The sequence below is a fragment of the Urocampus carinirostris genome, chromosome 1, assembly GCF_059441175.1.
Source record: "Urocampus carinirostris isolate Australia breed hairy pipefish chromosome 1, RoL_Ucar_1.0, whole genome shotgun sequence".
Classification (NCBI taxonomy): Eukaryota; Metazoa; Chordata; class Actinopteri; order Syngnathiformes; family Syngnathidae; genus Urocampus; species Urocampus carinirostris.
Genome location: NC_142349.1, coordinates 66695299 through 66983656, shown reverse-complemented (window position 1 = coordinate 66983656; position 288358 = coordinate 66695299). Strand labels below are relative to the sequence as shown.

Sequence of the window (288358 nt, the reverse complement as noted above, 5' to 3'; positions counted from 1 at the left end):
AAACCTTGTAAAGTCATGTTTATTTGTATAGCCCTTCCTTGATAACAAGGAGTCTTGATGGGCTGCAGAGACCACAGATTATTGCAAACCACAGACTATTATGACACCATCCCCTGATCTAAAACCTACATGAGGGCAAGGAAATACTTAAAAACCTCAACAAAAATTAAGAAACCTTGAGAAAGGACAGTCTCAAAGGGCTGCACAGACCACAGACTATTATGACACCATCCTCTGATCTAAAACCTACATGAGGGCAAGGAAAAACTCAAAAACCTCAACAAAAATGAAGATACCTTGAGAAGGGACAGTTTCAAAGGGCTGCACAGACTATTGCACAGTACAGACTATTATGACACCATCCCCTGATCTAAACCCTACATGAGGGCAAGGAAAAACTCAAATCCTCAACATGAGGAAAATGAAGAAACCTTGAGAAGGGATAATCTCAAAGGGCTGCACAGAACATAGACGATTGAAAACTACAGAATATTATGACAACACCCCCCTGATCTAAAACCTACACTCATGTAGGCAAGGAAAAAGTCAATAACTTCAACATGGGGAAAATGAAGAAACATTGAAAAGGGACAGACTCAAAGGTCTGCACAGACTATTGCACACTACAGACTATTAAGACACCATCCCCTGATCTAAAACCTACATGAGGGCAAGGAAAAACTCAAATCCTCAACATGAGGAAAATGAAGAAACCTTGAGAAGGGATAATCTCAAAGGGCTGCACAGAACATAGACTATTGCAATGTACAGACTAGTATTACACCATCCCCTGATCTAAAACCTACATGAGGGTAAGGAAAAACTCAAAAACCTCAACATGAGGAAAATGAAGAGACCTTGAGAAAGGACAGTCTCAAAGGGCTGCACAGAACATAGACGATTGAAAACTACAGACTACTATGACAACATCCCCTGATCTAAAACCTACATAAGGGTATTAGTAATAATACGTTTTTGTCCGGAGAGCGGGTTTGGCAGTTTGGTTTAATTTTGTGGATCTCCTTTTCAAAAAAGAAAATATTTTGCTTCTGTGGTTCCTGACCCCTGCTCTACTGGGTGCATGGATGGATGGATGGATGGATGGATGGATGGATGAATTGATTGAAATGAATCTTCTCCTTAATTTATGGACAGATGGATGCATGGATGGAGGGATTTAAATGAATCTTCTACTTAATTGACAGACAGATGGATGGATGAATCAATGGATGAATGGATGGATGTGAATCTTCTATTAAATGGATGGATGGACGGACAAACAGAAACAGATGGATGGATTTAATTGAATCCTTTACCAAAGCGATGGATGGACAGACGGACAGCAAACCTTCCGACCCTGACTCCATCCTGTTCCGATTCCTGTCTGATTCCCGGCTCCGACCCATTTTCTGAACTTGACTACGTTTTTGCTCCCCCGTCCCGGCCACCGATCTGTTTTTCCCCACTCTCGACACTGCCATCGCTCGCCATGGATTTACCACTTCCACGTCTGAGCAACCTGCTCCCCACGAACAGCGATCTACGGATCGTGTATACTGTCCTTTCCCTTCTTCCTTTTCGACGTCATTCAATTTTTTCGCTAGTAATCAAGCTAAATCTTGGCCTCCTTTTTAGTTAGGTATCTAGTGTTAGGAATTTAATATTAAAAATGTATCGTTTTCCAAAGTTATCTGACTCCATTAACCAAACACAACCTGCATTCACCTAACAATGCACGCTCGTTTCTTGAAGGGAAAATATGGACAAGAGACTGGCATTTCTACACAGGGGCAGATTTAATTTCTTAAACAATTAAACTAAGTGAACTCCATCGAATTAGCCGAATCAGTGTCGCTTGAGACTCAGTCAAGCCTCCTCTCTCGTTTTTCTCTCTCGATCTTCTAATTTCTTCTCTCGACCCACGTCTCTCCGCCAGCTGGTGTGCCGGCTCCTCCCATGGGCGTGCCAGGAAAGCCCCCTCGCCTCGATGTCTGGAGAAACTCAAAACAACACCAAGCGTTTGTCAAAACAATGCCTGACGTCCTTCGTCAGAGCCCTGTGTGGACAGACTGAAGAGATCTTTTCTTCCTCATGCCATGAGGCTCTTTAACTCCATCCGGCGGAGTAAAGGCCCACACTAAACCACAGCCCGTACATTTACTACTTTTATTGCAGTGTGTATTTTATGTAGCACTATTTAAATACTCTATACAACACGTCACATTGGGTATTTGTATATTGTATTCCTTTTGCTTTATTATTGTATTGTTCTCAGCGAAGGGATGCTGCTGGAAATGTGAATTTCCCTGCGGGGATGAATAAAGTATCTATCTATCTATCTATCTATCTATCTGTTATCAAAATTCCCCAGCCAAAACATTCCGAATTTCGATCAGCGTGACCTTTCATTGAACTACAGCCTTCCTAGTGAAAATCTTCATTGCACTCCATAAATGTAACTTGTATTCAATCGTATAAAAGCTTTTATAGTCAAATGTATAAAATCCTTCAATAGATGGCTTTTTACTCTTTTAGCTGGCTATCTAGATACTTTTTTAGTTTTTACATGTTTACCTTTCTAGATTACTATCAACCTACCTTTTTTTTAGCTATTTAGTAAGCTATGTAGCTAGCTTTCTTAATTTTTTTGCACGCTTTATACCTAACATTTTATTTTTTTTCGCGAGTTACCAAGCTAAATTTTGACCTCCTTTTCAGCTAGCTATCTTGTTTTCTCATTAGCTTTACATCCGCTATTTGGATGGCTTTTTACTCTTTTATCTAGCTATCTATATCCCTTTCAGTTTTATACCTGTTTCATTTTCTAGCTAACCATCAAGTTACACTTTAGTTTGTTAGCAAGCAGGGTTGGGTAGGGTTACTTTAACTGTATTACTTTCAATTACTTTTGGATGACTCCAATACCAAAAATGCTAATAAAAGACAAAAGAAACTTAATATGAATAGCTGTCTTGCAATGGGGCGGCAGTGGCTCAGGAGGTTGAGCGCTCGTCTTGGGATCAAGAGATCGGAGTTCGAATCCCGGCTCCTCCGTCTTACTTGTCGAAGTGTCCTTGGGTAAGACACTGAACCCCTAATACCCCCCAATAAGCAGGTTAGCACTTACATGGCTGCACGGCCACTATTGGGAAATGTAGGGGCGGCAGTGGCTCAGGAGGTAGAGAGCTCTTCTTGGGATCAAGAGATCGCAGTTCGAATCCCGGCTCCTCCGTGTTACATGTCGAAGTGTCCTTGGGTAAGACACTGAACCCCTAATACCCCCAATAAGCAGGTTAGCGCCTTACATGGCTGCACGGCCGCTATTGGGAAATGTGAAGCACACTGTAAAGCGCTTTGGGAAGTCTTGACTCGAAAAGCGCGATATAAATGCAGATCATTTCATTTCAATACAATTATGACTCACAACACATGGTAAGCTTTCTCTCCTGGCTTTGATCTCTTTGATCTCCGGCAAAACAAACATAAAATGCGACAGAAACAAAATGAAAATAAATCCAAACAGCTTTCCAACATCATTTTTGCTGTTCCGTGTATTCCGTTACTCCCCAAGCCTGCACATAATTTAGTCATTTTATTCAGATTTAGTTTCTTTTGTCTTTTATTAGCATATTTGGTATTGGAGTAATCCAAAAGTAATTGAAAGTAATCCAGTTAAAGTAACCCTACCCAACCCTGTTAGCAAGCCATCTAGCTACGTTGCTACTTTGGAAATGTATATAAAACTGGGTGCCGTTTGCGCTATTTAGGAACCAAAATTAGCTCTTGCAAAAGGTTGGAGACCCCCTGATCTAGAGCATCCGTTCCAAGATCAAGTTCTTGCCCTCCCAGTTTGTTTAAAAAAAAGAGAACAGAAACCTTTTGGTTAAAAACATGAAGGCTGCCTCTTCCTTTCGTGCGAAGCGGCGCTTTTAGAGTGTCAGCCAGCTGCTGACTTTTTTGTGCCCGGGAACTCGATGGCGGCCAGATGGCGACACACAGAGACAGTAGAAAGCCCTCCGGCCACCGTTGGACCCCAACGCACCAGGCTTGCATTTCAAAGGGAAAGAAAGCGCTCGAGGCTAGAAATACAAACCAAATACGCGTAGCAGCAGGAACATACAGAGATCCTTTGGTTTTTGGTTCATAAAAGCCTCCGAAAGGGTTAAACTTACCTCGAGATGATGTCATAACCGACTGAAGGTAACAAAATAACGATAGATCTGCAAAAAATAACACACAGCTCATAATTGCTGTTGAAAAATTGGTTGCATTGTCATGATACAAAAGTGAAACGATTTAGAGAGCGGCTTGTGTTAGGAATTAAATTACAAAAAAATGTACTGTTTACCAAATTGTTCGAATTAGTTATCTGACTCCATTACCAAACACAACTCGCATTCACCTAACAATGCACGCTCGTTTCTTGATGGGAATATATGGGCAAGAGACCGGCATTTCCACACGGGGGTAGATTTAATTTCTTAAATAATTCAACTAAGTGAACTCCATCGAATTAGCCGAATTAGTGTCGCTCGAGTCTCCGTCAAGCCTCCTCTCTAGATCTTCCTCGATCTTCCTTTTTTTCTTCTACCAGCCCACGTTTTTTTCCGCAAGCTGGCGTGCCGGCTCCTCCCATGGGCGTGCCAGGAAAGCCCCCTCGCCTCGATGTCTGAAATGGTCAAAACATCCCCGAGCGTTTCCACGTCATCATAGCTTTGTTCTCCAAACATTGCCTGCCGTCCTCCGTCATCAGGGCCCCTCTGCGTCGTCAGGTGTGCTGATTATCTACTCCTGTAAACAACGTCTCCTACCAGGCCAGGGTGCCCTGAACTTTCACTGCTCATTGAACTTAAGCCTTCTCTGTGAAAATCTTTATTGGACTCCATAAATGTAACTTGTATTCAATCGTATAAAATCTTTCATAGTCAAATATATAAAATCCCTCAATGGCTATCTGTGTGTTAGGATCGAGGCTCCTCGACCCGAGCCAGGTCTCTGCGATGATTAAAATAAAAGAGTCCCAAATGTAGCAGCTTCCCACAAGTTATAGCTCCAGGTCATTTATTTCATGGTTAATGGATCTGGCGTTGCTGAAATTATCCCGTACCAGGACAGGAAACAGGAATGAGAACCCAATCGCGTAACGTTACTCACAATTTATTGGGGAGAAGACGAATGCGCGCACACTCGATCCAGGGATCGATGGTCGCGGAAGTAGATTGAAATCAAACAGTTCAGAGTGGTCAAAATCAAACAGATCGGGCCACGAATAAAACAGCGTCAAAACACAGGCAAATTCACAGGACTAGGCATATCACACAGAGTTTAGCAGAAGTTTCACAGACGCTCTGACACCAGGCAACTCACAAGATCGCGTTTAAGTAGTCCGGGAACAAGCTGTCTACTCATTTCAGCTGGTGTCAGTGGGCGGGGCCAATTGGGCGCCATGGAAACCGTGACAGAACCTGGTGCCACACGGCGGGGACCAATTGGGCGCCATGGCAACCATGACAGAAATACAGGCTAGACAGGGGTATCTTGTGATAGTTGTTAGCTTTGTGGTAAAAGTCGGCCGGACCTGCAGCCCCGCTATTCGTACATCCGACAGCGAGCGCTAAGCCACGCCCACCATAGTTAGGGTATCCGTGTATTACAAGTGGAGCAAATAGGGCGGCTGGAACAACAACAGCGAGCAACTCTTTAATCGATATTCCTGATAGCATAGTCGTATCATTTCTTCCTTCATATGAAAATTTATCTCAAAAGACAGTAGAAAATTATTATATACAGTTATATTCATGGCATCAAGGGGTCCTAAGACGCTAATAACTTTTAAGTGTGGATGCAAAATGTTGGTGATCTATGAGGAAGTCAGAAGCCCCGTACCAACGTCACTTAGAAATAGATTCAGATTTGTGAGGGATAATAGTATAAAGAGGATATACAATCCGTAATCCAGTATATCAAATGGTATAATATCAATTTGTTTTGAGTCTCTGGCGAGGAATATATGCAAATTACATAAGGAGTTTCATAAAATTGATACACTGGATCATAGATTGCATGTCCTTTTCATCCCATAATTAATAAATTATGCTTTCTTCACAAAATACCAACCTTGTTTTTGTTTTTGTCCTATGCTAACGAGGTATGCTAACGAGGGTGTAGTGATATACCCAAAGCGACCGCAGTAACTCACAAACTAAGCCAGTAAACGTAGACTGCTTTGGTTACCGTGGATATTTATCTAATACTGCAAAACACATACAATAAAGTTATCCAGTCGTTTTAAACAAATTAGACATTATATTTATACACAAAATCATTAAATACTGGGATCTACTAGATACGCTCATTTCCGACTACAAAGTTACTGAACCGTCCTGTTATGGTGCAGATCCTACCTCTCAGATAGGACGCACTGTGTTAAAAATGGTGAAATGACATTCGAGCCCTTTAGTGTGACCTGTGGTGTTCCGCAGGGTTCAGTACTTGGCCCCCTTCTAGGTGATATTATTCGCAAGTATAATATCAGTTTCCATTGCTACGCAGATGACACTCAACTATATCTTCCGATGGAGGAATCTGCCCCACTAAACTGTGGAAAGTTGGAGGGCTGCCTCACTGAGATGCGTCTTAACTCTGAAAAGACCGAAATGTTAATTATTGGTCCATCTAAATGCCGTGACTTGTTCTCAAAAACTGCTCTGAACATTGACAAATGTAATATCACCCAGAGTGACTCAGTCAAACATTTATGTGTCATATTTGACCCCGATCTGTCCTTTCAAAACACACGATAAGAATATTACTAGAACAGCTTTTTTCCATCTTCGCAACATTGCTAAAATTCGCCCTATGATGTCTCAGTCGGATCCGGGGATTATAATTCATGCGTTTGCTCCCGTCTCGATTACTGTAATGCACTACTGTCCGGTCCCCCGAAGTCCAAAATCAAGAGCCTTCAGCTAGCACAAAATGCTGCAGCGAGGCTTTTAACTAAGACAAGAAAGTTTGATCACATTACCCCGATTTTAGATAACCTGGATTGTCTTCCTGTTAGCTCAAGATGTGATTTCAAGGTTGTGTTGGTAGTATACAAAATAATGCATGGACTTGCTCCCTCATATCTTTCAGATTTAATATCCCCCTGTGTTCCGGTCCAGAGCCCTCGCTCTGAAAACGCTGGTCTACTAGTGATCCCAAGAGCCAAGAAGAGATCTGCAGGTTCGAGAGCGTTCTCCTTTGGGGCCTCGGTGCTGTAGAATGCCCTTCCCCCTGAGATTCGATCTGCAACCTCAGTTGAAATGTTTAAATCTAAGCTTAAAACACACTTCTATTCTATAGCATATGAATAACCTATATTTTATGTTGATAATGTGTGTATTATTTGCCCTCATGTAGGTTTTAGATGAGGGGATGGTGTCATAATAGTCTGTAGTTTGCAATAGTCTTTGATCTGTGCAGCCCTTTGAGACTCTTTGTGATTAAGGGCGTCACAAATAAACATGACTTGACTTGACATCATATCAAACAAGGTCAATGGCCAGAAGCTCACGATTACCATAATCTCTCACTGAATAACCGACCCAACAGCAGCGTAAACTTCAATTTAATACAAATAAAACACTTACTCGAGAACAAATAACTTTGTTCCAGTTCCCATCAATCGTCTGCATGCGATCATGAGGCCGCTGGCATGCCTTTATCCATCTCGAACATTTCTCTGATTCGGTTTTTGGCTGAGGAAATGGGACAACCCTCACCTCTTCCAGTTGTTCTGGATACCTCTGATCTAGATTACAAGCGCCCCAGCCATATCTTCGAATCATTTTGATAGAAAACCCTGTACAAGCATGTGGATCACATGTGCATAGTTTGTGGTACAAAGATCGGCAGTCACGGGCTGTTGTCTGCCTCACGTTCTGATTGGCTGAAAACAAGCGCCGTCGGATGTATGAATTGGTTTCCCTCCCGAGTCGCTTCGAGAACCCGATAATAATCCACGAAGCACCTGCTGATGATCACAATTTTGTTGCGCTCTTCTGACTTTCTGAGTCAGATTTAATTGAGGAATGTATTTTCAGTTTAACAAGCTGCTAAAAACTAGTGGTGGCTATCCTTTGTTTTGATGTAGACTGCGCGTGCCAAACCCAGCTGTTTGATTGACAGCATACACCAGCCTATCACAGTCGTGCATGCAAACAGCCACGCCCGCCCCATATACACACACACACATAATCGGCCTGTGCAGCACTGTGTTCTCTCAGACCACAATAAAAGATAACGTTGATTTCAATTACAAGAAAGACAATACAATTAAAAATCTACCAAGGTGTGAACCAGTGATAACAGAAGCGCGAAGTCGCAAGGGTTTCCTACTCCTCCATAAATTTCTGCGGATTGAACGAAGTACCGTACTCGTGTCCTACACTCCTAAAGTGCGCTCCGTTTCTGCTTCCTTTGTGTTTACAAAATCTGCACATAGGTGAGACTTACACTTCAAATGGATGGATACAATTGTGACATTTTCACCATAGGGTTGGAAAATAAAACATCCAATTGCCAGGGGAATCAACCAATACTGCAAGTAAATCGGAGTTTGCATGTATCATTCGTCTTTGTACTACAAGTCCCACTGTGCTTTGCGGTATCAAGCTGTCACATGCAATCAGATTCCTTGAATGCATGGGTGTACTGTAATCCTTTGTTTATTGCTATTAATGGGGACCAGACACCCCCAGATATACACATTGAACTTGAGCTTGAACTGGACTTTCATTCCCATGGCATTTTCTTCTTTTTGCAAGTCCAAAATTTCTGAATTGATATTCCTTAAAACTTTAAAAAAAACAAAAGTACATTTATACTTGAAAATAACGTGTTCAACGCTTTGTTTTGTAATGCGATGACTCTGAACCGTGAGGTGGATGCACTGACCAATTGGCTCTCATTGAGTTTTTTCTTACTTTTATTAATTACCGTAAATTTCGTACTATAGAGCGCACCTGATTATAAGCCGCACCCACCACATTTTAAGACGACAACCGCTTTTGTACTCACACAACCCGCCCCTGTATATAAGCCGCATGCGCCCACATTAAAACATGTAACACAATCACAAAATTAACCCAAACCCTACTTTGAGTCCCGCGATTTTAAAGTTCATTAACCACAGCCGGCAATATGGAAAATGATACCGGTAGTTAAGATTTGATGCAGACCTGCAGAGTCCGGGTCCTGTTAAAAGTAATCCAATGAAAAAAAGTGTATATTTCTAAAGGTAAGGGTGGGAAAATATACATATCCACTATTGTCTGCCATGTCCACAAACACTCACCTTTACCGGTCCCCACTTCCCATCATCCCCCGCGTCTGTTACGCCCCTTCTTTTTAATTGGTCAGTGCAAGACTTATCAGAATAAGTGTCCAAAATAAATGCATTACAAAAATATACATTTGCAAATACATATTATACATGGTTATACATATTTACAAAGAAAGACGGTACACCGAGCGAGCTTTCATCCCAAACCGTGCCTGGGAAGGGTAGCAAAACGCTACTAGCAACACGCTCGCAATGCAGTTAACGGGTCTGTTAAATAAAACATACCGTACGCTAGCAACACGCTTGCAAGATAAAGTTTGCGTGCAATAGCTCTGTTTCCTTCTTTGTCGGACTGCTCGATTGCGTTTAGCTTGTAAGCTGCGGCTGTTAGAAAAATGACATAAATTGGCCGCATCACTAAATAAGCCGCAGGGTTGAATGATTGGGAAAAAAGTAGCGGCTTATAGTCCGGAATTTACGGTATACAGTCTGAACCGTACTATAAACCAACCCTTTCGTGTCATGCGCGACTGCTTTAACACCCCCCAAAAAATTTTCCACAAAAACGAGATCAACAAAGCGCTGTCCACAGCGCTGGTCGAGCGGTTCGCCTCTCCGAACTTAAACGTTTCCACATTGGGGGAAATTCGGACAACTCGTGCACAATTAACTACTTTGAAGAGTTAATGTTCCTTGGCACGACAACACCAAGCGAATAAAATGGCTTCATTCTTTGCCCGCAGATTTCGATGTGACTTGCGGGTGATTCATTGACTTATTGCCACAATTTTGGCAGCGCTTATACAATCATTTGAGAATGTTCCACACGTCACAGTGAAATGACATTGGGCGTTGACAAAAACTAAGAAATGCTACCCCAAATGGGGGAGGGGGGCAAATCCTTGGAGCATTGGGTTACAAAATTTAGCCCAGGGGCCGATCCTGGACACCTATACTATTATTTTCCATTTATGAACAAAAGTACATGGTATATTCCTTTTTATATTTGATTAGAAAAATATAAATATAAACATATATATAAATACCGTATTTTCCGTCTTGGGATTCAAGAAATGCCAACCATTCCTTAATATCTATTTTCTTTTTCGCTCGCAACTTTACTGTGCATATGACAATAAACACTTGGAATTGGAGTTCAGTCTGAAACAAGATACAGGGACAATATAAAATCCGGAGTAGCTCACCGAAGTTGTTGTGTTCATAATAATATGCAGCCAATGTCCTCTTATATCCGTGAGGGTAGTAAATCCAGGAGAATACAATATTTACAAATACAGAATAGAAAAAAATGCTTTCTCTATGCCGTCAGCCACATGCTATACACATTCATCTTTTTCGGCCAATTGCGGCTTTGTTTGCCGTTCAAGCCAATGGCAGCCTGTAAATGATAAAAAGGATCCGCCCTTGACCTCCGAATAACTTTAGCCAAAAGTGATCGATTCAAATGATGATTGACACATTGGTTAGCCAATAAAACGCCGGTAAATAAATCCCAGCATACACCGCATACTACTTGGCGTTCGGGGTAAAATCGAGTCGGCGACTGCAAGTTAGTTGGAAAACTTTGCAATTTTAAAATTGATCCATAAATAAGGCGCACTGTATTATAAGGCGCAGGGTCAGCTTTTGAAAAAAATAAAGGCTTTTAGGTGCGCCTTATAGTGCGGAAAATACGGTATACATTTTAGGTCCCATCAAATTTGGTTTGAAACACTCACAATTGAAGAAAATGTCCCTGTTTTAAGCATTAAATTTGATATTTAGTTTAGTAGTATTACTTTAGTCATATTTTTGTTTATATTTATGTAGTAATTTTGTATTATTGCTGTACTTCTCCTTTTGTAGTATTTTTGTCATAATTCCTTTGTAGTAATTTTGTACCTTATGAGTGTGTGGTATCTTATGAGTAGCATTTCTGTATTTTTTGTAGTATTATCGTAGTTTTATTTCCGTAGTATTATTGTAGTTTTTACCCATTTTGGAGGATATCTGTTGCATTTTTCTAGTATTTTTGTACTATTTTCTGAGAAGTATTTTTGTGGTATTACTGTAGTTTGTATTTTTGTACTACAGTATTTATGTATCATTTAGGACTATATAATACAGTACTCAGGTTAGCCTGGTATGCGCATAATGCATAATTAAAACAAGGGTAAGACAGGCAAACCCAACCAAGCTACCGGGATATACAGGTATTCTTCCTGTTCAGTCAATCAGCGCTGTCCTGATTTGAAAAGGACTACATCTCATTTTATTGTGATTTAGTGCGTATTATTGCCTTTTATAGATAGATAGATAGATAGATAGATAGATAGATAGATAGATAGATAGATAGATAGATAGATAGATAGATAGATAGATAGATAGATAGATAGATAGATAGATAGATAGATAGATAGATAGAGAGATAGAGAGATAGAGAGATAGAGAGATAGATAGATAGCCTGTAGTAATGGGTCGGTTGGGTCCTGGACAGACAGACACTTTACTCCAGAAATGCAATACTCCAATCGAATTGATACATGCATCCAAATATAGTCTCTGATGATAATTTCATAGTTAATAGCAACAGTTTAGATGGGTTGCTAGCTAACTGCTAAAAATGTACAGTACAGCCGCTGCCCAACTTACGAAAGATCGTTCGCAAGTTGGATTTGTTCGTAAGTTGCTTCAGGTTTATAACGAATCAGGATATAGAAAATTAACAGGATAAACTAGACAGAAAACTGGAGAAATTAATTTGTAAAAACGTCACAACATTCTGAGAACAGGGAGCCTGATGTGCTTACCTTTGGCGCAGACTGAGTAGGGCAAGAGATGGGAGGGAGTGCTTGCACTTTTTGCATAACTCCACCCATCCCTCCCACTCACCCAATCAAATAACTAAGTTCTCTTCCGGTGTTTTGGCGTATTTACAATTTGTTCCGCGGATTCATCAAAAAGTATCTGAACGAGGATTATATAATGAGCTTTTATATAAAGTATTCTTTAGCGTTGTACAGCCAAAACGAGTTTTATTTTGTGTGGCACTGTCAGAGATTGACATTATTAAGACTATTTGGTGGCTATATTTCCGTCCTGGATGAAGTCCAAACAGAGAGAGCGAGTGGTTTATTTTGCGTCAGAGAAATCAGTACACACAAGAACATGACTTCAAAATAAAAGAATACAAGATTGATAAACGTACAAGAGATATAATTACACTCATTGTTGAAACGTTACTTTATGTGTGTGTGTGTGTGTATGAGAAACATTGTTTTTATATTTAGTAATATAAAAACAAGCTAATTACCTTGAGACAGAAATTTAAGAGATTTAGATTGAAAACCTGACAGGCACCTTGACTGTAAAACGTAGTGAAAACATGCCCTATATACTCTGAAAAGTACTGCTCTGTGATTCAGTTTTGGTATGGCTTTGAACAGGATTGACGGCTCAAGTTTTGAACAAGATGGAGAACGGGTCATAAATAACAATGATGTAAAATGGTCTTGCGGGCCGGATATGATCACTCAGGGAGTTTGACACATGTGTCCGACACAATAGTCGAAAAAAACCCTGACCCTGAGGTTTTATAGTCTAGTTTTGCGAGTACATGGGTTCCAGTGTCCCAGCTTGGGTCGGAATGAGTCACCCTTTAGTAACCCCGCCCTACGTGGGCGTCAAAATTGGCAAGGCACGGCCAGTATTTGGCCTGTCCCATAAAGAAGTCCTCATATAACTGGCTCCTTTGTTCCCAAATGTCACTTCTCTTCAAAAGGAAGACGAGACGTCTCATCTATGTCTCACTCGTTCTTTCTCAAGACCTCGTTCTTTATTATACTCTGACAATAATGGCCTTAAAAATATTGAGTGTTCGTTCATGACGTGAGCATCAAAGGCCAAGGAACAGACTCTCTGCAAGTCTACGATTTTTCTTTTTAAGGAGAATAAAAAACTACTATGACAGACTTTCACCTACGGTATCAGTGTTCATTTTACCTCTGAAAAGTGATGGGTCCCAGGGACTGGCATGTTCAAGAATCTATGGGTCCCAACAGAGATCTATGGGTCCCCAAAATGTAGCGTTGTTGCGGTTGAAATTGTAAATCGGCGACAAATATAACATATAAATCTATATATTCATTCAGTTTTAATCATCAGAGTTTATTGGTAATACAAAGCAGTTATAATTTCAGATTTTTCAGTTCACAATATTGTACACTATAGAAAATAATTTTGCTGAAATATTTATATATTCTTGCAGTTTTAATCATCACAGTTAATTGGTAATACAAAGCAGTTATCACTTCAGATTTTTCAGTTCATATAGTCTTTGTGGTTTGCTGTCCCGCCATAGTTGTAATGCCTTCTCAAAGTCCAATCCATTATCATCCTCGTCATAGCGTCACCAGGAATATAATTGAGTCCATTTTGGCAGAAAAGTCCTTTTCTTGCTAGGAGTATTCTTTTGTTTATTTTCTTTCGTCGAATCGTTCGCTTTAAAACACGTGTTTTCCTTGCCTTCGCGGTCTTCTGAAGAATTTCTGCGCCATTTTTTCGTGCCGGAATTTTTGCCGTTGTTACCACTTTCTGTGTTATGTTTCGACATATCTACCAATTTTTGGTTGATTTGCACCTAATACCAACTGTTTTTTCGGAGGCATTCTTCTCTTTCACTCGACAACCGCCACAACAATGACGTCATCTCGAAGCAACGAGATCTTGTTTGCCGAGATCGGCGCGAGACCAAAACAACAATGGCAGATGGCGGATCTGCCTGACGAAAAGTTTGGACTGCGGTAAATTGTTGTTTAAAAAAAAGTAATTGGATAATAATGACAATTTTGTGTCAAAAAAGTTGTGTCCCGGGGACGCACGTTGATTTGACCCAATGCGTTCCTAGCAAAAATGATGCGGGGACGCGGGCAAACGAGAACACTGCTGTATATACCTGCATATCGTTGGATTTTTAGAGAAAGCTGGACCCATGTGGGGGAGGCAGGAATTAGAGGTAGGGGTTCTCAATTCGATGTATGGTATTTATTAACAATATAAGGCATTAAGTGGCTAAAACAAACATAGGTACACAAAAGAAGGACATGTCCAAGCCAGAAACAAAGATCAAAACTGGAACTAGAAAATACATGGAGCAAAGTAACAAACAAAACCAGAAACAAACACAGACAAACCTGCCCTGGCAGTGGAAGTAAAAATGACACAATGACCCGACCACGTGTAGTAATCAAAATGTCCTTTCAGGTGTGTGATAATTGGACACACATTTGCCCAGTTCAAACCCTGGTTGGGGCCTTCTGGTGGCAGGGGGTATTTCAGACCCTAACACATTTACCGTATTTATTCATGTATGATGCACTTTTTTTAAACCTAAAATACAGCTTAGGTGTGCTTGCTACACAATGTTTTGGCATATTATGTCAAATATCACTGACCACAATCACAAAACACTGGATACAGCAGGAATCAAACCCACAACCGAATTGGCGATAGCGCTGAATCCTAACCACTAGACCACTAGTGATATAGATGACATACGAAAAGGCAATTGATTTCATTTCATAATCACACTATTTTCACAATACGAGAGACGAATGCTAGTGAATGAAAAAAATAGAATGTCATCCTGAAAGAACGCTCAAAAGCACGACGAGGGAAAACATTTTAAGGGACGTTAATACATTCTAAATTCTATGTTGTTTATATATTGTGTTTATAGTTGCCAATAATTTATTTTAATAGTGGCCTGCATGCATTCAACACTTACCCTACTGTACCTAGTTTTCAGCTGAGAAAAGGTGAAAATAGGCACTCTTACCCCATTTTCATAATCATATTTTACAAAAATATCTTTCTTCCACTCGATCGTAGTTATAGCTGTTCTCCACTTTTCCTGACCACTGATTTTCTTGGACCCATTACTACAGGCTATCTATTTATCTATAAAAGGCAATAATACGCACTAGATCACAATAAAATGAGATGTATTCCTTTTCAAATCAGGACAGCGCTGATTGACTGAACAGGAAGTATATATCCAAGTGGCTTGGTTGGGTTTGCCTGTCTTACACTCACTTGTGTAAATTACCTCAGGCAAACCTGAGTACTGTATTATATAGTTCTAAATGATACAAAAATAGTACAAAAATACAAACTACAGAAATACCACAAAAATACAATAATTATACTCAGAAAATAGTACAAAAATACTAGAAAAATACAACAGATATCCTGCAAAATGACTACTAAGACAATAGTACAAAAATACTACAGAAATAATACTACAATAATACTACAAAAATACAGAAATAATACTAATAAAATAATACAAAATTACTACAAAGGAAATCCGACAAAAATACTACAAAAGGAGAACTCCAGCAATACTTCATAAACACTACAAAAGATATCTATTTATCTATCTATCTAATCTGAATCGTTTAAATACCTCGAGTCAAAAGAATGACTCTGTATACACTGTGAGCGGCACAGTGGTTGGGTGGTTAGTACGGAGCCCCATGGTGCAGTGGTCCACTGTCCAATTCCAGCTACTGTTTTCTCCCAAAAACATGTATGTCAGGTTAATTCGCTGGTCCAAATTGCCCTTAGGCATGAATGGGCGAGTGAATTCTATGTCTCTGCGACTCTAGTCAGAATACGTGGCACATAAGATGGATGTACACACTCTACATGCCATTTGCAAGTATTCCGATTGCAAGAGCGAAGCGGGAGCAGAATACACGAGTCCGCATTTCACTTGACATAAAATAAAGGATGATTTTGTTCATTAAAAGTGAGCTCCAATCCTGCTTCTCGTGTTTACATGTTGTCCTCGTACCTTGTTAGCCAAAAGAATAGATTTACACTATATATGGATGGATACAACTATTACATCCACTACATATAGATGGATACACCTGTTATTTTTGTCGTGGGGCAGGAAATCGAACAAAAAAGTCCTGGAGAAATCAATCAATAAACATTATGTCTTTTTTTTAGCGAGTGTCATCAATCTATGTGCTTGGTTCAAGATGGCGGCGCGTCTACTAGACGCTGCGGCTCGAGCTCCAGTTCGTCTTTTGTTTTTCAGTGTCCCCTGATCCCTCTTATTTTCCCTTCGACTCCCTTCACACTTACAATAATATCCATTACATCCCGAGGGATATACAGAGACCACCGGATCTCCCTGGAAGATTTGCCGCCTGCCGACAATGACAACGACGGAGCAAAGGCTGAGCTAAGCTGAGAAGGCGACCACACAGACCAGCGCTCCCAAGCATGTTCAACCAACGCCAGATCCATCGTCCACAATGAGTGAATTGAGCTGCGGATCGCCACCAACAACGTCCGGAATTGAAGGACCTTTTTTTTTTTGCCATTACGGAGTCTTGGCTTTCCCGACGCCGCACTACATCACCGGCTCGAACGAGACGAGAACTCCGGTAAAAACAGGGGTTGGAGACTACGCGCTACAATAATAGTCGAACCATTGATACACAATTCTCACTCGATATGGAGTTTCTAGCTATGTACCGGGAGAGTTAACTGTGGTCTTTGTGTTTGCTGTATACTTTCCACCGCTAACAGTTTCACCAGATGCTAACGTTAGCATAGCGCTATATCTCCTGCCCGCTGCTAAACATCAGCTTGCACTACCGCAACGGAGCTTTATCGTCGACGGCGACTTTAATCGGGCATGTTTATTGACTGTACTCCCAAATCCTTTCAATTGTGGACTCCCAAATCTACTAATTGTGGACTGAGCAATTCGGAAAACGCTGGACTGAGCAATTCGGAAAAACGCTGGACTGTGTAAGATCAAACATTCGGGAACTCTGTTTGACCCTCACAACAACACCCCCACCCCCCTCCACTATCAAACATAAGGGAGTTCACTAACCCAAAAGTTGCAATCCAGGGTTGGGTAGGGTTACTTTAACTTGATTACTTTCATTTACTTTTGGATTACTCCAATACCAAATATGCCGATTAAAGACAAAAGACACTCAATATGAATAAAATGACTACATTTTGTGCAGGCTTGGGGAGTAACGGAATACATGGAACGGCAAAAATGATGTTTGGAATATTTTCATTTTGTTTCTGTCGCATTTTATGTTCGTTTTGCCGGAGATCAAAAAGATCAAAGCCAGGAGAGAGAGCTTACCACGTGTTGTGAGTCATCATTTTATTCATATTTAGTTTCTTTTGTCTTTTATTAGCATATTTGGTATTGGAGTAATCCAAAAGTAATTGCAAGTAATCGAGTTAACGTAACCCTACCCAACCCTGTCAAAGTCTGATAAAAACTTTAATCGGATTACGGTGCGACTGCCTTGACACAATGGGAATACTAGCATATTCTATTCCCAATTCGATTATTCCCTGCATGTAAAAACACCTTATATTTAAAGGACACCTATATTTTGATTCCTCTCCACACTATAGTTCCATTATAACGTATATTTGAGGCATAGGAGATGTTTTTCTATAAAAAAAACAAGATATTTCAGGAGAGACGATTCTCACCCAGACAAAGGCAAAGCAATCGATTGTGTTCTGCGTCGGACACAGGATGCGTCCAAAGATCAGATATGTAATCGGAACTTTAAGCTGATTTAAACTGTAACCGTAACAAATACCTAAGGATAACAAGGATGGTATATGTATACACAAACAGATAACTTACTGGTGTACAAATATTTAGATCAGAAGATTGGAGATTCCTGTCGTGTCCAGCATGGTCGCCGTGGCGACCGGCTGGCCCCGCCCCCTGGGCACGGCTGCAGTAGATCAGCTAATTTGCGTATGTGCTACTTAAGGGTGGGTTGTGGGTTTTGCGGGTGCTGGCTCATTGCATTTTCTGTCTGCATTTCCCGTTCTGTTTTGCTCTGTCCTGTTTTGTTTGAGTCGGAAGAAACCTGTGTTTGCACGTTTTTTTTTGTTAAAGCCTGTTTGTTCTGTCTTGTCCCTGAGTTTTGGACGACTTTTATTTTGGTAAATAAAAGTTTTGATCGTCAACGCAATTGAGTTCTCCCTTCCTGCCTCCTGCCTCCGTTCTGGTCCGGTCTCCACCAAGTGACAATTCCATTGGAATGCTAAAAAAAAAAAATCGATTAGTCACCAGACATAGTTCTATCTATTCTATTTACCTTGGTCATATCCCTCGAGAGGGGTGACCGACAGCAAGACAAACACATACAATAACAAAGAAAAAAATAGCAAAAAAACACACACAAACATTTTTGGACCATGGCCAACCCAAATGCCCAAACACCCAAACAAGTTAGGCACCTCGGCACCCAAGTTGGTCATGCTTTCGTCCCTCCAGATGAAACGAGACACATGAAAGCGGCCGTGTCACTCGGGTCAGGGTGACACAACACACTCATCTGTTCAATAGCAGCGCCCGACAGCTTTCACTGGTTTACCCCTGCCGCATCATAGCTTCCACTATATTTAGACCTCTTTCCTGCAGTGCACTCATAACACCATTTTGTCCTGTGGTGAGGGGCCCTCTCCCCCTGGGAGGTGTGAGAATTCTCCCACCGTGGTCCACTGCGTGTTGTAAGAGGCGACTAAAGTGGAGGGAGCGAGGGGACCAGGGATTCTCCCCTCTCTATTTCTACTCCCTAAGAGACGTCGAGGCAAAGAAAGCAGGGCGGGAGACCAAAAGGTCTCGCAAGCCCTAGTTATAGGGTCACTAAAAGTGAGAGGATGTGGAAGTAAAGCGACTGAGTGGAAGAAAGAGGAGATCGGAAGAATGAGGCACGGCGTCTTATCTGAAATATTTAAAATTAATTTAGAACTCCAGTCTCCTTTTTTAAAGCTAAAATTAGCATGTGGTAAAATCGGTCATTCATTTGTTCCGATATTTGTTCTGATTTCATTTTAACCTGTGTTTTAAGATTCAATACAAATTTTTGTTGTTTCTCAACAAAACTGGCTTGCACTTAAAATAAGCCAAAATATCCACAATTATTTTACCATCTTCTAACTATTTTTTTGTAGCTAAGCTAAAAAAAACAGCAGATGTATGTGCAAGATTTCTACCTTCTCTCATTTGAATGATCATTCTTGCAGTACAATCTTAAACAGTTCAGTGAAACAAAAAGAGTAATTCAATATAGTGTACTACCTCATGAGTAGATGAGTATATAAAAGAAAATGGAAAAAGTAAACTGCTGCCACCTACTGATACGGAGTACTTAGTTGGCTGATCACTAGAAGAAAGCAACACTATTGAGCACTACACACTGGACAAGGTATTGCGGCACATTATCGTGCCCCGGCACACTGGTTGAAAAACCCTGGTCCGGATACATCACACAATCAATAATATTAAGCATTTAGCTAGCTATATAGCACACGGTTCAACAATCCCTTGACCACCCGGGTCGTAGGGTGACCTATCCCTGTGGTGTGTCTTGGGCAAGTACAGCCTGTCGGTGCCCATCCCTCACCAGGTCGTTTTTCTGGGTAGGGGTTTGCTCCCAAACATGACACAGATAGTACTGGCTCCCATGGATACCGGTAGCAGGAGAAGCCTGATCTGACTCAGATCCAGCACCTTCATCATCCGGTCGCTTTTGTTTTTGGTTGTAAAGTGTCAACCTGTCATGATTACTGATGCGAGGCACCTGAGCCTGCTCCTTTGGTGCCTAGGACGCTGATTGGCCCCCTGTCACTTTTTATAACCCCATCTTCCTGTCACTGGTTGTCGGTCCGTCTGCGAACCTCAGCTTACGCTAGGCAAGCTTTTCGACCCTGACTCTCTCCTGTTATGACTCCCGTCTGTTTCCTGGCTCAGACTCCTTTTCTAATCTCGACTACGATTTTGCTCCCCTGTCCCGGCTACTGATCTGTTTTTTCCTGCTCTCGACACCGCCATCGCTCGCCACGGTAATACCACTTCCAGCTGCATCTTGTTGACAGATTGGCTCCTTGTCAGTATTTAAACTCTGTCCTGTCAGTCCCCTTTTGTCGGTCCGTCTGCGAACCTCAGCTTACGCTAGGCAAGCTTTTTGACCCTGACTCTCTCCAGTTCTGATTCCCGTCTGTTTCCTGGCTCCGACTCCTTTTCTAATCTTGACTACTGACTACTTTGCTACTGATGTGTTTTTTCCCGCTCTCGACAGCGCCATCGCTCGCCACGGTAATACCACTTCCAGCTGCATCTTGTTGACAGATTGGCTCCTTGTCAATATTTAAACTCTGTCCTGTCAGTCCCCTTTTGTCGGTCCGTCTGCGAACCTCAGCTTACGCTAGGCACGCTTTTCGACCCTGACTCTCTCCTGTTATGACTCACACCTGTTTCCTGGCTCCGACTCCTTTTCTGATCTCGACTACGATTTTGCTCCCCTGTCCCGGCTACTGATCTGTTTTTTCCCGCTCTCGACACCGCAATCGCTCGCCACGGTAATACCACTTCCAGCTGCATCTTGTTGACAGATTGGCTCCTTGTCAGTATTTAAACTCTGTCCTGTCAGTCCACTTTTGTCGGTCCGTCTGCGAACCTCAGCTTACGCTAGGCACGCTTTTCGACCCTGACTCTCTCCTGTTATGACTCACACCTGTTTCCTGGCTCCGACTCCTTTTCTGATCTCGACTACGATTTTGCTCCCCTGTCCCGGCTACTGATCTGTTTTTTCCCGCTCTCGACACCGCCATCGCTCGCCACGGTAATACCACTTCCAGCTGCATCTTGTTGACAGATTGGCTCCTTGTCAGTATTTAAACTCTGTCCTGTCAGTCCCCTTTTGTCGGTCCGTCTTTGAACATAAGCTTACGCTAGGCAAGCTTTTCGACCCCGACTCTCTCCTGTTATGACTCCCGTCTGTTTCCTGGCTCCGACTCCTTTTCTAATCTTGACTACTGACTACTTTGCTACTGATGTGTTTTTTCCCGCTCTCGACAGCGCCATCGCTCGCCACGGTAATACCACTTCCAGCTGCATCTTGTTGACAGATTGGCTCCTTGTCAGTATTTAAACTCTGTCCTGTCAGTCCCCTTTTGTCGGTCCGTCTGCGAACCTCAGCTTACGCTAGGCAAGCTTTTTGACCCTGACTCTCTCCTGTTATGACTCCCGTCTGTTTCCTGGCTCCGACTCCTTTTCTAATCTCGACTACGATTTTGCTACTGATCTGTTATTTCCCGCTCTGGACATCGCTCGCCACGGAAATACCACTTACGCGTCTGAGCAACCTGCTCCCCGCAACCAGCGATCTCCGGATCGTGTTTACTATCCTTTCCCTTCTTCCCAAAAAAACTACGAGAAGTGCTCGCAAGTGGGTCCTGTCTCTGTTCTGGTCCTGACACAACCCGCGTTTGCCTGCGACAACACAGTACTGATACTAGATAAATCCCAATATACCTTGCATCAGACTATCAAAATAAGAACAGTTTGTTTTCGTTTCTATGACCAAGCTAAGTACCTCGTTTGTTCCCAAACCTCACCTGAAAATGGTATGAGCCATTCTTCTATAATGGGACCACACAACACAATGGGCAAACTGCCAAACCCCATAAGAGTTTTATTGTAGTGCTCCTTTCTTTTGTGCGGTTACACTTAACTCCTGCTGAAAGCAGATATTTCAGCAGACGGTTGGGCGCAGTAAACACTAGAGAAGGTAGCAAAAATGTATCTTCGTCTTGCTAACACTGGAAAAAATACTGGACTATGTGTAATGTAAGATCAAACATCAAACATTCCGGTTGTATCCACCAACTCTGTTTGTCCCTCACCCCAACTGAGCGATGGCGGTGACGAGAGCGGAAAAAACCGGGTCAGTAGCCGGGGTGGAAGAGCAAAAACGTGGTCGATATCAGAAAATGGGTCGTTAATTGGGCCGGAGAACAGACGTGGTTGAGATCAAAGAGATTGTAGCGGGAGAAAAACAGGAGCAAAAACACAGGACAGGCGAAAGTGGGCTTGCCAAGAAAAACGGAGATTCGAAGATGGACCAACAAAAGGGGACTGACTGGACAGAGTTTAAATACTGACAGGGAGCCAATCTGTCAACAAGCTCCAGCTGGCACCACCCGGGCGGGGCCATTGGGGCGCCTTGGCAGCCGTGACACACGGGCGGGGTCAATTGGGCGCCATGGCAACCGTAAAAAATAGACTATCGTCGGAGAATGCCTCATTTAGTTTCGATGGGACTCTCATTGTCTTTGAGCTAACGCTACGGGTGGGCGATATGGCAAAAATATCATATCGTGACTTTTTTTCAAAAATCTTTTGAGCCTAATTAGCACATTGGTTATCATTTTCTTTTCATGCTTTACAAACGTAAAAAGGATCTATGTATCTTGTCCAGGGTGCCATTTTATAATGTAGAAATCTTAATCAAAATTTGCATAATTTAGCACCATACTGGATACAACAGCAAGATACCGGACAGGACTGGACAGACGGGATCAATACTGGATAATGGTTACATGAGCAAGATACCGGACAGGACGGATGGGATCAATACCGGACAGGATGGGACAGACGGGATCGATACCGGATACTGGAGACTGGAGCAAGATACCGGACAGGACAAGACAGGCAGGATCGATACCGGATTCTGGAGCCTGGAGCAAGATACCAGACAGTACGAGAACGGGATCGATAGCGGATACTGGAGACTGAAACAAGATACCAGACAGGACGAGACAGGCGGGATCGATACCAGATACTGGAGACTTGAGCAAGATACCAAACAGGACGAGACAAGCAGGTTCGATACCGGATACAGGATACACGAGCAGGATACCAGACAGAGTCAAAACACAAGTGCAGAGGTTCTTTGATGGACTGACCAGGGGTGAATGAGAGCACTGAGTTTAAATAGGAGGAAAGCCAATCAGGCAACGAACAGCAGCCTGCGCCAAACGGGCGGGCCTAAGTGAGGGCAATGGGCAACCGTGACAGACGATAAAGATGATTCTATTCTTATTTTTTTTTGTAGCCATAACTAGAGAAGGAAACAGAGGAAAAACAGTCGAAGATGCCTGACTCACATGACTCAGTGATCATTACTGACAGGGATCAGCAGTGGAAGATAAATGGTCGTTAAGTGCTAAAAGCACCATTGGCACAAGCTACCTTCGCAAAATGGTCATTTGGGCTTCCGTAGTAGTAAGATGGCAGCCAAACATGTCAGCTTCTTCTCTCAAATTAAGTAATATAATTACACACTTATTACCCGACGAGTCAATAAAGGGACATTGTGTAGTATTTAGTGCCTCCTAGGGTTGAAATGAACATTCATTCAGGAAAAATGTCACAAGCCAGAAACGGAGACAGGACCCAATAGCGTTCGTATAAGTATTATTGAAAAAGAAAGCAGTGCTTGCTTCCACGATCCGATGATCGTCGGACACGTTTAGCTGATGGCAGGAACGCAGAAGTGGCACTTCCGTGTCGAGCGGGAATAGTCGTGGGTGGCAGGAAAGCTGTTGGTAGCCGGGACAGGGGAGCAAGGGCGGTAATCGAATCCAGAAAAAAGGTCGGCAACAAGTATCAGGCAGGAAACAGGGCAAAACAGGTCGATGGCCGGGACAGAAGAGCAGGGCAGAAACGGGTCCAGAAACAGGTCGGCAACAGGTAATCAGGCAGGAGAAAACAGAGCAGGAGATTGTTGGATCGCACGGAGCTTGCCTAGCAAAAGCGTAGGTTCGCAGGACGGTCTGACAGCTTCCTTTTGGCAGCCAGGTGTTTAAAAGGAGTCAATGAGCCAATCAATGTCAGGGCTGTTGGCGCCAACGAGGCATTCGCAGGTGCCCCGAAACAGCAATCATGACAAAAAAAGCAATATGGATTTGAATTATAGATGATATCAAGTAAACGTGCATTAGTTTTAAATACTAGAAGGTCAAAAACGTTTTATTTATTTTACTAAACACCAGGCTTACCTACCTCCCAAAAAACAAATCTTGGTAAAGAGTTGGGCAAAAAATACCTCTCAGATAGGATGCACTGTGTTATATGTGGTGAAATTACATCCGAGCCCTTTCGTGTTACCTGTGGTGTTCCGCAGGGTTCAGTACTTGGCCCCCTTCTTTTCATCATTTACATGCTTCCATTAGGTGATATTATTCGCAAATATAATATGAGTCCCCTGCCCACTGCCCGATGATTGCTGGGAAGGGCTCCAGCACCCCCGCGACCCTACTGAGGATAAGCAGTGCAGCTAATGAGATGAGATGAGATGAGATGAGATAAGATGAGTTTCCAATGCTATGCAGATGACACTCAACTATATCTTCCGATGGAGGAATCTGCCACACTAAACTGTCTCAAGGTTTCTTCATTTTCCTCATGTTGAGGTTTTTGAATTTTTCCTTGCCCTCATATAGGTTTTAGATGAGGGGATAGTGCCATAATAGTCTGTAGTTTGCAATAGTCTTTGATCTGTGCAGCCTTTTGAGACTCTTTGTGATTAAGGGCTATACAAATAAACAGGGTTGGGTAGGGTTACTTTAACTTGATTACTTTCAATTACTTTCGGATTACTCCCATACCAAATATGCTAATAAAAGACAAAAGAAACTAAATATGAATAAAATGATTCAATTTTGTGCAGGCTTGGGGAGGGATTGTAAAGGATTTTATACATTTTACTATAAAGGATTTTATACAATCGAATACAAATTACATTTAATGCAAAAGATATTCACTGGCTGGGTTGTGGTGCGAGGTCAGGGCACCCTAGTAGAATATGTTGTTTACAGGAACGGCGGGAACGGGACTTAGGGCTGATGAGATAATCAGCACATCCAGACGCAGAAAGGCCCTGATGACGTAGGAACGGAATACATGGAACGGCAGGCTGTTTGGATTTATTTTTATTTTGTTTCTGTCGTATTTTATGTTAGTTTTGATCAAAGAGATCAAAGCCAGGAGAGAAAGCTTACCACGTGTTGTGAGTCATCATTTTATTCATATTTAGTTTCTTTTGTCTTTTATTAGCATATTTGGTATTGGAGTAATCCAAAAGTAATTGAAAGTAATGAAGTTAAAGTAACCCTACCCAACCCTGCAAATAAACATGACTTGACTTGACTTGACTTGACAGAGGTTTGGTCACTTTGAGGCATTTAGTTTGTATTGTGCTTTGCAGCACTCGTTTTCGGTTGGACGGGACAATACAACATCCGGTGGTCAAATTTTGTGTTTTTGCTTATTGCTTGAATGACCGGTGCTACTTAAAACACACCGCGCCCTGCAGTACACAAAAAGCTAACCTGTTAGCGGTGGAGCCCAAAATAGGAGCGCTACTCAGCATTGTTAAAAAGCCCGAAGATGAAAGCGACCACCGAAGGAGCCTGAAGTTCTGTTCCGACCCGAGTGGGATCAAATATACGGCTCTGGGATTGCTCGTGTGCGTTTAACGGCAAACAGATGTGGGCGTACTGTATGATTAGCGCGTCCTAGCATGAAGCGCGTACGCACCCCAGACAGGAAAAGCGGCGGCGGCGGCGGCAGCTGTGAACCATCAACTCTGAGGCAACTACACACACACGCATGCGGCCGGATGCGTGTTGAAACGCGTGCACGAGCGCCAAACGTCAGCAAAACAAACTAGTCATAGGTCGCTCGCGAATGAAACTACTCTATCAGGGGTGTCGAACTCATTTGAACCCGGGGGCCAAGCGATAGAACAAACATGCTGTCGGGGGCCGGACTAGTAAACTAAAGAGAAAGAAAAAGAGAGATAAAGAAATAGGGGAAAGAGGGAGGGAAAAGGAGAGAGGGCGGGACAAAGAAAGAAAAAGAGAGAGGGAGAGAGCTTGAGAAACAAAAGAGATAAAAAGAGAAGTCGTGAGAGAGGGAGAAAGAAAGGGAGAGGAAGACAGAAATCCAAAAAGAAATAGAAATACAGAAGGAGAGAAAAAAAACGCGAAGGGTAGGACGAGAGAAAGAAAAGAGAGAAAAGGGAAAAAAAAGTTAGAGCAAAATGAGTTAAAAAAAGACAGAGAGAGAGAAAGAGACAAAGAGCAACAAAGGAAGAGAAAAAGAGACAGAGAGTGGGCGAAAAGGGGTGAAAAGAGAAAGAGAGAGAAATAAGAGAAAGAGGGAGGGAAAAGGAGAGAGAATGGGACAAAGAAAGAGAGAGAGGGAGAGAGCGTGAGAAAGAAAAGATAAAAAGTCGTGAGAGAGGGGGAAAAGAAAGGGAGAGGAAGACAGAAATGCAAAGAGAAATAGAAATACAGAAGGAGAGAAAAGAGAAAAGAAAGCGCAAAGGGTAGGGAGAGAGAAAGAGAAAAGAGAGAAACAAGTTAGAACAAAATAAGTTAAAAAGACACAAAGAGAGAAAGAGACAAAGAGCAACAAAGGAAGAGAAAAAGAGAGACACAGGGAGTGAAAGAGACAGAGAGTGGGAGAAGAGAGGTGGAAAATAGAGAGAGAGAGAGAGAGAGAGAGAGAGAGAGAGAGAGAGAGAGAGAGAGAGAGAGAGAGAAATTACCTCAAGTCTGGTCTCATCTCAAGGTTTCTTCATTTTCCTCATGCTGAGGTTTTGTGTTTTCCCTTACCCTCATGTAGGTTTTAGATCAGGGGATGGTGTAACAATGTATTCTGTGCCTGTGGCTTTTCGTGTTTGAAGGCTATACAAATAAATATGACTTGACCTGACACAAAGCTTCACAGTGCAGAGGTCCAGGTTTCAAGACCATCTATCGCAACCTCCCCTGTAGAGTTTGCATGTTCTCCCCCTGCCTTCGTGGGTTACCTCCGGGCGGGTTAAAACGCTGGTCCAAATTGTCCCTAGGTGTGAATGAGCCAGCGAATTGTCTGTCCCTGTGTGCACTGCGACTGGCTGGTAACCAGTTCACGGTGTCCCCTGCCCACTCCCCGAAGATAGCTGAGATGTGCTCCAGCACCCCTGTGACCCTACTGAGGATAAGCAGTGCAGCTAATGGATGGATGGATGGATGACTTGATTTAAATTTCATGGTTTATAGGACTGTTGGTTTCGTAGTTGGAGCATAGTTTGAGTTGTCCTTTCTTTGGTGGCATAACTAGTATAACTAGCGATTTGTGTCCATGCAGATGACCACTGTGTCATGATTACTGATTTGGATCACCTGTGCCCGCTTATTTGGCACCAGCCGCTGCGGGCTACCTGATTGGTTCCCTGTCCTTTTTTAAGCCCAGTCCTTTCATTCAACGGTTGTCAGTCCGTTAGTAAACCTCTGTTGTTACAAAGCAAGCATTTTGACCGTGATTCCCGCCTGTACCGTTTTGCACCCGTTTTTCCATCCGTCTGTTCCCGATCTCCCGGTTTGTCTCTGACCTGTTTTTGATTCCTACCACGTCTGCTCTCCCCCCCTGCTTACGACCCGTTTTTGATCCCGACCACGTCTTCAATCTCGTCCTGGCTTATGACCCGTTTTTTTATTCCGACCACGTTTTTGCTCTCCTGTCCCGGCCATCGACCTGTTTTTTCCGTCCTTGACACCGCCATCTCCCGCTACGGAAGATCCACTTCCATATTCGGATCACAGTCCAATTGCATGAGCGGCTTGCTTCCCACGCCCGCCTCTTTCTACCAATAAACTTGATTTTAACGATACGCATTTGGGTCCTGATTCCGTCTTCTTTGCCATAATATATCAGTAAAAAAACTCAATAATCGTTCCGTGAGCCGAGCCGAAAGAGCCGGCTCTTGAAAAAGACCCTCAATTCCCATCACTAACACAAACACGGTCACAGTAATCCCTTTTATCGCCGCCATCTTGAAACATAAACACACCAGTGAGGCCTTGAAAATTTACCCGGCATGGTTCTCCCTTGTTATTTAACAGAACTTCAGCTTCCTGCGCGGCTTTCCTCCCTCCTCCCAGACTCCAAATGGGTGTGGTTTTTAGTTTTTTCTCTTTTTTTCTCCCCACCAGACAAACTTGTGTGAGTGATGCCGAGTCCACACCCTTTAAGAGCAACGGGGGAGGAGGTGGAGCGAAAAACAACACCCAGAAAAAAAAAAAAAAGCCCGGAGCCGTCTGCGCCGGGAACATTGTGGAAACTGGTTGTTACTCCGACAGAAACCATTCTGGGATCTCTCCTCGTGCAAACTTTCTCCGAGTTTTGAAGGTGAGTGGCCTGTACTTTTTTGGCGGGGGGTGCTTTGCCGTTTCGACTTGACTTTTTGGCTAATATGATTTTCCTGACATAAATCGATTTGGTTCTGCAGACCGAAGACCTCTCTGATGCTTATTGATTCCCTGCACACTGAGTAAGGGATAGATTTTGAGTTTTACGGATTCTCTGTAGGCCAAAACATGATCACTAGGTCTGAATACAGTAGACCTTCTGTATTGGGCATTAATCTGTTTTAAGGTGGAAACAATGATAATTACCCATAATCTTACACCATATTTTTTTTCAAACGTGTTTATTTATGTAGTTTCACGTGTTATATTGTACATGTGTTTCCTTAATCATATTTATTGTTCATTAACATTTTGTTGTGAGATCCTGAGTTGCTTGACATGAATTAAATTTATTATAAAAGAAGTTCAAAAATGAAGTCGTTTGGACGTTCACTGTAGAAGGAAAAAATACATGCAGTAGAATTTTCTTTTTTAAATTATGAATTCATTTTCGGCATTAAATTATTGTTGGTAATATACTGATTAAAGAGATAACCACAAACCTGTCTTTTTTCATTTTCTCCTTTTTATACTTATACAAAATAATAATTTGTAATATATTGCATCAAAGCAAGTGAGCCGTTTGAGAGCCGGCTCTCTTTAACGAGTTGAGCCGAAAAAGCCGGTTCTCTAAAAGGAGACGGACTTCCTTTCACTACACAACTACCACGGAATGATGCAAGATGGGAAATCCCCAGGCGGCAGACGCATGCGCACAGTAGCATCAAACCACTCGCTTTGTTTGCAACGAAAAAACTATACAGAGATAGAGGCTACCGCGGCAAACTCGTTTGACTCGATTGATTTGCCGTTTCGTGTATACCGGATGGTACCCATCATTGACAAATTTGCATTATTTCCGTACAGATTTTCTTGTACGTCGTACACGTCTCAAAATGCATAATAAACGTACTTTGTACAGGTTGAAAGGTATGATTACCTAATGTGTTCCAACAACCCATTACCCCAGATAAATGTTAGAATAGTAATGGTTTATTTGACGCTTTTCAAGTCACTGAAGACCTCCTGAAGCTCTTTACAATGTATTCTACACTTACCCATTCACACACACTCACACACCAATAGAGAGTCAGCCGCACGAGACTGCCTTTCAGGGGCGTTAGGGTTCAGTGTCTCGCCCAAGGACACTTTGACAATTATCTCAGAGGAGCCGGGAATCAAACCTGCCACCACTTGGTCCCAAGACTACCTCCTGGGTCAAAATACGATCTATATGTCTTTGTTGCGTCCTAAAAAGGGCCTGCAATAGTCAAAACTTTGAAGTATAAACTTTCATTTTTTTTGCTAAATATTCTCCATTCATCCATTATCTGCACCGCTTATCCTCAGTAGGGTCGCGGGGGTGCTGGAGCCCATCCCAGCTATCTTCGGCAGTGGGCAGGGGACACCCTGAACTGGTTGCCAGCCAATTGCAGGACACACAGGGACAGACAATTCACTCGCTTATTCACACCTAGGGACAATTTTGGACCGGCCAATTCACCTGACATGCATGTTTTTGGAATGTGGGAGGAAACCGGAGTGCCCGGAGGAAATTCACGCACGCACGGGAAGAACATGCAAACTCATGACCTCAGAACTGTGCCGCACACGACTAACCACTGCACCGCCGTGCTGCCTGTTAAATATTATATTATGCATTAAAACCAAGCCTTTGTTTACAAAATATAAGTATTGTAGTTTATATACGTTTTATAGAATTAATTGAAGTACTGTCAGATTATAATTTCAAAAAAAATCTCTATAGCACTATTGATTCAGGACACGATCCACTTTATTACAGATGATATTTTATTCGCTATCATGTGGACGTTATTGGAAAACAAATAAAGGTAGCGTGACAAGAATATTCCAACAAACAAATAAAAGCACTGTAGTTTTTTCATTTTTTCATTTTTACTGTTTTTACAAATAACTTCTGTAATTATCTTGTTACTATTTTGCACTAATAATCGGTCGACATAATGGAATTACAGAAAAACTGGAGACGGGTGGCGCTGTTTTCAGCAGCATGGTTTTACGCTCTCCTCCGGGTTGTTTACATCACTTTTTTTTATCGGATCACCATTCAAAATAGCGATGACCATATAGTTACATAGTGATTTTAAATATAGTATTTACTAAAGCGCCGAAAGAAAAGGCGGATGAGTGTTGATCGGCCGACAAACAGGAGCAAAAACACGGAAGTGGATCTTCCCTAGCGAGCGATGGCGGTGACAGGGGTGGAAAACTGGTCGGTAGCCAGGTCTGGGAGAGTAAGACGTCGTCGGGGTCGGAAACGAGTCATAAGCCAGAACGAGAGAGCAGACATGGTCAGGATCAAAAACGAGTCGTAAGTCGGGACGGGAGAGCAGATGTGGTCGGAATCAAAACGGGTCGTAGCCGGAGACAAACAGGAGCAAAAACACGGAAGTGGATCTTCCCTAGCGAGCGATGGCGGTGACAGGGGTGGAAAACTGGTCGGTAGCCAGGTCTGGGAGAGTAAGACGTCGTCGGGGTCGGAAACGAGTCATAAGCCAGAACGAGAGAGCAGACATGGTCAGGATCAAAAACGAGTCGTAAGTCGGGACGGGAGAGCAGATGTGGTCGGAATCAAAACGGGTCGTAGCCGGAGACAAACAGGAGCAAAAACACGGAAGTGGATCTTCCGTAGCGAGCGATGGCGGTGTCAGGGGCGGAAAACTGGTCGGTAGCCGAGACTGGGAGAGTAAGACGTGGTCGGGTTCGGAAACGAGTCGTAAGCCAGAACGAGAGAGCAGACATGGTCAGGATCAAAAACAAGTCGTAAGTTGGGACGGGAGAGCAGATGTGGTCAGAATAAAAACGGGTCGTAGCCGGAGACAAACAGGAGCAAAAACACGGAAGTGGATCTTCCGTAGCGAGCGATGGCGGTGTCAAGGGCGGAAAACTGGTTGGTAGGGAGAGTAAGATGTGGTCGGGGTCGGAAACGAGTCGTAAGCCAGAACGAGGGAGCAGACGGGGTCAGGATCAAAATGGAGTCGTAAGTCGGGATGGGAGAGCAGACGTGGTCGGAATCAAAACGGGTTGTAGCCGGAGACATACAGGAGCAAAAACACGGAAGTGGATCTTTCGTAGCGAGCGATGGCGGTGTCAGGGGCGGAAAACTGGTCGGTAGCCGAGACTGGGAGAGTAAGACGTGGTTGGGTTCGGAAACGAGTCGTAAGCCAGAACAAGAGAGCCTACATGGTCAGGATCAAAAACAAGTCGTAAGTCGGGACGGGAGAGCAGATGTGGTCAGAATAAAAACGGGTCGTAGCCGGAGACAAACAGGAGCAAAAACACGGAAGTGGATCTTCCGTAGCGAGCGATGGCGGTGTCAAGGGCGGAAAACTGGTTGGTAGGGAGAGTAAGATGTGGTCGGGGTCGGAAACGAGTCGTAAGCCAGAACGAGAGAGCAGACATGGTCAGGATCAAAAACGAGTCGTAAGTCGGGACGGGAGAGCAGACGTGGTCGGAATCAAAACGGGTTGTAACCGGAGACATACAGGAGCAAAAACACGGAAGTGGATCTTTCGTAGCGAGCGATGGCGGTGTCAGGGGCGGAAAACTGGTCGGTAGCCGAGACTGGGAGAGTAAGACGTGGTCGGGTTCGGAAACGAGTCGTAAGCCAGAACGAGGGAGCAGACGGGGTCAGGATCAAAAACGAGTCGTAAGTCGGGACGGGAGAGCAGACGTGGTCGGAATCAAAACGGGTTGTAGCCGCAGACAAACCGGAGCAAAAACGGGACAGGCGGGAGTCAGGATCGAAAAAAGGCTTGTCGTGTAAAAACAGAGGTTTGCAGACGGGCTGACCACAGAGGATTGACAAGAAAGGGTTTTAAATAGTGGTGAAGCCAATCCGTCAACAAGCTGCAGCTGGCGCCACACGGGCGGGGCCAATTGGGCACCATGGCAACCGTGACCGTTACTAACTAACCTTTTTGAATATTGATCCTGATTACATAACGCCGTAACCTGTATCCCGATACGAAAAACAGCAGAGCTGCTTTTATATCTCAGGCAAACGCAAATTCATAACAAATAGGTGCATACTATAATCCCAGTTCTCGTAAATTTCCTAAAATTCAGACTATGATAAATATGAAGTTAACATAACGCTTGTTTATCATCATGTCTCTTTTAGTTGCCGTGGTTACCCGCTTGTCGCAACATTAGCTTCTGCGCTAATGTCGGGTAATAGCCTCCGCGGCGTGTAATTATCTTCAAAGGCGCTGTTGACTGTTGACAGATTACGACAAAGTGTGTTTAAAACGATTTCTTGGTCATTTGGGGTTACTGAGGATGTCTTTGAACATCCTCGAGTTTATTTTTAGTTTCGGGAATTTCGACACAAAGTACGAAATGTACTTTGATGGTATGTCTTGTGAAACACTTTAGCTGTTGTGTGATGTAAAAAGACTGCAAAAACATGATTTGGGTTTTGGGTTTATCCCTTAACCATTTGGCTTGTAGGGGCATGATTTCCTGTGGTGTGTCTTGGGCAAGAACAGCCTGGTGGCGCCCATCCCTCTCAAGGCCAACAAATGTTTCCACGGGCCTCGAACCAGGAACCTTTTTTTAGCCACTGCACTATGGAAACACTTAAAAATATATTCGATATATTCGTTGGATCCCTTAACCACTAGAATCGTAGGGGGACCAATTCCTGTGGTGTGTCTTGAGCATGTACAGCCTAGTGGCATCGGTCCCTCTACAGGCCAATATATGTTTCTATCTGGTCTTGAACCATGGACCTTTTACATGTTGGGCCAATGTGTTAACCACTGCTCTATGGAAACACTTAAAAATATACCCGTTGGATCCCTTAACCACTAGAGTCATAGGGGCACCATTTCATGTGGTGTGTCTTGGTTAAAGAACAGCCTGGTGGCGCCCATCCCTCTCAAGGCCAACAAATGTTTCCACCTGGTCTCAAAACAAAGACCTTTCGCATGTTGGGCGAATGTGTTAACCACTGCAATATGGAAACACTTAAAAATATATTCGGTGGATCCCTTAACCATTTGGCTTGTAGGGGCATAATTTCCTGTGGTGTGTCTTGGGCAAGTACAGCCTGGTGGCGCCCATCCCTCTCAAGGCCAACAAATGTTTTCACCGGCCTCAAACCAAGACCTTTTTTTTAGCCACTGCACTATGGAAACACTTAAAAATATATTCGTTGGATCCCTTAACCACTAGAGTCGTAGGGGTACCATTTTATGTGGTGTGTCTTGGGAAAGAACAGCCTGGTGGCGCCCATCCCTCTCAAGGCCAACAAATGTTTCCACCTGGTCTCAAAACAAAGACCTTTCGCATGTTGGGCGAATGTGTTAACCACTGCAATATGGAAACATTACAAATATGTTGGTTGGATCCCTTAACCACTAGAGTCAAAGGGGCACCATTTCATGTGGTGTGTCTTGGGCAAGTACAGCCTGGTGGCGCCCATCACTCTCAAGGCCAACAAATGTTTCCACCGGGCCTCGAACCAAGAAGCTTTCGTGTGTTAGGTGAAATTTTTTAACCACTGCTCTTTTCTTCCGGCGCCGTCACGAATGGCAGCCACTCCAGCAGCTCCCGTGTTATTTTCGATTGTTCTCAGCTCAGGGATGCTGCTGGAAATGTGAATTTCCCTTCGGGGATGAACAAAGTATCTATCTATCTATCTATCTATCTATCTATCTATGGAAACACTTAAAAATATATTCGTTGGATCCCTTAACCACTAGAGTCATAGGGGGTACCATTTCATGTGGTGTGTCTTGGGCAAGTGCAGCCTGGTGGCGCCCATCCCTCTCAAGGCCAGCATATGTTTCTACCCAGTATCAAACCAAGGACCTTTCGTGTGTTGCGCGAATGTGTTCACCACTGCACTATAGAAACACTTAAAAATATATTCGTTGGATCCCTTAACCACTAGAATCGTAGGGGGACCAATTCCTGTGGTGTGTCTTGAGCATGTACAGCCTAGTGGCATCGGTCCCTCTACAGGCATATATATGTTTCTATCTGGTCTTGAACCATGGACCTTTTACATGTTGGGCCAATGTGTTAACCACTGCTTTATGGAAACACTTAAAAATATACCCGTTGTATCCCTTAACCACTAGAGTCGTAGGGGTACCATTTCCTGTGGTGTGCCATGGGCAAGTACAGGCTGGTGGCGCAAATCCCTCTTGAGGCCAGCATATGTTTCTATCCAGTCTAGAACCAAGGACCTTTATGACTTCAATATGGAAACACTAAAAATATGTTGGTTGGATCCCTTAACCACTAAGGTTGTCGGGGCACCATTTCATGTGGTGTGTCATGGGCAAGTAAAGGCTGGTGGCTCCCATCCCTCTCTACGCCGGGTTGTTGGGTGGGGAAAAAGGAAGGGATTTATTTTCTCACTGTATTGTTTGTTTGGATCCCTTAACCACTAGAGTGGTAGGGGCACCATTTCCTGTGGTGTGTCTTGGGATAGTACAGCCTGGTGGTGCCGTAACTCTCCAGGTCGGGTTGTTGGGTGGCTAAAAAAGGTATTTATTTTATTTCTCTATTGTTTGTTTGGATCCCCTCAACAACTAGGGTCGTAGGGGCACCAATTCTTGTGGTGGTCTTGGGCAAGTACAACCTGTTGCCGCCCATCCCTCTCCAGACCAACAAATGTTTCCACCCGGTCTCGAACCAAAGACCCTAACAGGGTGGATATTCTTTAACAGCTAATCTAGCTATAGCTGTTTAGCTGGTCAACTTTCAGCTAGCTAACTACCAATAGATTAACAAAACTTTAATAACTAAATCTAATGTGTTTTAAAAAAATCGTTTCTCTATAATTTTCTATAACAGGGTAGAATTTTAAGAGTGTCTTATACAAGTACAAAACATTTAAAATAAGATAAAAAGTATGGAGAGTAAAAGTTGAAGCTTACCAATTTTTCCACAGTTGAACTCCCGCCCAAAACAAATGATGTCACTTCCTGTAAATGGCTTTTATGGAATTGTAGTCTTTTAGGGGTAAATGAGCCCTTTCTAACACAGTGGATAGTTACTGGGACATGTAGAATGTAAATAAAATAGCAAGTAAATATAAAAATTTGTAATTATAGTTGGATTAATTATAGTTTGATTATAATTTTTATGCGCCTTTGTATGCTTTTATCCTCAAAAATACCTTAATGACGCCAAAGATTAAATCGGGGTGCTGTTTGTATTGTAATTGTATCCTCTTGGGACCTGCTAACTATTAATCAAGATGGCCTTCGCTTTGGTGCTGGGAAGTGCAGGGAAAAGCTTTCTTCTTACAGTGACGCATTGTACCTTTTGTATTACAAAGTTTCACTTTCCTTACACGCCATCTAGCGACCAGTATTATTCCCTTCATTTAAACATGTTTTTTCTGTCCAAACCAATCCGATTCCTTTCATGTATTCACATGATTTCGATTAAGCCAATCAGAAGTGTTGTTTTTTGTGCGTATTCCCAAATAATGGGTCCCTAGCCATTGGGGGAGCGTGATTCCTTGCTGAACAGACCTTGGAAGCACGCGCCTCTGATGGATAAATCTCCGACGAATACAATCTCAAGTTTTAACCTTGACAAAATTCATAACATTTAATTGCATAATTAAATTCGGTTTACTGTAGTTTATCAAATTCATAAAGAAAAAAATCTTAGAATTTGTCGGCCTACACCTCTCGAGGAGGTTGACGACACTGCACTGCGGACACAATCAAATCAAGCATGTGTATCACCAAAAAGGGATTTAAAATACAAAATAAGATAGATAGATAGATAGATAGATAGAGAGGAAGAGAAAAAGAGTGTGGGACAAGGAAAGAGAATGGGAGAAAGAATGAGAGCGAGAAAGGAAAAAGAGAGGGAGAGAACGTTAGAAAAAAAAGAGATAAAAATTGAAATTGTGAGAGAGGGGGGAAAGAAAGAGAAAGAAAGAAATCCAAAGAGAAATTGAAATCAGAGAAGGAGAGAAAAGAGGAGAGAAAGAAAAAAGGGAAAGCAAGAGGGAGAGAAAGATAGAAAAGGGAGAGCAAAAGAAGGTAAAAAGACACAGAGAAAGAGACAAAGAGGAACAAAGAAAGAGAAAAAGAGAGACAGAGAGAGTGAAAGAGTGAAAGATAGAGTTTGTGTGAGAAAAAAAATGGACAAGGAAATAGAGAAAGGGAGAAAGAGTGAGAGAGCAATAGGAAAAAAAGAGAGAGAGAACATGAGAAACAAAATGTGTGAGAGAGGAGGAATGAAAGAGAAAGAAAGAAATCCAAAGAGACACTTCCAGCAGTATCCTTGTGTTGAAAAATAAAATAATAAAGTAAAAGAAATTGAATACAGAAATACCCAATATAACATTTTGCTATAGAGTATTTATAGAGTGCTAAGTAAAATACATACTGTAATAAAAAAGGGTAATATACAAATGTGGGGGTGGGGTTTAATGTGGGCTTTTACTCCCCCGGGTGGAGTTAAAGAGCCTCATGGCATGACGATGAAATGATCTCCTCAGTCTGTCCGTGGAGATAAATAATATTAAAAGTGTAGTTTACTTAGGGGTTTAATGATCGCAATCATTTAACTTGAATAATTAAAGTACTTTTTAGAAACTTTAGACCAGGGGTGTCAAACTCATTTTAACCCGGGGGCCACACGATAGAATGAACATTCTGTCGGGGGCCGGACTAGTAGATGAAAGAGAAAGAAAAAGAAATAAGAGAAAGAGGGAGGGAAAAGGAGAGAGGGCGGGACAAAGAAAGAAAAAGAGAGGGAGGGAGAGAGCGTGAGAAACAAATGATAAACAGTCAAGAGAGAGGGGGAAAAGAAAGGGAGAGGAAAAAAGAAATCCAAAGAGAAATAGAAAGACAGAAGGAGAGAAAAGAGAAAAGAAAGCGCGAAGGGTAGGAAGAGAGAAAGAGAAAAGAGGGATAAGGAAAAAAGGAAGTTAGAGCAAAAGAGGGTAAAAGACACAGAGAAAGAAAGAGACATAGAGCAACAAAGGAAGAGAAAAAGAGAGACACGTAGAGTGAAAGACACAGAGACAAAGTGGGAGAAAAGGGGTGGAAAAGAGAGAGAGAGAGAGACAGAGAGACAGAGAGACAGAGAGAGACAGAGAGAGACAGAGAGAGATAGAGAGAGACAGAGAGAGACAGAGAGAGACGGAGAGACAGAGAGAGACAGAGAGAGAGACAGAGAGACAGAGACAGAGAGAGAGGGAGAGAAAAAGAGAGAGAGTGAGGGACAAGGAAAGAAAGAAAGGGAGAGAAACAGAGTGTGAGAAACAAGAGAAATAGTGAGAGAGTGGGAAAAGGAAAACAAGAATTTAGAAAGACACAGAGAGAGAAAGAGACAGACACTGAGAGTGGGAGAAAAGTGAAAAAGAGAGAGAGAGAGAAAGAGAGAGAGAGAGAGAGAAACAGAGAGAGACAGAGAGAAGTACAGTGTCTTTGTTCGAGGCACCTGGCTTTGGCAACATCATGTTGACATATTTCAACCTGCAGCTTGTTTTTCTCTTGCGCTTCTCTGAGTGTTGTCTCACGGGCCGGATTCAATCCCTTAGCGGGCCTGATCTGGCCCGCGGGCCGCCCGTTTGACACCTGTCCATCAGACTGATGTTAGAGGAAAATCCAGGTAAGAGAAAGAGGCGGACATGAAATGTTGCTCCCAAAAAGAGAATTACCCGTTTATGGTTGCAAAAGGAAATGCGCAATCATCATTCCTGTTAACACCCATGAAAATCACATTTAGATGAGATGGAGCAATCGAGATTTTCTGGGTTGGTGTAATTATAATTGAGGCTTTCGGTTCCGTTCTGTTGGATGGAAAGTGCTACTAATTAATATTGATTGAACTTGTTTTGACGGCAAACGAAGAGAAGGTTCATCGTTTTTCGATGAAAGTACAATAAGTACCAAAAATATCTTTTCTCACTACTTATTGCGCAACATCATTTTTTAATGTGTATAATTTTTTTGTAAGATACATTAAAAAAATGAAAATGAGCAAAATAATCGACTGTATTTTCTTTAAAAATAATATTGTTTCAATGCCCTAAACTACAGGTGTCAAACAGGCGGCCCGCGGGCCAGATCAGGCCCGCTAGGGGATTGAATCCGGCCCGCCAGACAACACTCAGAGAAGCGCAAGAGAAAAACGAGCTGCAGGTTGAAATATGTCAACTTGATGTTGCCAAAGCCAGGTTCCTCTCCAAGACACTGTACTTGTATTTATTTATTTATTTCTCTCTCTCTCTCTCTCTCTCTCTGTCTCTCTCTCTCTCTCTCTCTCTCTCTCTCTCTCTCTCTCTCTCTCTCTCTCTCTCTCTCTCTCTCTCTCTCTCTCTCTCTCTCTCTCTCTCTCTCTCTCTCTCTCTCTCTATCTATCTCACCCCTTTACTCCCACTCTGTCTCTGTCTCTTTCACTCTCTGTGTTTCTCTTTCTCTCTTCCTGTGTTGCTCTTTGTCTCTTTCTCTCTCTGTGTCTTTTAATCTCTATTTCCCTTTTCTCTCTTTTCTCTTTCTCTCTCCATACCTTTTGCACTTTCTTTTCTATTTTCTCTCCCTCTGTCTTTCTATTTCTCTTTGGATTTCTTTCTCCCTCTCCCTTTCTTTTCCCCCTCTCTCATGACTTTTTATCTTCTGTTTCTTACGCTCTCTCCCACTCTCTCTTTTTCTTTTCCTTGTCCCGCCCTCTCTTTTCTTTTCCCTCCCTCTTTCTCTAATAGGACCCAGATGCGTAACGTTTCTCACACAAGCTTTATTTTACGGGAATGGGTCAGTCATACACGTTAACACAAACGCCAGTGATTCGCCGATCGCTGGACGGAAGAAGTAAGGCAGAAGTCTGGCGTGGAACAACAGGAAGCCAGAGGCAGACGAAAGCGATACCAGTTACACGAGCCGATACCGGACAGAAGGGGTCGAGACCGGACAGGACAGGACAGACAGGATTGATATCAGATACAGGAGACTGGAGACAGAGAGACAGGACGAGACAGAAGGGATCCATACCAGACACTGGAGACTGGAGTTCGATATCAAACAGGACGAGATAGAGGGGGACGATAACTGATACTGGAGATTGTAGCAAGGTATCAGACAGGGTGAGACAGACGGGATCAATACCAAAAACTGGAGACTGGAGTCCGAAATCAAACAGGACAAGATAGAGGGGGACGATAACCGATACTGGAGATTGTAGCAAGGTATTGGACAGGGTGAGACAGACGGGATCGATACCAGACACTGGAGACTGGAGTCCAATATCAAACAGGACGAGACAGACAGGAACGATACCAGACACTGGAGACTGGAGTTTGATATCAAACAGGACGGGATAGACGCGAGCAAGATACCCGATACTGGAGATTGTAGCAAGGTATTATTCAGGGCGAGACAGACGAGATCGATACCAGACACTGGAGACTGGATTCCGATATCAAACAGGACGAGAGAGACGGGAACGATACCAGACACTGGAGACTGGAGACCGATATCAGATAGGACGAGATAGACGGGGACGATACCCGATACTGGAGATTGTAGCATGGTATTAGACAGGGTGAGACAGACGGGATCGATACCAGACACTGGAGACTGGAGTCCGAGATCAAACAGGACGGGATAGACAGGATCGATACCAGACACTGGAGACTGGAGTCCGAAATCAAACAGGACGAGATAGACGGGGATGATACCCGATACTGGAGATTGTAGCAGGGTATTAGACAGGGTGAGACAGACGGGATCGATACCAGACACTGGAGACTGGAGTCCGATATCAAACAGGACGAGACAGACTGGATCGATACCAGACACTGGAGACTGAAGAATGATATCAAATAGAACGAGATGGACGGGAGCAAGATACTCGATAATGGAGACTGTAGCAAAGTATCAGACGGGGTGAGACAGACGGGATCAATACCAGACACTGGAGACTGGAGTCAGATATCAAACAAGGCGAGATAGACGGGATCGATACCGGACAGGATACACAAGCAGGATACCAGACAGAGTCAAGACACACGTCTTGCGGGTGCAGAGGTTCGTTGACGGACTGACAAAGGGTGAGTGAGAGCACTGAGCTTAAATAGGAGAGAAGCCAATCAGTCAACGTGCCGCAGCTGGCGCAAAACGGGCGGGGCCAATTGGGGGCAATGGGAAACCTTGTCAAAATTAAGGTAATCAAATAGAAAATACAAAAAAATTGAGCAATTTCTTGGTTTTAACAGTATTAAAAATATTTACAAAATACAAGACTACAGTAACGGTTGCAACAGGTCACTATGCTCCCATGCGCCCCCTATTGGAGTGGAGTTCAATTTGTTTTCCTGACGTTTTCTTTATAAAAATACATGTACTACACCTCCAAAATTTGCAAAGTGTTGTGCATAAGTTATAGCTTAAAAATGCAATACAGGGACACCTCGTTACCTCGAACTTCAGTTATTGCTGGTTTCCATCATGTATTATACTAAAAAAACATAGGAAGATGCTTTCTATCGCCAACAAAATTGGACCTCTCTACCCGCTAAACCTGCTCAGGGGCCGGATCGGGTCTTTTATTTTCCCCAGTGGCTCCCTGGTACTTTTTTAAAAAGGTTTGATAATGGAAAAGGATATGTTTTTTTTAGGAGAGAACTGGAAGGTGAATACAGTTTTACATAACAGCCACAGGGTGGTGGCAAAGTATCCTGAAAAATGAAGTAGATCGGGTGGTTAATTCATAATGTTCAATAAAACAAATTTAAAATTGACAGTACAGAAGTGATTCTTGAAAAAATTATCTATATGATATATGTGAATATAAAATACAGTAATTTTATTTGTTAAAGGAATACTAGAGTTTGTTCTTTGGGTTTTTTTCTCGAGCAATACATTTTTTACTTTCTTTCGCAAGGGGTTAACCGCGATAACCGAGGGATTGATATACGATCCCAGGGCAAAACAAGACGATACTCTTGGCGGGATTACATCATGCTTTACGGGGAAGGATCGCAAATCTTTTGCACTCACTACTGTTTTGCACCATCAAAACCATGTGCGGATTCCATAAGTGTCATGTGAGTGCGTGTCTGGAAAAAGAAAAGCAATATTTAGTCCCGCTGTGATGAAAAGAGGCCTCATGGCTCATAGAATGACAGATAAAAGATCTGAAAAAACGTCTTTGCGATATAGTGGCTGGAACAGTGGTGTGCAAACTATGGCCCGTGAGCCACATACAGCCCTTCGGACTTTTTAATCACAAAGTTTTGAACGAAAACCAAAAAGAAAAACCTACTACAAATATCTACATAAATAAGTAGGATAAAAAATGAATACATTAAAAAAGATCCATTATCCCCGATTGCGTCTTTGTTGGGCTTGGCGTCTCTTTTTTGCAATTCTGTGCACCGAACAGGGAACTGATCTCGTGTGGCCGTGATCTATTATCCCCGATTGCATATTGCTGTGAGAGGACACCGGCAGAGCGCTCTTATGTCAGGCCTGGCAGCTTTTCTATGCCAATACAGTAGTTCCGCCTGAAATGAACTGCACTCTTGCGGCCGCGATTCATTATCATCAACTTAAGGTCTGAACAGGGGCCCAGCAGAGTGCTTTTTTGGCGGGGGGGTTCTGGCTGCTGAAGCGTGCCGTAGTTCCCCCCCTAAATGAACTGTACTGTTTTGGCCATGATCCATTATCCCCAGTCGATTATTGCTGAAAACGGGAGGCGGATGAGCAAATTTACGTCATGTGTAGGGGCTCTTTTTTCATTTTTCTGTCCAAAATGAACACCACATAGGCAACTGCGCTCGACTATTGCCGAGAGAAGGGGCCGAAAGAGCATTTTTTTTCCGGTTTGGGCCGCAGAAGCAAGCCATTGTGGCCCATCTAAAATGAACTGCACAGTTTGGGCTGCAATCCATTATCCCCAAACAATTATTGCTGGGAGTGGGAGTCTAGAAAGCAAATTTTTCACAATGTGCGGCGGTTCTCCTTTTCACTTTTCCCGCATAATTTTCTGATCCATTATCCACAAGTAGACCATTGCTGTAAGCAGGGACCGGCAGGGTATTTTGCTTCTTTTGGTTCCAGTCCATAAAGTGTGTCATTGTGACCTCCCTTCAATTAACTGCACTGTTTCGGCTGCGATCCAATATCCCCAGTCAACAATTGCTAAAAGTGGGAGCCAAAAGATCACATTCGTGTCTTGTGTGGCGATTCTTTATCCCTGTTCTTTCTGCCTAAAATGAAGAGAACCTGTGTGGCCGTGTTCCATTATCCCTGGTTGATTATTGCTGCGAAAGGGGGCTACTTTGCTGATTTTCCGCTTATTGCAGATAGTTCTTGTCCCCATTAACTGCGATAAACAAAGCATTACAGTAACTGTTTTACTGAAAACAGCATAAATGAATGATTACTTTTCGTACTTAAGCTTTTAGACGATTAAAAATACTAAAATGTATTAATTGCACACAATGAATTATCTTTAATGCTGTAAGAAGTTAAATTGTGATAAATGAATAAATGAATGGAAGCATGGATTTTTTTCTGAACATGTAGAAAAGCGCCAAAAAGAACAAATGGAAACAATTGTTAAACAAATAATTCAGTAACAGCTAGTAAATATTACGGTTAAACCTCAACTTATGAAAAAAAGGTCATTTGCTTTTAAATCAAAAATAAAGAAATACCGTATTTTCCGCACTATAAGGCGCACCTTAAAGCCTTTATTTTTTTCAAAAGCTGACCATGCGCCTTATAATACAGTGCGCCTTATATATGGATCAATATTAAGTCGCAAAGTCTTGCAACTAAAGCAAGCAGCCGCCGACTAGATTTTCCCCCGAACGCGAAGTAGTCCGCGGTGTATGCTGGGATTTATATACCCGCGTTTCATTGGCTAACCAATGTGTCAATCATCATTTGAATGGATCACTATTGGCTAAAGTTATTCGGAGGTCAAGGGGCGGATCCTTTTTATCATTTACAGGCTGGCATTGGCTTAAACGGCAAAACAAAGCCTGCAATTGGCCGAAAAAGATGAATGCGTATAGCACGTGGATGACGGCATACAGAAAGCATTTTTTTTACTATTTTGTATTTGTAAATATTTTATTCTCCTGGATTTACTAAACTCGCGGATATAAGAGGACCACGGCTGCACATTATTATGAACACAACGACTTCGGTGAGCTACTCTGGCTATATATATTATCCCTGTATCTTGTTTCAGACTGAACTCGATGTTTCTGTGATAAGCGGTGCAGATAATGGATGGAATGGAGTGTCTATTTTTAAATTCAACTCAATTCCAAGTGTTTATTGTCATATATACAGTAAAGTTGCGAGCGAAAAAGAAAATAGAAACTAAGGAATGGTTGGCGTTTCTTGAAACCCAAGACTTTAACCTTCCGAATGATGGAACGATGCATTTGAGTGACATCGTACGGACACTGTTTCCGTATATGTCTGAGACACGTATTTGCTTCTTTGCAAGCTTTGGGAATGTTAAGGGGGTAATCAGTTGGACTGAACCATCTGACTGTTTTGTCGACGTTCCCATTGTAGCGCTTTATAATCCTGTGCGTCTTATGTATGTCAAAAATAGGACCAAAAACGATTTTTTCGGGGTGCGCCCTATAACCCGGTGCGCCTTATAGTGCGGAAAATACGTTAGTTTATTTCGAAGCATTTTGACTTCTCTCCTGGCTTACAAATTCATGAATTTTCCAATCCTTTTTTCAAGGTTTCTCGTCAATTCGAACAATCGCGCCGCCGCGGCGTATCGTTTGGCTCCATTCAATTAATTTCCTCTCGAACGAAGTCGTTTGAATCCCGTGTTTCGTTTCCGTGACAACCCGTGTTTTCGTTCACATTTGGGGAACCGCGTTCAATTCCCTTCCTGCGACGTTTTCCGACGCTATAATTTGCTTCTCAAATTGTGACCTGAGAGGGCCTCGGTGGGCCTGTAAACTCACATTCCTTTGGCTGCCTGTTAGGAGTTAAATAAAGTTAATAGGCTGCGAGGACTGTTTGGGTTCTGAAGCTGCCGGGAAGTGGCCGCTAAAGATTTTTTTTTCCGCAGGGGACGACTTCCAGTAGAACTCATTTGACTGCGGGGGCCAAAACCTCAAGCAAATTATTTCTGTCCGTCGATTTCGCAGGCAAATACGAACCGACGGGTGACCTGCAATTATGCTAGTTGTTGCGATGGAAAAAAAACGAAGGGGGCGGAGATAGGAGCCCTGAAGCTGAGTTCGGTTATGATATCATGATGTTCCGTTTGGAATCACGTAGGAAGAAAAAAAATGGCTTGTTAACATAGGAGTTACTGTAAATCTGCCTGAGCGAAGCACAGGAAAAACACGAACCAGCCCTCAAAGAATAACATGGCGGACGTTTTTTATTGATAAATTCCTCCAAATCAGCATTTAGTAGATAGCCGACAAGTGTTTACCCCCACCTATGTTCCCTCTAAGCTGCCTGCACATTCTCAGCGCACAAGAAAATCTAGCCAGCGCACAAAAATCAGGGCTCAAAATTACTAATTAAAAAGCGACTTAAGTCAAAGTTACAGTGCATGAAGGTAAAAATACACGGGTTCCCCTGACGCTGTGTTTTAAATGCGGTATTTTGAAGTCGAGTCGAAGTAGAACGAAGTTGAGTAAAGTTAGTAGAGTTTGTCGAGAACCGGCTTCTTCGGCTCGGCTCACTAAAAGGAACCGACTCTTTCGGGTCCTAAACGACTCTTCAGGTTGTTTTTGCTTTTTTAATCCTAACATGACCAAATATTATGTAAAATTATGCACAAAATGACTTAAAGGAGGGGGAGAATAGAACAAAAAAGAAAAAAATACCAAAATGAAAAAGTAGTGAAAAGCTGAGAAAAAAAGAAACAAAAGGAAGAGAAAAAAGAAGGAAAAATTCAGAAAAAAGCCAGAAAAAAAGAAAAGAGAGAAACAAAGGAAAAAACGAAATAGAGAACAAAGAGAAAAAAGTAACAGCTAGGAAAAAATAAACACCATGAGATTTTTTTAAAGGAATTTTTAAAAAATCGAAAAAATACAGGGAAAAAGAAGAAAAAGTTTGTATTGCATTCCAATAATTTCCAATTATACCAAGTGAATCTTGTTGCCAACATTGTACTTCCACTAAAAAAATGTGATTAAATACAGTTTTGTATCTTGCAACCGACTCAATAAGCCCCCAAAAATGTTAGTATTATGCGTCAAAAGATAGCAGGAAAAAAAAATCTTGTGAAAGAATTGTTGTAAAAACAAATGACGTTTGTACGCCGTACCATTCTTGCAATAATACATGAGTCAATTCATTCAAAAGTGAAAAAAATGTTTGCATTGCCGGAAACTCAGCAAAATGTAACTTGATGTCAAGTTTTGGACATGTTTGATAATAATTCAGTTGCCACACTGGGGATTGCCGTCGCTCAGTGTTGTTTCAAGCGTTGCTCACCGACTTTGTGCGAACGCTCAGACCCGTAAGGAAAATCAGAGGGAACATTGATGCTAACTAGCTCTCACTGTACCAAAACTTGAGGACAATAGAGAATAGGTTAGGACACTAACTAGCTCTAAGTAAACAAAACATGAAAGGAAGACGAGGCAGGATAAACAAAGGGAGTGCCGTGACAGAGGGACTAAGGAATACCGAATTTACAAAATCCCAACAGTCAAATATTCAAGAGATGAAAGTGCAAAATTCTAAATCCGGCGAATCTCCTGAAAAAAAAAAAAAAAAACATTCATTTTTTGTTCTGAAGAGAAAAAAATGAGACATTTTCATCTTGTTTTTCTATATCTTAAAAACGAAGGCAAAGGGGGGTCCCACCAGGCTTCCTGTTGTTTTTTCCTCGTTGTGGTCTTTCTAATTTTTATGTTTCCATGTTGTGAGGGGGGGATTGCATATTTGGGCGGGAAACACGTTTTTAAGATAAGCAGTTTTAATATTCCAATTCCAGACAGCATGTTAAGCAATCTTCGGTTAATATTCTATTTGCACATTTTAAATATGTATATAAATTGTTTATTTAATAACTTGTATTTTGGTAAAAAAACACAACAATATTCTTTATAATAATATATAAAATGTAATTCCAGAACAGAACAGGACCCAAATGCGTGACGTTTCTCACACAAGCCTTTTGTTTAACGGGAAATGGGGAGTCATGCACGTTAGGCAGCCAGTCTGGCGTGGAAAGACAGGAAGCCAGAGGCAGACGAAATCGATTCCAATCGCCCGAGTTGGTATCGGAGAGATGGGGTCGATACCGGACAGGACAGGACAGACAGGATAGATAATGAATCAGGATATCGAAAAAAAACAGGAGAAACTAGACGGGAACAAAAACTGGAGAGAATAATAAACAGGACAAAACTAGACGGAAACAAAACTGAAAACCCGAAATTAAACAGAACAAAATGAATGGGTAGAATACTGGGCAGGAAAATACCAACAGGAACAGGACCGAGTCAAAACCCACGTCTTGCGGGGCAGAGGTTCGTTGACGGACTGACAAAGGCAGAGTGAGAGCACTGAGCTTAAATAGACGGAAAGATATTCTGTTAACGAGCCGCAGCTGGCGCCACACGGGTGGGGCCAATTGGGTGCCATGGCAACCGTGGCAATTATACTATTAGACTAATACTGATAGATTATTGAGAATATATACATATATATTTTTGACATCTATCTATCTATATATATATATATGCAGTCTTCAAATAATAGGTGTAGTATTTATATAATAAATATAATACTCTATAAATTATTATTATGATATAATGTTACATATGTACATATGGTAAAAACTATATATGTATATATTACCAATCATTTATTTATATTAGTCTATTTTTGTAAAAAATACAGTCTTATAATAATGTGCATTGCATTTATATAATTTATATAATACTATAAAATACTATAAACTATTCAAAATGTGTTAAATATGTTAAATATAGCAGGGGGAAATAAGTGTTTAGTATCTGTAAAATATATATTCTCATTCATGTACAGTTTTATTTTAATTTTAGTGAAAAATATAGTCGTAAATTAATATCCATAATACAGTATTCGTATGATAAAAATTATTCGATAGATTTATGATACATGATATTCCATTTTTGAGTAAAAATTGTTGAATATGGCAGGTGGCTGTCATGGTTGCCATGGCGCCTTATTGGCCACGCCCATGTGTATCACGGTTGCCATGGCGCCCAATTGGCCCCGTCCGTGTGGCACCAGCTGCAGCTTGTTGATAGATTGGCTCCCTGTCAGTATTTAATTTCTGTCCTGTCAGTCCCCTTTTGTCGGGCCGTCTATGAATCTCTTTACACGGCAAGCCCATTTCCGCCTATCCCATGTTTTTGCTCCTGTTCGTCTCCCGCTGCGATCTGTTTGATCTCGACCATGTCTGCTCTCCCGTCCCGAATAACGATCCGTTTTTTAGATCTTGATCACGTCTGTTTCCTGGCTTTTATCCATTTTCTGATCCCAACCACGTCATTTTTTTTGCTCTCCTCTCCCAGCTACTGACCTGTTTTTTTCCCGCTCCCGACGCTCGCCACGGAAATACCATTTCCGCGTCCGAGCAACCTGCTCCCCGCGACCAGCGATCTCCGGATCGTGTGTGCAATCCTTTCCCTTCTTCCTAATAAAACTGTGAGTAACGTTACGCGAGTGGGTTCTGTTTCCGTTATGGCAAAATAAGCTTTTTTTTTATTTGGCAAATTATATACAGTACACAACTTGTATTAATAAAATCATATAATATTGAAATAATAAATATACAAAAAATGTCTTACTACGAAGTTTCATTTAAAATCCAGTCCCAAATAATCCGAAAAAAATATTTATCACTGTAATATTTGGCACTCCTGTTGTGACTTCCCGTTCCCTTGCAAACTGTAAAAATTCCAAGTCCCACGCTGCGTTGTAAATGAACGAGTTGAATTCCATTCCCACTTTGAAAACTTTTACAGTAAAAGTAGAAAAAAAAAACGGGAAAAAAACGCCTACATGGCGTGAGAAGGCTTGCAGTAAAACGGAACAATGTCTTCTCTGAAAAGAGAAGAGTTCAAAACCTCTGACACGGCCCAACGACGTCAAACATGTCTGACTCGATTCGGGAAAGGTCAAAGCATTAAAGGAGATGAGACCGTCGCTCAATCTTTCAAATGTCGGCTTCGATTCGGAAACGGGACGATATAAAAAGGCGACGCTCGATGTTTTAAATGTCGTCGTTGTTTCAGGAACAAAAACGAAAACACGGGCAAAGTTCTTCGACTTGTAAAGATGAGAGAAGCCTGGGACTGTCAACATAGACAGGGTTGGGTAGGGGTACTTTAACTAGATTACTTTGAATTATTTTGGAATACTCCAATACCAAATATGCTAATAAAAGACAAAAGAAACTAAATATGAATCAAATGATGACTCACAACAGGTGGTAAGCTTTCTCTCCTGGCTTTGATCTCTCTTTGATCTCCGGCAAAACGAACATCAAATGCGACAGAAACAAAATGAAAATAAATCCAAACAGCTTGCCAACATCATTTTTGCCGTTCCATGTGTTCCGTTACTCCCCAAGCCTGCACAAAATTTAGTCATTTTATTCATATTTAGTTTATTTTGTTTTTTATTAGCATATTTCGTATTGGAGTAATCCAAAAGTAATTGAAAGTAATCCAGTTAAAGTAACCCTACCCAACCCTGTCCATGCAAAAGACTGGTCTCCGTAAAGTAGGGGTCTCCAAACAAAGAGGGGCAGAATTTGAATTTGTCACAGTTGCCATGGCGCCCAATTGGCCCCCGCCAGCTTCTGTCACGGTCAGGAAACAAAAAAAGAAACTCAATATGAATAAAATGGTGACTCACAACACGCGGTAAGCTTTCTCTCCTGGCTTTGATCTCTTTGATCTCCGGCAAAACGAACATAAAATGCGACAGAAACAAAATGAAAATAAATCCAAACATCAATTTTGCCGTTCCGTGTATTCCGTTACTCCCCAAGCCTGCACAAAATGTAGTCATTTTATTCATATTTAGTTTCCTTTGTGTTTTATGAGCATATTTGGTATTGGAGTAATCCAAAAGTCATTGAAAGTAATCCAGTTAAAAGTAACCCTACCCAACCCTAAACACGGGTAAACCTCAACCACAAGAGACAAAATATGAGGAAAAAACAGGAAATCACATTGTTTAATTTGTAATGAATTTATTTCCAAATTAGAGTAGAAAATAAGTAGTAAAGGCTAAGCAGCTAGCGGCGTTATAAGCCTTCGGTAACGTTCGTGATCATGGGAAATGTGAACTCTCTACCAAATAAGACCGACCAACTGGCTGTGCTGGTGAAAAACATCAATGCGTACAGGGAGTGCAGTTTGCTGTGTTTTACGGAAATGTGGCTCACGTCCAGCATCCCGGATGCTAACGTGGAGCTAAAAAAGAGAAAGAGGGGGATAGAAAGAGATGGAAGAGGGGTACAAAGAAAGGGTAGATAGATAGATAGATAGATAGATAGATAGATAGATAGATAGATAGATAGATAGATAGATAGATAGATAGATAGATAGATAGATAGATAGATAGATAGATAGATAGATAGATAGATAGATAAAGGGAGAGAGATAAAATGTGATAGATGGATAGATAGATAGATAGATAGATAGATAGATAGATAGATAGATAGATAGATAGATAGATAGATAGATAGATAGATAGATAGATAGATAGATAGATAGATAGATAGATAGATAGATAGATAGATAGATAGATAGATAGATAGATAGATAGATAGATAGATAGATAGATAGATAGATAGATAGATAGATACCATAGATAGATACCATAGATAGATAGATAGATAGATACCATAGATAGATAGATAGATAGATAGATAGATAGATACCATAGATAGATAGATAGATAGATAGATTGATAGATAGAGGTTGATAGATAGAGGTTGATAGATAAAGGGAGAGAGATAAAAGGTGATAGATAGATAGATAGATAGATAGATAGATAGATAGATAGATAGATAGATAGATAGATAGATAGATAGATAGATAGATAGATAGATAGATAGATAGATAAAGGGTGATAGATAAAGGGTGATAGATAGATAGATAGATAGATAGATAGATAGATAGATAGATAGATAGATAGATAGATAGATAGATAGATAGATAGATAGATAGAGGTTGATAGATAGAGGTTGATAGATAGAGGTTGATAGATAGAGGTTGATAGATAGAGGTTGATAGATAAAGGGAGAGAGATAAAAGGTGATAGATAGATAGATAGATAGATAGATAGATAGATAGATAGATAGATAGATGGATAGAGGTTGATAGATAGATAGATAGAGGTTGATAGATAGATGGATAGATGGATAGATGGATAGATAGAGGTTGATAGATAGATAGATAGATAGATAGATAGATAGATAGATAGATAGATAGATAGATAGATAGATAGATAGATAGATAGATAGATAGATAGATAGATAGATAGATAGATAAAGGGAGAGAGATAAAATGTGATAGATGGATAGATAGATAGATAGATAGATAGATAGATAAAGGGAGAGAGATAAAAGGTGATAGATAGATAGATAGATAGAGGTTGATAGATAGATAGATAGATAGATAGAGAGAGAGAAAGAGAGAGAGAAAGATAGATAGATAGATAGATAGATAGATAGATAGATAGATAGATAGATAGATAGATAAAGGGTGATAGATAAAGGGTGATAGATAGATAGATAGATAGATAGATAGATAGATAGATAGAGGTTGATAGATAGAGGTTGATAGATAGAGGTTGATAGATAGAGGTTGATAGATAGAGGTTGATAGATAAAGGGAGAGAGATAAAAGGTGATAGATAGATAGATAGATAGATAGATAGATAGATAGATAGATAGATAGATGGATAGAGGTTGATAGATAGATAGATAGAGGTTGATAGATAGATGGATAGATGGATAGATGGATAGATAGAGGTTGATAGATAGATAGATAGATAGATAGATAGATAGATAGATAGATAGATAGATAGATAGATAGATAGATAGATAGATAAAGGGAGAGAGATAAAATGTGATAGATGGATAGATAGATAGATAGATAGATAGATAGATAGATAGATAGATAGATAGATAAAGGGAGAGAGATAAAAGGTGATAGATAGATAGATAGATAGATAGATAGATAGAGGTTGATAGATAGATAGATAGATAGAGAGAGAGAAAGAGAGAGAGAAAGATAGATAGATAGATAGATAGATAGATAGATAGATAAAGGGTGATAGATAAATGGTGATAGATAGATAGATAGAGGGTGATAGATAGAGAGATAGATAGATAGATAGATAAAGGTTAATAGATAAAGGTTGAGAGAGAGAGAGAGAGAGAGAGAGAGAGAGAGAGAGAGAGATAAAGGGTGATAGATAGATAGATAGATAGATAGATAGATAAAGGGTGATTGATAGATAGATAGATACTTTATTCATCTTTGTAGGGAAATTCACACTTCCAGAAGTATCCTTGTGTTGAAAAATAGAATAATAAAATAAAGAGTATCTATAGAGTATATAAACAGTGCTACGGAAATAAATATACAATAAGAGTTTTAGTAGTCAGCGGATATTAACTCTTATGCCGATTGGCCAATTCATACCATAGCGTCTTTCATACTCTGCTGTGACGGACACCTGCTCTGCATAGCTCTGCATCTTGCTATCTATAAATAGATAATAGATAAAGAAAATACATTAACATAGAATAAAAGCCCTCCGATGCACATTTTACTACCGGTTACAAAAAAAACAAAAGGTCACCACAGGACAGAAAATAAGTGCACTGGGCCCAGACCGATCTTGTGCCCTCTTGGCCTGCAGCCAGAAAAGTGTTGGGATCACGGGGTAATCACAAGAGAAAGACCCCGGCGGCCCGCCTACCGGAGAAGGGCGGAGTAGGGCCGACGATTAGCCCAGTGTGCTAGTCATAAGGCCGTATCGTTGGAGTCCCAGTGGCTCCCCCCGCCGGGCCCGCCTTTGTTTTCGTTTTGTTTTTGCTCGGCTTTAATAAAAAGTGACAGTGAACAGAGACTGGGAGGGGTGAGAACATGAGCGCCGGTAATGCAATTGTAATATTGGAGGTTTTTTTTTCTCTCAAATCTGAAAAATGTGTATAAAACGTTTTTCAGTTTTCCAGTTTAAGCGTTCGCAATCACTAAACCCTGAATAGAATGTATTTTAAATATAATTTTGTATTTTGGGTGATTTTTGCGTGATATACATGCTCAATTTGATTGTGTCCGCAGGGCAATGTAACTTCCTCAAGAGGTGTAGGCCATACATTTTTGTTATTCTTTGTCTTTGTCTGTTTCTTTGTCTTTTCTTTGTCTTTGTATTTGTTTTTGTCTTTGTCTTTGTCTTTCTCTTTTTTTGTTGTTGTTTTGTCTGTCTTTATCTCTGTCTCTGTCTCTTTCTCTTTTTTTGTCTTTGTCTTTGTGTTTTTCTTTGTCTTTGTCTTTCTCTTTCTGTTTCTCTTTCTCTCTCTTTTTTGTGTTTGTCTTTGTCTCTGTCCCTTTCTCTTTTTTGTCTTTGTCTTTGTCTTTCTATTTCTCTCTTGTTTTTGTGTTTGTCTTTGTCTCTGTCTCTGTCTCTTTTTTTTTGTCTTTGTCTTTGTCTTTGTGTTTTTCTTTGTCTTTGTCTTTCTCTTTCTGTTTTTCTTTCTCTCTCTTTTTTGTGTTTGTCTCTGTCTCTGTCTCTTTCTCTTTTTTGTCTTTGTCTTTGTCTTTGTCTTTCTCTTTCTATTTCTCTCTTGTTTTTGTGTTTGTCTTTGTCTCTGTCTCTGTATCTTTTTTTGTCTTTTTTGTCTTTATCCTTGTCTTTGTCTTTGTCTTTGTCTTTCTCTTTCTCTTTCTCTTTCTCTTTCTCTTTCTCTTTCCCTCTCTTTTGTGTTTGTCTTGTTCTTTCTCTCTCTTTTTTGTGTTGGTCTTTGTCTCTGTCTCTTTCTCTTTTTTGTTGTTCTCTTTTTCTTTTTCTTTTTCTTTTTCTTTCTCTTTCTCTTTCTCTTTCTCTTTCTCTCTCTTTTTTGTCTTTGTCGTTGTCTCTATTTTTTTCTTTCTCTTTGTCTTTGTCTTTCTCTATCTTTTTTGTCTTTGTCTTTGTTTTTCTCTTTTTCTCTCTTTTTTTTGTCTTTGTTGGTGTGTGAGTCTGTGTGTGAATGGGTAAGTGTGAAGCACATCTTAAAGCACTTTGGGAGGTCTTCATTGACTTGAAAAGCGCTATATAAATGCAGACCATTTACCATTTACTTTGTCTTTCTCTGCATAATTCTGCTCTCCCCTCTTAAGATTCAATCTGCAACCTCAGAGGAACTGCTTAAATCCAGGCTTAAAACACACTTCTATTCTATAGCATGTGAATAACCTATATTTTATGTTGACAATGTCTGTATTGCAACATCCATTTTGGCCTGGTCATCCTGGAAGGGCGATGACCTCCTGTGCGGTCCCTTCTCAAGGTTTCTTCATTTTCCTCATGTTGGGGTTTTTGAGTTTTTCCTTGCCCTCATGTTGGTTCCAGATCAGGGGATGGTGTCATAACAGTCTGTACAGCCCTTTGAGACTTCTTGTGATGAAAGGCTGTACAAATAAACTCGACTTGACTTCAAAACCTTATCTTAGCCCAAGCACTACCAGGAAGAAAACCCTCAAATGCGTCAATTCTATTCCTCCCAAGATTTATTGCACCTCACAAATGTCAGTTAGAGTTTCTCAGGCTGCGTTTCAATCGAGGTGTGGCAAATTTTTTGACTTTTTTTTACCGGCTGGAGTCCATTAACGGCACACACATCAGCGTCCTAAAAATAGACGGCAACTCGAGAGAGAGCGTGAGAGAGACGCAAAACGAGACTTCAGAGACTAGACCGACTCCCAGAGCGGCCTTCATCAGACACTAGTGGATCCAGTTAAACCCGACAGAGGACTGAGACTTTAGAGAACAAAGTGTACACAAAATGTGGGATTGATTTTTTTATAAATGATGACTCTTATTTTTTTAGTTTATTTTTTTTACTTTGGCATCGCTACAGTATTTTCTGAAAATAGTTTCTGTTTATACAATAGCAGCCCTACCAGTTTTGGAGATGTATAAAAGATGAAATGAAACTTTAGTTCACGGGAAATAAAGTGGTAATAATGTGTTATAATTGTAAAAATGGCGGGAAAAAAAAAAATCAAATTTTCGTACAATTTAATAATGCGATTGGCTGGCAACCAGTTCAGGGTGTCCCCTGCCCACTGCCCGATGATTGCTGGGATGGGCCCCAGCACCCCCGCGACCCTACTGAGGATAAGCGGTGTAGCCAATGAGATGAGATGAGACAATTTGATAAAAAAGGAAAACCGAATGTTAAAAAAATGGGGTAATTGCTTTTAAAATTTTTGGACTACAATTTTTCTAAAAGTTACAAACATATTTTTCTCTCTTGACTTTTTTCTTACCATATTTTCTGGATTATAAATCGCACCAGTCAATAAAAGGAAAAATTAAGAAGGGAAAAAAAATATATACATAGGTTGCACTGGAGTATAAGTCGCACCCCAACCAAACTATGGAAAAAAAATGCAATTTATAGTCAAGAAAATACGATATTATTATATAACATCACTCATTTTTTTCCCTTATATTTTATAAATATACAAAAAATATGAGTTGTACTTTTGGTTTTGGGACTACACGATTTCTTAAAGAGATATTCTTTTTTTGAAAACATAATATTCTCCTATTTTCCTTGTATTTTTATTACTATAAACACAGAAAAGCAAGTTTTGGGGCATAAAAGTAGATGTAAAATTAAATGGAAAAATTGCTTTTATGTATTCCTTATTTTTTATTAATGTATTTTTGTATAATGGGCGTAAAAATATATTCAGTAAAATAGATACTATAACATATGAAAATAAAAATATAATAGGGAAATAAATAACGAAAAAGAATACAACTATAATAAATAAAATAATATTAAAAACATTAAAAATATATAAAAATACAATGATTAAAAAGATAAAAATAAATAAAATACATCAAAACATAATTAAATGAATTAATAAATAAGTATGTGAAATCATTAATCAATAAATGAAAAATTAAAGTACTCTTGAAATTTTTTTAATTTTTATGTAATTTTGTTTTAAAAAAGGAAATGATGATCTAAAACCTACATGAGGGCAAGGAAAAACTCAAAAACCTCAAAATGAGGAGAATGAAGAAACGATGAACCCCCTCTCAGGATGACCAGGCTGCAATGGATGTTGCTTTAAAAACAAATAAAAGAAAATATAAAATATTTAACGTATAATATAAAATAAAATAAAAAGGATGACCAGGCTGCGATGGATGTTGCCTTAAAAAAACAAATAAAATAAAATCTAAAATATTTAACGTATAATATAAAATAAAATAAAAAGGATGACCAGGCTGCAATGGATTTTGCCTTAAAAAACAAATAAAATAAAATATAAAATATTTCACGTATAATATAAAATAAAATAAAAAGGATGACCAGGCTGCAATGGATTTTGCCTTAAAAAACCAAATAAAATAAAATATAAAATATTTCACGTATAATATAAAATAAAATAAAAAGGATGACCAGGCTGCAATGGATTTTGCCTTAAAAAAACAAATAAAATAAAATATAAAATATTTCACGTATAATATAAAATAAAATAAAAAGGATGACCAGGCTGCAATGGATTTTGCCTTAAAAAAACAAATAAAATAAAATATAAAATATTTCACGTATAATATAAAATAAAATAAAAAGGATGACCAGGCTGCAATGGATTTTCCTTAAAAAAACAAATAAAATAAAATATAAAATATTTCACGTATAATATAAAATAAAATAAAAAGGATGACCAGGCTGCAATGGATTTTGCTTAAAAAACAAATAAAAGAAAATATAAAATATTTAAAAACAAATAAAAATAAAATAAAAAGGATGACCAGGTTGCAATGGATGTAGCATTAACACACAACACACAGACATTGTCAACATAAAATACAAGTCATGGTATAATATCATGTTGCCAATTTCTCATATAAATCACGCCTGGAGTATAAGCCGCACCCTATTGAAAATAACTGCGACTTATACTCCGAAAAATACAGTACATTTTGTGCGCTCGTTGTGGCCTTCGATCCCTACTGTTGATCAGCAGTAGCATACAGCTAAACAACATGATTTCCATCTCTTCATTGAAATGTATTTCCTTTCGTGATGCTGCCCAGCTAGAAGACAAACCCGGGGAGACCTAATATAGATAGATAGATGATAGATAGATAGATAGGGGCGCTTGTAGCGGAGTGGATGACGTTACACGCCAGTCCAAAAGTTCGACATCCCTGCGGCAGATGGAAATCTTTTTCTTTGTGTCCAGGGATACACCACCTCGTGTTAGCGAGTCCGTCTCCTCTCCGATTCCCGTTGGCTTTCGTGTCTCTGTATAGTGGCGCTGGTGCCGGATAGCTAAAATGGCTCCGGGTAGCTCCGGGTGGCTACATGTTAGCATCCGGGGTGCTAAACGTGAGCCACGTTTCCGCAAAACACAGCAACTGCGCTCCCTGTGCACTTCGATGTTTTCCACCAGCACTCGTGGTCTTATTTGGTAGTGAGTTCACATTTACCATGATTACGGATGGTACCGAAGACTTTTAACGCCGCTAGCCGCTTAGCTAGCTCCGACTCTTCTTCCACCATAAGCCCCCTCATCAGGCCGGCACGAGAATTCTTCAGGGCAGGGAGTTGATATAGGCCTCCCAATATTGCTCGCCATATCTTGTTTGCACATTGAGTGGATTTAAGTCCATATTAGTGTTCATTGGAGGACATGTTTGGAGGGCAAACATGTTTTCGAGGGGCCCGCGTGCAGGCGGGGGGGGCTGTTTGTCTTGCTCCAACTCGGCTCTGCGGTACCTTTACATTGCTTTATCTGCCGCCAACAGCGCTTCTGAGTTTTCATAGAAAACAGCTGCCGGCTATATTAGAGAATCAGAGAGCTGTACAAATGTGTGGAGGACAAAGATAACAAAAGGGGAGTGAATCAATACTGAGCAATGATATAGCTGCAAGAGTCCTGAGACTTTCATAGATTTGGGGATGGAGACAGGACACTTTCATAGTTGACATCTTTGTTTCATAAGGATTGACTGATCCAAATAGGGTTCAGGGAAGAAGAGAGATATATAACTCTGATGCAGATTGGCCAATTCATATCATAGCGTCTTTCATGCTATACTGTGACGGACACCTACTCTGCATTGCTCTGCATCTTGCTAGCTATAGAAAGATAGATGGATAGATAAAGAAAAACACATTGACACAGGATACAAGCCCTCTGGTGCTCATCAGAAAATAGATAGATAGATAGATAGATAGATAGATAGATAGATAGATAGATAGATAGATAGATAGATAGATAGATAGATAGATAGATAGATAGATAGATAGATAGATAGATAGATAGATAGATAGATAGATACCATAGACAGATAGATAGATAGATAGATAGAGAGAGAGAGAGAGAGAGAGAGAGAGAGAGAGAGAGTGATAGATAGATAGATAGATAGATAGATAGATAGATAGATAGATAGATAGATAGATAGATAGATAGATAGATAGATAGATAGATAGATAGATAGATAGATAGATAGATAGATAGATAAAGGGTGATAGATAGATAGATAGATAGATAGATAGATAGACAGATACCATAGACAGATACCATAGACAGATACCATAGATAGATGGATAGATAGATAGATAAAGGGAGAGAGATAAAGGGAGAGAGACAAAGGGCTATAGATAGATAGATAGATAGATAGATAGATAGATAGATAGATAGATAGATAGATAGATAGATAGATAGATAGATAGATAGATAGATAGATAAAGGGTGATAGATAGATAGATAGATAGATAGGGAGAGAGATAGATAGATAGATAGATAGATAGATAGATAGATAGATAGATAGATAGATAGATAGATAGATAAAGGGAGAGAGATAAAGGGAGAGGGACAAAGGGCTATAGATAGATAAATAGATAGATAGATAGATAAAGGGAGAGAGATAAGGGGTTACAGATAGATAGATAGATAGATAGATAGATAAAGGGAGAGAGACAAAGGGCTATAGATAGATAGATAAAGGGTGATAGATAGATAAAGGGTGATAGATAGATAGATAGATAGATGGATAGATAAAGGGAGAGAGATAAAGGGAGAGAGACAAAGGGCTATAGATAGATAGATAGATAGATAGATAGATAGATAGATAGATAGATAGATAGATAGATAGATAGAATAAGCCTGATTTTTGGAACCTTGGAATGCAGTTTTAGTTGATGAGTATTGTATTTTATTTCACAAACGTTTTTCTTTGAGTTTAATAACATTGTGTGGCTAAATGCTAAAGCTAACTTTCTAGACTAGTGACATGTTGCTAAGATAAAGGTGAAATATTCAAAAATATTTATAATAATACATCGGAGCAGCAACTGGATGACATGCAGGAATTCATAAAAACGAGTGTTTCATAAAAACGATTTGAACAGCTTTGAAAAGGCGTTTCTGGGAAAATGTGGTGCGTCAACTCTGCCCGGATGTTAAACAGGGTGCGTGGATTTAATTGTTTTTATAAGACGGCTCTTAAAGTATTCAAAGGGATTTTTCTTTTTACTAGCGGTTTTAACTAGTCCAAAGGGTTTGACCTATTTTTATTTTATTTTTTTAAATGCTTTTTCAGGGAATGAGGTTTGTTTTGAGGAATGGCGTCGAGATGTTAAATTCAAGGTTAGGGCAGGGTCTCAAACTCGCAACCCCTCAGGATGAGAGGGTGAGGCCCCCTGCCTAAATATGCAATTTGGAGGGGATAGTGTGTGTAATTTTTCCACTAGACGTCGCTGTATTCTGTCGTGCCACCGAAAACGAGTGCTAAAAGGCAAAATACAGAGACTTGAAGGAGAGAGATACAACAGAATAAAAATGAAAATAAAAAGGACAACAACAGAAAAATGGAAAAACAATCAGACATAAAGGAAAACTCAAGGAAAAAAGGAAAGGAAAAATGAAACAAAATATAAAAAAAGTGGAAAAATGAAAAGAAAACAGAGAAAATTATTTTCGTTTTTGTTGAGGTTTTTGAGGTTTTTTTGCTCTCATGAAGGTTTGAGATCAGGGGATGGTACAATAATAGTCCGTAGTTTGCAATAGTCTATGTTCTGTGCCGCCCTTTGAAACTGTCCCTTCTCAAAGTTTCTTCATTTTGTTGAGGTTTTTGAGTTTTCCCTTGCCCTCATGTAGGTTTTAGATCAGGGGATGGTGTCAATAGTCTGTAGTTTGCAATAATCTGTGGTTTGTGCAGCCCTTTGAGACCGTCTTTTCTCTAGGTTTCTTCATTTTTGTTGAGGTTTTTGAGTTTTTCCTTGCCCTCATGTAGGTTTTAGATCAGGGGACAGTGTCATAATAGTCTGTGGTCTGTGCAGCCCTTTGAGACCGTCTTTTCTCTAGGTTTCTTCATTTTGTTGAGGTTTTTGAGTTTTTCTTTGCCCTCATGTAGGTTTTAGATCAGGGGATGGTGTCATAATAGTCTGTAATTTGCAATAATCTGTGTTATGTGCAGCTCTTTGAGACTCCTTGTGATTAAGGGTGTCACAAATAAACATGACTTGACTTATCTTAAACAACATTTTGTAATTTTATTTATACTTAGTTGGTTTGGTCTGTTATTAGCCTATTTGATATTGAGATAATCAGGGTTGGGTAGGGTTACTTTAACTGGATTACTTTGAAATGAAATGAAATGAAAGGATCTGCATTTATGTAGGGCTTTTCAAGTCAATGACTTCCCATAGCGCTTTACAATGTGCTCCACATTTCCCAATAGCGGCCTTGTATTGCAGCCATGTAAGACGCTAACCTGCTTATTGGGGGCATTAGGGGTTCAGTGTCTTACCCAGGGACACCTCGACATGTAACACGGACCAGCCGGGATTCGAACTGGGATCCCTTGATCCCAAGACGAGCGCTCTAAATTACTTTTGGATTACTCCAATACCAAATATGCTAAGAAAAGACAAAAGAAACTAAATATGAATAAAATGATGACTCACAACACGTGGTAAGCTTTCTCTCCTGGCTTTGATCTCTGTTACTCCCCAAGCCTGCACAAAATTTAGTCATTTTATTCCTATATAGTTTATTTTGTCTTTTATTAACATATTTGGTATTGGAGTAATCCAAAAGTCATTAAAAGTAATCAAGTTAAAGTAACCCTACCCAACCCTGGAGATAATCTAAAAGTAATCAAAAGTATACAAGTTACATTACTTCACTATCATACTTTTCGGCTTACCGATAACATTTTTCAACAGGTAACTATTAACTGTAACGGATTACATTTACAAAATAATCTCCCGACCCTGTTCAAACGAAAAATTGCATTCGCGATAACGAAACCAGTACAAACTGGGATCCGCCATTTGCAAACAGTCCATTCAAAGATCACGGAGTTGAACACGGAAGGTGCGGCTCGCATTTGTGGTTTCCCAGGGCGTGTTTCGTGTCATAATGAGCAAGTCACGACACGATCTTCTACATTCTGTCCTCACGTCGGACCAGTTCTAACAAACGTCCTTTCCCTTTTTCCGTTTTCTTCCAGGCGCCAACCGTCAACGGGAGTTGCGGTCGGACCTGCGACGGGAGAAAGGTGTAGTCGGAGGGATTCCTGGCAGAGTGATTTGGTTTTGTCGTGTCATGTAAATCACATTGCCAGGGATTTCCAACCGCTTACAACTGAAATGCACACCGGAGCTGCAGCACCATTAGGTACACGCGTGAGCTTCCACACCCCGGGCAAATACTTTGAAATTTTGACTGCAAATTTGAGGGAATTACGGTAATAGGAAGGATTTAAAGGGACGGTGTTTACTATTTTAGTCTCCCTTCTTTCATTCAGTCAGAACAAATCATTATTTGAATACCTGGCAAATATACCTAACTATTATACCATCAGGGTTGGGTAGGGTTACTTTAACTTGAGTACTTTCAATTACTTTTGGATTACTCCAATACCAAATATGCTAATAAAAGACACAAGAAACTAAATATGAATACAATGACAAAATTTTGTGCAGGCTTGGGGAGTAACGGAACACATGGAACGGCAAAAACGATGTTGGCAAGCTGTTTGGATTGATTTTCATTTTGTTTCTGTCGCATTTTATGTTTGTTTTGCCGGAGATCAAAGAGAGATCAAAGCCAGGAGAGAAAGCTTACCACCTGTTGTGAGTCATCATTTGATTCATATTTAGTTTCTTTTGTCTTTTATTAGCATATTTGGTATTGGAGTCATCCAAAAGTCATTGAAAGTAATCAAGTTAAAGTAACCCTACCCAACCTTGTATACCATCCATCCATCCTGTACTGCTTATCCTCAGTAGGGTCACGGGAGTGCTTGAGCCCATCCCAGCAGTTTCGGACAGTGAAATGAAATGAAATGATCTGCATTTCTATAGCGCTTTTCAAGTCAAGACTTCCCAAAGCGCTTTACAATGTGCTCCACATTTCCCAATAGCGGCCGTGTAGCCATGTAAGGCGCTAACCTGCTTATTGGGGTTATAAGGGGTTCAGTGTCTTACCCAAGGACACTTCGACATGTAACTCGGAGGAGCCGGGATTCGAACTGTGATCTCTTGATCCCAAGACGAGCGCTCTACCTCCTGAGCCACTGCCGCCCCAGTGGGCAGGGGACACCCTGAACTGGTTGCCAGCCAGTCGCAGGGCACACAGAGACAGACAATTCGCTCGCTCATTCACACCTAGGGACAATTTGGACCGGCCTATTAACCTCACATGCATGTTTTTGGAATGTGGGAGGAGACCGGAGTGCCTGGAAGAAACCCATGCAAGCACGGGGAGAACATGAAAACTCCATACAGGAGGTTCGATCTCATGACCTCAGAACTGAAACTGAAACTGAAATTTGCAGTCCTTTTGCATAGTGAAGCGATTTTTCGCAGAGGGCCACATTTGTGTAAAAGCTGTTCTAAAAGGGCCTGATGATCTATCCATCCATTCATTTCCTGCGCCGCTTATCCTCATCAGGCGGTGCTGGAGCCCATCCCAGGGCAGTGGGCAGGGGACACTCTGAACTGGTTGCCAGTCAGTCGCAGATCATATACTATTGCCCTTTGGCCACCTTGCCCTTGGCTTTTAGCCCACCCTATTTCCGACATGGCAACTGTAAATAAAAAAGGAAAGTTGACTGTGAGGGCCGCCACTTCCAGGACAGATGGAAATTGGAGAATTTTTTCACCGGAATCCCAAAAAACTTTGTCTGCATGATTTGCCAATAGACTGCGTCTGCTGTTTTTAAAGAATCTAATATCAAGAGGCACCGCCAGACGAAACAAGCCGACAACCAAACACTAACTGGATACAAACGGCGTGTAAAAAGGAAGCATTTTTTTTTTTTCAATCCTGTTTATTCATGTAGTTTAACATGTTATATTGTGCATGTGTTTCATTATATCATATATATTGGTAATTAACATTTTGTTTTGAGAGTTGCTCGACATGAATGAGGTTTATTATAAAAAATAGTTCAAAAATGAAGTCGCTTGAACGTTCCTTGTAGAAGGAAAAAATACATGCAAATATAGTTAAATTAAATAATACATTTTCTCATTCAAATTATGAATTCATTTTCTGTATTCAATTATTGTTGGTAATATACTGATTACAGGGATAACCACAAACCTGGCTTTTTTCATTTTCTCCTTTTATACTTCCTTTTTTTCTTAACTTCTTTATACAACAATAATCATTCGTAATATAATGCTTCAAAGCAAGTGAGCCATTTGAAAGCCGGCTCTCTTTAAAGAGTTGAGCCGAAAAAGCCGGTTCTACAAAAAGAGACAGACTTCCTTTCACTACACAACTACAACATGAAATCTGATGTTGAATGATGCATGATGGGAAATCCCCAAGCATCAAACCGTTGGCCTCGTTTGCAACAAAAAAAAACGATACCGAGATAGAGGATATTGCGGCGAACTCCTTTGACTTGATTGATTTGCCATTTTGTGATACCGGATGGTACCCATCATTGACAAATTTGCGTTTTTCCGTACAGATTTTCTTGTACGTCGTACACGTCTTAAAATGCATAATAAACGTACTATGTACGGCAAAAACGTACAGATTGACAGGTATGCATAAGGAAGACCTAATTCATCCATCCATCCATCCATCCATTATCTGCACCGCTTATCCTCAGTAGGGTATCGGGGGTGCTGGAGCCCATCCCAGCTATCTTCGGGCAGTGGGCAGGGGACACCCTGAACTGTGCATTTAAAAAAAAAAAATAAAAAATAATACTGTGTATTTTGTCCACACCTGCTTTATCCAACCCAAATCCCCTAACCCAGAGGTGTCAAACTCATTTTAACTCGGGGGCCACACGATAGAACAAACATTCTGTCGGGGGCCGGACTAGTAGATTAAAGAGAAAGAAAAAGAGAGATAAAGAAATAAGAGAAAGAGGGAGGGAAAAGGAGAGAGGGTGGGACAAAGAAAGAAATAGAGAGAGAGGGAGAGAGCGTGAGAAACAAATTATAAAAAGTCGTGAGAGAGGGGGAAAAGAAAGGGAGAGGAAGAAAGAAATCCAAAGGGAAATAGAAAGACAGAAGGAGAGAAAAGAGAAAAGAAAGCACAAAGGGTATGAAGAGAGAAGGAGAAGAGAGACAAAGAGCAACAAAGGAAAAGAAAAAGAGAGAAAGAGAAGAGAGACAAAGAGCAACAGAGGAAGAGAAAGAGAAAGAGTAGAGAGACAAAGAGCAACAAAGGTAGAGAAAAAGAGAGAAAGAGAAGAGAGACAAAGAGCAACAAAGGAAGAGAAAAAGAGAGTTGGTTTGCATCACGTCAGGTTTTTGCTTGTACGTTTCGAGAGTGAAAGAGACAGAGAGGGAGAAAGGGGTGGAAAAGAGACAGAGACAGACAGAGACAGAGAGACAGACAGAGAGAGAGAGACAGAGACAGAGACAGAGCGAGAGCGAGAGCGAGAGCGAGAGCGAGAGCGAGAGAGAGAGAGAGAACGAGACAGCGAAACAAATACAAGTACGGTGTCTTTGTGAGAGGCAACTGGCTTTGGCAACGTCAAGTGGACATATTTCAACCTGCAGCTTGTTTTTCTCTTGCGCTTCTCCCAGTGTTGTCTCGCGGGCCGGATTCAATCCCTTAGCGGGCCTGATCTGTTCCGCGGGCTGCCTGTTTGACACCTGTGCCCTAACCTGTATCTCCAACCCCCCCTGAGAGCCATCCGGATTTTCCGAGAGTTTTGGACGAGGTGTAGGACTTAGCTCGCTTTGTGAACAGTTGAGTGGAAAAGTCCGTGTTCACAGTGGCTAAGTTCCGCTCCTCGCCATTCCAAAACGCAGCTGTCCACTGTCAACGCCGGATCCATTTTTTTCGAAAGATCGCCCCAAAGCTGGAATGAAAAAAATGAAGGCTTTATTTGCTATAACCACGCGTTGCTGTCATGATGTATTGTTAGAGTTTTTTTTGTCACTTTTGAATCGAAATTGCAATGCTTCAAAATGTATGGAATGCGAAACATGCAAGTATTCTAAATTTTAAGACGGTTAGACGTGTGAAATAACTAGAATAAAGGAATTCATAAATCTACACCTTTTTTGTGTTTTTACTCAAATGAGAAATGAGAAAAGTCACAATTTTTCGGTCATTTTTGTCATGATTACTGATTCGGAGCACCTGCCAGCCAACAGCTGCGGGACCTGATTGGCTGTTGGACTGCCAAAAGGAAGCTGTCAGACCATCTGCGAACCTATGCTCTCAGCTAGGCAAGCTTTTGTACTCTCCGACATTATCCTGCCCTGTTTTCCTGCCTGATACCCGTTGCCGACCTTTTTCTGGACCCGTTTCTGCTTTTGCTCCTCCGTCCCGGCCATCGACCTGTTTTGCCCTGTTTCCTGCCTGATACCTATTGCCGACCTTTTTCTGGACCCGTTTCTGCTTTTGCTCCTCTGTCCCGGCCATCGACCTGTTTTGCCCTGTTTCCTGCCTGATACCTGTTGCCGAACTCTTTTCTGGCCCCGTTTCTGTTTTGCTCCACCGTCCTGGCCATCGACCTGTTTTCCCGCTGTCAACGACTACCCTCGCTACCCGTGACCGACGATCATCGGATCGTGGATGCAAGCACTGCTCCCTTTTTTAATAAAAACTGAGTAAAACGAAGGCTATTGGGTCCCGTCTCTGTTCCTGCTCTGTCTTTTGCTGTCCAACGAAAGGTGAACTGCACTTGTGCGGCCGTGATCTATTATCCCAGATCACATCTTGCTGAAAGTGGAGCAAATTTGTGTTATGCGTGGAGGCTCTTTTTTTTTGTTCTATCCGCATAATGTGGCCGCAATCCATTATCTCCAGTGGATTATTTTTGCAAGCGTGGGCATGTTAAAACAGATTACGGCATTGGGGTTTTTCCATATTTAACAAGTGTAAACAAACTTTACAGGAGTGCAATTGACCCTCAGTTTTTTTTTGGTTTGCTTAGCAGGGCCTGTGACCCACTGGAAACCGGCGTGCTGGGTCCCCCCCCACCGGTTGAGAAACCCTGGTCTAGTGCAACCACAAAACTGTCAGGACCAGAGCGGAAACAGGACCCACTTGCGTTGCGTTTCTCACAAGTTTTATTGGAAGAAAGAGAAAGGGTTGCGCCCACGATCCGGTGATTGCTGGACGCGTGAAGCAGGTCGCTCTGAACGCGGAAGTGGATCTTCCGTAGCGAGCGATGGCAGTGTCGGGAACGGAAAACGGGTCAGTAGCTGGGACAGGAGAGCAAAAACGTGGTCGTAAGCGAGTCGTAAGCCAGGAACGGAAAGTAGACGTGGTCAGGGACAAAAAGAGGTCAAAAGCCGGGAAGGGAGAGTAAACGTACGTGGTCAGGATCAAAAAACGGGTTGAAGCCGAGGAACAGACGGGAGCAAAAAAACAGGTGGGAATCAGGGTTTAAAAAGGCTTGCCTCGTGTTAACTGAGGTTCGCAGACGGACTGACAAAAGGGGACGGATAGGAGTGGGTTTAAATCAGTACAGGGAGCCAATCAGACAAAAACAAGTTCTATAAAGCACAAGAAATCAAACGACGGTGACTCAAAATGACCAAACCGCATCATTTTTTATCAAGGAATTGCTCCAACTAGAGTCGAGGCTCATCATATGTAAAATATAAGATAGAAATAACAATAAAATAATAAATTGAGAATTTCTCAACCTACGAGAATAATCAAAAATGCATGTTTATATAATATCACAACCTTTTTTTCTTTTTACCACTGAGAGGCACTGAATGATACACACTGTCCCTTTAAAGTGAAGACCTCATATATTTGCTGGAGTCAAGACCATAACGGAGACAAGACCCACTTGCGTTACGTTTCTCTCAGTTTTTGGAAGAAAGGAAATCTGGTGATGGCTGGGCACGGGAAGCAGGCCGCTCTGAACGCGAAAGTGGTACTTCCATGGCGAGCGATGGCGGTGTCGGGAACAGAACAAACGGGTCAGTAGCCGGGTCAGGAGAGCAAAAAACGTGGTCGGGATCAGAAACGAGTTGAAAGCCAGGAGAGGAGAGGAGACGTGGTCAGGATCAAAAAAACGGGTCGAAGCCGGGGAACAGATGGGAGCAAAACAGGTGAAAAAAGCTTGCCTAGAGTAAACTGAGGCTCGCAGACGGACTGACAACAGGTGACAGAAAGACATGGGTTTGAATAGTGACAGGGAGCTAATCAGAGTCCGAGGCAGTTGGCGCCAAAGGATCGGGAATGTCATCACATCGGTAACCATGACAGCTAGTGTTTACATTCCATTCCTAAGTCTGCTTGTAGTTTCTGCTCTGCCGCCTTTATGGCACGTTACATAAGATTGACTGCAGTTAAAGGGAGATTTGTTCGGCCTGACTTTTAGAATAGAATAGATAGATAGATACTTTATTCATCCCCGTAGGGAAATTCACACTTCCAGCAGTCTACCCCGTTGTTTATTAACAGATGAACATGATGCCCTAGGGGTGCTTGTAGCGGAGAGGATGACGTCACGCTAGTCCAAAAGTTCGACATCCCTGCGGCAGATGGAAATCTTTTCTTTGTGAAAATCCAGGGATACACCACCTCGTGTTAGCAAGTCCGCCTCCTCTCCGATTCCCCCCGGCTTTCATGTCTCTGTTTAGCGGTGTTGAAGCCGGATAGCTCCGGGTGGCTACACGTTAGCGTCCGGAATGCTAAACGTGAGCCACGTTTCCGCAAAACACAGCAACTGCGCTCCCTGTGCGCTTCGATGTTTTCCACCAGCACTCGATGATCTTATTTGGTCGTGAGTTCGCATTTACCATGATTACGGATGGTACCGAAGACTTATAACGCCGCTAGCCGCTTCGCTAGCTCCGGCTCTTCTTCCACAATAGGCCCCTTCATCACGCTGGCACGAGAATTCTTCAGGGCAAGGAGAAGAAATTCCTTGAATACACGCATTTTTTGTGCGCTAAAACCCATGTCCCATAGGATAGAAGTAATCCATAGTGTAGTTGTCAAAACGGGAAGAAAAAACACCGGAGATAGGAGCAGACAATAAAACAATAGGGCAGCTGCTGGAAAAGGCAGCCGCTTGTGGCAGCGCCGCTTTGAAGTAGAATAGAATAGAATATACCTTTATTGTCATTGTTACAAAATGGGTTAACATATTGTGGCAACAAAATTGGGCATGACACTGCAAATGTTTTTGAAGCTAAAAGACATTTTTAGCACATATTTGTTGAAATAAACAATAAAAAAAACTTTCATTTTGTTTTCTAATGAGTAAACATATCTTAAATGACTGTTTTTGTTACCGTCCCGATTCGTGTGGATTATAAAACTGGGAATTTATTTTTCAATATAGCGAAAAATGTAAAAAAAAAACAAAAAAACGTTATTTTCCCATGCGAGTCATACCTAAGACTTATAACATTGGTAAAATGGCGGCGCCCTCTGTTGGCTGCGGCTGCATCGGCTCGCTACAACGGGTCAGGTGTATCGACATTTCGTTCTGTGTACATTGTTACAAAGAATGACAATACAAAGGAAATTATTATTAATTATTATTATTATTTTCCCCGTTTTTGTATCAGTTTTCGGCCTAAACGTAAAAATCACATTTTTTTCTTTTTTTCGGTATGAGGGCACGCAAATGTTTCTACAGCTAAAGGAAAAGACATTTTTAGCACGTATTTCTTGAATCAAACAATAAAACAAACTTTAATTTTGTTTTCCAATTCATAACTATATAACTTTAATGACTTTTCCTATAGCTCCAGACTTCCTGTGCGGAGTTTGTATGTTCTCCCTGTGCTTGCGTGAGTTTCCTCCGGGCACTCCGGTTTCCTCCCACATTCCAAAAACATGCATTTCAGGTGAATTGGTTGGTCCAAATTGTCCCTAGGTGTGACTGAGCGGGTGACTTGTCTGTCCCCGTGTGCCCTGCGATTGGCTGGCAACCAGTTCAGGGTGTCCCCTGCCCACTGCCCGATGATTGCTGGGATGGGCTCCAGCACCCCCGCGACCCTACTGAGGATAAGCGGTGTAGCTAATGAGATGAGATCTTAAATGACTGGTTTTGTTACCGTCCCGATTCGTGTGGATTATAAAACTCGTTATAAAACTATATTTTTCAATATAGCGAAAAATGTAAAAAACAAAACAAAAAAAAACGTTATTTTCCCATTGGTAACTATATGACTTTAATGACTTTTCCTATAGGGCAGCACGGCGGCACAGTTCATGACTTGGGACTGCATGGGTTCAAATCCAGCTCCAGACTTCCTGTGCGGAGTTTGTATGTTCTCCCTGTGCTTGCGTGGGTTTCCTCCCACTTTCCAAAAACATGCATTTCAGGTGAATTGGTTGGTCCAAATTGTCCCTAGGTGTGACTGAGCAAGTGAGTTGTCTGTCCCCGTGTGCCCTGCGATTGGCTGGCAACCAGTTCAGGGTGTCCCCTGCCCACTGATTTTTACGTTTAGGCCGAAAACTGATACAAAAACGGGAAAAATCATGGGAAAATACCAAATAGGTTAACGTATTGTGGCAACGAAATTGGGCATGACGCTCCAGTTTTACACATTCACAGTGAGGTATGAGCCAAGAAGATAAAGGAACAGAGAAGATAAGGTTATAAAACAAGAAGGATAAGGCTATAGTTATAATTTACACGGTATTTACACAAGAAATGTCGGCATGTGGGATGTTACATACAGTGTTATCGTAATATCGTAATATCGTCATTTTAGTCGAATGCTAGCAGACACATGCACAAATTTGAATGCATCCTCTGCAGTTATTTCCTCGACCACCCGGATTGTAATTGCGCTAAGTTTACAATTATTTTCCCTACTCTTGAGACATGTCCCGACTAATTCCTTCCTGTGCGTGACTGAGCCTTCCCTTGCAGAAGCCTCATGCAGGTCTGTCCCCAAAAAGTGTAGAAATGGCCAAAGGACATTATGAGCAATGTTCCTTGGAATTTTCCTTACGGGTCTGAGCGTTCACACAAAGTCGGTGAGCAACGCTTGAAACAACAGTGAGCAACGGCAATCCCAAGTGTGGCAACTAAATGAATATCAAACATGTCCAAAACTTGACATCAAGTTACATTTTGCTGAGTTTCCGGCAATGCAAAATTATTTTTCTCTTTTGAATGAATAGACTAATGTATTATTGCAAGGGTTGTACGGCCTGCAAACGTAATTTGTTTTTAGAACAATTCTTTCACAAGATTTCCTTTTTTTTTTTTTTCCCTGGTATCTTTTGTCGCATAATACTAATATTTTTGGAGGCTTATTTAGTCGGTTGCACCATACACAATTGTATTTAATCAAATTTCTTAGTGGAAGTACAATGTTAGCAACAAGATTGACTTGGTATAATTGGAAATTATTTGAATGCAACACAAACTTTTTCTTCTTTTTTCCTGTTTTTTTCTATTTTTGTTTAAATCCTTTAAAACAAATCTCATTGTGTTTATTTTTTCCGAGCTGTTACTTTTTTCTTTTTGTTCTCTATTTACTTTTTTCCTGCATTTATTACTTTTCTTTTTTTCTGTTTTTTTTCTAAATTTTTCCTTCTTCTTTCTCTTCCTTTTGTTTGTTTTTTTTTCTCAGCTTTTCACTACTTTTTCAATTTTTTTTGTTTTTTTGTTCTATTTTCCCCCCTTCCTTTAAGTCATTTTTGCGCACAATTTTACATAATATTTGGTCGTGTAGGGATTAAAGAAGAAAAAAACACATGAAGAGCCGTTTAGGACCCGAAAGAGCCGGTTCCTTTTAGTGAGCTGTGCCGAAAAAGCCGGTTCTCGAAAAACTCTACTGACTTTACTCAACTTCGTTCTCCTCAACCTGTGTGTTTTTACCTTCATGCACTGTAACTTTGACTTAATTGGCTTCTTGTTTAGCAATTTGGAGCCCTGATTTTTGTGAGCTGGCTAGATTTTCTTGTGCGCGGAAAAGCTCTGGGTAGCGCACAATTGCGCATACAGCTTAGAGGGAACATTGCTTGACACCAATGTTTTTTAATATATTGAAATGAAATGATCTGCATTTCTATAGCGCTTTTCAAGTCAATGACTTCCCAAAGCGCTTTACAATGTGCTCCACATTTCCCAATAGCGGCCTTGCAGCCATGTAAGGCGCTAACCTGCTTATTGGGGGCATTAGGGGTTCAGTGTCTTACCCAAGGACACTTCGACATGTAACACGGACGAGCCGGGATTCGAACTGGGATCCCTTGATCCCATGACGAGCGCTCTACCTCCTGAGCTACTGCCGCCCGATGTTATTAAATAAACGCCTTGTTTTCAGATCAGCGATCATCGGATGATCTCTCATAAACAGCAACTTCGACATGCCACGGAGCACAGTAGGGGAATCTCTGCGAGATCCAAGAGATTGACTACCACGCGCCTCCGGTTTCCCCAGTGTGGCGGATAAAGAGCATTACACCAATGGCTGGGCTTCAACCTCCTGTGCCTACTGAGCTGATAACAGTTGGATTTTGACCAAGCGCTGGCTCAGTTCAGCAGGAACCGGAGTTAAGCCCCTTCCGAACTGACACCGAACCGCTGCTCCTGTGTAAATGAGAGTGATGATTTTGGTACATGTACAAATGGAAAATATCGGCCTGAGTTGGATCTGGTTTCCCGAGGACATCACAGGAACAGTGTTCTTCAACCTCTGTGTTATATGTCCAAGTGTCCTTGGCTAAGACACTGAATCCCTAACGCCACCGATAAGCAGGTAGGCGCCTTGCACGGCTGATGCTGCTATCGGTGTGTGAGTGTGTGTATGAATTGGTAAGAGGTGGATCTGGTTTCCCGAGGACATCACAGGAACAGGGTTCCTCAACCTCTGTGTTATATGTCGAAGTGTCCTTAGGCAAGACACTGAATCCACAACGCCACCGATAAGCAGGTAGGCGCCTTGCACGGCTGACGCCGCTATCGGTGTGTGAGTGTGTGTATGAATAGGTAAGAGTTGGATCTGGTTTCCCGAGGACATCACAGGAACAGGGTTCCTCAACCTCTGTGTTATATGTCGAAGTGTCCTTAGGCAAGACACTGAATCCACAACGCCACCGATAAGCAGGTAGGCGCCTTGCACGGCTGACGCCGCTATCGGTGTGTGAGTGTGTGTATGAATAGGTAAGAGTTGGATCTGGTTTCCCGAGGACATCACAGGAACAGTGTTCCTCAACCTCTGTGTTATATGTCGAAGTGTCCTTGGGTAAGTGTGAAGCACATTGTAAAGCGCTTTGGGAGGTCTTCATTGACTTGAAAAGCGCAATATAAATACAGACGATAAAGAAGGAAACAGAGCTACTGCACGTAAATTTTACTTTGCGAGCGTGTTGCTAGCGTGTTTTTGAATAAGGGAGCGTGAGACGACGTCTATATGACAAAGTCTCTTTCCTCTACTGGGGAAAACGACTTTGGAGACGTCATTATAAGTAGAAAAATGTGGACGGTGTACCGCGATTTCTACAAGTACGGTATGATTTATTAACAGATCCGTTTAATGCGTTGCGAGCGTGTTGCTAGTAGCGTTTTGCTACCCTTCACAGGCACGGTTTGGGATGAAAGTTATAATATTATTATTAAAGCTTTGAAAACTCTCTCGGTGTACCGTCTTTTTTTGTAAATATGTGTAACCATGTATAATATGTATTTGCAACCGTATATTTTTGTAATGTATTTATTCTAGAGACTTATTCTGATATGTTTTCCACGGGCGAATCAAGAAGAAGGGGCTAAAATAACGGGGGCTGACGGGAAGTGGAGTAAAGGTGAGACGTGTTTGTGGACGCAGCGGACAATAGTGGATATATATTTTTCCCACCCTTACCTTTGGAAATATACATTTTTTTCCCTTGGATTATTTTCAACGGGACCCGGACTCTGCAGGTCTGCATCAAACCTTAAGTACCGGTATTATTTTTCGTTCATTTTGCCAGCTGTAATTTTGGGACTGTGTACTTTATATTCAGTCACAAATGCGGGACACAAAGGTTTGGGTTAATTTTGTGATTGTGTTACATGTTCTAATGTTAGCGCATGCGGCTTATATACAGGTGCGGCTTGTGTAAGTACAAAAGCAGTTATCCTCTCAAAATGTGGTGGGTGCGGCCTATAATCAGGTGCGCTCTGTAGTCCGGAATTTACGGTATTTACATTTATACATGATCCTTTGTCCCCGCTCAACTACTGCTTTTTCTGGGAAAAAAATAGAAGAAATTACCTTTTTTAAATTTTTAGGCTATTTTTAATGAAAGTGACAGCGTATTTTGAAATGCAAACAATTCTAGGATAATGGGTAATAATAAACAAGTTGATACTGAGCCATATTTAATGATATGCAAATATAAAACCTCTGAGTATTTGATGCAAAATAAATAAAATAAAATCTACTTCTAATTTTGCTCTTATTATTTTACAAGAAAAAAAATCTATAACAAGTAGTAGTTTATTCTTTTTACTTTATATTATAGTAAAGGTACATTTTAAATTACTAAAATTGCAAAATTATTTTATAATAAACAAATCAAACTGAGCTATATTTCATGACATAAAAATAAAATCAGTATTTTTTTGCAGCTGCAAAATAAATCATATACATAATTTTGTTGATTTTTAAAAAACACATTTAAATTTTGATTTATTTTATATGACAGCGGCAACATATTTCTAAACAAAACAATTATTTAAGAAAAAGAAAGATAAATAAGGCAAAAACAAATCGCTGGAATTATTTTGTTCATTTATTATTATTTTATTCATATTTTAATAAAATGACATAAAATATAGCAGTTGTTTTGATCGGCTTGTTAAATGGCCTGTTTTGTCAATTAAAACATTAACAAAATGAATTCCCGCTATTGTAAAATGAACATTTAAAAAATAGCTTTGTTTCATAATCCACCAGCTCCGTGCCCTGATATATTTTCAATGAACAAAGAAAGAGAAAAAGAGCGACAGAGAGAGTGAAAGAGAGAGAGATAGAGTGTGTGAGAGGGAGGGACATCAAGTGGACAAGGAAAGAGAGAAAGCTAGCAAGAGTGAGAGAGAGATAGGAAAAAAAGAGAGTGTGAGAAACTAAAAATAGAAATAGTGAGAGAGGGGGAAAGAAAGAGAAAGAAAGAGAGAAAAAGAAAGAAATCCAAAGATGAGTTGAAAGAGAGGATAGAAAATAGGAGAGAAAGAGAGAAGGGGAGAGCAAAGGAGAGAAAGAGAGAAAAAAGAGAACTAAATAAGGTAAAAAAAATCACAGAGAAAGAGATAAAGAGGAACAGAGAAAGAGAAAAAGAGAGACGAGAGAAAGAGAGATAGAGAGAGAGTGAGAGAGAGAGAGGGAGAGAGGAAGAGAGAAAAAGAAAGAAATCCAAAGAGGAGTTGAAAGAGAGGATAGAAAAGAGGAGAGAAAGAGAGAAGAGGAAAGCAAAGGAGAGAGAGAGAGAAAAGAGAGAACTAAAGAAGGTAAAAAGACACAGAGAAAGAGATAAAGAGGAAAAAAGAAAGAGAAAAAGAGAGAAGAGAGAGAGAGAGAGAGAGAGTGAGGGAGAAAGAGAGAGAGAGAGAGAAATACAACTACAGCGTATTTACGGGAGGCCCCTGGCTTTGGCAACATCAAGTGGACATATTTCAACCTGCAGCTCGTTTTTCTCGTGCGCTTCCCTCAGCATTATCTCGCGGGCCGGATTCCATCCCTTAGCGCACGGGTGTCAAATAGGCAGCCCGCGGGCCAGATCAGGCCCGCTAAGGGATTGAATCAGGCCCGCGAGACAACACTCAGAGAAGCGCAAGAGAAAAACGAGCTGCAGGTTGAAATATGTCAACTCGATGTTGCCAAAGCCAGGTGCCTCTCACAAGACACTGTACTTGTATCCCTCTCTCTCTCTCTCTCTCTCTCTCTCTCTCTCTCTCTCTCTCTCTCTCTCTCTCTCTCTCTCTCTCTCTCTCTCTCTCTCTCTCTCTCCCTCTCTCTCTCTCTCCCTCTCTCTCTCTTTTCCACCCCTTTTCTCCCACTCTGTCTCTTTCACTCTCTGTGTCTCTCTTTTTATCTTCCTTTGTTGCTCTTTGTCTCTTTCTCTCTCTGTCTTTTTAACTTATTTTGCTCTAACTTCCTTCTTTCCTTTTCTCTCTTTTCTCTTTCTCTCTTCCTACCCTTTGCGCTTTCTTTTCTCTTTTCTCTCCTTCTGTCTTTCTATTTCTCTTTGAATTTCTTTCTTCCTCTCCCTTACTTTTCCCCCTCTCTCACGACCCTTTTTGTTTCTCACGCTCTCTCCCTCTCTCTCTCTTTTTCTTTCTTTGTTCCCTCCCTCTTTCTCTTATTTCTTTATCTCTTTTTCTTTCTTTTTAATCTACTTGTCCGGCCCCCGACAGGCTGTTTGTTCTATCGTGTGGCCCCCCGAGTTCAAATGAGTTTGACACCCCTGCCTTAGCGGGCCCGATCTGGCCCGCGCGCCGCATGTTCGTCACCCCTAACTTACAAGGTAGCTAACACTCATGCATGTTCAAAGCCTTACCCGTTAGTCGCGATGTCCCTCAGGGCAAGAATAAAAAACGCTCACTGAGTCCAAACTTGGACAAGGCTGTAAAAAGTCACAGAAATATCATCAAAAGATGGCGACTAATGGCGCCATTATCCCCATAAGTGTACCACACACAAAACCTGGATGCTGTGAGGATGAATTGAAATAACGTAAGAAATTGGGATTAAAGTTGAAGGCAATTTTCTTGGGGTAATGATCTGAAAGCAAATTGAGGTTTCAGCTGACAGTTGGAAACACAGTGTAAATGTTCATTTTTTGCAAAAGATTTTAGGCCTACCTTTAGTTAAAAATCGATTTAAAACGCTTTCAATTTGGTTAATAAATGTGCATTGGATGCGTTATTGATTACAATTATGTATTGATAATAACCTGTTAGAATCCAGAACCTCACCTTCCACCAGAGGGCGCCAATTGGCAAATGAACTGGAGGACCCCACACCATCTCATCTCATCTCATTAGCCGCACCGCTTATCCTCATTAGGGTCGCGGGGGGCTGGAGCCCATCCCAGCCATCTCCGGGCAGTGGGCAGGGGACACCCTGAACTGGTTGCCAGCCAATCGCAGGGCACACAGGGACAGACAACTCATTTGCTCATTCACACCTAGGAACAATTTGGACCGGCCAATTGCAATGCATGTTTTTGGAACGTGGGAGGAAACCGGAGTGCCCGGAGGAAACCCACGCAAGCACGGGGAGAACATACAAACTCCGCACAGGAAGTCTGGAGCTGGATTTGAACCCACAACAGGTTCCCATGACATGAACTGTGCCGCACAAGCGCTAACCACTGTGCCGCTGTGCCGCCCGACCCCACACCAGTTCCATAGTATTTAAGGACAGTGCCGACAGCAAAAGCTGTTGGATCGTTTTTCTAATGACCTTGACGGCCCTGATTTCCTGCTTGAGTACACCTGTCGTTAATCTACTTTGTGTAAGGGAATTTATGTTCTAAGTGTGCCTTTTATACTATATTCTATATCTTACACCCAATATAATTTCAGATTCAGATTCAGATTCAGATTCAGATATACTTTATTGTCATTGTTGTACACGTGTATACAGAACGAAATGTCGATACATCTGGCCCGCACAGTTTCCTTGAATGTACAAATATAAATAAAATGTTGTATTAAGTTGGAGTATTGAAGTACTAATAATATGCTAAATAATTATAGCTATGTATAGTATTATACAGCAGTGCAAAGAGTGCAAGAGGAGCAGCTAACCAGATGTGCAGTCAGGTAAACAAGTCACTATACAATAACAATAACACTGGAGTACGATAGTGCAGAGGAGAACAGATGTGCAAAGGAGTGGCTAGGTAGGTAATTTATACGTTTATATCTATCTTTATATGTTTATATACAGTGGCTTGCGAAACTATTTTCCCCCTTTAAACTTTGTCACCTTTCTCCACATTTCAGACTTCAAACATTAAGATATAAAACTGTCATTTCTTGTGAAGCATCAACATTAAGTGGGATACAATCATGAAGTGGAACACATTTTATTGGATTCCTGAAACTTTTTTAACTAATAAAAGAAGTTCTATGTTGATCTAAATGACTAACGATAAATGGAATTCCACCTTTGTGTAATCGAGTAACTGTGTAAATGCACCTGCCCTGTGATAGTCTCAGAGGTCGGTTTAAGCGCAGAAAGCTGTCATGGTCGCCGTGGCGACTGGTCTGCACTGCCCCCTGGTCACCAGCTGAAGCAGATCAGCTAATTGCATGGCTGCTATTTAAGGTTGGGTTGCGGGTGTTGGCTCATTATACCTTTTCTGTTCTGTTATGCCTTGTCCTGTTTAGTTTAAGTCGGAGGAAACTTGTACCTGACCATTCTGAGTGTAAAAATGTTTTTGTTCTGTTTTGTCCCGGAGTTTTTGGACAACTTTTATTTTGGTAAATAAAAGCTTTGATCGTACGCAATTGAGTTCTCCCTTCCTGCCTCCTGCCTCCCTTCTGGTCCGGTCACCCCTTCCACCTCGTGACAGAAAGCATCATGAAGAACGAGGAACACACCAGGCAGGTCCGAGATACTGTTTTGGAGAAATTTAAAGCTGGATTTGGATACAAAAAGATTTCCCAAGCTTTAAACATCCCAAGGAGCACTGTGCAAGCAATAATATTAAAAGGGAAGGAGTATCAGTCCACTGCAAATCTACCAAAATCGACCTGTCCCCCTAAACTTTCAGCTCATACGAGGAGAAAACTGATCAGAGATGCAGCCGAGAGGCCCATGATCACTCTGGATGAACTGCAGAGGTCTACAGTTGAGGTGGAAGAATCTGTCCATAGGACAACAATCAGTTGTATACTGCACAAATCTGGCCTTTATGGAAGAGTGGTAAGAAGGAATCAATTTCTTAAAGATATCCATAAAAAGTGTCGTTTAAAGTTTGCCACAAGCTACCTGGGAGACACACCAAACATGTGGTCAGATGAGACCAAAATCGAACTTTTTGGCAACAATGCGAGACGTTATGTTTGGCGTAAAAGCAGGACAGCTCATCACCCTCGACACACCATCCCCAGTGTCAAACATGGTGGTGGCAGCATCACGGTTTGGGCCTGCTTTTCTTCAGCAGGGACAGGGAAGATGGTTAAAATGGATGGAGCCAAATACAGGACCATTCTGGGAGAAACCCTGATGGAGTCCGCAAAAGACCTGAGACTGGGTATGTTCTCAAGACTCCTATCTATTCTCTAACTATGAACTGTTGTCGTGTATCACATTAATCATTCAAAGTCATTTGTTAGAAAAGGGTTTCCCTCCAGTGGAAGAGTGTACTAAATTATTTCCATGTTTATTATATTGTATAGAGTGCCCCTCAGTGGCCAGCAGTCTATATTACACCATGTCACCAAAGAAATCGTCCAATCAGAATCCTATTACATGCACATGGTTTATTGTGTCCTCCAATCACCATCCAGAAGACCGTATAAAAAGGAGGCGCACACTTTAGTTCGCGGAAGTATTTTATTTCAATTCAACAACGCAACTTTGCCTAGTTTGAACGCGCTTGCTTCTCTTTAATAAACGAGTTTGATTGTAACTTAAAAGTTTCTTATTTCATCCCAACGTCTTTTTTAACCTCATCTCTCATCAGCTACACCGTTTATCCTCAGTAGGGTCGCGGGGGTGCTGGAGCCCATCCCAGCAATCATCGGGCAGTGGGCAGGGGACACCCTGAACTGGTTGCCAGCCAATCGCAGCCTTTTTAACCTGACTCTGTTTTTTGCTTATCGGGTTTTTTTCCCCCTAAAGAAACATATCACATTCAGCTCGTGTGTCTGCGCTTGGGTCCGCCACCACAAATAACCAGCCTAGACACAAAAAAAACACAATTTTATTATGGGGTCATATCGCCCAGCTCCATTTTGAAATAAAAACACATAAAAGCCCAGGTCGCCGATGAGGCAACATCACATCTGCCTCAAAGATGGCGACGACACTACACGTATTAAAATTAATGAGCAAAATAATTCCATCAAATTTGCAATACAACCTTGGGAACACTGGGTTCCTTTTCCCTCTTCAGATCTTCATTTGTTACTCGTGTAATTATTTTTCCAGATTTAGTATCTTTTTTTTCCAGACTTGGATTATAGACTTGCAGTTAACAGGCAGCAGTGACTGAAAATCAACATTGATTATTGGTGTGCATGCTTTGTTTAAAAATCTTGGCACGATATTACACAGAAATCCCGCTGATAAGACGCTTCGGTTATTTTGCAGTGTGCGAGGGGTTTTCTTCTTCAGAGGGGTAGGGTGTGACACAAGATAATTAATTAATCAGAAAAAAGACACGACACAATGAGAACCACAAAATGGCGAGGAATTGTTGTATAGTTAAGAGGCAGCATTAACTGAAAATAAACATTGATTAATGGCGTGCTGTCACAAGCCAGAAACGGAGACAGGACCCAATAGCGTTCGTTTAACTCAGTTTTATTGAGAAAGAGAGCAGTGCTTGCTTCCACGATTCGATGATCGTCAGACACGGCTAGCTGAAGGCAGGAACGCGGAATTGGAACTTCCGTGTCGAGCGGGGATCGTCGTGGGTGGCAGGAAAGCTGGTCGGAGCAAGGGCGGTAATCGAGTCCAGAAAAAAGGTCGGCAACAAGTATCAGGCAGGAAACAGGGCAAAACAGGTCCATGGCTGGGACATAAGAGCAGGGCAGAAACGGGTCCAGAAACAGGTCGGCAACGGGTATCAGGCAGGAGAAAACAGGGCAGGAAAATGTCTGAAGTTATGGAGCTTGCCCAACTGGGAGCAAAGGTTCGCAAACGGTCTGACAGCTTCCTCTTGGAAGCCGGGGGTTTGAAAAGAGTCTTTGAACCAATCAGCGCTCAGGGCTGTTGGCGCCAATTGGGTAGCCGCAGGTGCCCCAAATCAGTAATCATGACACATGCTTGCTATGTTTAAAAATCTTGGCAGCGGACAGCATGAAGCCAAATTAGTCAAGTTTTCAATTAGATAACAATATTACACAGAAATCACGCTGATAAGGCGCTTCGGTTATTTTGCGGTGTGCGAGAGGTTTCCTTCTTCTGAGGGGTTGGGCGTGACATCGAATAATTAAGAAACACTGGTGTAACCTATAAGAAAAAAAAGATGTGATGCACTGAGAAACACAATATGGCGAGGAATTGCTGTATAATCATTAGGCAGCATTGACTGAAAATCAACATAAATTATTATAATTTAAAATAATTTCCTTTGTATTGTCATTCTGTGTAACAATGTACACAGAACGAAAGGTCGATACACCTGACCCGTTGTAGCGAGCCGATGCAGCCGCAGCCAACAGAGGGCGCCGCCATTTTACCAATGTTATAAGTCTTAGGTATGACTCGGCCGAGGCGCGAACCAGCGACCTCCCAGTCTCAAAGCGGGCGCCTTACCATCTAGGCTACTGAGCTGGTTATTGGTGTGCTTGCTATGTTTAAAAATCTTGGCAGCGGACAGCATGAAGCCAAATTAGTCAAGTTTTCAATTAAATCACGATATTACACAGAAATGAAAATCAACATTGATTATTGTTATTGATTATTCATGATTGCCCTATTTGGAACACCTGTGGCAGCTTGATTGGCGCCAACAGCCCGGACAAGCTGATTGGTAGCCACACCCTCCTTAAGCCCCCGACTTCAGTTCAAACTTTGTCAGATCGTTGCGAGCTGTTGTGTGAGCTTTCCCGTCCGACTGTCCCTGTTCAAACCTGTTTCCTGCCCGATTCCCGTTTTTCGACCCGTTTCCGAACCTGACTACGCCTGTTTTGCCTGCCGCCTGCCTACGACCACTGTTACGAACTTTACATCGCCTCTGATCTCCAGCCCTGGTCAAACGACTTGCCATTCCCGCCTGTCTTCATCCAACACGGAAGTGTCACTCCCGCCTTGCTCATTCCCGCTCTCCGCCAGTCCTCGGATCAAGCAATCGAGCAAGCCTTACTCTCACTCTCTTTCAATAAATCTGAGAAACGCATGCAATTGAGTCATGTGTCCATTCTTGTCTGTGACATATTGGCGTGCTTGCTATGTTTAAAAACCTTGGCAGCAGACAGCATGAAGCCAAAAAAATCAAGCTGTCAATTAACGATATTACACTGAATCACGCTGATAAGACGATTTGTCTATTTTGCGGTGTGCGAGAGGTTTTCTTCTTCTGAGAGGTTGGGCGTGACACAAAATGGCGAGGAATCGCTGTTTAGTAAACAGGCAGCATTGACTGAAAATCAACATTGGCTATTGTTAGACGAATATGAAATGAAATGAAATGATATGCCTTTATATAGCGCTTTTCAAGTCAATGACTTCCCAAAGCGCTTTACAATGTGCTCCACATTTCCCAATAGCGGCCTTGCAGCCATGTAAGGTGCTAACCTGCTTATTGGGGGCATTAGGGATTCAGTGTCTTACCCAAGGACACTTCGACATGTAACACGGACGAGCCGGGATTCGGACTGGGATCCCTTGATCCCAAGACGAGCGCTCTACCTCCTGAGCTACTGCCGCAAATAAACACAAATAACTACCGTAAATTTTGGACTATAAGCCGCTACTTTTTTCCCAAATGTTTAGCCCTGCGGCTTATTCAGTGAAGCGGCCAATTTATGTAATTTTATGTTATGAGGAGGAAGTTGAGGACGATCTACCGTGAATTTCACAATTACGAGATGCTTTTTTTTTTTGATAGGCACGTTTGATGCATTGCGAGCGTGATCTTACTAGTGTGTTGGTACCTTTCAAAGTGTGTTGGTACCTTTGGGATGAAAGTTATATTAATATTATTAAAGCTTTGAAAACTCTCTCGGTGTACCGTCTTTCTTCGTAAATATGTGTAACCATGTATAATATGTATTTGTATATTTTTGTATTGTATTTATTTTAGAGATTTATTCTGTTATGTGTTCTACGGGCAAATCAAAAAGAAGGGGCAGAGCAAATGCGGGCTGATGGGAAGTGGGGTAAAGCTGAGTTACCGGTAGATCTGTCTGTTGTCGCAGCGGACAATAGTGGATATATATTTTTCCCACCCTTAATTTTGGAAATATATATTTTGTTTCCTTGGATTACTTTCAACGGGACCCGGACTTTACAAGTCTGCATCATACGTTAATTACGGGTATAATTTTCCATTCATGACGCCGACTGTGGTTCTAGGATTGTGTACTATTGACTTTTGAATTGTGTCGTTAGGAGTCTAGGAGGCTAGGACCTTGACTCAGCCTCTTGGCTGGGAGAAAGTGTATCGGCCTATTGGCTTTGTAGTGTATTACGATTTGACGGATAATGGATAATTGATGAAGAATATAGAACAATAAATATCTACAAAAGCACCATCGAGGAACTTACAGCCTGGTCTGGGTTAAACTTGTGAATGTGTCACAAGTTTTAATGCGGGCGCACGCGTCTTATACACAGGTGCGGCTTGTGTAAGTACAAAAGTGGAAAATCACTTAAAAAGTGGTGGGTGCGGCTTATAATCAGGTGCGCTCTATAGTCCGGATTTTACGGTAAGCTGGTCAAAAGTCCGGTCAAAAAGGGACTTATAATCATATTGAAGTATGCCAAGATCCAAAATTCTTTGAAGCAGTGACAATTAAAAGATAAGACACCGCTTAATCGCATTCGGAGAGATATGCAGCTATGCAAATGCAATCAATCAAACAATCACTTCGTATATCGTCCTTTGCACACAGGAGATGTTTCTACAAAGCAGTCCATTCCCAATAATAGAGTCGACGAAGATAGAGATGGAAGATGCGCTCGGAGCCAGAAGGACGCTCCAGGAGAAAAAACAGAGGAGATAAGTTAGACCGAATGCGTCAGCGTTTCAACTTCTGAATGCTGAGGTTGGGTGAAGCATAAATGAGGCGGAGTGTCTCTCCTGTTTTTGATATGCGCAGGCTGGCCAAAATACAGGGTTTGGACGACTTTTTCATAGACACAAAGGAAGAACGTTTTTGTTGTTTTTGGCTTTGATGATCAAGATAGATAGATAGATACTTTATTCATCCCCGAAGGGAAATTCACATTTCCAGCAGCATCCCTGAGCTGAGAACAATACAATAATAAAGCAAAAAGAATACAATATACAAATACCCAGTGTGACGTGCAAATGCCCACTGTAGCGTGTTATATAACTAAATAGTGCTACACAGAATACATATTGCAATAAGATTCGGTAATATGCAATGTAGGTGGTGTGGTTTACTGTGGGCTTTTACTCTGCCGGGTAGAGTTAAAGAGCCTCATGGCATGAGGAAGAAAAGATCTCTTCAGTCTCTCTTCAGTCTGTCTATGAGACAGTAGTGGCAAGCGCCCTCTTCTATGCGGCAGCGTGTTGGGGAGGCAGCGTCAAGAAGAAGGATGCCTCTCGTCTCAATAAACTGGCTAGGAAAGCGAGCTCTGTTGTGGGCAAAGAGCTGGACAGCCTAACAACAGTAGCAGAGAGACGGGCACTGGAAAAGCTGCGGTCAATCATGGACAATCCATCGCATCCACTACACAGCATTATCTCCAGACAGAAGAGCAGTTTCAGCGACAGACTGCTGTCACTGTCTTGTACTACGGACAGACTGAAGAGATCTTTTGTATAGCCCTTAATCACAAAGAGTCTCAAAGGGCTTCACAGGTTATTACACAGACTATATTACACAGAAGGCGCTTCATCACTTTTTCTGCTGCTGGACATTAGTGCTGCTTTTGACACAGTGCACCACAATATCTTACTAGAACTGTTGGAAAAATGGATAGGTCTCTCAGGAACCGTCCTCTCATGGTTCAGATCCTACCTCTCAGACGCACTGTGTTAAATATGGCGAAATGACATCTAAGCCCTTTAGTGTTACCTGTGGTGTTCCGCAGGGTTCAGTGCTTGGCCCCCTTCTTTTCAGCATTTACATGCTCCATTAGGTGATATTATTCGCAAGTGTCAGACAGGACGAAAGGAAGCCTGAGATCACTTGCCCTCGTTTCTTGGTTTTATTGAAAGGAAGGAAATGACAAGGTGGGATTCTTCGATCCGTTGGTTGGCGGATTGACGGAACTTGACAGGCGGGTGAAGGCTTGGCGGGAAAGGTCGCGGACAAGCGTAATCGTAGTGTTGTTGGCCGGGGCTGGAGAAGAAGGGCGTCGTAGTATTCGGAAAAGAGTTCAGGAGTCAGACGGGCAGGGCAGGTCGTAGGCAATTACAGAAACGGGTCGGCAACGGAGATCAATCAGAAGAAAACAGGGAGCAGGCAAAGAGTCAGAGGTACGGGCTTACTGAGCTGAAGGCAACAGGTAGCGTGAGTACAATCAGACAAAGTGTTACCGGAAGCTGGGGATTTAAATGTACAGGGTGCACCAATCAGCTGTCCTGGCTGTTGGCGCCAAATCCTGAACACAGGTGTTCCCGATCCGGGTGATTGTGACAGCAAGTACAATATCAATTTCCACTGCTACTCAGACGACACTCAACTATATCTTCTGTTGGAGGAATCCGCCACACTAAATTGTGGAAATTTGGAGGCCTGCCTCACTGAGATAAAAGAGTGGAAATCACTCAATTTCTTGCGTCTTAACTCTGAAAAGACCGAAATGTTAGTTATTGGTCCATCTAAATGCCGCGACTTATTCTCAAAAACTGCTGTGAACATTGACAAATGTCACATCACACAGAGTGACTCAGTAGAAAATGTAGGTGTCATATTCGACCCCGAATAAAATCGTTTTCTTGCTGCTGGCAAATACTTTGTGCTATTCTCCGCCGTTCCTATCTATGATCGACTATCTTTTTGTGTTAATAGGCTGGTAAAAACTGACCTACGATTCATTTTGAGGACATCTGTGTATTGTAATCTATTGCAGCCTGGGGATTACTTCATGTGCGTTCCCTTCTCAAGGTTTCTTTATTTTACTCATGCTGAGGTTTTTTGAGTTTTTCCTTTGTCTCATCTCATCTCATCAGCTGCACCGCTTATCCTCAGTAGGGTCGCGGGGATTCTGGAGCCCATCCCAGCAATCATCGGGCAGTGGGCAGGGGACACCCTGGACTGGTTGCCAGCCAATCGCAGGGCACACGGGGACAGACAACTCGCTCGCTCATTCACACCTAGGGACAATTTGGACCGGCCAATTCACCTGAAATGCATGTTTTTGGAATGTGGGAGGAAACCGGAGGAAACCCACGCAAGCACAGGGAGAACATACAAACTCTGCACAGGAAGTCTGGAGCTGGATTTGAACCCACTCAGGAGGTTCCCACAACCTCAGAACTGTGCCGCACACGCGCTAACCACTGCCCCGCCGTGCTAGTATGAACCATAAACATGATATATACAAGAAATCATTTGACACGTGAAATCCAATAATGATAAAATAATAGATTTAAAAGAATAAAAAGAATAGAGTAAAAAATATATTGTAGTGTATAATACAAGGTAATTACATACAATAGTTTAAAAAGAGGGGCAGCACGGTGGCGCAGTGGTTAGCGCTTGTGCGGCACAGTTCATGTCATGGGAACCTGTCGTGGGTTCAAATCCAGCTCCAGACTTCCTGTGCGGAGTTTGTATGTTCTCCCCGTGCTTGCGTGGGTTTCCTCCGGGCACTCCGGTTTCCTCCCACATTCAAAAAAACATGCATTTCAGGTGAATTGGCCGGTCCCAATTGTCCCTAGGTGTGATTGAGCGAATGAGTTGTCTGTCCCTGTGTGCCCTGCGATTGGCTGGCAACCAGTTCAGGGTGTCCCCTGCCCACTGCCCGGAGATGGCTGGGATGGGCTCCAGCCCCCCCGCGACCCTAATGAGGATAAGCGGTACGGCTGATGAGATGAGATTAGATGAGTTTAAAAAGAAAGAATATGTAAATAACAAGACTAGAGTAAAATAGGCATAATAATACTATACATAATAACCTAAATCAATTCCCGTTGAACGTACGGATAGCAGAAGGGTAAAAACTCTCTTTAAGACGTGAAGTCTTGCTCGCAATGGAGCGAAGACGGCGACCTGACGGCAGGTAATCAAAGTACCTGCGAGCAGGGTGACTAGGATCATCTATAATTTTTAGTGTCCGTTTTCTAGTTCGATCGATGTAGATACTTTGCAGGGACGGGAGGCCAGTACCTATTATTTCCTCTGCCGTCCTCACTGCTGATCCAATATTTGACCATTCTTTCTGATTGACGCGACAAAACCAAACTGTGATTGACCAAGTTAAAACGGATTCAATGAGAGCACGATAAAAATTGACTAGAATGGATTGACGGGCTCCGAATGATTTGAGTTGATGAAGGAAGTAGAGCCTTTGTCTGGCTGACTTTAGAATATCAGTAGCATTGACAGTCCATGTGAGGTCAGCTGACAAGTAAGTACCCAGAAACTTGAATGAGTGGACCAGTTCCACCTCACTACCATTAATTGACAGTGGCACATGCGGGGGAGGCTTAGTACGGAAATCTATTATCATCTCCTTAGTTTTACCTACTTACCTACTTTTCCGCATGTTGGTTTTAGATAAGGGGAGGGTGTAATAATAGTCTGTAGTTTGCAATAGTCTGTGGTCTGTGCAGCCCTTCGAGACTTCCACTTAAATTAACCAGACATTATTTCTGCCATTCTGCTTTAACAATGCACGCGCAGCTTCAATACATCACACAAGACAGAAAAGGCTCTCTGGGTGTTAGGTATTAATGGAGTTCATGTTATGATTACTGATGCAAGGCACCTGTGCCCGCTCCTCTAGCGCAAACAGCCTCGGACTCTGATTGGCTCCCTGTCACTATTTAAACCTCCCGTCTTTCTGTCACCTGTTGTCAGTCCGTCTGCGAACCTCAGTTTACGCTAGGCAAGCTTTTCGACCCTGACTCACTCCTGTTTTGGCTCCCGTCTGTTTCCAGGCTTCGACCCCTTTCCTGATATCGACGTTTTTTGCTCCCATGTCCCAGCTACTGACCAGTTCATGTCATGGGAACCTCCTGCGTGGGTTCAAATCCAGCTCCAGACTTCCTGTGTGGAGTTTGTATGTTCTCCCCGTGCTTGCGTGGGGTTCACTCCGGTTTCCTCCCACATTCCAAAAACATGCATTTCAGGTGAATTGGCCGGTCCAAATTGTCCCTAGGTGTGAATGAGCGAGTGAGTTGTCTGTCCCCGTGTGCCCTGCGATTGGCTGGCAACCAATTCAGGGTGTCCCCTGCCCACTGCCCGGAGATGGCTGGGGATGGGCTCCAGCCCCCCCGCGACCCTAATGAGGATAAGCGGTACAGCTGATGAGATGAGATGAGATAATGGATGGATGGATGGAAAAACCGTGAATGAGAATATTCTTTGGTCGCTCTGACCTAAAGATATTTTGTCTTCCCAGTGGAAAAAATGACTCATTCACCTTGTCTGAGACACTGATGCTGCAGGGAAATCTTCAAAACGCACTCTAAATATGCACTATTTTCTTTCCCTCCACGAAAAGAGAAGCTAACTTATTTAAAACAATGGGTGGCGAAATGTCCTATCTCCAGTCTATATTACACTTGAGAGTTTTCCAAAAGCTATAAATGCAAATGCCTTCTGGAGTTTGATTCAGAAGTGTACAGTACAAGGTTGAAAAACTCAGTATTGTGACTCGCCTAAAGGTTTGGAAAAACGATTCATTGTTTTAATCATCTTAGGCAAAGGTTTTTAATTTGGGTTGAAAAACAGCCCCAGAGAATTGCTCAAGAACAAAGATGTTTTCAAAAGTGAGACTATTTACTCATGGCACAATGAAACCAAGGTTAAGGTTTCAGGCTTAACGGTTGATGTAAACATCATATGGATAAAACAAGAATTGAAAACCCTGGAAGAGTCTGAAACGACTCTAGGTGACATCAGAACTTCCTACTCCCATTGACAATCCCACCTATAAAGTCACAAGAAAATAAAAAGACTAAGAAAGGCATTCTCAGGGTTCACAGATCCCTTAACCGCATGGGTTGCCGGGGCACCAATGAAGACTCTGTCACAGACCAGGAACAGAGACGGGACCCAATAGCGTTCGTTTTACTCAGTTTTTATTAAGAAAGAGAGCAGTGCTTGCATCCACGATCCGATGATCGTCGGTCAGAACAGGAGAGTCAGGGTCGGAAGGCTTGCCTAGCGTAGCTGAGGTTCGCAGACGGACTGACAACCAGTGACAAGAAGACGGGAGTTTAAAAAGAGACAAGCAGCCAATCAGCGTCCGAGGCAGTCGGCGCCAAAGGAGCAGACTCAGGTCCCACGCATCAGTAAGCATGACAGATTTCTTAAAGACATTTTTAATTTCTTCCACTTTATTCAAATATTGACATTTTGGACGGATAGAAAAAATAGTGCACAAAACCAAAAATTCGATAATATGAACGAATTTTAAAATTATTTTTCATGATTGTACCACGTGACAATAAACAAAAATAGAAACAATTATATGCTATAGACTTGCAAATATATAAGATGCTTTTTCCTACCACCCTATACAAAGATTGCATTATATTTGGACATACAAAACAAAAATGAAAGATACATTTCATTTTATGTCTAGCATTTTTTTTATCCACATAAAAAATATTAACCGTATTTTCCGCACTATAGGGCGCACTGGGTTATAGGGCGCATCCCCAAAAAATAGTTTTTGGTCCTATATCTTCCATAGATAAGGCGCACCGGATTATAAGGCGCTACAATGGGAACGTCGACAAAACAGTCAGATAGTTCAGTCAAACTTCTAACCCCCTTAACATTCCCAAAGCTTGCAAAGAAGCAAATACGTGTCGAGAACACGTGCGGATGCGGTGTCCGTACGATGTCACTTAAATGCGTCATTTCAAATATCATTCGGAAGGTTAAAGTCTTGGGATTCAAGAAATGCCAACCATTCCTTAGTTTCTATTTTCTTTTTTGCTCGCAACTTTACTGTGCATATGACAATAAACACTTGGAATTGAGTTGAATTCACTCAACTCATCACAGAAACATCAAGATCGTTCTAAAACAAGATACCGGGAAAATATAAAGCCGCATAGCTCACCTAAGTTCTCACGTTCAATAATGATACGCAACCATGGTCTTCTTACAACCGTGAGTGAAGTAAATCCAGGAGAGTAAAATATTTACAAATACAGACTAATGAAACATGTTTCTTTATGGCGTACTTTAGCAAGCTTGCTATTCAGAGTCATCTTTTTCGGCCAATTGCAGGGTTTGTTTTGGCCCTCTAGCCTATCCGAGGCTCCGAATAACTTCAGCCAATTGCGATCGATTCAAATGATGATTGACACATTGGTCAGCCAATGAAACGCCGGTATATAAATCCCAGCATACACCGCGGACTACTCCACGTTCGGGGGGAAATCGAGTCGGCGGCTGTTGCATAAGTTGCGAGACCTTGCGACTTAATATTGAGCCATATATAAGGCGCACTGTACTATAAGGCGCATGGTCAGCTTTTGAAAAAAATTAAGACTTTTAGGTGTGCCTTATAGTGCGGAAAATACGGTAATCAAAATGAAAACCCACTTTTCAAATTGTTGTCAAAAAATTTGATTTTGGTTAAATATTTGAACATGATAAACATTCCCAAAATGAAAATGATATACAATATTCTCAAGAATCTGCCCATTGTGTAGGTAATTATCATTTTTCTTTTTACTTTATATATTTCATTGGTTTATCTGTACTGCTGCAGCACTTTCTGTTCCATTGAATATTATTATCTTTGTTTCATGATGAAACACTCAGACACTACAAAGATTATGTCACGAGGGGAGGCAGGAAGGGAGCACTCAATTGCGTTGACGATCAAAACTTTTATTTAGTAAAATAAAAGTCATCCAAAACTCAGGGACAAGACAGAACAAACAGGCTTTAACTAAAAACGTGCAAACACAGGTTTATTCCGACTCAAACAAAACAGGATAGAGCAAAACAGAACGGGAGATGCAGACAGAAAATGCAATGAGCCACCACCCGCAAAACCCCAAACCCCCCTTAAGAAGCAAACGCGCAAATTAGGCGATCTGCTTCAGCTGTTGCCCAGGGGGCGGGGCCAGCCGGTTGCCACGGCGACCATGCTGGACACGACAGTTTACTTTCATGGCAATTTTTTTGTAATGATGCAAAGAAAAAGATAACATTTTATAAAAACAGTCTTGACGCCATCTGCCAGACCAAAGTGGTACTACAACTCTCAGCATCACAATGGAATAGACTGCAATCTTATTTGCGTTGATTTAACATACTTAGTGGCTCTTAAATCATGTGATACAAGGAATCAATTATCTAATTAGTCGCCAATGCTTTAATAATCAATTTTATGGATTAGTTGTTGCAGCCCTGCTGGGGGGTACCCAATCTTTTGCTCGTGGGCACCATAGCAACGGGTTCTGAAAATAGTTTACCGGTGATGGGTCATTGTCCATCCATCCATCCATCCATTATCTTCACCGCTTATCCTCAGTAGGGTCGCGGGGGTGCTGGAGCCCATCCCAGCTATCCTCGGGCAGTGGGCAGGGGACACCCTGAACTGGTTGCTAGCGAGTCACACTGGCCAATTAACCTGACAAGCGAGTTTTTGGGAATGTGGGAGGAAACCGGAGTGCCCGGAAGAAACCCACACAAGCACGGGGAGAACATGCAAACTCTACACAAGAACGTTCGACCTCATGACCTCAGAACTGTGCCGCAGAAGCGCTGACCCCTCATCGGGCGTACTGCCCATAGGTCATTGGTCATTTTTTTTTCTAACCAGCAGAGGAAATTATTGACATGGTCACTGTCTTAAATACATGACCTATTCTTCCAATATAAGACTAATCTATATATGTTAAAGGAAAGACCGAAAAGATGAGAAATTATAATCTTTACATTTACAGTGGAACCTCGGTTTTCGAACGCCTCTCAGTTCGAACAAATCGGAGTCCGACCAAAAATTTCGAGAAATTCTTGCTTCGCTGTTCGGTCAAAAAAATCGGAATTCGAACGCCGGTAATGCGTACGCTAGGGTGCGATGTTGAGCGGCGTACGGGTGTTTTAGCCCCTTATTATGCCTCCGAAGAAAGTCAGTGCAAGCAGCAAAGTTGCTACAGATAAAAAAAGAAAAGTAGTGCGTACAACTATTGCATTTAAGAAAGAAATAATAGCAAAATACGAAGGAAGTGTGCGTGTGTCTAATCCTCTCCCCACTGTCCACCTGCGCCTTCTGCTGACCACCACAAAGGTAAGAAATCCTATTCATAATTCTTTTCTTTATCGTTTTTTTTTATTTTTACACGTTCATGTTAGCGTAATCTTTCGTACGGAAGATTACGATAATGCGAACGTACGATTAGCTTCATGTTTACGTTAAACATTCAGGGTGTTGGAACGGAGCCCCCTTTCCAATGAACCGCTCACCACTTGTTGTGGAGACCCGGGTGCTAAATGAATTGTAAACGACCTGATTTTTTTATTACGATTAGCCTGGGTTAGCTTCATGTTTACGTTAAACATTCAAGGTAAACATTCAGGGTGTTGGAACGGATTAAAACGATTTACATTATTTCTAATGGGAAAAATGATTTCGGTGATCGAACAAATCGGTTTTCGAACAGGGTTCTGGAACGGATTATGGTCGAGAACCGAGGTTCCACTGTATTATCGGACATATTAAGCCATATATTGATTTCTTTACAATGATAAGATGGGATTCCTTTTTACACATAATACTTTATTATCAGAATTTGTTTTCATGATTCAAACATTCTGAATAGTGTTAATCCTGTAAAGCCGATGTGACCAAAATAAGATCCGTTTTTTTTACCCACTAGTCATGCCCTTTTTTTCTTTCCTTTTTCTCAATTGTTTCTTTAAGTTCATTTTGAATTCTTTGTAACCTTGTATTTGATGAATAGAGAGAATTAAATGCCAATCAAAAATCACCTATCTAAAAGCATTTCAATAATTAATAAAACCAAATTACTTTTAAACTATAATGCATTGTATTTATTATATTCTTCTCTAGTTCTGCCATACTTAACATATTATGCAGAAGTCTGGGGCAATAATTAGAAAAGTTCACTAGAGCCCCTTTTTATCCTCCAAAAACGTGCAATTAGAACTATACACAGGGTAGGATATCGAGATCATACTAATATTTTATTCCTGCAGTCCAAACTATTAAAATTAGATTATATAGTAACATTTTTCACTGCACAACTGCTATTTAAGGTCAACAAAAACATAGTGCCAGAATACATCCATGAATTATTCATTCGGAAAGAGGGAAATTATAACTTAAGGGGCTGTAGTAAATTCCTAATCCCAAAGGTGAGAACCACCAGGAAAAGTATGTGTGTGTCTGTGTGTGGAGTCAAACTTTGGAACAATTTACAAGACGAGATCAAACGATGTCCAACTATTCACGTGTTCAAATTTAAATTTAAAAAAAACATTACTGGCAGAATACAGAGATGAAGAAAATGGGTGCTACGAGAGATTGGGAATAGTGCGTTTACAACTATAGTTAACCTTGTTGTTATTGTTACTATTATTATATCATAACTGTTATTATTAATATTATTGCTATTGTTATTATTATCATTGGTGCTGCAGTGATGTTTGGAGACTAGTGGCATTATGACGTTGAGGGATGGGTATTACGAAAGTTAGTGTATAAAATATGTGACTATTGTAATTATTATAATTATTGATATCCGACCCATGTAATCTGTATATCCATGAGACTTTGGTATATTAGACACAAGAGGAGAAGAGGATCTGTAAAATGTATTTAATAGGGAAGATGAAGGGGTATGTTATGTAACATTATTTTGTTGTTGAGTCACTGTTTTTGTCCTGTTTTTATTTTAATGTTCGAAATAAAGTTTTCATTCATTCACCTAATGGTAAACAGGGCATATTTTTAACACTCTTCCTATAATTACAACCTGTTAATAACACAAGTGTTTCCATAGTGCAGTGTTCATTTTACCTCTGAAAAGTGATGAGTCCCGGGGACTCGCATGCTCAAAAATCTATGGGTACCAACAGAGATCTATGGCTCCCCAAAATGGAGTGTTATCGAGGTTGAAATTGTAAATCGGTGACAAATATATAATAAAAATCTATATATTCATTGAGTTTTAATCATCAAATTATTAATTCATTTTCTGCATCAAATTATTGTTGGTAATATACCGATTATAGGGATAACCACAAACCTGTCTTTTTTTCATTTTCTACTTTTATACTTCCTTTTTTTCTTAACTTCTTTATACAACATAATAATTCGTAATATAATGCATCAAAGCAAGTGAGCCGTTTGAGAGCCGGCTCTTTAATGAGTTGAGGCGAAAAAGTCGGTTTTCTAAAGAGAGACGGACTTTTCACCACACAACTCGAGATCGGCGTGCAGACGAAAACTCGAACCGCGAGACCAAAACAACATCTGCCGGATCTGCCTGACGAAAAGTTTGGAGTGCGGTAAATCTTTGTTGAAAAAAAATGTAATCGGGTAAGAATGACAATTTTGTGTCAAAAAAGTTGCGTCCTGGGGACGCACGTTGATTTAAGACTATGCGTCCCCAGCAAAAATGATGCATCTAGGACGCAGGGACGCGGGCAAACGAGAACACTGATAGTGCAGTGGTTAGCATATTTGCCTGACACGCAAAAGGTCCCCGGTTGGAGACCGGGTGGAAACATATGTTTGGGATGGGCGCCACCAGCCTGTACTTGCCCAAGACAGGAAATGGTGCCCCTACAAACCTAAAACTTAAAGGATCTAACCAACCAATAACAGAACAATAACTCAGTAACAGTATAGTGATAGCATGACAACATGTTCTTGTAGAAATACAAAGGAAACTGAAAGCCCTTCAAGCTAATCAGTACACAAAAAAAGTAGCTCTCAGCTTCAAAAAGTTTGGTGACTCCTGATCTACGCAACTTCATGTGTGGTTACTATTTTGGAAGCGGACTTAACCTATCTCAGATGGGGCATGATTTATTTAATAATGTTCAGAGGGGGATAAAGAATGATAATCTACCAGTGTCTGAAACTCATGACGAAAAGTTAGCGGACACCAGGGCAGACAACTCTGAAAAGTTGCCTGCTGAGCCATAAAGTTGCCTGCCCCAATTTTTCACAACTTGAAACACAATAAGACAACTCATTACAAAAAAAAAAAATGTTGCCAAGTATTAAGGATTGGTCAGAATATATAACAGAACAACACTTTAGAATTAAGTTTATGATAAATCTACTTATAACATTCATTGCATGTACCGTAAATTCCGGACTATAAGCCGCTACTTTTTTCCCTAACTTTCAACCCTGCGGCTTATTCAGTGATGCGGCCAATTAAAGTAATTTTCTAACGGCCGCCAGCGGCGCTCGAGTGTTGCTACCATTAACTGCCCTGTCAAAGCTATATTATTATTAAGGCTTTGAAAACTCTCTCAGTGTACCGTCTTTCTTTGTAAAAATGTGTAACCCATGTATAATATGTATTTGCAACTGTATATTTTTGTAATGTATTTATTTGTATTTATTTTAGACACTTATCCTGATATGTTTTGCACGTGTGAACAGAAAAATGAGGGGCGGAACAAACGCGGGGTGCCGAGTTTAAGTGGGGACCGCTAAAGGTGAGGGACAGACAAGGAAAGAAGAGGGGGTAAAAAGTTGGTTAAAGAAAAAGGAGTTGCGTGAGTAAATGTGTTCATCTGATATATTTTTCCCACCCTTACCTTTGGAAATATACACTTTTTTCCTTGGACTACTTTTAACGAGACCCGGACTCTGCAGGTCTGCATCAAACCTTAAGTACCGGTATCATTTTCAGTTCATTTTGACGGCTGTGATTTTTGGACTGTGTACTTTAATGAAGGACATTTAGTTTCAATCGCGGGACTTGAAGTCGAGTTTGGGTTAATTTTGTGTTTGTGTTACATGTTTAAATGTGGGCGCATGCGGCTTATATACAGATGCGGCTTGTGTATGTACAAAATCGGTTTACCTCTTAAAATGTGGTGGGTGCAGCTTATAATCAGGTGCGCTCAATAGTCCGGAATTTACGGTATATGACGTCGCTGTCTTCCATCTGCCATCAGTATGTACCTGTATTTACTCATCTTCATTCATGCATGTTTGCGTTGCGTCGTCTGCTCCAAGCCACATGAACTCCTCTTTCCACGATGCTTTTAATGTATGTTTCCTTTTTGTAGCGTCATCAATTTTGTTAGCTTCTTTTGAATCTTCTGGGGCTGAGGTTTTCGCTTGATTCCTAACCAATTAACCATTTTTCTTGTGTTCTCAGTCTACTTTGCAAAATGATATGAAAATGCACGACCTTATAACGCTCGAGAAAATCCGGAAGCACGAAGTTATACAATGCAGGCTTCTGATTGGCTCCCGAGTATGCAAATCGCCAAACGAATCCAAATTCCGAAATTTCCAAACCTAACGGAATATAACAAACGATTGATTCTTGAAAAAGTTGTCGGCCACCCATGCAGAGACGTTGTGTATGTTGTACACCCGACGTAAAGGATGCACGTCCCGGACAGACGTTATTTCAGACACTGAATCTACCTGTTAATATTTGAAATATTTCCCTGCTACGTGATGATGGACATCTCCTCCCGCTCTCGACTTTCCGAAAGTGCCTTGACAACTTTCCCCAAGTATCTGCCGAAAGCTTGCCTCAGGTCTTCTGGTTCTTCCTCCATTTCAGAGTGAATAAGAGTGAGTCTGTTCAGCTGTGAGGCTGCATTAAAAAGGGAAAAAAAACACACATTAAGTGAAGCAAAGTTCATATATCATATAAAAGATGGCTTTAAGAGGGAATTACCTAAAGGCAGTCGACCTTCTTCTACTGCGCTGCCGGGCTTGTGATGTGCGATGAGCAGACATTGGTTATCCTGCAAGCCTTGCGAGGAGATGAACATGGAGTGCCAGGTCTCGATTTCTTTCAGGTGACTGGGGACATCGGGATTGAAAACGATCACCACTCCGCTGCAGTCTTTATTGAGCGCAGGCCAGCACGATTCGAACCTAGATGAGGAAAGAGTCCGTAATATGTCTCTTCGTGGTGGAAAAAAATGTTAAATAAAAGCAGTTTCGAAACACACTTGAAGTCACCGGAACAATCCCAGAGCTCAACTTCACATGATTTGATCTCACCGCTACCATCGAGTTGTGTTTCGAATTCTAGTATCCTGAAAACAGAATTCATATGATATAACTTGATCATTTAATTCTGTAATACCTACACGAATAAACTGTTGGTAAAAGATGAAAATGTGATTTACCTGACTGCTTGAGTGGGTCTGTATTCACCTCCCACAGTTTCTGTAGTGTCTGAGAGAAAGTTTGCAAGGACAGTTTTCCCGCTCTGAACAAAAGAAAATAATATCTCCATTATCTACACCAGGGGTCAGTAACCTTTTTGGTGTGGAGTGCCACTTTCAAATATCCTTGTAAAAATAAGATTAATGACTTGCACAACATCTTTTTAATATCCAACAGAGCTGTCATTTTACAACAGTCCAAATATACAACATGGATATACATTTAAATCGTGTAACTGACCAATTTATATTCCACTATTCTTGTATATCAATTTACTAAAAAATCAATGTGAACAACATGTGGAAAGGCCTGTACCCATTCATGACTTTAATTTTTTACCACAAGAATTAACCAGAATCAACCATTCTTCATCAACTATAAACTATAATCAAAAAACAAGTGCTATGGACAGCTACCATACCATTCATCAATGATATGAAATGAAATGATCTGCATTTATACAGCGCAATGAAGACTTCCTAAAGCGCTTTACAATGTGCTTCACATTTACCAATAGCGGCCGTGCGGCCATGTAAGGCGCTAACCTGCTTATTGGGGGCATCAGGGGTTCAGTGTCTTACCCAAGGACACTTCGGCATACAACACGGAGGAGCAGGGATTCGAACTGACTAACATGCTTTGTATCAAAACTTGAAATAACAGCAGCAAAGCAGAAGGCACGCACGCACAAACACGCCACTTCTTGAAAATATTCGCCATTAGTAAATGGTTTGCAGTGCTTTGCTATGCAGTGAGCAATGTGATAGCTTGATTCAGTGGTGGCGTTTTTACCAGTGACTGAGGTCTTCAGGGTCTGTGTTTGTTTGCCGTACCTGGACACAGCGCGTTTTAATGTCTCTGCCATGTCAGATTCATTCTTGAAATTATGTTCATGTTTTGTCTCGTAAGACGTATAACACTTGATGTGAGAGGTACAACACTGTCAAGACATAATGCACAAACAGCGCGGTCATTTTTTTTTGCACAAAGCCCCATTCGTCTGTCCACGCTGGCTGGAAAGAACAAGAATTTCTCGCTGTAGGAGCTGTCATGATTCGTTCATTTATTGCATGCCGGTGTTTCTTTCTGTGGCTGGGTTAAAGCACGGATCTCTCCTCGGCGCCGCACAGTCACACACTCACACACAAACAGAGGAGGAGGGGCGCTACGGTAAAACCTCTAAATAACACAGCGCGCAACTGAAAAGGCCTAAATTTCAGGTAAAAATGCGCATTTAAAAAAAATAATCATTATTTTGCTGGCACGCGTGTCATAGCTTGCCAACCCCTGATCTACACTAACACAGATCGTTCTTCAACAGAGCCACAGTGGAGAGCATACTGCCATACAGCACAGTATTTACAGCTGCAGTGATTGGTTGCTATCTGCCCAGCCTGAAGCCCGTGCAGCAGCGGCAACATTATTAAGGTCTCTTCTCATTTCAGCTACCACCTTATTTGACTTGCTGCCCCGTGGCAGAAGCTACAGAGCCCTTTAAAAAATGAAAACAGACTCAGAGACGTTTTCTTACAAAGGGCAATCATACAAACAAGCGCATAAGAAAAATTATTATTTCTTTACCCTTATTTTTGCAAAATGTTGCTGCTACAAGTCATTGCACTATTTTCTGATGCACTCTTAATTTAGGCAAGTCTATAAGCACCAACTTGTAAATATGTTGCCTGCCTCATTATCCTAACATTCTTTTTTTAATATTTAATTTCTGTTTTTAGCCATTTACTGGATTCTGACCCTGTGATGCCACCTCTAATCGTTGTAAACAATGTTCGGTGCATTGTTATCAATGACAATAAAGACAATTCTCATTTAGCATTTGAGCAATTACACTACTACACCCGCGACCCTACTGAGGATAAGCAGTGCAGAAAATGAATGGGTGGATGGACACTACTACAGTTCGTTTTTTACGAATAACACGTGCTTATTCATCAATTAGTTAGACAAACGCATTTGGATTTTAAGTCCCATTATAGACGATTTGGTTAAATGTTCATTTTTACTTACCTCATTAGGTCCAATTAGGAGTATTTTAGCCTTAAACATTGCGGTGGCTGCCTCGAGTAACATTAGCCGCCAAGCTAACAGCGACTTAAATCACAATTGCAGCTTCACTTAAGGACTTTTGAAAAGTTAATTTCGTTCGTAAATCACCTTATTTTAAAGTCAAAGCATTCGGTAGTAACAAAAATACATAAAAATACACGCACAAGTAAATAGTAGTCGCTTTGTTTGTTAGCATAGCAGCATCAGTAAACTTCCGTTCAGTTGCTATGGTTTCAGCCAATTGGAGTATTGCTGTCTTTGTATTGGCTGTTCACGAATTTGACTGCGTCGACGCCCCGACTTCACTTCCTGCAATAAAGCCAATCAAAAGTTTTAAAAAGTAATGACGTCACGACACGTTGCCTCGCAAAGCCAATTAGCTTTAAATAACTGAGATTGAGGAAGTGGGCGGGTGTTTTGGAGTGGTCGCCGTTAGAACAAAACGGAATCTGTGAGTCAACTATTTCTTCTTTAAAAAAATCGATTTTATTGCCGTTGGCCGTTTAAATAAACCAAAATCGTCACATTCAATTCGAGCTGTATTCATTGATAGAAACGAAAAGGTTAACGTCATAAAGTGGCGAGGTAAACCAACGCTTCCATGACAACTCACCTTGACAACAGAGCCCTGTAATAAAAACAGTAAATCTTCGATTTTATATTGCATTCGATGGGGGGGACGTTAAGCAATAATGCAAGGTTTAAATAATAAATATATATGTGAGGAGTCTCTCTGATCTTGTGTCCGTGTCAGGTAAAATGTGCCCAGAGGATGAACAACACAATCAACCTTCTGTCTGCAACTCCTCAGCCAGGCTGGACGTAACTCTGACTTGTGCAGATCTGGAAAGCTCTTCCGAAGTCTCAAAGGCCGTGTGGACCAGCAATGGTCTCAACAGAACCCCCCAGGTGGAGGTCCACTGGTGAGGAACACGAACATAGCATAGAAAAAAAGGGATACGCAGTTGGGGTATTTATTGACTTGAAAAAGCATTTGATACCATTAATCATAATATACTTTTAAAAAACTGGAAAGATATGGCATCAGGGGCTTGCCTTTACAATGGATTCAAACTTATTTGACGGGGAGAAAGCAATATGTAAAAATGGGAGGGTTGTCATCTGAATACTTGGACATCTGTTGTGGAGTACCACAGGGTTCTATCCTGGGTCCAAGGTTATTTAATTTATATATTAACGATATTGGCAGCACGGCGGCACAGTAGTTAGCGCGTGTGCGGCACAGTTCTAAGGTTTTGGGAACCTCCTGTGCGGAGTTTGTATGTTTTCCCCGTGCTTGCGTGGGTTTCCACTGGGCACTCCGGTTTCCTCCCACATTCCAAAGACATGCATTTGTATTTATTATATTGTTCTCTAGTTCTGCCATACTTAACATATTGTGCAGAAGTCTGGGGCAAGTATTACAAAAGTTCACTACAGCCCCTTTTTATCCTCCAAAAACGTGCAATTAGAACCATACATAGGGTAGGATATCGAGATCATACTAATATTTTATTCCTGCAGTCCAAATTGTTAAAATTAGATGATTTAGTAAAAATTTTCACTGCTCAAATGCTATTTAAGGTCAACAAAAACATAGTGCCAGAAAACATACATTACTATTCATTTGGAAAGAAGGGAATTATAACTTGAGGGGCTGTAGTAAATTAAAAATCCCAAAGGTGAGAACAATCAGGAAAAGTATGTGTGTGTCTGTGTGTGGAGTCAAACTTTGGAATAATTTACAAGATAAGATCAAACAATGTCCAACTATTCATGTGTTCAAATTGAAATACAAAAAAACATTCCTGGCGGAATACAGAGATGAAGAAAATCGGGTATGACTGATACGAGAGATTGGGAATAGTGTGTTAACTATGGTTAACTTTGTGTTATTGTTGCTATTTTTATATCATAACTGTTATTATTAATATCATTACAATTGTTCTTATGTAATTGTTGTATTTAATAGGGAAGATGAAGGGGTAGGGAATATAAGCATTTCCTTCTGACTACCCCTTTTCGAACATATTATGTAACGTTATTTTGTTGTTAAATTATTGTTTTTGTTCTGTTTTTATTTTAATGTTCGAATTAAGTTTTTATTCAACGCCACCCGATGGTTCTGTCATCAAGCAGTTTGACCCATTTATCCTACTGGACTCTTCTATCTTTACATAGCCCATGTAAGGATGTGGAAAATGACAAAGAGAGCGGATCGTTTGTGAAGAAATTGATGGACGCCGAAGCTGCCATAGTCTCCGCAGCCGCACAGCTTGTGTCGTTCAAAGATATCCTCAAGGTACAGTAGACCCCAGGGATATGATATTAATCTAGTCTGAGGTGGGGATGGTAGAGTATAATTGATGTATATCAGGGATAGAAACCTACGGTTAGTCGCTCCAAAGCAGTGAAAACAGTGGAGTGACAAAATATTAAATAAGTACTGCTTATGTGTAATATGCGTTGTTGGGAATTAATTATTAAAATGTACCGTTTACCAAATTGTTCGAATTAGTTATCTGACTCCATTAACCAAACACAACCTACCTTTACCCGACAATGCGCGCTTGTTTCTTGATGGAAAAAAGCCGACATTTTCACACGAGGGCAGATTTAATTTCTTTAACAACTCCATCGAATACGGCCGAATTAGTGTCGCTAGAGTCTCTGGGAAGCCTTTTCTCTCCAGTTCTCTAGCTTTTCCTCTCGGCCCACGTCTTTCCGCAAGATGGTGTCCCGGCTACTCCCATGTCCGCGCCAATGAAGCTCAACCAATCTGAGCTCCACCACTTCGCCGCGATGTCTGTCCTTGTTTGTCCTGTTATCAAAATTCCCCAGGCAAAACATTCCGCATTTGATAAAAGTTGATAAATGTAACTTGGATTCAATCGTACAAAATCCTTCGTGTGATAGCGTCATAAGCCAGGGATGTCTTGTTCCAGGGGTCTACGTACCCCACTGGACTTACGTTGTGTCACGTGAGCAGAATTTTGCAATTTTCTCATATTTCTTCCCTTGGTTTATCAAGGATGCACAATCGTCCGCAGTGCACAGGCAACGCATGGCCAAGCAGAGAGGGATCTTGCTACAGAAAATGGAGGACTTCCGGCGAATCAACCAGGTCGTGCGGAAAAGACTGAACCAGCTTCTGGATGAGGAGGTATGCTGTCACGATTTTGGCCTTCAGCCTTCAGTAAAGGTTTAAAAATGTTTTTTGTTTTTTTTTCTTAATCAGACTGATCGTGTTCATGCAAGCACCAAGATTGAGTCTTTGTTGAGTAAGATTCTACAGGTTGAACGTGAAAATCAGGTGTGTTTACTACACGGGTAAAAAAATTGTAACTGCAAAACGTCCATCATCCACAGTTCAGATTTCAGAGTACAGTAGACCTCGGGACATGAATACGTTCTGAGGTGGGAGTCGCAAGGTGAAATTTTCTGATGAAAACCTATCGTAATTAATCATTGTGTTCAAAACCCATTGTTCCTCAGTTAAATTCATTGAACTATTAATCATTACCTTGAAGTAGATGGATGGTGTTATAAGTGCACTGAAGGAAAGAGGACTACATATAGTGGAAGCTAGAGCTCTTGTTGGTGAAAGCAATGAGTAGAGGTGTTGTGAAAGGATAGTGGGATGTTTGGACGCGTTCTAATGGATTGGAAGGGCACCTATGATACGGCAGGGGTAAACCAGTGAAAGCTGTCGGGCCCTACTGTTGAGAGTGTGTTGTGTCACATGGCCGCTTTCTTGTGTCTCGTTTCATCTGGTGGGACGAAAGCATGACCAACTTGGGTGCCGAGGTTCTTAACCTGTTTGGGCATTTGGGTCAGCCATGGTCAATTTTTTTGTGTTATTTGCTACTTTTTCCCTTTTTTAAATGTTCTTTGTTTTTGTGTATCTGTTTGTCTTGTTGCCGGTCACCCCTCTCGAGGGCCATGACCAGGGTAGATGGATAGATAGATTAATCATTACATATTAAACATTAACAAGAACAATCTTATTCCACTTTGTACGGTGAAAACATTTCAAGTGGGGAACGCTGTAACCCAAGGGTCTACTGTACTGTACCTCCATTAGCGCGTGATCCCACTGCCATGTTGTGTTTTTCTCATTATTTTTTTCTTTCCAGCTTCTAAAAGGTGATCTTGGTGTCACGGAGAAAAGAGCAGAGGAGTTAATGTCCCTGCAGCAAAAGGAACAGGCGAGTACATGTGATATATTAGCTACGGCTACAAATCATCCTCTCGTGTGCAGTTTATAAACATGCTGTTTTTTTTTTAAGAACATTGTTTTGTGCATTCCCGCTATTATATGAAATGAACAGCAACATTTTTCTTTATTACCGTATCATTTCTTCCTCATGCAATGAGGCTCTTTAACTCCACCCGGGGAAGTAAAATCCCACATTAAACCCCACCCCCACATTTGCATATTACCCTATTTTTATTACAGTGTGTATTTTCCGCAGCACTGTTTAAATACTCTATAGCAAAACGTTATATTGGGTATTTTTGTATTCTATGTCTTTATTTTATTATTTTATTTTTCAACACAAGGATACTGTAGGAAGTGTGAATTTCCCTACGGGGATGAATAAAGTATCCATCTATCCATCTATCCATCTATCCATCTATCTATCTATCTATCTATCTATCTATCTATCTATCTATCTATCTATCTATCTACAGTAAACCTCGGATAAGTCGGACTCGCATAAGTCGGATTCTCGGATAAGTCGGACAAATTGCGTGGAACGTTTGTTCTCTAGGCTTTTCTGTAGTATTACACCTCGCATAAGTCGGATTTTATAAGTCGGATCCTCGCCTAAGTCGGATGGATTTTTCCGTACAATTGACCCTTTTTAATGGTTTTCGCCTCTGATAAGTCGGATCGGTATCAGGTCGCCTAGGACATCTCCCAAATGCTCTAAATTTCAGCCTCCAGTGGCAGTAAGCGATGGAATTTTCCGGGAAGATTTTCACTCCTCACAGATTTTCCGGGAAGATTATCACCCCTCCCAGATTTTCCGGGAAGATTTCTTGATGTGACGTGGCGTTCCGTGATTGGCAGAGGCTATTCATCAAACTCCTCCTCAGTGTTGAATGATAGCACTCTCAATCACAGCACGCGGTCATAGAACAAAGCCTCGTAATCATAATCCCATTGTTTCTTATTACAGTAGTGCTAGCATTCAAATTGAATTTGTGTGAATTTCTTTGGACTTCCTTGCGGTCTGTGCGGTCTACGGTGTGGCGATGGCCTCAAGTTCTAAAACCAAAGGCAGGAGTCTCAAGACTAGAACGTATGAAGAAAAGCTCGCTATCATTGAATTCCAAGAAAAGAATCAGCACATGAAGCAAAAAGACATCGCGGCGAAGTTTGGAATGAGCCCTCAAACTTTGAGCGACATTCTGAAAAGCAAGAAGAAGATAAAAGATATGTGTGCGACAGATTTTAGAGCTCCGACCGCTAAAAGGCAGAGGGTAAATGATCATCCAGATGTCGACAAAGCACTGATTTTGTGGTTCCGTCAAAAATCATCGAGGCCTGGAATCAGAATTGACTGTGGAATGATGCTAATGCAAGCTAACAAATTTCGCCAACAGTTTTCACCGGAATCGGCTGAACTTGCACCAGCGTGGATCGACAGGTTCAAAAAACGATATGGACTTGGGCGGATTACTAAAGCCGGGGAGTCGGGCGGAGTGGATACAGAGGTTGTTGAAGAATGGAAAAGCGGAAAACTGCGAGAAATACTCAAGAATTATGAGCCATGTATTATGTATTTTTGTCCATCTATCTATCTATCTATTTTTGTCCATCTATCTATCTATCTATTTTTGTCCATCTATCTATCTATCTATCTATTTTTGTCCATCTATCTATCTATTTCTGTCCATCTGTCTGTCTATCTATCTATAACATAAATACACATTTAAAATTGTTGCATCTAGCAGTTGGTAGATGATTTTGCTCATTTTAAGAACTATCGCTAGGATTTTAAAAGGAAAACTTCAAAATAATAGAACAATCTACCATGGATTAGACAAAACAAATCCTTTTATTTTAGGTATGAAGTATATTTAAAACCCCAGTGTGTAATATTTGACCAATAGAAAGCACTTTTGTCTAATACGAACTAAAACCGCGAAGCATAGCGTAGCAGCAAGATCCCAGACATACATGGCGGAGATCACTAGGTAGGGACTCCACAATGTAAAATAAAATACAAATTTCTCAACCTAGTGATTTATTTTATAAAAATTAACATTGTTATGCTAATGCAGGTGTTTTTGCTTGGTATTTAAATCAATATTTTTTTTACTTGTACCACTAGGAGGCACAAAATATTACACATTGTCACTTCAGGTTAAAATGCATCAAATAAGAACAAATACATTTAAAATAAGATGATTTTTTTATAGTGTAAGATTTTCAGTTAATCTTTTTATACTGTGCTGACTTTTGGACACATGTGTGGCCAAAAACACTTACAGTAGGGACGAACTTATTCGGTTGGGAGGGCGTCTAAATTTCGATTATTCGGGCACTTTTTATACCGCCCATGATATACCGAGCGAACTTCAAAGAGACCCGGCATCCTTGTGGACAGCTATTCCTCTTAAAAAACGGCGGCGGCGGCCCCGTAAAGAAAGAAAACAGAAACGTGGTTGCCGTGCAGGTAGATGTGTGAAGCGTGTGAAGTCCAAGCAGCAAGATGGACGCGAGGATGTAACTAATTCCACCATTCATTCCTCGCCGGACAACCGACGCTTTGAACTCAGCGCTCACGAGCGGCCACAACGCCGGGAGCTTTTGAAGATCTCGACAAAGACTACAAAGAGTTCAGCTAAGTCAAATGATTCAGCAAAGCTGAAATTTGGTCTGTTAAATATTAGATCGCTTGCTCCAAAAGCTTTACTTGTTGATAACATTATTCGTGATTATAAACTTAACTGTATGGGTCTTTGTGAAACGTGGTTACGCCCGGATGAGCACTTAGCGCTAAATTATGCCTCTCCCCCAGACTACGAGAGTAGTCATATAGCACGCACGCTGAAAAGAGGTGGTGGTGTTGCGCTAATCTCTGAAAAATCGCTCAAATTTAATACACGTACCTCTAATAATTACAAAACGTTTGAGGCTCTTGTGATGCGGTCCCCTCAATTGTCAATTGATGTAATAACTATCTATCGTGCACCTGGGCCATACACAACTTTCTTAGACGAATTTGCTGAACTTTTGTCTGAACTAGTAACCTATGCAGACAAAATTATAATTATGGGAGACTTTAACATTCATATGAACTCCCCACACAGTTCACTTACTATTGCGTTTAGTTCTCTAATTGATGCATTTGGTTTTACTCAACTGGTTGACTTGCCAACCCATAAAAATGGGAACACGCTAGACTTGATTCTGACTCGAGGAGTTTTAACCTCAAACATTATGGTGCTACCGTGTACTACTGTTATCTCTGATCATTATTTAGTGACATTTGAGGTGCTAACTAAATGTAAAGTTAATAAAGCTGAGGGATCTAGCGGACGCAATATAAGCACTGGCACAGTTTCTGAGCTCTTTGAACTCCTTCCTGGAGCAGTTGCGTCCTTTCCTAAATACAATGGCTCGATTGACTCACTCATGAATGAGTTCAATACCACCCTGACTAGTGTGCTGGATTCAATAGCGCCCATAAAACTAAAATCACGTCCTAAAAGACGCACACCTTGGTTTACTGATGAAACTAGAACCCTTAAAAAAGAATGCAGGAAATGGGAGAGAAAATGGCGCGCTACCAAGCTTGAGGTTTTCCATCAAACCTGGTGTGACAGCTTGTTAAAGTATAAAGCGGCCCTTGCCTCTGCAAAATCGGCCTACCTTTCGAAGGTGATTGCGTCTCAAAAGAACAACCCCAAAGCCCTTTTTGACACTGTAGCATCGCTTACAAGGCAACAGCCTATCGCAGACAGTTCGACACACTCTGCTCAGGACTTAATGGTCTTCTTCACTAAGAAGATTCAATGCATACAGGAAGAAATTGCAAAAGATATTGTTAGTACCACACGTATTAAAGGACTGAAATTTACAGATGCACGACAGGGTGGCTGCCCTGGGAAAATGGCCGGTTTTAGTGAACTGTCACTTGATGATCTCAAACAAGTGGTGAATGCGGCCAAACCGACAACTTGCCAGTTCGACCCGCTCCCAGGTTCACTTATTAAAAGTCTTTTTAGCGTCCTTGGGCCTTCAGTTCTAAATATTATAAATACATCACTCTCCTCAGGTGTAGTTCCAGCAGCTTTTAAGTCCGCCGTTATTAAACCCACACTGAAACGACCCAACCTTGATCCAGAAATATTAAGTAATTACAGACCTGTGTCAAACCTACCTTTCCTCTCTAAAGTACTCGAAAGAGTAGTGGCACAGCAGCTGAATGCTTTCATATCGGAGAATAACCTTTTTGAATCCATGCAATCAGGATTCAGGGCTAACCACTCTACTGAGACAGCTCTGATCAAGGTAACAAATGATCTCCTAATGTCAATGGATTCTGGCGCTTCATCACTTTTGCTGCTGCTGGATCTTAGTGCTGCTTTTGACACAGTACGCCACAATATCCTACTAGAACGGTTGGAAAAATGGATTGGTCTCTCAGGAGCTGTCCTCTCGTGGTTCAAATCCTACCTCTCAGATAGGACACACTGTGTTAAATATGGTGAAACGACATCTGAGCCCTTTAATGTTACCTGCGGTGTTCCGCAGGGTTCAGTGCTCGGCCCCCTACTTTTCAACATTTACATGCTTCCGTTAGGTGATATTATTCGCAAGTACAATATCAGCTTCCATTGCTATGCAGACGACACTCAACTATATCTTCCGTTGGAGGAATCTTCCACACTAAACTGTGGAAATTTGGAGGCCTGTCTCACTGAGATAAAAGAGTGGATGTCACTCAACTTCTTGCGTCTTAACTCTGAAAAGACTGAAATGTTAGTCATTGGTCCTTCTAAATGCCGGGACTTATTCTCAAAAACTGCTGTGAACATTGACAAATGTCACATCACACAGAGTGACTCAGTTAAAAATTTAGGTGTCATATTTGACCCTGAACTATCCTTTGAGATGCATGTAAAACAAATTACTAGAACTGCCTTCTTCCATCTTCGCAACATTGCTAAAATCCGTTCAATACTGTCTCAGTCTGATGCGGAAACAATAATTCATGCATTTGTTACCTCCCGTCTCGATTACTGCAATGCACTACTCTCCGGTCTCCCGAAGTCCAGAATCAAGTCTCTTCAGCTAGTACAAAATGCCGCAGCGAGGCTCTTAACCAGGACAAAAAAGTACGATCACATAACACCGATTTTGGCTAACCTGCATTGGCTCCCAGTTAGCCAAAGATGTGACTTCAAAGTTCTCTTAGTATTGTACAAAATCATACATGGACTTGCTCCCTCTTATCTTTCAGATCTGATCTGCCACTATGTCCCGGGCCGAAGCCTACGATCTGAGAGTGCTGGTCTTCTGATGATCCCGAGAGCAAAGAAGTCTTCTGCTGGTTCGAGAGCGTTCTCCATCCGGGCACCGGTGCTGTGGAATGCTCTTCCCCCTGAGATTCGATCTGCAACCTCAGTGGAAATGTTTAAATCTAAACTTAAAACTCACTTCTACTCCATTGCATACGAATAACCTACTCCTCTTGTCGGTTGAAAATAGTTTGTGTAATATAGTGTAACAATCTGTGAAGCCCTTTGAGACTCTTCGTGATTTAGGGCTATACAAATAAAAATGACTTGACTTGACTTGAATTCATTGAATGGATGAAATTTTGCACCTCCATGTTTGTTTCTGGTTCCATTAGAGAAAAAGAAATGTAGATCAAAATGTAAATTTAAAAAAAAAATCTATATTCATGATGGGCGGAACGGCGGCTGAGTGGTTAGCACGTCCGCGGCACAGTTCTGAGGTCATGGGATCGCAGTTTGCATGTTTTCCCCGTGCCTGCGTGGGTTTCCTCCGGGCATTCCGGTTTTGGCCGGTCCAAATTGTCCCTGGGTGTGAATGGGTGAGTGAGTTGTCTGTCTCTGTGTGCCCTGCGACTGGCTGGCAACCAGTTCAGGGTCTCCCCTGCCCACTGCCCGAGGATTGCTGGGATGGGCTCCGGCACCCCCGTGACCCTACTGAGGATAAGCAGTGTGGATGATGGATGGATGGATATAATAATGAGTATATTTGTCTTCCAATGAGGTAAAATTTGCCCTGAACCAACGTAAAATTCCTTCTGTATTTAATGATCACAGGAGAACATCAAAAGTGCTCTCAACATTGCAAAGTCCGCAGAAGGCACTCGCGCCCGCATACAGGGGCAGCTACGAAGCAAGGAAGCGGAAAACAATCGACTCACCGTGCAAGTGCGGGTAAGATAGTCAACGGTCAGTGCTTTTCATGTCACTGAAAATCCCAAAGTGCTTTACAATGTACTTCACCCTTACTCATTCGCACACACACTCACACACTGCCATGCAAGGTGCCTACCTGCCTATCGGGGGCATTAGGGATTCAGTGTCTTTCCCAAGGACACTTTGGCATTGAACCCTGAGGAGCCGGGACTTGAACCTGCGACCTCTTGGTCCCAAGACGAGTGCTCTACTTTCTCAAGTTTGTCCTTTTATGATCTAGCCCACATGTGTCAAACTCCCGGCCCGCCGTGTAATCATATCCGGCCCGCAAGACCATTTTACATTATTGTTATTAATGGCAATGCCGTCTCATCCCTGGACATCATATTCTGACGTTTTAGTCACTTTACCTATTCCTTCATATATGACGAATACTATACCATATACTAAGGGTCGGGAACCTATGGCTCGCGAGCCAGATATGGCTCTTTCTAAGAGTACCTATGCCTCAGAGACAAATTTAATTGCATGCAAAATTTTCTCCATCTCGTTCAAAACTTGAGCCATTGATCCTGTTCAGATACACGCAAAGCCAAACCAAAGCTGAATTTCAAAGCAGTACTTTTCTGAATATATAGGGCACGTTTTCACTACAATTTACAGTCAAGGTAACACACAAAAAAACTTGTTTTGGCTGCACAACGCTAAATAATCCTTTATATAAAATCTCTCTATATAATCTGTGTTCAGTGTTCAGATACTTTTTGATGAATCCACGGAACCAATTGTAAATATTCCAAAACACCGGAAGAGAACCTAAAGTTATTTGATTGGGTGAGTGGGAGGGATGGGTGGAGCTTTGCAAAAAGTGCAAGCACTCCCTGCCGTCTCTCGCCCTACTCCGTCTGCGCCAAAGGTAAGCACGTCAGGCTCCCTGTTTGCAGAATGTTGTGACGTTTTTACAAAATAATTTGTGTAGCATTTTCATATTTCTACTTTTGACAGGAGATACATTAAGGAGAGCAAAATCTTTTGGGATATTTAAGTTTTTTTCAATATATACACTGACATAGGAGCAAAGGAATTTGAATGTTATTTTAATGTTAAGTTGATTAAGTTCTAAGTTGTATAATTTAACAAGCTATTTTTTATTTAGAACAAAAAAATTCTGTATGTGATTTAAGGTTTAATTGAATATTCTTGTCTGTTTTTATTCATATTTATGTTCCAAAAACATTCAGTTTAAGTGTGTTCAATAAATGTTTATCCTGGTTGGCCCGCGACCTTAAGTGTGTTTTGAATTTTGGCCCCTTGTGCAATTGAGTTTGACATCCCTAAATCACAGATTCTTGCCCTAAAGTCATCATCTCACACCATATTTTGTTTTTTAGACTCTTGAGCGATCCCTGACTCAACACAAGGCGGAGACGGACAACCTGAAAGCTTCTCTGGCCGTTTTAACGGAGAAGGCCACGCAAGAGAAGAGCGCCCTCAAGAAGGCTTCCCGTGTTCACAAGCAGAAAGCTGAGCGATTTGAAGCCACTCTTGAAAAATGTCTCAGTCAGTTAGAGGATAAGGTGAGACTGACTTTGCTTTTAGAGAACAGTAAATTCCTTGGCATATGGTGTCCCCCGCCCTACGAAATATTCACTTTGCGGTGTGAAATAAGATGTTTTCTTGGCCCCTCGTTACAGCGTTTTCACCTCTATAAGACTAGAAATGATGTTCCAGGCCAAAAAACCTTATGGCGTCCGTACCAATGTCAAGTTAATTTTCTATTGGTCAGCATCGTAGGAAATGCTGGTCTTTAATTGGTATGCATCCCGGCAGCACGAAAATGCCGATATGTTATTTGCTGAACTTCCTCCCATTATGCTTTTCTCTCTCTTGGTTCAGTTCAGAATATCGGGTGTTTTTTTAAAGACTTTGCGAGACGGCGATACAATATTTTCTCGAGATTCAAGATTGTCTTTCTTCTCATGAACATAAAACACCAATGACATTTTCTTTGTAACCCTGGTGTACTATTTGCATACATTCTGTGTTGGATACAGTGAATTAAATAAGTATTTAGTCAACCACTGATAGTGCAAGTTATCCCACTTGACAATTCAGAGAGGCCTGTAATTGTCAACATGGGTAAACCTCAATCATGAGAGACAAAATGTGGGTTTAAAAAAAAGCAGAAAATCACATTTTTAATTTTTTTTTATAATTTGCAAATCATGGTGGAAAAAAGTATCTGGTCAATACAAAAAGTTCACCTCAATACGGTGTGTACCCTTTGTTGGCAATAACGGAGGCCAAACATTTTCTGTAACTTCACAAGCTTTTCACACACTGTTGCTCGTATTTTGGCCCATTCTTCCATGCAGATTTCCCCTGGAGCAGTTAGGTTTTGGGGCTGTCATTGGGCAACACAGATTTTCTATGGGTTTAAGATCCGGAGACTGGCTAGGCCATTCCTGGACCTTGAAATGCTTCCTATGAAGCCACTCTTCTGTTGCCCTGGCTGTGTGCTTGGGATTATTGTCATGATGAGAGACCCAGCCACATCTCATCATCAATGCCCTTACTGATGAAAGGAGATTTTCACTCAAAATTTCTCAATACATGGCCCCAGTCGTTTGTTCATTTACAGAGGTCAGTCGTCCTGGTCCCTTTGCAGAAAGAAAGCCCCAAAGCGTGATGTTTCCACCCCGATGCTTCATAGTGGGTATGATGTCCTCCAGATGCAATTCAGTATTCTTTCTCCTCCAAACGTTACAACCTGTGTTTCTACCAAAATGTTCTCTTTTGTTTTCATCTGACCAAAACACCTTCTCCCAGTCCTCTTCTGGATCATCCAAATGTTCTCTAGCGAACCCATGGTGCAGTTTGTTACTGATATTAGCCTTTATTACTGTGATCCCAGCTTTCTGTAGGTCATTCACTAGGTGCCCCTGTGTGGCTCTGGGATTTCTGCCACTGTTCTTGTTATCATTTTTAAGCCACGGGGTGAGATCTTGCATGGAGCCCCAGATTGAGGGAGATTGTCAGTGGTTTTGTATGTCTTCCATTTTCTAATAATTGCTCCCACGGTTGATTTCTTTACACCAAAGGTTTTACATATTGCGGATTCAGACTTCCCAGCCTGGTGCAAGTGTACAAGTTTTGTCTCTGGCGTCCCTCGACAACTTTTTGGTCCTGGCCACAGTGGAGTTTGGAGTGTGACTGACTGAGGTTCTGGACAGATCTTTTCTACCAATTTGGGTTAAAGAGGTGCCATTATTACAGGTAAACCTTGGTGCCTCATTAAACCTAGTCATAAGAAGTTAGACCTCTTTGACAGCCAGAAATCTCGCTTGTTTCTTAGGTGACCAAATACTTATTTTCCACTCTGATTTTTAAATAATTTGTTTATACAATTAAACAATGTTATTTCCTGTTTTTTCCCCCATATTTTGTCTCATTTTTGTCTCTTGTGATTGAGGTTTACCCATGTCTACAATTTCTACAGGCCTCTCTAATCTTTTCAAGTAGGTGAACCTGCACATTTGGTGGCTGACTAACAGGGTTGGGTAGGGTTACTTTAACTGGATTACTTTTGGATTACTCCAATACCAAATATGCTAATAAAAGACAAATGAAACTAAATATAAATAAAATCATGACTCAAAACACGTGGTAAACTTTCTCTCATGGCTTTGATCTCCGGCAAAACGAACATAAAATGCGTCAGAAACGAAATGAAAATAAATCCAAACAGCTTGCCAACATCATTTTTGCCGTTCCATGTATTCCGTTACTCCCCAAGCCTGCACAAAATTTTGTATTTTTATCCGTATTTAGTTTATTTTGTCTTTTATTAGCATATTTGGTATTGGAATAATCCAAAAGTAATTGAAAGTAATCCAGTTAAAGTAACCCTACCCAACCCTGCTGACTAAATACTTATTTGCCCCACTGTATGTACATCAAGGTGCTGCTGAGTTTAAAACGTGCATTCTACTGTATTTATTCTCTATGGATCCAAGGCTGCAGTGATGCTAAAGGGAGAAGCAAAAATATGATACACATGGACACAAAGCCTGCAATTATTAAAAAAATATCAAAACACAAAAATTACTACCTTTGCTAAGTTGCATAATAATAATCCATCAACAATCAGGACTATTATTAAAACTAAGGAGGCGAATAAAGCTAGGTCATCCCCCAAGGACATGACAATCCTCACAATGGGAAGGTTCTTGATTGATTTGTTGATTGATCAACAGTTTTTCCCCTCTGTTCGTCCAAAGACAAGGTTATAATGGTTTACAGCAAATACACAACTTTATGAAACAATTGAAAATAAACCAAAGAAAAAAAGGGCTGGGGCGAAAAATAGGGCGCTTATTATGGTCCCGTGCCCTTGACACTCTAAACACTTATCACAACAATACACTAAGTTTAATTTTCAATCTGCAGTCGCCATCTCCTCCCCTAATATCCCCACCAGCTACTCGATTTAACCAACTCAAGTCTCATCACACAGACGCTAATTTAAATCATTTTATCTGCGGTACCAGTGGTACAGAAGGCATTAGCGAATTACCATTGGTTCGTATCCCCCGCTATATGGAAATTACACTTTGTGATTCCCGCCTCTGATCGGAATACGGTTGTAACCCGGGGGTCTGCTGTATTGACATTTCAGGTTGTCGAGCTGACTGCTCTTCAGGAAAAGAAAGATATGTGGAAGCATGAGAGGGAGCAGCTGACTGGAGAGAACTGCAAACTAGCTGCCCATTTGGAGTTACTGCAAAAGTAGGTTGTTAAGGTTGTTGCACATTTTTTAAAAGAGATATTAAATGAAATTTCCTTTGGAGTTTTTAATTCTTGTTTAAAAAATGTCAGTTCATGCTAATACGCTGTGAAAAGTCAATAATCTGAGTGGAAATTTTAGTGAATAAAATAATACGGCACGGCGGCGCGGTGGTTAGCGCTTGTGCGGCACAGTTCTGAGGTCATGGGTTCAAATCCAGCTACCAACCTTCCTGTGCGGAGTTTGCATGTTCTCCCCGTGCTTGCGTGGGTTTCCTCAGGGCACTCCAGTTTCCTCCCACTTTCCAAATACATGCATGTCAGGTTAATTGGCCAGTCCAAATTGTCCCTAGTTGTGAATGAGCGAGCGAATTGTCTGTCCCTGTGTGCCCTGCGACCGGCTGGCAACCAGTTCAGGGTATCCCCTGCCCACTGCCCGAAGATGGCTGGGATGGGCTCTAGCGCCCCTGCGACCCTACTGAGGATAAGCGGTACAGATAATGGATGGATGAATGGATGATAATATTAAAATTAACTTGTTTCACTTACAGATAATGTATATTTTATATATATAACTAGACAATTCCCGCGGCAATTGTAAGAGTTGTGATTGATCTAGAAGATGATACGGGGATAAAGCATAAAGTGGGCTATGCCAGCCCAACCCATTGCAGGCAGTGTTACAGCTAGCTTGCGCGAATACTGTGCCAGCCCAACTTGTCACCAACAGTTTTTACAGCTAGCATAAGTAAGCATAGCATCAACTTCTCATCGCTAACTTGTCACCAACAGTGTTTACGGCTGGTTTGCGCTAAAATTTAGGCTGGCTGCCAGCCCGACACTTTGCTAGCGGCGCACATAGCTGTTAGCATCCTCTCGCTAGCATACACTCTTTGGAATCCACCATTTACCTATGGTTAAAGGTAATGTGGGTCGGGCCCCCTCAAGCCACCCTGGACAGTCCCTGCTTAGTCCCTACTACCCTCTGGAAAAGCCCTCGTTTCCATGACTACCAATAAAAATGAATGTAGTTGTGCCTTGCTGAAGCAATCACAACTAATTATATAATATATCTATATATTATTGGCAGGTTCAAAACGATGTCCGGATGAAATAAGAGACTTTTGAGTTACAATCAAACACAAATTTATTAAAGAAAAGCAAGCACATTGAAACAAGGCTCATACCTAAGACTTACAACATTGGTACTCATTGCCTCCCTGCTTGGCGCTCGGCATTAAGGGTTGGAATTGGGTGATTTGGTCACCTAATGACTAAAATGGCTGCGCCCTGTCTGGCTGCGGCTGCATCGGCTCGCTACAGTTTAACTGTAAGGGTCAGGTGTATCGACATTTCCTTCTGTGTGCATGGTTACAAAGAATGACAGTAAAAGGAAATTCTATTCTATTCTATTAAAAATTGCATTCTTGGATTGCAATGAAACAATCCTACGTACTGAAGCGTGAGCCTCTTTCTTATACCGTTTAATAGATTCCTAATTGGAGGATAGGATAAAACACGTGCACGTTAGCGCATTCTGACTCATATATTTAAATGCAGTGTATACTTTTGGTGGTTAGACGGCGTGCAAGTATGATAAATGATACATCACAGCAGTGTATTGTTTGCACATACATTGGAGTCTTAGGAAATTTACCAGTGGCCTCCAAATTGTAGAGACAAAGTTCCTTTGGCTTGGGAAGCTCACGCTCCTGTCTTTGGGTTGTATGGGTTAGCCGAAAGGAGTTCTGTGAACCTGTTTGATAACAGATAGGGAGCCCATCAGTGGCCTCCAAGCTGTAGAGACAATGTTCCTTTAGCTTGGGAAACCTACTCTCCTGACCTGGGAGCAGTGTTCCCTCTAAGCCGCGCGCGTGCGCAATTGCGCACTGCTCGCACATTCTCAGCGCACAAGAAAATCGGGTCCTAAATGGCTCTTCAGGTTGTTTTTGCTTCTTTAATCTCAACATGACCAAATATTATGTAAAAATATGCACAAAATAACTTAAAGGAAGGGGAGAATAGAACAAAAAAGAAAAAAATACCAAAATGAAAAAGTAGTGAAAAGCTGAGAAAAAAAGAAACAAAAGGAAGAGAAAAAAAAGAAGGAAACATTTAGAAAAAAGCCAGAAAAAAAGAAAAGAAAGAAATGTAGGAAAAACAAAAAGAAAAAAGTAAGTAAGTAACAGCTCGGAAAAAATAAACACAATGAGATTTTTTTTTGAAGGAATTAAAAAAAAAAAGTAGAAAAAAAACACGGAAAAAAGAAGAAAAAGTTTTGTGTTGCATTCAAATAATATCCAATTATATCAAGTGAATCAACATTGTACTTCCACTAAAAATTGTGATTAAGTACAGTTCTGTATCTTACAACCGACTAAATAAGCCCCCAAAAATGTTAATATTATGCGACAAAATATATCAGGAAATAAAAAGAAATGGATATCTTGTGAAAGAATTGTAAGAACAAACGACGTTTGTAGGCCGTACAACCTTTGCAATAGTACATGAGTCAAATTATTCAAAAGAGAAAAATAATTTTGCATTGCCGGAAACTCAGCAAAATGTAACGTCAAGTTTTGGACATGTTTGTTGGCTTGGTTAGTTGCCACACCTGGGATTGCTGTTGCTCACTGTTGTTTCAAGCGTTGCTCACCAACTTTGTGTGAACGCTCAGACCCGTAAGGAAAATTACAGGGAACATTGCCCGGAAGGCGTTTGTGAAATCGTAAAAGCACACACTTATTGAGCTTTATAGAAATCTAAAAAGTATATTCTGGATAGAATATAGTATAAAAGGCACATTTAGACCATAATTTCCCTTACAAATGTATTTGATTATATATTATAAATCTACAGATAATTTTGCGTTTGATTTCAAATATATTAACCCCGTGACCCTAGTCAGAATAAAAGTTTGGGCAATAAATGGATAAGTGAATATATTCAAATGATATTCACCTAACGATTTTTAAAAAAAATATAATTAAAATGAGTTTGCAATATAAGATCAAAACCCTATTATGACTTAAACGAGTTAGAAAATAACAAAAATGAATATACTTAAAATGTGCAAAACTGTACTCAACAATCAATTGCACAGGAGTCATTATGAATTTTGCATAGCTCTGTCACAACCGCACCAATTTTTGCACTGTTGCTCAACGCATTAAAACCTAGTGTAATTTGCTTCCTTGTTCATTGAATGCTGCTCCATGAGTGAAAAATCAATTATCTTAATGGGGGTTGACCCTTTCGTTCTAAAAAGCAGATGCTTACTTAGAAATATTTGCACAGCTGCTTAATTTCATGAGCAGACCGCCTCCCGGAAATTTGCTCAGGTTTAATCGGCCCATTTAGAATGTGTTGTTTGGGGGGGAATAATTGTCATATTTTTTCCTTTTATCCTTTAAGGCAATTAGTCGGCATCCCAAAGAAGCTGCAGAAGGACATGGAGAGCGAGAGGGAAAAAGAGAAAGTAAGGTTGAAAGCAAATGAGGACTTCATGAAGGAGAGGGAGAGAGAACGCATGGAGTCGCAGGCCAAAGAGATGGAATGGGAGGAAAAGATGAGGGGAAGACTAGAATCGGAGTTGAAGGAAAGGGAAGAACAAGAGGAGGAAATGGCAAACCAGGGACAAAAAAACTGCAAAGAGTGGGAGGCCAAGGAGAAGGACGGGTTGGATAAGATGAGCGGAAGATTGAAATTGGAGGAGACTGAAGAGGGGGGACAGATGCTGAAACAGAAGGGGGACATAACAAAGGATGGGGAGGAAGAGCAAATGAAGTGGGAGGCCCGGGGGAAGAAATGGGAGATAAAGACAAAGGGAAAATTGGAATGGGAGCTGAAGGAAAAGGAATGGGCAGTAAGGCTGAAGGAGCAGGAGGACAGACTGGAATTGGAGATGAAGGAGAGGGAAAGAGAAAAAGAGAGATTGAGGCTGAAAGAAAAGTACATAGAAATGGGAAGGGAGAAAGATTTTAAGTATTGGCAGGATAAAGAAATGGAATGGGAGGAAAAGATAAGGGAAAGACTGGAATTGGAGATCAAGGAAAGGGAGAGGGAAAAAGAGAAAGAGCGGCTAAAGGAAAAGGAGGACATGGCAAAGGAAAGGGAGAAGGAACGAATGGAGTGGAAGGCAAAGGAGAAGGAATGGAAGGAAAAGATGAGAGAAAAACTCGAATCAGAGGTTAAGGAAAGGGAAAAGGAATGGGCGGCGAAGCTGAAGAAGCAGGAGGACATGTACAAGGAGGAGAGGATGAAGAAAGAGGAGTGGGAAAAGGAATGGGTAAGCTTGAGGGAGGATAGGGAGAAGGAATGGGCAAAGTGGAGGGAGGAAAGGGAGAAGGAAAGGATGGAGGAGGGTGATCGAAAATGGGTGATGAGGAGAGAAGAGAGGGGGGAGGAGAAAGATGACAGAGAGGTAGAATGGACAAAAGGAAGTGAGGAGAGGGAGTGCGGGGACCTGCTGGACAGGGAAAACATAAGGGCAAGGGGAATAGGGAAGCTCTTGAAAACTGAGCAGAGGAGGGTGGGATGGATGAATGGAAAAGAGATGAGGGAAATGGACAAAAAGGAGCAGGAGGACAGGGGGATGAAATGGGTGTTGGCGACGGATGAGAGGGAAATAATGTGGATGGAGCAGGAGGATGGGGAAAGGAAATGGCTGAAGGGAAGAGAAGAGAGGTTAAGGGAAATAAAGTTAAGGGAGTTCGAATGGATGAAGGGGCAAGATGAGAGGAGAATGGACAGGATTTTTCTGGAGAGCAGGGCGAGAAAATTGGAGGAGAGCGATATAGAGATGAAGGAAAAGGAGGACAATGAGAGAGAATGGCTGAAGGGAGGTGAGGATAGGGAGAAGGTAAGGAAAGAGCATGAAAACAGGGAGATGGAATGGCTGAGGGGAAAGGAGATGAGGAGGGATTGGGACAAGAGATTGGAAGAGAGAGAGAATGAGAGGAGAGAGTGGGAGAACCAGTGTGAAGAGAGAGAGAAGTGTGCAAGGGAGAGAAGGGATTGGGAGAGGAAATGTAAGGAAAAGGAGAGGGCAAACGAGAGTAGACATTGGGAAAATAAACGTGAGGAGATGGAATGGGCCAGAGAAAAGGATAGGTTGAGATCAGAGAAGGCGATGGACTGTTCGAAAACGGTGGAGCGGAATGTGCAGAAGTTCGACATGATGGTCCAGACCTGTGAAGGATTCGAAAAACCGAGGTTTGAGAGGATGGTCCAGACATGTACAGGACTTGAGGAACCAAAGTATGACATGATGATTCAGACCTGTAGAGGAGTTGATGGACAAAGGTTCGACATGATGGTCCAGACTTCCCCAGGACATGAAGAAAAGAAGTTCGACATGATGATCCAGACTGATGCAGGACTTGAAGAACAAAAGTTTGAGAAGATGGTCCAGACTTCTTCAAAACACGAACAGCGTCAACTCAAAAGACTACAGGAGGAAAAGGAGCTTTTTAGGACCAGTTACGCTAACCTAAAGGTACAAACACTCGGACACTTTGTAGGCTTCACTTTTAAAATCATGTTAATGGATGGTCCAACTTTGTGCTCCAAGACCCCTTATTTAATAACCGTCCCATTTGTTGATAGATTATGGTCATGTAACTTTGAGTGGGAAGCAGTTAGTCTGCTTTCTTTGCATTTCTTGAAAGTCGCATACTTCCTTTCTGTAGTTATCATGTTCTTGCTTCTCTCTTTAGCATCACTGCAAGCATTGGGACCCTTGGTAGATATATTCAGTACAAAAAGTATTGTTTCGCCAACTCATAATGTCTTTAGAAGCATGCAAGATTCCGAACTAAACAAAGAGACGGAAAAGCACTGCGGGAGTTAGATAGATAGATAGATAGATACTTTATTCATCCCCGCAGGGAAATTCACATTTCCAGCAGCATCCCTTTGCTGAGAACAATACAATAATAAAAGCAAAGAGAATACAATATACAAATACCCAATGTGATGTGCAAATGCCCACTGTAGCGTGTTATATAGAATATCTAAATAGTGCTACACAGAATACATATTGCAATAAAATTTGGTAATATGTAATGTAGGGGTGTGGTTTAATGTGGACTTTTACTCTGCCGGGTAGAGTTAAAGAGCCTCATGGCATGAGGAAGAAAAGATCTCTTCAGTCTGTCCGTAGTACAAGACAGTGACAGCAGTCTGTCGCTGAAACTGCTCTTCTGTCTGGAGATAATGCTGTGTAGTGGATGCGATGGATTGTCCATGATTGACCTCAGCTTTTTCAGTGCTCGTCTCTCAGCTACTGTTGTTAGGCTGTCCAGCTCTTTCCCCACAACAGAGCTCGCTTTCCTAGCCAGTTTATTGAGACGAGTTGGTTTAGTCAATAGCATATCATCCTTTTCATGAGGCTATGACAGAAACCATAGTTGCATGATGCATAATGTCGACCCAAAGCAAACAGGCATCTTAGGGATGTAACTGTATATGTGCACAAACACTGCAAAGTTAGAATTATTTTGGGCACATGATATATTTTTAAATGTTTTTGAGTGGGGAAGACATCTTTAGCTTAGTTTCTGTGCTTATCATAATAGTATGTGGTCTGTGCAGCCCTTTGAGACTCTTTGTGATTAAGGGCTATACAAATAAACATGACTTGACTTGTACTTTCTAAATAAGTATTTTAAATATTTGCAGGTGTATAGCATGCATTGATATGTATTTTTGTTTTTTTATTTGACAATCACTTGGACTTTTTAAGGTTTTTTTTATCATAGAATATTCTGACTTGACTTGTATTTCCATGATGCTGTGTAGCAAACCAATAGCAGACCAGCATTCCATATGATGTCGTCCATTCACACAAACACCGCAGAGTTCATACGTTTTTAAGAAGACAATCTAATTTATTGTGATGTTGTATCGTGGGTAAAATGTCATAGAGAGGGGGGGGCTAAAACTCAGTTTACTTGAGAGTCGCTGGAACGAGGGCCTCAGTGAGGTTGAGTCACATCGGGTTTTCTAAGGTAGAAACTCACCGAAAGTTACATGTACAATGTCGTTTAAGCGCCAGTTCAACAGCATTGACGATCTCCTTTCACACCCCGGCAGCCCCTCATTCTGCATTTCAATTTGAATCAAATGTTTTGCGATCAATTTGCAAAAAATGATTTATTGAATCAGCTTATTTGTTAAAGATTCTGTAAGGCACCGCCATGGGTCAAACCAGAAGCAGCCAGCCAATCGTATTGCAGGCCAGACTTACATCGATCTCAAACGTTAGTGTGTAAATGTAAATGTTCTGCATTTCTATAGCGCTTTTCAAGTCAATGAGGACCTCTCAAAGTGCTTTACAATGTGCTTCACACTTTTCCCTTTTGCACACTAGCATGTCGGGCGAAAACAACCACATCATCGAACAGTTTCAAGATCAGGTTAGCAGCGTCAGCCATGCAAGGCCTGCTACGTGCTATCGGGGGGATTAGGGATTCAGTGTCTTGCCCAAGGACACTTCGACACGGAGGAGCCGGGAATCGAACCTGCGACCTCTTGATCCCAAGCCCCCTACCTTCTGAGCTAATGCTGCCTAACTCATTAGCACAGATATAGTACTTAGATTAAGCTTTCATATTAAATCGGTGGCCCCAAACAATCGTCTTGAGGGCTGCAAATTGCTGTAAGGGCTGTGAGTTTCCCATAAAGTGAAAATGTCCTAAGTCAGGGACGCCATATCCCTGGCAGTCTACTGTTGTATTAAATATTAATTTTTGGCTCACAAATATAGTTTCTTGGCAGCCGGGCAGCGCAGTGGTTAGCGCGTGTGCTGCACAGTTCTGAGGTTGTGAGATCGAACCTTCCTGTGTGGAGTTTGCATGTTCTCCCCGTGCTTGCGTGGGTTTCCTCCGGGAACTCCGTTATCCTCCCACTTTCCCAAAACATGCATGGCAGGTGAATTGGCCGGTCCAAATTGACCCTAGCGGTGAATGAGCGAGTGAGTTGTCTGTCTTTGTGTGCCCTACTGGCTGGTTCAGGGTGTCCCTTGCCCGAAGATAGCTGGGATGGGCTCCAGCACCCCCGCGACCCTACTGAGGATAAGCGGTGCAGATAACGGATGGTTGGATATATATGTATATATGTATATATATATATATATATATATATGCAGTAAAGAAAATAAGTATTTAAACGCCCTGCCATTTTGGTATTTCTTCCACTTAGAAATCATGGAGGGGTCCGAAATGTTCATCGTAGGTGCATGTCTACTGTGAAAGGGATAAACTAAAAAGAAAAATCCAGAAGTCACAATGCGGGATTTTTTTACCAATTTATTCGAGTGATACAGCTGTAAATAAGTATTTGAACACCTCTGTAAGATAGTTGGGATGGGCTCCAGCACCCCCGCGACCCTACTGAGGATAAGCGATGCAGATAATGGATGGATAGTTTCTTCAGTTGTATTACAGTATTTGCTCTGTTATTATTATGTTATTCATTAGAAATTTGTTGAGTTTTTTTAAAATTAATTGTTAACGTTATTTTTGTTTGTTTTTTTTAGATCTTTTTTTGTTTCGATTTTATTTTTTGGAAAACCCGATGCAGCCCAACCTCACCCAGACTCTAGCTGCAGTAGCCACCAAATAAATTGAGTTTGTGACTCCTGCCCCAGACAGTTTACTTTTTTTGTTATAAACAAGTATTACAATATGTTTTTCTCAATGTGCCCCCTTTAAACGCGTGACAAAATCTACATTGTTTTTGTGTCCCAGCTGTCCTTTGCTCAGTTGGAGAAGCAACTTGCAGAACGTGAAGAGGCGCTGGCTCGAGTGAAGAGCACGTCGGGCGAAAACAACCACATCATTGAACAGCTTCAAGATCAGGTTGGCAATGTAGAAGACTTGTTAGTGGATTTACCTCACGGTCAGGAAATCTGGGTTTGAGTCCCCAGTCTCCATGCATGCTGTTTTTTTGTGAACGACAAAAATTCATTTCTTGTCAGAAGTTAAATGCAGAAACGGCGTCTATTTGCATGAGAACGTCGCTCGTGCTTGCCCTTCTGATTGATTTGCTTATAAACTTCATACTAATATTTTATTCTTGCAGTCCAAATTATTAAAATTGGACGATTTAGTAAAAATTTTCACTTCACAACTGCTATTTAAGGTCAACAAAAACATAGTGCCAGAAAACATCCAAAAATTATTCATTCGAAAAGAAGGAAATTATAATTTAAGGGGCTGTAGTGAATTCCTAATCCCAAAGGTGAGAACCACCAGGAAAAGTATGTGTTTGTCTGTGTGCGGAGTCAAACTTAGGAACAATTTACAAGACGAGACCAAACAATGTCCAAATATTCACGTGTTCAAATTTAAATACAAAAAAAACATTACTGGCAGAACACAGTGATTTAGAAAATGGGGTATGAGTGATACTAGAGATTGGAAATACTGCGTTTTCAACTATAGTTAACCTTGTTGTTATTGTTACTTTTATTATATCATAACTGTTATTATTGCTATTGTTGTTATTATTATTGGTGTCACAATGATATTTAGTAACAAGTAGCATTATAACGTTAATAGATGGGTACTACGATGATTAGTGTATGAAATATGTGACTATTGTTATTATTATAATTATCAATAATGTAATATGTATATCCGTGATATCCTGTTGTATTTAGACACAAAAGAGGAGCTATCTGTAAAATGTAATTGATAGGGAAGATGAAGGGGTAGGGAAAATAAGCGTCTGCTTCTTACTACCTAACCCTTTTCGAACATGTTATTTAACATTATTTTTGTTGTTGAGTCATTGTTTTTGTCCTGTTTTTATTTTATAACGTTCGATATAAAGTTTTCATTCATTCATTCATGGGTACAGAGTTTTTGGTTTGTCACTAAACGCGTAAAGAATTAATTCGAATATTTTTCCGATTGATTCAATCAGTGTCCAGGAAACAGAAGGCAGTTCCCAAAGTATACTGGTGCTTTAAAAGTGATGCCCTAGTCCTGCATACATATCTGAGGAAGCTATTAATAGTAAAAAAAATCAGAAATGCACTGAAAGAATACTCAACTAAATAATCGTTTTTTAATACATTTGGGACAGTCACAAATGTGCTACTAAATATCCCCAAGTGAGAGCATGAATGGTTTAGATTTCAGGTTTATAATGTGCAAGGAAGGTAAAAATAAATAATGATCTTCTCAATGTTTTGCATTCTTTTAGGTTGACCAACTTAAAACTGAACTGAGCAATGTGAGGATCCAATATGAAAACGTATCACAGGATCTTCATGGACTACGAAACGGAGAGCACGCAAAAGCTGATGAGGTAATTGTTTTTTTCTGTGGTTGACAAATTCCCCCAAGATTAGACCGCATCAATTTAATATCACCTTTAGCCTGAAGTCGGGTATGTATAAACGCTAGTGGTTTTAGTTAAACACGTGTTTTAATGCCGTCAAGGTTTTATCATGCAATTATCGCAAATAATAGAAGAAGCTAATGATAAGTGCTTGCTGGTCGAGGACTGTTAGCCAATGCAATTAGCCTCACTGATATATAACCGTTGATAAGGGGATCGGGAAGAGCCATACTATATATTTTTAGATGCAATTCAGCAAAACTGTCAAACCGCTCTCCTGACAAAATCTAATTTTTCAGCACATTTTATTTCGCTGCTACGTTAGATGATTTGATCAAATGTATAAAATGAGAAAAGTGCCAGAGCCTGTCTCCCATGTATACCACTTTAAACTTGTCTCTTTCCCGCAGTGAGGCTCATTTTTTTTCATAAAAAAATGGTTTCAAATCAAGGTGCAAGCAGTTTTTTTTTGTAAAAATGTCACAAAAAATCGCAAAGAAGCATATCAACGTATTTGCCTTCGGTGCAGATTTAAAAAAATATAAATCTATGGTCCATTTTGTCATTAATGTTCACAATGATAAATCAACATTCAGGCTTCCAGTTATACTATTCATACCAACACACAAATCTTTGTTAACTGTACTAGAATGTAATAAGTTAATAATAGGGAGAGGGTGGAAGTGTTTTTACATAAGCTATTACCGTAAATTCCGGACTTTAGAGCGCACCTGATTATAAGCCGCACCCACCACATTTTAAGAGGAAAACCGATTTTGTACTTACACAAGCCGCACCTGTATATAAGCCGCATGCGCCCACATTCAAAAATGTAACACAAACACAAAATTAACCCAAACCCGACTTTAAGTCCCGCGATTGAAATTTAAAGTCCTTCATTAAAGTACACAGTCCAAAATTCACAGCTGGCAAAATGAACGGCAAATGATACCGGTATTTAATGTTTGATGCAGACCTGCAGAGTCCGGGTCCCGTTGAAAGTAATCCAAGGAAAAAATTGTATATTTCCAAAGGTAAGGGTGGGAAAAATATATATCCACTATTGTCCGCCGCGTCAACAAACAGGTCTCACCTTTACCCCACTTCCCGTCATCCCGCGTTTGTTACGCCCCTTCTTTTTTATTCTTTTTTTATGCAAAACGTATCAGAATAACTGTCTAAAATAAATACATTACAAAATATACAGTTGCAAATACATATTATACATGGTTACACATATTTACAAAGAAAGACGGTACACCGAGAGAGTTTTCAAAGCTTTAATAATAATTATATAACTTTCATCCCAAACGGTGCCCGTCACAGGGCAGCTAATGGTAGCAACACACTAGCAACCCGCTCGCAACACGGTAAACGGGTCTGTTAAAAAAACATACCGTACTTGTAAAAATCACGGTAAACCGTCCTCATCTTCCTCCTTACAACTGAAGCCATCAAAGTCGTCTTCCTCAGTGTCGGAAAGAAACTTTCATATAGACGTCGTCCCACGCTCCCGTAGCCTCCCTCGCGCTGTCACTGTCGCTGGAAGTCTCATCCACTCCTGATTCTGTGCCCTCTCGGTCACGCAGCAGACTGGCTTTTCGGAACCCGCTAGTGATGGTGCCTTTCATTTTGCATTTTGCATGATGAGGGTATGTTTACGCTAATTTAATTTAAGCACAAGCCAAGAAGTTGCAGTCTTCCTCGGCGCATATATTCTACCGGTCTAAATCTTACCTGTTGTACTCGAGCGCCGCTGGCGGCCGTTAGAAAATTTACATAAATTGGCCGCATCACTGAATAAGCCGCAGGGTTGAACGTTTGGGAAAAAAGTAGCGGCTTATAGTCCGGAATTTACGGTAATCACAAGTCATGGAAAACACAATCACATTTGACATTTTGAACATATTAAGAAGCTTTTAAAAAAAAATTCAGGTGGCAGATTTTGAACTAGTGTTCCTTTCAGTTTGCAGAGCTTAAAACTGAGTTGAACAATGTGAGGCTCCAATGTGAAAACGTATCACTGGACCTTCAAGGAATACGAGAGGGAGAGCATGCAAAAGCTGACGAGGTAAAGTGTGTCAATGTTAAATGCCCTGCCAGCCACTTGAGATTTACTGTCAAATGAAGTATAGATTAGGAGAATTATCTATATTTGAATTTACTGATACCTACTGACAACCAGGGTTGGGTAGTGTTACTTTAACTTGATAACTTTCAATTACTTTTAGATTACTCCAATACCAAATATGCTAATAAAAGTCAAAAGAAACTATATATGAATAAAATGACTAAATTTTGTGCAGGCTTGGGGAGTAACGGAACACATGGAACGGCAAAAATGATGTCGGCAAGCTGTTTGGATTTATTTTCATTTTGTTTCTGTCGCATTTTATGTTCGTTTTGCCGGAGATCAAAGAGATCAAAGCCAGGAGAGAAAGCTTACCGCGTGTTGTGAGTCATCATTTGATTCATATTTAGTTTCTTTTGTCTTTTATTAGCATATTTGGTATTGGAGTCATCCAAAAGTAATTGAAAGTAATCAAGTTAAAGTAACCCTACCCAACCCTGCTGACAACACACAGTCATGTTTATCTGTACAGCCCTTAATCACAAAAAGTCTCAAAGGGCTGTAAAGACCAACATAACCATCTCCTAATCGGAGACCCATAAAAGGACAAAATATTGTATATTTTGAGTTTTACACTCCCTATCCTGTATGAACTCAAATCCTGTCAGTATTTCATGCTATCCCAAATGCCTCTACCCAGTGCTAAAAGCAGTATGTTCCCATTTGCAGAAGCTCTTACAGGTACCTACAGATAAATGGTCTTTCTCCCCCGAGACATAACCATGCTTGTGTTAGCCTGCACAGTGCAGAATCCACAGGGTCAGGCTAGAATAACACCATAGTCTCACCCTCTGTCAGGTGAGGCTGGAGCTGCAGGGTCGCATAGCCGAGCTCCAGCATTTGCCTAAAACGCTGCAAGAAACCAAGCAGAAGCTGCTTGCTTGCCAGGAGGAGCTGCAAACGTCCGAAAGAAAGTGTTCCCAGCGGTCAGAGGACATTAAGAAGCTGCAGTATGAGGTAGAGAATAGAGTAGAGTAGAACAGAGGTATGAAAAATATGTGAACTTTTGGAATTTCTCTGATTTCAGCATTGAATAACCATCAAATGATCTGTTTTTTCAGCTGTGTGATTTAAGTCAAGTCAAGTCAAGTCATTTTTATTTGTATAGCCCTAAATCACGAAGAGTCTCAAAGGGCTTCACAGATTATTACACTATATTACACAGACTATTTTTCAGCCGACGAGAAGAGTAGGTTATTCATATGCTATGGAGTAGATGTGAGTTTTAAAAAAAAAGTTCAGTAGTCAAACTAAAACCACCCAATCGTTTTTAGATGTCCATATTTGAATAAGGATAGCATACAAATCTCATCTCATCTCATTAGCTACACCGCTTATCCTCAGTAGAGTCGCGGGGGTGCTGGAGCCCATCCCAGCTATCTTCGGGCAGTGGGCAGGGGACACCCTGAACTGGTTGCCAGCCAATCGCAGGGCACACAGGGACAGACAACTCACTCACTCATTCACACCTAGGGACAATTTGGACCGGCCAATTTACCTGACGTGCATATTTTTGGAATGTGGGAGGAAACCGGAGTGCCCGGAGGAAACCCACGCAAGCACGGGGAGAACATACAAACTCCGCACAGTAAGTCTGGAGCTGGATTTGAACCCACGCAGGAGGTTCCCAAGACATGAACTGTGCCGCACATGCGCTAACCACTGCGCCGCCGTGCTGCCAGCATACAAATATAAATAAAATAAATAACAAAAGGGTGGGGAATAAGTAATTCTATGCTTAAGGAGACTCAAATAGCATTTGAAACCAATTTGCACATATTTAAAGGTGGTGTCCGTGACTTCCAACTATTTGACTTGCTGACGCCATCTGCTGGCTGAAATCATCATTGCAGCCTCGTCAAGCTGCTTGCACGTATGTGTGGCTTTCAGATGCGCTCGAATAAACTATTTTCATCTTTTTTGTAGTTTGGGTTGACGTTCGGACTGTATTTGAAACAGTCCTTTTCTTACTTTCACCATTTTCATCCGCCGATTAAAGAAAACCTTGAGCGCGCACGAGAGTTAACTCTGCTCCCTCCCACAAATCTGCCTCCTTTCCTCTAGCCTAATGCACTTGAACGCCGATGAAAAAAGTACGATAAAAACAGATAGGCGCCGTGGAAAAAAAATACATAAAGGCGGTTTGAACTCAGTTGGGAATTGTTAACACAAACGTAATAGAGAAAATATTTTGTTTTAAACTTTTAAAGACACCTAAATTTGTTTTTATTTTGTTTCCTTAGAAATGCAACTAAACATTCTTAGACCTGTCAAAAATATGTTATTATTTGATTAGTCTGTCAATTGTTTTGTGGATAAATGGAAGAGTTGTGTAAAAATAATATTTGTTTCCATCTAAAAATCTGATTTTTTTTTTTCATATTGTAACTTTAAATGTATATTGTGTAATGTTTGGCCACTAGATGGCACTGTATTGTCTAGAAACCCAGTGCCAAATGCCAGCGCAACAGCAAGATGCGAGAGAAACATGGCAACGACTGTTAAGTATGGATTTCGCTGTGTAAATGAAATATAAATTTTTCCACCTGTGAATATCTGTAAAATTTAACATTGGTATGATAATTTGTGGATTTTTGTCTATTACTCAAATAAATATCTATTTTTTTTACTAAATGAAGGGTTTTTTTTTTACCACAAGGAGGCACTAAATATTACACACAGTCCCTTAACAACTAGTGGTCTTGTTTGTTTTCTGAGAATCTAGTGCACCTACGGGTACTTTTTCGGGGATGTAAGAATTGTAAATATATTAAAACCTGAAATATTCTTGTTAGTTACATTGCACCGCCCCTATTTTGAACAGCACTGTATAATAAAATTAACATAATTATGTGCCCAAAGGGAGCCCCTTTTAGGTGCATACTCCTATTACTTATATAGGAATCCTTTCATATTGTTGCACCTTTTCTAAATACCAGCTGCAGGCTCAAGTGAATTTGGTGAAATCGACCACGGAGCTGAGAGAGTCCGCCGAAGGGACCACTTCAAGATTGCAAGAACACATCGACACCCTGCAAACGTAGGCCCAAACTGAATCTTACTTGACTGAAATTGGAAAATCCTGATCCCTGTGTGTTTGTATAGGACGCTGCAGCAGCTGCGCCAAGAGAAGCTGGAGCTGGAACGGAAGCTGGAGGTCCAGGAGCAATCTCTTAGCCACAGCGGCCAGCTGCTGGAACAGCGCTCTCGGCTGTGCACGGAGCTCCAGGACCAGCTGGAACAACGTTCGTCCCAAGGCAAAGCCCTCGAGCAGCAACTGGCGCAAACCTCTGCTGAATTGTTGGATTGCAAGGAAGAGGTAATTTGGATGGAGTTTCCGTTACGCGGAGTTCGTACGGGTGCTGGAAATCCTTATAAATGCTTGAATTTTAAGGTTGTTTTATAGAGGTAAATGGTAAATGGTCTGCATTTATATAGCGCTTTTCAAGTCAATGAAGACCTCCCAAAGCGCTTTACAATGTGCTTCACACTTACCCATTCACACACACGCTCACACACATTCACACATCACTAGCGGCCGTGCAGCCATACAAGGCGTCGACCTGCTTATTGGGGGCATTAGGGATTCAGTGTCTTGCCCAGGTCAGGAAAATGCTTGAATTTTGGGTGAAGTGCTTAGAAATGCTTGACATTCAATCAATCAATCAATCAACCAGCTCGGTGGCCTAGGTAGGGCGCCCGCTACGAGACTGGGAGGTCGCTGGTTCAAGCCTCGGCCGAGTCATACCTAAGACTTACAACATTGGTACTCATTGCCTCCCTGCTTGGCGCTCGACATTAAGGGTTGGAATTGGGGGGTTTGGTCACCTAATGACTCCCAACACAGCAGTTGGGTCTAAAAAACCAGGCGCCGATCGAAGGCGTCGAGAGGTTCGTGTGTCAAATGATTTCACGTATATATCATGTTTTTGGTATATACTGGCTGAATAAATAAATACAATACAATACAAAACACTTTATTCGTCCCCAAGGAGCAATTCAAAGGCACACAGAGTAGTATACAACACCCACCCACTAACATACAATAATCCAATGTAAAGTGCTGTGGTCCATACAACGAATAAGACTAAATAAAATGTTCAAAAGTGAATAAAATGGAGATCTTTGGAAATCAAAGCGGCGCTGCCACGAGCGGCTGCCTTTTCCAGCAGCTGCCTTATTGTTTTATTGTCTGCTCCTATCTTCGGTGTTTTTTCTTCCCGTTTTGACAACTACGCTATGGATTACTCCTATCCTATGGACATGGGTTTTAGCGCACAAAAATGCGTTTATTCAAGGAATCAACTCCTTGCCCTGAAGAATTCTCGTGCCGGCGTGATGAAGGGGACAAATCGTGGAAGAAGAGCCGGAGCTAGCGAAGCGGCTAGCGGCGTTATAAGTCTTCGGTAGCATCCGTAATCATTGTAAATGCGAACTCACGACCAAATAAGATCATCGAGTGCTGGTGGAAAACATCGAAGCGCACAGGGAGCGCAGTTGCTGTGTTTTGCGGAAACGTGGCTCACGTTTAGCATTCCGGACGCTAACGTGTAGCCACCCGGAGCTACCCGGAGCTGTCCGGCTTCAACGCCGCTATACAGAGACACGAAAGCCGGGGGGAATCGGAGAGGAGGCGGACTTACTAACACGAGGTGGTGTATCCCTGGATTTTCACAAAGAAAAGATTTCCATCTGCCGCAGGGATGTCGAACTTTTGGACTAGCGTGACGTCATCCACTCCGCTACAAGCACCCCTAGGGCATCATGTTCATCTGTTAATAAACAACGGGGTAGACTGCTGGAAGTGTGAATTTCCCTACGGGGATGAATAAAGTATCTATCTATCTAAAATGTATGTGAAGTACCGATATAAATGAGGGGAAGAACATTACAGAACACTAAGGAGTAGGGGGCTGCGAGTTCAGGTGCTGAACAGCCCTGGGGATGAAGCTAGTCTTCATCCTTTGAGTCCTGCTACAGGGTTAGCGAAGTCTGCGTCTTGACATTGTTGCCATTGCCATGTTTGTTGGCAGTCTGAATCGATAGACCACGCAATAAATCAAGTCAAGTCATGGTTGTTTGTGTAGCCCTTAATCACAAGAAGTCTCAAAGGGCTGCACAGACTGCAGAATATTATCACACCATCCCCTGATCTAAAACCAACATGAGGGCAAGGAAAAACTCTAAGTTGAGAAATCTTGAGAAGGGGCCGCACATGAGGTAACAAGAAGATTATTAGGTGCAAACCACTTGACTAAGGGTCATTTGGAAGTGTGCTTCCAACACCGGCCACACAGCAGCTACCGTCCATAGTTTGCATCCCTAGCTGATTCCATCAGAGTAAGTTAAGGACCCCAAAATTTGTGCTCATGCAGTAATGCAAAGACATCAATATATATAGTACAAATCAACAATGCTCAATAGACTATACTTATAAATAAACATAGCAGGTAGATAACTTCATCATGGGCATTTTATGAGTAGCTCAAATGTGGAAAAAGTGTTGGCATCCCTATAATACAAAATACAGCGACCACTAGTGGTAAAAAACGGTGTCTCTTTTAAACATTATTTTTAGGAATTTGGTCATGACTAGGCCTGTGCAATATGACAATGCTCTCACGATAAAATATTTCTCATCGATCGATATCGATAATTATCGCGATAATCACACGTCCTTTGTCCTTTCACATTTTAAGTCTAATATTCGCGCCTATCGATTTATTTTCGAAATATTGTGCAAGCAAAGGTATTGTATTTTGCGGACTACAAAGTGCACCTGGTTAGAAACGCACCTTCAAAATAATAATGTTTTTTAAAAGTGGGAAAATGACACAGACACGCATGCTCTGTAGGCTTGACATTATGATGTTGTCATGTGAAGCGTCACCGCCCTCTACTGGTTGCACCCAAGAGGACAGCTCTATTTAGAAAACTGACACTTTTGGAATGGCTCACTGAGAAGAGCCGGTGCCTTAGATGTTTTGTTTTTCTAACGATTATAAACTAATGGAACATAATGCACTAAATGATTTAGTAATTTCACATGTTTTGCAGGGGATCCCTGCATAACACATTAAATATAAACTAAAATATTCACAGATCTACAAAAAGAATGTAACATACAAAACAATCTGAGCTTTTTACAACCTGAACAGATTTAAAGTCGAACAACAACACAAAATCGCTGAAAATACATAACAATAAAATAAAAACTAAAAACAACCTTCAGTGTTATAAATAAGTTATAAAATGTATAAAAAAAAACAAATTCTGTTTTAACCCATTTACCAGCTCAGTAGCCTAGATGGTAGTGTGCCCGCTTTGAGACTGGGAGGTCGCTGGTTCGCGCCTCGGCCGAGTCATACCTAATTGGTAAAATGGCGGCGCCCTCTGTTGGCTGCGGCTGCATCAGTTCGCTACAACGGGTCAGGTGTATCGACATTTCGTTCTGTGTACATTGTTACAAAGAATGACAATACAAAGGAAATTATTATTATTATTATAGACACAGACAAGAAATTAAAATAATGAAACAAAATGCAAGATCAGCAGGTTCTAAGATTGAAATAATTGAATGCACTCGATATCATTAAAATGAGTCCAAATTAGGCTAATTTTTCTGCTTTTTTTGTGTACAGTACTTTCCTACCCTTTCTCTTTCTCCCTTCTTTCTATCTCCAATCATTAACCTGGTAATAGCATAGTAACATGAAATTACACATAGATTCCATGTTGTTTTAGGGGAACGGGCGACACTTAAAGCCTGTCTTTTGTAACGAAATCCAAGTTGAAGAAGACTATAAGCATTTACTGTATGAAATGAAATGGTAATAGCATAGTAACAACATAGTATTACAAGATAAGTCGTTATTTTAGGAATGCAAATCAAAATAGGTGCCCTTTGCGCTAATAAGTTGCAAAAAGTAGCTTTCGGCTTCAAACCAACCACCCAAAACGGTTGTATTCGTGAAAATCCAGTGAAAATCGATCCTAGGGGTCACACCAAATTGGTGGGTTTTTTTTTTGTCCCGAGTGTTTTAAGACCGCAATCTCTTGTTTTGATGAAGTCGTACGTTTTCTTCAATTCACAGCTGAAAAAGGCCAAGGAGCAAGTCTCGTCCAAAGACCAGACCCTTCAGATCACCGTGAACGAGTTGCGGCTTCTCCGGCAGAGCAAAGTAGCGGTGAGTGCTGAATTTCCCTCCCTCTCATGCAACTCGCACCCTCTTAAGATTTGATTTTTGATTTTTTTTTTACCTGCTCTCGCGCTCTCTCTCGCGCTCTCTCTCGCGCTCTCTCTCGCGCTCTCTCTCGCACTCTCTTTCCATCACTCCCTCTCTCTAGCCTCTATCTATCCCTCCCTCTCTCTAGCCTCTCTCTCTCTATCTCTTTAGCCTCTCTCTCTCTCTCTCTCTCCAGCCTCTTTTATCTCTCTTTCTCTTTCTAGACTCTTTCTATCTCTCGTGCTCTCTCTCTCTCTCTCTCTCTTGTGCTCTCTCTCTCTCTCTCTCCTTAGCCTCTTTCTCTCTAGCCCCTCTCTAGCCACTTCCTATCTCTCTCTAGCCTCTTACTATCTCTCCCTCTCTTTAGCCTCTTTCTATCTCTATCTCTCTCTAGCCTCTTTCTATCTCTCTCTCTCTCTCTCTCTAGCCACTTTCTATCTCTTTAGCCTCTTTCTATCCCTCCCTCTCTCTAGCCTCTCTATCCCTCCCTCTCTATAGCCTCTCTATCTCTCTCTCTAGCCTCTCTCTCTCTCTCTAGCCTCTTTTATCTCTTTCTCTCTCTAGCCTCTTTCTATCTCTCTCTCTGTCTCTCACTTTGTGTCTCTCGCGCTCTCTCACTCTCTTTCTCTCTCTCTCTCGCGCTCTCTCTCGCGCTCTCTCTCGCGCTCTCTCTCGCACTCTCTCTCGCACTCTCTTTCCATCACTCCCTCTCTCTAGCCTCTATCTATCCCTCCCTCTCTCTAGCCTCTCTCTCTCTATCTCTCTAGCCTCTCTCTCTCTCTCTCTCTCTCCAGCCTCTTTTATCTCTCTTTCTCTTTCTAGACTCTTTCTATCTCTCTCTCTGTCTCTCGCTCTTTCTCTCTCTCATGCTCTCTCTCTCTCTCTCTCTCTCTCTCTCTCTCTCTCGTGCTCTCTCTCTCCTTAGCCTCTTTCTCTCTAGCCCCTCTCTAGCCACTTCCTATTTCTCTCTAGCCTCTTACTATCTCTCCCTCTCTTTAGCCTCTTTCTATCTCTATCTCTCTCTAGCCTCTTTCTATCTCTCTCTCTCTCTCTCGCCACTTTCTATCTCTTTAGCCTCTTTCTATCCCTCCCTCTCTCTAGCCTCTCTATCCCTCCCTCTCTATAGCCTCTCTATCTCTCTCTAGCCTCTTTTATCTCTTTCTCTCTCTAGCCTCTTTCTATCTCTCTCTCTGTCTCTCACTTTGTCTCTCTCGCGCTCTCTCACTCCCTTTCTCTCTCTCTCGTGCTCTCCCTTCTTAGCTCTCTAGCCACTTCCTATCTCTCTGTAGCCTCTTTCTATCTCTCCCTCTCTCTAGCCTCTTTCTATCTCTCCCTCTCTCTAGCCTCTTACTATCTCTCTCTCAGTCTAACCTCTTTCTCTTTCTCTCTCACTCTAGCCTCTCTCTCTCTGTAGTCTTTCTCTCTCTCTCTCTCACTCTCTCTCTAGCATCTCTATCTCTAGCCTCTATCTATCTCTCTTTCTCTTTCTAGCCTCTTTCTATCTCTCTCTCTAGCCTCTTTCTCTCTCTCTCTCTCTAGGCTCTCTCTCTCTAGCTTTTTTCTTTCTCTCTCTCTCTCTCTTTCTCTAGCATCTCTCTTTCTAGCCTCTTTCTTTCTCTCTCTCTAGCCTCTTTCTATCTATCTCAACTCTATCTCACATCTATCTATTTCCCCTCTCATGCAACTCGCACACTTGTAAGATTTTTTTTTTTTTTTGACATGTACCCGTTCAGGCGGAGAAGAAGTTTGAGGAGCGCGTGAGAGAGCTGCAGTCGAGTCTGGACAAGTGCGAGAACCACAAGAAGAGCATGCAGAACTACGTGGACTTCCTCAAGAACTCTTACATGATGCTATTCGATGAGCAGAGATCCACTTTGTTGTCTCCCACTTTTATTAAATGAGCTTTTTTTTTTTAGCTACATCTTTAAAGTGAGTACAGACGCTGCCCTACTTTCCGGACGATCGTTTGTAAGTTGAATTTGTTCGTAAGTTGCTTCAGTGCTCTATTTTGTGTGTTTAAGGTTTATATAAGTATGTTTAAGGATTGTACAAGAAACGTGAATTGTTTTGTCCTAAAAATAGTCATTTCATAAAATAATATGCTCTATAAAGTTAAGTTTAACTTACTTTTGAGAGATGCTCTTCAACAGGTCCTCCTCCGTGGTAAAAAGTGTCCGAAAAAAAGCGTTCCGACCATTTTCTCAACCGCATCAAGCTTTCTTATTCCAGATGTTAACATTCTTAGCGCGCTGGAGATACAGTATAGTATGTCCACACATGAACTAGGAAGAGGAAGCGGATTTCTTCTTCGGGGTGGATGCTGGGTTACCTCTCACAGCGCCACACGCCGATAGTGGTGGAAAGAAGCACTACAGCAATGTCCTGTACCCGGAAAAAGGTGCACACAATACAAAATCTAACTTACAGCAATGTCCGGAAATTTTTCGACATCCCCAAAAAATGTTCGTATCTACCGTTTTGCGTAAGTCGAATGGTCGTAACTATGGGAGTGTCTGTATTCAGTTTTAAAAAACATGGATCTTTAGTTTTTTTGTGTTTTTTACTCCAATTATTCAATTTAATGTTTTTGTTCCAGTTTGAATTTTCGGGGGTTTTTCCATACTTGTGTGCATTTTCCCCCAAGTAGCCAAGCATCCTTCCGTGTATGAAATTGTTTATTATTGTGAGGTATTTTTCTCTATTTATGGTTCTTGTTTGTACATCTGTAAATTGTTTATTTATTTTAAAGTGCATTTTAAGCAATGGATTGACTTTTAGGTTTTTTTGTCTAGTGATGAATTAAAAGTGCACGATCGGAAACACTTGTTAAAAAGGTATAGTTGATTAATAATAATCATAATCATTCTTTTTGATTTTTGCCAATTTCAAAAACATGGCAGGAAATGATATTGCTCGTTTTAAAATAATTATTTTAGAATTAATTGTATGCTCTGGGGGCAGCACGGCGGCGCAGTGGTTTGCTCGTGTGCGGCACAGTTAAGAGGTCATGAGATCGAACCTCCTGTGTGGAGTTTGCATGTTCTCCCCGATCTTGCGTGGGTTTCCTCCGGATACTCCGTTTTCCTCCCACATTCCAAAAACATGCATGTCAGGTTAATTGGCCGGTCCGGATTGTCCCTAGGTGTGATTGAGCGAGCGAATTGTCTGTGTGCCCTGTGATTGGCTGGCAAGGGTGTCTGCCCAAATAAGGCTGGGATGGGCTCCAGCACCCCCGCGACCCTAATGAGGATAAGCGGTGCCGATAATGGATGGATGTATGCTCTGGCACATGGCATACTGGCATACTTAAAAACAATCTTCTGTCTTATTTTGGAAGACAATTTTCTTAATTTGAAATAGGATCTTCTTATTTTGAAATTTATCATCATTTTATTGATTCAAACCATTTTTTCTTTTTAATTATAATTTTTTTAATCTTTATTTGGAAAGCAATTGGGGTCATTTGAAACAGGGTTTTTCTTATTTTATGTATATTTTATTTTACAATGTATTATAATATGGCACATATAATCATTAATTTATCCCCTTTACAATATCTATTTAATCTTTTTCGGAAAATTTCGGTCATTTGGAATTAGTTTTTTCTTATCTTAAAAAAAGTTTCATTTTAATATTAATATATTAACTGACATGGCATTATTTTTTCCTAATATGACTTATTTTTTTATGATTTAATTTTGAATATAATGTTGCTTATTTTATGAGTTTTTGCGTAAAAATTATTTTGGGAAAATCATAAAAAAATATATATTTTTAAAATTCTGCCATGTCTCATATAACTAGGTTGTTTTTTTTTACGTTTAGATATTTTATACATTATGCATGTGTTTCATTGTACTCATTTAAAGTTATTTCAATGGAAAAAAATAATTGAGAACAACAGTCATCAAAATTATATTTTTAAACTCGTTTTTCTTGTCAAAAATGGGGAAAAAACACGTTGCTGTATTCCGTGTATCAGATCATTAACCATTAGAACGATTGAGCGGACGTTGGGTCCACTCCCTTCGGGTGGCAGGTACATGATGATACCCCAGAAGGACACACAGAAGATGGAGACAGCTGTTGCCCTCAGAGAGTCCGGGGAGTGAATATATGCGGTGGCCTCAGGGATCTGAGGTCATGAGAAAGAATGGAAATTTTCACTGTTGTTAGCTTATAGTTAATGCTTTTTTACGATAAACTAAAGAGTAGGGGTGATGACCTCAGTTTTCTGAGGTCATGAGAGGGAATAAAGGAAAATCAAAATACAAGCATAGAGTGTTTTGTTAGAGGATGCTGCTTATCTGCATGAGCGCGTGATGGATGAAACAGGATGTGTGGTACAAGAACTAGAACAAACCGTTCTAGAACAAAACGGTGACTACCCGAACAGGTTGATGACTCAGAGGCCTGCAACCACAACCAGAAGGGGCCAACACGTGATCCTGCTGGGGAGGAAAGACCAATCAGAGTGAGATAAGGATAAATGCAATGTACACATAGCCAATAGAATTATGCTAGGATGTTTTTTGCTGTGCTATTTGCATATTGTATAGTAAAAATTAATGCTGGGCTACTCGGAGGGGGTGCACCTGCTGGTGGGAACATAGACGCACAAGATTGTATTGAGAGGGACCCGAGACCCAGTTGCTTGTATTAGATTTGTGTGTTGGGAATAAATCCACTGGTGTGTGAAATGCCGGCTTCCTGATACCTTTCTATTGCAGAACGAGCGCACGTATTGTTGGATGAGTGGGGTTTGGGGAAGGTCAGAAATTGGAGTCAGATTACTAATGTAAGTGTGTATTGATAAAGTAAGAATTCCAACAATACTTTAAACGCACACAATTCATCTTTTGCAATCTGGTTTCCCTTTTTCATTGTGTATTAACTGGTATAAAAGGAAGGATTTTCTTTTCTTTTTGTGTATTGAATGTGGCTATCCTTTACATAATATGTCCAACAAAAGCAAATCATTTCAAAACGCCATTGCTATTGTTATATCATCTCAATTGATAATATTTACACCCTATTGCCATGCAGTTTCGTTTGAAAACAAAACATGCACCTTTCATTTTCAACTGACATGTGACGTCATCTTCAGGCGACGTAAACTTTACTAATCAGGAAGTTTGGGTTTCCCCCCCAACTTGACGGTAACTCCCAAAAATCAGTGAATCATCGATCGTTAACGCGATATAAACATTATCTAAACAACATTTCGGGATTAACAACTCCATGCCAAATTTTGTTTCGCGACCATTTGCGTTTTACTGGAACTCCTGTCGTCAGGTTTTGTTTTTAAAAACAGTACTTGTTGATTTAAAATCGTAGCCAGGATGGACGTTCCTCAACTCACAGAAGATGAAATGGCTGAAATTAAAAAAGACGTGAGTATTCCAGCTCCCCAGCCCAAATACCTGACAGAATGTTGAGTTATTCAAAGTTTGTCCAAAGTGTTTTTCGATGGTAAAATACTGTGTGACAAAGATTCTGTAAATGTGAGATTTGGGAGACATGTGGGTCAAAAACAAAGAGCCTTTCTGACATTATTTGTTTATGTATTCCTTTAGAGTGAAATCAACTCAACACAATACAAGTGTGCTAAATGCAATTAGTCTAAAAATAATATCTATCATATCTCTCTCTAGCATCCCTCTATATCTCTCTTTAGTCTCGTTCTCTCTCCTGTTTCTCTTTCTCTCATTCTCTTTCTCTTTCTTTCTCTCTCTCTGTCTCTAGCCTCTCTCTGTGTCTTTCTGTCTCTATTTTGGGGGGGTGCGCCCTATAGCCCGGTGCGCCCTATAGTGCGGAAAATACGGTAATTGGATAAATAAGTCAATATTTTCTTATGCATCTTTAAGTAATCCTATATTTTCAACAGAAACAAAAAGACAAATGTTCTTAATTTGATTTGAAGATCCCTATAATCTTTCTATCTCTCTCTTTCTGTTACCATTTCTCTTATTCTGTTTCTCTCTGTCTTTCCCTATCTCTCTGTCTCTCCAGCCTCTCTCTCTCTCTCTCTTTCTTTCTCTATCTTTCTCTTTCTCTAGCCTCTTTCTATCCTTCTAGTAGCTCAGGAGGTAGAGCGTTCGTCTTGGGATCAAGGGATCCCAGTTCGAATCCCGGCGTGTCCGTGTTACATGTCGAAGTGTCCTCGGGTAAGACACTGAACCCTTAATACCCCCAATAAGTAGGTTAGCGTCTTACATGGCTGCGATACAAGGCTGCTTTTAGGAAATGTAAAGCACATTGTAAAGCGCTTTGACTTGAAAAGCGCTATATAAATTCAGATCATTTCATTTCTCTCTCTCTCTCTCTCTCTCTAGCCTCTCTGTCTCACTTTCTCTGGCCTCTTTCTATCTCTCTCTAGCCTCTTTCTATCTCTCACCTCTATCCGTCTCACATCCCACCTCTATCTATATCTTATCCATCCCACCTCTATCCATCTATCTCACCTCTATCTATCTATCTATCTATCTATCTATCTATCTATCTATCTATCTATCTATCTATCTATCTATCTATCTATCTATCTATCTATCTATCTATCTATCTATCTATCTATCTATCTATCTATCTGTTCACCTCTATCTGTCGCATGTCTGTCTGTCCCACCTCTATCTATATCAGCTCTATATATCTATCTATCCCACCTCTATCTATCTCACCTATGTCTATCCATCTCACCTCTGTCTCACCTCTTTCTATCTCACCTCTGTCTCTATCTATCTATCTATCTATCTATCTATCTCACCTCTGTCTCACCTCTTTCTATCTCACCTCTGTCTCTATCTATCTATCTATCTATCTATCTATCTCACCTCTATCGATCAGCTTTCTCTCTACTTTGTAAACCCCCTTATACATATATATATATATATATATATATATATATATATCTTTCTCTCCCTCCCTACCTCCTCTCTTGTATAATGTGCAGAGGTGATGCATTATCACAAAACGAACGCATCATATGCCCTCTCTGCAATAGCTATATCTCAGTGTTATGCTGCTCGTGAAAATATTTTGTCATTGTGGTTATTACTAACAAACTAAGTATTGACGCATTGATTGATAAAGTCAAGCTTTTGTGTACCTAAGTTGCATAATGTTATTGTAATAGTTGATAAAGAAAACAATAAACATATTGGATTTTGATTGTGTTTTAATGTTTTGCTTTTTCTTCTCAACACATTAAGCACTTTCCAAGTTACAATTTATGAGAATCGGTCTCCAGAAGCAGGATTTTATCCATCAGCAATATTGGTGGGGGTGAAGAACGGTTATCTTGCATAGGGCTGCAACATTGAATTGATAAAATCAATTATTGAAAATGTTGGCAACAAATTATATCATCGGTTCGTTGTGTCGCGCGGCACTCAGCACGTTACTTCAATGCAAAGAAGAGAGTGCATTGAACTTCCTTTCGATCCGGTGTAAACCTTGTAGTAGCACTTTGGTCTGACAGGGGGCGATGCAAGAGCTTCTCTTGATCCAAATCCAAATTTGTTTATATAACACTTTTCAGGCACCAAAATTCAACTCAAAAAGTGCTGTATAAAAACAATAAGATCACATCCGACAAAGTACTCGCATTTTCCTTAGATCTTGCCTCTCTTTTTTTAAAAAAGCTTATGTAATTATAGACCTGTGTCAAACCTACCGTTTCTTTCTAAGGTACTTGAAAAAGTTGTGGCACAGCAGCTGAATGTTTTTCACATCCGAGAACAATCTTTTTGAATCAATCCAATCAGGATTCAGGGATAACCACTCTACTGAGACAGCCCTGATTAAGGTAACCAATGATCTTCTATTGGCAATGGACTCTGGCGCTTCATCACTCTTGCTGCTGCTGGACCTTAGTGCTGCCTTTGACACTGTGGACCATAATATCTTACTAGAACGGTTGGAAAAATGGATTGGACTCTCAGGAACCGTCCTCTTATGGTTCAGCTGCTACCTATCATATAGGACGCACTGTGTTAAATATGGTGATATGACATCTGAGCCCTTTCGTGTTACCTGTGGTGTTCTGCAGGGTTCAGTACTTGGCCCCCTTCTTTTCAGCATTTATATGCCTCCATGAGGTGATATTATTCGCAAGTATAATGTCAGTTTCTGTTGCTACGCAGATGACACTCAACTATATCTTCCGATGGAGGAATCTGCCTCAATAAACTGTGGAAATTTGGAGGCCTGCCTCACTGAGATAAAATAATGGATGCCACTCAACTTCTTGCGCCTTAACTCTAAAAAGACCGAAATGTTATTGGTCCATCTCCAAATGCTGTGACTTGTTCTCAAAAACTGCTCTGAACATTGACAAATGTAATATCACCCAGAGTGACTCAGTCAAAAATTTAGGTCTGTCCCTTCAAACACACGTGAAGAATATTACTAGAACAGCTCTCTTCCGAATGCTCTTCCCCCTTGAGATTCGATCTGCAACCTCAGTAGAAATGTTTAAATCTAAGCTTAAAACACACTTCTACTCCATACCATATGAATAACCTATATTTTAAGTTGATAATATGTGTATTATGTAGGTTTTAAATCAGGTGATGGTGTCATAATAGTCTCTAGTTTGCAATAGTCTTTGATTTGTGCAGCCCTTTGAGACTCTTTGTGATTAAGGGCGTTACAAATAAACATGACTTGGCTTGACTTGTACTTTCTAAATAAGTATTTTAAATATTTGCAGGTGTATAGCATGCAATGATATGTATTTTTGTTTTTTTATTTGACAATCACTTGGACTTTTTAAGTTTTTTTATCATAGAATATTCTGTTGTTTTGTTGTTTTATCCGTCCAAAACTTCAGATCAGATCATTGAAATGTGTTTTTTGAAAATCCGATTCATCTATTACTCCAAAAAATCCTCCACCGATTCATCGATTATTAAAATAATCTTTTATTACAGTCCTAATCGAGCATAGCAAAAGAAGTAAATCTCTACCGACATCTGCCAGGTCCTGATCCGCATGCGGCCTTATCTCTGCCAGAAGATCCGTGCCCGGTGTCACCTGGACTACCTTCGTTCCCGCCGGGTTCTGACCCGGGACGACGCCGAAGAGATCAACAGCAAGAGCACGCAGACGGGCAGGACGGGCTGGCTGCTGGACATCCTCACCGAGAACCCTCGTGGACTTGACGTCCTGGTCGACTCCATCCGGGAACTGCGCTCGCAAAATTTCGTCATCCAAAAAATCACGGACGAGGTGCAGAAGGCCAAGAATGAGAAGTTAGAGTCCCTCAGAGGTTTGGAGGCCACATCTTACTTGCTTTGTTTTGTCAGTTATTAGTGTACAGTGTTTTTGTTAAATTTGATATTAGGTCCACATTTGTTTGCACATGAGCACACACAGGACTTAAGAGGTTCCACGCATTCCTCGCAAGTTGATAAAATTCCGCAATCCATTATCCCGTATCCAATACTGCTGCAAGTGGGGGCTGGCAAAGTGCATTTTGACGCCTTGGCGGCACGTTTTGTGGCATGGTGTCCGCCAAAAAGTGAACCGCACTAGTGGATCTGTTATCCCAGTCGCTTATCGTTTCAAACAGGGACTGCCAGCGTGCTTTTTCGGTGGGCCTGGTGGTACTTTTTTTGCGTTTATTTTCACCTAAAATGATCTGCGCCCCTGCGGTTGTGATCCATTATTGCCAGTCCCATACTGATAAGCGCGGGGACCGGCAGTAGGCACTTTTGTCGGGACACGTGTGGGTCTGGCCACCTAAAATAAAATGCAATGTCGTGCCCGCGATCCATTATCCATGGTCAATTATTGATGAGAGAAGGGGTAGGCGGAATGCATGATTTTTTTGTTCGGGCTGCTTAAGTGTAACATTGTTGCCCACCTAAATTAAATTGCTCTGTTTCGGCTGCGATCCATAATCCTCAGTTAACTACTGCGCAGAGCGAGGCCGAGAGCAAATGTGTGTCATGCGTGGGAGCTCTTTTTAAGAGGTACCTAGAAAATCTTAAACAGATGATGAATTTCTTATTTGCATCATTTATCATATTTCTGACTCTTAATGGCTTCACCAGTAACTCACATTTAAATAATTATGTTTAACAAACACTCTTTCCAGGGAATACATTTTTTTAGCGCATTATTTTTCTCTGTGTGACGTGAGATGATTTGATCAAATTTATCAACTAATAATAATACCAGAGTCTATATCCCATATCAACAGATATATCACATTGAATTTCCCTCCCACAGTCACTTCAGACCATTCAGGCTCATTTTGACCTTCATTTTTTGCTTAAATAATGGTTTAAAAACAGGGTGCAATCAGAGTTCTTTTGTAAATATGTCACAAAAAACTGCAAACGAAAAGTTTATGGATGTATATCCCTTCAGCACAGAGAGAAGGGAACGTTCTGTGTTGCATAGCTCCGTCCATCCCTACCGGTCACTTAATCGGAGTGATCGGTGTGCTTGGCTTGTGTTTGTGGGAAATTACAGTTTGTTGTGTGGGTTTTTATCATAAAGCATACATTATTTACTGAGCTTCCATGTGAAGGATTCTATAACAATGTACAGCCAAAATGGGGTATGTTGGTGTGACACCCTCACTGTAAACTGTAGGTAAAATTATGCCCTTACATATTCGATCGAACAAAATACCTATACAGAATAGCTTCGGCTATGCATACACCAAACCCGACATAGAGCTCAATAGGATTGGACTGCTAAGGAGGAATTTGCGCAAGTAACACATTTTTATCGAGCCATATGTACTCATGAAAAGAGCCATATATGGTTCCTGAGCCATAGGTCCCTGAGCCCTGGTCTACAATATCCTAATTCATCGAGATACCCATGTATGTTTCCTTGTTCCTCCGCAGTTGCAGCTTCCAGTTCCTTACCGAAGATCAGTACCACAAGTCCTTGCCCCACCCAGGAGGTTTTCAGTGGTACTTTCTCAAACAACTCCACATTGGTTTGCCGTCCGGACGCACAAGAAAGTTCCTCCATGTCAGATGTTGGGGTTCTCCCCAGCACTCCTTCCCTGCCAAGCAACGGCACAATCACAATGTATGTGGCCTCGGCCGCCACCTCATCCAGTCTACCCAAGCCAGGAGACCCGGGAGCTCCTGTCCTACCTGAAGAAGAGGATGAAGAGGAGGTAAAGGAGGTGCAGACGCCACGATCACATTCCAATCTAGACGCCGGGTCTACTGGCAGCGGAGGGGACCCCAACTTCCAACCTCTTCGCTCCCGTTGCCTCGCTCCAGCTCCAAATCGGAGCAACGTTTACTAACCTCGGGTTAGTCGGTTTACTTTAAAGGGACCAATCACCAGGTACACTCTCCATTACCATAAAGAGATGGGCAGCTGCTTTTCATTATGGTATAAAATAGTGCTCACTCATTATGTGATTGACATGTGGTGATTCTTTTCTAGGTTCTCGTGTTATAACCGTAGCATACCAAGCAATATATTCATCTGTATTCCAATAATTTATTATTTATGTTAGGATATATCATAGATGCAACGACTAATTAAGTAACAACCAGTTTAATTTTTGATCAAATTTGACATAAATTGCAGACCATTCATTACTTTCCTTGTTTACCGATGGAGGTATCGGCCCAACTCAACTGTGGAAATTTGGAGGCCTGGCTCACTGAGATCAAAAGATACATGTCACTCAACTTCTTGCGCCTCAACTCTGAAAAGACCAAAGTCTTGATTATCGGTCCGTTTAAATGCTGTGACTTGTTCCTAAAAACGGGTCTGAATATTGACGAATGTAATATTCCCAAGAGTGACTCAGTCCAAGTCAAGTCATGTTTATTTGTGGCGCCCTTAATCACAAAAAGTCTCAAAGGGCTGCACAGACCACAGATTATTGGAAACCACAGACTATTATGACACCATCACCTGATCTAAAACCTACATCGGGGCAAATAATACACATATTATCAACATAAAATATAGGTTATTCATATGCTATAGAGTAGAAGTGTTTTTTAAGCTTAGATTTAAACTTTTACACTGTAATTGCAGTTCGAATCTTAGGGGAAGAGCATTCCACAGCACCGGAGCCCGAATGGAGAACGCTATCAAACCTGCAGATTTCTTCTTGGCTCTGGGGATCACTAGTAGACCAGCGTTTTCAGAGCGAAGGTTCCGGACCGGAACATAGGGGGAAATTAAATCCGAAAGATATGAGGGAGCAAGTCCATGCATGATTTTGTATACTACCAACAGAACCTTAAAATTACATCTTAAGCCAACAGGGAGCCAATGCAGGTTAGCTGAAATCTGGGTCATGTGATCAAACTTTCTTGTCTTAGCATTTTGTACCAGCTGAAGGCCCTTGATTTTGGACTTTGGGATACAGGAGAGTAGTGCATTACAGTAGATGTCACATTTGACCCCAATCTGTCCTTCCAAACACAGGTTAAATATATTACTAGAACAGCTTTTTCCCATCGTCGCAACATTGCTTAAATTCGACCCATTCTGTCCCAGCCCGGTGCGGAGATAAGACTCCTTGTGAATAAGGGCTATACAAATAAACATGACTCAACTTGTTTTCCGGACTACTACAGGATGCTCTGGATTATAAGGCGCACCTTCAAAAGTAGCCTTTTTTGAAATATTTCCATACGAAAGTCACACCGGACTATAATACAGCATGACATAACAACTACTTTAAGAACTAGGGTAGCATCAACATAAAGTCTGGAAATACACAAACTTATATTCGAGAACATCATCTCCAAACAGAAGAGCAGCCTCAGCGACAGACTGCTGTCACAGTCTTGTTTCACGGACAGACTGAGGAGATCATTTCTTCCTCATGCCATGAGGCTCTTTAACTCCACCCGGGGGAGTAAAAGCCCACATTAAACCCCAACCCCACATTTGCATATTACCCTATTTTTATTACAGTGTGTATTTTCCGTAGCACTATTTAAATACTAGGAAAACGTTATATTGGGTATTTTTGTATTCTATATCTTAAATTTCAATAAATGCATGCTTTTCTGAAACTTTTTTTAATAAAACATGAATTTTACAAAATGCTAGCGACCAGAATGTTTCATCTTAATTTAACACAAAACTAAAAAGTATTTTACGATAAAGACAATAGAAACTGGCTAATATTTAGTGCGGAGAACCTGCAATTTTTATTTTATTGTATTATTTTATTTTTCAACACAAGGATACTGCTGGAAGTGTGACTTTCCCTATTGGGATGAATAAAGTATCTTTCTATCTATCTCTGTCTCTATCTATCTGTCTATCTCTATATCTATCTATTTATCTCACCTCTATGATTAATTAATTAATACAGTAATTAAATACTGTTTTGGTTTAATGCGTTTCTGATTTCAAGCACTCCAATTTGATAAATTCACACTTCCAGCAGTATCCTTGTGTTGAAAAACAAAATAATAAAGTCAAACAAAAATTGCAGGTTCTCCGCACTAAATATTGGCCAGTTTCTATTGTCTTTATCGTAAAATACCTTTTAGATTTGTGTTGAATTAAGATGAAACATTATGGTTGCTACCATTTTGGAAAGTTCATATTTTAATTAAAAACAATTCTGAAAAGCATGTTTTATTGGGATTTATTAGAACTGGTCATTTGAGAGTAATTCAGTTCATTTGGAAGATTGACATGATTATTCCTGCAATTTTTGTGCCAAAACAGTAATTTCATGTCAGGGTTGGGGTTTTTTTCATGGATAAAAAAATTGATGGCACCCCATTTATCGACAAAAAATTGCCATATATCAAAATACTTGTTGCAGCTCTAATATAAATAGATAGATAGATAGATAGATAGATACTTTATTCATCCCCGCAGGGAAATTCACATTTCCAGCAGCATCCCTGAGCTGAGTAGAATACAATAATAAAGCAAAAAGAATACAAATGCCCACTGTAGCGTGTTATATAGAATATCTAAATAGTGCTACACAGAATACATATTGCAATAAAATATAAATACTTGTCTTTATAACTGGACTTATACTCATGTTGACCTACTAAAATCTTGAACCTGCAGTTATTGGGCCTCCACATATTGTAGAAACGGGTGTGTATCAATAAATGTATCTATGTATATATAAAGAAGCCTATATAGAAAGAAATTAGTGTTAGAATTGGATTGTACTACATCACATTGTGTACTTAACCCCAAATAATTGTTTAAGCCATGTTTAAACTTGTAGTCACTACACTGTATTGTACCCTGAAGCATGTAAAATGTCTTTCTTTTCAATTCTTAAAGCCCAAAGTGTGTATTATTTAGAAAAAAAAATACTTTATCCATTAAAACTAAACTATTGATTGAAATAATAAGCTAACTATAAATGCCTGCTCAACAATGCGAATGTAGAGAATCCTGGTGGTGGTTTTAGCACTTAACAGCCTCTCACCTTCCACAGCTGAGCCCTGCGTGTAATAGTTGCAAAAACGTGTGATTTATCCATCGTTGGCTTTTTTCTACTGTTTCCTTCTCCAGCTAATCATGATAGCCACTTAGCTGCAACAGCTATTATTGTTTGCTAAGCCTGCTTCATCCTTCAGTGTCCCTCACCTCTGTGATTCAGGATCCATATGCTTGATGAATTCCAGTTTCCTTTTGCAGTCTTTTACTGTTATTTTTTTATTAGCTTCTACTGCTAGCCCAGTAGTCGGGAGCCTTTTAGACTTAAAGAGCCATAACAGAAAAAGATTTAGATTTTTTTCGAGAAAGAGCCACACCATACATTTTAAACAAAAAAATTCAACAAAACCATCCGACCCAGTCTACAGACAAAAGCTAATTCTTCATCGCATTTTATTTCACTGCGTGACGTTTGATGATTTGATAAAATCTATCAAACATTACTAATACCCAGAGCCTGTGTGTTATATCTATTGTTATAACTTAAGATTAATCTTCCTCCTACAGTTACTGAAGAGTATGAAGGCTCATTTTGATCGTCATTTTTGTCACAATAGTTTTAAAAAAGTCACTAAATACGGCTAACGAAAAGTATGCGGCTTTATTTCCCTTCAGCGCACTGGGCGCGTGCAAAGAGACGGGAGCGTGTTTGTGTGTTTAGAGATCCGCCCACCCCTACCGCTCTCCCAATCAAATCTATCCACTCCTACCACTCAGCCAATTGAACTACTCTGGGTGCTTGGCTGGCCTTTTTGGGTGTTTACAGTTTGTTCCATGGGCTTTCATTATGAAGTGTCCGAACAGTGAACATACATTGTTTAATGAGCGTCTCTAAAAAGGATTTCTTAGCAAGACTTGACTGTGAACTGTAGTTAAGATTGTGGCCTATACATAGCGCACTTAACCATGACTCGATAGCGATGCTTCACATATACCACAATAGGCATCACACGTCTCAAAGCTAGGCATGACACAGTAGGGCCTGGTGTTTTGAATTTTATTTCTATCCGAGGGTTCCCGCAGATCCTTACAAAGTCTTGAAAGACATTAAATTCATTGGTCTAAAAATAAGGCCCTAATTGGCATTAAAATGTCTTCAATCCAATTTTCGAAAGTCTTGAAACTGTAAACACATTAACGAGATTTTTAATTGTTTGAACTAAAAAGATTTAGTAGAATTAATAATTGTCTTTTTTATTAATTCACCGATTTACTTTTGTCGCAACATCGTGTGACCACAAGAACGGAATTATCAAAACATTGATGTGGTTTCAGTCGGGCTTTTCAGAGCAGACGCATGTCTTAGGTCCACCCACAGTACACATAGCAACTTCGGACAGATATTTTTACTTTGGACCATGCCTGGAAAGTGTCAATTCAATGAGAAGTGGCTGACCTAAGAACGTTTTTTGCCATGGCTAAAAGCTGTGTCAGGTAATATGTACGAGGCACTATGTATTGTGTGCAAGACAAATTTGTGTTTTTTTTTTTTTTTTTGTCGACTTAGTCTTAAATTTGATCGAATGGACATTAAGTCCTGAATGTAACTTGCCCTTTGTTGTAGGAAGCCTGGATCCATATGTACCGTAAATTCCGCACTATAGAGCGCACCTGATTATAAGCCGCACCCATCACATTTTAAGGGGAAAACCGATTTTGTCCATACACAAGCCGCACTTGTATATATTGACACTAATAACAGAAAACAAACAGTGTGAGGTTTGAACAACCCCTCTTGACAATCTCAACAGCAATCAAGCACATTCACAATATTATATTTCAATATGACGTTTAACAGCAAACACAATGTGAGGTTTGAACAACCCTTCTCGAAAATCTTAATAGCATATTCACAATTTCGTTATACAACATCTTTGTGAGTGTCAATAGATCCGTCCAGGCCAAAGTCGATTGTTTTTGGTCTGAACAAATCCACCGACACCAACAGCAGCAAAACAGACACGACAATCTCAACAGCCATCAAGCATATTCGCAATTTTGTTATATCTGACAATATGACGTGACAATATGACGTTTTAACATTTTTTCCTGACATTTTCAACATCAATTAAACAATTGTAACTAAATGTCCTTCACTGAAGCACACAGTATAAATATCACGGCCCCCAAAATGAACGTAGGATGATATAGGTACTTAATGTTTGATGCAAACCTGCAGATTCTGGGTGCCCCGTTGATAGTAATCCAAGGAAAAAAAGGGTATATTTCCAAAGGTAAGGGTGGGAAAAATATATATCCACTATTGTCCGCCGTGTCCACCAAAACTCGCCTTTACAGTCCAGAATTCCCATCTGCCCGCATTTGCTCTGCCCCTCTTTTTTAATTGGCCCGTTCGGAATAAGTGTCTCAAATAAATAGATTACAAAAATATACAGTTGCAAATACATACTACACATATTTACAAAGAAAGACGGTACACCGAGAGAGTTTTCAAAGCTTTAATAATAATAATATAACTTTCATCCTAAACCGTGCCTTTGGCAGGTAGCCTCACGCTACTAACAACAAGCTCGCTTTCCTTCAAACGAGCCTGCTAAGGAAATACATACCATATTTGGAAGAATGGCGGTAAACCATCATCTTGTTCCTACTTATAGATGACGTCATCTGAGTTTGCTTTTTCCGAATTGGAAAGAGACTTTTTCATGTTGATGACGAACCATCCTCCCTCATCCCATTTCACGCCAGCATTACGCTCACATGGAATACCATGCGTGCAGCAGCTCTGATTCCATTTTTATATTGGACTGCTTGATTGCCTATAGCTTGAAAACTTCGCTATGAGCCTTTCTTAATGCAATATGTACGGTGAAGGTTTGATGAGGGTATGTTTACGCTCAGGAGTTGCAGTCTTCTCGGCGCATACATTCCACAGGTCTAAATCTTACCTTATATACTCGAGCGCCGCCGGCTGCCTTAAAAAAAATTACATAAATTGGCCGCATCACTGAATAAGCCGCAGGGTTGAAAATTTGGGGAAAGAGTAGCGGCTTATAGTCTGGAATTTACGGTACTCATGAAAAGAGCCTTATTTTGCTCGCGAGCCGTAGGTTCCTGAACCCTGCGCTTACATCGTCTCTGACTAACCCCTGCTGTTCGCCTTTTTGAGACACTCTGGGTGTGTCCAGCTCACTACTTGGTCTTTTTTGTTGTCCTCTGGGATTAATATCAGCTTTCATGTCCTGTCACGAGCTGCCATTCATCCTTGCTTTCGCAAAAAATACTTAAGTAGGCCCCTGAATGTAGTTGTATCCTTCTGCTTCCATAGTCTTCTTCTAATGAACACTAAGGTACAATGATTCCCGTGATGACCTATTACACACTGTCACTTTAAATCTTTTTTTGCCTCCAGCAATACAAATCATTGTTGTTGTTATTGAACACAAAAGACGCACTGGAATGAAGCAGTTTCGGATTGCACAAAAATTTACAGTTGAAAATTGTTGAGGTAAAAATCTATTATTTTTATATAGAGTGCAATATTGTGTATTGGCTATTTTTTCATAACAAATAAAACTCATTAACTTGAGTAAATGAATACGAAATAGTCTGGAGTCTTCCTTTGACAAAATGTGACCTCCTTTTTTCTCAATGTTGTTTGGAAATTCCATAACTGGAAAAGCTGAACATGACACAGAAGTATGAGAGTCATTTTCGTGGCGCTTAAAGCGTATTTCCACAGGAAGATGTGATGCCCTGTGGATGAACTGACACTTATCGGTAAGTGCTATATCATTATTACTACTATATTATTAGGATACTGGCATTGTCGCTACATTCATATGGTTAATGCTTTGCAACATCATTAATATTGCTCTGGTGTGTTGCATTTGCTTATTTTAAATACTGGAATTATGAATATAAACTACTGTATTTTAGACATTTATACGATAACATTGCCGATTTTAGTGTTTATGGAGCACTTATAGTATAATGTTAATGAAAATATGCTTGGATTTCAAATTAGATATTTGAAGTGAACCTTATCTTTTCTGAAAGGCCGGTGAAAGTTCATACATGCAAACCAGTTTGATAAACATCAGAATGACAGGAATGATGGAGCCAGTCTTAAACCTGTACCGCATTTTGTCTTCGAAGCTTAGACGGTGTCCGACTGCGCTTGGGACCCATGGACGAGTCCGAGCCCCTGTTGGGACCTCGCCCGGACGAGAGGCGAACCGTTGACCGCTGCAGATGGAGCCTCCGCACCCCCAACATGGACCCCAGGGTGGTGGAGGACCTGAGACGCAGACTCAAGTATTTCTTCATGAACCCTTGTCAGAAGTACAAAGCCCGAGGACGGAAGCCGTGGAAGTTAATGCTGCAGATCTTGAAAATCGCCCTCATCACCGTCCAGGTACGGCAGTCCAAACACTTTTCATGGGCAATCTCTTATCTTGGTGTTTCTTCTTCAGCTGGTCTCGTTCGGACTCAGCAACGAGATGATGGTCACTTTCAAAGACGAAAACCTGATGACGTTCCGACATCTCTTCCTGAAGGGATACAAGGAGCACCGACTCGGAGGCCACGTTTTGCATACCAAGTCCGATGTCTACGACCACATCTATTACATCATCGACAGGGTATTTATTTATTTATTTTGAATCCGAATTAATAGTCATTGATTACAAGGTAGTCTCCATTGTTCACAATGTAAATAGAAGAACTCCCAGATAAACATGTACCGTATTTTACGCACTATAGGGCGCACCGGGTTATAGGGCTCACCCCCCAAAAAAATAGTTTTTGGTCCTATATCTTCCATACATAAGGCGCACCGGATTATAAGGCGCTACAATGGGAACGTCGACAAAACAGTCAGATAGTTCAGTCAAACTTATTACCCCCTTAACATTCCGAATGCTTGCAAAGAAGCAAATACGTGTCTCAGACATATACGGAAACAGTGTCTGTACGATGTCACTCAAATGCATCGTTCCAAATATCATTCGGAAGGTTAAAGTCTTGGGATTCAAGAAATGCCAATTATCCCTTAGTTTCTATTTTATTTTTCGCTCGCAACTTTACTGTGCATATGACAATAAACACTTGGAATTGAGTTCAATTTAAAAAAGACCCATCACAGAAACATCGATATCACTCTGAAACAAGATACTGGGAAAATATATAGCCGGAGTAGCTCACCGAAGTCGTTGCGTTTAATAATAATGTGCAACCATGGTCCTCTTATATCCGTGAGTGTAGTAAATCCAGGAGAGTAAAATATTTACAAATACAGAATACATGATTTATCTATGACGTAGACAACCAAAACTTGCTATTCACATTCATCTTTTTCGGCCAATTGCAGGCTTTGTTTTGCCCCTTTAGCCTATGCGAGCTTGTAAATGATAAAAAGGATCCGCCTCCTTTACCTCCGAATAACTTTAGCCAGTAGTGATCGATTCAAATGATGATTGACACATTGGCTGGGAAATGAAACGCCGGCATATGTATCCCAGCATACACCGCGGACGACTAGTCGGCGGCTGCTTGCTTTACTTGCAAGACTTTGCGACTTAATATTGATCCATATATAAGGCGCACTGTATTATAAGGCGCATGGTCAGTTTTTGAAAAAAATAAAGGCTTTTAGGTGCGCCTTATAGTGCGGAAAATACGGTAACAAAAGACTTCAGATAAAAAAATAAGGTCAGTGCATAATAAAATAGTGCAAAAAAACAGATATTTATTTTTTATATATACATTAGCAACAATTTTTTCACAGTGGCTAGGGTGAGAGGATATTTATAATGTTGTCAGCTCTACTCTAATGGTTATGTCATCCAGGCTGGGCAACAGATAATTCTTTGGGCTGTGTTGATGACCCTCTCTAAGGTTCTCCTGTCTTATTATGTAAAAAATGTATGAGAACTCTGTGAAAAAAGCAATCTTTCAGGTTTTGTTTGTATTCTTTTGTTGCAGTATATCAATCTCCAAAATTTGACCGTTGGCAATCTGGCTTACGAGAAGATCGATGGCGAGTACACGCCCCTGTCGGCCTGCCAGGAGTTTTATAGGAACAGCGATATCGACCCCGGAAACGAGACTTTCTACATTGATCCGCACATTGATACTGGTACTAAATTATTTACTACATAACAATAACATTTTTTTTTAAATTGATACATAGTACTGTAGTAGGTATTTGTTATTATTTTGTTGTATAAAATACAGTTAAAAGGGGAAAAAAATGAAAGATTCTCTGAAATATTCTCTGAAATGGCTCTTAAAAAAATATAAAATAATAAGGAAAAACATGGTAAGAATTATCTGAACTGGTAGTTTGCAGATAATTTTTTTTAATGTTTAGTTTGTTGTTTTTTTGCAATAATAAGATCAGAAATGAGTAAATTAACCTCAATTCCTTTTTTTTTTTTTTTTTTACATTTTTTGGAATGATTTTTTTATTCTAAAATAAGAAAATTAATACTGAATATTAGCATTTTTAACTTTTTTAAGGAAAAATAAAATAATCCTTAACATTTGGAAATTTATGTCAGATATAATTATCATTTTCTAAATCTCATCTCATCTCATTCGCCTTAGATAGATAGATAGATACTTTATTCATCCCTGAAGGGAAATTCACATTCCCGCTTATCCTCAGTAGGGCCGCGGGGATGCTGGAGCTGAGTAATGGCCACCTTAGGAAAATCTTGACAAAAAAGCAGAAGCTGAGATGTTTATCAGAGGAACTAATGTTGTGATTTTATACTCAGATTGCTTTTCCATCTACCCTGTGCTGCCATTGGATAATAGAAGTCTGACGACACCCCTCAACTTCTCTCTGGATTTTAGGAGGTGATGAAGATTTATATCACGGCCTGTTTAGAAATTGCCTGCTAACTAGATTTTTTATTTTTTGGGGCCCAGGCTGCTGTCAGTCAACATCTACTTCACTTTGAAAACAATCAATTTGCAGACCGTGAGGCATCACGAGCTCCCCGACTGTTACGACTTCCATGTGGTGGTCGGTTCCCGCCGACATGATTCATAAAGCCAACGAAAATTGCACTAACATACTTTTATTTTATTTTTTTTAACCATAGATTACTTTTGACAACCACGCTCATAGCGGGAGTATTAAAGTTGGTGTCAGAAACAATGTCAGCATCAACGAGTGTAGAGACTGGAACGTGGAGGGCGCTTGTGAGATCCGATGGCGTTTTGTTAGGAAATTTGTCCACAGTTTACCAGTGGTTTGTGTTTATAGCTGGGAAGAACGACTACCTCCTGCTTGTCTTTGACTCTGCGGTCATCCTCGCCTGCTTCACCTCCCTGATCCTCTGCGTGCGTTCTGTCGTCAATGGCATCCAGCTTCAATTTGTGAGTACAGTATTCCATTGGCTTCCATGTCCTCGGAGCATCACCTATTTTTCCTATTGAAAGGTTCCACGGATAAATATGTACAAAGACACCTCACTAGTTTCCGATTTGATCATCGCTGGTTCACTGCATCACAGATACTTATCGTGCATCGTATTCAGGAAGATGCTTGCTATCGCCAACAAACATGGACCTCATCAAGAGCCACTTACGGCTCTTTGGCGCTCCGTAATGGGTCCCTGGTGCTTTCTGAAAAATGTTTGATTTTTGTAGCGCAGAAGCGGAAGTTAAGTGCAGTTTTCCACAACATCTACATCAGGGGTGTCAAACTCATTTTAACTCGGGGGCCACACGATAGAACAAACATTCTGTCTGGGGCCGGACTAGTAGATTAAAGAGAAAGAAAAAGAGAGATAAAGAAATAAGAGAAAGAAGGAAGGGAAAAGAAGAGAGGGTGGGACAAAGAAAGAAAAAGAGAGAGAGGGAGAGAGTGTGCGAAACAAAAGATAAAAAGTCGTGAGAGAGGGGGAAAAGAAAGGGAGAGGAAGAAAGAAATCCAAAGAGAAATAGAAAGACAGAAGGAGAGAAAAAAGAAAAAGGTATGAAGAGAGAAAGAGAAAAGGAAAAAAAGAAGTTGGAACAAAAGAGGTTAAAAGACAGAGAGAGAGAGAGAGAGAAAGAGACAAAGAGCAACAAAGGAAGATAAAAAGAGAGACGCAGAGAGTGAAAGAGACAGAGACAGAGTGGGAGAAAAGGGGTGGAAGAGAAAGAGAGAGAGAGAGAGAGAAATAAATACAAGTACAGTGTCTTTGTGAGAGGCACCTGGCTTTGGCAACATCATGTTGACATATTTCAACCTGCCGCTTGTTTTTCTCTTACGCTTCTCTAATTGTTGTCTCGCGGGCCGGATTCAATCCCTTAGCGGGCCTGATCTGGCCCGCGGGCCGCCTGTTTGACTCCTGTGATCTACATGCTGGCGGCAAAGTATCATGTAAAGTGAAGTGGATCGGGTCCTTGAAGTTGTGCAAAAAATATCAAAATTATTTTAAAAATTATAATGTGACAGTAGAAAAGTTATTTTTTTTTTTTATAAAGTACATTACTTTTATTTGTAAAACAATTAGCGGAGCCTGTTAAAAAAAATCTTGGGGAATAAATAAAAAAATGTTTCTACTTTCTACTTGATTTTCACGTTTCACGGGGGTTCTGTGATAACTGAGGTAATGCTGTACTTTGCGGTATTACATTACCAAGCACCCGATTACATGTAAAGGCATGCAAACCAATCAGATAACTGCCTTCTCTTTCCTTGCTGCTGATTGGAACAATCCGATCGAATCGTTTTCAGGACCGGTAACTATCAGATAAGCCCTTGTACATGACTTTTGTGAGCAAACTAATTGGGGTGTTGCATGCACAAACTGTACCAAACTTGCTGTGTTAAGAGAACTCAGAAAATTGTGAAGAACATTTTTCTACCCTGAACATTCTTTCAGCGGCTGTTCCCCTCAGGTAGACGACCATCAACTTAAAAACTAATAGATTCAAAAATAGCTTCTACTCAACAAAAACAATGGTTACAAGAAGGGATTGTGCAATACTGTTTTCAGTCCTTTATTTTATTTGTATTTTATATATTTAATTTTATATTATTGGTATTTACTTATTCTTTTAATTCTTTATCACTGCTGTAGAACACTTAAGCACTGTGGTATTTCATTCTTTGGTTTCTCTTCAGGATGCTGCGTTTGTGTCTCGATGTGCATTTGATATTTTTCAATGACGATAAATTGTTTTCTATTCTATATTATTCTAACTTTTGACATTTAATAAATGGTGATTTTCATTATTTTACAAAACCAAAATCAACTAAGTACACCATGCTTGTTTGCTCTCACTTTAAAAGTGTGCTTCATTGCTGGGCCATGTGTGTTCGTGTGCTGCATGCAAGAAGCATAGATTTTACACTATGTATAGATGGATATAACTGTGGCGTCCACTATATATGGATGGATACAACTGTAGCATTTGTGGCATGGGGGCAGAACATTAAACATAACTGTCCCGAAGAAATTAACCTACGCACTTGTGCTTTTCAGCAAGGAAGTCAGAGTTTATGTGTATCAATTGTCTGTATAGTAAAAGTATATAGGATACATTCTGCTTCCGAAGTCTCACAAGAAGGACGCTTCTCTGAAGAAGCGTCCAAAGTTATTTTGGGTCCGGGCCTCTTATAAGCTTTGGCTTCAACCTGTCATCCCTGTTTTTTCTTCAGGTAATTTGTTCATTCTGTGATGTGATGTTTGTTGCAACATGACTAAAAAGACAGAATAAACAAAAATACAATTTTTGATGGCGTAAAATTATCCAGTGAGAGTGAAATTGTGCTTGATCTCTAATAGATAGATGGATAGATAGATACTTTATTCATTCCCGTAGGGAAGTTCATACTTTCAGCAGTATCCTTGTGTTGATTATTAACAGATTAACAGGATGGCCTCGGGGTGCTGTGTTTGTAGTTTAGCAACAGCGGAGTGGATGACATCACACGCTAGGCCAAAAGTTCGACGTCCCTGCAGCAGATGGAAATCTTTGTGCCCAGGGTTACACCACCTCGTGTCCACGTAGATAGCGAGTCCGCCTCCTCTCCGCTTCCCGCAGGCTTTTGTGTCTCTGTCTGCCCTAACAGCGCTGAAGCCGGGTAGCTCAACGTTAGCGTCCGGGATGCTAGACATGAGCCACGTTTCTGTAAAACACAGCAAACTGCAATCCCTGTACGCTTTGATGTTTTTCACACCAGCACAGCCAGTTCGTCGGTCTTATTTGGTAGAGAGTTCATTTCCCATGATTACGGACGGTACCGAAGGCTTATATCGCCGCTAGCTGCTTAGCCTTCATCTTAGCTCCGGCCCTGCAGCCACAATAGGGCCCCCTCATCACGTAGGCACGAGAATTCTTCAGGGCAAGGAGTTGATTCCCCGAATAAACGCATTTTGTGCATTAAAACCCATAACCATAGGATAGAAAGTAATCCAAAGTCTAGAATTGTGTTATGTTAATTCTATAGCATATGAATAACCTATATTTTAGGTTGACAATATCTGTGTATTATTTGTTATTGCAACATCCGTTGCAACCTGGTCATCTTGGAAGGGAGATTACCTCATGTGTGGTCCCTTCTCAAGGTTTCTTCATTTACCTCACGTTGAGGTTTTTGAGTTTTACCTTGCCCTCATGTAGGTTTTAGATCAGGGGATGGTGTCATACCAGTCTGTGGTTTGCAATAATCTGTGGTCTGTGCAACCCTTTGAGACTCTTTGTGATAAGGGATTGTTGGAGAAATTGGAGGTTCGATAATCGAGAGAAAAGTCTTCTCATAAGTGGATAAGGAAAAATGGACAGGAGCCAGCCTCGAGGAGGGAGATACAACTTTTATTGATGCGTCAATGAAGATCTCACAGAGCTGGGAACATGACAGTGTTTTTAAAGCTGGTAGCGACGATTAAGCTTCGATTACACCCCAAAAGGTGGTCCTGTATCACGTATCAAGTACAGAGCGTCCCGTCCCTTGCACGCTATCTTCAAGGAAACTTAATGTCTGCCAAGAGTATCTTCAAGGATGTCTACCCGACCTTTTCCCACAACTGTAAGCAAGTCTTTCTAAATTTCTACATGTATGCAAATCTATTCTACAAATGCAAGTGTATTTACCACAACAGGATATACAAATAAACATGACTTGATTTATGTTATTTACTCACAAAAGTCGTATTATGCTGCGCCTGATAAAGCTTGCTTACAGAAAACACTAGTAGAATTTCTTAATGTGTACCTGTGTGCAGAAGGAATAAAATGCGCGCACTTTCAATTGAAATAAAAAAAATCGCAGCATTTGAAAACATTTGAAAACATTGTTTTTAACTTTACTGATTCTGTATATTCCCTGCAGGAGTTTAACACCTTCTTTCACGCCTACTACAATAAAATTGTGACAATGTCCGACCGCATGGAATTTGTCAACGGTTGGTACATCCTCATTATTTTCAGCGACACTCTGACCATCGCCGGCTCAGCCTTCAAGATTGGAATACAGACCAAGGTGTGCTTTCGCGTGTTAGCGGGGATGCTAAAAAATATTGTCAAGGTCCCCAAGTTTCCATTTGATGGCCTTGATCTTTAATTGCCGTTTCTTACGAGATTTTTTTTTCTTTTTAGTTCATGACGAATTACGACGAGTGCAGCATCTTGCTGGGCACTGCCACCTTGATGGTGTGGGTGGGTGTGATACGGTACCTGGGTTTCTTCAAGAAATACAACGTAAGATTAAAAATGTGCAGTTTTTTGGCAAAATGAGAGCTTTTGTGAGAAGGGTAAACTTCTTTTTTGGACAGATCCTCATCTTGACTTTGAGCGCTGCGTTCCCAAACGTGATCCGATTCTGCTGCTGCGCTGCTATGATCTACCTCGGTTATTGTTTCTGCGGCTGGATCGTGCTTGGTCCTTACCATGAGAAAGTAAGATCTCGTGATGCTTCACTAGATTTTAGCATGGGTGCACATGCGACATATTGGAATCTCTTCCCCCGAAAGGATTTCTGATTTAGTACCGTCATGAACATGTGATGCCACACAACTGGTAAATGTAGTAGGGAATTGTCAACATGTTTTATAAATCAAACAGTTTAAGGGAAAAAAGATAAGATTCAACTATAAATTGAAAGCAAAGTATTGAAACATACATAAATATTCATTAAAAAAACAAGACTATATATTTAGATAGATAGATGGATACTTTATTCATCCCCGTAGGGAAATACACACTTCCGGCAGTATCCTTTTGTTGTTGATTAACAGGATGGCCTCGGGGTGCTGTGTTGTAGTTTAGCAACAGCGGATCGGATGAGGTCACACGCTTGGCCAAAAGTTCGACGTCCCTGCAGCAGATGGAAATCTTTGTGCCCAGGGTTACACCACCTCGTGTTCACGTAGATAGAGAGTCCGCCTCCTCTCCGCTTCCCGCAGGCTTTTGTGTCTCTGTCTAACAGCGCTAAGCCGGGTAACTCCGGATTGCTCCATGTTAGCGTCCAGGATGCTAGACGTGAGCCACATTTCCGTAAAACACAGCAAACTGCACTCCCTGTACGCTTTGATGTTTTTCACCAGCACAGCCAGTTTGTCGGCCTTATTTGGTAGAGAGCTCACATTTACCATGATTACGGACGGTACCGAAGACTCATAACGCTGTTAGCCACTTAGCCTTAGCTCCGGCTCTGCATCCACAATTGGGCCCCCTCATCACGCCGGCAGGAGAATTCTTCAGGGCAAGGAGTTGATTCCTCGGATAAACGCATTTTTGTGCGTTAAAACCCATAACGAAAGGATACAAAGTAAAAATTCAGAAATACTTTTTAAAAATCAGCAAAATAAAAAAGTATATATACAGACGCTACTCTACTTACGACCATTCGACTTACGTAAAACGGTAGATAGGGACATAGACGGTAACAAAACTGGAAACCAATATTAGACAGGACAAAAATAAACGGTAACAATACCGGACTGGAAATACCAACAGGAAAAAAGGAACGAGTCAGAACCCACGTCTTGCGGGGCAGAGGTTTGTTGATGGGCTGACCAAGGAAGAATGAGAGCACTGAGTTTGAAATAAAAGGAAAGCCAATCTGTCAATGAGCCGCAGCTGGCGCCACACGGGCGGGGCCAATTGGGCGCCATGGCAACCGTGACAAACACGTAATTAAGACTTGAAGAAATGACTGCCAGAATAGGCAAAAATATTGAATAATAATAGTGTATCGTAAAAAAAGTCCAATGAACATAAATACTACATTTAACCGCAATAGAAATTCCCAAATGTTCGCAAAATCTATCTTTAAGCAGTTTTGCGTGCTTGTTTAGGGTAGTGGTGCCCCTGGGGAAGAAACTGCCTCTAAGCATTTATGCCCTTGTTTCAACTGTCCCAGTTCCGAACATTGGACAAAGTGACAGAGTGCCTCTTCTCGCTGGTCAACGGTGACGACATGTACGCCACCTTCTTGAAGATGCCCGACCACGGTTACATGGTTTGGCTCTTCAGTCGCCTCTACCTCTACTCCTTCATCTCCCTCTTTATCTACATGGTGCTTAGCCTCTTCATCGCGCTCATCACAGACACCTACGAGACCATTAAGGTAAGACCAGCGCAGCAGGAACACATTTCCGATGAGTTACCATAAAATCCGGACTATAAGCTTTCTTTGAAATAACGTTTGCCCGGACGCCAGGGGCGTCCATCTTTTACGTCGAGCGTACAACTTACATATTGTCTCTTCCCGGGTGCCTGACAGAGAGAGCAAAAGAGAGATAAAAAGTAGGAAAGAGAGAGAAGAGAAAAAAGAATGCAAAAAGAAAAGAAAAATATGAAAATACAGTGGAACCTCGGTTTTCGAACGCCTCTCAGTTCGAACAAATCGAGGTTCGACCCAAAATTTCGAGAAATTCTTGCTTCGCTGTTCGGTCAAAAATTCGGAGTTCGAACGCTGGTAATGCGGGAGTGCGTACGCTAAACGGCGGTAGATCGCCCCCACCCCTCGTGACCAACTGTTATCACGTGCGCACTCGCCTCTTTTTGCTTTCGCTTTTGATATCGGTGAACGGAGCGTTTTAGCCCCTAACTTTGCCTCCGAAGAAGGTCGGTGCAAGCAGGACAGGTGAAAAAAGAAAAGTTGTTCGTACAACTATTGCCTTAAGAAAGACATAATAGCTAAATATGAAAGAGGTGTGCGAGTTTCCGATCTTGCTAGGGAATACAGCATGCACCTTCTGCTGACCACCACAAAGGTAAGAAATCCTATTCATAATTATTTTCTTTATCTTTTTTTTTTTTTTTTTTTTACACGTTCGTGTTGGCGTAATCTTTCGTACGGAAGATAACGATAACGCGAACGTACGATTAGCCTGGGTCAGCTCTATGATTACGTTGAACATTCAGGTAAACATTCAGGGTGTTGGAACTGAGCCCAACATTCTCAGGGTGTTGGAACGGAGCCCCCTTTCCAATGAAGCGCTAGCCACTTGTAGAGACCCGGGTGCTAAATGACTTGTAAACGACCTGATTATTTTATTTTTACACGTTCATGTTAGCGTAATCTTTCGTATGGAAGATTACGCTAACGCGAACGTACGATTAGCCTGGGTTAGCTTCATGTTTACGTTAAACGTTCATGGTAAACATCCAGGGTGTGTGAATGGATTAAAACGATTTACATTATTTTTAATGGGAAAATTGATTTCGGTGATTGAACAAATCGGTTCTCGAACAGGGTTCTGGAACGGATTATGGTCTAGAACCGAGGTTCCACTGTAGTGGAAAATGGAGAAAGGAAGAAAGGGAACAGAAAAGGGACTGAAATGGGCAAAGAAAAGGAGACAAGATAGAGAGAAAAAAGAGAGGCGGAAGAGAGAGATGAAAAAGTAGTTTTTGCTTTGGTCCGCGCAGCCCTTTGAGACTCCTTGTAATTGAGGGCTATACATATATATTAAATCGATTTTAGGGTTCCAAAATAAGGTCGGGGCTAGTTTGGGGTTTGAAAAGTTTAGGCTTTCGTTCTCTTGATCTGCGCTGTATTTAATATTTTAATTCTACTGGGAAAATGGAGAATTGGCTTTGAAAGTCATTCACAAGTGCTTGAATTGGACCATGAAAAAAGTATACGAACCCTGCAAAGAGTAAGTTAAACTTTGAATGACCAAAAACCTGGTTTTCATACTGATCTGCTTTCAGCACCACCAGCAAGAAAAGGCGCCTGCATCCCAGCTTCAGGCCTTCATAGCCGAATGCAGAGATGAGCCAGAGTCGGGACGCTATCAAACGGACGAAGAGCCTCTTTCGTGCTGCTTCGGGTCTTGTTTTTGCTGCAGGAAGAAGATTTGACTGCCGTTGATTGTTGAAAGGATCATTTGACTGTTTTTTTTTTTTTAAATCTCTGTCTCTCTGTCTTTCTCTCTGTCGCTCTCTCTGTCTCTCTCTCTGTCTCTCTCTCTGTCTCTCTCTGCTTTACACACTTCCTTTACTTAAAGGTGCTGTCCGTAATTTGAAAATGTTCTACCTGCTGATGCCATCTTCTGGCTGAGCCTCTGTCAAGCTGCTTGTAAGGCACGTACAAGTATGTGGCTTTCTTAGACACGTTTGAATAAACTCTTATTTTTGGACCGTATTTAAAACACACCTTTTCTTCATTTGACTATTTTCATCCTAGAATAAAAGAAAACCACAAGCACGCGCGTGAAATCACTCTTTGCCCATTCTCATCCCCTCTGCCTCCTTTCCTCAAGCCGAATGTGTTCGGTGGCCCGAACACCTCTGATAAAAGTAAGATAAAACCAGATTAGCGCTGTTCAAAAAACAAAACATGTAGGTTCTTTGAACTCCATCCATCCATTATCTGCACCGCTTATCCTCAGTAGGGTCGCGGGGGTGCCGGAGCCCATCCCAGCCATCTCTGGGCAGTGGGCAGGGGACACCCTGTACTGGTTGCCAGCCAGTCGCAGGAGTAATAAAGAAAATATTTAATTTCAAACTTTTTAAGGACACCCCAAGCATTACACTTTACCCTTACACTAGAACCTACCCGTTTTTATGATATTCAATTATTATTTGATAGGGAATTGTGACTAACACAAAATTAGGGCAGTATTTAGAAATACACATATATAGTATAGTATATATAGTATAGTTTACCTTTGCTAATCTACATGTTACTTTGAACATTAATACAATACACATCATATTACATGTGTAAATTGACAATAGCAGTGGTTAGTGCGTACACAGCCCAGTTCTCAGGTCATGGGTTCAAACCCAGTTTACCAGCCTTCCTGTGCAGAGTTTGCATGTTCTCCCTGTGCCTGTGTGGGTTTCCTCCGGGCACTCCGGTTTCCTCTCACATTCCAAAATCATGCACGTCGGGTTAAATGGTCCAAATTGTCCCTAGATGTGAATGAGCGGGGGAATTGTGTGTCTCCGTGTGCCCTGGGACTGGCTGGCAACCATTTTAGGGTGTCCCCTGACCACTGAGATAGCTGGGATGGGCTCCAGCCCCCCCGTGACCAAACTGAGGATAAGCGGTGCAGATAATGGATGGATGGAGTTCAAAGAGCCTATATATATATATATATGAGTAAATGTATATAAGAGTAAATTCCAGCCACCTTATTTTATAATTTAAAAAGTAAATCACAGGATTATCTGAGAATTCAGTTTGGCATCTAGATTCCATTCCTTCTTATTTTAAATATTTGTTTTGTACTTTTTTATATACAGCTTTAATTCAAGCGTGAATAAAAACAAATATTCATTTTTTCCATTGTTGGGACGAATCCGGGAAATGTCATAACAATTAAAGTTATATGATACATAACTTATGGGATTTTCTCTGGGTTTTTTAAAACACATGGGCGGGTCATTTTGACCCAAGGACAACTGGAGGGTTAAAAAAAGAACAATACGTATTGTTATTAAAATACGTCATCACATAACAGGCATTTGCTGCACCCTTCACACACAAAAAAAATCTCTTCATGTTTTACTTCCTTTTACTCATTTTTAAGATGTAGAAACACACCTTTTATACAGTATAAATGCAATTTAAGTCAATTCAAATATCAGGAAAGATTTAACTCAAAATGGGCAACAAAATACAGAAATTAATACAGTAGTACAACCATGTACTGATCCTTCTGTTTACATTATACATTTTACAGAATTTTGCTCCCATCTAGCGGCAAAAAGTGGAGTTACTCTAGCTTTGTTTGAATCGATTACACATTGATTTAAATTTTCGTGAATAGTACAGTTATCCCTTAACACAAATTATTTACTATTTTGTATTTATTCAGATTTCACTTTGCTTTACATATTTTGATCTACACTAAAACATGTTCTATGGTCATCTAGTCAAGTCATGTTTATTTCTATAGCCCTTAATCACAAAGAGTCTCAAAGGGCTTCACAGATCAAAGACTATTGCAAACTACAGACTAGTATGACACCACCCCCTGATCTAAAACCTACATGAGGGCAAATAATACACATAAAATCAACATAAAATATAGGTTATTCATATGCTCTAGAGTAGAAGTGTGTTATAAGCTTAGATTTAAACATTTCCATTGAGGTTGCAGATCGAATCTCAGGGGGAGAGCATTCCACAGCACCGTGGCCGAATGGAGAATGCTCTCGAACCTGCTGATTTCTTCTTGGCTCTTGGGATCACTAGCAGACCAGCATTTTCAGAGCGAAGGCTCCTGGCCCGGAACATAGGGCGAAATTAAAACCGAAAGATATGAGGGAGCAAGTCCATGTATGATTTGGTATAATAACAACAGAACCTTAAAATACCTATAACGAAAATACCTTTCACTCATTGTTTTATGAAAATGTAATGAATGAAAAACGATCATACCTGTCAAGCTGTACGTTTTTGCCGTACAAATTACATTTATTATGCATTTTAAGACGTGTACGACGTACAAGAAAATCTGTACGGAAAAACGCAAATTTCTTAATTTCGGGTACCATTCAGTATACACCGACTATCACGAAACGGCAAATCAATCAAGTCAAACGAGTTCGCCGCGGTAGCCTCTATCTCGGTATCGTTTTTTTCGTTGCAAACGAAGCGAGCGGTTTGATGCTACTGTGCGCATATGCGTTTGCCGCCTGGGGATTTCCCATCATGCATCATTCTGAAAAAGAAATACGGTGTAAGATTATTTTGTAAAGGAAAATACGACAGTTTGTACGGGCATGGAGCCCTGGAGCTTGACAGGTATGAACTATACAAGCATTTATTCATCCTCTTCTTATGTACGTTTATTTTTTGCAAGTCATGACACCAATTCATGACACCAAAATGCTGCTGCAAAAACAAATTAAACCACCTTATATTTCTTACTTTCATATAGAAACTAAACTCAGTAATACTTGTTATGTTATAAAAACATAAAATTTGGGGGGTTTTCCTCGGGCTTGTTCCTGCAAATCATTTTATTTGGTCAGGTCGGGCTGGATTCTGGGTAGCACGGCACATGTGCGGCACAGTTCAAGTCATGGGAACCTCCTGCGTGGGTTCAAATCCAGCTCCAGACTTCCTGTGTGGAGTTTGAATGTTCTCCCCGTGCTTGCGTGGGTTTCCTCCGGGCATTCCGGTTTCCTCCCACATTCCAAAGACATGCATTTCAGGTGGATTGGCCGGTTCAAATTGTCCCTAGGTGTGATTGAGCGAGTGAGTTGTCTGTCCCTGTGTGCTCTGCGATTGGCTGGCAACCAGTTCAGGGTGTCCCCTGCCCACTGCCCGATGATTGCTGGGATGTGCTCCAGCACCACCGCGACCCTACTGAGGATAAGTGGTGCAGCTAATGAGATGAGATGGGCTGGATTCTTTCAACTGTATTTCGCCTCTGTTCCAATCAGACATGTTTTATTTTGAAAATATTCGGAAGTTGTACTCACTCCTGTCTCTCACACCCTGTTGAACTTCCGCCGGAGTCTCGCCTTGGACCCGCCTCTCCCCTCCCGTCAAAATTCGGGTGTTGTCGTCGCGAGTCGCTTTGATAGGGGAGGGGAAAGAATTCTCTTTGAAATAAGAAAAACTTCGGGAAACAAACTCTAAAGTAGTGAAATATTATTTAACGTCCGCGTGGAGTGAACGTTGGCGGGACTCTCCAGTTTTTAAGTCGGCAGGCGGTGTGTTGTTTCATGTCCATTTTTTGGAAACAGCTGTCAGTCTTCTGTGTGTTGTAAACACGATAAGTGTACACTTGAACAGTTGTGACATTTTGCTACAGAGCCGAGGTAAAAGGTCCTTTTTACCCCCACCTTCTGCGACTGTTGACGGATACAGTTGGGGCAAGCGAGGAGACTCGGAAGTTCGGTCCAAACACCTTCCAACAGGTAAGACACTTTTGACTTTGGTCGCCTTCTTCATACCTGTTATGCTCCAGGGCTACAAAATGTCGTATTTTCCCTTACAAAATACCCCAAAAATCTTGCACCCTATTTTGTGATTATTTATGTAGTTACACATGTTATATTGTACATGTGTTTCGTTATATCATATAAATTGTTAATTAACATTTTGTTGTGAGATACTGAGTTGCTCGACATGAATGAGGTTTATTATAAAAAAAGGTCAAAATTGAAGTCGCTTGGACGTTCACTGTAGAAAGAAAAAATACATGCAAATAGAATAAAGTAGATTTTTTTTTAATTCAAATTCAATTCATTTTTTGCATTAATTTATTGTTGGTAATATACTGATTAAAGGGATAACCAAAAACCTGTCTTTTTTCACTTTTTCCTTTGATACTTCCTTTTTTTCTTAACTTCTTTATACAACATAATCATTCGTAATATAATGCATCAAAGCAAGTGAGAAATGAAATGAAATGAATTGATCTGCATTTATATAGCGCTTTTCAAGTCAATGACTTCCCAAAGTGCTTTACATTGTGCTTCACATTTCCCAATAGCGGCCGTGATCTGTGCAGCCATGTAAGGTGCTAACCTACGTATTGGGGGTTCAGTGTATTACCCAAGGACACTTCGGCATGTAACACGGACAAGCCGGGATTCGAACTGGGATCCCTTAATCCTAAAACGATTGCTCTACCTCCTGAGCTACTGCCGCCCCGTGAGCCGTTTGAGAGCCGGCTTTTTAATGAGTTGAACCGAAATAGCCGATTCTCTTAAAAGAGACGGACTTTCACTACACAACTCGAGATCGGCGTGCAGATGAAAACTCGAACCGCGAGACCAAAACAACAATGGCGGATCTGCCTGACGAAAAGTTTGGAGTGCGGTAAATCTTTGTTAAAAAATGATACTGACTGTTGATTTGACATGCGTCCCCAGCAAAAATAATGCGTCCAGGACGCAGGGACGCGGGCAAACGAGAACACTGATATATTGTTCATTAACAATTTTTTGTGAGATCCTGAGTTGCTAGACATGAATGAGGTTTATTATAAGAAAAAGTTCAAAAATTAAGTAGCTTGGACGTTCACTGTAGAATTAAAAAATACATGCAAATATAATTAAGTAGTATTTTTTTCAAAATATTTATTCATTTTCTGCATTAACTTATTGTTGGTAATATACTGATTAAAGGGACCACAAACCTGTCTTTTTCATTTTCTCCTTTTATACTTCCTTTTTTTTCATAACTTCTTTATACAACATAATAATACGTATTACAATGCATCAAAGCAAGTGAGCATTTGAAAGCCGGCTCTCTTTAATGAGTTGAGCCAAAAACAGACGGACGAATGATGCATGATGGGAAATCCCCAGGCGGCAGACGCATGCACACAGTAGCATCAAACCGCTGGCTTCGTTTGCAATTAAAAAAAATCTACCTAGATAGAGGGAAATGCGCTATACACGGGCGATTTAAGGTTCAGAACCTTGGGGCTGGTTAAATTTGTTGTTTATTTTTTGTGTTTTAATTTCAATTTCACTTAAAATAATTTGAGGGGAAATGTCCATGCTGGTGCTTGTTCACATTTATACTTAAAAAAGAGTGTTTTCTAGTACCTCATGTGCAGTCCCTTCTCAAGGTTTCTTCACTTTTTTCATCAAAGTCAAAAGTAAAGGTCAGCTTTATTGTCAATTCTGCAGCAAAAACAGAGAATTGAAATTGCCTTTCTCTCAGCCCTCGGTGTCTAGGAAATCAAAAAAACTATGCTAGGACACACTACACCAAGACTCACATGTAGAAAGTACGACAGATAAATAGACAGTGTACACGTAAGTTAAAAAGTGCATAGGTGGTACCTTTTAAAAAAAAAAATCTGAGCTTTTTGAGTTATCAAAAACACTATGCCAGGACACACTACCAACATTGAAACTCAGAACGGTTTATTATTTGTCCTGATAGGCTAGTATCTTTTTTCTCTTCAACGTCTATTATGTGTATTATTTGTTATTGCAACATCCGTTGCAGCCTGGTCATCTTGGAAGGGGGATTGCCTCATGTGCGGTCCCTTCTCATGGTTTCTTCATTTACCTCATGTTGAGGTTTTTGAGTTTTTCCTTGCCCTCATGTAGGTTTGAGATCAGGGGATGGGCTAATAATAGTCAGTAGTCTGTAACAGTCTATGGTCTGTGCTGCCATTTGAGACTCCTTGTGATAAAGGGCTATACAAATAAACATGACTTGACTTACACTAAGACACACATGTAGACGGTACGACAACTAAATAGACGGTGCACGCATTAGTCATACGATTCAGAGTGGTACCTTGTAAACAAAAAGTTACGAGTTGTGCAAAATGGTTCTGAGCTTTTTGAGTTTTTTCCTTGCCCTGATGTAGGTTTAAGATCAGGGGATGGTGTCATAATAGTCTCTAGTTTGCAATAATTTGTGGTCTGTGAAGCCCTTTGAGACTCCTTGTGATTAAGGACTAAACAAATAAACATGACGATTGTTTTTCATCATATCATCACATTTAAAGGTGGTGTCCGTAACTTTAAAATATTCTACTTGCTGGCACGACCATCACGTGCAAGTATGTGAAATTCATAGACACTCTCGAATAAACTCTTCTATTTACATCTTTTTGGGGTTTGGTTTTGTATTTGTAATATTTTACATTACTTTTCTTCACAGTGATTATAGAATGCATAACAGTGCATTAGATTTCATCTTTTCACACTACTTTTATTTATATTACCAGAGACGAATGTTAGAAAATAGAGAAAACAAAGTTTTCCTGAAAGAGCTGAATGAATGCAACAAGGCACCACGAGGGAAATAACTCTTGGGTGTATTTGATGATGAATTATACTTTGAAGGACAACAAATAAATACTTTGTAAATTGCATGTTGGTATTTGTTCTTATATTCATCCATCCATCCATTATCTGCACCGCTTAAATTGTAAGGTTTGGCAAATGCCCATCTTATGTAAGGAAATGATAATTTCTCAACCAACGAGTATTTTATATAATTCATGTTTGTATTGCAGTTCATTAATTTCTGCTTGTTATTTAAATCTTCTGTTTTAAATGAATTACATTTTTTATGATGACGAGGTGCTAAATAAATGGTAGGAATGTGAAATGCTTGACAGAAAAACAAAATTAAATGAATACATACTTGTTTTGCACTTACCTGCAAAAACTTAGATTAGAGGAGGATAAATAACATAACTGAACAAATGGTTGTATATGGTCTTTCATTTATTACATTTTTATGAAACAATACATAAAAGGCATCTTCATTCTTTTTAGCTATACATATAGCAAAAATTAACACATAAAAAAGAACACTTTGTGTTACTCTTATTGAATTCTCCATAAAGAAAGGCATTTAGGTGCTTTAAGAATACAGTCAGAGAAGAAAGTCAAACAAAAGATGTAAAACAGTTGAGAAATCTAAAATGCAAATATAACCAGAAAGATCATTGTACTTTGAGTAAAGGGGCTGGTTATCATGGAAAAGGAATAGCTTGTAGCTGCGACACTGAACAATATCGACCCTCATTTTTTTAAGTACATATTTTAAAGGTACAGTCAGTATCGGGGGACACAAAATCACTAACCTCTGTTTTTCTGATGATATTGCCGGGTTGGCAGAAGACGAACAGGAACTTAGAGATCTGGTCAATCGCCTGGACAAAGCATCAACCCTGTATGGGATAGAAATCAGCACAGGAAAAAAAGTAAAGACCAACAATCCCCAAAGTATCACCACAAACATTACCATAAACTACAGAGAGCTAGAACCTGTCACCAAATATAAAAATGTTGGAGCTGTCAGAGCCAGAAATAATGGCCAGGATAGACCAAACCATAGTTGCACTTGCCGGACTTAAAACGTTCTGTAGGGACAAGAACGTCGCAGTGAAATCAAAGATCAGACCCCTCTTTCTATGCGCTTGCAAGACATGGACTATCACTGCAAAACTGGAAAAGGAAAAACCAGTCCACGGAGATGCGATGCTATAGGAAACTTCTAGGCATCAGCTATTCATCCCATGTGATAAACGAAACGGTGGACAACACCATCAGAGGGCACATTGGACCCTTCCAAGAACTGTTGTCAACTGTGAACTGACAGACTCTTTGGTGGTATGGTCATTTCACAAGATCATCAGGACTGGCCAAGATCATTCTCCAGGGCACAGTCCAAGGGGACAGGAGGGGAGGTAGACTGAAAAAGAACTGGGCAGACCTCATTAAGGAATGGACTATTGCCAACTTTGCCACGACCAAAAAACACACAAAGGACCGTGGAGAAGGCTGTCCAGAGTTGCGTCTTCGTTCGTGCCCCGACAACCTATGCGGTTATGGGATCCATTAATTGTGATTTTGGAGGCATTTTAGCATTGAATGAAGAGGACAGTAAATAGAAAAAACATGATAAAGAGGGTACTTGGGATGACCCAAGATTTTGTTCCAACATCAACAAAATATTTTCGTCCTTCGGTGTCACTCGACTTCCACAGCTGGTCATGCAAGCAAACGCCGATGAGATATTTTTTTGCATTTAAGTTAAAGTTGTCTTTATTTTGATTTATAACAATGTAGTGAACATTGTTGACAACAAGACAATATATTAGACATAGCACTCCAGGATAAACATGTAGCAAGGTCTCAAGAAAGAAAAATAAGATAAAAAGAATTTCAGATAAGTAGGCATACATATTTAGGAGGTAGTGCTTGGAGACTGGGCTAAGTTGTAACTATAGTACATGCTAATAATTGAGCTAGGGAAAATACCGTAAATTCCGGACTATAGAGCGCACCTGATTATAAGCCGCACCCACCTCATTTTTAGAGGAAAATCGATTTTGTACATACACAAGCTGCACCTGTATATAAGCCGCATGCGCGCACGTTAAAAAATTGTAACACAAACATTTAATTTATCCAGACCCGACTTCAAGTCGCGCGGTTGAAACTAGATGTCCTTCATTGAAGTTCACAGTCCAAAGATCACAGCCGGCAAAATGAACGGAAAATGGATACTGGTACTTAAGGTTTGATGCAGACCTGCAAAATCCGGGTACCCGTTGAAACTAATCCAAGGAAAAAAAAGTCTATATTTCCAAAGGTAAGGGTGGGAAAAATATATATCCACTATTTTCCGCCGCGACAACAGGTCTCACTCACCTTTACCCCACTTCCTGTCAGCCCGCGTTTCCTCCGCCCCTCTTTTTTAATTCGCAAAACATATCAGAATAAGTGTCTCAAATAAATATATTACATAAATATACAGGTGCAAATAGAATAGAATAGAATAGAATAGAATATACCTTTATTGTCATTGTTACAAAATGGGTTAGCATATTGTGACAACGAAATTGGGCATGACACTCCAGTTTTACACATTCACAGTGAGGTATGAGCCAAGAAGATAAAGGAACAGAGAAGATAAGGTTATAAAACAAGGGGGATAAGGCTATAGTTATAATTTACATGGTATTTACACAAGAAATGTCGGCATGTGGGATGTTACATACAGTGTTGTCTGATACCGTTGGTATCGTAAGGGTTGTGCAATATTGCATTTGGTGCAAAGTTATCATAGTGCAAAAGCAAAGTTATCATAGTGCAAATACATATTATACATCGGTTACACTTATTTACAAAGAAAGACGGTACACCGAGAGAGTTTTCAAAGCTTTAATAATAATAATAATATAACTTTCATCCCAAACGGTGCCTGACAGGGCAGTTAATGTAGCAACACGCTAGCAACACGCTCGCAACACAGCAAACGGGTCTGTTAAAAAAACATACCGTACTTGTAAAAATCACGGTAAACCGTCCTTATCTTCCTCCTTTCAACTGAAGCCTTCAAAGTCGTCTTCCTCAGTGTCGGAAAGAAACAGTGTCATATAGACGTCGTCCCACGCTCCTGCAGCCTCACTCGGGCGGTCACTGTCGCTGGTGTGCCCTCCTCTCCGTCACGGCTTTTCGGAACCCGTTGGTGATGGTGGATTTTTTGATGCTGCCCCACGCTGTCAGGATCCACTGGCAGACTTGCGAAAAAGTTGCCTTTTGCATGCGGCCAGTTTTAGTGAAATATTTCTCGCCGCTAGTCAAGCCAAAAAGTTGCAGTCTTCCTCGGCGCATATATTCCACCGCTCTAAATCTTACCTTTGGTACTCGAACGCCTCTGGCGGCCGATAGAAAAATTACATAAATTGGCCGCATCACTGAATAAGCCGCAGGGTTGAAAGTTTGGGGAAAAAGTAGCGGCTTATAGTCCGGAATTTACGGTAGTGCATCGTAACAATAGCGCAATTACAAATTGTGCATCGTAACTATTTTGCAATGAAAAATAGTGCAATAACATAATTTAGCAGCAACACAATTCTAAAATTTAATACATTTGATATAAATACCCATTGTTCTATACATAGGCTTGTTTAGGGTGGTGATGGCCCTGGATAAGAAATTGTCTTTGGCTCAGTGATTCAGGGTCCACACCAATCAACTCATTGCAGCGAGGCTTTTAAATAATACAAGAAAATTTGATCACGTTACCCCGATTTTAGCTAACCTGCATTGGCTCCTTGTTAGCTTAAGATGTGATTTTAAGGTTCTATTGGTAGTATACAAATTCATGTATTATTTGCCCTCAAGTGGGTTTTAGTTGATAGGATAGGTGTCATAATAGTCTGTAGTTTGCAATAGTCTTTGATCTGTGCAGCCCATTGATACTCTTTGTGATTAAGGGATATACAAATAAACATGACATGACATTAAGTGCCAGACGTTTCTCTCATGAAAATTTAGCTTTGTAGCTATTTTGGCATAGGACACATGAAAAGAAAGTTGGAACCTTCATGTTTCATTAGGAAAAAAATATGCATATAGAATAGAATATAATATACCTTTATTGTCATTGTTACAAAATGGGTTAACATATTGTGACAAATCCAAATACAATAAAAAAAAATAATAACAATAAAATAACACCCACATATTTGAGCTTGGGGCAGCACGGCGGCACAGTGGTTAGCGCTTGTGCGGCACAGTTCATGTCATGGGAACCTGTCGTGGGTTCAAATCCAGCTCCAGACTTCCTGTGTGGAGTTTGTATGTTCTTCCCGTGCTTGCGTGGGTTTCCTCCGGGCACTCCGGTTTCCTCCCACATTCCAAAGACATGCATTTCAGGTGGATTGGCCTGTCCAAATTGTCCCTAGGTGTGAATGAGCGAATGAGTTGTCTGTCCCTGTGTGCCCTGTGATTGGCTGGCAACCAGTTCAGGGTGTCCCCTGCCCACTGCGCAGAGATGGCTGGGATGGGCTCCAGCCCCCCGCGACCCTAATATGGATAAGCGGTACGGCTGATGAGATGAGATGAGATATTTGAGCTTAGATTTCTGGAGAAAAAGAAAATTACATTTTGCTTTTTAACATTTAACATTTTTAACATTGTGTAGTAAACAACAGTTGAAATTACTTATTTCCAAAAATGGACGCATTTCAAGAAGAACTTTCACTTCCGTGCTTTCTATAATATATATCTTTGATATTTACAACATCCAAACAATGCTTTCCAAAAACACAAGGGCACTTTTCTAGCAAAATAGTATTGTATTCCAAGAACTCTGAACTTATGCATAAACACCCATGTACTTTGCAAGAAATGTCCCGGTGACGGGATCACATGATTCAGGTCGTCATGGCGATTACGGAGGTGCACGAGACATCACTCCCGGCTCCTCCGTGTTATATGTCGAAGTGTCCAAGGGAAAAGTGTGAAGCACATTGTAAAGCGCAAAGCGCTATGTAAATGTAGATCATTTACATTAACATTTGTCCCGATGATTATTATGAAGGCACTTAGTGTCAGATTAATTTGGGATATTAATCTCTGGCTGATATGAGAGTCAAGGAAGATGCAGATTTGATATTTCCAGTAGGCCTCCAGTTACCACGGGGAGAAAAACAGACCCACTCCTCTGAATGACTCCTCTTTCTCACCGTGGCCCTGTGAGGCAATTCTTTTTATTAGAAGAAGTCAAGCAGTTGTAAAAACATACAATGATGAGTTTCCTGTACCCTTCAAAATAAAGACTGAAAGTATGCGTGTTTTTAAACAGAATCATACAAAAGAGTAGAAAAATAGAGAACAGAGAATAAAAAACAGTATGAAAGCAAGTATATTCCATCAGAGCCATTTGTAACGTGAGTAACTGAGAAAATTACAAATACCTAAATGTAATATACCTTACACTTAGTCATCTTTTTTAGAGGAAAAAATAAAGGTTTGAAGCGTTACCAGTCCGTACTTGTATCTTCGCTTTAATCACCTCACTGCGCGTACTCGCCCTATGGGTCAGCGCTTACACACTGCCATACAGTGTGATACGGTGGATACAGTTGCAAAAGTAGTCACTATGTGTTGAAAGAGATCTGATCAAAGACAAGTCTAGTCAAGTCAAGTCATGTTTATTGGTATAGCCCTTAATCACGAAGAGTCTCAAAGGGCTGCACAGACCACAGATTATAGCAAACCACAGACACCATTATTACACCATCCCGTGATCTAAAACCTACATGAGGGCAAGGAAAAACTCAAAAACCTCAACATGGCGAAAATAAAGAAACCTTGAGAAGGGACTGCACACGAGGCTTCTAGGATGACCAGGCCAAATGGGATGTTGCAATAACAAATGGTGATTTATAATATTGATATAATTCCTGACAAAGCCTTTAAAATAGTTTTAAAACAAAAAGAAAAAAAATCATAATTTTCAGTTTTGGCACTCATGGACAATGCTTCTGAAAACCATTAATATTTTAGGGCACTGAATGAGCTTTTTTATACCGGCCTTTATAGTAGCTTTTCCCCACTAGCCTCTAAGTATTACAGTTAGCCACATACACCAGGTCTGACCTTCTCCAGCTTTTCGGTCTTTTCAACTTCTCTTGCTTGAAAGTATAGAGGAATTGTGTGCAGTTGTATAATCCAGACTTACGCTTGAGCTCCATTCTAACTTACAACCTTTAATAGTGAATTATTACACACAGTCACTATAAGTTCCCCATTCTACGTAATAGCACGTTTTTGCAGTTTCACCTAAAACTCCAAATGCCAAAGTTACCAAATACAAAAAGAACGCTACTAAGAGGAGAAATTACAGATTCAAGTATTCTAATCATCACCATCAAAGATGTTCTACACACAGCATTGGATGTAGAGTGGATGTTTAGGACTTTCACTCTTAATATTGAAATTAGCATATTGTTGTTTTAAACTGCATTATTATGACCAGGGTTGGGTAGGGTTACTTTAACTGGATTACTTTCAATTACTTTTGGATTACTCCAATACCAAATATGCTAATAAAAGACAAAAGAAACTAAATATGAATCAAATTACTAAATTTTGTGGAAGCTTGGGGAGTAACGGAATACATGGAACAGGAAAAATGATGTTGGCAAGCTGTTTGGATTTATTTTCATTTTGTTTCTGTCGCATTTTATGTTCGTTTTGCCGGAGATCAAAGCCAGGAGAGAAAGCTTACCATGTGTTGAGAGTCATAATTTTAGTCATATTTAGTTTCTTTTGTCTTTTATTAGCATATTTAGTATTGGAGTAATCCAAAAGTAATTGAAAGTAATCCAGTTAAAGTAACCCTACCCAACCCTGATTATGACTAATATGCATTAAGAAAAGATAGCTAGATAGGTAGATACTTTATTAATATTTATCCGTAGGGAAATTCACACTTCCGGCAGTATTCTGTTGAAAAATGAAATTATAAATTAAATTTATGGAAGGTTACCTGGAGTGTGTTAAGGGGCGGTAAAGAAGCACATAAAGCTTAAAACACACTTTTATTCTATAGCATATGAATAACCTATATTTTATGTTGACAATATCTGTGTATTATTTGCCCTATGTAGGTTTTAGATCAGGGGATAGTGTCATAAGAGTCTGTAGTCTGTAATAGTCTGTGCAGCCCTTTGAGACTCTTTGTGATTAAGGGCGTCACAAATAAACATGACTTGACATACATTTGCAGGTTTTGCCAGTCCCTGCATAGTAATTTTTACAGACTAAAGAAAAAACATTGGAAAGTACCGGTGTAAAAGAAGACAAATAAATAACCCTATTCAGACAACATTGCTCAAAATCTGGGATAGTGCCGGGAAACACTGTACTGGTAATGAACAGCCCTCTTGTTTGATGCAATCAGGTTTTGGTCATGAGGCTGGTTGGTGTGACGCCTTCTGAACAAATGCCTGTTTCTGTATTCACAAAAAAAAGAAAAAGGGCAACATTCATAAGTGTTATATTTGTCTGCTTGTTTTGAACAGCAGCATCTTGTCGCTCTTGGTGAAAACGGGGCCTTTGACCCCGGCGGACCAGTTTCCGCCCTCATTAGCTTCTCTTATGCTTGGGTGCGACGGCTTGCATTTGAATGGCTTCGCTTCTCGCTTGCAGGCTTTTGGCTGTCGTGGGATGCATGTCAATCGATTTGCGAGGTAAAGAGTGGCTGGCAAGATGGCGCCTATTAAGGGCTTGTTAGTCGAATTGGGAAGTGTTTGTATCTATGGCAGCAGTTTGACTTTCTAACTAAGCGGTGGGCAAACTTTTTGAGTCTGTGTCATGTCCTGCACGGTTGTCATGGTGCCCAGCTGGCCCCGCCCCTTGACACCGGCTGACCTGCATTTTCCTGATTACTCCTATGGGTACTTAAACGTGCCTTTTGGAACTGCCCTTTGCCAGATCATTGCTTACCCTTGTTGAAAATCTGTTCTCGCCTGTTTGATACCTGTTTATTCTTGTTGTGCTTGTTGGACTTTGTTGCACTTCGTTGTAACATTCTGAGAGATTCCTGCAAGTTCTGTTTAATCTCGTTAAATGCCTAGTCTGTAGTTTTGCCTGCATTTGAGCCTGCATTGTTTTGTTTTTGGTCCGTTTGTGTGTTGGACAACTTTTTTTCCTCAATTAAAGTGACAGATCGTCTACGCAGTTCCAACTTCCTGATTCCCGGTCCGTTTCATGACAGTCCAGGTGTTAGGGCTTCAGGATTTTGGGGGGAACCCTAAATGTGATACCAGCATTGCCATTGCGATGCGATTTTTGGTTTTAAAAGTAAAGTGCATCTTCTGTGCTAGTTTTGTTTATTGTGAGTACTTAACCCTTGGATGCATCACCTACCAGTACGTATACTCTTCCATTAGTGGGGACAAAATAAAAATCTGAATTACATTATGTCATGTTTTATGAGGAATACTCGAAAATGGCGATATTACAATTTTTATTTCGAAAGATTTTAAAGAATAACAACCCATTGGGTCATATTTGACCTCACTTATGCATCCAAGGGTCAATACTAGAGGCATGCTTTAAACCAAAGTCAACAGCGCCCTCTTCTGGGGATCTTTGTTAAGGCTGCTGTCTTCTCACATGAGGCTCACACCTGGGTGTGTGCCGTGCAACCTGCAAACGTTGCATCGCCTTTATTGGCTAGTGACGTTAAAACCTGACTGTGACAATTCTGGTTGGCCAAACACGCTACCACGCCCAAACATGGAACTATAAATCCTTGGGGAAAAAACGCAGTGTATTGCGATTACACAATTGAATTACGTCACGTTTCAATATCAATTTGATTCCGGTTAATCGTGCAGCCTTACCTGGAGTTAAACATTTTGCCTATCTGATGGGCCAGTAGGATAATTGAATAATTAATTTGATTTTTTGTATCCAACAAGACAGCCTCAATCTGATACCTTTGCAATGAAAGAATGAAAAAAAATATAGTATTTTCCAAAGTATGTTTTTAAATGAATTTACTCCAGACTGTCAGGTTTTCAATGTAAATCTCTTGAATTTCTGTCTCAAGGTAATTAGCTTGTTTTTATATTACTAAATATAAAAACAATGTTTCTCATATACACACACACATAAAGTAACGTTTCAACAATGAGTGTAATTATATCTGTTGTACGTTTGGGATCACAGTAGACCAGTGTTTTTACAAAGCGAAGGCTCCGGACCGGAACATATGGGGAAATTAAATCTGAATGATATGAGGGAGCAAGTCCGTGCATGATTTTGTATACTACCAACAGAACCTTAAAATCACATCTTAAGCTAACAGGGAGCCAATGCAGGTTTGCTAAAATCGGGGTCATGTGATCAAACTTTCTTGTCTTAGTTAAAAGCCTCGCTGCAGCATTTTGTACTAGCTGAAGGCTTTTAATTTTGGACTTCGGGAGACCGGAGAGTAGTGCATTACAGTCATCGAGACGGGAGGTAACAAACGCGGGAATTATAATCTCCGCATCCGAATGAGACAGCATAGGGCGAATCTTAGCAATGTAGATTTCAGACCTTTAATAAGTTAACTAAATTTATTGCTCTTCATTTTTATTTTGTATGCTAATTCCAAGTTTAACATGATCTTTGGTTAATGATGTAGAAAAAGATACTCTTACATATTTTCAGATGTATGGCATACATTTGTATGTATTTTTGTTTATTGTAAGGTTATTTGACGAATATTGTATTTTTTTTACTGTTTTATATTATAGAATATTCTGTTGTTTTATGCCCTAGATAGAATTATTGTCATTCCGTCACAAATGTCAGTGTATCATTTGCCATCCGTACTTTACAAGGAAACAAACATAAAGAAAAAAATAATAATTTCAAACTTAAATGCCATAAATGCACTCCCATGATGATTGGGAAATCCCTTTAACGGAGAGGATCAATTTTCTCGCGCCTATTGCATGCCAAACAATGGCCAAACTGTTTGAGATGACGTGTTAAGTGGAGCTCACGGCTGTTAGCCAGGCTTTAATATGTTTCTGTGTAACAAGCTCTTCTGCACTTCCTTTAGACCTGAATGCTGCTTAACTCGACTGACGGCTCCATTTGCGGGCGAATGACAGTCGGGCATAAAAGAGCAACGCCTGAAGTTGGGATTGTATAGGGGAAAATCCATAGCGGAATTAATACCGCAAAACAGAATGTTCATTTTCGATTAAAATGCTTGATTTTTACTTCAGAGCGCTAAATATCCTAAACTACAGGTGTGAAACAGGCAGCCCGCGGGTCGGATCGACCCAAGAGAAGCGCAAGAGAAAGAGAGCTGTAGGTTGAAATAGGTCCACTTGATGTTGCCAAAGCCAGGTGCCTCTCACAAATGCTGCACTTGTATTTCTCTCTTTCTAATCTCTCTTTCTCTCTCCCTCACTCTCTCTATTTCTCACCCTTTCACTCTCTCTGTCTCTTTTTCTCTTTCTTTGATCCTTTTTGTCTCTTTCTCTCTATGTCTTTTTACCTTCTTTTGCTCTCTTTTCATATTTTCCTTTACTCTCTTTGTCTCTCTCTCTCTTGCTTTCCCCTTCTGTCTTTCCCCTTTCCCTCTTTCTCTGCTTCTCTCTTCTCTCCTTTTTCTCTCTTTCTATTTCTCTTTGGATTTCATTCTTTCTCTTTCTTTCCTCCTCTCTCACTATTTCTGTTTTTATCTCTTGTTTCTCACGCTCTCTCTCTCTGTCTCTCTTTCTCTTTTTCATCCCACCTTCTCTACCTTTCTCTCCCTATCTTTCTCTTATTTCTTTTTTTCTTTCTCTCTAATCTACTAAACCGGCCCCGAGAGAATGATTGTTCTATCCTGTGGCCCCCGAGCTTAAATGAGTTTGACACCCCTGTCCTAAACCTTTGTTTGCGAAACAGGCCGTGCTGAAAGTATTATTCGAACTTGGGATACACGGTAAATATCACATAATATGCAGTGTTTCTCATATAATACAAAAACTCAAGCGGGCCGGCAGGGTACCGCAGCAGCACAATAAGCACAGGAATGCTTCAAGATTGCTATGCGGAAGACAAAAAGGAAAATGAAAAAAAAATAAAAGATGACTCAAAGCAGGGACAGCTGGGCAGCGGAGTGGTTGGCGCGTCCGCGGCACAGTTCTGAGGTCATGGGATCAAACCTTCCTGTGTGGAGTTTGCATGTTCTCCCCGTGCTTGCGTGGGCTTCCTCCGGGCACTCCGGTTTCCTCCCACATTCCAAAAATATGCATGTCAGGTTAATTTGCCGGTCCTAGGAATGAGATGTCTGTCTCTGTGTGCCCGGCGACTGGCCCTGCCCACTGCCCGAATATAGCTGGTATGTGCTCCAGCACCCCCGCGGCCTTACTGTGTATAAGCGGTGCAGATAATGGATGGATGGATGGATAGATCATTGTCACTATTGGTTAATCTTGTAGCTGTTCTTTCATTCCCAGCCCTTTTAGGGTACATTTGTTTTTGTAACCTAAGAGATTTAATTAAAACATAGGGGTTTAGGGGAAGACTTTTAGAACAGGTAGGATTTTCTTATCAATGGTTTGGGCTCTCTCCTGTTCTGCTCACTAGTTCAAAATCCATTGAAGTCTTCTCTCCTTATTAGTGTCTACTAAACACTATACACTTAACATTATCCATTCTGAAAAATCATTTTCAATATTTGGCAATGCTAATGCAAAAAAAGTTGAAAAACTGAAAATGTACTTGATCCATTCTGAGAGAGGATTTTCAATGTTTTAAGGATCTGCTTTTTGCCTGACAGTTATTCTGCATCCTTAGTTTATTTAGTTGTTTACACGGTGACACCGGGCAGCACGGCGGCGCAGTGGTTAGGGCGTTTGCGGCACAGTTCTGAGGTCATGAGATCGAACCTCCTGTGTGGAGTTTGCATGTTCTTCCCGTGCTTGCGTGGGTTTCCTCACACATTCCAAAACATGCATGTTCGGTTAATTGGCCGGTCCAAATTGTCCCTAAGTGTGAATGAGCGGGCAAATTGTCCGTCCCCGTGTGCCCTGCGACTGGCTGGCAACCAGTCCAGGGTGTCCCCTGCCCACTGCTCGAAGACGGCTGGGATGGGCTGCAGCACCCCAGTGACCCCATTGAGGATAAGTGGTGAAGATAATGGATGGATGGATGGATGGTGACACCGTTTTATCCTTTGTATTTGTGTTTGTAGATTTTTGTTTAGTTTACCTCTGAATCTTTATTTTGATTACTTTTATTTTTAGTCTGGTTCATTTTAGCCTTCTTGGATGTCATTTTTTTGTATGAGTGTAGCAAATGACAGGATTTGATTGTGACTCGAGAGTCAAGACTAGACAAGATAAACTATGAGGAGCACAATAACCGACCAACAGGATTCAAATCGGGAATTCCTATGATTTGGTCCACTCGCTGGAATGAATCTAAATAGGGACGTGCAGTATTTTTGTTGCTAGTCACAAGCTTTAGCCTCCAGTGGTTGTGTTTTGCTAAAGTTCCTCCCCAGCAAGTAGCAGATGTACTCCGAGGAGTAGTGGCCAATGGCGATATAGTCACACCCTACTGTTGGTTTGGCAACCGAACACATGCCTTCACAAAATACCAAGCTATTCTGGAAGTCCTAATTTGCCCAGAATAGGCCCACACAAAACGTCAAACGTAAACAAAGAATTTGGCATTGTGTTTTAAGATTTACGTTTGGAGGCATAAACCACACTGAATGACTCTTGAGCAACGTTTGGCACAGGAAGTCACGTGTTAGTAGAACCCACTCCCGAATCAGGTTGACATCAATCTCTGGTTTAGAGTCGGCAAGCCAGTCAGAAAGTGTTGCTAATGTCTTAAATGGGTGAGAAGAGGAAAATACCGTATTTTCACGCTCATAGGGCGCACCGTGTGAAAGGACGCACTCTCCGTAGTTGGTTCTATTTCAGAATTTAACACATTGAAGGTGCACCCGCCTGATGGTGTGTGGCTGTCCTCTGCTTGCATGAAATGGTTCCCCTTGTGCATACAAGGTGCAAATGCTCCGTACTTTACTGTTCTATTACATTCCCCCCGAAATTAGATAAAAAAAAAAACTTTTGGGCAGCACGGTGGCGCAGTGGTTAGCGCGTGTGCGGCACAGTTCTGAGGTCGTGGGAACCTCCTGCGTGGGTTCAAATCCAGCTCCCGGCCTTACTGTGTGGAGTTTGTATGTTCTCCCCGTGCTTGCGTGGGTTTCCTCCCACATTCCAAAGACATGCATTTCAGGTGAATTGGCCGGTCCAAATTGTCCCTTGGTGTGACTGGGTGAGTGAGTTGTCTGTCCCCGTGTGCCCTGCGATTGGCTGGCAACCAGTTCAGGGTGTCCCCTGCCCACTGCCCGATGACTGCTGGGATGGGCTCCAGCACCCCCGCGACCCTACTGAGGATAAGCGGTGCAGCTGATGAGATGAGATGAAAAACCTTTTAGTAGCATTTGCGCCGCGACGGGAGACATTTTCATGCAGCGGGGTTTGCGTCAATTTTTGTAACATTACAGACAAACCTACACATGTGCGTGATTCAAAATACAGCGGTGGCAAAACTGAGAGTGGTTTTGGTTTATTTAAGTTTTGATTACAAAGTAAAACACACTGATAACAACTTGTCGATGTTCATTTTCAGCTTCCTCCGACTTGCGGACATTCGATTTATTAATCTTCAATTCTTTCGCGGCGGCTTCTCGGTTACCATGTTCTTCCACGTAGTGTAGAAATCCACTCACCATGGCGGACGAAAACACTGAAAGCATTTAATGCTGGTATATTGATGGTTTTTGATTTAGTTTATATTTGGGGGGACAACTCTCTTCAACCTCCAGTAGCACAATAACCTTTAAACAGCTAGATACGCTACAGCAGGGGTAGGGAACCTATGGCCCGGGAGCCATATATGGCTATTTTCATGAGTACACATGGCTCCGAAATAAAATGTAACTATTGCACATCTCTCTGTGGCCTTCCAAAGTCAAGTGATTTCATCCCGTTTTTGGTCCATACAAAGCCGAAGAAACTTCATGCAGAAGTTCAATAAGAGACCATTTAAATTGACAAACAAAAACGCTGGCAAACGACTTTCATTAGGTGAGCAGTACAGGTGGGCGTATCCTTGCACACAGCGCAAGGCACTTCCTTCTCTCTCTCTCTCGCTCAGTGCAGTCCACACCGAAAGTGAATATGACGATATGCTTATCGTTTGCAGTAATTTGTGACATTTTTACAAAAGAACTTTGCATTCACATTGTTTTGAAACCGTTATTAAGGACAAATTTCATGGAAAAAATGGCCTCAACACTCTTAACTGAAGGTGGAAGACAAATTGTAAATGGCATATTTACATTGATTTGGGACACAGGATTTGGCATTATTATCATTTCATACTTTTGGTTAAATCATCAAATGACACACAGTGAAATAAAATGTGCTAAAGAATTAGCTTTTGTCTAGAGAGCGTGTTTGGCAGTTTTCTCAGTTTTGTCTGAAAATATATGATGTGGCTCTCTCAATTTTTTTTAAAACATTTTTTGCTACAATGGCTCTTTGGGTCAAAAAGGTTCCTGACCCCTGCGCTACAGCGTCAGCATCCATGAGCACTTCCGCTAACAATGCATTGCGTATGTGGTCTGGCATCCTCCTCCATGCAAGCTTGATATGATGGCAATCAAACACGAAGTGGCTAAAAGTCACAGGAGACGCATTTACTTGGAAATGTGAACGATCTCACAAAAACATGGAATTTCACCCAAAACTGTTGGCTCAAACCTGTGACCTCCCATTCCCGGGAGCGGGCACCCAACCCTAAGGCCACCGAGCTGGTCTCCATCCACTGCTCTGCATGAGAGACAGGGCGCACAACCCAATAGGGCTGCCCTCTAATTTGATGAAATCTGAGACTTTTATGTGCGCCCAATGGGCGTGAAAATACGGTAAAAATTTTTTTTTTTTTTCCATTTTTTAGTTATTTCTGGAAGTAAAGTTACGGCCGTGTTTGGCAACACCAAGGAGCCGCATGCCCTGGCGCTTTTCCCAAAATGCTTACAATATGATAAAGATCGGGGGGGAATATGTTTATTTTAATATGGTTTCTGTAGGAGGACAAACATAACGCAAATACTTTCAACATTTTTCAATGCTGTAAAAATAAGTGGTAAAAACATTACAGTTTAACTACTTCATCACATTTTACCTCTGCTTTTTTTCTCCTTTCTCGTGTTTCCTATGTTGGGGGCTCCAACTCAGAGCTGATAGCAGCGCAGCGCAAACTCTGTCCCTGTTAAATGGGCACTATCACAATATAACTTATTATAACCTCTTGCTACAGCCCCAATTTCAACACAGAAGTCCCATTTAATGGGTAAGAATACAATCCTGACATAGGCACTTTTTAGTAACAAAGTGGCTGTTTTTATTGATTTCTGATTTGTGTCAGTATATATTTTGAATGACACTTAAGGATATTATTGTACTATGTCGTTCAGGCCCAAGGATGGGTGTGTTGAATTTGTATCAAAAGAGAGAAAAGATGATGCTGATTTATTGCATTTCTTTAATTTTATCAAAGCAATCAAACATACTCTAATTCATTAATTTTGTAATAAAGTTAAACTTGAGTCGGTTTCCCTACAACAGAGTCACATGGTGCTTTATTCTCCACATCTAACTGAGTCCAAACGATAGCGGGCTAATATAGAGACATACAGGATGTGTTGCATTTATGATAAGGCACATATAAGGCTCTTCTTTTTTCCAGGCTCCAAAGAAATGTGTTTCTTTTTTTTGTTTTTTTTTCGTTCAATATGGCTCTTTTAACATTTTGGGTTGCTCTTCCCTGAGATACCGTATACAAAAACAAAAAACTACAGGTCACCTTAGTCAAACCGATTGAGAACAAGAAAAAGTGCTTGAAAATACTTGATAATATCACTTCAGATATTAAAGAGACAGTGGGTAATATTAAGGTTCTCCTCGTGGTGCAAAAAATATCCATTCAGTAAAAAAAAATAAAAAAACAAGCGTCGATTTGAATACTAGGCAGAAAAAAAGGAACCAATCAATGTTAATATTTATGAAAAATCATATATTTTGTATTTACACCGTGGAATCCTTACTTAGATCGGCGCCATGTTTGTCCGGTATCCTGCTGCCACGCTGTGCCCTGTGTCAATGGCACTTGCTGGTACTAAACAACACAATGCCATCTAGTGGACAAATATTATACAATGGGGCTTTAATAAAAACTACTCAATATTGCATACAAACTCACAATATTGTGAAGAAAGATTTTATTTACAATATATATATTTATATATATATATATATATATATATATATATACATCACCTAATCACCTAGTCACCTAATGACTCCCAACACCTCAGTTGGGTTGAGCGAGGGGGCTGGGAATCCCCTCCTCTGAATCAATCTCCCATAAAGAGTCAGAAATTACTCTAGCCACCTCCCACTAGGGGATATGGCTGTGGTATGTATATAATATATATAAATAAATTGTTCTTAGCAGCAGTAAAAAAGAAATTATCAATACCAGACTTTTTAACTGCTCCATTTAAACAATGCTTACCAGCTGATGTCATAAATATACATCTGTACATTACGCACCTTAATACAATCACTGCAAGATTTTCATGTTGACTTCCTTTTTTTTTTACTTACTTTTGCACCCAAAAAATTAAGTCAGCTTAGTAAAAATCTTAAATATTCCCCTTCATCTGCTGATTAACCTGTACCTTAAACAGTTGTCAAACATGCCTATGTAAATGTTAACCTCACTAATTCCAATCACCGGAGGCAGCTGAAACTTTTTGACGGTCGGCCACTTTTTATATTAACCCAGGAAGATAACATTGTGGCAGTTAAAATGTTGCTGTTATCGTTACATCCTTAGTTCTAGTGCTGGTATCTTCAGTGACATAGCGTTCACTTGGAGAAGATAGCAGACAAGCCCAACGTTAGCCAAAAGGTAACAGCATGTGCAAAATTGACACAAACAAGTGGCATGCCAGTTCAGAGCCACAAAATATGTCGAGGTTCGGCTCTTTTTCGATTGAATTATTCAGTTATTGTTTGTTTCTCCCTCAGTCTATCTTGCTGTGATGAAACCATGCCCTATGAGGTTAAGGTCTGTAATTTGACTTGGTCGATCTAAGACTTTCCCCGTTTTCCCCTGTGATGAAAATCTTTTGTTTTGTCGGCAGTGCGTTTTGAGTCATTATCTGGTTTCATCAAGACAAAACGGAGTTTGTTGACTCAGCATTCATTCTGCTGCTACCAGCATGAGTTGTGTAATTCTATTTGTTTAGCGTCTTACTTAATCAGTAGCAGTTCTCGGTGGGTCACTACTGCACCGAGCCCAGGGGTCATCAACCCAAAATGACTATAAGATGGAATGACTATAAGCCGCTACTTTTTTCCCTAACTTTCAATCCTGCGGCTTATTCAGTGATGCGGCCAATTTATGTAATTTTTCTAACGGCCGCTAGCAGCGCTCGAGTGTTGCTACCATTAAATGCCCTGTCAAAGCTATATTATTATTATTAAAGCTTTGAAAACTCTCTCGGTGTACCGTCTTTCTTTGTAAATATGTGTAACCCATGTATAATATGTATTTGCAACTGTGTATTTTTGTAATGTATTTATTTGTATTTATTTTAGACATTTATTCTGATGTGTTTTGCACGGGTGAACGAAAAATGAGGGGCGGAACAAATGCGGGGTGCCGAGTTTAAGTGGGGACCGCTAAAGGTGAGGGACAGACAAGGAAAGAAGAGGGGGTAAAAAGTTAGTTTAAGAAAAAGGAGTTGCGTGAGTAAATGTGTTCATCTGATATATTTTTCCCACCCCTACCTTTTGAAATATACATGTTTTTCCTTGGATTACTTTCAACGGGACCTGGACTCTGCAGGTCTGCATCAAAGCTTAAGTACTGGTATCATTTTCCGTTGATTTTGCCGGCTGAGATTTTTGGACTGTGGACATCGCGGGACTTGAAGTCGGGTTTGGGTTAATTTTGTGTTATTGTTACATGTTTAAATGTGGGCGCATGCGGCTTATATACAGGTGCGGCTTGTGTATGTACAAAATCGGTTTTCCTCTTAAAATGTGGTGGGTGCGGCTTATAATTGGGTGCGCTCTATAGTCCGGAATTTACGGTACTCTCGAGCCGCAAAAAAAGATATAATGAATGCAACACCTCTTGTTTGTATATCTACATTAGCTATATTAGCCTAATATCTTAATGACTCAGTTGGATGTAGCCTCAGAAGATGACGTGTATGTTTTAGGTGTTGGATCTTATCAAATAAATCTCCCTCAAAAATGAGACATATACGGTCAGCACGGCTCTGTGGTCATGGGTTCAAATCCAGCTACTAGCCTTTATGTGCGGAGTTTGCATGTTCTCCCTGTGCTTTCGTGGGTTTCCTCTGTGCACTCCGGTTTCCTCCCTCATTTTAAAAACATGCATGTCAGGTTAATTGGCCGGTCCAAATTGCCCCTAGGTGTGAATGAGCGAGTGAGTTGTCAGTCTCTGTGTGCTGGCAACCAGTTCTTGGTGTCCCCTGCCTATTGCCCGAGGGTAGCTAGAATGTGCTCCAGCACCCCGCGACCCTACTGAGGATAAGCGCTGCAGATGATGGATGGATGGATGCCACTTATACTCGCGGTGCGGCTTAAACATACTTTTTCCGTGTTAATTACACATTTTTTGGCTTATGCGACTTATAGTCCAGAACAACAAAATGCTTATACATGCGGAAACCACTTATGAATCGATTCTCTTAAGTTTGGAAACCATATTTTTTCTTATTTAAGTTTTATGAAACATGTTTTTTTCTATCTTCTGTTTTGACCATGTGCACCTTTTGTTCGATTCATCTCATATTTTCAAAACCAACCTTACACAAGGGGGTATTTTTGAAGGTGCGTCTTCTAATCGGGTGTGCCTTATAGTATGGAAAATCTAGTATTAAAATGCCAATGACATCATTTGAATTTACACAATGTTCATAGTGTTTGATTAAAAATATATTTTTTTGATGAGGGGGCCCAAAAGGGCCGCTTAAGAGTGGCACCAAAATAACCTTTTCTTATTATTAGTACTTTTATAGTTCAGTGGGACGGATTAAAAAGCCTGACGTTTCGTATGTAGTCCGCGGATTGTAGTTTGCACACCTCAAGCTTAACTCATTTTTTTTTTGCACAACCCTTACGATACCAACTGTATTACGATACCAACTCTATGTAACATCCTACATGCCGACATTTCTTGTGTAAATATCATGTAAATTATAACTATAGCCTTATCCTTCTTGTTTTATAACCTTATCTTCTCTGTTCCTTTATGTTCTTGGCTTTTTACCTCACTGTGAATGTGTGAAACTGGAGTGTCATGCCCAATTTAGTTGTCCCAATATGTTAACCCATTTTGTAACAATGACAATAAAGGTATATTCTATTTTATATTCTATTCTATTCTATTCTATATGAATTACGAGCAGATAAGTCGAAAAGTTTTATTTAGTATCCCAATACTTGTTCTCGGGCGAGTTCTCTATGCCTCTGATTCATTTCCAAAACGCCTAAAAGCTTTTGTGGTGTTGCCTCATGATGTTGTTGCAAAGAGGCCTTTGCACAATATCTTACTTTGTCTTCAAACATTAAAAGTCCATATTGTCAAAGTCGTGCTGATATTTCTTCTGTGCTAAATAGACCAGTGTTGTTGCCCCCAAGGAAATGATGCTGTCAATACATTTCTTTTGGTAATTGATGGTGGATGTACGAGGCAGTCATGGGACATTCTTCCATGTTGAGCATGCATGACCGCCCCTTAAGATATATCCCAAGCAAGGGGGGTGAGGAGGTTAGCAGGAACCGTAATTGTAAATTACTACAGTAAGCGGCAGTGGCGCTTCCAGTGTCATAGTATGCACGAGTGACTACATTTGAATGCAGGCAATAGTCGAACGTGGATCAGAATTCAAGTCATCTTTATTTGTATAGCCCTTAATCTCAAAGAGTCTCAAAGGGCTGCACAGATCAAAGACTATTGCAAACTACAGACTATGACACCATCCCCTGATCTAAAACCTACATGAGGGCAAATAATACACAGATATTGTCAACATAAAATATAGATTCATATGCTATAGAATAGAAGTGTGTTTTAAGCTTAGATTTAAACATTTCCACTGAGGTTGCAGATCGAATCTCAGGGGGAAGAGCATTCCACAGCACCGGGGCCCGAATGGAGAACGCTATCGAACCTGCAGATCTCTTCTTGGCTCTTGGGATCACTAGTAGACCAGCATTTAAAGAGTTAAGGCTCCGGACCGGAACATAGGGGGAGATGAAATCTGAAAGATATGAGGGAGCAAGTCCTTGCAAGATTTTGTATACTACCAACAGAACCTTAAAATCACATCTTAAGCTAACAGGGAGCCAACACAGGTTAGCTAAAATCGGGGTCATGTGATCAAACGTTCTTGTCTTAGTTCAAAGCCTCGCTGCAGCATTCTGTACCAGCTGTAGGCTCTTGATTTTGGAGTTCGGGAGACCGGAGAGTGGTGCATTACAGTCATATTTTTGGAGCTCAAGACCAACATTCAAACGATGTAAATGTAACCATGGCGTTTTGAACAAAGTATCTATCTATCTATCTATCTATCTACAAGTATATGTATACTGTATACATTTAATTTATTGAGGAAAAAAAACAACACACAAAGTGTGTTTTAGCCACTTAAATGTGAAGTAGTAAAATACTTCTGAGCTTGCCTGATTGCATTTTAGGTTTTCCAATGCATTTTATTAAATTGAGTGCTCAAAAAAGGGACCTTTATTGGACTGTATCGGCAGATAAATTAATCAATGAATCCATTCAATGTTTTATTCTATCCTGGCTCAGCCACTCTGCCATATTATAGAACTTAATGCAGCCCTGTGTCAAAAATGTTGTCCACGTCTGATCTATACTTATATCCCTCCATTTTTTTCATTGATGGTACATTTCCAAACTAATAGTCTTCCTATTACCAAACGTATCTACTCTATGTTCAAAAACACACAGGTGCCACAATACGGCGGCAACCCCGTTCGCTACCCATCTCAAACCTACAAGTTACCATGGTTGAAACGTTGAATGGAAGATATCCTCAAAATTATGTCAAAAGGAATAAAAAAACAATTGACGATAACAAAATCAGCTTGAACGAGTTACAGGCTATAAAGATAAGGAAAATACATTTTATGTAGCGCTCGAACATTTCCTACTTCCGAGAAACGTTTTGCTCAGGGCCATTTTTAAACCTTACTGCTGTATTTCACCCTGGAAAATAATATGAAAAAAACAGCTTTTTAAGCCCAAGCATTTGTTTGGTGTTTTCTCCTTGGATGTGGTAAATGGTTTCAAATAAATGAAAAAAAAACACAGAACTAAATAAAAAGGGATTGATACCTATGTTCAAGAATGGCTCAGTCTTTCTCCGAATGTGTATGCTATTCCGTGCATGTCTTTCCGGCCAGATAGGACACTAATGGGTAAATGATTTAGAAGAAGGGAAAACGGTTGAAAGGTTATCTATAAGGATGCTTGGCTTGGTGGATAGTTTGCATGAATAATCTGATTTTGGGTTCGTCGGTATGGCAAAATATTTCACGGTTCATGAATCCCTGAACCGCACGGGCAGGGTTGGGTAGGGTTACTTTAACTGGATTACTTTCAATTACTTTTGGATTACTCTAATACCAAATATGCTAATAAAAGACAAAAGAAACTAAATATGAATAAAATGACTAAAATTTGTGCAGGCTTTGGGAGTAACGGAATACATTGAACTGCAAAAATGATGTTGGCAAGCTGTTTGGATTTATTTTCATTTTGTTTCTGTCGCATTTTATGTTCGTTTTGCCGGAGATCAAAGAGATCAAAGCCAGGAGAGAAAGCTTACCACGTGTTGTGAGTCATCATTTTATTCATATTTACCGTATTTTCCGCACTATAAGGCGCACCGGGTTATAGGGCGCACCCCGAAAAAATAGTTTTTGGTCCTATTTTTGACATACATAAGACGCACCGGATTATAAGGCGCTACAATAGGAACGTCGACAAAACAGTCAGATAGTTCAGTAAAACTTATTACCCCCTTAACATTCCCAAAGCTTGCAAAGACGCAAATACGTGTCGAGAACACGTGCGGATGCGGTGTCCGTACGATGTCACTCAAATGCATCGTTCCATCATTCGGAAGGTTAAAGTTTTGGGATTCAAGAAATGCCAACCATTCCCTAGTTTCTATTTTCGCTCGCAACTTTACTGTGCATATGACAATAAACACTTGGAATTGAGTTTAATTTAAAGATAGACACTCCATTCCATCCATTATCTGCACCGCTTATCACAGAAACATCGAGTTCAGTCTGAAACAAGATACAGGGACAATATAAAACCCGGAGTAGCTCACCGAAGTCGTTGTGTTCATAATAATGTGCAGCCAATGTCCTCTTATATCCGTGAGGGTAGTAAATCCAGGAGAATAAAATATTTACGAATACAGAATAGAAAAAAATGTTTTCTGTGTGCCGTCAGCCACGTGCTATACGCATTCATCTTTTTCGGCCAATTGCAGGCTTTGTTTTGCCGTTCAAGCCAATGCCAGCCTGTAAATGATAAAAAGGATCCGCCCCTTGACCTCCGAATAACTTTAGCCAATAGTGATCGATTCAACTGATGATTGACACATCTTTTTCGGCCAATTGTAGTCTTTGTTTTGCCATTCAAGTCAATGCCAGCCTTTAAATGATAAAAAGGATCCGCCCCTTGATCTCCGAATAACTTTAGCCAATAGTGATCAATTCAAATGATGATTGACACATTGGTTAGGAAATGAAACGCCGGTAAATAAATCCCAGCATACACCGAGTACTACTTGGCGTTCGGGGAAAAATCTAGTCGGCGGCTGCAAGTTAGTTGGAAAACTTTGCGATTTAATATTGATCCATAAATAAGGCGCACTGTATTATAAGGCGCATGGTCAGCTTTTGAAAAAAATAAAGGCTTTTAGGTGCGCCTTATAGTGCGGAAAATACGGTAGTTTCTTTTGTCTTTTATGAGCATATTTGGTATTGGAGTAATCCAAAAGTAATTGAAAGTAATCAAGTTAAAGTAACCCTACCCAACCCTGCGCTCGGGTCGTCGGCACCAGTGAGACGCAACTCTGGACAGCCTTCTCCACTGCTGATAGTCCCTGGCCTGGCCTGGGGTTGTGGCAAAGTTGGCACAAGTCCATTCCTTCTTGTTGTTGGCACAAGTCCATTCCTTATTGTTGTTGCCCCAGTTCTTTTTGGGTTTTTCTCTCCTCAGGTCCTTAGACTGTGCCCTAGAGAATGATCTTGGTCAGTCCTGATGATCTTGTGACGTGACCATACCACTGAAGTTTTCCGTCTGCGCACAGTTGACAAAAGTTCTTTGTAGGGTCCAATGTGCCCTCTGATGGTGTTGCACACCGCTTTGTTTGTCACATGGGCTAAGTAGCTGATGCCTAAACATTTCCTGTAGCATCACATCTCCATGCCCTGGATTTTCTTTTCCAGTTTTGCAGTAAGAGTCCATGCCTCGCAAGCGTGGAGAAAGATGGGAGTAGCCAACGCTTTCATGAGTCTAATCTTTGATTTTACTGCTATGTTCTTGTCCTTCCTGATGGATTTAAGACTGGCAAGTGCGGCTGTGGTTTGATCTATCCTGGCCTTGATTTCAGGTTCTGACCGCTCTTCTGATATGACAGCTCCAAAATATTTAAATTTGGTGACAGGTTCTAGCTCTCTGGGGTTGATGGTGATGTTTGTGGGGCTACTTTGGGATTGTTGGCCGTTACGTTTGTTTTTTTCTGTGCTGATTTCTAACCCATACTGGCTTGATGGTTTGTCCAGGTGATTGACCAGATCTCTGAATTCCTGTTCGTCTCCTGCCAATCAGCAAATATCATCAGCATCCCCCAATACTGACTGTACCGTCATGTTGCACCAGAACTTCGGACATGATCCTCTACAGGATGATGTTAAATAAAGTTAGGGAGAGAATGCAGCCTTGTCTCACACTGACTTTTGTTTGAAACCATGCTACAATGGTGTCATTGATTAGTACCGTACTGTTGGCATACAGTTCCTCAATGGTCTAAACTGGTTTCTGGCCCATGTTGTATTCATGCATTGTGGTCCATTTTGCGGCTTGCCATACTGTCAAACGCTTTCTTGAAATCAACAAAATCGTGACAGAAATATCTCTGGTGTTGTTAAAACTTCTTGAATAGGATGCACAAATTGAAAATATGTGGTGTTCCTTCCCTCCCGGCCTGTTCTTTGGCTATTATGTTTTCAGCCTGTTTCAGTCTGTTTAGTAGGACCTTTAGCATAACTTTACTTGCATGGCTAATAAGACTGATGGTTCAGCAGTTGGGGCACAGTTGGTTTCCTTTCTTTGGTAGCATGATTTTTGTCCATGCAAATGTCCACTGTCCTGATTTTCTTTTTCAAATAAACTATTTAGAGCCCATCCAAGCCATCTTCGGGCTGTGGGCATGGAACACCCTGAACTGGTTGCCAGCCAGTCGCAGGGCATACAGAGACGGACAACTTACTCGCTCATTCACACCTAGGGACAATTTGGTATGGCCAATTAACCTGACATGCATGTTTTTTGGAATGTGAGAGGAAACCGGAGTGCCTGGAGAAAACCTACGCAAGCACGGGGAGAACATGCAAACTCCACACAGGAAGGTTTGATCTCTTGACCTCAGAACTGTTCCGCACACTGGGCTGCCAGGCTGCCCTCACATAAAAACAAAACACAAAATGGCTGTCTTCACATGCGTAAGGGGCCATTCATAAGCCCCATATACGCTTAACACCATTTAGCTTTGAGAATTTGGCAATCCACGCCATTCGCTGTCCTCCGCAAACCTTACCCGTTTTCTTGCTGTTCCCTTTCCAGCTATACTTTAAATTGTCCAGGTCATCCAAGAGTTGGATAAAGATTACGGAGATGAGCATTTATTTACTACTGCGCTGAAGAAAAAGACAAATGAGGCCTGCGTTACGTTAAATGTGCTGTGAGCCCTATATTTCTAGACTAGAGCATCAGGGCACTTTGGACGTCTTCTAATGAACCACACTGGAGAATAGAGCCAGATTGCAATACAGACTTGAGAGGTCTTTAACTGTTGTTGTCATTGCCGGTTGCCTTGGTAACAGACCAAATTCCTTTCACTTGTCATTCACCCTTGAGGATTAAAGGTAACTCCAGCGACTGAACAATGAGTCCAATGATGTCGAAAGGGATTTGTAGTGTTTTTGATAGATAACACCCTATGCTGTTCAATTCAGATGTATAAATTCAGGATTTTAACATGTAATTCTCCTAGCTGTTCAATTTGGATGTATAAAAGGAGGATTTTGCGTGGTTTGTTGGTAAAAAAAAAATTGAAATATTGTGAGTACCGTATTTTCCGCACTATAAGGCGCACCGTGTTATAAGGCACACCTTCAATGAATGATATGTTTTAAAACTTTTTCCATACATAAGGCGCACCCCATTATAAGGCGCTATAAGTGCATGCTGGTTTAAGATCAGGTAATTGTGCAATTTTGTAATTGTAATCCTGTGCAGTCCTTCGAGACATTTTTGTGATTAAGGGCGTCACAAAATAAATGTGACTTAACTTGACTACAATAGAGGATGTAGTTACGTTATGCCACCGTTAGATGGTGCCGCGCTAAAGGGAATGTCAACAAAACAGTCAGATAGGTCAGTCAAACTTTATTAATAGATAAAACAAGCTTTCCACAACTCCATTCACTCCCAAAATGAATAAACAGCTGTTTTATTATTTTCTCTGGGGTAAAGCATTTTCGTGACACATCTTTGAACAACAGCAAGGCATAACATTTTACTTTTCCTCCATTTAGTCAACACGCAAAAAAACGTCTGATACTGTTTATGGTAAATTAAACGTTAGTGCAATCGCAATATAGTGACACTCGTAATGTGCAAAAACACAAGTGCAAAACAATAACAGTAAAGCAATAACATAATAACTGTAAAATGTAAAACGTTGTAGTGGGTTTTACATAATTCACCCATGAAACCATTGTTCAGTTAGCAAGTTCCTAGGGGGACTCTGAATTCTGCCGGCTCGAGCCACTCTCGTGTTTTGGTTTGTTTTGTGAGTTTCGATTTAAATGTCAATAAAGCAGCTTTCGTTGGCACCTTTGTTTCACACTCCGCCTACGACTCCCGTCTCTGCCCGCTACAACGTAAACACACACCAAGTAGGACCACCTCTGAATTCTTTAAAGTTCCCGTGCCAGCGCTGTTGCCTTCATTCGAATAGTTATTGTACTGACACTTCTACTTCCTGCTCTTTGTTCAACAACCCACTGTTGAAGTGTGTCCTCTAACTGTGGACATCTCGCTTTATTGCCACGGAAACTTTGTTTAGTCTTCCTTACTTGACCATCGATTCATTAATGTTGAACTGTCTCGCTGCTGCTGTATTCCCGTGTTCAACTGCGTGACTGATCGCCTTGAGTTTAAACTCTGCGTTGTAAGCGTGTCTCTTAATAGGAGCCATTTCAGGGTCTTTATACAAACGCACAAATAAAAGAGAATCGTTGTTTAATATTTCCCAGTATGCACAGCGCACTTCTTCTACGCGAAAAATGGAGTCGGTGGCTGCTTACCGTAAGTTGCGAGACCTTGTAATTCAATATTGATCCATATATAAGGCGCACCCGATTATAAGGCGCATAGTCAGCTTTTTAAAAAAAAATCAGATTTTATGTGCGCCTTATAGTGCAGAAAATACGGTACATTGTTGTATAAATTAAGGACTTAATTTGTGGATGAAAAAGTATAAATATAATGAGTACATTGTAAATATTAAATAAAGTACCATTACGCCTCTTGCTTTGCTCCTGTTATGAAATATATAAATATTGTTGGCATAATTTGTCCTTACAGAAGGATGTTTAATATGCTTTCAGACGCCACTGCAGCGTTTTGTATTCGGGGCGCATGCGTTGTGAAAAATAGCAGCTCGCTGTTTTCCAATGTGCCCAACAAAAGTAGATAAATAACCTCCCTGCCTTTGTTTCTTCCTTTCTCTTCTTTTTTCCTCTTCATTCCTTCGATCTATCTTTATCTCTTCCTTGTTTCTCTATTTCTCTCTTCGTTTGATCTTTTTCATATCCTTTCTTCCTTCTGTCTCCCTTCCTTTCTTTCTCTCTTCTTTTTTCCTTTCCATGTTTCTCTTTTCCTTTCATCCTTTCTTGTCTTCTCTCTTCATTCAGTCCTGTCTTTCTTTAGTTCTCTCTTGTTTTTTTTCTCTCTTTCTTCCTTCCATCCTGCAGCCCTTTGATACTCTGTGATTATGGGCTATACAAATAAACATGACTTGACTTATAAAACGAGGAGACATGAAGTTGACTCTATACCACACACACACACACACACACATCTTACCCTTAAAGATTTAATATCTTAATATCACCTAAGCCTTATCCGACTTAATTTAACAAATATTCCATTTATTGACATTACTAATATGTCCGTAGCTGTGAATAGCTGTTTGCTGCTCCCCTTTGACATTGGCTGGTAACTGGTCCAGGATTCTGCCTGCCTCTCGGCCAAAGTCAGCTGGAGAAGCTCACTCGTGACGCTAATGTCGAGGAGGGGTTTAAAAAAAAAACGAGAAAACGGATGGGTAGATGGTAATTTATGGAGCCGCTTCAGCAGTGACAACGGAAGGTCTATTTGTGGCCTTGCGTGTCACACTCAGATGGCCTCGTGCAGCCCCTCCTATAATCACATGACTGTTTTTTTATCAAGGAGACTGAAGATGACATTAACCAGTTTGCTGTTTTCTAACCCTAATTGAGCCAAAGCAGATGTTTTCTCATCTCATCTCATCTCACTGCTTATCCTCATTAGGGTCACGGGGGGGCTGGAGCCCATCCCAGCCATCTCCGGGCAGTGGGCAGGGGACACCCTGAATTGGTTGCCAGCCAATTGCAGGGCACACAGGGACAGACAACTCACTCGCTAATTCACACCTATGGACAATTTGGACCGGCCAATTCACCTGAAATGCATGTTTTTGGAATGTGGGAGGAAACCGGAGTGCCCGGAGGAAACCCACGCAAGCACGGGGAGAACATACAAACTCCGGAGCTGGATTTGAACCCACGACAGGTTCCCATGACATGAACTGTGCCGCACAAGCGCTAACCACTGCGCCGCCGTGCTGCCGGCAGATGTTTTGTGTTTGGAAAATGTTGATGCTCACTCATAAGTGTATCATGGAAGTTATGCTAAATCTAAATGAATGATGAGTCAAAATGTACATTGCATTGTCAAGTCAAGTCATGTTTAATTGTGATGCCCTTAATCACAAGGAGTCTCAAAGGGCTGCACAAAACACAGACTATTGCAAACTACAGACTATTATGAAATAAAACATGTATATTTTAAATGTTAAAAAAACAACTAACGATCAAAGATGAAAAAGCATTTGTTAAAGCTAATTTAAACAAATGTCTTCTTGCAGAATTGAACTGCCAACTTTTTACATCTCACCAACCTACAACTCCACAAATTAGTTGGAAACTAACATTGTCTGTGTGAGGAAGGATTTATGCTGCTGTTTTTGCCTGCGACTGTTTGAGGATTGCTCAGGAAACGATGTTTGCACCCCAAAAAAATATATATTCTAGTTTGATCACTTTTTTTCTCTCTTTGACTGTTGCGATTATTAATAGAAAGGTACATAAAATGTTTTGTGTTAGTACGTGAATGGTTTCCAAATACATTAAAATATGAACCACCGCACATTGTCTTTTTGAACATCTACATGTTTTTAAAACCGAGACACAATTTGAGCTTCCCGGTTTTTACTATCGAATGCTTTCTCTTTGATTGTACTTCGCCATTATCTCCTAACACTTATTGCTTCATTCTCAAAAATACAGCAGTGATTGTTATTTTCCAACGAGATTAGACGTGGTAATCCAGAGAAAAAACATGTAAGAATTTAAAGAAATAAATATATAAATGCATATTAGAATAGATACTCTTGATTGCAAGGTAGTGCTTGTAAACTGGCTTATGGTGTAAGTGCAAAAATTAAATTACATAAATAAAATGTAGACGTATGTTTTCATTTATATCGAAACTTTCCTTTTCTCGTGTTTGAATCCCACAAATGTTTCAGAAAGTTTTAAATATCTTCAGCATTGTGTTTGTTTTGTCTATTCTATACTGCCAGTTGGCTCTAACAACCAGCAGGGGGAGCTATCGTCTTTCAAAACACGGAATCTCTGGCCAGCCTATTGACTTTTTTTTTAAGAGAAAGATGATTTACCTTTTTTGCATAAGACAATATAAAACCAATTATTTCAAATACATCTATATTTGATAATATGAATCCTACTTTTTTAAAATCATTGGATTAGTATTGTGAGGAATAAAATGATCAGTGTACTGACAAAGTTATTGATGCAAAAACCTAAGGCAATTCAAAAATGTTAAATTATTTAGATGATTCCTTAAGAACCCTTTTGAACTAGTTGAAACACCCATTGATAAGTAATTGTCACTTTTAATTGGGGACCCAGGTTCTCTTAAAATGTCATGTTTCTCTAAATGAGTGTAGGTCAGAGATAATCACCTTTATATAAGCAAAAGGTAGATGTGAGCAAATCAACAATGTTATTTTTATTAATATTATATTAATATAATGGTAATAATCATTATAATTATTATAACTGTCATTAATTGTTATTATTGTCATAAATGGTGACTGAATGATATCGGGCGATTACTAGCATTATAGAGTTTATAGAAGGGTAAAACTAAATTAATCAGGTAGGATTAAAACAGTGATGGACGTGGCGATACTGATGATAATGAAGAGACTGTGTATCCACAGAGCCAATGTGTCGAGAGGTATTATTTGTTTGTAAATACGCAGAAGAGCTAACTGTGGGACACAATTATTTAACAAACATTTGCTTCTTCCTACTCCCTTTCGAACAGGTACGATAACATTGTTTGTGTTTTTTGTGTTATTTTGTTGTTGTTGTCATGTTCGAAACAAAAGATTAATTAATTCGAAGGCATTGTCTATTTTTCCAAATGTAAGTTTTAAATTAGCCTGTACTTTTTATATGCAAATCACTTAGTGCCTCTATATAAGGCAGATGTTTTAGTGTTTGAACTAAGCTTATTTACATTTAATACAGAGATGAGGAGGGTGGGTTATGAGTGGTGCGGGAGATTGGGAATAGTACGTCTAGTTAACTTTGTGTTATTGTTGCTATTCTTATATCATAACTGTTATTATTAATATCATTACAATTGTTGTTATATCATTGGTATATTGGTGGGGAAGATGAAGGGGTAGGTAATATAAGCATTTGCTTCTGACTACCCCTTTTCAAACATATTATGTAACATTATTTTGTTGAGTTATTGTTTTTGTTCTGTTTTTGTTTTGATGTTCGAATTAAGTTTTCATTCATTCATTCATTCATTCATTCAATTTTAAACCCTATACCCGAATAATTATAATTATAAAATAGTAACAATTAAATAATGACATAGTAATTACATGTTATTTTAGAGGTGCATATCAAACAGGTTGCCTTTCAAGCTTTTAAGTTTTGAATAAAGTTGCTCGCAACTCTAAAAAAGTTCATGAACTCCTGGTGTAGGTCATGGTGAAACTCGTGATTATTCAACGAAATTGCTCAACTTCAAACTCTTGTTTTAAGACTTGAAACTGAAATAATTTTGTTCAAATTGATCGTTATACATAGAAAGAAAAATGCATTTGGAAATTATGAAATCGGGAAAAATCAGCCAAAACAAGAATATTATTTAAGACATCAAATATGATTAAAATAGAATAAAACTGCACATGACACTTCTATATCGTCACACAGGTCAGTCAAAGATGCCAATGGTGTACTTATTGACTATATTCTTTTTAAAAAATCTAAATGTATCGTGTATTGTATATATCAGTTTGCAGTTTTAGGGGGATATTTGCAAATTTCTGCAAGATCTTTTTTCCCAAACTGCAGTTACAAAATATTGCCGCTAGGTGGTGCCCTCTAACGGTGTTTGTTTCTCGGCTTTGCATTGACTGGATAACCTTTCTCAGACTTAATTGCACCATCTGTCTCTTGCATTGCCAAGGTGGGTCCACCTTATTTGAATTTCATCTGAAAGTGCCCATTGTTCTTTGTTGCATTGTCTACATATATTGTATGACTTTGTTTATGAGGGAGAAAAACACGGGACTTTCCTGCCTTACAGTATACTTTGCATCTGAGTTGTGAGTCATTTGTCAGATATTTACCAGGCCCGGTGGTTTCTTGTGTGTGACTGTGCACATCACATTATTGTCTGCATTTTTTACAGCAGTAAACAGCTCTGACAAAATTAAACTATTTTTGTAACAAGATAAAAGTCAATAGGGGATCGTGTGTGTCAAATTACCAGCAATTATTTACCCCAGCGCTCCACAAGCCTCGAGTATGTAGTGGGAGCAATAAAACCCTCTGAGATTGCAGGGCCACCTATGCTCCATATTTCTAACCGGCACCACTTCCTGGTTCATACGCTTGCGTTCCAGAGCTTAAATATGTAACAGCCGTCTTGAACGGAGCGTTTGAAGCACTCCCACTCACAGGAAGACGCACCTCTTGGAACTTTACCTCGTTTCCTCTTATTAGCAGCACAACACACATACACTAGACTATACTTGCCCAAATTTGGTCATATCCTGTTCAACTTGGAGAGTCCGGTTAGATTGACCCAGTTTCCCGGCGGACAGGTTGGAAGAAAACGAAACAAAATGACGTGACTTCCTCAAAGTTCTTTGAGTGTTAGAGGAAATTGTCAGTAAGATGGATTGCACATTAGTATCACACTTCGACGAGGGTATGGGGGAAAGACGTTTGTGTCCCAGACAGAGGTTGTGTGTTTGTGTATGCATCCAAAGGATATTGACCCTAAAGGGCACCTGTAGTATTTGTCAAATGCCTCAACTGCGGGCTCCCAAAGTTTTTGTTCTACGTCACACTACGTCTTTGTGCGAGCAGGTGCCCGATCTGTGCACAGCCGCTGCTTGTTTCGTTGTGCGAAGCTTCGCCATCAGGTGTCTCATTTACACTCCTCCTTTTTTAAAGAGCTTTGTTCCGTTCGCATTTATTAAAGTCATTCATTCTGGTTCTCAGTAGAACAAGTTCCTCCTTATATTTTACGACAGAAGCGCTACTACTACAGTCACTCCTTGTGTAGGTCAACTCTTGAACTTAAAGAGGGGGGGTCTAGTTGCCTCTCTGGGCCTCTTGCAGTTTATCTGATTTTGCAAAGGAGGCTTTGCGACACCGTTTCATGCATTGAGACATTTCTGTTTTTTGTGTGCACCAGTGGTCGATTAGGGATAATGGAATGTGGCCACAATCGTGCATTTCATTTTAAGCGGGACAGAACTTTATCACTGCCTTGTGAATATTTTTGCCTATTTATTCTGACATTCTTTTATCTTATTTTCTCTTTAAAGTCTTTATTTTGTGTTTATCTTTGAGTGCCATGTCTAATCTAATTGCAAACAACCTTCACTTCATTGTTCTTAATGACAATAAAGACAATTCCATTCAAAAAGTGCCTTCTACTGGCCCCTGTAGCAGCAATAAGGAATTGGGGATGAGTCATGGCTGCACAAGTGCAATTATGTTTAGGCGGAAATAACAGCAAAAAAGAGCAGCCAGACCAAATGAACCAGTATTCTGCCGGTCTCTTTTTGCAGGAATATGCAATCAAGGATTATGGTTGACTCCCGCCAAGTTCAGTTAACTTTTTGGTAAAATGAGTTGCCAGGCCCAACAAAAATGCACTCCTGAAAGCTACTTTTTTCACTACTTATTGCAAGGAGCTAAGATACACCTTCTAAAATAATAACGTATCATGTTCCATTCATCCATTATCTGCACCGCTTATCCTCAGTAGGGTCGCGGGGGTGATGGAGCCCATCCCAGCCATCTTTGGGCAGTGGGCAGGGGACACCCTGAACTGGTTACCAGCCAGTCGCAGTTCACACAAAGACAGGCAACTCACTTGCTCATTCACACCTAGGGACACTTTGGTCCGGCCAATTGACCTGACATGCATGTTTTTGGAATGTGGGAGGAAACCGGAGTTCCTGGAGGAAACCCACGCAGGTATGGATAGGGAGAATGTGCAAACTCCATACAGAGAGGCTGCGGTCGTTGGACTTGAACCTTGAACGTCTGCACTGTGGGGCTGTGCGCTAAACACCAATATTATTGTGTATTCAACACTTGAAATGAAATGAAATGAAAGACTTCTCACCAGTGTGTTGTTAAAATCCGGAAAGAAATCCCTCAAATTATATATTTTTTACTTCCTACCTTGGTCCTGACATTAGAAATAATTTAATGTTTTATTCACATTTTCATGTAAGCTGGATAACAAGTAAAAAGATGTCCTTTAAAGTGAGGACAAAATACTGTACGTCATAATCAAGTTTCAATTTTTAGAAATGGGCTTAAAACAGTCAATCCCCAAAACATCTGCCTTACATAAGGGCACTGAGTGATTTACATATGTAAATTATATGCTAATTTTTAAAATGAATTAGAAGTAAAGATTGGTCATTTAAAGAAATTGATCATGCCAACGATTTCTCATGCCAGTTCCAAAAGCAATGTTTTGAGAGAATCAACTGGTGAACTATTTTCAGAATCGCTCCGTGGGCTACTCGCTTGTTCTTAAGGGGATACCTGGAACCCGTGGGCAGCATGTTTGTGACCCTTGCTGTAGGGAATTTAGTCTTATTTAGGGGATAAGATATTTCTTCAAAAATGCTGTAGTAATCTTAGTCTTACCTTCCTGGATTGTAATGGAATTGTGAGGTACTCAAAGATTCCCACCCCTACTCTTGACCTGGCTCTGTCCGGTTTCCTGCTTTTGTATCCTGTCCGTATCGTTCCCGTCTATTTTGTCCTCTTTGATATCGATCTCCAGTGTCTGGTATCGTTCCCGTCTATCTGGTCCTGCTTGTTATCGGATTTCAGGCTCCAGTGAATAAAATGATGACTCACAACACGTGGTAAGTTTTCTCTCCTGGCTTTGATCTCCTTGATCTCCGGCAAAACTAACATAAAATGCGACAGACACAAAATGAAAATAAATCCAAACAGCTTGCCAACATCATTTTTGCCGTTCCATGTCTTCCGTTACTCCCCGAGCCTGCACAAAATGTAGTCATTTTATTCATATTTAGTTTATTTTGTCTTTTATTAGCATATTTGGTATTGGAGTAATCCAAAAGTAATTGAAAGTAATCAAGTTAAAGTAACCCTACCCAACCCTGCTTGCTACTATCTCCAGTATCGGGTATCATCCCCGTCTATCTCGTGTGTGATTTTAAGACACTGAATCCCTAATGCCCCCAATAAGCAGGTCGGCGCCTTGCATGGCTGCATGGCCGCTATTGGTGTGTGAGTGTGTGTGTGAATGGGTAAGTGTTAAGCACATTGTAAAACGCTTTGGGAGGTCTTCATTGCCTTGAAAAGCGCTATATAAATGCAGACCATTTACCATTTGACTTGTAATTTGTAACATGAACTTGAGCCATGCTGCTTGTATAGATATGATTCGTACGTATGCAGTTTTAGGGATCTTTCTTCGAAGGATGTCGTTATCATTATCGGCATTGCTGCGTTGACAACTCTGTTCTGCAACGATAACGCCAATGTGTTATGTGTATGAGGTGCGCTGGCATGAATCCAGACATTACACTCACGAATAGTGCAGGTGGACCCAGTGACCTCGGTGCTGACCCATTTGTGCAAAAAGTGGCGAGCAAAGAAGAGAAAGGAAGTCAAAGGAGGAGGGAGACGGCGATGTCACTTTTTCAAAGGACGGAACGGGGCGGCCTGCACAGGAAGTGGCCTTTGTGTGACCCATGGGATGTCTTTCCTGCACCCGACATGTCTTTGAAAGTGTTAAACGACAAGGGGAGGGGACCCCATTAATGCACCCCGTCGTGATTGATAGCATTATTTGTGTGCTCGCGCTCTCGCTTGATGTGTGGAGTTGAAACATCGGGGGAAAAAAAGTTGGCTCATGTTGCATTACCGCCGTCCCTTCCCGAGACGCATTCCTATCAATTTGGTATGTCACAAGTTCAGATTTGTAACTTCAGAATCTGTTTGATCTTGAACTTCGTCGTCTTTCCAGTTTGTTGGTTGGAATTATAATTTACATTTTTTGGAAGCCAGATGATTGCATCAAAACTTAAGCTCAACAGACAGTAGTAATTTGTAGTAATTTGTGTCATGGAATCGATATAGTGCATCTCATTTTACAGGGATATGATTACCAAAGTTTAGCCAGGGTTATTGATTGATTTTTTTTATGTTTTAACCAAATGTGCATTAACAATTTGTATGATATATTCTTTAACTTATTTACATATATATGTACAATGTTATTGGGGCCAACTTCGATTTTTTTATGTAAAAAAACCCCACTACTGATGATTTAACAATTTTCATCTCATCTCATCTCATCAGCTGTACCGCTTATCCTTATTAGGGTCGCGGGGGGGCTGGAGCCCATCCCAACCATCTCCGGGCAGTGGGCAGGGGACACCCTGAACTGGTTGCCAGCCAATCGCAGGGCACACGGGGACAGACAACTCACTCGCTCAGTCACACCTAGGGACAATTTGGACCGGCCATTTCACCTGAAATGCATGTCTTTGGAATGTGGGAGGAAACCGGAGTGCCCGGAGGAAACCCACGCAAGCACGGGGAGAACATACAAACTCCACACAGTAAGGCCGGTAGCTGGATTTGAACCCACGCAGGAGGTTCCCACGACCTTAGAACTGTGCCGCACACGCGCTAACCACTGCGCCGCCGTACTGCCCATTTAACAATTTTATGACAGACAAATACAATATTTCATGGCCTATTAGGTTACGTTTAAAATATTTAATAATCCATTGCAAATGTATTTGGTCTATGACAGAGGATACAAAACACGTTGTGTTTACTTTTGAAAAATTGAAAAACTGAGGATTAGGATGATTTATTTTCCTGAAAGGAAGTCAAGTAAATGCTAAATGGTCTGCATTTATATAGCGCGTTTCAAGTAAATGAAGACCTCCCAAAGCGCTTTACAATGTGCTTCACACTTACCCATTCACACACGCACTCACACACCAATAGCAGCCATGCAAGGCGCCGACCTGCTTTATTGGGGGCATTAGGGATTCAGTGTCTTGCCCAAGGACACTTCGACATATAACACGGAGAATGTAAAGCAGTGCGCTTTATACACAAATGTGCACTATGCACAGATATATGTTTGTTTTATTATTTGTGAAGTCCCTTTTTGAATTTTGTTACACGATCAATATATAATCAATAAAAATGTCTTATTTACACTTAGCAAAACCTCTTCAATATGTCTTCAATTACCGAATAATTTATTAACACAGACATAAATGACTCAATCCACTAAATGTCAAGTTGCTTTTTAATAGTCAAATTCTAAAAAGTAATTTACATCTATTGAAAAAAAATCCTACCATTAATTCTGCGTCGGCTGGTCTCTTATTAGGCTCCTTTCCTAAACACTTGGAGATGAAGTCCAAGTCATATTTATTTGTAACGTCCTTAATAACAAGAAGTCTCAAAGGGCTGTACAGACTATTACACCATCACCTGATTTAAAACCTACATTAGGGCAAGGAAAAACTCAAAAACCTCAAAATGGGTAATCCATAACATAACCATCAAAATCTTCATTGAGAGCTTCGCTTTTTTTCACTTTCAGAGTAACTTTTGGAAAGCTCGAACAACTCATTATTTTCATTATAATCCCCTGTAATTGTATGCGCCACTGTAGTCTTGGTGCGGTTGGAGACAAAAGCACCAAGACGATAACAATAACTTTTAAATTGCTGGATAGGCTACCCCGTTAGCATTTGTAAGCGCTTCCCCAAAAAGTGGATGCACTGCATTTAATTCTTCTGCCTGTGGGAAACTGGTGCCGAACAAGGGAGAAGGCATAGAGGTCACAGGAGATCGCATTTAGTTGGAATTGTGAACAATCTCACAAAAACATCGCATTTCGGGTTGAGTCGGGCTAGGACAAGTGTATGTATTTGTTACAATTTGGGGCAGGGATTATTTCGTTAGCATGCATGTACAGTATGTGAACAGTGAGAATTTTGCATCAATCAGATTTACATGGCACAGGAACATTGAAAACTATTCTTTACCTGCAACTAAACTTAAAGTAATATAATAATATATGTAATATTTAGTGCCTACTAATGGTACGAATACTTACATTCAGTAAAAAAAAAACTCGTTTTGAATAATAGGCAATAATGCATTTTAGTCGTTTTTAAGAAGTTTCCACCTGCAAATAAACGAACGGATGTTGCTGACAAAACAGGTAAAAAAAAGAAAAACGGTACAAAAGTCTGCATGCATTATGCCATCAAAGGCAACCACTCTGCATATCCTTGAAAAGTCTTAAAAGGCATTGAATTCATTATTCTAAGAGTAAGGCCTTATTTGGCATTAAAATGTCTTAAATCCGATTTTAAAGTCTTAAAAAAATGAACACAATAATATTTATATTTGTTTGAACTAAAAATATTTGGTAGCATTTATCGATTGTCTTTTTTTATAAATTCACCGATTTACTTTGATTTAATGGAACTCTTAAAACGGTGATGTGCTTTCAGTCGGACTTTTAAGAGCAGAAACGTGTCTTGGGCGCGTGTTTTATGTCGAAGTGTCCTTGGGCAAGACACTGAATCCCTAATGCCACCAAGGGGTTGCAGTGGCTCAGGAGGTAGAGCGCTCGTCTTGGGATCAAGAGATCGCAGTTTCAATCCCGGCTCCTCCGTTTTACATGTCGAAGTGTCCTTGGGTAAGACACTGAACCCCTAAATTCCCAATAAGCAGGTTAGCGCCTCACATGGCTGTGAGGCCGCTATTGGGAAATGTGAAGTACAATGTAAAGCGCTTTGGGAAGTCTTGACTTGAAAAGCGCTATATGAATGCAGATCATTTCATTTCATTTCACCAATAAACAGGTAGGTGTCTTGCATGGCTGACTCCCTATTGGTGTGTGAGTGTGTGTGTGTGAATGGGGAAGTGTGAAGCACATTGTAAAGCGCTTTGGGAGGTCTTCATTGACTTGAAAAGCGCTATATAAATGCAGACCAGTTAGCTTTACACAGTGGAATCCCAGCTTAGTCCGCCACCATGTTTGTCCGGAATCATGTCGCCAAGCTGTACTCTGTTGGCACTGGCCCTTACTCACACTAGACAACACAGGGCCATCTAGTGGTCAAATAATACATACCAGGGATTTATGTGTCGTAAATTCCGGTTGCTGAAAAGTCATAACCGGATGATGTGAGAGGAATGAGTCCTTGTCAGTGTTTTACTTCTCAGGACATATCAGGATATCTTTTTTTAGATTAGTCTCCGGTCCTTGGTCACGCGCAACATACAGTCTTCAAAGCATGTGCATGTCATTCTAGTCCTGCTTCCGAATTGTCCCTTCCTGCCTGAAGATAATTCAGATTGAACTACACTGAGATAAACACTGAGCTGCAGTTTTTTTGGTTATCTTCCTGTTTTGTTTTTGGACAGAACAAAGTGACCACCCGCATAGTTATTTTTTCTTCTTTTTTTTTAGTTTGCATGTTCCTGAGACAAACTTGTTTAAAAGTCACATAACACTCTGTGCTTGGATGCAGTTTACGACTCTGAACGCCATCTCCCATTGCTCAAGGAGTTTAAGGTTTCAGGTATCTGATCCCATCCGCACTGTGATCTTTGTCAGTTTTGCAACCTTCTTTTCGCGCCTCAGAGTGCACAAATATCAGAAAGCGCTCCAAATTAGGGAAGAAAAGGAAATACACGTTGACCCGGTCGACCCGTTGAACTCTGATCCGCCGGGGCAAAGGCTGGCACTTTGTAGGTAGATAAATTTCCCCATAGACAGGCCCTTTTCAAATGCCCTGCGGTTTAATGAGGCAAAACGGTACCTAATGTCCTGTGCAATTTGAGATTGGAGTCAAATCCAAGCAATAATTCAGTCTTCTTTGGGGGGGAGTTCTAACATGACATTTGCATTTTTTGGGGTGCTGAAATCAGCAGGTAAACTAGTCTGACAAGTAACGTTGACATAAATAAAGCTATTGTGCATACGCAAATAGTGTTGTCATGATACCTAAATACCTCCTTGTATACTATACAGTACCTGCATACTCTGCATCAAGACAGAAACATAAACAAGGAAAGAGAAACCTGAAAACATGGTAAAAGTTGTGGCCTGACATTAACTGGAATTGCAAAATGTTATTTTGCATCCCTTTTCAAGCGCCTTTACACCGCCCTCTCTTTCCTGTGAATGTTTTACACATCTAGTGACAGATAACCCCCTTATAAATGCAATATACAAGCATGAGCATCATTATGCAAATATATGCTGTTCGTGTATTTGACTTTTGAGTTTAAATAAAGAAGAAGTGTGGACTTACACTCTAATACTAGATGAATACAACCAGGGAATTTTCACTAAGGTGGTAGAAAATAAAATGGAAACGTCAAGCAATACACTTTGGGCTTTTTAGCGAGTGAACCAGAATTTTTTTTAGTCTATGTACTACGAGTCCAGAGTGCTTTGCGGCATCAACATATCCTGGATAAGGGGTAAAGGGTTCATACTTAGTAGAAATTCCATTAAGACAGGTGGTTATGGAAATTCGATTGAATATTTCATAATTTCCACTGCCATTATTAGGAAATGTTTCTTTAAATTTTGGTGACCAGGATCATGAGCAATTATTGCACAATTGCAGGTGAAAATGATACTAATGAGTGGTGTCAATGGGTAAACCTTTCATGCAGCAATAGTGAAAACTCCATCCATCCATCCATTATCTGCACCGCTTATCTTCAGTAGGGTCGCGGGGATGCTGGAGCCCATCCCAGCTATTTTCGGGCAGTGGGCAGGGGACACCCTGAACTGGTTGGCAGCCAGGTGCAGGGCACACAGGGACAGACAATTCGCTCGCTTATTCACACCTAGGGACAATTTGGACTGGCCAATTCACCTGCCATGCATGTTTTTGGAATGTGGGAGGAAACCGGAAGGCCCGGAGGAAACCCACGCAAGCACGGGGAGAACTTGCAAACTCCACACAGGAGGTTTAATATCATGACCTCAGAACTGTGCTGCACATGCGCTAACCACTGCTCCGCCGTGCTGCACTAGTGAGATCTCACTTCTCCCAATTGTCATGTGATGAGGTTGAAAAATAACGTTTAAAACCTACAGTACCTCAAATACATTGTGGCATTAAGGGGTTTTAAAACTTTAATTAAAAGCTTAATCGACCACTAACTAACTTAAAGACTGACAGTGTGGATGAGTTATAGGTATAAGTTCCTATCGTCTCAAATTTTGATTCTGGGCGAAGATGTTCCGTAGCTTTTTCTGATGATAAAACATAAAAACACAAGCAGAAGTGAAACTGATATTACATTGCAAGCCTAGATAAAATTTTCAACTTTTGCTGGTTTGCAATCAACGGGACAGGCTAATCTCTTTGAATTTATTTTGAACTCTTTGTTTACATTCCAGCAGTTCTTAGACCACAAACTGATAATGTGTGCCACCCAAATGATTGTTTGACTGAATGCCTTTTTTTTCCACTGTACTCCGTTTTTTCTTAGTTCCCGATGGGTCAACTTGCAAGGATTACCAGTATAATCTTGCCCAAATTTGGAAACACTTACGCAGCAGCCCGCTAGGAAGCAACAATCTTCTCCCATAGGTTTATATTTATATTACTATCACAATTATGATTATGGTCTTGCCAGTCATCTATATAGCTATTTTTTTCTTCATTGCTGTTATTCCTAATCAATCCCTGGCAATCAACCATTGCAGTAAACTGAACAGGCACGGTTTGTAGATGCACATTTGAGACTTAAAATAAAATGCCAAATAAAATAATCCCCCCCTCTTTCATAGACACATAATCATCACTTATGTCACGCCGCATGACTAAACATTTTCCCCGTCTTGAAAAACAAGCAGCCTTTTATAACCAATCCACGATTCTCTAATGAGCTGTGTGACGTGTAAAGCCGTTATCAATTATTCCATCCATGCCGGCAGTTGTTATTTCACCCTCCCCACCTGATCTCCAGCTGGGAGGTGAGACAGTTTGACGGCCTACGAGCAACGCGGTCAACCTTTGGCCTCGGCAGCTCCACCTCGGCTGCCGTGCAACGTACACGCGGGCTGCCGGGGTGGGCGCGGACTGGAAAGACTGAATTCGTTTGTTTATTGTTCCACATAGGCCGGGCAGAATCGAGATCCATTGTGTAGTGTCCTCTCTGTCCTTGTCGTGAATAGTAGCTTTCACAGGCGAGAGGGGCAGCCCGGGCAAAAAGGCATCGGAAAACACAATAGCTTTAAGTTTTATGGTGCTCCTGATTCTTGGCTTAGGCCCAAATGCTACATGCACACAGCTGCAAGACTTGCGGAATATTCGCACACTCTTAAATGGATGCTTATCTCTTGCTAGTCTTCATCCCTTTTATAGTTGCCTTTCTGCCTCTTTTTTTTTCACGGGTTTATCTGAGGGTTCCAGACTCACCCTCTATTGGTGAAAAACGGCAGTAATTTACAACATGCAAAAAAAGGAATGTACAAATTTAGGTTCAATGTTTCAGGGTGGATCTCGACCACCAAGTTTGAAATGGGGTTAGGGTCGGAGGTTTTTACAGTTGTTAAATGGTAAATGGTCTGCATTTATATTGCGCTTTTCAAGTCAATGAAGACCTCCCAAATTGTTTACAACGTGCTTCACACTTACCCATTCACACACACACTCACACACCAATAGGGAGTCAGCCATGCAAGGCGCCTACCTGCTTATTGGGGGCATTAGGGATTCAGTGTCTTGCCCAAGGACACTTCAACATATAACACGGAGGAGCCGGGAATCGAACCTGCGACCTCTTGATCCCAAGACGAGCGCTCTACCTCTTTTATTGAGCGTCACACCAGCTCAGAATTGATCCAAATTCCTAATTAGACCTGCCCTGCTGCTAAAGAATAGTAGTTAAGAATATAGCTTTTGTTGTTTTCGATTCATATTTTATTTTGAAATAATCAGCTGTTTGGAATCCATTAAATATTACATCATAGCTGCATCAAGAGAGCTCCTTGAGTAAATTATGCTTTGCGTCAGGTGATCTCTTGCCTCTGGACGTTCATTTTTATTTGAACAGCAAGCAATTTTGCATTTAGGCTAAAGAGAGTATATTGGCTCCATTCTTACTATAAATTTTGATTTTAGACAGCATGTCAGTACATTTTCTGAACTGTTAATATAGCTAATATGTCTATTGACTTATTTTTTTTAAATGTTGATACGGTAAATTCATGTTTGTCGTTGAGGTTACGGTCTAAAAAGAAACTGATCGGCAAAAGTTTGTGAAGTAAAAATCTTTTATTTTTTTCTTATTTTTTTATCAAATCACAACAGTACCTATTTCGGTGCACTACGTTCTTTCAACATTATGGGTTTAACGTGAAATTGCGAGATCATTTGCACATACAAAACTGATTTACGTTTTGTACAAATTGCAAATAAGGGTTGAAATGAAGCAGAGCGTCTGTTTAGCCGGTCGGAATGCCGAACACGATGCATATTGGTGAGGTAGCCAGAACGTGAAAAGGGAACCGCGGTAAAGCGAGGGTTCACTGTAGATACAAAATATAAAAATGACACAATAATAATAAGTTAGGAAATTATTGTCATTTTATAATACTGACAATAAATGTAAAGCATAATGATAAGAACAATTACTACTGTACTACTACTATAAAAAGAAGTAATGTTAATACTCATTATAACAATTCTAATTATGATAATACAACACTGGTCGAACAATTACGTCACACCATTGATATGCAGTAAACACTTGCTACATCGCGGTTTAATTTTTTGATCTGCAGTGTGTGCATTGTGTTCTGCATTCCAATTGGCTAACCAGTTAGTACTCATTGATAATTGACATTATCATCTGAAATACGGTAGTTATTTGTTAAAAGAACATTGCACGATAATTATATTTGTTAAACAAATGCTAGAGCCTGTAAAAATGGTTTGTTCTTTGGTTTCAGTGTATCATAGAAAATCTAATCATATAATATTTGGGGATATAAAGTTAAGGTCTGTACTTCACAAATTTTGCCTATCACTGCCTTTTTTTGGAATGTAAACCCCGCGATAAATAAGGGTTCACTGTAATGCAATTATTACACTTAGTGAGCAGGTGAAACTCACTAACAAGGTTGTAATTTTTCTGTTATCAAGAGGTCGCAGGTTCGATTCCCAGCTCCTCCGTGTTATATGTCAAAGTGTCCTTGGACAAGAGACTAAATCCCTAATGCCCCCGATAGCAGGTAGTTGCCTTGCATGGCTGACGCTGCTATCGGTTAGTTGGTGTGTAAAAGAGAAAAGTGTGAAGCACATTGCAAAGCGCTTTGGGAGGTCTTCATTGATTTGAAAAGCGCTATATAAAATGCAGAACATTCATTCAGACCATTCATGTTAGCAGTCTTTACTTCCAAAGTATTGTCAAGTAACTCACGCACTGTGTAAAATGGCCAACTACCGTAAATTCCGGACTATAAGCCGTTACTTTTTTCCCTAACTTTCAACCCTGCGGCTTATTCAGTGATGCGGCCAATTTATGTCATTTTTCTAACGGCCGCTAGCGGCGCTCGAGTGTTGCTACCATTAATTGCCCTGTCAAAGCTATATTATTATTATTAAAGCTTTAAAAACTCTCTCGGTGTACCGTCTTTCTTTGTAAATATGTGTAACCCATGTATAATATGTATTTGCAACTGTATATTTTTGTAATGTATTTATTTGTATTTATTTTAGACACTTATTCTGATATGTTTTGCACGGATGAACGAAAAATGAGGGGCGGAACAAACGCGGGGTGCCGAGTTTAAGTGGGGACCGCTAAAGGTGAGGGACAGACAAGGAAAGAAGAGGGGGTAAAAAGTTGGTTAAAGAAAAAGGAGTTGCGTCAGTAAATGTGTTCATCTGATATATTTTTCCCACCCTTACCTTTAGAAATATACACTTTTTTCCTTGGATTACTTTCAACGGGACCCGGACTCTGCAGGTCTGCATCAAACCTTAAGCACCGATATCATTTTCCGTTCATTTTGCCGGCTGTGATTTTTGAACCTTGGACTTTAATGACCGACATTTAGTTTCAATCGCGGGACTTGAAGTCGGGTTTGTGTTAATTTTGTGTTTGTGTTACATGTTTAAATGTGGACGCATGCAGCTTATTTACAGGTGCGGCTTGTGTATGTACAAAATCGGTTTCCTCTTAAAATGTGGTGGGTGCGGCTTATGATCAGGTGCGCTCTATAGTCCAGAGTTTACGGTATTTAAAAAGTCCTAACTCAAGTCTGCGGAGTGTAGACTTACAGAAAAAGTGCTTTAAATGACTTTGATAGGGTTGGATTTTTTTTTTCTGTGTACACTAAAGGTGTGAGAATCTCGCTCGCCCGCACACAACAAATACCCTTCGACAGAGCTGGCAAATCCTGTATTTGTTTTCCCAGAACAGTGGCAGGGACTTGTGCGTGACACCTTCTCCGCCTCGCCTTTGTCTGCTGCATGTCAGCGTGCGTCTGCAGTGACGTCCGAACGGTATTATCTGCCACATGCCTGTGTTTGTTTTGGGCTGCGCTGCGCTTGATAATGGCCTATTACTGGCGAAACAGAGGCTACTAGGCACCATCGTGGAAAACTGCCGAGACCTTGATCATTTGGATGATACCCAGCTGGCACCCTCACGGGACACTATTTGCTGACATTTTAGGTTGAAAGCGCTTGTCTACTAGCCAGCAACCACATAGGTGACCTGGTAGTGCGCGCACCCAAAAATAGCTAGCTACTAATGATGTCATTGACGCGCTGGCGGCAGTGTTCGTTGCATGTCGTCATATTGCTGGCAGGGAGAGGTGCTTAAACACTTACTGAGTATCCACAATGACTTTGCTGACTGAAGGGAGGGCCGATCTTGTTCCAGGATAGCCAAGGAAGATTTTTTTAAATACGTTGGCGTGAATTCGGCACTTACTTTTGGTGACTTCTCAAGTTCCCTCACCGGTATCAGTGTTTAAAAGAGTCATATCAGGTTGATTTGCAAATTTAACAACAGCCAAACAGCATGCCTGACCTTGCTAGCTTGTAATGTCCCACTCAGCAGTTCAGAAGCTATATTGTAATACCTGCATCACTGCTTTTGGAAGGGGCCGCTAAAATAAGCCCATGTCTGCAAGTATGTGAGTCTGTCTAGGTCTGCAAAAGACATTGATGGAATGGTAGATTGAGTTGTAAACTCTAACATTAAGGATGTTTTTTCTTACCAAGGACAAAAAAAACATCTTTTTGAGTCAGGTTTATGTGCTCTGCTGTGCTGTTCCATCTCTCCATACAGATCCATTCAAACTGGAACAAACTCAAAGACGGCTTTTTCCCCTAAAGCTGTCACAATACATCACTCAAATCTGCACTGATCTGACATACTTTGCACCTCTGACATACTTTGCATTTATTTGTCATATCAGGTCATCTGGATTTGCACTGTAAATAACCAATAATCTGTAAATAATCAATATTTATTATTGATTGCAGCTATCACAGTTGCTGCCTACTGAGTTTTATATGGTGTTCTATCTTAGGTTGTGAAAAGCTAGATGTATTTTCTTTGCATATTGATAATTGCACTACATTTAGATTATGTTTCTTTTAAATTCCATGTGCATAAGTGCACTATATGGGGCAGCTCTGAATTTCATGACACTGTGTTACAAAAGGGGTTCTATTCTTTTCTGTTCTGTATGTAAAGCCAATAGTGTATTTTCGGTATAAAACTTTGTCACGCATATACACTAAACCTTCATACCTGCCATAGGCAAAAGCCATGAAGTAGAAAACCATTTGCATGATAATTTGCACATATGTAGCACAAATTTGGCAAAACGGCAACATTATTGTCCTTTACGGTGGCTGAGTTAGGGAGGACCAGCTTGGAAGTTGCACAGTGCACGCATTCTGAGCCATCGGACCGGCACCTGGACCCGATGTTAGCCATCATCTAGAACCAGCTGCATCGGCCAAGATTTTGAAAAGCGTGTCATAGTCCTTTTGCATGATTGACTGTGTATTGTCTGTTGATGCCCTCGTAACATCCATTGCTGCCTGGTTATCCTTTAAAGGCGATTATCTCATGTGTGACCCCCTTCTCAAGGTTTTTTAAATTTCCACAGGCTGAAGTTTTTGAGTTTTTCTTGCCCTCATATAGGTTTCAGATCAGGGGATGTTGTAATGGTGGTCTGTGCAACCCTTTGGGCCTTTTTTAAGGGCTGTACAAATAACTGTGACTAGACTATTGACACTCAAGTAGAGAAGAAGCAGAGAGACTGCTAAGCCAGTAAGCAGAACGCAATGCACGATGCAAGTTAATTCAGTGGCGTGAACATGAAAAGTGAACCGATGTACATTTTTCTGGTCAAGATACTAATACTAATCTAGCAATTCCCTCTACTAAGGTGCCTGCCATAAATAGCATTTCTTTAAACCCTGAAAGTTGCTTTGGACCCACGCACAAAAACAGCTTTTTGGGAGGAGAAATTACACTATTTTGTCAAAATCTAATCAATCAGTATTTCACACACCAAAGCACAATAAAGAATTTTCCAACAACATTTGCTAAATTACTTATTTCATTTTCACTCAAATTGATGTTATCATTAACCCTCCACATTTTACAAAATTAATGAATAGCGCCTTGGATATAATTTTTTTTTGGTGGCAGTTGAGGCTCAGGAGTAAAAATTAAATAATAATTTTGGTAACTCATTTTGATTTAATTTTTTATATGTATAATTTTAACAACTTTATTTCTTTCAATATATTTTGAATGGACATTTTCCTTGCAAAATAAAAATTATACTTAAAAATATTATCTATTTAAATCTTTTTCGGCGGGTATAACACACAGTAGATAAAGCGCAAAAAACATTTGATAATTTCCAGCCAGACAACGTATATTGGCACACGAGTGGAGAATTACTGGTTTGGAAACCAAAGTCTTGATGAAAACATCATGGCACTCTAGTTCAAATCAAAATGTACAAGGGTGTTGTTTTTTTCTAAATTATTTTCTCACCTCACCTAAATATCTGTCTAAAAATATGGAGGAAATTCCATGAGGGCTATGACACTATCACATGTTTTTTTCTGATGCATTTCATTGACCAAAGCTAGGTTGTCCCTGCAGGAAATCTTGATTTTTATTTTATTTTTATTTATTTTTTATTTTTTTTGCACAAATGCGACCTGGTTTAAATCTGTTAAAGTCCGTCTGAACGGCACATGTCTGATTTTTTTCACACCAGAACCAAGCCACTTTTATTTGTGGTCCTAAATAGGGATCGACCAATATGGGTTTTTTAGGGCCAATAACGGTAGCGATTATTAGTACAGTATTAAGAGATGTCAAGTCAAGTCAAGTCACATTTATTTATATAGCCCATAATCACAAAAATGTCTCAAAGGACTGCACAGGATTACAATGACACAATTACGTGATTTTAAACCAACATGATGGCCGATAACTGATTTTTGGAGCCGATAATTAACTGTACAAACTGGCGATGGAAAATTTTAATAATGCACAACAAAGAATATGTGTTCTAAATTCAAATAAATCTTTAATCGCTCTCTGAAACCTTTCAACATAAATAGCATAGCTAATCTTTCCCCAAAACCAAAAATTAACAGTGCAGGAAATGCAATTAGGCTTAGCAGAAATTCACATAAAGTTACATAAAACTTAAATCGCTCCATTTTTTTTCCGGACTTAACTTTAAACAAACAAGTGCAAAAAGCAATTAAATTTAAACAGAGCTCGCAAATTGAAAAGGGTTGGTATTCTGTTTTAGAGGCAGATTGAACTAATGTTATGATAAGTGCTAATATATCAGTCTCCACCTGAGTCTGCTTGCCCAAAAGTTAACTATACCTTATGCTCAGGGTTAGGTAGGGTTACTTTAACTGGATTACTTTCAATTACTTTTGGATTACTCCAATACCAAACATGCTAATAAAAGACAAAAGTAACTGAATATGAATAAAATGACTAAATTTTGTGCAGGCTTGGGTAGTAACAGAATACTCCCCAATACGGCAAAAATGATGTTAGCAAGCCGTTTGGATTTATTTTCATTTTGTTTCTGTCGCATTTTATGTTAGTTTTGCAGGAGATCAAAGAGATCAAAGCCAGGAGAGAAAGTTTACCACGTGTTGTGAGTCCTAATTTTTTTCATATTTAGATAGATAGATAGATAGATAGATAGATACTTTATTCATCCCCGAAGGGAAATTCACTTTTCCAGCAGCATCCCTAAGCTGAGAACAATCGAAAATAACTGAGAACAATCGAAAATAACACGGGAGCTGCTGGAGTGGCTGCCATTCGTGACGGCGCCGGAGAAACGATTCAATTTGAATCATGTACAAACAAACAAACAATTGAATCATGTACAAGAAACGATTCAATCTGAATCATGTACAAACAAACAAACAATTGAATCATGTACAACAAAATTTAGTTTCTTTTATTAGCATATTTGGCATTGGAGTAATCCAAAAGTAATTGAAAGTAATCCAGTTAAAGTAACCCTACCCAACCCTGTTTATGCTATCTCTTAATCACACACACACTCTTCTACCACGGACTTTTTAAAATCGAAATATGATCAACGGTCTTGATTCACTCTCTGACATGTTGGAACATGTCGGGAAGTTTGCAGCATTTGGAGTTAAATAAGCTTTCTCTTTAGGGGCTCCGCCCCGGTCGCTTATTCAATCAGAAGGCGCAGGGTGGGTAGCGTCCGAGGAGAGAAGAGGAGGGGAGGATAGGTGCAACTAAGAGAGAACTCGGCTGCTTTCCCAAATATCGGTGACGATAATCAGCCGACCTCTAGTCCTAAATCCGATACATCTTTTGGAATGTGACTGCTTTGTGAACGGTCGAGACTCATTCATACATCCTGCATGCCATCGATAGGCTACAGCCGTAACTACTCTGCAATCAACCAGGCAGGAGGAAGCAGAGAAATCAACAACCATGGCGGCCAAAGCACGGAGAGCATTTAATCAAAATGCTTTTTCTTTTTACCCTTCTTGAAATGATAAAGTTGTACATGTGCTGCCTCCAATAGCACAAAAAGTCAAGTCAAGTCATGTTTATTTGTATAGCCCTTTATCACAAGGAGTCTCAAAGGGCTGCACAGACCACAGAACTACACTGGTCTATTGAGGCAGACTACCAAGAAATATGGCAACGATTTCAAGCATTTACAAACCCTTCACCCGAAATTCAAGCATGTGTCAAATTTGAAACCTCAACATTAATATTCAAGTATTTTCAAACATTCCAAGCACCTGTAGTAGTTAAAAATACGCCCGGTGAGAGAGAGAGATAGATTTACTCAAGACAAAAATTTCCATGATTTTGCTACCTCCACCGAAATATCGAGCCGAAGCGGCTGTCGATCAGATCCTGTCGGGATTTCAGGGCCTCGGGGACCGAGAACTTGTTGGCAATATTGTGCAGGACGCAGCAGGCCTTGATGACATCGCTGAACTTTTGATGTTCAAAACGGAGTTGCATCAAGCACCTGAAACGCCATTTCATGCGGCGTAGCGTGCTGTGCACCACCTGGTGGATCTTGGTGTACGCCGTGTTGAAATCCGTTTGGGCGTGAGTTTACTTCAAAATTGCAAGATATGCTCGGTCGTTGACATCCATGAGTACTTCCGCAAACATGAATGTATTGTGTGTGACGTCGCGTGTCGCCTTCTGCCCATGCGAGCCACTTGTGAATGATCTCACAAAAAACATTGGATTCCACCCCAAAAATCCCAATTGAGCATTAAGCGAAAACCTACCCTAAGAGACCTTGATAAAATGGTAGATGTGCCAGTTGCTAGCATTCCAATACTAATCAGATTATTGGAATCTGCATAAGGGCAAACAAAAACAACAGCCTAAAAGCCCTAATTAGGCACAGAGGGAAAACAAATGTCCTTTTTCCCGCACCAGTGCGCCATCACCACTGTGCAAAACATGCACTTTAGATTAGGTTGTGTATCGCAGCCACTGCAGACTATAATTATAGCATTTCCAGTTTTGACCATGTGGGAATTGCCCCCGTTTAACCCCCACGAGCCGGGACGTTTCCCGTGCCCCTGCGTTATCAGTTATCTGTCGTGATGTCAGGCAGTCCCTGACACACATGTTGCTCCTTGTCAGTCTTGTTCCTCTGCTTGTGCATTCAGTCTTGTTTCTAATCCTGTTCCAAACATCAGCATGTTTGAGGACGCCGATTAGTGGCTATCACGCTGATGCGCTTAACTTATCGAACGAGACACACCACTTGGTTTTTTTATGGGTCAGCAGAGCTGTTGTTGAGTTTGTTTTTATAAGTATTTGCGATAGCTGCAGAGGAATTTGTCTGCAGTCGATGTAGACTGTGCTTACTAAATGGTGTGTGATACTGTATTTTTGTTTGTAAGGTGTACATATGGTGTAAAGTCTTTAGTGATGCATTTTGACTGAGTAACAAAATTGACATGAAAAGAGTTATGTTTAGCCTGGGTTGTTAGCAGGAGTGATAAACTAGATTTATTGTGTTTACACTTTGAAGTAAATTCATCCAAAATGGCCATCCCCAGAGTAGTTAAACAGGATGATATTGTTTCTTAACTCATAGTCTGCATATTAATCCAAATGTTGTGTTTAGATTTGTGGGTGATAATCTGTGTTTTCTAAAGCAGTGATTGTCATGATTGCTGATGTGACTCACCTGTGCCCGCTCATTTGGCGCCAACTGCCGCGGGTTCTGATCGGCTCCCGATCAGTATTTGTACCCAGTCCTGTCTGTCCCCTTTTGTCAGTGTGTCTGCGGACCTCAGTGAACACTAGGCAAGCCTTTTTCGACCCTGACTCCCACCTGTCCCGTTTTTTGCTCCACCGGTTTCGACCTGTTTTTGATCCTGACCACGTCTACGCTCTTATCCCTGCTTTCGACCTCTTTTTGTCCCCGACCAAGTCTTCTCTCCTATTCTGGCTTCCGACCCCGACCACGTTATGTCCTGGCTACTGACCCGTTTTTTACGTCCCCGACACCGCCATTGCTCGCCACGGAAGATCCACTTCCGTGTTTGGAGCACAATCCGAGGATCAGAGCGACCTGCTTTCCGCGTCCAGCAATCACCGGATCGTGGGCGCAACCCTTTCTTCCAATAAGCAGGTTAGCGCCTTACATGGCTGCAAGGCCGCTATTGGGAAATGTGGAGCACATTGTAAAGCGCTTTGGGAAGTCATTGACTTGAAAAGCGCTATAGAAATGCAGATCATTTCATTTCATTTCATTTCAATAAAACTTGTGAGAAACGCAACGCAAGTGGGTCCTGTCTCTGTTTTGGTCTTGACAGCGATGTGTCTTTTTTTTCCAATCCCCAAAACATAAATCTTTATAGTTGATGTCTACTTTGACAGCTCACTTCATCTGGGGCTTTAAATAAACAACTTGAAGTCTATGTTTGTCCACCATTTGCCTAATTGGTTCTTTTTGTGAAGTTAGTTGAGTTTGCCGACACCGGACAATACTCCATTGTCACGTTTTTGCTCACATGTTAAAGCAGGGACTGAAAATAATAAGAGAGAATGATGTTGTGATGACATCACGCCCAAAGGGAGGTGAGCCATGTGAAACTGGCTTTGATTGGGGCGGGGATGTGGAATGGGAGTTTGTGCATGGCGTGGCTTATTTTTCTTCTTGCACATGAGATGCCAAGTTTTTATCACCAAGAATGGTTTGCAAACGTTTGTGTGTCCCTCTGCTTGCGCGTTTTTTTAGCCACTACCCAGATTTTGACTAGTGTTTACTTGCTCCACTGTAGAGAGCTAGCTATCAACAGTTCAGGAGTTTTAATGTGTAAACATGTACCTTAGCTGACTTCATGTATCGTACATGAAGTCAGCTAATCCCTCAAGTCAATTGGATGGCGCTAAGTTATATACTTTGAGTCCATGATTGACTTTTATTATTATTATTGTTATTATTATTATTATTACCGTATTTTCCGCACTATAAGGCGCACCGGGTTATAGGGCGCACCCCCAAAAAATAGTTTTTGGTCCTATATTTTCCATACATAAGGCGCACCGGATTATAAGGCGCTACAATGGGAACGTCGACAAAACAGTCAGATAGTTCAGTCAAACTTATGACCCCTTTAACATTCCGAAAGCTTGCAAAGAAGCAAATACGTGTCGTAGACACGTGCGGATGCGGTGTCCGCCCCTTTAGCCTATGCGAGCCTGTAAGTGATAAAAAGGATCCGCCCCCTTTACCTCCGAATAAGCCAATAGTGACTGATTCAAATGATGATTGACACATTGGTTAGGACATGAAACGCCGGTATATAAATCCCAGCATACATGGCGGACTACTTCGCCTTCGGGGGAAAATCTAGTCGGCAGCTGCTTGCCTTAGTTGCAAGACTTTGCGACTTAATATTGATCCATATATAAGGCGCACTGTATTATAAAGCGCATGGTCAGCTTTTGAAAAAAATAAAAGCTTTTAGGTGCGCCTTATAGTGCGCAAAATACGGTACTTTACTTTGGCGACTACTTGAGTGTGACTGGTTTGTTGCTTTTTGTTTGTTGTTGTTTGTTGTTTGGTGTCATAATAGACTGTATTTGGCAACAGTCTTTGATCTGTGCAACGCTTTGAGACTCTTTGTGCTTAAGGGCTATACAAATAAACATGACTTGACTTGAATTGCTGCCACTGCACTATCATCACCGATTCACTCCTAGTACTGTTTTCCTGTCACACGTTACTCTCCTCTCTATTAGAAGCTAAAACGCTCCAAAAATATTTACTTAACAAAGGGAAGCGCGATAGTGTGCAGTGTAGCAGCTACAAGCTATTTATTTTGCAATAAAACCTGACACTTTACACAAAGCGCAATAACTTAGATCCCTCAATATTTTTACTTCTTTCATATCACTTTGTTGTCTGACTAGATATTTTGTAAGCACCTAAATCCCGTTTTTGTCATATGAGAATTCAATACATGAAACACTTAAATTTGGCAGGTAGTAGTATTACTATCAGTTATTTATGATTATATATTGTACTTTTTTAACGGGTGAGTGAAAAATAAGTGTTTTTTAAATTGTCAGTGTTTCTTGGTCCATTTAAATGCTGTGACTTGTTCTCAAAAACAGCTCTGAACGTTGACAAATGTACCGTAAATTCCGGACTATAAGCCGCTACTTTTTTCCCAAACGTTCAACCCTGCGGCTTATTCAGTGATGCGGCCAATTTATGTCATTTTTCTAACAGCCGCCAGCGGCGCTCGGGTTCAAGGCACATGATGCAGCTTACAAGCTAAACGCAATCGAGCACATAGCTACTGCACGCAAACTTTACTTTGCGAGCGTGTTACTTGCGTGTTTTTGAATAAGGGAGCGTGGGAGGACGTCTATATGACAAAGTCTCTTTCTCATACTGAAGGAGGACAACTTTGATGACATCAGTTGTAGGGAGGAAGTTGAGAAAGGTTTACCGTGATATCTACATGTGCGGTATGTTTTTTTTTTAACAGACCCGTTAACTGTATTGCGAGCGTGTTGTTAGTAGCGTTTTGCTACCCTTCACAGGCACGGTTTGGGATGAAAGTTATAATATTATTATTAAAGCTTTGAAAACTCTCTCTGTGTACCGTCTCTCTTTGTAAATATGTGTAACCATGTATAATATGTATTTGCAACTGTATATTTTTGTAATGTATTTATTTGTATTTATTTTGCACACTCATTCTGATATGTCTTGCACTGAACAATTAAAAAGAAGGGGCGTAACAGACGCTAGGGATGACGGGAAGTGGGGACCGGTAAAGGTGAGTGTTTGTGGACACAGCAGACAATAGTGGATATATATTTTTCCCACCCTTACCTTTGGAAATATACACTTTTTTTCCTTGGATTACTTTTAACGGGACCCGGACTCTGCAGGTCTGCACCAAATCTTAACTACCGGTATCATTTTCCGTTCATTTTGCCAACTGTAGTTTATGAACTTAGTACTTTATGTTCAGTCAAAATCGCGGGACTCAAAGTAGGGTTTGGGTTAATTTTGTGATTGTGTTACATGTTTTAATGTGGGCACATGCGGCTTATATACAGGTGCGGCTTGTGTAAGTACAAAAGCGGTTATCCTCTTAAAATGTGATGGGTGCGGCTTATAATCAGGTGCGCTCTATAGTCCGGAATTTACGGTAATATCACCCAGAGTGACTCGGTCAAAAATTTAGGCGTCATATTTGACCCCGATCTGTCCTTTCAAACACACTTTAAGAATATTACTAGAACAGCTTTTTTCCGTCTTCACCACATTGCTAAAATTCGCCCCTATGGTGTCTCAGTCGGATGCGGAGATTAAAATGTATGCGTTTGTTACCTCCTGTCTCGATTACTGTAATGCACTACTCTCCGGTCTCCAGAAGTCCAAAATCAAGAGCCTTCAGCTAGTACAAAATGCTGCAGCGAGGCTTTTAACTAAGACTCTTTTTGTTTTCGGCCAAGCATTTCACACTTTTGGTTTTCAGTTTTGGACCCACATTTTGATTTCAGCGCATCCCTAGCTGAAAGATGACTCATATCTGGGAAAACTTGTCAGTCTAGTAATAAAAACACTATACAGGCGGTTGCACACATATGCGTCAGGTCCCCACTCACTATCCCTCTCAAGAAACCATGGATTAACGTGCTAGACAGCATTCTTGGTGCAAGTCGGACTGAGCCACAAGAAACTGTGCATGAATTTGGAAATGAATCTTCCGTCTAGACAGTTTGCACATGACTGTCAATGTACTGTAAACCACACTTTCTTCATTGAACCACTCTTCTGCCGTTTCTTCGTTTCATGAAGTTGACATATAACGATTCTCGTTTGACTGGAATTCCTCACTGCAACGCAGGAATAACAGCATTGTTTTCTCTCACTGGCACATGTTTAACTGATTCCGCATTAACCTTTGCACGCGCAGCCTTTTTCCAAGAAATCCTCTTTCTAAGGAATAATGGGACCTCTCAGATGATAGACCCAGAGGCATTCTCGCAAGAGAGCCGTGCTTTTCCCAGAATGTTCTTTTGTTTGGCGTGTGCAACGCGGGTGGGGTCGCGTCAGCACCACTTATCTATGGGACCGTACCTGCTGTCACTGGGCGGTGCCGCAGCTCTGGCTCTCGTCAGAGTCCTTGCGCCCCACGCCACATCGCGATTTGTTTTTTTGCTTCCTTCGGCTGACCCCTTACTCGGTGTGCAGCTGATAACGCTTGGCCTTTGCAGCCGGACCCCTGAGCTTGGACCCAATCTGCTCCCTTTGGGGATTCTGGGCGATAACCTTCCGTCGGCTTCTGAAGCTTGTTTCTCCATTGGAAATAATGGAAAAATCACAAAAACGAAGTGCATCAATCATACTGTCGCTACGTTTCCTTTTACTTGTTTGCATGAAAGGAATGTTTGAAATGAAAAAATTGAGGGATGCGTACATATTTTTGAAATAGCAGCAACAATATGTAAATAATGCCACTCAGAGTACCGTGCAGTGAAAACAACACAAACACAATCGAGAGCTACGATAAAATGCCAAAATGGTGCAGATTAACCACGTGATGAAAACCTCTATAGAAGCTCATTCACAATACATTTAAAATACATTTTACATTGCTGTAAATGAATTATAATAAACATACAAACCTGCTTGGTGTCAGGTCCCAATTTTGGACAAATGGTGGCAGAATACATTTTTAGTGGGCCACACACAGATTCTAAACCATCACAGATGTTTTTTATTTTACGAGTCTTTTGCTTTTTTTGATATGTTTTAGTCTGGCTTGAAATTTTTCTCATTTAATTCAGTTATTTATTATTATTGGTAAATGTCCTTTTCTCAACATGCATTGATGGTAACATATAGTTGTATTCTTTCTATATTCCTCCCAATTCAGAAACATATTTGAAATGAGTATTGTTTTGTCTACAGAAAGACAGTTTTACAGATAAACTTACTATTTATTTTTTTTACTTAAAAGTTTTGTAATTTTTTTACTATATTTTATTTTATTACATACATATACTTTATATACTCTCATATAAGCCTACATCACATATAAGCTGCCCCCTAAAACCTGGTTAAAACATCCCCCCAAAAAATACAGACACAAAATATTAACGAAATATTACCCGATACAACAATAGTTACTTAAATATGTAGATGATGAAGAATAACATAACGGTAATAAAGATAAAACTAAAACAATTTTAAACCATCCACTCTGCTTTCTTTGTATTTCGCAATCATTTTTTTTACCCTTCACCCATTATCATGACCAAAAAAGCCAATAAAACACACTAGATTGCATTAAAACGAGATGTGGTCCCTCTCAAACACGACACTGCCGATTGAACGGGAAGAAGAGAGTGGGGGAGGGGGAAGCCTTAGGACACGGCACGGTCGTGGACCAATGGGTGGCTTGGTTGACTATGCCGTTCTTACACCCCCTTCTGTCCACTTTGTTTTATGCACGAATTAGCCACCCCCCGTGATTTCAGTGTTGTAATTTAGTTCTAAATGTGGCTTATATACGAGTATACGCTATAGATTCATTTCGCTCCAGTTGTTTCTTAATTGTCACATTGCCAACTAGTGGCCTGGCATGAAAACACAGTTTCAGTTGTTTTTGCGAGGCTATGCTTAGGCGGGGCATTAACTTGCCAGAAACTCAAAGAAAAAAAACATTGATATTTCACAATGTTCCATGTTTAATGTCAAGAAAAAATATTCCATGGCTCTGGAACGAGATCGCGGTATAACCTTTCCAAGGTCGAGACAATTGCACATTAAGAAGCCATAAACAATAACTGCTTTCTCTTTTTAGGAAGGCTGGGAAAACAATGATGTCACTTGAGGTTCTCACAGCATGAACAAGTTCCTTGGCTACACAATTTAGGGAAAAAAAGTCTCGCCGACCCCTCTGGCTCGTAAACAACAGTACTGATGACTGAGTATTACTACGTTTTATAAACAGGGGAACAGTCTACGAACACGTTGGTGTTTATCCAGCGGAGAGGGGGCGAAAGTGCAGAGAATTGATGTGAAACATGGGGTCATGGGGAAGGTGTAGCCGGCGACGGTTTCTCACTCAGCTGGAAAAGTGCTGACTGGCGGCAGGGAGCATGAGAAGGCTTCTGTTAGTTTGGCCCTCATACTGGGAAACTCCTTTTCGCACAGTTTGTACTGGGAGGGGCGCACACGACAGGGCGGATGTGTGTATTTGTGCGGGAGAGTACACCAAGAGCGTCAAGCAGTCGGCTGCCTTGTGGCTCGGCTCCGGTCGTTTCAACTCGCCTTTGTTCAAAATAGCGCACGTCAGTCTAGACTCCGTTCCGGCGTTTCTTACGCACGTTCCTCGTCACTTATGTTAAGCAATGCACGCTGTAAAAAGATGCCGCTGTAGTGACATGGGATGAAAAAAAATAGGGAACTTGAAATGCTCTTGCATGGGTGCACCACCCAAGCTGGCTGGCCTCTTATGTTGAGGCCCCACCTCTCTTAGATGCATATCTAGCACAAAGAAAGACCCTCTTTAGTTGGGTGTGCTATGGGAAAGACAAGTATGCAATAACAAATGATTAGAAAATAACTAGTATGTATGGTAAATGGTATGGTAATTCCAAGCAGCCTGTATGATACTTGGTCAATAAAGGGTTAGGTAATGTCGAAAGTTAAACCGGGAACAACGCCAATTTGCGTCATAGTGATGCTCCTGCATGGCACTTGTAATCCGCTTACTAACTGGGATGTACCATTTGAAAAATGACCAAGCTCTATACCCGAACTCATTTTAACTTTGAAGCCACAAGGTAGAAAAGATGGGGGCAACAGTAGTGAAATTAATGGCATATAAAGTTTACCTTAGCTGTAGGGGCTTTTCTGAGGCTCACATTTAAATTAGGATTCAGGGATGTAAAATTTGATAATATCACGATCAGGGTTGGGTAGGGTTACTTTAACTTGATTACTTTCAATTACTTTTGGATGACTCCAATACCAAATATGCTCATAAAAGACAAAAGAAACTAAATATGAATAAAATGATGACTCACAACACGTGGTAAGCTTTCTCTCCTGGCTTTGATCTCCTTGATCTGCGGCAAAACGAACATCAAATGCGACAGAAACAAAATGAAAATAAATCCAAACAGCATGCCAAGATCATTTTTGCCGTTCCATGTATTCCGTTACTCCCCAAGCCTGCACAAAATTTAGTCATTTTATTCATATTTAGTTTCTTTTGTCTTTTATTAGCAACCATTTAGTCTATTGTCGTGTTTATCAAAAAAAAAGAAAAAAAAAGGAAAAGGAATTTATTTAACTCAGAGTAACTCATGCAGACTAAAAAGTGCAGAAAATAGCATAAAAACAAATTCAAAAGATTGATAAGAATAATTGAAAAGTCCCTATACTTTTATTTATTTATGAAAATGTTGACCTGAATATGGGAACGTCACTGTTAGATTTCATATCTATTATAGGAAGGAGCTAAAACACAAAGACACCCAGGTGGTATCTTTTGGAAGTTTCTATTTTTCGAATTGCCCTAAAAAGCGATTCTGTGACTTTTTTTTTGAATAAAACAATTTCCAGGTGGGATTTTTCCCATGTCCTTTAGTTGATTAAGATTCCGCTAATACAGCTACAGTGGTTATTGCAAGTGACGCCTGGCTTTGGCGACATCCAGTGGACAGATATAAAACAGCATGTCATTGTGGCTCATTTTTCTCTTCTGCTTCTCTCAGTAATGTTTCGTGGTCCACATAAAATAATGTGGCGGGCCACATTTGGTCTAAAAACTGTCCAAAAACTAGACCACTAGGGATCTAGATGACAAAGGAATTTGATTTTATATCATCACACAATTTTGCTCTTGGTACCACGTTATGTAATATTGTTTTGGCTGAACTCTTTCCTCTAATGCTCCATTACAAATAGTGTGAATACTAGATCGAATGTATTTCCTTTTCCTATTGTCATCGACAATAGAATAGAATAGAATATAGCTTTATTGTCATTGTTACAAAATGGGTTAACATATTGTGACAACGAAATTGGGCATGACACTCCAGTTTCACACATTCACAGTGAGGTAAAAAACCCAAGAAGATAAGGAACAGAGAAGATAAGGTTATAAAACAAGGAGGATAAGGTTATAGTTATAATTTACACAATATTTACACAAAGAAATGACGGCATGTAGGATGCTCCTAGCAGGGTATTGGTTAGGATTCTGTGCTTTCACTGTTGCGGGTTCAATTTCCATTGCATCCAATGTTGAGAAAATGAGGTTAGTGATATTTGGATCAATCATTGCACAATAACTGTGACGTACAACCGTAAAATCTCACACTCAAACTTTGAGGTTCTTTTTGTGTGAAAAAAAATGTGGGTAAATAGAGTTTAGGCAAAAAATATGGCTTTTTTTGTGCGGCCCGGCCAAACGACCCACAAACTGGTACCAGTCTGACCACTGCCCTACCATACTAATAACTATACGGAACCATACAGCTTGATTCAAGCAAAACATTCAATCTTTAATTTTCATTATTATGTAGGCTGTAGGCGTCCTAAGCCCCTTGCTGTTCACCTTGATGACACACGACTGCGTCCCTAGGTCCGCCACAAACCACATCGTGAAGTATGCTGACGACACAACAGTGGTGGGCCTCATCAGGGATGACAACGACCTGGCCTACAGAGAGGAGGTGGAGCAGTTGGTGGGCTGGTGCAGGGACAACAGCCTGGTCCTGAATGTCGACAAAACTAAAGAGATCATTGTCGACTTTAGGAAAAACCAGCCCAACCATGCCCCACTTTGCATCAACAACAAGGCTGTGGAGGTTGTCAGCAGTATCAAGTTCCTAGGGGTGCACATTACAAACAAACTCACCTGGTCCGTAAACACTGCATCACTGGTTAAGAGGGCACAGCAGCGCCTGTACTTCCTGCGGAGGATGAGGAGAGCCCACCTGCCCCCACCCTCCCTCATTACATTCTACAGGGGCACCATAGAGAGTATCCTGACCAACTGTATCTCTGTGTGGTGTGGAGGCTGCAGCGCTACCGACTGGGGTAGTGTGAGGAGGGTAACGAGGACAGCAGAGAAAATAATCGGGACTACACTTCCCTCCATTCAGGACATTGGCCAGAAGCACTGCCTATCGCATGCAAAAAACATTACCGGGGACCCCTCTCACCCCCATCATGGACTGTTCACTCTGCTAGCCTCTGGGAAGAGGTACTGCAGTGTGCGGTGCAGGACCACCAGGCTCCGCAATAGTCTAGTCCCCCTGGCCATTAGACTGTTAAATGGTCAATCTAACATATAGTTAACTTAAATCTAAACGGCTGCTAATCTGACTTTTGCACTACTGGCAGTTTTTTTTATAGCTTGCCACTCCTTGCACATTGCTCTCTGCACTATTGTAATCACAGCGTTATTGTTACAGTGTTAATGTTACTGTGTACCTGACTTGTTAACCTGACTGCCCATTTTGCACATCTGGTTAGCTACTCTTCTTGCACTATCGGCACTATGGTAAAATACTACACGTAGCCAAAATACAATACAACATTATTTATATCTGTACATTCAAGGAAACTGTGGGGGTCAGATGCATCGACATTTCGTTCTGTATACACGTGTACTAGAATGACAATAAAGTAGATCTGAATCTGAATCTGAATCTGAATGTCCTCGAAAATGTTAGATCTTATTCTCAGTTCTGTGTTCAGATCTTTAAAAGCTGCTACCTTTGTGTCATAGCTAACCCTGCACTGACCTTACAGTCCACAGGTGTCAAACGGGCGGCCCGCGGGCCAGATCAGGCCTGCTAAGGGATTGAATCCGGCCCGCGAGACAACACTCAGAGAAGCACACGAGAAAAACGAGTTGCAGGTTGAAATATGTCAACTTGATGTTGCCAAAGCTAGGTGCCTCGAACAAAGAACTTGTATTTATTTCTTACATCCTCTAGAAAAATATTCAAGGTGCAGTGAAAAAATATCCCTTTATCCTTCTGGGAACACACCAAATCAAATCCCCCAAATCAAAAGGAATCAACGAAAGGATGGAAATTCACAGACTTTGACTAGATGAGTGAACCGTACTGAATTTATATTGCTTTAAAGAAATGTTAGCGTGGGTTGCTTGTTGTTTTGCACAGGTATCGGATTGCCCTGCCTTTCTCTATTCTCTCTCTCTTTAACGTTCTCTCTCTCTCTCTCTCTCTTTTTACCACCCCTTTTCTCCCACTCTGTCTCTTTCACTCTCTGTGTCTTTTAACCTCTTTTGCTCTAACTTCTTTTTTTCTTTTTTCTCTTTCTCTCTTCCCACCCTTTGCGCTTTCCTTTCTCTTTTCTCTCCTTCCGTCTTTCTATTTCTCTTTGGATTTCTTTCTTCCTCTCCCTTTCTTTTCCCCCTCTCTCACGACTTTTTATCTTTTGTTTCTCACGCTCTCTCCCTCTCTCTTTTTCTTTCTTTGTCCCGCCCTCTCTCCTTTTCCCTCCCTGTTTCTCTTATTTCTTTATCTCTCTTTTTCTTTCTCTTTCATCTACTAGTCCGGCCCCCGACAGAATATTTGTTCTATTGTGTGGCCCCCGAGTTCAAATGAGTTTGACACCCCTGTAATAGTCAGTCCTACAAAGCATAAAAAGCCCAATTCAACTGGTTTATTTTGTAGGGAAGAACGTCAAGTTGTAGGTGTAGAAAAGGACGGTCCTTACTGCCTCTCAGTCAAGACTCGAGATGGAGCAACAATAGTTGAGCCTCAGCCATGAATAGTTATTTCCCAGTGACCTTATTTATTTTTTTGTATCACTTATCACAAATGCTTCAAATCATTAAGATAGATAGATAGATAGATAGATAGATACTTTATTCATCCCCTAAGGGAAATTCACAGCCAATTTAAGCCAGTTTTTGCAAGGGCAACCTGATAAAATCCAAAATTCAACACATGAGAAAAGGAAACATTGAAAACAAATTGCTCTCTCGACTTCATAACTGGTTTTGCAAAATGGTCACGAAAAACAAAGAACCCAACCGTTTGCGATAAATACTAATGAGTCTTCCCCGTAGCTGGAGAGGAATTTTAGCAAGTCAACATGCACTTATATGGTTTTAATCATCTTTTTTTGATTCGTGTCCAGAATTGTACCTGGCATCTTTTAAGGATCATCAAGAAGAGATCCGTGCTTGTAATTTAAAACAAAAACACCAGGCTGTCCAATTGTTGAAGTTGCAAACAACCCTAGACAATTGAAATTCCATTACCATATTTGTATGTTGGCTGTGTATTTGATTATTGACTTTTGCTTTAATAGCAAGTGTGGCAGGTCACAAAACCTCCAACAGTTGAACTCACACAAATTGTTTTAAAGGTCTTTGCTATTAACGAGATGTGTGACAAGATGCGTGTTGGTAAATGTGTGTTTAGCTTTTGGAAGCAGCCATGTCTTTGGGTGTTGTTGACTTTTCGTTCGTTCTTTGTTTGTTTTGGTAACCCTATAGGCGTGTCGTTATGTTCCATGAGTCACTTTGGTTGATCAGCCACCATAACACTGATAAACAACTACTTTCCACTCCTGAGAGTTGAAATCTTCACTTTCTGGGACACTGATTTTGATAGGAAACATTTGAAATGTTTTTTGGGGTGTCTTCAAAAAACAGTAAACGGGTTTGGATCAAGTCAGGGGTTTAAACATTAAAACAGGATATGTTCTTTTCAGGGCAGCACGGCGGCGCAGTGGTTAGCGCGTGTGCGCGGCACAGTTCTAAGGTCTTGGGAACCTCCTGTGTGGGTTCAACTCCAGCCACCGGACTTCCTGTGCGGAGTTTGTATGTTCTCCCCCTGCTTGTGTGGGTTTCCTCCCACATTCTAAAGACATGAATTTCAGGTGGATTGTCTGGACGAAATTGTCCCTAGGTGTGAATGAGCGAGCGAGTTGTCTGTCCATGTGTGCCCTGTGATTGGCTGGCAACCAGTTCAGGGTGTCCCCTGCCCACTGCCCGATGATTGCTGGGATAGGCTCCAGCACCCCCGCGACCCTACTGAGGATAAGCGGTGCAGCTAATGAGATGAGATGTTCTTTTCAGGGGCATGTAAATTTCCATCCATCCGTCCATTATCTGCACCGCTTATCTTCAGTTGGGTCGCGGGGGTGCTGGAGCACATCCAAACTATCTTCAGGCAGTGGGTAGGGGACACCCTGAACTGGTTGCTAGCGAGTCACAGGGCACACAGAGACAGACAACTCACTCGCTCATTCACACCTAGAGACAATTTGAACCGGCCAATTAACCTGACATGCATGTTTTTCGAATGTGGGAGGAAACCGGACTGCCCGGAGGAAACCCACGCAAGCACGGGGAGAACATGCAAACTCCACACAGGAAGGTCCGATCTCATGACCTCAAAACTGTGTCGCACACGCGCTAACCACTGCACTGCCGTGATGCCGCATGCAAATGTATATCTCAAAAAACTTTTTACATAAAACATGGTGCATAAAGAGTCACTATAGCACAACTGTATGATAATTTATCCAAGTGATTAAAAGATGTATTTATTCATTGGACTGATAACTAATTGAAATGTAGCTGGTGACCACAAGTCTCTTTCTGTTCCAAATAAGAAATCAAAACAATTTAAATTTTAAAGGAAAATGTTCTGTTACTTATGTCCAACATGAAGCACCAATGCCATCCCATGGCAGAAAATGACCTTAAAGTTAAAATGTGACCCATGTTGATAATTGCAGACCTTTCTAATTATTCAAGTGGGAGAACTTGCACAATTAGTGGTTGACTAAATGCCTATTTGCCCCACTGTAGATGCAAATATCTATTTGTACGTTGTATATTTTTTTCTGGGAGCTCAATGTATCTAATCCATGATAATTGTCATAGCATCATTGCCCCCCACCCCTTTTTTTGTGTTTGTGCTCTTCACTTTAAATCCTACAGTGTATTTTTAATTCCCAGCTGACTCAAGTAGCCAGGAAACCATCAGAGGTTAAAAGTGAATGTAGTGGTGTAATACCACCAGGATCCATCCCATCAGCTCAGCATTCTGAGAACGGCACCCAGTCAATAAAAATAAATAAAGAAAGAAAGACCATTAAATAGATAAATACATTGAAACAGGAACAAAAAAAGATCGAGGGTTGTCTGAGGTGATGGGTCTGAACCTCCCCGGTTTGTCGTTTGTAGATTAAAAGACCAGGTCCTCATGGTTTTTAAAACATGAAAACAGAATTAAAGTATAGTCAATACTATTTAAGAACTACATTTAAAGATATGCATTAAAAGTTGTGTCTGTAACTTCAAAATATTGCAGTTCTTTTATTGCGCGTGCAAGTATGAGAAAGTCTTAGACGTGCTCAAATAAAGTCCTCCTTTTTTATTTTTGGTGGCATTTGGACTGAATTTTAAATCAGTCCTTTTCTTACTTTCACCATTTTCATCCTACAATAAATGAAAACCGCGAGCACATGCATGAAATCACTGTCCTCTGCCACCCACCTTATTATTTCCCCTCCCGTCTCCTTTCCTCCTGTCTCATGCACTCAGTGGCCGAAACACCGAGGGTAAAAGTTAGACAAAAGCAGATAGGCGCGGTGGGAGAAAATATATAAAGTCTCTTTGAACTCAGTTGGGCATTGTTAACACATACCTAAACTACATACCCTGCTTTTACAAAAAACTCAGACAGATGAACTATTTGAAAATTTTAGTAAAAAGGACATTTACAATATTTGAATGTACACATCCCAGCACACAATGTTTCATGGAAACTATGTTTTCATGCAGGAGTGTGGCACCAAAACCACAATTATAATTTTTATTTTTAAATGTGTTAAATTTATTTAGCAGATTTAAATGGAAGGAGACCAAGAGGAAGGCCGCGATTCACATGGATGGATGGTGTTATGAGCAGTCAGTCAAAGTCGAGTAAAGTTGAGTAAAGTTAGTACAGTTTGTCGAGGAACGGCTTCTTCGGCTCAGCTCACTAAAAGGAACCGGGTCCTAAGCGGCTCTTCAGGTTGTTTTTGCTTCTTTAATCCCAACATGACCAAATAGTATGTAAAATTATGCACAAAATGACTTAAAGGAAGGGGGAATAGAACAAAAAAGAAAAAAATACCAGAATGAAAAAGTAGTGAAAAGCTGAGAAAAAAAGAAACAAAAGGAAGAGAAAGAAGAAGGAAAAATTTAGAAAAAAGCCAGAAAAAAAGAAAAGAAAGAAATGTAGGAAAAAAGGAAATCGAGAACAAAAAGAAAAAAGCAACAGCTCGGAAAAAATAAACACAGAGATTTTTTTTAAAGAAATTAAAAAAAAAGGAGAAAAAAACATGGAAAAAAAAGAAAAAGTTTGTGTTGCATTCAAATAATTTCCAATGATATCAAGTGAATCTTGTTGCCAACATTGTACTTCCACTAAAAAATGTGATTAAGTACAGTTCTCTATCTAACACCGACTAAATAAGCCCCCAAAAATGTTAATATTATGCGACACAATAAATCAGGAAATAAAAAGAAATGGATATCTTGTGAAAGAATTGTTGTAAAAACAAATGACGTTTGTACGCCGCACAACCTTTGCAATAATACATTAGTCAATTCATTCAAAAGTGAAAACTTTTTTTGCATTGCTGGAAACTCAGCAAAATGTAACGTGTGATGTCAAGTTTGATAATGATTTAGTTGCCACACTTGGAAATATGGTTGCTCACTGTTGTTTCAAGCGTTGCTCACCGACTTTGTGTGAACGCTCAGACCCGTAAGGAAAATGACAGGGAACATTGGTTATGAGTGCACTGCAGGAAAGAAGTCTAAATCTAATGGAAGCTAGAGCTCTTGTTGGTGATAGGAATGAGTGGAGATGTGTTGTGAAAGGATAGTGGGATGTTTTGACGCGTTCTAAGGGATGGGCAGGGCACCTGTATGATGCGGCAGGGGTAAACCAGTGAAAGCTATTTTTTGCTATTTTTTTCCCCTTTAGGTAGATAGATAGATAGATGGATAGATAGATTTGTTCGAAAAGCCTTGAGAGCCATGTGGCCAACTATCCCTAGTTTACCTACCCCTCCACCAGAAAAAACTATTTCTATTATCCTACAGGACCACACAGACTGCAAGACTGTACATTAGAGCGTACTGCATCTTCTTTTACACTCCAGCGGTTTGTGTTTGCATTCGTCAGCAGCAAAAATGTAAGAGTTTCCTTTGGAGCGTTGCTCTCGACGGTACCGAGTGAGAAGGCTTCTCTGTTTCTTGGCACTTTGAACGCAGACTTAATGAAACGCACGTGTGTGTGTGTATAAGGTACATAACATAGCAGTGTGGCAGCGCTGCTCTGGTGGTCCAGGATGTCTTGTGTGTGCCGGCCTGCAAGAGGTGGTCTATTTCTGATCCCCGCAGTTCACTCTTTTTTTTTTTTTTGGTCTTTTCTGCAAGGCTTCTGTATGCACGTTGCATGAAACACGCCTTCCAATTGCGGTTTTAATCGGAGCAGAGACGCAAGTCTCTGTGGCATCACATCACAGGGACCGCACATTTGGACCAAGGCGACATGCTAGCTAAACGCCCGCTCGGAGACATCCAAGTCTTCCCGCACTTTGGACGAAGAAAACACTTATTGGATTTTCCGCACTATAAGGCGCACTCCCAAAAATAGTCTTCGTGTACAGGGTGTTTCCAAAAAGTGTGATATCAGGGTTCCTGCGTGTTGTAGAGTGAATGTTGTTCACCTACGCTCTAGTGGTTTGCGCCCGGAACCTTAGTACGAGGGTTTTTGTATCCCACCTATTAGAGTGACGTACCCGTAATGCTTAGATGTAAGAAGTTTCCACCTGCAAATGGACGAAACTTAACTAAAGAAGCAAAACGGTACAAAGGTCTGGGTGCATTATTGCCATCAAAGGCAAACACTCTTGAAAAGTCTTAAAAGGCATTCAATTCATTATTCTAAAAATAAGGCCTTATTTGGCATTGAAATGTCTTAAATGTCAAGTCATGTTTATTTGTGACGCCCTCAATCACAAAGAGTCTCAAAGGGCTGCACAGATCACAGATTATTGCAAACTACAGACTATTATGACACCACCCCCTGATCTAAAACCTACATGAGGGCAAATAATACACTGATATTGTCAACATGAAATATAGATTATTCATATGCCAGAAGTGTGTTTTAAGTTTAGATTTAAACATTTCCGCAGAGGTTGCAGATCGAATTTCAGGGGGAAGAGCATCCCACAGCACCGGGGCCCGGATGGAGAACGCTCTCGAACCTGCGGATCTCTTCTTGGCTCTTGGGATCACTAGTAGACCAGCGTTTTCAGAGCAAAGGCTCCGGACCGGAACATAGGGGGAAATTTAATCTGAAAGATATGAGGGAGCAAGTCCATGCATGATTATATAAATAAATCCATAAATACAATTTTCAAGTCTTAAAACTGTTAACACAATAATAGATTTATATTTGTTGGAACTGAAAAGATTTGGTAGCATTTATCAATTGTCCTTTTTTTTATAAATTCACTGATTTACTTTGATTTAATGGAACTATTAAAACCATGATGTGCTTTCAGTCGCGCTTTTAAGAGCAGGAACGTGTCTTTGGGTCTATTTGCTTTGGACCATGGGAAAGTGGACATTTAATGAGAGGTTGCCATGGCTAAAATCTGTGCAAGCTTTTGTCTATGATACAAGATGTATTGTGTGCAAAAAATGTATGTCTATTTTTCTTTTGTCGATTTCAAAAGGCATTAAAAAGTCTTACATGTAACTTACCTTAAGGTGTAGGAGCCTTGGAATTATTTTGTTAATACCGGTAATGAATTATTATAAAAAGATGTATTTATATGTATTTCCCTTTACTAACTCGAGAGCTGATAACTTGCATACAAAGTCTCCTGCAGGCTTTTGATGTTAGATTTCGCTGACAGAAACAAATGTTAGTGACGGGAGAAAATGGAAATTGGTTCTGAAATTTAGGAGAACCACTATTAATCAATTGGACTTTGCGTTTAGAATTTCAGTTTTCTCCAGGGCGTTCTCCATGCTGTGGAATGCTCTTCTCCTGAAATTCGATCTGCAACCTCAGTGGAAATGTTTAAATCTAAGCTTAAAACACACTTCTATTCTATTGCATATGAATAACCTATGTTTTATGTTGACAATATCTGTGTATTATTTGCCCTCTTGTAGGTTTTAGATCAGGGGATAGCCTGTAGTTTGCAATAATCTTTGATCTGTGCAGCCCTTTGATTCTCTTTGTGATTAAGGGCTATACAAATTAACTTGACTTGACTAACCTTTGCCTCAGGCACCGTGAGTAAAAATAGTGTGATAATGAAATAAAACGTAATGCCTTTTCAAATGTCATCTGTGAGAGTTGGTGCGCTCACCGCCGCGACCCGATTTGGATTACCGATGCAAGTCAAGTCAAGTCATTTTTATTTGTATAGCCCTAAATCACGAAGAGTCTCAAAGGGCTTCACAGATTGTTACACTATATTACACAAACTATTTTCAACCGACAAGAGGAGTAGGTTATTCATATGCAATGGAGTAGAAGTGAGTTTTAAGTTTAGATTTAAACATTTCCACTGAGGTTGCAGATCGAATCTCAGGGGGAAGAGCATTCCACAGCACCGGTGCCCGGATGGAGAACGCTCTCGAACCAGCAGAAGACTTTTTTGCTCTCGGGATCATCAGAAGACCAGCACTCTCAGATCGTAGGCTTCGGACCGGGACATAGTGGCAGATCAGATCTGAAAGATAAGAGGGAGCAAGTCCATGTATGATTTTATACTAAGAGAACTTTGAAGTCACATCTTTGGCTAACTGGGAGCCAATGCAGGTTAGCCAAAATCGGTGTTATGTGATCGTACTTTTTTGTCCTGGTTAAGAGCCTCGCTGCGGCATTTTGTACTAGCTGAAGAGACTTGATTCTGGACTTCGGGAGACCGGAGAGTAGTGCATTGCAGTAATCGAGACGGGAGGTAACAAATGCATGAATTATTGTTTCCGCATCAGACTGAGACAGTATTGAACGGATTTTAGCAATGTTGCGAAGATGGAAGAAGGCAGTTCTAGTAATTTGCTTTACATGCATCTCAAAGGATAGATCAGGGTCAAATATGACACCTAAATTTTTAACTGAGTCACTCTGTGTGATGTGACATTTGTCAATGTTCACAGCAGTTTTTGAGAATAAGTCCCGGCATTTAGAAGGACCAATGACTAACATTTCAGTCTTTTCAGAGTTAAGACGCAAGAAATTGAGTGACATCCACTCTTTTATCTCAGTGAGACAGGCCTCCAAATTTCCACAGTTTAGTGTGGAAGATTCCTCCAACGGAAGATATAGTTGAGTGTCGTCTGCATAGCAATGGAAGCTGATATTGTACTTGCGAATAATATCACCTAATGGAAGCATGTAAATGTTGAAAAGTAGGGGGCCGAGCACTGAACCCTGCGGAACACCGCAGGTAACATTAAAGGGCTCAGATGTCGTTTCACCATATTTAACACAGTGCGTCCTATCTGAGAGGTAGGATTTGAACCACGAGAGGACAGCTCCTGAGAGACCAATCCATTTTTCCAACCGTTCTAGTAGGATATTGTGGCGCACTGTGTCAAAAGCAGCACTAAGATCCAGCAGCAGCAAAAGTGATGAAGCGCCAGAATCCATTGACATTAGGAGATCATTTGTTACCTTGATTAGAGCTGTCTCAGTAGAGTGGTTAGCCCTGAATCCTGATTGCATGGATTCAAAAAGGTTATTCTCAGATATGAAAGCATTCAGCTGCTGTGCCACTACTCTTTCGAGTACTTTAGAGAGGAAAGGTAGGTTTGACACAGGTCTGTAATTACTTAATATTTCTGGATCAAGGTTGGGTCGTTTCAGTGTGGGTTTAATAACGGCGGACTTAAAAGCTGCTGGAACTACACCTGAGGAGAGTGATGTATTTATAATATTTAGAACTGAAGGCCCAAGGACGCTAAAAAGACTTTTAATAAGTGAACCTGGGAGCGGGTCGAACTGGCAAGTTGTCGGTTTGGCCGCATTCACCACTTGTTTGAGATCATCAAGTGACAGTTCACTAAAACCGGCCATTTTCCCAGGGCAGCCACCCTGTCGTGCATCTGTAAATTTCAGTCCTTTAATACGTGTGGTACTAACAATATCTTTTGCAATTTCTTCCTGTATGCATTGAACAATGATTTAGCTATGTTTGTGATTGAGCTTAGTCGGTAGAGCGCTCGTTTTGTGATCAAGAGGTTGCAGGTTCGATTCCCGGCTCCTCCGTGTTATATGTCAAAGTGTCCTTGGGCAAGACACTGAATCCCTAATGCCCCCCATAAGCAGGTAGGCGCCTTGCATGGCTGACTCCTTATTGGTGTGTGAGTGTGTGTGAATGGGTAAGTGTGAAGCACATTCTAAAGTGCTTTGGGAGGAATTCATTGACTTGAAAAGCGCTATAGAAATGCAGACCATTTACCATCAGTCATTGCACAAATATGGCGGTATACTGTTAAACTCACAGTAACTCACATGTGTAGGTACTGTCTGCATTTCCAGTCTTATCCACCGTATTTTGCGTTATACAAGGCTTACAAGGGTTATACTTTCAAATTTCTGACCATTTTGGGTGTTTTCGGTGGCCTTAAAGTCCAGAAAATACAGTAGTTCTCTTTTGATTTGGTCTCAGATTACAGCGTTAGTCTTTTTCTTGGGATGGAAATTGTCCTCTTGTGATCCCATTGTTTTACCACGTCTTTCTCAAGGACATTTAAGACAAAGGGCGCCGTCTGTGTATTCCCTGTCCCCTAAGTGAGCAGTAAATGAGAACGTAGTTTCCTTTGTCTTTTCCAAACCAGACATAGGCTATTCTCAATAAGCTGGCCTGACAAGACTGACTCCTTTACTCATCCTGTGCGGATGAAAGGATTTCGGTCCCCCCGTTCACATCCGCCGCCTCGCCTGTGTGACTAAGCGCTGAGCGGTTCCCAGCGATGACTGTTCATGTAGCGATGTGCACTTAAAGTACAAGCTTGCATGTTCCACGCTTGCTTTTGCAGACGACAAATTCAAGTCTTTATTCGGATGATTGACAGAACAAATCAAGAGGGATTGTTAGATAGATAGATAGATAAATAGATACTTTATTCACAGGGTTGGGTAGGGTAACTTTAACTTGATTACTTTCAATTACCTTTGGATTACTCCAATACCAAATATGCTAATAAAAGACAAAAGAAACAAAATATGAATAAAATGATGACTCACAACACGTGGTAAGCTTTCTCTCCTGGCTTTGATCTCTTTGACAGAAACAAAATGAAAATAAATCCAAACAGCTTGCCGACATCATTTTTGCCGTTCCATGTGTTCCGTTACTCCCCAAGCCTGCACAAAATTTTGTCATTTTATTCATATTAAGTTTCTAAATTGTGCTACATAAAATACACACTGTAATAAAAATAGGGTAATATGCAAATGTGGGGGTGGGGTTTAATGTGGGCTTTTACTTCCCTGGGTGGAGTTAAAGAGCCTCATGGCATGAGGAACAAATTATCTCCTCAGTCTGTCCGTGGAACAAGACTGTGACAGCAGTCTGTCGCTGAAGCTGCTCTTCCCTTTGGAGATGATGCTGTGTTAATCATAACTCATCTGTAAAGTCTGTGCACACTCAACATCAGCATGGGGAATTTGGTTTTGACGCCATTATGTGCAGAACGCGCACGCCTGAAGGTGTTTTCGGATCATGTGACGATTCAAGGGGGAAATTACCACAGAGTCAGAAAGAATTTACGAAAACGAGCATGAATTTACTACTGCGCAGAAGGAATAAAAGAAATGAGGGATGCATCGCTTAAAATGTAGTGTAAGGCTTGTATTTATAAAAGTATCAGAGCACCTCTTTAGCTCATTCAATGCCATAACATATAAATACCTTTTCAGTATTGTCCCAGAGTGCCAAAACGAAAACTATTTTTTTCTTGATTGATTTTGAAAAACTATTGTAAATGGTGTGGCGCTGCTCATAGGTAAATATCAGGCCTCTGGGAATTATTTCAGTGTGATAAATCACCATTAGATAGCAGGAGTGGCTTTTGATCATATATTTGTCTACACATCAAGGAATCCCAATTTCCTGGTGTTGCTTCCTCTATCTAAATGTGCGTGTAGGTGGCCCCATAGGGGTAGTGAAGCAGTGTGGTAAAAGTTGAGGATATGGAAAAATAGTAATAACTCTTCAACAGAGCTTATTCATTTAAAAAAAAGATGAAAAAGTCCCATCGTCAGGTCGGAGAGGGATGACGTTTCGAACATGTCCGCAGGAACGTGATCATCGTAGTAATGAAATTGTGTGAATATTATTTTGCAATCAAAGTGGCTTTATATTTATGGAAAGCAGTCCGTTTGAAATGCATCCTTTCACAAAAAGCTGCTTTCTCAGAAGTTATCTTGTAAATGATTATATTTAAGAAACTTTGCGATGTTCAACTGTTTTTTACTAAACAATGGTGAAAGCTTGAAATATACTTTTTTTTCTAAGGAGAGATGAAAGTTTAAGCTTTCTTTTAATATGCCCTATGCTTGTATGTCCTGTGCCAAGAGCTAGAGCTAGAGCTCTTGTTGGTGTTGTAAAAGGATAGTGGGATGTTTGGCTGTGTTCTAAGGGATGGGCGGGGCACCCGTATGATGCGGCATGGGTAAACCAGTGAAAGCTGTCGAGCCCTGCTGTTGAACAGAAGAGTGTGTCGTGTCACCCTGACCCGAGTGACATGGCCGCTTTCTTGTGTCCCGTTTCATCTGGAGGGACGAAAGCATGACCAACTTAGGTGCCGAGGTGTCTAACTTGTTTGGGTGTTTGGGCATTTGAGTTGGCCATTGTCCAAAAATTTTGTGTGTGTTTTTTCCTACTTTTTCCCTTTTTGTATTTTTTTTTTGTGTTTGTCTTGCTGTTGGTCACCCCTCTCGAGGCATATGACCAGGGTAGATAGATAGATAGATAGATAGATAGATAGATAGATAGATAGCTACAAATCTACATTTTCTGTAGACCTTCAGAAATGAGTCAAAATGGCAAAAATTGGCTGCCAATCCGAGAAAAATGTCTCACATTGAATGAGTTCAAATACTGTGGAAAATTGGGCCAGAAATTGGGTCACTCAGCCGTGAGAAGTCGTCTTTTTCTGTGGATGTCATCGTTTGCCATGATAATTGTTTCTCTCCCTTCTCTAACATTCGTTTCTGGTACCGTAAGTGTAATAGTATGAAACAAAACCTCTAGTGCCTTTTCAAATGTTATCTGTACCACTGGTGGTCTACTGTTTGTGTCTGCGCTCTCCTCGACGTGACGTAGGCTTGATCCCCTTTGCATACAATGTGTTGCGACATTTCTCGACTGATCGATCGTTGCAGAAATCCGATAGTATACCGTGTAGTAACCCCTCACGTATATATACTGTATGCATTTACAATCGTAACCTTCTTATAGTGCAGTATATAAGTCACGCTTTCAAATTTCTTGCTAATTAGAGGTTTTTAGGTGCGCCTGTTGTCTGGAAAATTCGGTATTTATATTCTCTGAGAGTGTATTGTAGCCAAGAATACTTACTAGAAAGCATACAGTTGCCCGACATGGAATACTGGCTAGAGATAAGAGATAATATTAATAGGATAACCTTTTAAAGGCACTTTGATGGACCATCCTTATTGCTCGCTCTCGTTTGAGGGAGGGATCCGTTTGAAATCCATGCTTTTGTATTGTATTGCATGCATGAATATCACTTGTCGCTCTAACTATTCCAAAGATGTGCCATTTAAACGTAATTATTAATATTTGAAAATGTATCCATTAGACGTGTGTTAAGAATATGTGTGTTTTTATTTAACTAGGAAAAATATGTGGAACATTGTTAATAGAACAACTAAAAATGCGTGCTTATTTTAAGTATTATTTTTCTTATTTTATTGGAAGAATTGTTGCAAATATGGTAAGATGAAGAAAATTGCATTTAAAATGCATTCTCATTTGAGATAATATTTATTTTATTATACTGATCTTGTTTTGATTGTATTTATTTTTATTATATTTTTATGATATTTTCAACCTGACCCTGTCTATATATTTCTCATTGAATATAAATATAAAAATAATACGGAAACACTTATCTGTATTGTCAGGTGATTTTGCACATTGTATTATTTTCATTTACTAGAAATTATAGTAAAATTTTAAAAAATCTACTTAAAATAGGTATAAAAATTAAGTTTTACTTTTCCTGCTTTACTCAAAATATAATTGTCAGATATATTGAAATAAGAAATCCAAATTTCATAAAATACTTGTTCTCTTTTAATCATTTTTAAATAAAAATAATATCTGCTCATTCTAGTTTCCTTTATTTAATGGTATTTTTAGTTTCCAGTATTACTTACTAACAAAATAGAATCAATGGTTTAAATAGCAGAATATATGATAATTGATATATATATAATTGTAGGTATATTAAGTATTGTTCTCATTTATATTTTAAAAAATATCTAAAAAACTAAATTAAAACTATTGAGTGTGAATAGGTGCGATTGGCTGGCAACCAGTTCAGGGTGTCCCCTGCCCACTGCCCGATGATTGCTGGGATGGGCTCCAGCACCTCCGCGACCCTACTGAGGATAAGCGGTGCAGCTAATGAGATGAGATGAGTGTGAATAGGAAAGAATAATTTTCTTTACTCGAAATACAAACGTCAAATATAGTAAAATAAGAAATCAAAGTGACTTAAAATTCATACCCATTTAGAGTATTTTTTGATAATAATCAGAAATATAAGAAATAAGTATAAGATCTAATAACTAGGTTCTTAAATGTGTGGAGATTTTAGGCGTATATATATATATATATATATATATATATATATATATATCCCAGCATGCACTGTGCACTACTTCTATGGGGGAAATCGAGTGGCTGGCTAATTGCGAAACCTGTGGGGACTCGAGATTGATCCATTTATGAATACAAATAAAGCCTTTTAGGTGCACCTTATAGTGCAGAAAATACGGTATTTATTGCTGGTAATACGGAATCCTTGTTTGGGAAACCATCCTCTTTCTCTTTGTCATATACACATTTTTCTTTTTTTCTCGGGAAGCAATCCGAGGGAAACAATCTTCCTGTCGCTGGACTAGAACACTTGTTTGTTCTCCCCGTAAGACGAAAAAAACACGCCGTAGAACCTGTTCGAGGAAGTCGTGCGTATTCCCGCCTCGGAAAAAAAGCAAAGCGCAGTTAAAGGAAGAGGGCCGGTCGGAAGGCGGGAGGCCCGATCGGTGAGCACGAGGCTCCCACATGAGTCCGGTTAGCCTGTCCGGGCTCGTTTCCCATCAGGCCTTGTAAATCATTTGCAGGAAGCGGAATCGCCAGTTCAACCTGCAGCACGAAAACACACACAACAACATCCGCCGCTCAGCTGCACGTTTTTGACCTTGGATTGAGTTTCTGTGAGGAAAAGAACAATTCCCTGCACGTTTTTTTAAGCTATTGTGTCCGGATTGCAAATGAATGTGCACAATAGAGAAAATTGGCCCCAGTTGCAAATAGGCGAAAACACCTTTGCCCTGTTTGCAGATGCATTCGCTTGACGGTTTTTTATTCGTAGCAAAAGAAAAGTCATCATGTAATTCAGCAAAATAATATATAGCAATTGCAAGGTCATTTTACGTCTCGTAAAGACCCAGTGTGTATTATATAGGACCCCCTAGTGGTGTAAAATGCTTCATTTATCTAAAAAAAGAAACACTATTAAATTTTAAGGATGGACCAAAATGGGTTTTTCAGGGCCGATAACAGGATGCCCATAACAGATATTTGGAACCGGTATTCGTTTCCTGTAAAAACCTAAAAACTGGTGTAAGAAATTTTATAATAATGCAAAAAAAAAACAAATAATGAAAACATAAATTCAAATAAAACTTTGATAGCTCTGTGAAATCTTCTACATAAAATTAATTACAATTTCAATACACCTAACATAAAATTTGATATATTTCACTTGAACTAAAAAACTAACAGTGCAGGAAATGAAATTAGGCTTAACAGCAATTTGTATAAGGTTTATAAAAACCTAAATAGCTTCCTTTCAATAAATAGAAAAATGTCAATAAAACCAAGATGTGTCAGGACCAGAACAGGATCAGGACCCAAACGCGTGACGTTCTCATACAAGCCTTTTAATTTACGGGAAATGGGGAGTCATGCACGTTAGGCAGCGGTCTGGCGTGGAAAGACAGGAAGCCAGAGGCCGACGAGATCGATTCCAATTGCCCGAGTTGATATCGAAGAGATGGGGTCGATACTGGACAGGATGGGACAGACAGGATAGATAATGAATCAGGATATCAAAAATGAACTGGACAAACTAGACGGGAACAAAAACTGGAGAAAAGAATGAACAGGACAAAAATAGACGGGAACAAAAATGGAAATCGATATTAAACAGGACAAAAATAAACGGGAACAATACCGGATTGGAAATACCAACAGGGACAGGACCGAGTCAAAACCCACGTCTTGCGGGGCAGAAGTTTGTTGACGGGCTGACAAATGAAGCGTGAGAGCGCTGAGCTTAATATAGACCGAAAGCCAATCTCAAGCTGCTTGGGCGCCATGGCAACCGTGACAAGATGACTTAAATGAACTTAAAACAAAGGATTAATTGAAATTTTAATGGAGCTCGAGGGTTGAAAAATTTGATCTCTCCTGTTTTGACCAACTCATGTTATGGTAACAGCTAATCATTCAGCCTTCCACTTGACTGTGCTTTTTAGGCTGTCAATCACAAATACAAACGATTGACCAACTAATGTTATGATAAGAGCTAATCTATCAGTCTCCACCTGAAATGTGCTTACCTCAAACAAGTTAACTACACTTTTTACGCTATCTCTTAATCACACACACTTTTCTACCACAGACTTTTAAAATTCTCAATATTATCAGGGGTCTCGGTTCACAGGCGTGTCGGGAAAATTCGTCAAAGCTGTTGCTCTAACATTGTTCTTTCTGCTTCAGTGGCTCTGCCCCCGGTCCTTTATATATTAAGAAGGCACAGGGTGGGTAGCGTCCGAGGGGAGAGAGGAGCAGAAGATAGGGAGAGCAATGCTCTACTGCATCTGAGCCTAAATAACCCTGTTTTAAATATATTTAATTGGCCCGTCAAATGAATAAAAATGCCAATCCCAATCTCCTTTAAATTATTAAGTATTGGTCCCGATAATCCGCCCGCTCGATAATTGGTCCGCCCAATAATCGGTCAACCTCTAATTGATTCAAATATTAAGCTAAAGAAATACTCCTATAGACACCATTTTTTAAAGACTCATTGGTTTAAAAAATGAATGACCATTTCCCCAAGGTAGCTGTGCTTTTAGCATTTATTGGCCACTTACTATCGGCAACTTAGCCGATGGTCCCAGAGTCCTATGTTTCATGCATATTTTTCACTGTTTCCTTCTCTAGCCACTTAGCTATAGGATACACCTCGCCACTGTCAATATTGGTAGCTGCTCTGTGTAGATAAAGTGCGTAGGTTTAGTCATTTGTACTGACAGTTCATTACACAACTTTGCAGAAGTTGACATGTCTGGCCCGCCATCTTACTACTACGGAAGCTGAAATGTCCCGGTGTTAATAGAATAGAATATACCTTTATTGTCATTGTTACAACATGGGATATATTGTGACAACGAAATTGGACGTGGCACTCCAGTTCCACATTTTACAGTGAGGATAAGGACGTAAAAGCCATGCATGTGATGGTTTCTGAATATGTAATTCAAGCATCTATTTCTTTTTTTCACCATTTCCCTTTCTAGCCACTATTGTTAGCCACTTATTTTTTTCTCCATTTTGCATTCATAGAATGTTTTTCATGTGATATATGTAGGTTTTTTTAAGTTTCTTGTAATATTTAGTCCAAAAAATGCATCTTACAGAATGCTTTAGATGTTTTATAAAGGGGGCAAATAATTCAAGACGTGTATTCTATGCAAACGACAGGGATTCGAACTTGCAACTCGTCACCTGCGCAGCGAGCATAACAACTACCACCATTACAAAAATTAAAAGTAAACGGTAAATGTTTTGCATTGATATAGCGCTTTTCAAGTCAATGAAGACCTCCCAAAGCGCTTTACAATGTGCTTCACACTTACCCATTCACACACACACTCACACACCAATAGGGAGTCAGCCATGCAAGGCTTATTGGGTGCATCTATCTATCTATCTATCCATCCATCTATCTATCTATAATGGTAAATGGTAAATGTTCTGCATTTCTATAGCGCTTTTCAAGTCAATGAAGACTTCCCAAAGCGCTTTACAATGTGCTTCACACTTACCCATTCACACACACACTTACACACCAATAGGGAGTCAGCCATGCAAGGCTTATTGGGGGCATCTATTTATCCATCTATCCATCTATCTATCTATCTATCTATCTATCTATCTCTATCTATCTATGATGGTAAATGGTAAATGTTCTGCATTTCTATAGCGCTTTTCAAGTCAATGAAGACTTCCCAAAGCGCTTTACAATGTGCTTCACACTTACCCATTCACACACACACTTACACACCTATAGGGAGTCAGCCATGCAAGGCTTATTGGGGGCATCTATCTATCTATCCATCCATCTATCTATCTATAATGGTAAATGTTCTGCATTGATATAGCGCTTTTCAAGTCAATGAAGACTTCCCAAAGCGCTTTACAATGTGCTTCACACTTACCCATTCACACACACACACTCACACACCAATAGGGAGTCAGCCAAACCATTATTTTGTCAGCCACTTATTGTGATGATTTTTTTTATTATAATTATTGTTTTTCTTATTTGCTTACAAAATAATAACCATAACAATAATCCAAATTCATTCAGAGGTCAAAGGACGATATCGGACGCCATTATTGCCGGCAAAGTAGGCCGAGAGTCAAGGTGGCGCCGAGCCAGAGAAATAATTTCACTTCTGGGAACAATGAAGCAAGAGGAAGTGTGGAAGCTGAAATGACGCTCATCCACCGCGCAATCGTGTTTCTTTACACTCGATGATTTACTGAAAAAGCTTGCGGGACAGTTTGGTGTTGGGGTTGGAGGGAGGGAGGCAAATTTTTGTAATCATTCGTTTAACCCAGGGCTGGGCTAACTTTTTAAGTGGCGGGCCTCGTTGGGTTAGGAAATGTGGCGGATGGTTTGGGGGGGTCTGCTAAGAGGGTCTCCAATCCAATACCTTTGCTCAGAGGCCACATAATAGAGGAAAAACTCTCACAGGTGTCGGTACTAGTTCATTAAAAAGAAGGAGAGAAAAAAATTATAAAGATAGAGAGGGAAAGGGAAGAAAAGAAATAGGGAGTGAGAAAAAAAATAAAAGGAAGATATAAAGAAAAAAAACTAAAGAGAGACAGAAGGAAGAAAGAGATAACAAGAGCAACAACGTGAAAGAAAAAATGAAGAGAGATATGAGAGAGACAAAATGAAAGAGAAAAGAAATAAAGAGAGCGAATGAGAAATTGAGAGAAAGAAAGGGAGAAGTACAGAGAGCGATGGAAAATAAATAAAGAGAACAAAATGGAGAGAAATAAAGAATAGAAAGAAGTACAGCGACCGATAGAAAATAAATCATGAGAACAGAATGGAGAGAAATTGAGAATAGAAAGAGAGAAAGGAAAATAGAGAAATAGGGACAAGGACAAAGGGATATAGAGAGAGAAAGGGAAAGAAAGAGATAAATAAAAAAGAGAGACAAAGATGGAGAACTAATAGAACCAGATAAAGAGAAAAAAGTGGGAGAGATAAAGAAGAGTGAAGAGAAAGAAAGAGTTAAGAAAAAAAGCAGATGAAAAAACTAAAACGCTAGAGAGGGAAAGGGAGGAAAAGAAATAAAAAATAAAATGAAGAAATAAAAAAAAAATCAAAAGCTGAAAGGAAAACAAAGAGAAAGAAGAAAGAAAAAGATAACAAGAGCAACAAAATGAAAGAGAAATGAAGAGAGAAAGGAGAGAGACAAAAGGAAAGAGAAAAGAAGAAATAAAGAGTGAGTAAGATATTGAGAGAGAAAGCAAAGGAAAAGTACTGAGAGCGATAAAAAATAAAAGATATAAAGTGAGAAAGAAATGGAGAGAAGTAGAGGAGAGAAAGAGAGAAAGGAAAATAGAGAAATAGGGACAGAGAGAAAGGGATATATTGAGAGAAAAGGAAAGGGAAATAAAAAAGAGAGAGACAAAGAGGGAGAACCAGATAAAGAGAGAAAAGAGGGGTGGATGTAAAGAAAACAAAAGAGGGAGAAGAAAGAAAGAGTAAAGAACAAATGGCCGAGAGAAAAAAAAAAAGGATAAACAACTCCAATTGCTTTGAGAGTGGCGCCTAAGCACTACAGTAATGCCCTGTACTCGCAAAAAGGTGCACACAATAGAACATCTAGCTTAATAGCAATGTCCGGATATTTTTCGGCATCCCGAAAAAAATGTTCCTATATACCGTTTTTCGTAAGTCGAACGGTCGTAAATATAACTCTTTGTGACGCGTCTCCGTAGAAACCTTGAATATTTACTCACCGCTAATTCTTCCCTATTTGTGTTTTTTTTTCAGTGTTGATTTCTGCAAGATGTCTTCCAAGGCTCACAGTTCCAATAACATCGCCCATGCCAGGCGGACCGTGCAGCAGCTCAGGATAGAAGCCAACATCGAGAGGATAAAGGTACTATCCCTGTAATACAGGGGAGTCAAACGGGCGGCCCGCGGGCCGGATCAGGCCCGCAAAGGGATTGAATCCGGCCCGCGAGACAGTGCTGAAGGAAGCGCAAGAGAAAAATGAGCTGCAGGTTGAAATATGTCCTCTTGATGTTGCCAAAGCTAGGTGCCTCTTACAAACACTGTAGTTGTATTTCTTTTTCTCTCTCTCTCTCTCTCACCCCCTCTCTCTCATCCTCCTTTTTTCCTCTCACTCTCTATGTCTCTCTTTTTCACTCTCCCTGTCTCTCTTTTTCTCTTTCTTTGTTCCTCTTTGTCTCTTTATGTCACTGTGTCTTTTTACCTTCTTTTGCTCTCTCTTCCTTTTTTCCTTTTCTCTCTCTTTTCTCTCTCTATCTCTTGGTTTCCCCTTCTTTCTTCCTACCCTTCTTGCTTTCTCTCCTCATTCTCTCCTTTTCTATTTCTATTTTTTTATTTTTATTTCTTTCTTTCTCTCTATTTTTCCCTCTCACTATTTTTCTTTTAATCTCTTTTGTTTCTCACGTTCTCGCTCTCTTTCTCCCTTTCTCTCTTTCTCCTATTTCTTTCTCTTTTTCTGTCTTTTTTCTTTCTCCTCATTCTACAAGTCCGGCCCCCGAAGGAATGTTTGTTCTATCGTGTGGCCCCCGAGTTAAAATGAGTTTGACAACCCTGCTGTAATACAAACTAAAACCATCTCGGAGAACAATTTACAAAGAATTGAATAAGTCTCATACCTGTCAAGCTCCATTTTCCCTTACAAAATACAAAATCATCTTACACCATATTTTTTTTTCTCAAACGTGTTTATTCATGTAGTCTAACATATATTCTACTTGTTGTTTGTTATATCATATATATTGTTAATGAACATTTTGTTGTGAAACACTGAGTCGCTCGACATGAGGTTTATTATAAAAAAAGTTCAAAAATGAAGTCGCTTGGACCTTCACTGTAGAAGGAAAAAATACATGCAAATAGAATTAAGTAGAAAAAATACATTTTTGTATTCAAATTATGAATTCATTTTCTGCATTCAATTATTGTTGGTAATATACTGATTAAACGGATAACCACCAACCTGTATTTTTCATTTTCTCCCTTTATACTTCCTTTTTTTCTTAACTTCTTTATACAACAATAATGATTCGTAATATTATGCAAGTGAGCCGTTTAAGAGCCGGCTCTCTTTAATGAGTTGAGCCGAAAAATCCGATTCTCTAAAAAGAGACGGACTTCCTTTCACTACATTAACAAAAAAAAAAACGATGCAGAGATAGAGGCTACCGCGGCAAACTCGTTTGACTTGATTAATTTGCCGCTTGGTGATAGTCTGTGTTTGACAAATTTGCGTTTTTCCATATAGATTTTTTCGTACGTCGTATACGTCTTAAAATGCATGATAAACGTACTTTGTGGGGCGGCAGTAGCTCAGGAGGTAGAGCGCTCGTCTTGGGATCAAGGGATCCCAGTTCGAATCCCGGCACGTCCGTGTTACATGTCGAAGTGTCTTTGGGTAAGACACTGAACCCCTAATACCCCCAATAAGCTGGTTAGCGCCTTACATGGCCGCACGGCCGCTATTGGGAAATGTGAAGCACACTGTAAAGCGCTTTGGGAAGTCTTGAGTTGAAAAGCGCTTTATAAATGCTAATCATTTCATTTCATACAACATAATCATTCGTAATATAATGCATCAAAGCAAGTGAGCCGTTGGAGAGCCGGCTCCCTTTAATGAGTTGAGCCGAAAAAGCCGGTTTGCTAAAAAGAGACGGACTACCTTTCACTACATCAAACCGCTCGCCTCGTTTGCAACGGAAAAAACGATACCGAGATAGAGGCTACCGCGGCGAATTCTTTTGACTTGATTGATTTGCCATTTTGTGATAATCTGTGTATGGTACCCATCATTGACAAATTTGAGTTTTTCTCGTACGTCATACACGTCTTAAAATGCATGATAAACGTACTTTGTACGGCAAAAAACGTACAGGTTGACAGGTACGAAGTCTGGTAAAAACACCATCTTCTCCGCTCAAACGTTGTGTCTATACCATGCTACCTCGACACGTTTTCACAAAATGGATAAGGAATGGGAACCAAAAAAAACGTTCTTTACTGAAAACGCTTTGATTCAATTTGGAGATCATTTTCAGGTGCTAATCTAGCACATGGTGCTAATTCCGTGGATTATCTGTCAACCCCTAATTTAACCGGCATTCTAACTGCCGGGTTTCACTGACTTTACAAGATGGTGGGACGTTCTCAGGTGACTGAAAGCCTCCGAGAGCAGGTGGTCTGTTTAAAAACTGAAGGGATGGGTTCCTATTAGCCGTAGCAAGACGAATTGTTGTTCCAAATCTGTGCTGAACATGGTAAGGATCGTGTCTCCCACACTGCAGTGACCGAACTTCTCATTAGCGAAAAAAAACCAACTAAAAAAATCCAAAAACTGGGCAAAGATTTGCTGAGGAGCATGTTCTGTGGAGAGAGGGGAACTGGTTCAGTGTTCACTTAAGTGATGAAAGCAAATTTAATTGAATTGGGTCCAATGCAGAGGTGTTAAATAGGAGGTCTGCGAGCCTGATCAGGCCCACTAAAAGATTGAATCTGGCCTGCTAGACCACGCTCAAGAAGCGCAAGAGAAAAACGAGCTGCAGGTTGAAATATGTCGACTTGATGTTGCCAAAGCCAGGTGCCTCTCACGAAGACTCTGTACTTGTATTTCTTTCTCTCTCTCTTTTCCTCACTTTTCTCTCTCTGTCTCTCGCTTTCACTCTCTCTCTTATTCTCTTTCTTTGTTCCGCTTTGTCTCTTTCTTTCTCTGTGTCTTTTTACCTTATTTTGCCCTCTCTTCCTTTTTTACTTTTGTCTCTCTTTTGTCTGTTTATATCTCTTGCTTTCTGCTTCTCTCTCTCTCCTTCTCTTTTCTTTCTTTCTCTTTGTCACTTTCTATTTCCCTTTGGATTGCTTTCTTTCTTTCTCTCTCTTTTTCTCCCCCTCTCTTACTATTTCTCTTTATCTCTTTTGTTTCTTACGTCCTGGCTCTCTCTTTTTCTCTTTCTCTCTATTAATCTCTTTCTTTCTCTCTCTCTCTCTCTCTTTCTTTCTCTCTTTCTTTATCCCTTTCTTTCTTTTTCTCTTCTTTTTTTGCTTTCTTCCTTTCTTTCTCTCTTTCTTTATTTGTCTCTCCTCTCTTTTTCTCATTCTCTCTTTCTTTCTTTCTTTCTTTCTTTCTCTTTTGTTCTCTCCCTCTCTCTTTCTTTTTTTTCTCTCATTTCTTCTGTCTTTCTTTCTGTCTTTCTTTCTGTCTTTCTTTCTGTCTTTCTTTCTGTCCCATTGTCTCTCTTTTTCTCTCCCTCTCTCTTTTTCTCTCTTTCTTTCTCTCTCTCATTCTCTCTTTCTTTTTTTCTTTCTCTTTCTTTGCTTCACTCCCTACTTTTCTCTCCCTCTCTTCCTCATATTTCTCACTCTCTTTTTTTCTTTTTCTCTAATCTACTAGTCGGCCCCCAAGAGAATGTTTCTTCTAACGTGTGGCCCCCGAGTTAAAATGAGTTCGGCACCCCTGGTCTAATAGGAAGAATAATGTTCGGCGACACATTGGAGAATGACTAAACCCAAAGTGTGTGAAAATAGTCAGTGAAACGTGGAGGAGGAAGTGTCATGGTTTGGGGCATTGGACCTCTTGTACGGCTACATGGCCAAGTGAATGCAAATGTCTATCAGGACCTTTTTGAACAGCACATGGTTCTTTATTGCAATCGTCGCCCAATCAACCAGCAGTCCTAAAGCAGGACAATGGTCCATATGGGACAGAAAAACGAATAAAGAATTTCCTTGAAAGTGAAAACAGTGAATTCATAGCATGGCCTGCCCAGAATCCTGATCTCAAACCATTAGAAAACCCCTGGAAAATCCTCGGTGACAGAGTTATGGTGAAGAAACCCTCTACAATTACCAAACTGGCGAAGGGGGGCTGGAAGAAGAATGGACCAAAATCACACCAGAGCAGTGTGAGAGCCTAGAGCTATCCTGTGGCCACAGATGTGCTGAAGTCATGGCCTCTAACATTCAGAATTTGTCATTTTGTGGAGAGAGTGTTGTAGTACAACGACATAGACACAATAAAATGTCATTTATTCCATTTTTTTCATAACTTCTCTAAATTGTATCTGCAGTGTATATATAATATAAGCATTTGTATGATGTTTTTGATTATTTTTCTGATTTGTGCACTCTACAGGTATCCAAGGCCTGCGCCGACCTTATGACTTACTGCAACGATCACTCGAAAACCGATCCCCTACTCATGGGAATCCCCGCCTCAGACAATCCCTTTAAGGACAAAAAACCCTGCACTATACTGTAGAGGGCGCTACGCTGCCTTCACGGGAGTTCTGTTGTTGTTGTTTTTTGTTCGTCTTGTTTGTTTGTTTTTTTGCTCATATATCGTTGCCGTGTTTGGTGTGCCGGGAGCAGGGGTGTACGGCGTCATTAAGCATGTTTTGTTTAGCTCCACGCTTCTTCCCATCCTCCCTAAATATCTTCATAGTCCCTGCTGAAGAAAAGCAACCCCAGAACATGATGCTGCCACCACCATGTTTGTCAGTGGGGATGGTGTTTTCAGGGAGATGTGCAGTGTAACTCTTACGAGTGAGCTACTTGTGGTCCACAGGTTAGCGAGTTTTCACCACGGGTAGCTAATATTAGTGCCTCTCGGACGGCCCTAGATTTCAGTTTTTTTCGCTCGTTACCGTGACGATCACAACAATCACCTTCGCCCCATTCTCAAGTCTTTTGCAGACTCCCAAATATTTTATGCCAGAATCGCCCTGTATTTAGCTCCATCCATCTTCCCTTTGTTTCTAACTATTTTAATAGTCCCTGCTGGAGAAAAGCAACCCCAGAACATGATGCTGCCACCACTATGTTTGTCAGTGGGGATGGTGTTTTCAGGGATATGTGCAGTGTTACTCTTACGAGTGAGCTACCAGTGAGCTACTTGTGGTCCATGGGTTAGCGAGTTCTCACCACGAGTAGCTAATATTAGTGCCTCTCGGACGGCCCTAGATTTCAGGTTTTTTCGCTCGTTACCGTGACGATCACAACAATCACCTTCGCCTCTTTCTCAAGTCTCTTGCAGACTCCGAACAGTTTTAATGCCAGAATTGCCCTGTATTTAGCTCCATCCATCTTCCCATCGTCCCTAAATATCTTCATAGTCCCTGCTGAAGAAAAACAACCCCAGAACATGATGCTGCCACCACCATGTTTGTCAGTGGGGATGTTGTTTTCAGGGAAATGTGCAGTGTTACTCTTACGAGTGAGCTACCAGTGAGCTACTTGTGGTCCACGGGTTAGCAAGTTCTCACAACTGGCAGCGACTATTAGCATCTCTCGGACGGCCCCAGATTTCAGGTTTTTTTCACTTGTTACCATGACGATCGTGCCAATCTAAATTCCGATGTGAAATCAGGTTCCGACTCATCCTTTTTTACTTTCCAGACTATAAAGTGCACCTCTAAAAACCGAACCCATTGCCAGAAATTTGCAAGTGCGCCTTATATCCAGTGTGCCTTATAGACTGAAAAATACGGTACCTGTTTAGATTACCTTTCAAAATAAAAGGTCAATTAAAATTCGAAATGTATATAAATACACACAGTCTTTTACAGTTAACAATTACTGTATGAAAATATTAAATTAAGAATAATTAACCGAATATATGCCCTTGTGTCATTTACCCATAATGCAAAATGCTATTGCTAGTATTTATAAACCGCTAATCGCTATTTCAAAATAAAATGCCGCATTACACGTATTCCGACCGGGTTGCGTATTATTTTATTAGCTTGGCAAAAATCTACGTGTTTTTTTTTTTTTTCAGTTTAAGAAAATCTAATTTAATAATTTATATCGTTAATGAAAGTATTAGCATCCCAGAGAATTATTTCCGATGTTTAGAAATAATCGCCCGTTTATTCGTTTATCGGAATCGAATTCCACGAAATCGGTATAAATCCAAATGTATATTGGATAAAATAGTTCAAAACAGAAAAGCGCCCTTTATTATTTTACCGACGTTTAGCTGTGTTAGCCGTTAGCTCCCGTTAGCAAAACGTCACGCTGGTATTGAAGTTTTTGGACCAAATTTCCGAACGCGACCTCTAAGCTTCAGTTCTTTCGGGTTTCCAATGTCGGTGCTATCATGACAGTTGTGTCAAAAATACAAAAAAAAATTGTATTTCATTTACTCGTCGGGACTGTCGAGACAATAAAATGATTGACGAAATGAACGAAGTGATGTGTTTTACACGTTTTCTGTACGGGTTTTGACCTTTTTGGAAAATTGAGTCGAAAATATACACACACGGGTCAAAAGTAACCCAATTTGGGTCAGTTAAAGCAAGCTTTGTTGTTCTACACTTATGAAAAATCATTAAAATTGGGTCGATAAGTATAAAACATCAAAAATATGTTTTTTTTTTAAATAAATAGAGTCGAAGTGTTGAATTGTTAATATTATAGTTGGTTTAAACGAAACTCTTCCAAATCGGGTCATATTGTATTAATTCTGTACAATTTGGCTACGCTTTTAGCTTTGTAGCTAGCTATCTTCCTAGCTTTTTAGCTACTTAGCGAGCCATCTAGATAGCTTTGTCTATTTTTGCATGCGATCTAGCTATCTAGCCAACGTTTTCTATTTAAAACTTTGGCCTAGCTTTGTTTTTTAGCTTTCTGTCTAGCTATTTTAAGAGCTTTCTATTCTTTTAGCTAGCTAGCTATCCCCCTTTATTTTATTTTTTAGCTTTTTAGCTTTGTAGCTAGCTATCTTCCTACCTTTCTAGCTATTTGTTGAGCTATATAGCTAGCTTTGCCAATTTGGGGGCCAAAACTAATAAAAACAAAAACTGTTTAGAACGCAACCCTAAGGTAAGTTGTGCTGAAACAAATCTTGGTTCATTTTGTTTTGCCTGAACTAGAAGATTGAATCATTTGGTTGAAAAACAACAGTACTAGTTCTATCCATTTGTGTCTCCTTCCTCTGTCCCTTTTCTGACCCAATTTGGATAATTTTGTGAGCGAGTTGTGTTGTTAGAAGCAAACACAAATATTGGTTCGCTTTGTTTACAACAAAGCAAGATGAATCATTTTAGTATGGAAAAAGATATAAGCCTGGCCAATATTTGACCCAATTTAGGTTATTATTGGATTTGAATTCGGTTGTTGAAACTTACACCAGTTGGCTAGCCCTGCCAATTTATGACCCAATTTGGGTTATTTTTTTCCCCCCAAATTGTTAATACGAACCCCCAAATCTACTCATTTTGGTTCAAACAAATCAAAAGATTAAGTAATTCTTTTGCAAAGAAAAGTACTTGCTTGGTCAATTGTTGACCCAACTTGGGTTGTTTTTTTTCCCCAAATTGTTAAAAGTAACCCCCAAATCTACTCATTTTGGTTTAAACAAATCAAAAGATTAAGTAATTTTGTTGCAAAGAAAAAGTACTTGCTTAGTCAGTTGTTAACCCAAATTGGGTTATTTTTCTTTTCCAAATTGTTAAAACCAACCCCCAAATCTACTCATTTTGGTTTAAACAGACCAAAAGATTAAGCAATTTTGTTGCAAAGAAAAATTACTTGCTTGGTCAATTGTTAACCCAACTTGGGTTATTTTTCTTTTCCAAATTTTAAAACCAACCCCCAAATCCACTCATTTTGGTTTAAACAGACCAAAAGATTAAGTAATTTTGTTGCAAAGAAAAGTACTTGCTTGGTCAATTGTTAACCCAACTTGGGTTATTTATTTTTTTCAATTGTTAAAACCAACCCCCAAATCTACTCATTTTGGTTTAAACAAACCAAAAGATTAAGCAATTTTGTTGCAAAGAAAAGTACTTGCTTGGTCAATTGTTGACCCAACTTGGGTTATTTATTTTTTTTAATTGTTAAAACCAACCCCCAAATCTACTCATTTTGGTTTAAACAGACCAAAAGATTAAGTAATTTTGTTGCAAAGAAAAGTACTTGCTTGGTCAATTGTTGACCCAACTTGGGTTATTTTTTTTCCCCAAATTGTTAAAACCAACCCCCAAATCTACTCATTTTGGTTTAAACAAACCAATACATTAAGTAATTTTGTTGCAAAGAAAAATTACCCGCCCAGTCAATTGTTAACCCAACTTGGGTTGTTTTTTTTCCCCAAATTGTTAAAAGTAACCCCCAAATCTACTCATTTTGGTTTAAACAAATCAAAAGATTAAGTAATTTTGTTGCAAAGAAAAAGTACTTGCTTAGTCAATTGTTAACCCAAATTGGGTTATTTTTTTTTTCAAATTGTTAAAACTAACCCCCAAATCTACTCATTTTGGTTTAAACAAACCAGAAGATTACGTAATTTTGTTGCAAAGTAAAAGTACTCGCTTGGTCAATTTCAATTGGGTTAACCCAATTTGGGTTATTTTTTCATATGTCTGTGTTTTACTACCAATTTAGTGTCAAAACCCAAATGAACCCAAAACTGCTCAAAATGTCCCCTTTGTGTCTCCTTCCTCTGTCCCTTTTTTGTCCCTGTGACCGTCAACCCCCCTCATTTGCGATCATTCCGACGGCCGTGTCGTCATTCGTGTCCGTGAAGCAACTTTACTGTAAACACTTTTTTTCACAGCGTTTTGGGGAACATGCTTATTGTTACCGCGTGGCCTTTTGCTTTAAGATGAAGCAAATGGAACCTCGTCCTTCTTATTCTGATATCTCAATAAAGACGTCTTTTGTCAGAAGAACAGTGTTTGGTTTTTCTTTCCCCACAATGTCATGTTGGATGTGTATTTCTTTGCATTTTTCACTCTTTTAGCGCCCTTTTAGCTATTTAGCCGACTATCAAGTTAGTTTCATGCTATCTAGCTAACATTTGATCTTTTTTTTTGCTAGTTATCAAGCTAAATTTTGGCCTCCTTTCTATTTAGCTATCTAGTTTTTAGCTTTCTATCTGGCTATTTAGTTGGATTCTCAAGGTTTCTTCATTTTCTTCATGTTGAGGATTTTGTGTTTTTCCTTGCCCTCATGTAGGTTTTAGATCAGGGGATGGTGTCATAATAGTCTAGTCTGTACAGCCCTTTGAGACTTCTTGTGATTAAGGGTGTCACAAATATACCTCATCTCATCAGCTGCACCGCTTATCCTCAGTAGGGTCGCGGGGGTGCTGGAGCCCATCCCAGCAATCATCGGGCAGTGGGCAGGGGACACCCTGAACTGGTTGCCAGCCAATCGCAGGGCACACAGGGACAGACAACTCATTCGCTCATTCACACCTAGGGACAATTTGGACCGGCCAATCCACCTGAAATGCATGTCTTTGGAATGTAGGAGGAAACCCACGCAAGCACGGGGAGAACATACAAACTCCGCACAGGAAGTCTGGAGCTGGATTTGAACCCACGCAGGAGGTTCCCATGACTTGAACTGTGCCGCACATGCGCTAACCACTGCGCCGCCGTGCTGCCCTGCAAATATACCTGACTTGACTTTTTAATACCATTTTAGATATTTAGTCAACTATTTAGTTGGGCAAATTTTTAAAATTTTTCATGCTATCTAGCTAATATTTGATCTTTTTTGCTAGTTATCAGGCTAAATTTTGGCCTCCTTTCTATTTAGTTATCTAGTTTTTAGCTTTTTATCTGGCTATATAGTTGGCTTCTCAAGTTTTTTTTTTCATTTTTGTTGAGGATTTTGAGGTTTTCCTTGCCTTCATGTGGGATTTAGATCAGGGGATGGTTTCATAATAGTCTGTAGTCTGTCCAGCCATCTGAGACTTCTTGTGATGAAGGGCGTCACAAATAAACTTGACTTGACGTTTAATTTTTAATTGTTTTAGCTAGCTATCTTACTACCTTATTAGTTATTTAGCCAACTATCATGTTAGTTTCATGGTTTGTAGCTAATATTTTATCTTTTTTGCTAGTTATCAAGCTAAATTTTTGCCTCTTTTTGATCTAGCTATTCACTTTTTAGCTTTCTATCTGGCTATTTAGCTCTCTTCTCAAGCTTTCTTCATTTTCCTCATACTGAGGTTAGAGTTTTTCTTTGCCCTCATGTGGGATTTAGATCAGGGGATAGTGTCATAATGGTCTGTGGTTTTGTACAGCCATTTGAGACTTCTTGTGATGAAGGGCGTCACAAATAAACTTGACTTTACTTTTTACTACCTTTTAGCTATTTAGTAAACTATTTAGTTAGGGTAATTTTACATTTTTTCATGCCATCTAGCTAACATTTTATCTTTTATTGCTAGCAAGCTAAATGGCTGCCTCCTTTCTAAATAGCTTTCTAGTGTTTAGCTTTCTATCTGGCTATTTAGTTGGCTTCTCAAGGTTGTTTTTTTTCATTTTTGTTGAGGACTGTGAGTTTTTCCTTGCACTCATGTAGGTTTTAGATCAGGGGATGGTGCCATAATAGTCTGTAGTCCGTGCGGCACTTTGAGACTTCTTGTGATTATGGGCGTAACAAATAATCTTACTTGACTTTTTAATCTTTTAGCTAGCTATCTAGCACACTTCTAGCCCTTTATCTCTTCATTTTGCTCATCCTCAGGATTTTGAGTTTTTCCTTGCCCTCATGTAGGTTTTAGTCAGGGCTATGGTAATCTGTAGTCCATCCAGCCCTTTAACATGTCTTGATTTTTTTATCCTTTTAGCTAGTTATCTAGCACCCTTTTAGCCCTTTACCTTATCAGCTAACTATTAAGCTACCTGTTTAGCAATTTAGCAAGCCATCTCGCTAAATTGCTACTTAAGAAATTCACATGAGAGCGGGTGCCCTTAGCGCTAAATAGTAACAAAAATAGCTCTCAGCTCGAAAACGGTTGGAGACCCCAGCAGTTCGGATTCTTTCAAACATTTTCACAAAATACAAATAAAAATGAATTTTGTTGCCCGTTAACAAGCACAGAGTGACCACAATCGTGTTTCTATTTAAGCTTCTATTCTTCTCTTCTGAGCTATTCTCGTCACTCCGGAGAAGAAAATCCTCTCGGATCAAAATAACTGAAAAAAAAGCAGCGAGGCCAAACACAAAGCCGTCCTTTTTTTCCCCAAAATAGCAACTCGAAGCTGCCGGGGCTAATAGTGGGCCTTCCGCATTCAAACGTCTGCCTTGTGGTTTTTAAACAGGCACAACGAGGGACACCTAAAATTCCGTAGGCCCCTGAGATACATTAATCCCTTCTTCTGAGATGAACCATAAATAAAAACGAAAGTTGACTGTGAGGGTTACGGCTTCCAGTACAATTGGAAATGAGAGAAAATGGCATAGTTTAATTTTTTGAATTGGCTACTTGCTTCCGTACCCCTGGTACCTCAAAACATCAAAATTGTATATACAGTACATATTTTCTCACGATTGTATGTAGTGAGTACGATTTATATCTACTATACATGTATACGATAACATTTCGTTATAAATATGCGTGTATTGTGAAGAAAAAAAATCAATTTTTTATTACCTCTGGTGTGATGTGACTTGAGCTGGTGTAGTGGAGTTAGTGGGTGGATGCAGATAGGGCAGGAGAAGGCGGATTCAAATTTCAAGAGATTTTGAAACTTCCTTCAAGGATTGATAGAAGATCTCATTTATAAAAAAAATTGTTTTAATTGTTCCAATTGTCGATTGGTCACTGCCAAATTCCTTAGAAAGGATAACCGTGTGTTCCTTCTTCATATTTTTTCATTATATCAAGGTTCGTTTCCGTGGTTATCATATTTTTGCTTCTCCCTTTAGCATCCCAGCATGTCCATCGTGACACATTAAGGTTTGTACAACATTCTGAACTGGATGAAAAAGTAAACAGAATGGGAGCATTGTGGGATGGAGTTTAGCCACAAGCAAATCTGTATTATCATTGTAACGTGAAAACATCATAAGCTAGGAGACGCCATGACATAGGGGTAGAAAATTACAATGACCCAGCACCACCTTGAAGCCCCCTGCTATACCCTAATCCCTTGCTAATTTGAGGTACGTACTTTCCGGTCTCTGTGCATCTGGTTGAAAAATATTCTGCGATCCATTATCCCCAAACGCATATTTCGGCAAGCGGGGACCAGCACTGCGTAATCTTGTTTTGCCTGGGAGCTTTTTTTTGCTGTTATTCCCTTTTAAAATGAAATGCAGTTTTGGCCATTATCCATTATCCCCAATCCCATGCTGCTGCAAGCAGGCACCAACAGAATACACTTTTGTCTGTAGGCATGTTTTTTTGGCCCACCTAAATTGTAATGGACACTTGTGGCCGCGATCCATTATCCTTAACAGACTATTGTTTAGAAGCTCAAATTCAGTCATTCCAGGCAGTTTTTCCCCCATTATCTCTGCCTAAGTGTTATGCACAATTGTTGCCACAATACATTATCCCCGGTTGACTAACTCTGACAGCGGGGGCTTTGCAGAACCCATTTTATTTGTCGGCTTCAGGGTGTTAAGGCAAGAAATTGCGGCTTGCCTACAATGAACTAGTCTGTTTTGCCCACTATTCATTATCCCCAGTCGACTTACTGAGAGTGAAGATGACTGGGATGCGCTCCAGTACCCCGGCCGATAATGGATAGATGGATGAAAAAAGGGTCATCACAGCGCTTTTTAGGGGGGCGGCTGAAGCCTGCCATAGTAGTCTGCTTGAAATGGTCTGCACTGATGTGGCCGCAATCCATTATCCTTAGTAGACTATTGATAAGAGGAGAAGCTCAGAGAGTAAATTTGTGTCATGCTTGACACCTTTTTTTCCTATTCTCTCTGCCTAAAGTGTAATGCACAATTGTGTCCACAATCCATTATCCCAAGTTGACTATCTCTGACAGCAGGGGCTTTATTTGTCGGCTTTTGTTAAAGCACGCCATTGCGGCTTGCCTACAATAAACTGGACTGTTTTGGCCCATGATCCATTATCCCCAGTTGACTATTCCACCCCTTCTTTATGACTAAAATGAATTGCACAATTGTGTCCGCGATGCATTATCTCCAGTCGACTATTGCTTGAGAGCAAGCGCCAGCAAACTGGCCTTTTTTTCAGTTCGGGGCGCACTGTCTTGGCTTCGATCCATTATTCCCCCTTGACCAAAGCTGGAAGAGCGCGTGTGAAAAATGGGAGTGGATTACAGGATTTGATATCCGAGCGAGTTCCCTCCTTGGCTATTGGCTGAAGCGTGCCTCATTCAAGTGGCCCTGCAGTCCTGCTGCTAGCATGCGCAACAATGTGCCACGGTGTGAAAATCCAGCGTGCCAGTTACACTGTCATGGTGTTGGAATGTGCTGATGAGGGGGGAGCACCGAGGGGGGGGAGAATGGATTGCAGTGGCACCTTGCTTCCTGTTGTGGCCTCAGAGAAAAAAAAACGCCATCTCTGATTCATTGGTACTGCCTTTCCCTTCACAAACAACCATAAATAAAAACGAAAGTTGACTGTGAGGGTTACGGCTTCCAGGACAATTGGAAATGAGAGAATATTTCCCCAAAATCTGAAACAACTGCGTCTGCCTAATTTGCCAAGAGACTGTGGCTGTTTTCAAGACTAGGGATTTTCAAAGTCTGGCCTGGGGGCCAGGTACGACCCCAAATCAAATGTCTACTGGTCTGCGGCCTCCATCGTTTAAATTCATAATATGTGGGCAGCCTGTAATGTTGACTGCAGTATCAAATACATGTCTACCAAAAACAGAAATCACCTTTTTATCAGATGATGGGAGTAGCACCTTTGGCCACCTTGCTGTTGGCTTGCTGTGAAAACTTTAGCCTACTTCCGACATGGCGACCGTAAATAAAAAAAGGAAGTTGACTGTGAGGGCTGCTGCTTCCAGGACAATTGGAAATTGGAGTATTTTCCCCCCAAGATCTGAAACAACTGTGTCTGCCTTATTTGCCAAGAAACTGTGACTGTTTTCAAATCAATTAGTATCAAGAGGCGCTGCTAGACAAAACATGCTGACTGGAAAGGAACGCTGTGAAAAGGTGAAGCCACTGGAAGCTGTTTTAACGGCGCAGCAGCGCTTTTTCACGAGTCCAAACAATGTACATTGACATACATAGTGTCACCCAAAAATGTTTTTATTGTGTCTTTGATAATTGACAGACTCCAGGGATACAACATTAATCCGTTCTGAGTTGGGGATCGTGCAGTGAAAATGCTGTATGCTAATGCTAAAATGCTAATGCGTTCCAAACCCCCAATACTCGTGATAAAAACATTCACATAAAACAGTATCTAGTAATTACTACTTAAACGTAATATACGTGTAAAATAAAATAGATTGTCCTTTATTGTCATGATACCGAAGTACAATGACATTTGTTTTTGATTAAATCATGTGAAAGAATACACATGACTTGAGCTGGTAGAGTGGAGTTAATGGGTGGATGCAGAAGGATGGGGGAGGAGACAGTAAAATCGGATTTTTAAAGTTCCACTTGCAAGACTTGTGAGGACCCTTTCAGACTCTCTTGCTTCAATCGCCTCCTTGAGCTTGGTTTCTATGGTTATCATGTTTTTGCTGCTACCTTCAGCAAGCCAAGGGACTCAAACCAAATAAATATAAATGAAGCAGAGTACTGTTTCACTCTAACTTCCAAAGGCTTTGTTGCTTTTATCGCTTCTTCATTCTGAAAAATCATATAGATCGTTGATTGGTTATCACCATAATCCCTAGCGAGGGTAATGGCGCGTATGATTTTTACGTATTTCCTTATAATCTCAGGCTTTGTTTCTATTGTTATCATGAAATGATCATTTATATGTGCTCCACATTTCCCAAAAGCGGCCTTGCAGCCATGTAAGGCGCTAACCTGCTTATTGGGGGTATTAGGGGTTCAGTGTCTTACCCAAGGACACTTCAACATGTAACACGGGCCGGGATTCGAACTGGGATCCCTTGATCCCAAGACGAGCGCTCTACCTCCTGAGCTACTACCTCTATTTGCTCCTACCTTTAGCATCACTACAAGACTTGGGACATATAACTAGCAAAAACATAAAAAGGGCATTGTGGGAAGTAGGTGTGTCAATAAAAAAAACAGGCATCTTAAAGACCCAACTCGTCATATGCTCGAATACCACAATTTTTTGTGACTGTTGATGCTAGAGAGTCAATAAACTCTTTTCTCAAGACGGGACCTCTCGCCCTTATATGGAAATTTCCTCACTGTTGCATTCGAGTGCACACCGTCGATAAGATTACTCAGCAGCGTGAGACGTTTTGGGTGGGGCAAGCAAATGGTTTTCCCTTGAAAACGCGTCACGCTTCAAAGTCTCTCAACAATGTGTAAATATTGGCGTTTTTGCAAGATTATTCCCAGTTCTTCCAGTGGAATCGTCTCTTATATCCCAGTCTCCCGGGTAGTGTTAGGAGTAGTCATATTTGAGTATATATCGGTATCGGTCTTTTTTTTCATTCAACGAGCCGATTATTAAGTCACATGCAGCCGGGACTCACTCTCTTTGCCCCTCCTCTCTCCTGCTACCCACCCTGCGCCTTCTGATTGGATAGGTGCCCTGGGGCGGAGCCACGAAAGCAGGAGCTCAGCTAACTTGTCTCGAAAGCTATTAAAATGTAGCGTAAAACTTGCAGTTAACTTGTTCGAGAGGGTGGAGACTGAAACATTAGCTCTTATCATAACATTAGCTTTTATCATAACATTAGTCCGTCAATCGAGCGTGTCTGTTTGTGAGTGAGAGTAAGAAAAGCACGCTCCAGTGGAAGTGATGAGCTCTTACCATAACAATTTTTTTTTACTGTCAAAGGTTTCGGAAAGCTATTCAAGTTGTATTTAATTTATAAACTATTTTGTTTGTTTTTGCGTGATGATAAATTTTTGACGCCAGTTTTTACGCTTTTATAGCAAGTAAATATCGGCTTCGAATATCGGTTATCCGTCTCCTCTTGATATTAATAATCGGTATCGGCCCTGCAAAACCCATATCGATCCCTAGTTAGTAGTAACATGGTACAAAGTAACGCAGTCCTGAAACAGAATTTGTCACGGTTGCCATGGCGCCCAATTGGCCCCGCCCGTATGGCGCCAGCTGCGGCTTGTGGACAGATTGGCTTCCCTTCTATTTAAGCTCAGTGCTCTCACTCGCCCTTTGTCAGTCCGTCAACGAACCTCTGCACCCGGATGACGTGGGTTTAAACCAGTTTCCTGCTTGTGTTTCCTGTCCGGTATTGTTCCCGTCTAGTTTGTCCTGTTTAATTTTGATATCCAGTTTTGATATCAATACTGTCTGTCCCGTCCTGTCCAGTATCGACCCCGTCTGTCCGGTATCTGCTCGTGTATTTGGTATCGATCTCGTCGGCCTCTGGCTTTCTGTTTTTCCACGCCGTGCATGACTGCCCCGTTCCCGTAAAATAAAGCTTGTGTGAAAACGTTACGCATCTGGGTCCTCCTCCTGTTCTGGTTCTGACAATAGCGGTATATAATCGGCTTGTTAGGCGCAGTAACTTTTTTTATGTTTAGCAATGTAAAATGCATTTATTTACTTTAAAAAATACTTATATCAGGGATGTGATTTTTCCGCTAATTCGCGGAATTCCGCTTTTTTTATCTCCAAAAATAAAATTTTAAAATTTCCGGTGTTTTAATTGGTAAAAAAAAACGATTTCGTCTCGACAGCATGCCATTTGAGTGTTTCCGTAACTGAAATGAAACGTACTTGCGATTGGTTGAAGTCTCGTGTTGACCAATAAACGCGCTTGTTATAGGAGTGTGCCATTGTTCATTTCTCACACGTTTTTGCCGGGTGTTTAAAGAAAGATGTCCGTGATCGAACGCAAAGATGCTCCGCGAGCTAAAGAAATTGATAAGATTGTAAAAAACAAGTTTCGACCAGTTGGACAGTGAGTTGCCAACACCTTTGGACTCAGAGGGGAAGGCAATTGCACTGGATCGTTGGTGGGCCCAAGTCTTTGCTGTTGGAAGATACCCAACCCTGGCCAAGATGGTGAAGGCTCTCATGAGTTGCTTCCATGGGCCGCAAGTAGAGGGGGCTTTTAGTGTCATGGGTGATGTCCTGAACCCCAAAGCATGCAGAATGGACATAGCCACATACAGTTCTATCCAGACTGTAAAATATGCCCTAAGAGCAAGAAATACCACCTCTGTCAGCCATTTTGGAAGGAAAGACATTCTGATGGATCCTGTGCAGTCCATACTGTGCCTAAATCTGAGGACATCCTCCAAAAGGTACAGGGAGGAGAAGGATGCAGAAGCAGCTATGTTGTCTGCAAAACGAACAGAACTTGCTGTGAAACAGGACACCCAAATGAGCAAGGCTGCCTCAAGAAGAACCATCAAAGCTGCACAGAAGCAGGCTAGAAAGACCCATTCCAAAGCAATGAAGTCTAGGAGGAAGTAGTGTTTGGGTCATGTGAATGGATTTAGCTGTGTCCCGACGGATCACCACCTTATCGTGGTGGGGCACTTTGCGCGTCTCCATGACCCCCAGAGCTATGTCGGCGGGAGTCTCGTACTCCTGGTAGGGTTACCCAAGCCGAACAGGTCGAAGGGTAGAGTCCAGACTAAGAGTGATCCCAAAAGCTGGTGGCGGCACGCTTTGAGGCGGTTTCCTACAGACCTGGATCCCGTTAGCCGCCTGCAGTTGTAGAAAGATGCCGGTCGTCTAGGGTCTCCCTTGCCACTGGAACCATCTTCTTTACAATTAAGATAGTGGCGTTGGGGAAATGTTTTTTAATGTGACTGATTTTGAGTTGACTTAAACTGTAATTTTATATGGGATAGTTCAATATACATTGAAAATTTATGCTGTTGTCTTGTCTATTTCTTTGTCATCTGAGTGCATTGAAAGTACTTAAAAAAACCCATGAGCTCCGGGGGGGGGCTTCGCCCCACTTTTCCCCCCACCAGGGCACTGCCCTGGTCCTACCTGGTTTCCCCCCCCCCCCCCCCAGCTAGCAATCACCCCCCCCCCCCCCCCCGCTAATTTTCAGATAATTTCACTTTGGTCAAATCACATCCCTGTTATATATTATTATGTTAATTGCATCTCTTTGAAGCACAGGAGTCAAACAGGAGGCCCGTGGGCAGGATCAGGCCCGCTAAGGGATTGAATCTGGCCCGTGAGACAACACTCAGAGAAGCACAAGAGAAAAACAAGATGTAGGTTGAAATATGTCAACTTGATGTTGCCAAAGCCAGGTGCCTCGAACAAAGACACTGTACTTGTATTTATTTCTCTCTCTCACTCTCTCTCTCTCTCTCTCTCTCTTCCACCCCTTTCTCCCACTCTCTGTCTCTTTCACTCTTTGTGTCTCTCTTTTTCTCTTCCTTGTTTGCTCTTTGTCTCTTTCTCTCTCTGTGTCTTTTTAACTTCTTTTGCTCTAACTTCCTTTTTCCTTTTCTCCCAATTTCTCTTTCTCTCTTCCTACCCTTTGCGCTTTCTTTTCTCTTTTCTCTCCTTCTGTATTTATATTTCTCTTTGAATTTCTGTCTTCCTCTCCCTTTCTTTTCCCCCTCTCTCACGACTTTTTATCTTTTCTTTCTCACGCTCTCTCCCTCTCTCTCTTTCTTTGTCCCACCCTCTCTCCTTTTCCCTCCCTCTTTCTCTTATTTCTCTCTCTCTCTTTTTCACCCCTTTTCTCCCACTCTTTGTCTCTTTTTCTCTTCCTTTGTTGCTCTTTGTCTCTTTCTCTCTCTGTGTCTTTTTTTAACTTATTTTGCTCTAACTTTTTTTCCTTTTTCTCTCTTCTCTTTCTCTCTTCCTACTTTTTGCTCTTTCTTTTCTTTTTCTCTCCTTCTGTCTTTCTATTTCTCTTTGGATTTCTTTCTTCCTCTCCCTTTCTTTTTGCCCTCTCTCACGACCTTTTATCTTTTGTTTCTCACGCTCTCTCCCTCTCTCTCTCTTTCTTTGTCCCACCCTCTCTCTTTTTCCCTCCCTCTTTCTCTTATTTCTCTCTCTCTCCTTTTCACCCCTTTTCTCCCACTCTCTGTCTCTTTTTCTCTTCCTTTGTTGCTCTTTGTCTCTTTCTCTGTCTTTTTTTAACTTATTTTGCTCTAACTTTTTTTTTCCTTTTTCTCTCTTTTCTTTCTCTCAGCCTACCCTTTGCATTTTTTTTTCTCTCCTTCTGTATTTCTATTTCTTTTTGGATTTCTGTCTTCCTCTCCCTTACTTTCCCCCTCTCTCACGACTTCTCTTTTTATCTCTTTTATTTCTCACACTCTCTCCCTCTCTCTCTTTTTCTTTCTTTTTTCCACGCTCTCTTCTTTTCCCTCCCTCTTTCTCTTATTTCTCTCTCTCTCTTTTTTTTCTCTCTCTCTAACTTACAAGTCCGGCCCCCGACAGAATGTTTGCTCTATCGTGTGGCCCCCGAGTTAAAATGAGTTTGACACCCCCTGCTTTAAAGAATACTTAAGTTTTCCAACCATTTACTTAAATCCCTTTGTTTTCCCTCGACAAAAACATGACCTTTGAACCGGGGGGTGTAGACTTTTGCAACACGCGATAAAACATGCATGCTACCAACAAAACACTCAGTACTGTGCAAAAGTCAACACCGAGTAGAAAAATGAAGGAAACTGGGCAGGGGGGGGGGGGCTCCGGAGGAGGAGGGGGCTGGGGAAGTTCAAACACCGTCCCGAGTGCAGATGTAAAAATAGCCCCGAACGGCAAATAGTTCCGAGTAAGTAGTGTGTGAAAGGTTGCGCGCCGTGTGACTCAGATACCTCGGAACTCCTTTCTAAAATGGGGAGGGGTCCGGGCGGGGCCCCACTTGAGGTTTTCCGGCTGGGGGGCCACTCCTAGAAAGTCCACTCCGCTTCTAAGTCAGGAGTTCAGGAGTGTGTCCCAGGAGACAGGGTTACTGAAAGAAAAGGGATTAGTAACATTTGCTCCTACCTTTAGCATCACTACAAGACTTGGGACATATAACTAACAAAAACATCAAAAGGGCATTGTGGGAAGTAGGTGTGTCAATAAAAAAACAGGCATCTTAAAGACACAACGCGTCATAGGCTCGAAGACCACCGTTTTTTGTGAATGTTGATGCAAGAGAGTCAATAAACTCATTTCTCAAGACGGGACCTCTCTTGAGGTTGTCTTGGGCAAGTACAGCCCGGCGGCACCCATTCCTCTCCAAGTAACGTTTTCTGTGGTAACTTGTAGCAGAAGAAGCCTCCTGATCCGACTCACATACGGCACTTTCATCATTTGGTCGTGGTCATTTTTCAGTGTAAAGCAGGGGTGTTGAACTCTCTCAGGGGGCAGAATAGAGAGAGAAAGAAAGAGAGAGGGAGAGAAAAAAAGAAAGATAGTAGAGAGAAAGAGAGAGAGAGAGAGAGAGCGAGAGAGAAGGATAAAAAAATATAGAGGGAACAAGGGAGACACAGACCTCTTTTCTGGACTCGTTTCTGTTTTGCTCATCCGTCCCGGCCATCGACCTGTTCTGCCCTGTTTCCTGCCTGATACCTGTTGCCAACCTTTTTCTGGACCCGTTTCTGTATTGCTCCCTCCGTCCCGGCCATCGACCTGTTTTGCCCTGTTTCCTGCCTGATATCTGTTGCCGACCTTTTTCTGGACCCGTTTTTGTTTTGCTCCCTCGTCCCGGCCATCGACCTGTTTTGCCCTGTTTCCTTTCTGGTACCTGTTGCCGACCTTTTTCTGGACCCGTTTCTGCTTTTGCTTATCCATCCCAGCCATCGACCTGTTTTGCCCTGTTTCCTGCCTGATACCTGTTGCCGACCTTTTTCCGGACCCCTTTCTGTATTGCTCCCCCGTCCCGGCCATCGACCTGTTTTTCCCTGTTTCCTGCCTGATACTGTTGCCGACCTTTTTCTGGACCTGTTTCTGCTTTTGCTCCCCCGTCCCGGCCATCGACCTGTTTTGCCCTGTTTCCTGCCTGACACCTGTTGCTGACCTTTTTCCGGACCCGTTTCTGTTTTGCTCCCTCGTCCCGGCCATCGCCCTGTTTCCTGCCTGATACCTGTTGCAGACCTGTTTCTGGACCCGTTTCTGCTTTTGCTCCTCCGTCCCGGCCATCGTCCTGTTTTGCCCTGTTTCCTGCCTGATATCTGTTGCCGACCTTTTTCTGGACCCGTTTTTGTTTTGCTCCCTCGTCCCGGCCATCGACCTGTTTTGCCCTGTTTCCTTTCTGATACCTGTTGCCGACCTTTTTCTGGACCCGTTTCTGCTTTTGCTTATCCATCCCAGCCATCGACCTGTTTTGCCCTGTTTCCTGCCTGATACCTGTTGCCGACCTTTTTCCGGACCCCTTTCTGTATTGCTCCCCCGTCCCGGCCATCGACCTGTTTTTCCCTGTCTCCTGCCTGATACTGTTGCCGACCTTTTTCTGGACCTGTTTCTGCTTTTGCTCCCCCGTCCCGGCCATCGACCTGTTTTGCCCTGTTTCCTGCCTGACACCTGTTGCTGACCTTTTTCCGGACCCGTTTCTGTTTTGCTCCCTCGTCCCGGCCATCGACCTGTTTTGACCTGTTTCCTGCCTGATCCCTGTTGCCGACCTGTTTCTGTTTTGCTCCTCCGTCCCGGCCATCGACCTGTTTTGCCCTGTTTCCTGCCTGATCCCTGTTGCCAACCTGTTTCTGGACCCGTTTCTGCTTTTGCTCCTCCGTCCCGGCCATCGTCCTGTTTTGCCCTGTTTCCTGCCTGATACCTGTTGCCGACCTTTTTCTGGACCCGTTTTTGTTTTGCTCCCTCGTCCCGGCCATCGACCTGTTTTGCCCTGTTTCCTTTCTGATACCTGTTGCCGACCTTTTTCTGGACCCGTTTCTGCTTTTGCTTATCCATCCCAGCCATCGACCTGTTTTGCCCTGTTTCCTGCCTGATACCTGTTGCCGACCTTTTTCTGGACCCGTTTCTGCTTTTGCTTATCCATCCCAGCCATCGACCTGTTTTTCCCTGTTTCCTGCCTGATACCCGTTGCAGACCTGTTTCTGGACCCGTTTCTGCTTTTGCTCCTCCGTCCCGGCCATCGTCCTGTTTTGCCCTGTTTCCTGCCTGATCCCTGTTGCCAACCTTTTTCTGGACCTGTTTCTGTTTTGCTCCCTCGTCCCGGCCATCGACCTGTTTTGACCTGTTTCCTGCCTGATCCCTGTTGCCGACCTGTTTCTGTTTTGCTCCTCCGTCCCAGCCATCGACCTGTTTTGCCCTGTTTCCCGCCTGATCCCTGTTGCCGACCTGTTTCCGGACCCGTTTCTGTTTTGTTGACATAACAATCCAGCTAAGCTGTGTTAGCATGAAGCTAGCACGCTAAAAGACAACCTAGCACGATGAAACACTAAACGGCCCCCGGCATCGACAAACGTGACCCGGCTTTTACCTTTTTCTTTTCTTCTGACGGGAACAAAAGGTGTTGTTCCGCGAGGGGGAGCGTCACGTGACGGTGCAGCGTTGCGCAACAGCAAGACCATGTCGCTTCTGGTGACCGTGACTCATCAGGTTTGACTTCATTGTGGGGGGTATTGGGGATTTTCGCCTGCCCGACTTCAACCCCGGCTTGCGTCGCCGGCTGGAAAAACACAAAAGTTCAAAGTGTCAGGAAAATCTTGCTGCTTCGGTGTTGTATCTTGAATCCGATTCGTGTTTTTTTTCTCTCTTTGGAGAAACGTTTCGATTCTTAGAAGATTTAGCCTCACCTGACCTTTTTGGAACTCCTCCGCCTCTACACGCCCTTCAGGGTGCTATTGCCGGACTGGTTTTGAGCGTTTACATTGTTAAAAAACATCAATAAGTATAACTTTTTTACCCATAGTATGTGACTTGAGGTGGTCAAGTGGAGTAGCAGGTGGATGCAGTGGAAGGAAGAAGCGGAAAAAAATGAAAGCTGATTTAAAATCTTTCACTTTATGCTTTCTAAATGAACTTAACTACAGTAGTGCCTTGGGATTAACCCTTCTGAGATAGTAAAGTGAAAATTGTCTTAAACCAGGGGATAGAAACCTAAGGTAATTAATTAATGTGTTCTGAACTCCCGGTACCACGAATAAAAACATCAAAATAACAAAAAAAGTATGCACTAAGTACTACTAATATGGAATATATGTTTAAATAACATTAATAAATACATGTAAAGATGAAAACTCTATTTACCAATAGTATGTGACTTGAGGTGGTCAAGTGAAGTAGCAGGTGGATGCAGAGGAAGGAGGAGAGAGCGTATTAAAATAAAAGCTGATTTAAAAACTTTCACTTTATGCTTTCTAAATAAACTTAACTACAGTAGTGCCTTGGGATTAACCCTTCTAAGATAGTAAAGTGAAAATTGTCACAAACCGGGGTATAGAAACCTAAGGTAATTAGCTTATGTGTTCTGAACTCCCGGTACCGCAAATAAAAACATCAAAATAACAAAAAGGTATACACTACGTACTACTTATATGGAATATATGTGTTTTTTAAAATAACATCAATAAATACATGTAAAAAATTGGAAACTCTATTTACCAATCGTATGTGACTTGAGGTGGTCCAGTGAAGTAGCAGGTAGATGCAGAGGAAGGAGGAGAAGGAGGGGAGAGCGGATAAAAATGAAAGCTGATGTAAAAACTTTCACTTTAGCTTCAGAATATTTGGATGCATTTTATTTTGCAGGAACAAAAAGCACAAAATAAAAGCAATTTAGTTTGAAGTTGTGTACCCGTTTTTGTTTTTTTTTTGCTGGGCATCAGTTTAAAATATGTTTATAAAGCATACCATTGTGATACCATGGCAGAGAAATGTCAGGACCCGAACGGAAACAGGACCCACTTGCGTGACGTTTGCCACAAGTTTTATTGAAAGATAGAGGAAGGGCTGCGCCCACGATCCGGTGATCGCTGGGCGTGGGAAGCAAGTCGCTCTCGTACTCGGATTGTGATCCGAACACAGAAGTGGATCTTTCGTAGCGAGCGATGGCGGTGTCAGGGACGGAAAAACGGGTCGGTAGCTGGGACTGGGAGAGCAAGACGCGGTCGGGGTCGAAAACGAGTCGTAAGCCGGAACGGGAGAGTAGAGGTAGTCGGGGACAAAAGAGGTCGTAAGCCGGGACGGGAGAGCAGACGTGGTCAGGAGCAAAACAGCTCTTGTACTCGGATTTTGATCCGAACACGGAAGTGGATCTTCCGTAGTGAGCGATGGTGGTGTCAGGGGCGTAAAACTGGTCAGTAGCCGGGACTGGGGGAGCAAGACGTGGTCGGGGTCGGAAACGAGTCGTAAGCCAGAGCAGGAGAGTAGAGGTAGTCGGGGACAAAAGAGGTCGTAAGCCGGGACGGGAGAGCAGACGTGGTCAGGAGCAAAACAGGTCATAGCTGGAGACAGACGGGAGCAAAAACGGGACAGGTGGGAGTCAGGGTCAAAAAAGACTTGCCTAGTATTCACTGAGGCTCGGAGACGGACTGACAACGGGGGACCAACAGGACTAGGTTCAAATACTAGCAGGGAGCCAATCAAAATCCACAGCAGTTGGCGCCAAACGAGCGGGCACAGCTGAGTCACATCAGTAATCATGACAGAGAAAGCTACATAGCATGTTTTTGTAGTAGAACATATCCTAAAAATTGTCACAAGCCAGAAACAGAGACAGGACACAATAGCGTTCGTCAGTTTTATTGAAATAGAGACCAGTGCTTGCTTCCGTCGGACACGGGTGGCTGATGGCAGGAACATGGAGGTGGCACTTCCGCGGCGAGCGAGGATAGTTGTGGTTGGCGGGAAAGCTGGTCGGTAGCCGGAACGGGAGAGCAAGGGCTGTAATCGAGTCCAGAAAAAAGGTCGGCAACAAGTATCAGGCAGGAAACGGGGCAAAACAGGTCGATGGCCGGGACGGAAGAGCAGGGCAGAAACGGGTCCAGAAACAGGTCGGCAACGGGTAACAGACAGGAGAAAACAGAGTAGGAGATTGTCGGAAGGTACAGAGCTTGCCTAGCAAAAGATAATGTATAACAAACACTATTTTCTAAATAAAATTTTCTCAAATGATAAACAATCCTTAAGGAATAGCTATTTCAGTTTCTTTTCAAAATAAGACACAACAAATGGAAAAAGGATTGAAGTGACATTCTACTAAAACAAACTTCAAGTTCCCGTTTCTATTTTTACACAATTTTGCTAACGTGCAGAAAAAAAAAAAACAGAAGTTACTCATCAGATACGACGTAGTTGGGGATTTTCTTTTACTGAACTGGTTTTTGTTTCCTAGAAGGAAAGGAAAAAAAAAACAGTGGCGGTCTTATTCAAATGTCAAAATTCCGAGAGTTTAGGACACCATGAACTCACCGTTCCGTAGGAGCCACGGACTTTCTGATTCGGTATATTCCAAAAATATTTTGGGGATTTAATGCAAGTTGAGGTATGGGGAAGATTTGGTTAGTAAAGGATTCATTTTTTTAGTCTTTATTTGTACCTTTGTTATAATATTTTTGCTTCTCCCTTTAGCATCATTGAAGGTTTTGGGAATTATAGTGTAGAGGTTAACTATAGAGCTATTCAAGGAGCATTTTTGTAAATATTAAATACATTGTTGCGCCATGCAAAATTATAAAAAATAATACAAATTTGAAAAATACATATATATAGTGTCAGGACCAGAACGGATACAGGACCCACTCGCGTAACGTTTCTCACAAGTTTTATAGAAGAAAAGGAGGGGTGGGGTCTACGATCCGGGGATTGTTGGACGCGGGAAGCAGGTCGCTTTGAACGCGGAAGTGGGACTTCCGTGGCGAGTGATGGCGGTGTCGGGAACGGAGAAAAACAGATCAGTAGCCGGGATAGAAGAGCAAAAACGTGGTCGGGATCGGAAACAAGTCGAAAGCCGGGAGAGGAGAGTAGACGTGGTCGAGATCAAAAACGGATCGTTATTCAGGACAGGAGAACAGACGTGGTCGAGATTAAAACAAGTCGTAATTCGGGACGGGAGAGCAGACGTGGTCGAGATCAAAACAGATTGTAGCGGGAGACAAACAGGAGCAAAAAACGGGACAGGCAAAAAAAGGGCTTACAGTGTAAAAACAGAGATTCGCAGACGGACCGACAAAATGGGACTGACAGGACAGAGTTTAAATACTGACAGGGAGCCAATCTGTCAACAAGCTGCAGCTGTCGCCACACAGGCGGGGCCAATTGGGCGCCATGGCAACCGTGACAGAAGCTGTCGCCACACGAGCGGGGCCAATTGGGCGCCATGGCAACCGTGACATATATATATATATATATATATATATATATATATATACACACAATATATAGTATAATTGTGTTTTTCATGCAAAAAAATTAAATGAGAATGATAAAAATACATTTAGTTTTTTTAATGCAAAAAAACCCAAACATTTGTGTTTTTAGCCTTTAATAACAGGCCTTTTTCATGTTTTTGTGTATTTTATCATCCATATTAGTTTGTCCACAATTTGTCCTTATCATCTGTTTATTGCCGATAAATGTATACACCCTCATCTGATGATTCTTAAATTTGGATTTTGTTATTTAACAACCCTGACTCATGAATGCTAACGGAAAGATTTATTATGTTTTAGGTTTTTCACATTTAAAGAAAGTATTTTTGCCTGGAATAAGTAAAAGAAAAATGTAATAACACAGGATGAATACAATTATATTCTATTTCCATTTCACACTACATCAGGGTTCAGGAACCTATGGCTTGCGAGCTAGATTGTCATGAACTGGAACAGGATCAGGACCCAAATGCGTGACGTTTCCCACACAAGCTTTTATTTTACGGGAAATGGGGAGTCATGCAGGTTAGGCAGCGGTCTGGCGTGGAAAGACAGGAAGCGAGAGACAGACGAGATCTATACCAATTGCCGGAGCAGATATCGAACAGATGGGGTCGATACTGGACAGGACAAAACAAACAGGATTGATATTGAAACAGGATATTGAAATTAAACAGGACAAACGGGAACAAGAGCTGGAGAGAATAATAAACAGGACAAAAATAAACGGGAACGAAACTGGAAACCGATATTAAACAGGACAAAATAAACGGTAACAATACCGTACAGGAAACAGGACCGAGTCAGAACCCACGTCTTGCGGGGCAGAGGTTTGTTGACGGACTGACAAAGGGAGATTGAGAGCACTGAGCTTAAAATAGAAGGAAAGCCAATCTTTTACCGAGCCGCAGCTGGCGCAACATGGGCGGGGCCAATTGGGCCCCATGGCAACCGTGACATAGATATGGCTCTTTAAATTAAGTGCCATAAAGATCCTCTTTGTGACTTTCTGAATTTAGTGTATGTGGAAGTGAAAAGACCAGCTAACCAATTGTATGGTCTAAAATACATAGGGCAATGTTTTAAGTACTGGTTAAACTCACATAATTAAGGAATCCTTTACATGGAAGCTTATTAAACAATTTATTTTCGCTGAAGTGTCACTATTGAAACACTTCTTGATGAAAACCCACAGAACAAACTGTATACACCCAAAGCAATTTGATTGGATGAGCAGTAGGGGTAGCAGATCTCTGCACACATTACCCACTATTTTGTGACATTTTTAGAAAGGAACCCTGCTAGCACCTTGTTTTGAAATCATGACAAAAAACAGTCAAAATAAGCTTCGAGGATCTTGGGAATCTAGTAGTTGAGAATGGTAAATGGCATTATTTTAACAAAGATTTAGAATGATAATTAGTCTTTATCTGGAGAGTTGTTTCGTGGTTCTTGGATTTTTTTGTCTTAAAATATATGATGTTGCTCTCAACAATAAAATATATCAAGATATTTTGCTTTCACGGCCGGTTTTCGTTCCCGACCCCTTGCACTGGCTAGAAATATAAACGTATGTAACTTGAGAAGCTAGCGGTCCATCGCAAATCCATAAAAGGATTTTTGTAAAAGCGGACCCAGGTTTCGGATGAATGAACACGGTGGTTTGCTGAGCCAGCCCGAACCCGGGCGGCGCTAGCGCTCGGGAGGGGGCATACCGGGTGGGATTATTGTTCTGTAGCTGAAAAACCATCGGGCCGGGCCACGGAGGCCAACGTGACCCCCGTGATCCGCACGTGACGCTTTACAACCGCGTGCTAAAGGTCGCGGCGCTCGTTTTCCACCCGACAGGAACGCAGGAACACAGTCTCAAGAAATATTTCATTTTTTATTATCGACATCAATATGCCAGTAATCCAGTCCAAAAGTAAAAAAACAAACCACATAAATATACTTAAATATGGAAATAACTTAGGTTGTGAACACAACAATTGTACTAGGAATTCATAAAAACACGCTCAACTGGATGTTTGGAATAGATAGCCCTTCCCTTCTTGGTTTAAATTACAGCAACATCGATATGAAACGAGTGAATGAAATCTCAACTGGAATCGTCAACGGTCCAGTGCTTCAAGTGCTTCGTTTAGAGCATCGCGAGGCTTCGTCTTGCAGGCTCCGCCCTTTTTCCTCGAAGATCGGGACGTCGTCCCGACAGACCGTCCCCGTCGCCAGCGACGACGCGGGATGTAGAGGGGGGGGGGGCGATTTGCCTCCGATGGACAGACGCAACTCCGGAACAAGTGGGAACCCCCTCCCCCCCCTCCCTCAACCCCGCCTTTTAAATTCATCCCAACGAAACAACAGCGTCTATTTTTGGGTGTTTTTTTTTTTGTTTTCTTTTCTGTTTTTTTGTACCCGACCTGAGTAGCGCTTCGGAACTCGATCGGCAGCTGGTAATCCATCGGCTGCGGGTTAACTTTTTCAACGTCCTTTTGGGTGCGTCGCCTCCGTTTTGGTTCTCATCGTTCGGGAAGGTTGATGATGGGCACCCATTGGTCCATGCATCGGCTTTCCCTGCAGAAGTGGTTGACTTTGCTCAGGGCCGGGTCTTTCCACAGGGAGGATTCGGGACTCTGGGGGGAGAAAACGAGAAAACCGGGTCATAACGGGGCCAAATTCAAGCCTTTTTCAATCACTTTTAAGGACGATTTTTAATGTCCAAAAATCCAGCACTGATCAAGAGAACATTTTTAATAAAGTCGCTATCTTGCAGCTAGCACATACTTCCTATCTGTGATCAACAATGTTTTTGCCTGCTATATACTGACATGAATTCTGCCATTCTGCTTCACAAATGCTTGGCTACGTCACACTTGTTTACACATACGGAAAGGGCTCTTAAGGTGTTGGGTAATAACGGAGCTCAATACAAAAGAAAATAAGAAAGAAGTACTGTCGATATAAAAAGCAGAAAAATGAGCCAAATTTTGACTCATTTTAATGATTTTGATCAAATTTAATCTTTCAATCTTAAAGACTGCTGATCTTTTGCTCTATTTTGTTTTTAACTGATTTTACTTATGTTCTCCAGGTTTTTTCATTTTCCTCATGCTGAGGTTTTTGAGTTTTTCCTTGCCCTCATGTAGGTTTTAGATCAGGGGATGGTGTATTAAGTCTGTAGTTAGCAATAATCTGTGGTCTGTGCAGCCCTTTAAGACTTTATGTGATTAAGGGCTATACAAATAAACATTAATTGACTTGACTATGTCTAAATTGGTGAAAATAGAAATGTAAATAGTTAAAATTGTTTCGCATTTCATCATTAATATAGAACAATGAACAGTTAATATTATTCATTTATATTTTATCGTTTTGCATTTTCAGGGATTTTGTGTTGTTGTTCGACTTTAAATCTGTTCCGTGTGTAAAAAGCTAAAATTGTTTTGTATGTTACAATTTTTCTGTAGATTTATGAATATTTGAATTTATATTTCATGTTTTTTTCAGGGATCCCGTTCAAAACAATTGAACTTGAAATTATTGAACAATTTGGTGCATAATGTATTTTTTATTATTACTGATAATATATCATAAATTATATGAGGAGCTGTTTAGGAGCCACTCTTCTCAGGGAGATGAGCCAAAAGAGACGGTTTTCTAAATAGAGCTGTCCTCTTGGATGCGCTTCACATGACATCGCCATAATGACAAGCCACCAGCGTTGGTGTGTCTACGTCATTTTCACGCACTTATTTAAAAATAATCTTAATTCATTGCGTAGTCTATAGAGTCAGACTGCCTAGAAAAATTGCAATCGCAACAATTTCAAGAATTTTCAGGCACTTTACCCAAAATCCAATCTAGGATTTCAAGCACCCGTACGGACCCTGTCATGCACAAGCCGTCTTAAGTGAAGTGAAGTGTTTCGAAATTCCTCGCAGGTCGCCGGCGGGAGGAGTTGAGATTGTTTTCAGGCAAAAAGCACGCGGGGACTTTCGGTCACATGAAAAATACTCGTGTGGGCCAATTGGATTGTTTTTGCGCACGTCATCTTGTTTCATTGTTTATTGTGGGTGAAAAACAAAAACAAGACGCGGCAGATGAAAACAAAAATGTCAGCAGTAGTTAAGTATTCTCAAGTGGCGTATAAATTGGAGGTTTCATGTCTATGAACGCCAATGGCACTGCCATTTGACAGCATATTTGCACCTACCATTATCTCTTCAGACACTTGATATATAGCCGACAGTAGCCCAATACTGGTTTTATTGCACATATTTTCTTACCTTATTCTATTTTTCATTGTACATATTTTCTTATTCCTATTTATGCGTGCAGTGAAGCTCAAATTTCGTTATACTTGTATAATGACAATAAAGGCATTCATGCATTCATTCATTCATGTAGAAAAAGAGACGCCCATCCGGATTATGATTCAGAGGAGTCGTATAAAACTCCATACAAATAATTAATTGTTGATTTGATAAATGATTCACCAGTTATTTATTTCAATTGATCGAAAAAGCTGATATTTTACAAAATTTGCTTAGTATGTTCCAAAATGTACCTAAAACTAAATTAGAAAAATATTTGATTTAGAATCCAAAGGCATTCTCAATATTACTTCTATCTGAGAATATTAACTGATGTGAGGGAAAAAGTATCATAATAATGGTTGATTCTTTGATTATTGCAGTAAATTGAAGATTAGACACCATCAATGACAAATTTCTTTTTTAGCATTCCTTTTTTTTTCAAATAAGAGTATTTTTGCCTAAATCTGCAGACAGTAAGTGCATTGTTACTTTCATGACAAAAACAAATAAAATTAAAATATAAAATACAAATGATAAACATAAATAAATTCAAATATATTCCAGTGTTTTAAGCAAGAACAAAACAAAATTTAAGAATTCAATTAAATTAAAAAACATAAAAATAACAATCCGTTGTTGTCTTTTTCCATGCAAAAAAATGAAAATTCTAACTACAAATGTTTGAAAAAATAAAAAAAGTAGGTTTACAAGTTTATCATGCAAAAACAAAATATAAATAAACAAAAATACAATACATTTGAGTTTTTGTCATTCAAAAATGTAATTAAATAGACTCAACATAATAAAAGTGAATAAACAGCTAAATATAATATGGAATTTCATGCTAAATATAAAATAAAAATCAAATAAAAATGGCAAAAAACAAAAAATGAACAAAAATGAACCATATAACTCCAAAAAGGATTATAAGACAAATACAATTTACTGGAACAATGTGCTTTTTCTTATTAATAATGTGATATTGGCTGTCACTGTTGATATATAGTTTAGTAACTATATGAATACTCAAAAACTTAAATTGTTATTTCCTACTAAATTAAATGTCAAAGTGTCCTTGGGCAAGATACTGAACCCTAAATGCCCCCGAAAGGCAGGTAGGGAATCTTGCATGGCTGCTTCTGGCTATCGGTGTGTGAGTGTGTGTGTGAAGGGGTAAAATGTGAAGTACATCGTGTGCACTGTTTCCTTTAGCGTTTTAGTCTGACTTTTTAATAGAAAGTTGTTGTCATATCTGCACTAAAAAGGCCCGTTGCAACTCAACATGCCATTACACATCCCGGGGGCCCTGAGGAGGGTCCTATGACGTCATTCCCAATCCCTCAACTGCAGTTCTATCTGTACTTACAGTAACAAGCACGCAGTGCAAGTCCACAGGCTCGCTCCCGCTCTTCTCGCCTCCCCCCGCCGCCAGAATTTGAGCCAGGCGCCGGGTGTTGTTCACTCTCAGGATGTTGATGTCATTCTCGCAACAGAAAGCCTGGATGAGCGTAAAGTGGATCTGCAAGGCCACGTCATTCACGTCCTCGTCGTCCGCGGCCAAAATGCACAGGACCACATTGTCGGGGTCCCTAGAGAAGGGGACGTGACAATAGGTTATTGTTGGAATCGGCAGAATAATCCAGGAGGGGCATCGGATGCATGAAACTAAGGTGTACTTACGCGTTGAGGGACTGGGCCGCCTCGTAGACACCCACGGTGATGCAATCCTGTGGCAATGCTCGGGTCAGGACCTCTTCTAACGCTTTAGCCACCGAATCCATTCTGCAGCAAGTGGAAAATGCACATGAAAGTTGCACTTTTGCGACCGATGCTAAGGGACTCTTGTCCAAACTGCCTTTGAAAGTCTTTTCGGTCGACGACTGTAAACGACAGCGGGGAGATTATAGCGCTTTTTTTCCCAGACGTGCACGCGTTCAAGCTGTTTGAGGTAATAAAGTGCGCCGGTTCTTAGAAACAAAATCACTTTGATTTGTTGAGAGTATTTACATATTCCCTGCGTCAATACACCGGCCGGCAAAAGTTTCATGCACGCACGTCAGTGTCAATAATCCACGCAGATATCAAAGAGAAAAAAAAGTGCGTACCTTTCTTGAGAGTTCTCCCCGCTAATTTCCTCAAATGTCATGTTGTACATACAATCCCAAAAAATCCGATTTGGAGCGAATTTCTGGTGCCTTCTCTTGTCTCGTGTTTGGTGTGCAACTGAGGCGTGAAATCGAGCAAGTTCACATAAGAGCGTTGGAGGACAATGGTGGAGTCACGGGAGACATTTGCATACGGGTGAGCGATTGGTCGTATGCAAATGAGGAGGACGGAATAGCACCGCCCCCTCGGCCTGGGCTCCTGTTGCATCTGCAGCCGTTGAAAAAAAAAAGTTGGCGTCTCCTATAACAACGCTGCTAAAACAATGGATGCAGTTTTTATATTCGAAAAAATGGTGTCTAATCAATTGCTGACTAAGAACCATTTGAGGTGAAGTGGTTTCATTAGCGGTTCTACACTAAATTACTCCCTAGGCGAGACCACCTCCAAGCGCCAAAGTGGGAATAAACCAGAGTGCCTGGAGGGAACCCAAACAAGTATGGGGAGAACATGCAAACTCCACACAGGAAGGCTGGTAGCTGGATTTGAATTCATGACCTCAGAACTGGACCGCAGACGCACTAACCACTCATCTGCCGTGCCGCCCAACACATTACATAAAAGTTGCAAATATTTATCAAAAAATGCTTAAATAATACTTAAAAATCCACTACATACATAAAAATGGCAAATCATTATCAAATAACGCCTAGATAATAATTAGAAATACAATACATGCATACATATGGCAAATATTTATCAGTAATTCTGAAGAGAACAGTAATATTGTCATGATTACCGATGTGAATCACCTCAAGGGGCGGCAGTAGCTCAGGAGGTAGAGCGATCGTTTTAGGATTAGGGGATCCCAGTTCGAATCCCGGCTTGTCCGTGTTACATGTCGAAGTGTCCTTGGGTAAGACATTGAACCCCCAATTACCCCCAATAAGCAGGTTAGCGCCTTACATGGCTGCACAGATCACGGCCGCTATTGGGAAATGTGAAGCACAATGTAAAGCGCTTTGGGAAGTCATTGACTTGAAAAGCGCTATATAAATGCAGATCATTTCATTTCATTTCATTTCACCTGTGCCCGCTCCTTTGGCGCCACCTGCCTCGGACTCTGATTGGCTCCCTGTCCTTATTTAAACCCACTCCTATCTGTCCCCTGTTGTCAGTCCGTCTGCAAACCTCAGTGTATACTAGGCAATTTATTTTCAACCTTGACTCCCACCTGTTCCATTTTTGCTCCTGTCTGTCCCCGGTTACGACCCTTTTTTGATCCCAACCATGTCTGCTCTCCCGTCCCAACTTAAAACCAGTTTCTGACCCCGACCACGTTTTTGCTCTCCTGTCCCGGCTATCGACCTGTTTTTCCTTCTTTGTCACTCGCTACGAAAGATCGACTTCCGTGTTCGGATCACAATCTGAATACGAGAGCATTTTGCTTCCCGTGTCTAGCGAATGCCGGATTGTGGGTGCAGCCCTTCCTCTTTCCTTTAATAAAACTTATGAGAAACGTAGCGCGATTGGGTCCTGTGTCCGTTCTGGTCTTGACAAATATAGAATAATAAAATTGACTTATATTCCTACATACAAATTTGAAAACACACTCAAGAAAATGTGGTTGTCTAATGAAAAGCAAACAAACTAAAACCTGACCTCTCTGGCGTTCTTTGATGCAAAATCAGTGATAATATTGTCATAAGCAATCTACTCCCCTATTTTGCGATAAATACTGATCACCGAAGGCCAGTCAGTGGAAGACAGAAGCCGCCAACTCATTATTTTATGTCTAGTAATCCAGTGAATCCTCCAGATGAATAACACACAACCCCTGGCTGTTCATTTTGAAAGACTCAGGATTGGGTAGGGTTACTTTAACTTGATTACTTTCAATTATTTTTGGATTACTCCAATACCAAATATGCTGATAAAAGACAAAAGAAACTAAATATGAATAAAATGACTAAATTTTGTGCAGGCTTGGGGAGTAACGGAATACATGGAACGGCAAAAATGATGTTGGCAAGCTCAGTAGCCTAGATGGTAAGGCGCCCGCTTTGAGACTGGGAGGTCGGTGATTCGCGCCCCGGCCGAGTCATTCCTAAGACTTAAAAAGTGGTCGGCGGCGCCCTCTGTTGGCTGCGGCTGCATCGGCTCGCTACAACGGGTCAGGTGCAATCGACATTTCGTTCTGTGTACATTGTTACACAGAATGACAATACAAGGAAATTATTATTATTATTATTATTATTATTTATTTTCATTTTGTTTCTGTCGCATTTGATGTTCATTTTGCCGGAGATCAAAGACATCAAAGCCAGGAGAGAGCTTACCACGTGCTGTGAGTCATAATTTTATTCATATTTAGTTTATTTTGTCTTTTATTAGCATATTCAGTATTGGAGTAATCCAAAAGTAATTGAAAGTAATCAAGTTAAAGTAACCCTACTCAACCCTGGAAAGACTCAATCAGAGGTGAACTTTCCCCCTTGCATCCAATGTCCAATTTATCCCCTCCAAAATATTGTCACCTTTACAATTACAGATAAATAATACGTGCCTTTGAATACAAAAACGAAAACGGTACAGTGCATAAACATGTGTTTTAGACAGTGTACAACTGTATCCAAATAGGCAATTGAAGTATTTACAATTTGGAAAAATAACTTTAGGTTTAAAACAAATTTGATGTTTTATTAATTTTAAAAGGGGAGCACGGCGGGGCAGTGGTTGGCGTGTTATGGGGTCATGAGATCGAACCCCCTGTGTGGAGTTTGCATGTTCTCTCCGTGCTTGCGTGGGTTTCCTCCGGGCATTGCGGTTTCCTCACACATTCCAAAAACATGCATGTCAGGTTAATTAGCCAGTCCAAATTGTCCCTAGGTGTGAATGAGCGAGCAAATTGTTTGTCCCTGTGTGCCCTGCGACTGGCTGGCAACCAGTTCAGGGTGTCCCCTGCCCACTGCCCGAAGACAGCTGGGATGGGCTCCAGCACCACTGTGACCTTACTGAGGATAAGCGGTGCAGATAATGGATGGATGGATGGATTAATTAAAAAAAACAACAACATAGTTTTCATACTTTTTTGAAAAAAAAGGCATGAATGAAAAGAAAATGTGGATTTTGTAGTTCTTTGTGAATTAGAGACATAAACAATATAATAATCAACATGAGCCTTGAATCTTCAATTTTCAATTTTTTCACATAAATAAACAACTTAAAATAAATACCTTTAAGAAATAAACTACCCTCTATAAACCTATATAGGTTTGTGTTGAAAAAAAAAAAACATGGATTTTTGCCAAGCTTGGAAAATAGTACTTATAAGATAAATGTGTCTTATGTACCCTTCAATTTTTTTCTGTGTGGAGCAGAAACTACTTCAGACCATGAAACAACTGTGTGCCAATGCCAAAAGTGAGTACCATTGGAGTGTGGTTTCGAACTACAGTCGGCTTGAGACAAGGTATTCTCTCTCCAACTTGATTCAACATCTTCCTGGAGAGGATCATTTCCAAAACTCTGGAGCAAAATGAAGGTACAGTCAGTATTGGGGGACACAACATCATGAAACGAACAGGAACTCAGATATGCGGACAATTGCCTGGACAAAGCATCAAGCCAGCATGTGATGGAAATCATCACAGAAAAGGGAATAGTAACGACCAAAGCTGCCCAAGGTATCACCGCAAACATCACAATTAACCACAGAGAGCTAGAGCCTGTCACCAAATTCAAATATTTTGGAGCTGTCATATCAGAAGAAAGGCCAGGCTCAAAACACAGCCGCACTTGCCAGACTTAAACCCATCTGGAGGGACAAGAACATAGCATTGAAATGAAAGATCAGACTCATGGAAGCGCTGGTTACTTCCATCCTTCTCTACGCTTGGACTATCACAGCAAAAACCAGGCTATGGAGATGCGATGCAACAGGAAACCTTTTGGCATCAGCTACTTAGCCCATGTGACAAATGAAACGATGTGCAACACCACAAGAAGGCACATTGGACACTAGAACTGTTATCAACTGTGCACAGACGAAAACTTCAGTGGTATGATCACGTCACAAGATCATCAGGACTGACCAAAATCTTTCTCCAGGGCACCGTCCAAGGGGGCAGAAGAAGACCTGGGCCGGCAAACTTAAGGAATGGACTGGTGACAACTTTCCCACAACCCAAAAACAGGCCAGGAACAGTCAACAGTGGAAAAAGTGGTCCAGAGTTGCGTCCTCATTGGTGACCCGACGACCCATGCGGTCAAAAGATCCGTGAACTGCGGACACTGTAAAATGTATTTGAGTGTCCGAATAAGTGC

At 40.8% G+C, this 288358-nt stretch overlaps 6 protein-coding genes across 10 annotated transcripts in view; 4 read left to right on the top strand and 2 right to left on the bottom strand.

The window, feature by feature from the left end:
* Window positions 1-95623: 95623 nt before the first annotated feature.
* On the bottom strand, window positions 95624-99122 carry ift22 (intraflagellar transport 22 homolog (Chlamydomonas)). Its single transcript, XM_088349110.1, has 5 exons — window positions 98576-99122; window positions 96511-96593; window positions 96331-96417; window positions 96051-96253; window positions 95624-95966 (listed from the first exon to the last, which is right to left on the bottom strand). Exons 1-5 carry the CDS (start codon window positions 98636-98638, stop codon window positions 95818-95820), a joined length of 585 nt encoding a protein of 194 aa, XP_088205236.1. The 5' UTR covers window positions 98639-99122; the 3' UTR covers window positions 95624-95817.
* On the top strand, window positions 99021-136339 carry LOC148376614 (uncharacterized). The gene is made up of 19 exons (XM_088349096.1): window positions 99021-99065; window positions 99369-99537; window positions 100796-100916; window positions 101646-101777; window positions 101853-101927; window positions 102751-102822; window positions 104228-104338; window positions 108929-109045; window positions 110419-110604; window positions 113706-113815; window positions 117227-119309; window positions 122563-122673; window positions 124025-124129; window positions 126129-126233; window positions 127092-127250; window positions 129233-129333; window positions 129399-129612; window positions 133388-133480; window positions 135253-136339. Exons 2-19 carry the CDS (start codon window positions 99374-99376, stop codon window positions 135418-135420), a joined length of 4227 nt encoding a protein of 1408 aa, XP_088205222.1. The 5' UTR covers window positions 99021-99065; window positions 99369-99373; the 3' UTR covers window positions 135421-136339.
* Window positions 136340-138658: 2319 nt separating this feature from the next.
* bcl10 (BCL10 immune signaling adaptor) lies at window positions 138659-152092 on the top strand. 2 transcript variants are annotated; one of them, XR_015852186.1, is made up of 5 exons: window positions 138659-138912; window positions 142499-142787; window positions 144382-144838; window positions 151650-151687; window positions 152066-152092. XR_015852186.1 is itself a non-coding variant. In XM_088349051.1 (4 exons), the coding sequence occupies exons 1-3, from the start codon at window positions 138862-138864 to the stop codon at window positions 144795-144797; spliced, it is 756 nt and encodes a 251-aa protein (XP_088205177.1). In that variant the 5' UTR covers window positions 138659-138861; the 3' UTR covers window positions 144798-144803; window positions 152066-152092. The 2 variants fall into 2 exon arrangements, 1 of the variants encoding a protein (XP_088205177.1); XM_088349051.1 differs by lacking the exon at window positions 151650-151687 and having other exon boundaries at window positions 144382-144803.
* Window positions 152066-163571, top strand: LOC148376612 (mucolipin-3-like). Its single transcript, XM_088349033.1, has 13 exons — window positions 152066-152324; window positions 152383-152550; window positions 153893-154046; window positions 154690-154771; window positions 154844-154940; window positions 155020-155119; window positions 155184-155296; window positions 159246-159395; window positions 159512-159613; window positions 159688-159810; window positions 161277-161483; window positions 163076-163273; window positions 163307-163571. Exons 1-12 carry the CDS (start codon window positions 152097-152099, stop codon window positions 163223-163225), a joined length of 1674 nt encoding a protein of 557 aa, XP_088205159.1. The 5' UTR covers window positions 152066-152096; the 3' UTR covers window positions 163226-163273; window positions 163307-163571.
* A 3268-nt stretch (window positions 163572-166839) lies between these two features.
* On the top strand, window positions 166840-257689 carry LOC148376611 (guanine nucleotide-binding protein G(I)/G(S)/G(O) subunit gamma-12-like). Of its 3 annotated transcripts, XM_088349072.1 has the most exons (4): window positions 166840-167038; window positions 167140-167245; window positions 251274-251382; window positions 255637-257689. In XM_088349072.1, exons 3-4 carry the CDS (start codon window positions 251290-251292, stop codon window positions 255760-255762), a joined length of 219 nt encoding a protein of 72 aa, XP_088205198.1. In that variant the 5' UTR covers window positions 166840-167038; window positions 167140-167245; window positions 251274-251289; the 3' UTR covers window positions 255763-257689. The 3 variants fall into 3 exon arrangements, with proteins under 3 accessions (XP_088205198.1, XP_088205190.1, XP_088205209.1); XM_088349064.1 differs by having other exon boundaries at window positions 166840-167245; XM_088349083.1 differs by lacking the exons at window positions 166840-167038; window positions 167140-167245 and adding an exon at window positions 205240-205402.
* Window positions 257690-279482: 21793 nt separating this feature from the next.
* Window positions 279483-288358, bottom strand: part of gadd45aa (growth arrest and DNA-damage-inducible, alpha, a) — a 17852-nt gene continuing 8976 nt past the window's right edge. The window contains exons 1-4 of one of the 2 annotated variants that reach the window (XM_088349021.1): window positions 284035-284173; window positions 283610-283711; window positions 283296-283518; window positions 279483-280246 (exon numbers count right to left, since the gene is read on the bottom strand). In XM_088349021.1, the coding sequence (XP_088205147.1) occupies window positions 280133-280246; window positions 283296-283518; window positions 283610-283711; window positions 284035-284084 (489 nt within the window). In that variant the 5' untranslated portion in view covers window positions 284085-284173 and the 3' untranslated portion in view covers window positions 279483-280132. Of the gene's footprint in view, window positions 280247-283295; window positions 283519-283609; window positions 283712-284034; window positions 284174-288358 lie in introns of those variants that run through there. The other variant, XM_088349010.1, reaches the window with a different exon arrangement.

Excerpts from the sequence above, each read along its gene's own strand:
- ift22 (XM_088349110.1), bottom strand. The coding sequence starts at position 98,638 with ATGTTACTCGAGGCAGCCACCGCAATGTTTAAGGCTAAAATACTCCTA. Across the intron at positions 96,594-98,575 it reads TCCTAATTGGACCTAATGAG|AGCGGGAAAACTGTCCTTGC; the intron begins GTAAGTAAAAAT and ends TCTTTTGTTCAG. Across the intron at positions 96,254-96,330 it reads GATTGTTCCGGTGACTTCAA|GTTCGAATCGTGCTGGCCTG; the intron begins GTGTGTTTCGAA and ends TTCCTCATCTAG.
- LOC148376614 (XM_088349096.1), top strand. The coding sequence starts at position 99,374 with ATGTGCCCAGAGGATGAACAACACAATCAACCTTCTGTCTGCAACTCC. Across the intron at positions 124,130-126,128 it reads AGCACGCAAAAGCTGATGAG|TTTGCAGAGCTTAAAACTGA; the intron begins GTAATTGTTTTT and ends TGTTCCTTTCAG. Across the intron at positions 126,234-127,091 it reads AGCATGCAAAAGCTGACGAG|GTGAGGCTGGAGCTGCAGGG; the intron begins GTAAAGTGTGTC and ends ACCCTCTGTCAG.
- bcl10 (XM_088349051.1), top strand. The coding sequence starts at position 138,862 with ATGGACGTTCCTCAACTCACAGAAGATGAAATGGCTGAAATTAAAAAA. Across the intron at positions 138,913-142,498 it reads TGGCTGAAATTAAAAAAGAC|GTCCTGATCCGCATGCGGCC; the intron begins GTGAGTATTCCA and ends GACATCTGCCAG. Across the intron at positions 142,788-144,381 it reads GAAGTTAGAGTCCCTCAGAG|TTGCAGCTTCCAGTTCCTTA; the intron begins GTTTGGAGGCCA and ends GTTCCTCCGCAG.
- LOC148376612 (XM_088349033.1), top strand. The coding sequence starts at position 152,097 with ATGGACGAGTCCGAGCCCCTGTTGGGACCTCGCCCGGACGAGAGGCGA. Across the intron at positions 152,325-152,382 it reads TCGCCCTCATCACCGTCCAG|CTGGTCTCGTTCGGACTCAG; the intron begins GTACGGCAGTCC and ends TTTCTTCTTCAG. Across the intron at positions 154,047-154,689 it reads TGATCCGCACATTGATACTG|ATTGCTTTTCCATCTACCCT; the intron begins GTACTAAATTAT and ends TTTTATACTCAG.
- LOC148376611 (XM_088349072.1), top strand. The coding sequence starts at position 251,290 with ATGTCTTCCAAGGCTCACAGTTCCAATAACATCGCCCATGCCAGGCGG. Across the intron at positions 251,383-255,636 it reads CCAACATCGAGAGGATAAAG|GTATCCAAGGCCTGCGCCGA; the intron begins GTACTATCCCTG and ends TGCACTCTACAG.